Source organism: Populus trichocarpa, chromosome 11 (genome assembly GCF_000002775.5).
Source record: "Populus trichocarpa isolate Nisqually-1 chromosome 11, P.trichocarpa_v4.1, whole genome shotgun sequence".
NCBI lineage: Eukaryota > Viridiplantae > Streptophyta > Magnoliopsida > Malpighiales > Salicaceae > Populus > Populus trichocarpa.
This window is the reverse complement of record NC_037295.2, coordinates 18,953,966-19,200,496: the sequence shown is the minus strand read 5'-3', so window position 1 is coordinate 19,200,496 and position 246,531 is coordinate 18,953,966. Positions and strand designations below refer to the sequence as shown.

Below are 246,531 nucleotides of genomic sequence, written 5' to 3'. Positions count from 1 at the left end.
CCATCTAATGAGATACACACGCACATGGGGGTAAAATGTCTTAAATAACCTTAATAGTCATATCTTGTTGGATGCCATTGAGGGGTAAATTTGTATTTTTAGTTAAGAGGTGTACATTAAAATTTGTTTCAATTTCATCCTCATTTGATTTTTTTTATTTGTCAGATACGATTCTCATTCTTTTAATTTTTATTTATGTCATCTAAGATCATTTTTATATTGTTTTTTGTGATTTCACCCTTAATTATTTTTTTCCTATCAAATTAATTTTATCCTCATTATTTTGATTGTCATTTTTTTTGCTTTGCCAAATTTTTTAGGTTGATATTTTTTTTTACTCAATTTCATCATTCAACATTAAGTTCATTTAGATTTGAGCTTCTTAATTAAGCTTGTATCTGGAATTTCATGGGTTGTTTTGGGAAATTAACCTAGCTTAAGGAGGTTCGCGAAGGATTGCTTTATTTTTTCATATAGTTTTTATTTTTATTTTATCTTTTGATATTTATTTGATTGGAGATTAGACCTTTTTTATATACACTTTCTACGTCCTTTGTTTTATCTTTTATTTTTTATTTGATTGGGTTATCTCGGGACTTTTTACATGTTGTTCTTTGTTAAATTTATTTTTTTAAAATAAATCTTATTATTGAATTAATTGGAATTGATTTATTGAATATATATAGACGGATATTCACTTCATTGTGTATTATTTGGTTTCTTTTTCTAGGACATTGCTCTTATGGGGTTTAAACCATCTCAACAAAATCTATTGGTCATAAAGTGATATCTATGGTAGAGTGACGGTGGATCTTCAACAATCTTTTTTTTTTCTATCGATATGATATCAAGTACTTATTTTTAAGTTAATTATTGCTAATGTTTTTTTAATGATTCGTTTTCTAATGTTATTTTTTATTTAAATCAGCTTATTAAATTAATCGATCTTATTTAATATAATTAAGTTAATAATTTAAATATAAAGTTTTTTTATTTTTTAAAAAACCACTAAAATCACCTAAGTATTATTTTTTTATGTTAACAAAATGAATCGGCTCGCGGCGTATCATGGATTTACAGTCTAGTATACACTACAAAGTCATATAAATATATAGAACTTAACTTCAAGGCTCGTGGGATTAGTCGAGGTACACGCAAGCTGGCCCAGACACCCATATTAATCAATATATATATATATATATATATATGACTAGATAAGAGAGACTGTCTTTTGGGCTAGCTATTTACCACATGAAACCAATCATGTGGACAACTTTACCTATGAAACAACAGGATGAGTAAATACAATTTAGTTCCTGTAGTTTTCCAAATTAAACAATTAATCAAATAATTTATTAACGTTTTGAGAATAAGTAATCAATCGCCTTTGATCATCAAGTTTTTATATATGTTACAACTTTTTACCTAATTACATGCCGTTCATACCACACCAACTTCTCATATTTTTAGCTTATAAATAAATAAATCTAGAAGCTTTTTTCCCCCCTTACCAACGCTCAATCTTTTTGCAAACAAGTGTTGATATTAATTAAACAATATGTTGATTGTAATTAAAAAAAAAACCTTAAATTTATAACAAACAATATGATTTGTTATTTGTTCCGGCTTCACGGTTTAGAGAATAATTTTTTTATTTAAAAATTAGTAATAATTAACATTATCTCACAAATAGAAAATTATAATTAAATATGAAAAATATAAGGATTAATTATGATTCTTTTTAATTAAACATACTAAGTATTTTATTTCTTAAGAATACGTCTACTAAATTATATTTTATTTAGGTTGAATTCTTGCATCTACTTTATTAATTGTAGTTAAAACAAGTCTTCTTTTTATTTTTATTTTTATTTTTATTTTTATTTTTCGATTAAAGATTTTCTCATTCGAGTAATTAAAGACTTATGCTGTCATCCATGTGAGCATGAAATATATTAAATTCTAATTAAACAAACAACATATATATAGTAGTGGATTTATCTTATCCCTTGCATATATATATATATATATATATATATATATATATATATATATATATATATATATATATATTCATTAATTGGATGCCTAATTAAGGCCATATATAAACAATAGAATAAAACACATTTTATTGGTGAAGTCACTTTTGGAATTATTATTATTATAATTACTATAAATTAACTCACTATATAATTTTTTAAAATCTTTAATAGAAATCTGACAAATTAGTGTGATCACCATGCATGCATGTACTCTAATAATTATCCAGAAGAGAGTGTGTGTATATATATAGATCAAGTACTAATTTAATCATAATTCGATTTTAACATATGAAATTTATTAAAAGAATCAAGATCAATAATTTATGGATGTCGATGCCTCAAACTGCATCTGCATTAAAAACCTCTCAAATTCATTCTATATAATATTATTCCTAAGCAGAAATATTGCCATGCATCCGCTAGATGGGCCGGGAAAGCTCCTCCAAGATGTATCTGCAGGTTCCCTCTCGTAAAGAAATTCGAAATAATACCATCCCATATATCCTCTTCGCGGTCTTTAATTTCAGAAAATGTCTCTCGATCTATGATCAATGGATGATCAGCTCGCTCCTTATTCTACCATGCATGTCCATCAGTTTTCATGCTGCCTCCGATCCGATAGCAGATGACTCAAAAGGGGTCTCCTTGCACCCAGGGACGACATGCTAGCTAGTATGATATTGCATGCATCAGTATGTCCTGCATGTGCATGGAAAACATTGCTAATTATACATAATTAGTTGCAAAAGCAATATTGAATATATCTTGTGATTTCTTCAGCTACTGTCCTCTCCTCCCTGAGTAATTTCTGGTAAAATTATACATCGATCAGACTATCAGAATATATATCCCTTACCTGGAAGGATCGTCAACAATAATGATTAAAGAATATTGCCCTACTTGAGATTATAATTAATGCTACCACTTGATCGAACATTACCCGGCCGCCCGACAAATATTGTTTAGGCAGGCAGGATCCACTGTAGATTCTTTGTTGGTTGAGGCCTAATTAAATCTTCATTCTCTTGTGAGAATGAAGATCAGGTATTAGCTCTAGAAAAACCAATGCTGCGCAGAAATTGAAGCTGAGAGGCAAATTCCAACAGCTAGTGTGATCGATATTGCAGATCTCAGTAGGTTTTGCAAAATTAAAAGTACTGTTGTGGTTCGTGGAACATTCTTCGATCGAACCCCACCTCTCCTCTAGCTAGGAGAGTACGTACTTTCCATCAACTCAATTCAAAAGGTGTAGTTCTGTAATTTGATAGCATCCCAAGATTTTATGGTGATTATATACGAGTGTACGTAAATATATATAATTAAGCTCCTAATTCATAACAATAATACATGCATTATATATATTGGAGATTTAAACACTATTACACACACTCGCAACCTTAGGTAGTAAAAAAGATTTGTACAACCATCTAAGTGGTGGTCCAGTGGTAAGAGTTTGGGATTAAGAAGTTTGCTCCCTCTGTGGTTTCAGGTTCGAGCCCTGTGGTTGCTCATATGATGGCCACTGGAGGCTTACATGGTCGTTAACTTCAGAACCCGTGGAATTAATCGAGGTGCGCGCAAGCTGGCCCGGACACTCACGTTAAACTAAAAAAAAAAGATTTGTACAATTAACAAGATACTTTAAGAACTTAGTCTTGCTTATGCATGGGTTTGTAATAAAAACAAATAAATTTAAAAAGAGAAAAATCACTAACTAAATCAATATCATCCAATTGGAAAAATAAAAATACCAAAGGATCGATATAGCATTGCACCAACTCTATATATATATGATTTTTCATATCTATAATCTAGCAACTCGACATATTTTTCTTCGATTCATAGTTGCTAACATAAAAAAAGTCATAAAGACGAAATATTTTAAAATCAAATTGAATAACTATATAGAAAAAAAAAATCCTACATAATAATTTATAATTTATATTCCAAGTTAGATTTTGTGTAGCAAAGAAAAAATAATAAAATTAGCATGTTTTGTTTATGGTAAAGTTGAACTTGAAATTATTATTATAAAAAACCCAAACTACATCACCAATTTCTTAAAACCTTCATTTGATATACTATTCTAAAAACCCGTCAAAGTGTCATCATGTAGTCTCATAGTTCCACTAGCCAGCCGGAAGTAGTTCCCCTGAACAGTTACTGGGCTTCAGGATCTGAAGAGATGATCCTCCCGCTCATCAAGCCCCCCACGGATCTTATTCCTTCGAAGGACTCTCCGGCCAGTAGAGCTGGAGTGAGGTTCTTAGCTCGCGCAGATGCGGATTCTGCTAGTCCATCTGCCTCCAATCCTATACTTAGGCTGATGGGGAAGAACTTAATGGTGGCCAACAAAGAAGATAACGCACGTATATATCCATGCCAAATGGGCAGGTCCAACCTTGTGCTCACAATGTCAATCAAATTAATTCTCACTTTCCAACATCTCTGCAGTCTCTCCTGGCAATTAATATTCGGAATCAGGACAGTAATTCATTTCATCACATGACCCCTCAAGGTTCTGTCATCTTCCATACAAGACAGTGGTTCAACGTTCGGATGTTGGGTTCTCCGATAGGGCAGACCAGTCCCTATCGGGGAGTTTCTTCTTTACATCTCGTTGGATGGATATTCACCTCCCCAGTCCCTTCCAGCTATCCCTCTCTTCGATTCTGAGCTTAGTGCTAAATGCACTAATTATCTCATCTCAATATTCCATCAGGATCATTCTATTTGGATCATTTCTTCCTTTTTCACGCATTGAATGGCGAATATCCTTTGAGTGACAATGTGAGATTCAACTTTAATTACCAACTAGAATCTTTCTGATTTTTTTGTGATTTCCTACTTCATTTTCTGATCCTTAGTCTGAGAGTACACTCATCGTTGATTAGATTAATCAAGTTTTTTTTTTTAATATCAATTCAATGAAACTAATATGACAGTGGTGTGGTGGATGTCCTGAAAAATAAAAAAAATAAAAATCACGATAGCAGTAGATAGTAGATACCCCCACTTTCTTAAATTGCAAATGGGCTCATATAAGCCCCCAAACTCGTCCATAGATAAGAGAGACTGTGTTTGGGCTAATTGTTTTTTTTTTAAATAATTAATCAATACTTTGATCGCCCACACCACCTTCTCATAGCTTTTAAATACCGTGAGATTTTGTGAATACATTTGAAAACAATGGGCTTCACAATTATTTAAACAATATCAAAATTAAGGAGGTCATTGTTTAAACAGACTTTGTGCTTAAGCATTTATAAACCGATCTTTAAACGTTATTAGATCATTCAATTTAGTTTAAACAATATTTCTCAATCAATCTAATATTAAAAAATAATTAAAAAATCTAAAACAAAAAATTAATAATATCCAATCGATGGATACATTTATTAAATTTATTAATCAGTTACTCGGGTTAACATGTCAAACCTGTAATGAAATTATTATTGTAATTCATAGTGCAATGGACATGGATGAACAACGGTTTCCCCATACCTTTTAGTTTTTGTTACTCTCTAAAGTTTAATAATATGATTTTTCTCTAAAAATAAATTTTTTAACTATATAATAAAAAAAATAGACTATAAAAAAATTAATCTAGTTCAATTAAAAAAAAACTCACCAAACTCATAAATTGAGACAAACTGGATTATATTAAAAAACTCGCAAACCGCATTAACGTTATAGAAAAAAAAATTATAAAGCTAAATTCTCAGTCATGCAAATATTAAAAAAATAAAATTGACAAAAAAAAATTTTAAAAAAATCATAACAAAAGGTCAATAACAAAAAAAGAGAAAAAGAAAATAAAATTACGTGTTCAAGTCATGGTTTTAAAACCCAACTCGGCTAGGGGAGCGACCTAGAACTAGAACCAGACCAAGTTTAAGAAAAAATAAGGGAAGGTAGAAACTCAAGTTAACCCTGCAAGATCCGATCAAAAACCTGATTGTAACTTGTTGACTATTAATTTTTTTAACAAAAATAATGTCGTTTTGCTTTTTAAAAAAATAGAGTTACAAAGTTAAATTCTCAACTATTTAAATATTAAAAAATAAAATCGATAATTTTTTTTTAAAATCATAACAAATAACAAAAAGGAAAGGAAAAAAACCGTGTGTTCAAGCCAAAGTTTTAAAACCCAGCAAGTCGACTTGGGAATTAGTCGACCTAGGATCGGAACCTAGCCAGGTAAAAAAACAGGTGACCCGTTAACAATCCAGTCATAATCTGTTGACTATTCATTTTTTAAAACAAAAACGTCATTTTGCTTTATAAAAAAATAGGGTCGATCTGGGATGACCTGGTCAAAATCTATAAGCCGAGTCTTGGGTCGGGTATTCTACCGGGACAGGTTTAGAAACTATGGTTCAAGAAATATAAAAGAGCAAAAAAAAAAAAATACGTAGCTATTTATCAATGTTAATTGTCAAAACTAAATGTGGAAAAACATTGTAACAATCCACGGTGTTTTATGAAGAAAATTATAATGTTTTCCACACATACTTTAACTTTTCTTTTAACTGGGTTGGTAGGGTTTTTTATTCCTAGTGAAGAATCAGATGGGTTGTTGGTTCCTGGTTAAAAAGAAGCTTTTATCGGGTAAGGTTATATGCCCAGGTCACTATCAAAAAATTGATAAGCACAAGCAGAAATACTGACAGAATTTTAACCATTGGTAAATTGCAATAACATTTACCTATGAAAAGTTTTCACTTAATTCCTTCGGTATACACCGATAAAGATTTTCTATCGATGTACACCAAGGGAATTACAGTTGGAAATGATGGAATGAAAAATAATAATAACATGTCATTATTATAGATGGTATTACCGATAAAATTAACTCGTCGCTATGATCCATTAGTGAATCCATCAGTAGTTTTTAAGTTATAACATGGCGCAATCAACCTCCTTTCTCCCCATCCCTACTTATTCTTCTTTTATTTTTATCTATAAAAAACAACAACAACCCCTCCTTTTCATTTTATCATAAATCAAGCTCTCGTCATCACAAACTAAACCATCCCAACACTCATTCTATCAACATCCCTGTTCTAGGTCAAATTTGTTTGAAAATTCCCCACATCAATTTAGCAAAATTATCTTCTTTTTTTTTTTGTAGATCATTTTTTAAATGTTAATTTTTTGGCATTTTCAGGTGATATATGCAGTTTGTTTGCGTGTTTACTTTTTTTATAGGAAATTTTTTGTATGATTTGTTCATTTTAAGGTTTGTTTGAAATTTTGAAAAATTGTATTTTTTTTTTCTAATTTGATGAAATTTAGTTCAATTTTGTAATTTAGATGTTTTGTAATGAAATAAATAAATATTTTTTAATTTTTTTATTAAGTTGAAAATTTCAGTAATTATGGAGGAATTTGAATATTTGTATAAAATTGATAATGATTCAAGGGTATTATTAAAATAGATTGAATAAGTTTGAGTTAAACCAATGATAGCTAATTAGTCGGGTATCGATAATAATTATTAATCATTGGTCTGTATAATGAACCCAATAAAAATCAAGTTTATGGTATCTTAAACACTATGATCGAGGATTTATGGATAGGTTGTAGTGTATCGACCGTTGGTTCCTTCCAATCAATTTCGAGCTCCTAATCTCTAGAGTTTCAGGTGGCTATATAAGAACATGTTCAAGCTGAGATGACCTGGCTTATTGTTAAGACAAAACGACTTAGTGCTGAGACGACTAAATTTTGGCATCTGTATAGAGCCGTTGGCAAACATGGATAATACATGTGGTACATCTCGTCTCTTATTCGGTCTCGTTGAAGATTTGTCGCTGCATCCTTCTCCTTAATTTAGCACTTGTCATGTAAATGAATTGTATTCAAACTAATAATTTTTAAATTTGTAATATATATTTGGTTTTTTATTTTAGTTTTATTTATTTTTTTAGTCTATTTATATGAATTTTGTTGTATTTTTTTCTAGTCTAGTTATTTGATTTTTTAAAAAGAATATTAAAGAAATTAAAAACATAAAAAATCTGTCAGAAAGTTTCATAGAGTCCAAAAACATTACATAAAATAAAATGCCACTCATTATTATGGATGGAATAGAATAAATCACTCAAAGAGTTTACATGATATGTAATCATCAACGGTTTTCTATTGTCGATAATATAAAATGAAGTAAGTCTTTTGGAGCGTGACTTTTCTATCTATAAATCTATAAAAAATTATTGACGATAAGTTTTGATTAACAATATCTGTATATAATTTTGTCTGTAAATATTTTCTCCACAAAATCATTATATGAATACTGACAGAACAATCCCTATGTGTAGTCAATTTAAACTTAAAAGGAATTAACTTTATAGTTTAAAAGTCAGTATGAAAGCGAGTTTGAGATTATTTTTTAAAGTGTTTTTTATTTTTAAATATATTAAAATAATATTTTTTTATTTTTTTAAATTATTTTTGACATTAGTCCATCAAAATAATCTAAAAATATCAAAAAAAAATATTAATTTAAAATAAAAAAATAAAAATATTTTAAACTTTTTAAAAAATGCTTTTTAAATAAAAAAAACAAGATTTAACTCTGAAATCATTGATTCTTTTGTATTGTGATATTTATTTTCTTTTCTTTTCTATTTTGGTTTGCAGACGTTGTGATTGGAAGAAACTGTTAGTTGCGTCAGTAATCTACAATTTGGGAGGAAGTGGCTGATACATCCATCATAGAGGATGAGGAGGTCATGGAGCTGTCACTGTAGAGGGAAGACAAGTCACCTCCTCATTCTGACTGCCATAGCTAGGGGCAGCAAGCCTTTGAGCACGATTGTAGCCAGGTGTCGCTATGAAGGCCGTCGCCCGTCGCCCCTGTCGAAAGGGCCCCCCTCTAAGCAGCAACCCTCTAGTCCCCCGTGAGCCAGCCTTCAACATTGTCGTATCTAGAAAACTCTGGGAGTTAGCACATACAGCATCTTATCATCTAGAGTTCAAAAAACATCTCAGCAACTTGAAAGAAAAGAAAGAAAAACAGTGGTAGAATCAATTCCTCTAAAATAATTATTTTTTTCTATGGTGTATATAACATATAGTAACAATAGACCCTCCTTCGAGAAAAAAAAAAAAAACACACACACACATATATATATCTCACATGATATTTGTAAGTTCCATATAATAAGACTAGTTTTAATACTTCTGCGCTGTATTATAAACTAGATTAATTTTTTTTTACAGAGGTAGAATGATTTTAATTTAGTTTTATTAGTTTTGGAGTTTTTAAAATGATTTTATACAATAAATATATATTAACTCGTAAAATTATATAATTTTATAAGTTATTTCATGATTTTAACAGTTTTGATTGGGATCTTGTTATCGATTTCTATTTTGAATTTAAATGATTTAAATAAATATATAAATAAATTATAAAATATAAATTTCATAAATATCATATTAACATTCAAACCCAAGTAAATCCAATATGTTATTTGCTCAATATCAAAAAACAAAAAGATATTAACTTGAATTTTTTTTTTCTAAACCAGTCAAGTTGATTGGATTACATCAAATAACTTTAACGTATTTTAATTTTAAACTCGAACTGGATAAGAAATTGGTTCAAGAGGTTTCAATATTGATCCACTCGATCAGGTTTAATATCAATGTCATATAATCATCCGTGATTTTTTTTTTAATTTTTTTTATTCAACCCTCAATGGAACACCTAGTTATAAACTAGTTATACTATATACACACACTAAGCCATAAACTCCATCCAACAAATAGGCTTGAACTCCTCCAAAACTACTAACTTCTAAGGGTTTCGCGTCAAGGCTACAAATTAAAAGGCAAAAACTTGAATGCACCTAGGTATGAATATTCAATAAATACCCAATATATGGATAATGAATATCCATTATATAGATAATGACAATAGATACTTAATGGATATTGAAAACCCAAACTGATCTAATAAAATTAAATTTGTAACTTTTAAAATTCGGGTTGAATAAAAAATTTAAAAATAGATTCGGATATGAAAATTATAATGCTCGAGCTACCCATTCCTATTCCTACACACATTTAAGTATTTGAGTGTGAGATTGCGGTTATTTTTTAAAGTGCTTTTCACTCAAAAATATATTAAAAATAATATTTTTTTTATTTTTAAAAATTATTTTTTATATCAGCACATCAAAATAATTTAAAAATATCAAAAAAATATTAATTTAAAATAAAAAATTTAAATATTTTTAAAACACAAAGATAAATAGGATTTGGTTGAGGGATTAGCGTGAGTGATGGGCAATTATGTAAAACCAACAAGAAAAAGTGGAGACAGACACTTTTGTCAGGTGAGATCAGATCAGGCGAGGCCAGATGTGTTTGTTTGTTAATTCATGTTAGTGTTAGAATCGCTGATGATGATCAATGGCCAGCAATGCCCACTTGGAGAGAGGTTTGGTTCGTGGGCCATCCTTACGTATTCCACGTGGCCCCATCATCCTCTCTCCACGTTCATTCTTTTCTTTTTTTTGTTCTTTTTTTATTAATCATAATTTTTTCTTAAAAAAGAAAATTATTGTCAACAAATAATCACAATTTTATTCCAACCAGAGCAGCACTGGCTATAAAATTGCAAATTCAAGCACAGTTTAGGGTTTCTATTCCCTTTTGAATTTTCCCATCATTTCATTAACCTTTGTTCTCCAATCTTCAATTCAAAGGTTTCATCTTTATTTTCATGGATATAAAAAGGTATGTGCTTTTATCTTTATTATTATTCTTTTGAATATCTTCAATAATATCTCACTCTTTCTTTGGATTTGCTTAATTCATTTAAATCTGTTCATGGATAGCAAAATTGAATCATGTTATCAAAAGGGTTATTTGAATTTAATGCAAAGTGTTATTTATTGTATTCAATTTTCCAGATTTTGGACATGATACTGCTGGAATGATAGTTATTTGTTCTTGATCTTGATCTTGATCTTGATCTAGAGAGACCACCCTTTAGACCTCTAATTTATGGATTTGGAGAGTGAAAGTTGTGCACTTGAATCTGTTGAAGATAATGAATTGACCACCACCACCATCACAACCACAACCCCTGATGGTGCTTTAAGTCATAGAGATGGTGATGATGATGGTAACAGTAAGATTAAGGCTAATGGACCATGTTCAAATGGGATAATTCATGAAACGGGCACTAGTGGTAATGGCGATGAGAATACGATGCCTCACGATGGAGAAGTTCAGGGAGGTGTGGGAATTGAGCCAGTGGGGAATTCAGTGGATTCACTTCCTTTAATGGCCAATTCTCCGACCATGGGGTCACCTCCTAATATGAAAGGATTTGGCTTAAAGAAATGGAGGCGAATTAGGAGAGATATTATTAAGGATGCTAGTGCTGGTGTGGATAACAGTAAAGTTTTGAAACGAGTATCCTCTGGTGCTGTGAATCCAGCTAAACCAACAAATTTAACACTGGTTGAGGTCATGCAAAATAGTGAGGGTTCTGTTGGCTCTGCTAATTTATTTAGAAATGCGGCTCTTGGTGATGGGTTTGTGACCCACGGGTCTAATTTGGAATATAGATTTACGGTTGCATCTGCTTTCTCAGCTGGCACGGATTCTGAGAATAGTGAGGATCAGAGTAGCAGGTCCTCAACAGCAGCTAGTGCTCCAAGGGTGAGGCATGACCTGCTTTCAGTGTCAGGGTATGCATGGGACAAGAATGGGGTGAAGTATTTGGGTGGGAAGAGTGGGGGTAGTTCAGCTCAACGGGTTCAACGAGGGATGGGATGGGTGGAAAACAGTAAGAAGCCTAGAGGAGAAAGGGTCAAAATCGAGAAGGAAAACTCTCATTCCAGCATGGAATCTGACTCAAGAAGCTCCAACTTTGTCTTTGTGCAGGGTGATTTCTCTGTGACCAGTAACGGAAAGCAAAGTGGAAGGTCAATGAATTATGATGGAGAAAACAGTGATGAAGCTCATGCAGTTGAACAACAATTTAGTGGGGGAGTCCATACTAGTTATGGGCAGGAGAATGTTGGAGAAGTTGAAGATCTTTCAGAAAATGAATTAGCTGCAGAAGCATCTTGGACAGATAAGGGAGAAAAAAGTGATAATCACCAACCCTCAGCAGATCAGGATCCATTTGTTGAATCTATACTTTCTCTCCAATCTGTGCAGAAAGCTCTTGAAAATGGTTGGTTTCACACAAACCTTCATTTTATTCTGTGTTTTTACATAGGCCATTTGAGTGCTATCATATATCGTATTGTGGATTGCTAGTTGTATCATACATTATAATTTGTTTTTACTTTAGTTTTTTGGTTTTAGAGTCTGACAGTTCTTTGGAGATTTTCCTGTAAATACTTCTTGCAGATATGTGTCCTGCCTCTTCTCCTAATAGACACATACCTAATTTATAATTGTAATCAGTATTATTCTGTAATGTGATTGTCAAATGATTGGGTTGCATGGTTCTTAGAAGGAAGAGCAGTAGATCAGCTTCCATACTACCATTGGGGTTTTTTAGTTGTTTTAATGGACTTATTTCAATTTGAAGGTAGAAAGATGTATTTTCTAAGGCTAATTCTGTCCATGCCCTCTGTACCTGTTTCGCACTCAAATATTTGTTTTTGCAATCATGCTTGGTATAACTGCTTTGCATGAGAACATATGGTTAGCCAATCTTTTTTGTGATCTAGAATTTGATTATCATTGTGGCAAGGATGTAAATGCTGATCTAACACTTCAGGCTGTGTTCCAACTGAGTGTTTCTTTCTCCCTTTGTATGTGTTTTTCAGTGGAACTTACATTTTCAATCTAAAACATAAACTTTAGCGTATTCTAATAACAACAATCATCTCCCACCTGCTGGATGCTTCTTTCTTGCCTTGTATGCAATTTACAATTTGGGACTTACATTTCAAATATCTTTTTTTTTAATAGTAGTGAGGTGGTGGGATATCCACCTTTAGACTCGATTAGTCCCCCACCAGCCCAGGCCCAGAGCCTTCCCTGCAAGGGATGGGCCTGACTGGGTATAGGGCTTAAGGCTTCAGCAAGTGGTCAGCATTGGGTCTTGCAGTTGGTGGGAGTTGAACCCATACTGCTATTGTTTGTTTAAACTCCACTTACCTTTTTAATCTAAGAAAGCAGATGTGAGGTGATTCCATTAAAAACAATTAATGTCCCTTTTATGCAATCAAGTATTTTCCCATCTGGCAGCCAACAGTGTTGCCTGGAAACAAGCTATGGGCTTGAGTTACTTAGTTATCATTTTGAAGTGGAATTGGCTCCTGGTGTTTACTTTTCTCTCACCTGTTGATACCTATGGGGCAGCATTTGTCTTTCTGTTTATGTTAATGATGGTGTTGTTGTATCAGATTGATTTGTTATGGATGAAGACCTTGTGTCCATTTTCTGCAAGATAAAATGGGATGGTAGCATATTAGCATAATCAACTGAGTAATTTGTTTTCTTACAGAGGTTAAAAAATTGGGGGAGATCGGGAAAGTTAGCAGTGTAGTGGAAGATTCCTCTTCAGCTAATCCAGAAATCCAGAAATCGAGCTTACCTAACCAGTTTGATTCTGAAAGTATCAAAGAATCAAATTCCTTGGAGTTCCGAGTATTAAGCTTAACGCAGACTGTACAGTACTTGGAGAGCAGACTGGAGGAGGCAAAGGCTATGATCAAGGTGAAGGAGTTGAGGGTTGCTGAACTGGAAGCCACCTTGAATGGTGACAGGTCACCAAAAGAAGAATCAGCGAGTACTACAGAGTTGCAGCAAGAGAAATATAGAGAGATTGAGAACGAGCTGGAGGGACTATTCAAGCAAAAGATCGAGGCTGAGATCGAGCATTTAGCGCTAGCGAGTCTACAGAAGTTGGGAGTTGCTGCAGGTGATCAAATCACCCTATTTGAGGAACAAGAGGCTTTGGCTGGTGAGCAAGTGCAGATGCTGAATAAGCTAGGAGAAGCTGGGAATAAGGCTGCATCTTTAAAGAAACAAGCGGAGGAGTTGGAAAAATACTGTGGGGATGTTTTAGGGACTGAAGAGGTGTTTAAGATGCAGAACAAAGTATGTAAGGTAGCTGCATGTTTTCTCATTCAGTTGATTTTGCTCATCTTGGTTTTTTGGCTTTTAGTGCTGCAGTTATCGCCCTATTGTGGGGTGGTTGTACCCACTTAAGTAAAACACAGTAGGTCTTTTTTCTGTGTATTCTAAGCATTTCTTAGCAAAGTTTGAGAGTATCATCTAGGGAATGGGATTGTAGTTGTAACAAAGTTTTGAAGTTTCATTGCACACCTGTAATTCATTTCTTCTAGTATTACTGTTGAGTAAAGCTCTTAAGATGACTGGACTATTATTTTTGTTGCTCCTCTCTTTATAAGACAATGCCATTTTTTTTTTTAGTTGAAACTCAGATTGTATTCAGATTACTCTTATACAAGCAGGTATGTATGACGGATAAAAATTTTTATTTATGAGCGTAAGTGGAAATATTTAAATTAATTATGGTAGGATACATTGTAATTCTTGCAACTTAATTTGAGATCATAATGAATCTCCTTCTGCCCTAATTGTTCGAGATTGATCACTTGTGTGCTTTGATGCATCTGCATTTGTTTCCTATAATTTTTCTTTTCATCATCTTTCTCAGTACTTGCCCTAATATTTGGATGGCTTTCAAATGAAAGGAAGAAAGAAGAGGAAGAAGCTTGAGAAGAAGAAGAAGAAGAAGAGAAGGGAAGGCAAAGGGTGGAGAAAATCCTTATTAAAAAAATAAATCAACAATTAGGTTTATAGCACATTAAAATAAAATGTTCAGTAATAACACAAATCAAGTCCAATAATTAATCCAAATGAAATACAATCTAGAATGATGATGGGTTGAGCTATTTTCCACGATGATTGAGACAGAAATATAAAAAAGTTAAATGGTGTAGATGGAAAAGTTATAAAACCTGATGTCATATGTTGACTCGGGATCTAGCTAGGTGCTCTGAGCGTCAGGTTGGCTTAAAGCAAAAATCAGCCAGTGACTCGACAAAACTCGATCGACCTTGCAGACCCAGGTGAGATATGATTATATATATAAAATAAAACATCACCGTTAAGATTTAAATCCACTTGCTATCAAACAAAGCAACAGAAAGACAACGAAACCTAATCAGTCCTGTCCCAATACTTTTTTAGCCATCAAAGAATAACAGAAGGAATCTAAGCCACGCTAAAAGACATAAGGAAAGCTCCATCTAGGTGGTGGTCGAGTGATAAGAGCTTGGGATCAAGAGGTTTGTTTTCTCTGTGGTCTCAGGTTCAAGCCATGTGGTTACTCATATGATGGCCATTGGAGGCTTACATGGTCGTTAAATTCAGGGCCCGTGAGATTAGTCGAGGTGCGCGCAAGCTGACTCGGACATCCACGTTAAACTAAAAAAAAAAAACCATACAGGGTTTTTGTCCCCTCTCTTTGATTTAGTGTATTAACTAACATTTTGCTTTTGCTGCTGAATTAAGAAGAATTTTCAAATTTATTGGAATTGACTGGTTTGTGTTTGCTACGTACGTACTTGGTATAAAAAGCAAAAAGTAAAACGTAGGTAAAAAAGAGTTTGATTCTTGATGAATTTTCAAAAAGTGTTTGCTACTAAGTAGTGTATTAACATGATCTTCAACCACTAGGGTAAAAAATAATAATTAAGATATTTATTTGTTTTACACAAGGGCAACATCTCTCGTCAAGGATATATAGAAAGTAAAGACAAAAGGAAAAAATCGTTGTTTGATGTGTATATATTCTTATGTATCAGCTAGTATTATCTGTATACTTGAAACAACGCATTGGAATTATACAACTATATATTAAAAATAATATTTAAGTTTTTGAATCAAAATAAATAATTGCTAGTTAATCTTGATTCCATTAATCACATATATAAACCAACTTCACAATGAAAATATAGAATTGCTAGAAATAATATTTAAATTAACAATAACATTTAAGTTTTTGAATTAATTAAATTGAATAATAGCTTAGTTCAGTTTAATCAACATTCACAGCCAAAATCTACCGATAAATTTAAATTCTAAAATTTTTAAAAAATAATGATAATGTTGTTGACAATTTTAATTCCAAGTACCAAACTTTGATATTATAAATATTTATATCAAAGACTGATCACCACGAAGCCCACCATGAAACCGACACCACAAATTATTTTTAATTTTATTAAACCATTAAAAACCCACCTCTTATAAACCTTTTTAAGGGAGTATTTCAGGATAATTCTATACAAGACAGACAATTCCAACATCTACACGTTACAGTCTACCACCAGGTGATACATCTCGAGTGACTGTTTCAGCTTTTGCATCCTTGAAAGCGTCTAGACATGGCGATTTTGCAGGAGCGAGCTAGCTATCTTCCTGAGGAGAAGTTCGGTTTCAAACCCCGGCTTGAACAGGACAAATACGCCATGCCTTGGATGATCCACATCTCAGGTCAAGCTCTGATGAGCACATTGAACTATTCATGCGGTCGAGAGCCCTCACAGCCCAGGCACAATGACGCTGTAGTTACTTTCTTTTTGGGTGTAAAGCAGTGTCAAACGCATTAAGAAAATCTACCTCCAGTTCTAGTTTTTTTATCAGTTGACATCACATGCTATCTAATGAACAAAGATAAACACCAGTAGCCAATGGAGCCATGGTGGGAAAACATACAGATTAAGAGAGAAACCGAGCCGTGTAAGGATAAGGCTCAGCTCTTAGAACAGACCAAAATCATATTACTCCAAGATTTGACAAGCCAGCTTAACACTTGTATAACTAAACCAACGTATGCGTGGTATTCAGACCGCTAGTCTCAAAGTCTGATATATAATGCTACTGTCAGAAATAGAATTTAGTCCAGGCTAGCTGCACATCTGATTGCGAAGAGAAGCAAGCACATTCCAGTCAAAAATAGTTGACAGATCGAAGGTATTGAAATGTTGGGCAACTGCAGGATAAAAGATGCAAAGACTGGAGAATTCCCTATAAACCACAGAGCATCTAAATGGATAAGAATCATCACTTAGAAGAATTTTTTTTGATAGATCACAAGTTTATCTCCTCGAACCGGATTGACACCAGCAGCAAAGTAGAGAGGAAAGCAGGAGGCAACCGCTACGTAAGCTGAACTTTAAGTGTAGGAATTATAGCAAGGCAATAGTGCAAAGCATCCACAAGCACAAAGAAAATCATTACGCAATGTGCAATAACCATGAAGAACTCCTCGAAGTTCACACTGAAAGGAGAGGATATGGAAAAAATAGGGGATGGAGAAGCAGGCACGTAGGAGAAGTGAGTAAAGATCTTCTCTAAAAGGAAGGCGCTAGACCACAGGCTAAATGTTCAGCTAAATGGAGCACATAATCAACCAAAAAAAGTAAAATAAAGCCAGCATAAGTTCAGGATAAAAAAGAATTAAAGAGGTTATTAATTGTATTAACAATCAAATGCAAGTGTAACACTAACTTGACTAGGAATTTTTCAATCTCCAACGTCAAGTCCCCTAAACTATGTGCATTAATAATCTAATGCCAGTACTGTAACACTAACTTAACTGAGATTTTTTTGGACTCCAACATCATTTCCCCATACACCCTCATCTGGAGCCATGTTTAAATCCAATGCACTACCAGGTTGAGGATCAAGGTGACTAACTTGTACACTAGATTGAGGATTGGAATGACTATCTGCCCCATTCGATGCCTCATAGCTGGATGCGGAGTTATTATTTTCCGTATCAGCAGTGGTGTGATGGCTATTATGTCCTTCATGCTTGTAAACCTTATGAGCAGTGCCATGATAGCTCATATGTCCGCCGAGAGCTTGTCCACTTGGAAAACTTCTTTCGCACAGGTTACACTTGTACTCTTTTCTAGGAGCATCACCAATTATAACGTTTTTGCCTCTCGAATCTTGATGAACCCCACTTACCAGATCCAATTTCCCTTCTTTTTCCCTCTCTCTCTTCCTATTGTGGGCGGCCAGGTGGCCGCCGAGACCTTGGAAGCTGTCAAAAACTAATCCACATTCCCTGCACACGTATGTTCTTTCATGTCCCACTTTGAACTCTGAGGGCCTCTTTTCTCGCGTATAAGCAATGCTTTTCATTGGCTTCTTATTCAAGGCAAGTTGATGAGCAAACCTATCTTGGTACTTGGCTAATTCTTCTCTAATACCCTTCTGTTTGCTATCACAGACTGAAGAACACAGTAGAAGGTTTAAGGCTGCAGCTTCAAGAATGTGATCTGCAAAACTTTTCTTTCTGGCTTGATTTAAAGCAGCAAATTTGAGCTTATTTTTTCTAGATCTTTTCTTCTTGCTATTTCCTGACCAACCCCGTGGGAGATACTCCCTCAAATCGACGGGCTCCACGGACCCTTTAGTACTACTCTCATCAACATCAACATGAAATTCAAACTCTGATTCTGATTCTGAAGAAGAGCAATCATGTACCCTCCAATCATCAGTATCTTCTCGATCCTTTTCGTCTTCCTCCTTCTTGTAACATGCCCTTATATGGCCTCCCCATGATTTTCCACTAGGAAACACTTTGTTGCAAACTGTGCACGATTTAGACATGAAATTGCAGCTAGCATAAAGTAAATCAGACCTGATTGTACAAAGGATATACAAAGTAGAAGGTATGATACACCACTATGATTGTACTGTTAATTTTAGGATTAGATATATCTGAAGTTCGTTTCTGTATATACAAAGACTGGTGAGTTTGTATCTATATATAATCGTGAGTTGGAAGCAAGCAAGGAAAAGCAACCGACTTCGATTTCCATCGTGTTTCTTGAGGAAAGTCATTAAATTTCAATCGTATAAAGATTTTCCTATATAACCCAAAGCCCACAGAGAAAATTGTGGGCAGTCACGTTGTTTGAGACGATATCTTGTTTAATACGGCGGTTAATTGATTACTATGTTTTTCCTCCTTTGAAACAAGATTTCTTATTACATATAATGACGACAGTTCAGTCCAATCTGAACGAGGTTCGAACTTAGTAGAGTCCGAACTAACGTAGGATTAGAAGAACAGTACTTGCATCCTACGATCTTCTGGTACGAGTTCAAGAAAAATCTGAAGACCAAAAAATCAGGTTTTGGTTTGGGTATAAAAATTGTTATACCCTATCCGAAACCAAGAAACCAACATGAAATTCATTAAGTTTGAAAATTTTATATTTATACCAACAATATATAAAGAAAATTTAGGGTTTCTTCCAGCTGTCACACTTCCTTTTCCCTCTCTTCTCCAGCCAGAAGCATACCCGTGGCGGCAACAGCAGCCCGTCCTCCATTGATATGCTGAAGCTCTGCTAATGCAAACATCTAATCGTTAATTAAACATACTGCGAGTCGGATTGATTTTTTAAGAAGTTAAAAGAAAATATTAAGAGAATGAAGAATTTTTTTAATTGTATTATTAAATTTGGTTTAATAGGTCAACTTTAAAATCTTGTAATCTAGCACTTTGTCTAATTTGAGTTTCAAACTAAATTGTCGAGAGTTGGTCTTAATTAAATTTATTGATTTTATGGATTAAAATACAATTTTAATAACATGTAAAAATATGACTTAGTTTTTAACAAAATTTCAATATTATAACTTTTTTCACAAAAGCTTTTAAAACAATGATAAATTAGATCGATCTTAGTCCCTAAGCAAAGCGTGTCATGAACTCCATTGAGTTTAATAAAAAAAAAAATATTTTTTAAAATTATATAGATGATAGAAATATATAGTCAAGAAATTGAACACCAGCCCAAAAATAAAAACTTATTTGAGATAGTGATACCTTAAAGAAAATAAAAAAAAAAAATTATACAGTTAATTTCTCAACCAATCCAATATTAAAGGATAAAATCGAGAAAAAACTATTAAAAATAATAAAAGAACAAAAAAGCATATTCAACTAGTGGATAAATTCGTCAAACGTATAAATCAAATAACCGGGCTAGCACGCTAATAATTTTTTCTATCAAAATAAATTTGTAATTGAAAAACACGAAATTTATAATAGAAACCAACACACACATAAAATATATTGAATAAAAAAATACAAGGCTGCACATATGAAAAATCTTAAAAAAGATCAATATTTTTAAAAAATTAATCTATATAAAATTAAGAAAAATCACAGATGAATCATACTTACCTCTTTAAAAACTTAAAACACTCAATATTATTAAAAAAATCATCACAAACTAATTAAAACATCAACCGCAATTTATTTGAAAAAAAATCAAGTCAGGCCAAGCACCTGACCCAATCAAGCAACAGCCTGCACGTGGGTCTATATTTTTTTAATTTTAACGGGACAGACGACACATCATCTGCCCCATGCATCAGAAGAAAAAGAATTGACGCATCACCTGCATCAGCGTCATCTGTTCATCCCTAGAATCTGACCATCGTGGAGGCTGGAAAAACATGGTCTTTTATTTTTTATCCGAAAACTCATTTTCATCCCATTTTTTTACCCAAAACACTTAGGAAACATCGTGTAGACCTTGTTAAACCAATTCATAACCACAAAAAACATAAACAACCACTTTAAAACTCGAAATCCACTCGGAAAAAATAATCTTGAGCTCATATATGATTTTTTTAGGTGTTTTCAAGGTAAAAAAAAAAAAACTTAATCTTAATTCTTCTCATCATATAAAATCATTTGATACAAAAACAACCGTTTTGGTGACCGGATTCCTCACCAACAGAGACTTTCTCTTTAAGTTAGAATTGGTGACTTCATCTCTCTTCTCCAACCAAAAACAGGATAGAAAAATGAGTAAAATGAAGTTTGGTATTAAAATTTAATTTTGTAAAATTCAAGGGACTGGTTACCTAATAGCTAAAAATAATGGAGAACTCAAATGAATTTTTGATAAAAATTTTCAATCTGCCACCTATATTACCTGCTTTTTTCACTTTAGTTTCCTTACAATTCAACCCTCCCTTACAAAATAAAAACATGTAATTGAGCTCTAATTTGGTTTTAAAAGGGTTCAATATTGCAAAAATAAAATAAAATTAATGATCAAATTAAAAATTTATAAAATTTACACTATTATAATTCACAATCAAATGTTGAGAAAGTGAACAGTGTATAATAATATTTTTGCTGTTGGGGAGTCAAACTCGATAAGGCGTGGAACATATAATTGAGGTCTGCAAAATCCATGTATACATACAACTTATTCATCTCAGAATTTGGAACTTTTGGGTGGATGAATTTGTTGGTTTGCACAACTCTTCAGTGCTTGATTTCCGTGACGCCAAACTTCCTCAAGCTATCACTATACAAGACCTTGGGTGTTCTTCAGGACCGAACACTTTGTTTTATTTGTGGTTACTCGGATCACAAGCTTGATCTAGAAAAGGTGCTCTCAAATGGGCCAATCACCACGATGATTTTCTATTTTACTGAATGATCTTCCAGGAAATGATTTTTACACGTTTTCCAGTCTTTTTTATGGATACCCTATGGATATCCAAAATCCGTAATGATCACAAGCTTGATTCACATTGCTTCCTCCTTTTGATTCCTTTTATGCTCAAAACATAGAGAATTTGGGAGTAAATAAATCCAAATTGATTGGTTTCTTGGCTAAATATTAGGACATATATTTGCGAAGGAACTTGTACATGCATGAGAAAAACATTTAAAGAGTCCAAACAAGGGCACAAGGGGATGGTCAAAATCATGAAAGTCTGCGAAGGTCAGGGACTTCGCTAGATTTTTCTCCTTGTAAGAGTCAGCTTTTACAAGGAGAACGCCAGAGGTAGTGATACTATAAACTCCTAAATGGGGATGGGGAGAAGGAATTATAATTTACCAAGACTCAACTCATAAATTGACGGTATACGCATAACATTAACTGATTACAAGTCTACTTGCTCTAAATTCCTTGTGATAATAAACCTCTAACATGGATGCTCCTAAATGCAAAAGTCAGTAATACTTGTAGACTACAAAACAGAACCACTAACTATAGCATCAACCACAACAGAACAGAACTACAAAAGAAAATAGAAGAATGTACTGGCGCCTAGATGAGCATGTAAGCTATTGAGCATATGAAGATCTGTACTCCAACATTTCATTCCTGTATTTTTCCTTGTCCCTCAAACCTTTCTCCTGATAAACCTGCATCACAAGAAGAGTAAGGAGTGGAGGACCGAGAATAATTGAGAAACCCAGATATAAACAATTTCGCTTACCTGCTTTTCTGCCTCCGTGAGGTTGTTCCATAAGAGTCCAATCTTCTTGCTAATGACTTTCTCTTGCCCATGGTGTAGGGGCTTTAGCTGGGCATAATGCTCAGTAAAGAAAAAATTGTAGCCACTCCTGTTGGACTTGGGCTGAGAGGGATCACGTAAGGCTAACCGCGATCTCTTCCGGCGCCGGCGAGGAGGCAAATCCGAAGAACGAGAATCCTGAGACTCGTGAAATGTATGAGGAATATGGTATAGGACACCTTTAAGCTGATTAGTGCCCAGGTTCACAGTAACCAGATATCCATTATCAAATTTGCCATCAATGATTCCACTCACTGAACAACCAATCTGCAATTGTTGACTACCTGAGATTGAAAAGGGTCATCACTCTACATGCTGCAGCTATAGATGTTATTAGAGTCATGCATTCAGAAGTCAGAAAATATTCAGCACACAAACAAGAAAGAGAAGGTACCATTGATGCAAAATTTAAAGTAGCATACAAGTTTCCGAAGCAAGATGATACATAGGAAATAAAATTTCAGTTGTGTTTTTTTCATAATTTTCATCAAGTATACTATAGCAAAAGCAAACTGCACACTTTCCACAATCACTGAAGAGATAGTTCATTAATAGACTAAGGGATAAGTAATTCAACTCATTTACATCTCTCAACCAGTAATGATGGATCTATTCAGCAGCTCAAATTTAGTAAATTGCTTCATGGTGCCTATTGCCCCTTCATAGGCAATTCTCAGAGTTGACCAAAAAGTGGAATTAGGATGCTCCAAAAGTACAAGAGAGAATCCAACAACACATATCCAGTGGGAAAAAAAATTGAAAATTGAAAATGACTTTTCAGCTGAGCCATAAACCTCAAGATGTAAAGTTTTCGACTACTAGTAGACATCCAGCATTGTAATAGTCAAAAGCTATAGACCTCTCCGGAAGATTATCCATACTGAAGGCCACAATATAATCAATTATACTGCCATTTTTATTGCTTGTTTCTCTTCAAAAAGCTCCAAATGAAAATATGCTACTCTGGATCTATTGAAATCACAAAAAGAAAAAAATTGCAAAAATTAAGCAAAAGAAGATCCAACCCAGACTTTAAGATAGGACAATATATCTACGCCATCACATTGACAGCAGTAGCTGACACATTCCCTTACTAGAAAACTGGTTTGTAATGGCACCTTCTTCTAGGGTTGCAGATCCATTAACAAGGCTCCTCCCATTCATTGCATCTGTGAGAACAGAATGCCAAAAGTATATATTGGGTAATTATGAAAAAAAGGAAAGAGAAAACAACAAGAATATGATCACAATTACCAGTCCCTGAAACTAAAGGAATTTGTTTGTTGAAGTGGTAAACCTGCTCGAAATGATAGAGTAATGATAGATAATGCTTCCTTAAGACAAATGATGCACTGGTAATTGTAGTTGGGAAATTGAAGGCTGTAATCACTTCCTTCCATTTACGATCTGTAATGACCTGTAACCATTTCAAGAGAAATTAAAACCAGAAAAAGAAGAAGAAGAAGAATGCCCTTGAAAGAATTTTACGGTACTTCCCACAAAACTTAAAATGACTCCAAAGACACTAATAAGTTCCACATTTCTGTGAGGTTTGCACAATAAATTATTCAGGCAAGTCATTTCACCAGAAAACTCACACTTAATGCTATCCTTCATTCAATTGTGAGAAGATGAGGTGAAACAGAATATAAGAAGGGCAGCATACTTTGTAACAGTTTTACATTTGCAAAAAGCTCCTAGACAGAAGATAAAGAAATTAATAACTCATACCTTCTCAATGCCACCACGAGATGTGACCTCCACAAAAAGATGGTGAAGATCAAGAGCCTTTCCTCCCACAGTAGGAACCCTATTCATTAACAAAATTTACATCAAAGATTGTTAATCATACCTCCATCCATAGTTTCTTCTTTTAAGAAAGCCATTGATGTTTCAATTTTAATCCAGTTGCGCATTAAAATAGACAAGCAATAGAAAATCCTCAAGGAGATAGAATTAAGTGGAAGGGGGAAAAGGTTATACAGTTTGCTACTTAAATAAGATTGAATCTAGACTGAGAGAATACTATTGAAGCCAAAACCTAACAACATATAGTCAATAAATCAGTTATAAGGTCCACTTATAAGCAATTGCCTTTGGATGGTTGAAGTATTTAAGAAAAACTACTCTTTTTTTCCCTCTAGTAACCAATTAAGGTGTTGTTCTTTAGTTCTTTTGATAATGATAAATTTCATTGCTTTTTTTTTTTTTTCATTTCATTTCATTACTTGCATCTCAACAGTCATTGGAGATCATCAGCATACCAAAATAAATTACCATAACCACATTCATTAAGAATTGATCAAATCCAAGAAAATAAAGCAAGTCTTTTATGAAATATCAAAGAAGTCTGCAAGTCATAAAACACAAAAGGCAACGCAGAAAAATCCTAGTTCACATTGCATCTTAAAGTTAGTGCTCAAGGAGTAATTCAAATCTTGGAAACATATAAATCTAGGAGAAAGCAATAAACTTTTTAGCTCGACCATTTTAGTTGAAGTTGGGAAACTAGAAAAACATACAAATATGCGTCTCTCCACATTGAGGGGTGAAGTTAACCCCAAAAGGTGCTAGAATATTTTCACAACCAAACATGAAAAAATCTAATAGCCAGAAAAAAAAAAAAAAAAAGAAGCAAATATGGCAACTAAAGGAAGCTAGATCGTTACAATATAAAGACATAATTCATGAGATAAACCCAAAAAAAAACACTTGAAATACAAAGAATCCATCAAATAAGATGGACCCAGATAAAAATAATAATAATAATAATAACATAAGCAAATAAAGTATGTTAAAGGGTTTGCAGGAAAACCAACTTACATGAATTTGGTGCCAAAGGATTGATGAAAAGCTTTGAGCTTTTCCCAAAAAAGGTCTGAACTTTGAGCAATATCTTCATACTTGGCTGTAGCTGGAGGATAGGACCTGAAAGATTGGCCATTTATGCTCTCACTGTGTAATTCTTGTTGCTGAGGTGAAATAACTGTAGCAGTTGGGTCAAGGGTAGACATTTTTGTTTCGGGTAGACAAAAAAAAAGGATATAAGTAGACTAATAGAAATTTTAATTTTTCCCCTTAACTTTTACAAGACAAGAACACAAACAGAAAGACTTCAGTTAGCCTATAGATATGAAGATGTAAGAGATAAAAATAAGATTTTTATAAGATTAGAAGAGCATGAAAATCCCAGAAATATTTTGTGAGGTAAATAAAAGAAGAGGGGAGGATTAGAATAAGATCAAAAGCTACTATAAATGGTTGTACTTGCAACTTGCAAGTTGAAAGGTTATCATGGTAATTGTATTTCACCTGGTTTGATAGGCTAATAATAGAAAATTAGAGCCCTCTCTATGAGGAAGATTGTAATTAAGGTAGGGGAGTTGTAAGTGATGAGGATGTAAAGAGTAAAGACAATTGGACAAGAATTTCAAAATTTAAAACTTTTTTAAATTTTTACAATACTTTACTTTATCCTATTTTCAGAGATTTTTTTTTCTATTTCAACTATGGATATTTGACCATGAATTTCATTCAACAAGGAAAATAATCTTCAAAAGAAAATTATAAAAAAATCTTACTAAAAGATGAGTCAAGTGGTGTGTATCTTGTTTTTACTTTCCATATAAATACAATATAATATCACAATATTAAACTCTAATTATGTTAATAATAATTTTTTTATGTAATTTTCCTGAATGAATTGATTGATTAAGTATAATTAGCAATTTCTAATTTCTTTATATAGTATTTGTTTAGAGTGCTAATTGTATGGTTGTTGTTGTGTGCACTGAGACCTTCACTCTTGGCTTCTCCGCAAATATATTCATATTCTACAAGTGCAAATATCTTTAGAAAATAATTCCAAAAGGGTGGTGAAAAATATGTATTACAATTTGCAATATTGGTTTTATTTCTTTTAGTAAAATGCCAAAAGTTTTGCTTGCTCGTTTCTCTTTTTCCCTTTGTGTAATAAAGAAATGGAGCACTAGGAAACCAGCACTGGAGCAAGGGCAGCCTAGCATGCACCTCTCTTTAATCTTTAAAATTGATGCTATAATTGTGAACTCCCAAAGTTTTACTTGGAACTCACAGACCTGAAGGCTGGAAATGAATGCATTGAAATTCTGTATTTCGCAAATTCAATGCATTGGAATGTGTGCGTTGGGACTAATGCCCTTCTAGCTGGTTGTATTTCCAGCAAGGCACAACCCAATACATCAATCATCAGCATTTGTGGCTTAAGTGCCTCTGCTCCAAAAAATTGTTAAGAGTGCAAGACATTTTGGTGCTTCAATAGAACATCACAAAGCAAGGTAAGTGAAGATTACACATAAAGAGGATCATGCAAACCTTTTGAGAGAGAGAAAAAAGTGAAAACCAAAAGGAGAAGAAAGAAGCCTCTCTAATAAACCACTACCACTATACAAGGTTTACACAAGTGAAGCACAATCGATTAAAGAAATGGTGATATGATCTAAAAGCAACATGGGAAGCTGGGGTCCCAGTCATAGCCATTGCTGGCTGTGGCCAAGATGTAGTAGGCAACAATATGGCCAATGGATCCCCAAGCAAGAACATCAACAATGTTGAAACCAACTGGATCATTTGATTTCAGGAGGCTAACATATTCCTTGGCACGCTCATCTCCTGCCTCAAAGTGAGTCAAACCATTCTGCTCAGGCACTTGTTTTGCCACGTTCTCCCTTTGGAAGTTAAAGAACACAAACCTTCCCAAAAAGAGTGATACCCCTGTGCTCAAGCTTATGACCAATGATGGGTTAAGCTCTGCTTTCACAGCTAAGCTCCTTTTTGGTGCAGTGAGGGTGATCTTGGAGAGGGAGGCGGTTTTGGCCTTGGTGAGGGGTCTAAGGCCTTGGAATGAGATGTTGGATGGGGTGAGGTTGTGGTGGTGCTTTTGGATGGTGGGTGTGGGAAGCAAGCTAAAGGTTGTCATTGCCGGTGCCTGCCTTGTGAGTTGAAGATAGGTTTGGAGATGATGAGATTGTGCTTTGCTTCATAAAGATCATATATCCCGCTAGTGGTGGTGTAAAGGAAGATTAGTGTTGTAAGGATGGAAGCGATAGGGGAAAGATTTTGGTGGGTGAGATGGCCATGCATCATTGGTTCTTTGTGGATTAGAGATTTTTGGCCCTAAATGGTGACCATGGAATTTGCATGGTCACCCTTTAGGGCCGAAAATCTATTTAATTTTGTTGGCTTTGCAGCTCTATTTATTTTTATTTTGTTGGTCAAAGGTAATCATGAAGGATTCGGATTTCCTCAAGAAGCAAAAATAACAATGAGGTCGGTTGCTTTTTCTTGTTAATAGATGCTCCCTAATTCGTTCAATTATCAGTTTTTGTTAGCCCTGAAAATAATCCCACCATCAACCTTTGCTATTATTGCTTTTGGTTGATCATCTGGAACAACGATAATACTATATGGTACTTACGGGTCCTAAATCAGTCAAGAAACATATGAAGACATATTGCTACGAGAAGTAATTAACATGCATGTTTATACTGAATCAGAATAAAAAAATTGGATTTCTTGATGATGGAACCGGGATTAATAATGGGTCGGCCGCAGATGCTATCCATTCAAATCAGAGTCTTCCAGAGGGTTGGCCCAAAACCAGTGATAGATCATCCGTGAAGGAATATGAAGTTGTGTTTGCTAACGAAGCAGTGACCCAGAACAGACTGGTCATGTGTATATGGTCCTCTTAAGGTATGGTAAATAAGCATGCAAGTTTTCATCAAGTGTGCTCGAGAATCTCAAATAGTTAGGGCAAAAGGAAAATATGTGATATCTCGTTTGCACCTCGCAAATTGCAATGAGGTGGGGACTGGAAAGGAAACAGATCAGAAAGACTGGATATCACGAGAAATAAGATTACATTGGACAGCAGATAGAAAAAATCATCTACCTGAAGAAGCAGAAGTTCAATTCCATGCTATTGTTCACATTGAATTATACATTCTAGCCTTCTGTACATTCCCTCCTTTCTACACATCTTATAATAACCCAACAACAACGGTGGCACCAAGACTAATAGAACCACGAGAACCTAAAATTCCACAATAGTAATACAATATACACCTAAACCTCCTTCTACATTATATGGTTTTATTAGGTTCCTCAATTGCATCAAGGGGAAAAAACCATACCAACACACATTTCTTCAAGCAACTCAAACAAAGGAATCAAGGTATGAATAGTTCCGGCAACGGCCATACTCAAGGAGACTACCGTATGTGCGATCCCACACTCCAATGTAAAGAGCCTCTGTGTCAGGACTGAATGACACACCAGATATCTCGCCAAAGAAATCAATCTCCTGCTCCTTTTCATACCCATTTTTCACATCATAAACATGCACAAAATCTGCAGGCTCAGCCATTGCCATATATTGGCCATCAGATGTGTATCGAATTGACCGAATTGCACCAAGATTGCCCTTCAAAACAGCAAGTGACTTGGACAGGTTCCGAACATCCCAAATGCGGCATGTTTTGTCCTGGTTCCCAGTAGCAAAAGTGACCCCATCGGGATGCCATGCTGATGCAAATGAGAAATCCAGATGCCCAGACAAGGATGTCACTGTCTGTAAGCATTCAAAATTCAAGTCATCACATATACTCCTCTGTAAAATTCATATTTGTAAAATTGATGGCAAGGAAAGACTAGTACCTTCCCAGAACTGGAGTCCACCAACATACCATCTGGGCTGTCGCCAACAATTGTTAGAAGCTTTCCATCAGGACTAAGGGAAGTATGCTGCACACATGACAAAAAACAAAACATGCAATAACCATCAAATGTTTATATTTCCAGGCAAGTAGTTAAAAAACCTGGCCTCAGCCACCCCTATTGTCAAGTTAGGCAAGAACTAGGCCACCATGCCTTCCCCGGCAAAACATAACTCAAGAAAACAGTATTTATCCAATCAGGTAAAATGAACTCAAGATTGCAGAGACAATGAAAGAATATGCTTCTGTTTCACTTATCGGTGATAGACTGATAGTCTTCATACAACAAATTGTTAGCATGTCACCAAATTAATATAAAAAGGCAACTGATTCCCTGAATGCTTGCGTGTCACTCCTCAATTAGTGACTGACAAGTAACAAACAACCCACGAGGAGGCTAAAGATGCAACACTCTGGTAACAGTTGAAACTGTCCAAAGAGAGCAACAGTTGCAGAACCGGTTAAACTATGAAAACTTGACATTATATGTGCATTACTAATCTGCACATGTGGAAAACAAATTTTTGATTCATTACTAAGATTTGATCTCCTCTTTCTATAAGAAGAATCCAACCTTTTATCTGAAATGCCACAGATATCAAAATACACACCTGCATATGGTGAGAGAGATGAAACTATGGATGGCATGTTAGGGGGGTCTCATCAGTGCAAGAGTTTAAAGTATCACAGTACCTAATGGGTTTCTAATACAAGAAATAACATGTTGAATTACCAAACTGGATATTGGTTACTCACGTTCACTGGCCAAGGAAAACGAAAATGCTTTGAGAGCTGGTATTTCTCCATATCAAAATCTCTAACTCCATGGTCATTGTTTGAAGCAGTAAAGTGCACTGCACCACTGGCAATTAAAATAACAAAGGTAGGTTATTTCTGCATTAAAAATGTTATAGTCCACCATCAGCACAATGGAAAATATGTACCTTGGACTATCATAGATCTCAACAGCGTTGGTGATAGCATTATCATCATAAGTTGTTCTGGAACAAAAGCTTACTCCAGGCCGATCTAGATGCTGCATTCCAATAAAAGCTTGATAATAAACCCTTTTTTGTTACTACCAGAGAAATCATTAAATCAAATCTCAGAGGTGGCATGATTATAGAAACAATTTATATTTCCAAGAAACCAAAACAAGCTGAGAAAGTGCCAACACCCCATAAAAGTGACATTTATATACTAACACTGGTCACCCATTTTATGAAATCTCTTTATTTCTTTCAAGAAAAAGACTTGCAAAAGCAAGATCTTAAACTTACCTTGCAAATAAGCTCTCCCTGGAACCCTCCAGCAACTAGCAAATTATCTTTCACTGCTAGAGTACTAACTTGAGTCTGCGTGAATCCTTCCAACAGACTTCCAGGATGTTTCTAGAAAACAGAACAAATTGATCAATTTACAGAAGAAATCAAATCTGAATACTAATCTGCACAAAGATAAGAGGAATTAAAGCCAAAACTGACCTCAGTTGGTGCCACATGTCCAGAAACATCAAGAACATCAGCCTTGCTGCAAGTTAAGGAAGACCAATGAATGACAGAGAAATGCGACATAAGGTAGACATCATGCTTTGTTGTAGCCCAAACCAAGTTCCTCAACTGCATCATGAAAAACCACAGATACATGTATGTAAGTCAATCAAACATTACAACCACTTCAAGCCTATCTGCACTCAATCATACATCTATTGATGTACCAGACTTTCCCGACTCCATGAATTGTCACAACTTTTTCCTCTAGAAAAAGCTGGCTTCTCCAACTTACCTGAAAATGAAGAATGGTAGATTTGACAGATCTGGAATTTCGTCTGAACTCATAATACATGCCCCCCTTTTCAGTAATTTTGCAATCCTACATGAAGAAAAAGACAGTATAAAACTGTTGAAGTGATCTTGCTGACAGAGAGCACTCTTGGAACAGAGATGAAATAAGAATTCACCTTTTTTGAATCTTCCCCAGAGTGAGGTATATTCTCATAGTTCTTGTATTGTTCTAGCCTGGTTTGCCGGTATTTATCTCTAGTGATGCTAAGTCTCTCCCAAGGAATTCCCTGAATGTCTTTTCCATTTCTAGCATCAGCAGCAGATGTATCAGCTACTTTATTATTCTGCAGCAGAACACAAAAATGCTTCAAATCCTAAATCAGACCAAAGTTACAGTGGAAAAAATTGTCCAGGATTGCCCACACAAATAATGTAGTAAAGAACACGAACCAGGTAGTCATATTCATCAATGTCAGAGTCTGAGCCCATCTCCCTAGCACGAAACTCTTCATCCATGTCATCATCAACATCTTCCATTTCATATTCATCTTCCATGTATTCAGCATCATCCCCTTGGTAATGGGACATATTTTTCTAACAATTCCACCTACCCTGTAACATCAACTCAAGCCAATCAGTCAAGTATCAACAGAAGCTGATGTAACCATAAAGCAAAATTAACACGCAAACCAATTGCCAAATTTAAAAGATTAAAATGGTTGGAGAAATAATAAAGCTATAGATTCAATGTCTATAGCAAGTAAAAGATTATAGGAATGACTGCATATAAGGACTACTGACAACCAATCATAGTCAACTCATTTCGATACACGAAGATGACATATCACAAATCAACAACAAAAACCATGAAAACAGAACATCCATACATATTCCACGATGATACACAGAAGAAACAGGTAATAACAGTCATAGATTCAATAAACAAGTCAGTCCTCACTGCTCATATAAATAAAGAAGGTGCTTGAGGTGGAATCAAAATATGAAGTAACGAATTACAATTGTGCAACAACAAACACTGACCCAATGCAGCAAAACTAATTCACCATGACAAAACAATCAACACCAGGAACAAGTAATTACAGAGTGACATCCAAGCATCACAAAACAAAAGGGACCAAATCCATAGTATTTGTTTAGATTAGCCTTTAATCATAAACATTCAGTAAGTTAGAAATTAACAGCATTCCATCGTATTACTCCAAAAATCATCAAACTTTAAACAAAAATCGACCAAAAACCAATATAATCCAAAAACCAATTCTATATGTTCGCCGACAATAATTTAAAATTAATAGAAAAAAATCCAAAATTAGCTCATCATTTCTCAATTCCTAAACAACAAAACACTAAAAAAAATTCAAAACGAAACCATATTCACCAAAACCCCAATTGAATTTCAAAGTCACAAACTTTCAACAAATTGAAGCAAAATCAGGAGAAAAAATAAAACGCCATCTTAATTATGATTACAAATACAAAAAGGGATCGCAAAACTAGACCAGAGGAATCGATATAAACCCTAAAGTAGGTAACTTTTAACCCAAAAAAAAACTGAGAAAAAGAGGAATAATTTTGAACGAGTTTTGTACGTTATGGGGACCAAAATTGAGGAACCCTGAGATCGGGAGAAGAGAAATAGGAAATGAAAGAGAGAAATGGTACCTGCGGGTGAGAGTTGCAACTTTGAGGATTGGAGAAAGGGAGCTCCTTTTGTCGATCTAGAGAGGAAATATAAAATATCAGAGCTAAATAATACTAATAATGGCTATATTAAATAATAGGAAAATGTTTTTATCTATATCTTATGGTAGATAGATAATAATTTGTTAGTTACCCCTTGGCCCTATGGCCCCTATCCCTTAATTATTATTATTATTATTATTATTATTATATATATTACTTTTTTTTATTTTGTTTACATTTTAATTAAGATTACTTTTTTTAATAATATTAAATATGTATCTTTTATATTGGTTTGGTATGTTTAGAAAAAAATTAATAAAATCCTCTTGAATTAGTGGTTTCAAAATTATAAAATGATGTTATTGTTTAATAACACCATCTTGAGCTACTACTAATATAGTTTCATTATTCATTTTTTTTTTTGTATAATAAAAACAGTAATTAGTTATTTATTCAATAAAAAAATAAATTTTATAGTGCAGCTTCATATGTGAAATAAATAAATAAATATATTGGGTAGGAATATATAAAGTGCACGCCTAACTCAATAGTAAAAAGCTTTTGTTGAGAGAATAAGAGGCTATTACAAGACAAAAGATCTTAATAGAGAGAGATACAATGCTAGAAACATATAGCTCATGTTTATTTTCAAAAAAATTGTTTTTATTTATTCTAAAATGATTGTTTTATGAAAAATTAAGGAAATATGTTTGCTAAATACAATTTTTTTTAAATGAAAAACAAGGTATTTATTCACTTAAATTGAAAATATTAAAAGAAATTATCATAATAGTTAAACAAACAAAACTTTTATTTTTATAGTAGAGAATTTTTTTTAAAAATCATTTTAGTATTTTTCACCTTTTACAAAAAATGAAGAACTAGAAAATGCGTCTTTTTAAGGAAATAATTTTCATTTCTAGTTAATAATGCATTTCTTGAGCTTTTTATTTTAAAAAAAATTAAAAAAACTATTTTTTTCATAAGTAAACACAACTATAAATTTCTATTTCTACGTCCATTTTATAAATTTATTTTTATAAATGTTTCTTTTCCACTCCAAATCATTAATCATTGATGTTTGAAACTATAGACTTGATTAGTCCGTGGTTGACTCAGATTTTACTGAGTCAAAACTTCACTATTATTCATTGATTTTTTTTTTAATTTTTCTAGTCAGAATGATAATTTTTTTAATTTATTATTCTTTTAAAAAAAATTGTCGACCCTCCTGTTACCAGATAATCGAGTTAGTTTGTTCTGTCATTGAAAGGATTAGTTCTTCTGCCCTTGCCAGCAGCCCAGCACGGCCAAGGAGGTCTACCATGCATTCATAGCTTCAACAGGTCGTCTGATTCCAAAATCATGTTTCATTCGACTGAAATATTGCCGGCCCTCTTCAACACAACCAGCATAAGAGCAGGATGATAGCATGGCGACAAAGATGACTTTATTTAGATGTATCCCATCAGCAAGCATCTCATCAAACAGTTGAAAACATTTTTTAGCTTGGCCATAGATGGCAGAAGCTGAAATCTCAAGTCCCCGTGTTACAATGTCTCTCTGGGGCATTTTCTGAAATAATTCATAAGCACAACACTCAATGCTGCCACACTTTGCATACATATCGATGAGACAGTACTGAGTTTAGTGCTCGTAAGAACTCCAGTTTTTCAATGTATGCCTGTATCCATCTTCCCTGATGCTAAGCTCCTAATTGTCCACAAGCAAAGAGCAAACTCACTAGTGCTGCTTCATTTGGCAGGATATGTGAAACTATCGTATCTTGAAAAAGAGCTAATGCCTCAGCATGCATACCATTCTTTATATATCCTGTTATTAATGCACTCCAAGATGCTGCATCGTTTGCTGCTGTGTTATCAAACATTTTTCTAGCCTTGTCTACATGACCCTCGCTCAAGTAACCTGAAATCATGGCATTCTTAGGAAGCGTATTCTCTTCTGAGAATTCTCCAAGAACACCTTCGGCATCATCTATGCTTCCTGAATTTGTGTACATACGAATTAGGGAGCTATGGATGTGGGTATCTGGTACTATTCCTGCCTTAATTATCTGGCAACGCACTTGTTTTCCTTCAAAAAGAGCTTTCAAATGGAAGCATGCTTCAAGGACAAAGATGTGTAGTGTAGTGTAGTTGTCTGGTAAAAGGTAGCCAGTAGGAATTCATCATACAGTAACAAAGATTCATGAGGAAACTTGCCCATTGTTAGGCCCTCTAAAACACGTCAGGAGAAGGTATTCTCTCAAGATCGAACAGCATAATAAATCTGCAACATTGTAACACAAGACTCGAGGAGCCTTCTATCACTTGAGGGATGATGACCAACAAACTGCGCATGTAATTATTTTACTTCCTGGAAGTTGTGGCGCGTTTTAAGTGAGATAATAGTAGCTGGTGTTCTAGTTGAACAAGTGAGGAGTGGATTTCCCTCCATGAGATGAGGAGAGATTGTTCGAGGAGAAGCCATGTGGTAGTTGCAATTGCTGATATTGAAGAGGTTATTTCAATTCCCACAGCTGCAGCCAATGCTGCTTGCAGCTAGTTAAGGATGGAGTTGTCATCCACAACCGGCTCAAACTAGAAAATATCTCACAGGCTCACAGCTAGGCAAAGATGACAGTTGTTGCTGATATAAAATGGTTTTTGATAAACATGGCATCATCTATTCATTGCCACGAACAAAATCAAAGGATGAAAATGATTCATATGAAGACAATACCATCTCAGGTACACAGCATAAGGGCACAGGCAATTTTGGCATGAAAAGGGCAAGTTGATATCTGAAGAAACAAATTGGAGGAAACCTTGAATTTATAGATTGAAGTATTTTTAAGGGGAAGAATACATATTTTAATTCTTTTTTCCAGTATGCCTAAATGAACAGTTTTAGATGTAGCATCTACAGAATGGAATGAGAATTTTCTCTCTCCCAAGGTTAAAAGAAATTATTGCGGGGAAAAAAGAATGATAAAAAACATTTTAAGGCCTTCAAAATAATTAAAATAACACCACTATGAAACCAGCTAAAAGAATCAGCAGCAAGGGTGGACCATGCATAATCTGACTCCCATTTTTGTCACTGGCGCCCAGTTCTGATGGCGGTAGTGCAGGGCATTCAAGTCCCAGCTTCCCATCCTTACATTCATTGGCAAAAAGACCAGGAGGATATTTCCCATTGAGGTTAATGTAGGTGAACATGATTGATGCACATTCATTGGTCAAGTCATTAATCAAATATGCGTAAGGACAGGCAAACTCCTTAAATGATCCACAACAGCGACTGGGAGGATACTGAGGTCCTTTACATTGGCTTGTGATGATTGTGTAGTTCAGAAACTCAAAGCTTACAGGGCAAGCTGCAGATAAAGCAAGACAATACATTGCCATCAGCATGCTATCTAAAGCAGAACGATACAACCTATTAAAATCTGGAAAATAATTGTTGGCTTCTTTGGCAAGACTAGAACAACATTGTGTAACCTATGTTTCTCTAATTGTATAAAAAAACTGCAAAAACAAACCCTCAAGAAAACAAACACAACACGTTGCGTCTTAAAAGAACAAATCAACAATGGAGAATCATTGACATGCATTCAGAGATCAACAAAATATGCAGTTATCATTTGGATATATTGTGCTAGCAGATCATGACATCAGAACCAAACACAATGACCAGAATTGGGAAGGCATGACCAGCTTGCAAGGTCATATTAATAGCTCTATTCGAGAATGATACAAGTCATCTCCTCCCCTATGTAATTCCTTTGAATTTGACTTTAACTGTGTGATAGGTGGGTTCATGAGAGTAAAGAACCAATCAGCGAGAATTTGCAGACCACAGTACTAATGTGAACATGAAGTTTCAGTCTTAAGGCTTCTAGTGAACACTTTTGTGATCTTTTAACGTCTCTCATTGATCTGCTTGAATCCATTCAACTGTAAACTTCCAAAGTCATTCCTCTTACAAATCCCATCACCCCAAAGCTTCTAGACTGGTAAATAGATTGAAACTAGCTGCCAAGCAGCTGGAACCAAACAATAAATAGATTGAAACTAAGAACCAAGTTGCTGCCAAGCAGCTGGAACCAAACAACAAGGATATTCTTCAAAATACTCAGTCCCGTTAGCTGTCACAAAATCTTTTAATATTTAATCTTCAAAATTTCCCAAGTGATTTTCTGACTTCACTAGCTAACACTGGACACACCAGCATGTCCTTGAGGGAAAAAGAAAAGAAGAAGAAGAAGAAAAGTCCAAGTATGCTTCCAATCACCAAGCTTGCAAGTGTATCTACTGTTTAATTGTTATCAAATAAATAAGAAGTAATATCTCCTCCAAATTCACAAAGAAATGCATGCATGATGATTTGCAGAGGAATATCTGCAACATTGAATACCTAAGTTGTTGCAGTAGTGCAAGAGTAATCAAACTTGTGTAAGCACTTCAAAGAATTTAAAATAACTCAAGCTGTGAAAGTGTAAAACAAACTATGTGTGTTGACGGATCAACAGTGGAAATGAAATAGTACATAGGTGATAATAACTTTCCACAAGAGCTTTTAGCAAACACAACTGGGCAATAAAGATTACAGTCCTTGTAGTTATATTATACCCAAAAGAATATCATGAGGTTGAAGTGATGATGAAATTTCCTTTAGAAACCCTACCAAAAGGACTTGACCTTTGAGTACCAGAGGAGAGAAAACTAAAGATAAACCTAGACACCTCAAGCATGATTGTTAACTCAAACAAAATGGGGCATATAACAAAAGAATAAAAACTGGAATCCCTGACATCACAGAAGAAAGCATTATTGTGATCACAATCTAGAGAACCCAAAACAAAATTTGACCAAAATTGAGCAAATAAGTAGTTAAAAAAGGCAACCTTTCTTAGTCTGAAGAAGATTCCTGCCAGTAGAAGCATGAGATTCAAAAACACCATCTGCATCCAAATAAACAAAGAAAGACACAGCATAAAAAATGGATCTTTGAAACAAAAATCAAAAGCAAGCATACTTGAAAGTGAAAATAAGTACCTGAAATGAAAGTAGAAGCAAAAGAAGGAGAAGCAAAGAGACCCGTCAAGAGAAAGAAGAAGAAGACAATTCTACAACAGTGATTCAACCCCATCTCCCTTGTAAAGTTTCAATCTTTCTACGTTCCTTTCTTTCTTTCTTCACTTCAATATATCTATCTCCTCAACCCTTGGATTAGCACTGTTTTTCGAGATCTAGACAGAAACATAAACGTATGTAAGAAAAAAAACAAAAACAAAAACACAGCTAATATAAGTACATAATAGAATAAAAGGAAGGTGAAGACAGTTGATGCTTACAGTTTTGGTATCTGAAAATAACTACTGCTATGAGCTATCAACTATATAAAAGTGGGATACAGCAAAGAACGCGAAAACTGGGATCACCACTCACCATCCTATTTCCTAATTCCTCCTCTTATTAATGAGAGAAACAAACTAATAGATATTATAAATTATGGTGGCTCTCCTTCTTGTCCTTGATAGTTAGTTCATCAATCCAGGGGTCAATCAAGACAAGCAGCAAAGACTAATTCCAGACTTGCTGTCTCATGTCCTTTCTGTTTTTTTTTTTTCCCTCACTTTTTTGTCATCTTTTCAAGCCTTCTAAGCAGTAGATCAATTTTCAAGTGAGTTGGTAAGAGTATTCTATTGTGTTTAGTACTGAGATATAAAATATTTTTTAAGAGTATTGATATAAATATATTTAAAAATTGCAATTTATTTGGTATTGTATTAGTTCATGTTTTTAAATTATTTTTTATTTAAAAAGATATTAAATTAATTATTTTTAGGTGTTTTTTTTATTGTTTTTGATGTAAAGATATTAAAAATAAAAAAATTATTTTAATATATTTTTAAATTAAAAAATACTTTTGAAAAAGATTCTCTTAATTGCATTAAGAGCTACAAAATATGGGAACACACTGAGATTAATTGCAAAGAGGAGGGTAGAGTACACCTCTTGTGTAGCAATTCCCCACTTGATGTTGATTTGTGTGGGAATTACAAATGGTTGTCAATTCATGAGGTGTGATTTCTCCAATTTTTTTAGAGTGATCATAATGGGAAGGGATTTTTGTTAAAATTAATGATGATCTTTGTGGAGGTCTCCATCGTTGAAAACCTTAATTAATTACAATTAGCATAATACAATCATGCACGCACACAACCAGAAATCTCATTCTCAAGAGGGATATACTTATATAATTACTGAAAGGGGTTTTTTATTTATTTTTATTTTTTTGCATCCTTGCTGATCCATGGTGTGTAATCACTGCATGGCTTCTGTCCTTGAAATCCCTCTGGGTGGCATGGAGAGTCAGACTGGCAAGAAAGGATTCCTCGGTAGAGTGCAAGCCACGTTGTTTTAATTATGCATTTATCAAAATAGGATATAATGTAAGAAATTAGTGGGATTAAGGTATCAAAATAACTTTACTTACATGGATTTAACTAGTTAATAAAATCAAGCCTGAATCCCACAATGTCAGATGAAGTAGTCATAAGAAGAAATAATACAAAGAGGGATCAGCAGGTCCCTAAGATACGTGGTACACAAACAACATGATGAATAATACAAGTGCAGGCATTGCACGCACCCTCCTTATTCCCCACACTACGAGGCCCAATTAATTATATATATCGTATGTACAAGATTATTGTTTATTGAGGTAAAGCTGCTTATTTAACGCAGAGACTCAAAAAAGCTGGTTAAGGTATTCAGCTACAGTAGTGTATTTGACATCAGGATAAAGCTCAGAAGCCTCTACACCAAACGATGGCTCAATCTCGAAGTTGGTCTGATCTCCTTTCACAAACAAAGAGTGACAAATCGATAAAATCACTTTGCGTGGACCTGAAGCTTCTGCAGCGAGAGAAGAGAAGTAATGTTAAACTGCCTGATTAGTTCACCGTGTTAATTTTGAACAACTGAAACTAAGAACAACAGTATCTCTAAAAATTATTCAACTCGAGGCGGCAGAGCCCGAAGGATCGATGCTTGAAATGGACAGATTTTCATTCGAAGTCAATGAAGAAATGATATATAATCATACCTTGAATATTCTTCAGAAGTTGCTCCTCGTGAACATAGATCCGTTCAATTTTTTTCCCTATCTTCTTCTCCCACAAAGAAACAAGATCATTGGATGAGATGATGTTGGATGGGGGTTTAATGAAGAGGGTTTTGTTCACTGCTCTTGGATCATCCACCGCTTTGATAGTATATGTGGCAATATCATCTTCCTTGTTGAAAACCACTATTGATCAAAATATGAAACTGTAAGATTCTGGGAAGCATAGACCGGCTTGTTGCAGGCCACTATATGCCTTGCAAAAGTTGCCTAGACTATCCACAGGCCATAATGCACGAAACAATCCAGAGAGGGCAAGAACTGATTTCAAGGTCAACCAATAATCATCTAGTAAAACACTGTAATCGAATACTAAAAGATGCTATATGTTACCTTTGGTATCTCCATCACCCAAAATGACAACTTTATCTCTAGGTGAGGCAGGAGCTCCAGGTTGTTTCAATGTTGTCGTTTCTGCATTGCTACCAATGCTTGAAGTTGAAGCCTGGACATGTGCATGGAGATACAGCCACAAACCCCCAGACCTAGAGTGGTTCAAAGCTGGAAGAAAGAAACCAGAAAAAGAGTTTGATGCCACATAAGTGTATGGAATTCCTTCAGCCTCAATAGCTCGTCGAATTTTAGCCTTTGTAGCGAATCCTGTCTTTGCAGGTTCAACAGCATGCGCTATATCCACATCATTTCCAAACTCTGATGGGAAAAATCTCTGCAACAGAAACAGTTCTTCTTAGCTATCCTGGTTTATTCGAGAACTAATAATAAAGTTGATTCGACCAAGCAGTTTTCTTTCACTTCTTTTGAAGTTACAAGGAGATCTGAACCTTGGTCCGGTACGAGGCCGGAATGACAACATGCCAATTAAGCTACAATTCATCCACTCAAACAAGTTTAACTACATACCTTAATATTTCCAGCTTCTTTAATGGCCGCGATGATCTTGTCTTGATTATATAACTGATCGTGAGCAATGGTAGATATCACAACATCCACTTGCTTAATTGCCTTCACCAAACTCTCATGATCAGACAAGTCTCCCTTCATATTAAAACAAAAAACAAGCATAAATAAATAACGTCAAACCAATGAACAAATTGACCATGCAATGTATTCATAAACACAACATCTGGCAGTAACCTTGTAATGTTTGTCAGTTTAAACAAAAATGACTTACCAGGAGGAAATTGACACCAAGATTCTTGAAGTTGTTAATGACAGTGGATTTAGCAGGGCTAGAGAGAGTGGACTCTCTGACGAGAACAAAAGTTGGGTGGCCTGCCTTGACACTTGCTTCTACAATGAATTTTCCAATGTATCCTGTGCCTCCTATGAACAGAATCCTGCTTCTGATCTCTGCCATTGCCTAAGAATTTCTTTCCAAAGAGAACAATGTTTAAAGAAGCTTGGAGTTAAAAAGATCGAGTCACCTATTTATAGAGGGATTCTGACGTGGGTGGTGATGTTTTTGTGGGTAAAGCACGCTAGGGTCAAGCCTGTTGTTTTTTCATGGCGTGGACGTATGAGAAACTTCAAGGTATTGATGTTGTTTGATAATTGAAAATTATAACGAAGATTGACTCTCTCTTTTTTTCCAAAGAAAAACACGTGCTAATCTCTTCTGGCCTTTGTATTTTAATTAATTGTTTTTTTAGTTTTATTTAAAACTTGTTTTAAATTTGATGTATTTTTATTTGAAAAATACTTTTAAAAATATTATATATAACGTTACCAAATGTAATATATAGAAATCTACGTAATTGTTAGTGTCATGAGACTTTGCATCGATCCTACTTATGAATCTTCTGGTCCTTTATTAAAATAATAACAACAGTGAAATACATGTTCAAACTTGAAACATTGTAACCATAATTAGAATGTCTGGAAAGGGTGGGGAGAGAGGAGGGTGTCATGGCAGGATTGTAATTTTGTTCTTTATAGAATTCACACCTACAATTTCATTCTTTAATTTATTATTGTTGTGGTTTTCTACTTTATTAATTTAAAAGGCCCTCAAGATTAAAGAGAGCATGTACTTGTTCGATCTTAGACCCCGTTTGTTTGCTGGAAAGTAATTTTTTTTTGGAAAGTGAATTACGAGAAAAGTGAATTCCGGGAAAGTATTTTCCGATATTTGGTAGTGTAATGAAAAATAAGTTGGAAAACACTTTCCAGTGTTTGGTTATGTCATGAAAAATGAGCTGGAAAATAACTTATTAATGTTTTATTTTTTTCAAGTTTATTAAAATAATGAGGAACAAATCTTACAAATTAAAAGGTTGAATGAGAATGAAATTGAAAAAAAATATAATTTCATAAATTATCTCAAATAAAATAAATAATAATCAAAATAATAGAGATCAAATAAAAAAATTGAAAGATGAAGAAATTAAAATAATAAATATTAACATTTCATAAATTATTTCAAATAAAATAAGTAACAATCAAAAGAATGAGGATCAAATTTGATAGATAAAAAATTTCAATTAAAAAATGATAAGGGAAAAGCAAAATAAAAATGAGGATCAAAGTTAATATAAAAATTAAATTTTAAGGGATGAAATTAAAAAACAAATATTCAATATATATATATATATATATATATATATATATATAGCAATCAAAAGTTTGAGGACCAAATTTGATATAATTGGCAAATAATATGACATTTCTAAATTTTTCACAACTTTCGGAAAGTGTTTTCCGCCCAAAATAAAAGGAAAACACTTTCCTGAAAACCAAGCCAAGTTTTTTTTTACTGGAAAGTGTTTTCCGTTGACCGGAAAGTATTTTCCGTTTACCAACTTTTCTAATGGCAAACAAACACAGGAAAGTTTGGAAAATAGTTTTCTGGAAACCACTTTTCGGGAAACAAACGTCCTTTTAATGAAAAGACTGTTCATAACAATTTAATATTAAAAAGAAATAATAATAGAAAGAGGGTGACTCGGCCCAACCCAAATTATAAAATAAAAAACATATTTATCTTTAAAGTAATCTTTCTTTAAGATATTTACAATCTTTAAATAGATGTTTTTACAAGAAAGAAAAGTCATATATTGAATATAAAAAACAACATAAAATCTGAAATTAAACCGGAAATTTTAAAGAAAAAATGAAATATAACATAACCAAATAGAAAGGCTTCTTCTTAGTCTAAATTGAAGGCCTTCCCAAATTCAGCAACCGACTCTTACAGAACCGACTCTTACAGAACCGGAACTGTATAACTTCTTTTCTATCCGACTAGTAGTTTAATATATTTACAACTTATTAAATAAGTAATCTTACAAGGTAGAAAAATCATAATCATAAATCAAATAGAAAAAACTGAAACGCAGCAAAAAAAACAAGAACAAAACTAAATCAAAAGGCATATATATTGTTTCCCATAATTAGCAACCAACTCATGTAGAAATATATATATATATATATATATATATATGAACTTCTCGTTTTAGAGAAAGAAAGACGGTGGAAGGACAGCATTCAAACAAAGAATTCCCTGTTATGATCACGCCTTTTCTTGAGCTGGGCGTTTTACATGGTCGTTATGACATTTCCGCAATTGACTATTCAAAACATTGAATCCTTCATACTCGCTTACATTAGAGGGCTTCCATCAGTTTGAGCAACAAAATAGATGGTGGAGAAATGATGAGACCAATTTGACAGGCTGAGGATTCTGACTTCAGAAAGAGATTGGAAGCAAAAAAACGTAAGTGCTAAGTCTTGTAATCAACTAGTTGTTTTGCCCCCGAGTCGTGGGAGAACTAAGATTTTTTTTTTTTTTTTGTGTTAATAATGGCTTCATACAGATGAAGATGCAATCTGACACTAAATATGGATAAAAATATTACAGTGGAAAAGGAGTCGTATTTGGCTGAAAACAAAGCTAGTGTTTTTCATGCAGCAAAAATATAAGCTAACGAGAAGACAGATTATTTGTTGTGCTCAGCACGGCCGTGTAATTACGCCATCACTAATAGTTTTGCAGTTTCACAGAGACTATGTTTGGTGTATTAAGCAATGACCTGCCGTCTTAACACTGCAGACAAAACCACACTGTTTCAAAAGAATATTGCTACAGCCTGTTGTCGTTGGCAGCATTGGAATTTCTCTAATTCCTGTGCCTAGACTCTTTGTTCTATCCAAGAATGTCTACTGAAGCAAGGTATAAACCATAAGGAGTCTTGGCTCTAAAAGATGATGAAGATAATATTTCATAAAGCATGGTTGCAACATAGAAGTAAAGTTTTCTATATTCCTAAGAATGTTAAAAGCAGTGCAGATCGAGCTGTCAAAATAGCTACAATATGTATCTGTAGATCGTGTGAATTGCCCTCACAAGGCCTTTTGTGCTCTGATGCTTCAGTAATTGAATGAGTTTCTTATTTGATAAAAAAAAAAAATTGTAATGGAAGTTTTCTTTACTAAATAAAGAGAGAATGAGTATAGTATGGTTGATATCAAGCATTCCATTGACAATTTTTCATGTTTTTCTCTACACAATGGAAGCTAACATCAGGAAGAAATGCTCATCTTAACTACTATAATTTTAGTGAAGTATCGACTGTAACAAGAAATTACAAGATTGAAGGAAAATGGTTAATGGAAAAAAAAGATTGCCTGCCTCGTCTTTCTACTAGAAAAAAAAAATAGTAGTAGTGATGCTCCTTTCAGAGTATGGCCTCCCGCCACCATTGATGCCTAAATAGTTTCACTCTGTGCATAGTCTCCCAAATATTTAGTTTCTGATGTTCCGCTACAACTTCAGCTACTCAGCAGAACAATCTTCTTTGCTGCAAAAAAAGACCTCATTATTGTCATGCTTGCACTAGAAAACCAGAGTAAGCATCAATTGAACTGTAGTGAGAGCTAGGTAAATGATTCAGTCTCAAATTACAAAATTTTAGTGCAAGTCAAAAAGACAACAGACTGCCATGAACACATTGAACAAAGCTTGCTGTATGTGCTCAAATGGAGGGCTCCCTTCATGTTAATAACAAACTGGAACATGGGAACAAAGTAGTTCCTGCCAGGGTTCAAGCCTCACTAACCCTCATGCAAGGCTTGAATGAAAATCCCAGATAGGGATAAACAAAGAATAAACAGATACTCTTCATGGATGAGGTTTACTATGGATATAATCAACTATCACAGAACTACGTACACGACATTTAGACTCCCGTAGATTGTCTAGCAGCTCAGTGATCTCAAGTTGCTTTACCACTGTAGTATGCAGTACCTGAAAGCACAACGATTGTCAAAAAATTTGCATTCAGTACAATTAAAAGCCCAACTTTCACAATTATTAAACCATGTAGAACAGGACATACTCTCTTTGTTTTCTCAAGATCAAACTCCACAGACTTGATCCTCTCCAGAGATTCTGTTAGCATTTTCTCCTTTTCCAAAGGGATTCCAGCAGGTTTGTTGCTAACTTCCTCAAATATTTTCTCTAGTCTTTGAAGACGTTCTATACATGGACGTACATGATCTTCTTCCTTCACAGCTTCAAGAGCAGTTGAATGGATAACCGTGTTGTGTTCCATCAAATTAGATGGATAAATGTTGCTCTGCCTTCTCAAATACTCTAATGGAAAACTACGAAAAAGTTTGACCACGAAAGATATCAGGGTTCTTGCTGTGCTTGGGATACTTGTTTTCCCAACCTTTTCCTTGACAATGTCAAACCAACGGATGAATAAACCTGAAATTAAGATACAAATCCCAAAAGACAGCAACAATACAAGTCATATTCAGCAACTATATGGACTAAAATCAACACATGCAAGACTAATTCCAAAAGTCTTTTATATAGATCTCCTTTGCCATGAAGCAACGAGTTTATTGGATCTGAAATGGATGAAAGAAAACTGATCAGCATTATGGAAGCATGAACAAATACCTTCCAGATTTGATGTCACTTGAAAGGGAATGTTCCCCAAATTGTTGATTCCAAGTGATTGATCCTCGGAACACCCCCCTCTATGAACAGTTTTCTCAGCCAGAATAAAATTGTCATCACAACTGTAGAAGATACTTGGATCGGATGCCCTCACCTGCGAAGACCAAGATTCACTTACAAAACAGAGCATAAGGATGTGCACGCATCTCACTTGCACAAACAAACAGCCATGCAAGCACAGACACATGCAAACTGGCATGCACACTCGTCCACACATAAGTTCAATAAGAAGGGAACTGTACTGAAAAGAAAAGCTAGCTACAGGTTCTACAGCTTACCTCTTCATCAACTGGGGCCAAGCATGCACATGTAGAACTCCTTGGTCCAAATGGAGAAGAATGATCATCAATATCTGACCCTGATTTTGCTGTTAATTTATCACTGCTTTTTCCCTGGAAGACAAAGAATAAACTAATATATATCAGAACAAGAGATATTGATGACCACAAACACAGTTGGTTATCATGAGATGGAAGACTTGCCTTCAGAGGGCATACCTGATTGTATGAGTCAAATTCCTGCATATCATTAGACACTCTGGAGATTTCCCTCACAACAGCTGGTACTGCATTATGTACAAGCTGTGAAAGACACAAACCCCGGTTAATTTCCAAATACAAGTTCAATATAAAAATACAAGCCTCCTTTCATGCTTTAATAATTCAACACAGAATCAATACAAGAAATTCTAATGGCAGGGATTGCCTACCTTCATTATTCCAGGATCATTCCATGGACCTTTATTGGATCTAAGGCACCCTCCTTCAGCCGAGCAAGAGCAAGAACCACCCAAGAAGTCTGGCAATTGACTGAAACAGGAAAGGAGTATATTAATAATTTATTCTACAGAAAAACATGAGGCACGTATAACAGTTGATACACACCTTGAGTCAATAACTTCCAGGAGCTTAGGCAGGGATTTGGGCTCCAAAACCTGCATTTCAGAAATTGAGTATAGCTAATCCGGATTGCAGGAAATGAATGATGAGAAACTATATGATTACAGTCATATCCCTTACCTGTATCTTTGCAATAGTCTTTGCATCCAGAAACTTCTGTGCTGCTGGCCAGAGCATCTTCTTAAAGCCTGGACCAGCATTAACAACAAACATCCGATGCAATGTCTGTATGATGTGTGGACAGCTATTAGAAACAAATTAGATAGTGAAGATAAAAACTATCAATTAACTACAACACTTTGATACCTCGGGGTAGTAACTGTTATCTATCTTCGTTATGGAAGCCAAAAGAGTTGCAGCAGTCCGAGTAAAATTCTTAATGCCCTGTTTTTAACACAGCATTAATCACCAGTTCAAACTCAAACTCCGCATATAACCAGTTGAAAGAAACATAAACCACCAGTGACAGTGAAGGAAAGAAAATCTATCAACATCCTACATTCCTACTAGTACACAAATTAATCTCTCAATTGATTCAATAGAGGCTGCTAGAAAACCTACAATGAGACTAAATACACTCTAAAAGTAGATTTCAGAACAGATTTCACAGAGCTCTTTAAGGTGCATAGAGTAGGGAAATTGTTACAGGTTGAAACAGTTTCGCAACATGGATAATTAATTCCTGCTTGAATGGATTAGGGGTTTAAGACCAACATCAATTTGAAAAGGCTTGTCTACGACGATATTCAATTCAACATACCAAACCTTGCACATCTAATATGGTTGTCGTCGAACATATCCATCTCTTTGCAGCAATAGAACAGGCAGGGAATTTCTCCTGTATGGCCCTCTCAAACTCTTGGACATGGTACTTCAAATACCGCTCTATAGTGGTGATACGCATTAGCCTGCTCGGATAAGCTTTCCCAAGCCTCTCAATGTAAACTGGCCGCCCTTCCTTATCAACTCCATGGTAACCTTGAGGATAATATTGCAAGACTTCCTCCAGCTCTTCAAACTCAAAATCCTAGCCATTGACCACAAGATCAGTATACTTGTAACATCAAATGACAAAAAGGAGTAAATTAAAAATTCTAATTCTGAATCTAGAATTAAGATCAAAACGTTTAGTACAGAACCATGAAGTATGCATGCAACAATGCATTCTATGCAATGGATAGTTATCAAAAATGCAATGCAACCAAAAGTTTTTGCCCATGTTGTTTGTTACCAACAGATGCAGTTTTGAGCTTGTGATTAAATGATTATTGTGATTGGCTTAAAGAAACATTGAACATAAAACTGCTGCTTTTAACAGGATAAAACAATAGGTTCCAAGATAACCATACCACCAGCAACAAGGTTAGCAGGATAAATCCATTCCATTACCTCTAAAATTGTGTCTGTCCCGTATTCTTTTCTCCAGTTAAGCATTTCTTCCCACATCTGGATTGTTTTATCAATGTTAAACTCTCTAGCTTTCAGAAATCTACAAGAATAGAGATGACAGTATTAATAAGTGAGTGCATTATAGTGGGGATTTAAACAGGCCAGCCAAATAAACTGTTCAAGTTTATAAAACGGATGACACTGAGTTCTGAAATTATTAATAGGCTGACCTTAACAAAGCATGATAATCATCATGCCTGGGAGGCAACAAATCCCTTTCGAGAAGCTTTTGGCGCAAATCATGGACAGCACTCTCCTCTTTTGCATCCCTCACGTCTTCTATGGAAACTGAAGAAACCCTATAATCTATTTTCCTTTTCCCTCTTTTCTTAAGAGAATGGGTGAACTTATTCGAAGCATTCAGAGCCTTTTTCTTGAGATTACCAATTTTTGACCGCCGTCTTTCATCTTCAGAGTTCTCAAAATCAGATCTTCTCTCTCTATATTCATCATTAACCACAATTCCCTCGACACCTTCAATCGGACAATGGAGATTATTATTAGTAGTAGCCAAACAACATGCAACATCACCATAATAAAATCAAGCATCAGAAACCATTCAATTTAGGTCATTCGCTATGTGATTTGCATTAAAAAGGAAACTGTCAAATTATCATACTTGACATTTTGCTGAAGTGCAAAAGGGGATCCTAATTTCCAGACCAAGAAAGTAGATTCACAGAAAACTTGCCGCCATTCATGCCGCTCTAAACTGTCAAGGGCAAAAGCACAAAAGGAGTTACTATCATAATACTGCAGGCTTGCAACACAGAAACATTAGAAAATGACGGCAATTTATTTAAATTAAATCACCAACCAATACATGCCTCGAAGATAAAGAAACCAAACAAATACCTATACACTAATCTTTTCTAAAGCTATCAAACTAGATTAAAAAAAAGAGGACAAAAACAGAAGAGCCCTTTTGGCTGCATGAGACAAGTTCTCTGCCCTTGAATGAATCCCAATCAAATATTAAAGCATTTCAGTTCCTCCAAATCCTCCAACAATCAATCAATGAGACTTGAAAACCAAAACAAAAACGAATCAAACTTCTCACTTCCAATCACAACCCTTCAGCTCACTAAATCACAATCTCTAAAATCCCAAAACAAAACTCTTAAAAATCATTAAAAACACAGATCCAAATCTACTAAAAATCCCAAAGAATAAAAAAAAATCCACACAAGTAAACCCATTTATTACTTATTCATTCTCCATCAGCATAATAAACCCAACAAGACAAGATAGATCAAACTTTAGCTGACACCACTCACAGTTAAGAGTTGAAAGTAACAAATTTCACACTTAGTATTCACTGATTTCTAGATAGAAACAAAAAAAAAAGTAACGAGCTTTAAAAAAACATAAACAAAGAAACAAAAGGAGTAGTAATAAATAAGAGGAGCGAGTGAAGCCCTTTAAAATCAAAATCAAATGAAATAAACATCACTTATACTCGAAATAAATTTAATAATCTTAAAAAAGAAAAAAAAAAGTGTCCCTTTAATAACCTGAAGAATCCACCAAATTAAATAAAAAAATCCCAGAAAAATAACAATGCAGCTAGATACCAACTGTACGGATCCGGCCCTCTATTTCATTCAATCATTCCCCATTATTCATTTATTTATTTATTCATTCCTTGACCCAATAAAAAATATTCAAAAGAAACAAAGAAAGAAAAGGCTTGATTTTGAGTTTGGTTTGGATTTGAATTCAAAGGAAGAAGATTGAGTGAGAAACAAACAAAACACACCAGTATCAATCAATCAAAAGAATCCCCAGATGAGTAGCTGCTGATTGAATGATAAGAACAGTACTGCATACTAATCTCTCCCTTTCTCTCTCTGTGACTGCAGAGAAACAGAAGAACGAAGGAAGGAAGGAAGGAAGGAGAGGGAATTTTCTGGAGAAACAGAGAAGAAAGGGACACTGTAGGAGAAACAAGATCTGATTTAGGGATGAAGGTTCTAGCTGAAGCTGAAGACGAAGCCAAAGGAATCGAATCTCTCTCTCTCTCTCTCTAAGTTTTGCTCTGTTCAGCTCTGCTTTCCTTTTGTGTTACTTTGCTTTAACTTTGCTCGTGACATGTGTCACCCGCTCCTCTGTTTTCTTGCTTCCTTACGTGTCCCTTCTCTCTCTCCATTTTTTTTTTTTTCTACTTATATTTTTCATAATTTTAAAACCCTATTCGAATTGCACTAGAATAAGTTTCGGGCGACAAATAAAGAGAGATTATCACTTAAAAATAATTATAATTATATCATTTTAATAGAAGAGAACAGCTGCTAACTACTTGATAGTTGATTTTTATACCTGTTAATTACATCAACTCAGATTTTTAATTCAAGCAGTTAATTTTATTTTTTATTTTTTTTTAAATTGGTTTAGGTTTCAAGTTGACCAGCTCTCAGGTCAACTAATTCAAGATTTAGAATAATATTTTTTTTATTTTACATCTTGTTAATGCTTTATGTACTGGAAAATGATTTTATTTAATTTTTTATTCAAAATATATCCAACAAGTAAAACCCACAGTGACTGGATTTGTTTATGTAAATTAAATTTATTTTTAAAGTCAACTTTTAGATATTTATTAGATCATGATATTAACGTGATGCGAGACTAGATAGCGATTCAATTATTTGTGTAATATATTCATGAATTTTTTTTCTTTATTTTTAGCATTGATTTGTTCTTCCTCCTAACGCTCTACTTATAATTAATGAGCGCACACACTTGAAACGTATGAATCTTGCTAATCTTAAATTTTGTCAATTAATTAATAAAATGCACCGAAAATAAAAAATAATGCTACAAATCCCAAATTTATTAATCAGATTAATCCACCCTATCTATATTCTAAACCTTGCATCTGGTTAACTTCAAGATTAATCATGATGTTATAAATTCTAAATTATTATTCGAATTAATCCATTAAATCTATAATCCAAACCTTGCATCTGCTTAATTTTAAGTTTAATCATTGTGCTATAGATTTCAAACCAATGATAGAATTAATTTATCAAACTTATAACCTCAAATCTAAATCTTGTATTTATTTAACTTTAAGTTTAATTACTATGATATAAATTTTAAATTTTATCTATATAAATGTGTATTTAATATTGCGATGAAGAATGCTTTTCAAAAGTAATTTTTATTTAAAAAATATTAAAATAATATTTTTTAAATTTTAAAATCAGCGTATTACAATCATAAAAAAACATTAAAATTTTAATAATGTGTTTTTTAACCAAACACACAATTAAAAACAAAAAGGAGCAACTAAAGGTCAATCCGTCGAATATTGCACTGTTGAACTAAAAAAGCAAAGCAGGCAGCAGCCTAGCTAGCTGCCTCCCAAGATTGCTGGTGACACGACATGCTCTAGGCTGGCTGGCTGGCTGGCTCTAGATTCCAACACAATCACAACTAAATCACACAATCTGATCTCATGATATCTATCAATGACCAGACCAAACTGATGCCCTGCAGCAAAGCCCATGCGTACCCCCACCTGTTATTGCTCTGTGATTTTCTTCTTCCTTACCATCCCCGCCATTAATGACCTCCCTTTATTGATCTTGGCACGTGGACAGATCAACAGCATTTCTTGGTTTTTCTCTTCAAACAGAGAAGCATGGAAAAAGAAATGGATCATGCATGGCGCTGTCGGCTGTTTAACCAGGACACCACCACCTAGCTCCCACAACAAGATTGATTGACCTCGAGATTGGTGATTGTTCTTCCCTCCTAACTTTACAAGATCTTGAGGTTTTATTTTATCGTTCTTCTCTTGTTGTTTCGATGCAAATTATTCAAGGTTTGATTAACAGGGATGCTCAACTCAACAAATTAAAGCATGTAACTGTGTGAGACCTTGGTATGATCGTATCAATTACAGGGGAGTACTACTCCCTTTACGTGGGTCAAATTAAGATTCTAGAAAGATCATGACAAGCTTGACCTAACTTCATATCTAATATATATGGTCCCACTTTATTATTATTATTATTATTATTATTTCCTGCAATTTCCTTGCACGTTTGAGTAAGTAAGCTAACCAGCCAAACCTAATGGTGGCAGACACTCCATATCCTCTCCTTCTCTTCTGGTAGCAAATTGCTGGGTTTATGGGTTTAGTTAACCTAACATTAATGCATGGTTCAGAAGTTAGCCTGCAGAGAATGGTGGATAGAGCTTGATTACCTAATTATGATTCTTCCCTGTACGGTCAAGGCACAGGGGAAGGTTGCTGCATGCATGCTGGACTATATATATATATTGGGAATGGAGAGATGGGTGAAAACAAGACTCAAGATCCCATTAATTCCCATCCATGGATGCATGATATTAATGTCATCGTTATTGGAGTATTAAATGCGTTGACAAACTGCAAAATAATAATAATAATAAAGCAACAATAATCATATTTTGGAAGTATACTTGCCTTGGTGGATTGCATCCAATATATCTACAAAACAAAAACAACCCAACAGGTGATTCTATATTTCTTATTTTAAAAATATAAAAATTCATTTCAAGGTTATTTTAAAAACTAATTTATTAATTTTATGTTATTTTCTCCATAATTATTCTAACAAACTAAATTTTCTATCTCTTTCATATATATTTCTTCAATTTTAAAATATTAATCAAACTTTTAATATTTGTTTCTGCGTTTCAAAAGCATTTTTGAAAAAATTTGAAATTTTTTTATTTTTTTATTTACTTCAAATTAATATGTTTTTAGTGTTTTCAAATCATTTTGATATGCTGATGTTAAAAATAATTTTTAAAAAATAAAAAAAATATCATTTTGATGCATCTTAAGACAAAAAGTTATTTGAAAAATAACTACAAATACCTTTCAATCAAAATACAAAACAGCCGGTGCGTTGCCCTAATTTTGATCCATGTTTCTTTATCAAAATATATATCTACATGTTAATTACACGTAAACTTCCATTAATTAATTTTCTTTTTCTGCAAGGAAAGAAATATTTATATGAATCAAAGAACTCTTGACTTGAGATCTTAAAATCAAGAAAAGATGACGTGCATGGATATCGTTTGAATTACACCCTAATTAATAACCTGTTCTTCCATGTTTAATTAGAAGAACTTCCACTCAACCATATTTGGATTTTTATTTTTATTTTTATTTTTTTAATATATTAAGATTGTGGTTTTTAATTCGAATGAGTAATCTCTCTTCAGTCCCTGAGTTTTCAGAACAATTACAAATAGTCCCTCAACTCGGTGCCAAGAGATAGAAAAGAACAAGGAAGAAGCGTCGGCAGAGAGAGAGAGAAGTCACTTTCAAGAAGACAACGACCTCTCCAAAACGTCCTCCCTATTTCTCCGATAAAGTTAACCCAACCCCAAGAAAATGCTTCAGTTACAAGTCCCTCTCATGAATTCTCTCCTCCTCCTCCTCCTCCTCCTCATGGGTCTCTATACCATATACATATATAGTCCCCACCTAGCTAGTTAGCCTATATACGACTAATATATATATTATGTGGAATAATAATACAATAGACACATGCACAGTGTAGACTAGACGATAAAAAAGGATTGAATGAATGAATGCATACTCATGTCTAGTCTCTTCCACAATTCTCACTGCAACAGAGTGTGTATAAATGTAGCAGCTAGCAGCTCACAGACAATAGACATGTTCGTCTCAAAGATTGTCGCCATTTGCTGTAAACTTTCACATTCCTAGCTCGCTCTGTGAAAAAGAAAGTGACAACTGCATGCGTCGTCCCGCCTCTCCTTTCCTTCGATTTTCTTACTTTTAGATCATTCTCGGGCTTATCAATAAGTTGATACATTAATTTGTCCCATTGGTTAAAGAATTGTGCTTCTCCTTCTTTTATTTTTTCTTTTTTGAATCGTGATACTGTCTCTGACATGCATGTGTATCTTGGGGTTTTACAGAGCATGCAATAAATTAAACGAGGAGGAGGGAGAGACAGAGTAGTCGATCGTAGCATTTAATTAATTATTCACAGCAGAATTAATGTACATTTCTCATCATCTCCCCCCTTTTCAACGCCATATATAGCCATAGCCATAGCCTTAGCCTAGGCATTAATTAATATTGTAGTTATCGTATATTTAAAATATTATTGATCACTAGCTAGCTTTTATCATGCGCTTGCATTCTCAATAATAAATAAAATAAATAAAAACATTTCATGCTTGAATAAAGAGGAGTGAAGTCCACCTCAAAGTACGCATGATAGGGTACAACATCGACCGACAACTTTTGCTACGATAATTAAGATACCTAAAAAGAATGTAGTGTGCCCTAACTTTTTTATTGCTTTGAGAAATTAAAAGGTCATTTGCATCTTTACACGAGGGAAGAAAAAAAAGGTGAATATTGGTGTGCCAATGGCAAGGGAAGGGAGAGGTCGCTTCTCCTCCTTGAGAGCCAAATCTATGTATTTTTATTAAAGAATTTAAGGTATATTGAAGAATTTAAGGTATTCTATATATATATATATATATATATATATATATATATATATATATATATATATATATATTACTGGAGAACGCCATAATAAAAATAATACAGATTCCCTTTCTTATTATGAAGTTTTATTTTCATCGAAATCTATTCCCAAGTAAGGGGAAACAAGAAATGCTCCATCACTAATCAACGGTAATTTTTTTTTTTTATTAACATGAGTGTTCGAGCTAATTTATATGTCATTCAACTAATCTTATGAGTTTTAAAATTAATTACTATATATATAAACTTGTAGTAACCTTGAAAAAACTTAAACTTGTAATAATTAAAAAGCAAATCCAAAATCTGACTAATTGAGTTAATCCAAAATCTGATTAATTGAGTTATTAAGAAGATAAACCTCATTGCAGGAGGACTTGACAACGATCTAATTAACCTATTAATCAACATAAATAATCTCTCTTGGTAGGACCAACTTGTGTGAACTTGCACGTACCCACTAGCTTGGGAGTATTAATATGGAGCCATGGCCATACATATACAGACAAGAAGGGTGGGAACATGGAAAGGGTGCTAAATTATAAACGTAAGGGTCCAAAAGATTACAGTTTGGAGTTATTGAAACTGCAGGCAGAATAATGCACAGCATATAGGGACATGTCGTGGGAGTTCTTTCTGCCTCATCAATTGCTCTCTCTTTACTATATATATATATATATATATATATATATATGGTGCGTGGGAGTTCTATAGTTTTCTAACATTTATGCTATACATTAAATAATCAAGATATATGATATAGTAACACTGAGATTTTGGACCCCGCAAGCTTCTTTTTTCCCAATTCTGACACAGTAAATGCACGTTTTTGTACTAAGGTCATTTTTGGGCTACGCTTCGAAATCTTAAGAAAATAAATGGTTGAATGCTTTGTTATTTCACTAACGTCAAACAGTACAAACACACACACACGCACACACACACGCACGCACGCACACAGGCATAGCCTTCTACCAATCCTATCGTTAAGGCTTCCAAGTCGTGATCCAATATTAGTTGCATTTGCATTTGGCCTACACTAACTTGGAAAGTAAAATATTACTAATATTTTGTGTAAAAATTAAAAATTAAATCCTTGAATCCCGACCAAGTCTTATCCAGATTTGATCAAATCAATCGGATCAATCAAACCCAACCCAAGCTAGTTTCAAAGTCAACTCCCAGTCGAATCCAGACCGGCTTGATAACTATAACTATAGCCACAGCAGATACATTACTCAACCCCGTAAGCAAACCAACCAGAATTCCTTCGATTCCTATCTTCTTCAACTAAAATTTATAATTCCAAGTTTAGTGGTGAGTGCAGCATGAAATGCAATAGACATGCTGAACCACTTCCAGACACCACTGCTCCATAAACTTCCATTTGATGGTCTTACACGACATGCATGCAGGTGAGCAAACTAGACTGCAAGTAAGAACACTCTAAAAGATGCCCCCATGACCATTTTCTACCCTACCCCCATGGGAATCCGAGGCAAGCTGCATATTGGGAGAGATTTTCCCGCAGTCAAAACAGGGAGCTAATTAATTATGTACCCAAGCTTTTAACAGAGATAATATGAGGGTTGAGCTGAGGACAAATGCCTATTTTAGACCAGGCCTCGGCCCAAGGAATTTCAGGCAGGCCCATTGAGAATTTGCCAGGACCAAGAACTGGCCCCCACAATGAACAGCTCCTCTTCAATTGCCCGTGCATTTGATGAGGGTATAAGAGATAGCTATATGCTCTTCAATCCCAAACACATAGAAATTAGAATGAAGCAGAGCATAGATAACATTTTGCATTTCTGTTTTCATATAACTGTTATAGAACATGCATTAATAAATAAAATCCCACTGATCTTCAGAAACCAAGACAACAACGGCAGACCAGGGCAAAGTTTCTATTATTTACTAGTTACGACCACGGACTTCCTTGTTCATCCTGCATATGTAGAACCCTAGCCCATGGCATATTTCTGGGTCCAGGACCGTGCAGTAGTTTCATACTTGGCTCTGTCTGTCTTGTACATGTGAGCAATTTCAGGCACCAGGGGATCATCCGGGTTTGGATCAGTCAGCAGTGAGCAGATAGACAGAAGAACCTACAAGAGAGATGTATTCTTTATTTATTCCAAAAAGAATATACGAATCCAATGTCATTATACTACAAATACAAAACTATAATCAGATCTAGAGTCACTATTGCATTACAATATAAGCACTCGCATCTTATAACAGAGCCATGCCAAACACAACTCTGGTCAAGGAGGAGATGGACTAACACAACATCCCATGTACATAAGAGAGAGAAATAAAACATGAAGGGAGAAAAATCATAGTACCTTGGATATTGTAAGGGCAGGGCTCCACTGCTCTTTGAGAATGTCAAGACAAATGCTTCCATTGCTGTTGATGTTAGGGTGGAAAACCTTTGTACGGAAGGAGACCTATCCAGAACATAATCAAATCAGAAAAAAGAAAGATATTTACATCCAGAAAGAACTTTTAAATCATAACACATCAAATGCCCACCAAATTGAAGAAAAAAAAAAGATACAACCAGAAAAGCAGAGAGAGTCAAAGTTTCAAATCCCAACACATCAAAAGCCCACGAGAAAGATTGAATCACTAAGCTAACAACTGCCTTCTTTTTCTCGGAGAGAAAAAGCTCTCTTAAGGATTAGTGTGTCATAACCTATGTGGCAAGCAACCAAAGCTACGGGGATGATAAAAAGCGCTTCCATGAAAGCCTACGAAGCTCCAGGATGTGCATTTCAGGTCCTACAGACTGGCACCCCAAATCAACCAAGCAATGCAATTAGAGAGAGAGGCCAGGACTGACACAAGGCCATCCTTGAACCATTTACAGGTCCACCGCTTTATAGGGGGTGAGAGGATGAGAAGGAATGCAAGGCAAATGGTATCAGAAAAGATGAGCAAATTGATAACCTTGGGTGGCTTGAATGGGTAATCTGGAGGAAAGTGAATGGACACAAGGAATACACCACCAGTAAATGGGCTGTCAGCTGGGCCCATAATTGTTGCTTGCCAGTGGAACATATCATCAGCAACAGGACCTGTACGCATGCATAGTATGTCACAAGCCATGATTCAAATCAATAAACTCTAGTGAAAACAAAATATATTTTGGCCGAATTCATCAGCTTTATATTAGTTTGCAGACAGGTCAAGGCTCATGAATGAAAAAGATCAGCGATCATCAATCTACACAGCCATGTCGACAACACCACATTGAAATATCAAATCCCAATCAACTCACCACAAAACAATTCCAATGATGAAAACTTTTTAGTTCACTCCCGCAAGTGATCAACACACAGACACCACACTTACAGATAGCTGAACCCCACTCTATCCAACAAACAGTCTGTATTTCATAGCAAATGTAATTAGATTCTCATTGATTACTCTTTTAAACCAATCTCTCGTCCTTGCTACTCAACCACATCTAACAACTATCAGATCAATGTGCTCGTGCAAGTTAAAGCAAACACAACGAAAATTTACTGGGGTACCTATATTCAATACAATCCCATCCCGAGTTAACTAAGAACGCATGTTGATATCATAACTATTAAACCAAAGAAACAAATTTATAAGATTAAAACTGATTCAACAATCAAGGGTAAGTAAAGAAGCGAACCAGCACTGCATGAAGCAGGAGGGTCCTTCTGCAGGTCTTTCAACTCCTTGTTAATCCTCTTGGAAGCCATCACAAATTCTCTGAACCTTCAAAAACATATATTTTTACTACATATTAGTGCCAGCGATATAAGCCATCCACATCCAATCATCCAATCAAAATACTAACAAAAAAAAAAAAAAGGTTTAATTTTAAACTTCATATAAATAATAGCAAACCCATAATTTTTTAAAAAGATCCTGAAACGTTCCCCCCTCCAAATGGTCTAAAAAAATAAATTCTGAGTAACCAAACAGTGGGCCAAATTCACTGCCATGAAAACTAAAACCCTTCAGAGTTAAAATTCCTTAAATCTTCTCGGTAACCAAACAAAAAAACATTAAAATAATAATAATAATCATACCCCAGGAAACAAGAAGATCTGTTAACAGGAAAAACCCTTAAAATACAAAAAAAAAAAAAAAACGATTTTTATTGACCCCGTAAAGGGAATAATTAAATAAAAAATAAAAAAAGATTCAGACAAATTTAATAAAAAAGAAATTAATGACCTCCTGAGTTGAGTTAGGGTTCGGGGTTTGAATCGGCAGTAACAGAGACAAAGAATAGAGTGTTTGTTTTGTGTTTGATACTTTGATAAATATATTTAAAAGGAAAAACAAAGAGGAAAGAAAAGATTCCTTGTAGTTGCGTTGTGGCGGTCTGTCTCTCACACGAATGTCTTTCACTTTTCACTTTCTTATTTGTAAACCTTCCTTTTATTATTTATTATTGTTATTATAGATAATTATTAGTTTAATACCCTGCAGATCTGATTAAATTTTTTTAAGATATCTGAAAACAAATATCTCAGAAGTAGAAGAGAATTATTTAATATTATTATTAAAATTGATATAATAAGTTAACTTTGAAATATCTTATTAAATTTTTATATAATTTTAATTAAAAATTAAATTATATAAGAATTGAATTAACAATTAATTTAAAAATAATTTGACTTATTGATAAAAAATATTTAATAATAAAATTAAAAACAAATTTGAAATTGAGAGTCAAAATCGATTCTTTTTCAAGTATGAATTTAAAATTAAATTATGTTAAAATTGTTTTAATATATTTTAGTCGACTTATTTGATGCAAAGATAATCTAATTAGCCAATAAAAATTAAAAAAATAAAATTAAAAAATAATAAAATTAATATAAAAAACCTTCTCGATCCAATATTTTACTTAGCACGAGTCTAAAGTTAAAATATGTGTCGAAGTAATTCAAAAATCAAGTGATGTTGTAGCTATGGTCACAAGGAGATCATTACAGTAACCTCAAATCGAATGCCAAAAGCATGATCTTCATCGATCGTACCCCGGTTCATTGCTTGCTATCCTTCCTCTCTGCAAGGGAGTCATCTTTCCGTGTCGAAAGCTGCTCCCGCACCATGCCCAGCACCTGGTGGATTCAAGGAGAAAGGAGAACATGAATCAAAACTTTATTCTTCCTCCTCTTAAGACATTCATTCCCCAAACTGATCATTATTCTTCAAGTTTTTCTAATTGTTGTGAACAATTAAGTGATTTAACCAGTCCACACTTTATGAATTACGTCATGTATTCATGTTAAATAAATTATACCCCCAAAACAAGAACAGAATATCCAGGTATTAATTACCCCATTTTTCACATTAAATTACACTATTAATTCTTTTTTTCCCCTTTCTTATTGGTGTTTTTTTGGTTAATTCGGTGATCCATGGACTCAAAACATAACTCATGCTCAAGTAAGGTTTTATATTGAATCAGGTGGAAGAACCTCCGACTCAAAAACTCATGCTCAAGTAAGGTTTTATATTGAATCAGGTTAACCTCGATCGGCAAATACCTTAAAAAATATAATCACTACTTATTCAACTAAGTTAAAATCTAAATGAAATCCAATTTAACTTTCAAAATATTTATTAGCATTTTTTTTATTTTTGAAATGATATCATTTTATAGAATTGAATCATGAATTGATTTGATAACTATTTTTTTATTTGATTATATTTAATATATTTATGTATGAATTTATTTTTTCAACATTTAATATTATAATACGAATTATTTATTTAGTTATATTCAATAAATTTATTTATAAAAATTAATTTGTAATAGAGATTAACACACATAAAATTTATTAAATAAAAAAAATATTATACAAAGTTGCACAATTTAAAAATATTATAAAAAATAAATATTTAATTTATATAAAATATACAAAAAAAATTATGAAAAATTAAACACGACTAATATAATTAAAAATTAATTGCTATTCTATAAAGGCTAAAAAAACCCTACAAAATAATTAGAAAAAAATATTAATTAAAACATAAATTTAAAAATTATTTAAAAAAAAAACAGCCAGATTTCCTGATCGACCAACCAGGAAATCGTTCCCAGTTTCATGCTTGGCCGTCGATTCCAAAATAGCACGAAACGGCTCTATCAGTCTCAGCTTACCCCAATTCCGAGTCGAATTCCATCATCAACCCCTAATTGCTTGCTTACCAGCACACCCGATATAACTAGAATAACAGCAAAGTAGAAATACCACGAAAAAGATCAAGGAAAAAAGGCGGGGAGAAGGGGGCAAGACGGCAAATACAATTATTGTAGGAGACGACAAAGAATGCCTTCGACAAATTCGAGTACAGTCTACACTTACTAGGACAACACTCCAACCCAGCTGAGGTGCATTTGGGTAGACTTGTTGATCATTACTGTATACAAAATATACGTCAACTTTCTCACACAAATGCCCATCAACTGTCATCACAAGCTTATATAGTAAGGCCCTATTTTAATACATTGGCAACCTTTGATTCCAAACTGCCTAAAGCAACATACAAACGCAAAACCCCAACTGAACTGTCCCTTAACATGCGACACTGTCATTAAACCTTCCCCAAACACAAGATAAACACACCTCATATAGAAACAAGTTAGAACTGGCACAAGACAGTGCCAGTGCCCCGATGGCAGTTGGGAGCATTGGCTGACACAGGAACACCTCCGCTGTCAGAACCGCTGATCACTGGCCGAACTAGTAAACAAGCTCCAAGAGCCCACTAGGTTCAAGAATCCATTACCCCCTGGTCTTAGCCCTCTTCATACCAAGGCTGTTGTTGAAGGGGGAGACAGAACCTGACATAGGAGAACCTTCCTCACGAAGTGTACCATTCAGCATTGCTAGCTCTCTCAGTTGCTGCTTCTTGTAGTAATCCTGTGATTCATCCTGAACATGAAACGAGGAAAAACAAAAATTAACCCTGACAAAAAAAGAAATGATGTTTGCAAGCTGGTCATGAGAGGAAAAGGAAGAAGTTAATTTGTAAGGTAGACGAAAAAATAAAAAAAGCTTTACAAGCAAGATACGAGAAAAGGAGTAAGCTAATTACCACAGGCTTCAACAAGTCTTCGAGTATCTCACTTGCCTGCATTAGCCGAGCATCAACAATCTCAACTGGCAATTCACCCTCAACTAAGATGTGGAGAGGTTCATTGAGATGCTCATACCCCGGTTTCCCTCTCATCATTTCTTCCTATAAAAAATGAACAATATATTGTTTGCATCATGAAACCAAGGTAAGGGGACATAATATCACAATCCATGAGAGAAAAATTACACCCTAGCAAGCAGAAGAGAGCAATGGCTGGACAGAACTATTGATAATTTTTTACACAAATTCTTTTTTTAAAAAAATGTAAAATTTATTTCCCAAAAATTGAAATGCAGATTTGCAGAGTTTTTCAAACAGCACATGCACATTCAGATTTTCTAGAGACTATCTTGGACCACGATCATCTATAGGTTCCAGCAAAGATTATTTGATCGTTAATCTCATGATAAAATATTTCCTCTTCGCAGTTCTCTTCTAACTCAAAAGATTGAAGGTGTGCTTAAGGAGGAAATATCATTAATACCTTGGCTGGATCCTTAATGCTTCCACGGCCTCTGATCAGGACACGGCACTCTGTGCTAGCTTCCACTCGCTTAAGGGAGTTCCCCCTAGGACCAAGAAGGCGCCCAACAAAGTTATACTACAATAAGAGATGAATGTCAGAGGCTGCACAAAAGAAAATGCAAAAAAAACAACAAAAATAATAATCTGCAAGAAAAAGAGCAGATGATTTGTACATTAGGATATTTGTCGACAGGAATATCCACTCTAATAGTTCTCTTAGCAATAAGACCGGATGAGCTACCTTGAGAGCTCAGCCAGTTTTGTGCTGATGAGGGCTGCAACATACCTGACATCTGCACAGCACAATCCCAGATTTTGTCAAAAAAACCACTATCTATGTAAATGTGGCTTCCTGCTTTGGATGGTGGGAAGTACAGTAATTAAATCCCCAAGGTTCAGAGTGCCCCATAAGCATTGAACAACTCCAATGGAAGAACATATTTAAGACACTATAGCAGGTGAGGAAAGAAACACACAACACAGATGACAGCTAAATGAACCCAAAAAAAATGCCAACGCAGGAACTATATTAAGGGATACCCACCAAATAGAATGAAAATGGAAGGCTCTAAACCTAGAAACATATGTATTAGTGTGCTCAACAGCCTTGTCATCTTTTATATTGGTTAACATTGGTTAAGGCGCCAGGATATCTGCTACAGTGCCATTGTGGGTTAAACAACTTTTATCAGTTCAAGGGTCAGGATTATACTCCAAATTACCAGACTCCCTCTTAACTAGAAGCAGTTTCTTCATACTCAGCATGCCATGCATCCTTCATAGAATGAATTGCAAACCAAGCCAGAAGTAATTCTTTGAAAATGAAGGGTATTGGGTCTTCAATTTTTTTCACCAATGAGAATAAATTCATGTATTTCGTCTTCATTATGTCTTCACAATTTAAAAGGGCATAGTGAATGTGGAATCATCTAATTAAGAGTGGTACTCTGGAAAGGCGTGCAAAGTTAAGATCTACTTTTCACTGCTTGGTGATGTTAGCTTCAGACTCACTACCTGTCAATTCAAACTACAAGCTTAAACAAAAGGTATAAGTTAGGAGTAAAAGGAAAATATAGTCAGAAAATGCTTCTAAAAACAGTAAATTTAGATGAAAAAAAGGTCATGTTAATGGTTAGCATCCGTACTTCTGATTGAAACCGTGATGCCCATCCATTTGCATCAGCTGCTCCATTTGAAAATATTCCTCCAGAAGACAGAGGACTAGCATGTTCAAGCCCACTTTGACCTAAAACTGATGCATTCCCCAACAGTGTAGTTACACGCAATATTTCTGCTCCAAAATGTCAATTTTCAAGAACAAGATGTACCAGTTAGCATTGGTTATTGGTTAGCAGTCACCACAAAATGGACGGACAAGACGGATTGTTAACTTAGTTAGTTAAAAATCAATGCTTGCCCCATTAAATATACTTAAACTTTCAGAAGAATATAGTCTGAGATGAAAGGTTAAGGACCACAATGTCAAGTGATACCCTAGCATATGCATCGTTAAACAAAAAAGAAAGTTAACATTATCTGCTCTAATAAGTTTGACAGAGAATGAAGCAACTAATAAATATTAACTATTCAAGTCACACAAGTAAAAAAAACTCAAGGACATTGTAAATCTACCAATTTGCAGCCTGCATAGAAACAACACTATCTAATCAACACCAGAAATTAGCACCACTGAAAATAGGAAATTTGTCACAAGTATTTGCAAAGAAGGACAGAGAATGAAATTGGAAGAAAAAAAATTAACATGTCGCTGCAAAAAGGAAGAGGATAATGCAAGAGATAAGGGGGGAAATAAAACAAAGCCACAGCGGAAATCGTTTAGAATCAGTTCAACCAGCTCATTTCAGCTATAACGCCAGCATCAGAATTTGCCAAATTTAGTTCCCAATATAAGCTGAAAACAGAGTTCTATAAAACAACCAAGCAGAGTTTTAGTTAGCTCACAATGACCATCAGCTTCTTCAGATGTCAAAGATGCCCCCAAGTGATAAGGTACTTGGCCAACCAATAACACAACTATTCCTAGTCCACTCTGTACACTGGAAGATCTCTTTCTGCAAGATGAGTGAAAGATCCTATGTGCACAGCCCCATTTCCAAAAAACACAAACCATCCTATTGGCTTTCTTTGTAATCTTATAGGTTTTTCAGTTTGCCATCAGTATTGCCCACCCCGAAACATAAAAAAAAAATGTCTTAGTTGTTGATTCAGATGTCTGAATTCTCACCAAAGATGATCATGTTCTACACAGAAACCCAACACTAAAGATAAAATCCTGCAACAGACTATAATTGAAATTAATTTCCAACTCCTAAGCAAAAAAAAATAATTCAAAATGCTTTACTCTATGCCAAACACCAATGAGCTCTTTAAATCATTTCTGGCACCCTCTTCAACCATCATCTACCCTATCACAGCCAGAGCTCAAAAAGGAATGCAAAGGAAAAGGACCTGGATATGAGGTGGGGAAATTGAATGGTTCTAGAATGTGGATAATACCAGGAGCACACATCTAGGATACCAATCAAACAACAATGCCATATGAGAAATATCATAACGATACAAATACACAATATCCCATGGTTTCACAAGAATGCAAGCCAATTAGCCTATTCAACACAATCAACTGACAAAAGCATATATAACTAGTAATCTAGAATAAATCCTCTTCTTTGCAAGTTACTATCTACACTTTCAAGTCAATCTGCCATGAGCAATCCCTGTGCTCCTCTAACAGGCCCTACTAAATGCTTATATAGCATCCAGTTGGTGAGAATATCTTTTTGAACCCTAAGAGCCTTCGCACAGTGAATTGGTGCTTTCCCCAAAGCCAATATCATTCTTTAATTTCATAGATATCCATAATGAGTTGTCAATTGATGAGCTTAATGCTACTTTATGCCTAATCCATCAAACTAAGCATGATATAAAAAATGGATTCCGGGATCATGACTGAAGTTTCCACTCACCTTGGACATCTGTCAACGCAAAAACATTCACTCCTTTCATCAAGAAAACAGGAAAGCGAAGAACCAACAGAACTTGTGCAAGCAATCTATCGCTAAAGCCTCCTAAGTTTTACATAGCAGGACAGGGACATTATATGATCTTCAACAATGTTATACAACCATTCTACACCTAATCACTATTTTACCAAACAAGGTGGAATGATAGGACCTTGTTTCCTTCTTTCACTTAACCAGAATGACTTTATTGGGCTTTAATTTGTGGACCATTCCTATACTGATTTCTTTATGATAGTTTTGTATAAAGCACGATAAATAGCAGCAGTCAGTAAATAAATATCTGCAATTTGTGGCATATATCGATCATCCAATGCCAATTAAATAGATTTGGTTTCCATTTATAATTGTCTATACTGTACACACCATATACACGTTGCTTTCCACAATTGCTATCGTTCCATGTTCTTGTAATCATAAAAGGAATCCAATGGAAAAATATCCACTTCTGAATATCATACATGGTTTGATCTAAGTGTATGAAAAGGCGATGTGCAATGGACCTCACCTTGGTTCAACAGCCGATAGATATTAGGAAGCACAGGCATAAATGGAATAATCTTGTGACGCTCTGCCAACAACTCCGACAAATACCTGCTCAACAAAAACACATCAAGTATTAATTCACCATGCAGTTGCACAAACATGTTCATACACAAAATCATTACCATGCTAGAAATATATTAAAAAAAAAGCCACTAAAAACATAACTAATCAATCATTTAATAAATCTACCATCAGAAACCATTTCAATGATCAGAATTGAGCTACAAATCAGCGATTCCAAGCTCAAACAGATACAAAACGCAACTATAAAGTTTCAGAATTTCCTGCTTAACACCACATGAACACATGAATCAACAACAGACAGTGAAAAAAACAGTAAATGAGTTGATTTGATTCATAAAGAAACAAACCGAAGCACATATCGAGTTATTGGATCAATTTAGTGACATAAATCACTAAATCCAGCAGTAAAGTAACTAGCGAAACAAACTACACAGCAAAACAGCATCAGATTCCAGTCACGTAATAACAAAACCTAGATCTCAGCTACTGAGATCAAGGATCTAGATCTCTCTAGATTTGTAAAGCAGACAGTTAAAGTGAAACGAGAGAGATAAATTCCAGCTATATATATATATACTTTTCTTGCTCGACTACGAGAGCAGAGGAAGCTGCCGATGAACGAAGACCAGAGATATGAGGGGAGTGAGGAGCTGATGGAGACGGAGAGTAAGCCATAAAGCGACTAGCACCAACACCAACACCGCCGCCAGTGGTGGTCATTTTATCAGTACTCCAATCAATATCCTTATAGATATCCGTTTTGTTAGATTTTTTTAAATCAGTTAAAATTATTGATAGAGAGAGAGCAGCGGCCACGGCAGCGGCGGCAACCAGATAGAAGAAAATAATTTTTTTCAATAATGTTTTTTTTTTTTTTTTTTTTTTTTTGTGGTTGTGGTTACAGCCGCTACCAGGCTCCCTTTCTCTCTGTTTCTTCTCAGTTGCGTCGGTGGAAAATGTATTTATATATGCGTGTGAGATTAAAAAAAAGAGCTACCGTTTTATTTATTTTTTTACCTTTTACTGTTTACTGCCCCTTAAAGAAACGAGAACAATCATAGTGTATGGACACGTGGCGCAGGAGAAGAATTGAAGGAGGACTCTTTATCTATATAAGTCCTTGAATTTTTTGTGCTGTTCAATATTAGTTGTTTTTCTTTTGACAACTATATGATAACACCCTTCAGCTTCTTCTTCTTCTTTTGTTCACGGTGAAAGTTTTTATTTTGGGTGGGAAAAAATGTAATTTACTTTGATATCTTTATGTGATTTGGGATTAATGTATGGTATGCCTATAAATATTTGTATTGATGATGACGTGTAATTCAAACCAATTCCAAAATACTAATTAATTTTGCATTCTCATCTCATTTCTGATTTATTTTATAAATTATTTTTATGAGTTAATTTTATTAAGTTGGATGTTGATATCATAAAAGATCATTGTCAAAGAAAACCTAATAAAGTATTGTCATTACAACTTCCTACTAAACTTATAAATACACCTAAAAATGCTACTAATTTACAAAAAATAAAAATTTTATATAAGAAATCCTGAGGGGTGTAGCTCAATTGGTCATGTCCTAAGTTTGCTCTCTAGAGATCACCAATTCAAGTCCCACAAACCTTCAGGATCACTAGAGGCTTACATGGTCGTTAACTTCAAGGCCCGTGGGATTAGTCGAGGTACACGCAAGCTAATCCGAACACCTACATTAAAAAAAAAAAAAACTTTATACAAGCACTATATTTTTCATTTGCTTCTTGCTATCATATAAATATAAAAAATATATGTTTTAAAGCAATATTTCAGCTATTTAATTATATATATATATATATATATATATATATTTAAAAAATATATAAATCCTTATATTTATTACTAAAATCATGTTCATATGACTGTCATATTAATATCTATTTTAGTAATTAATAAAAGTTTTGATTTCGAGGTGTAAGTTTACTGTGTATAAAATGTTTTCAGCATAACATATATTACTAGCTCACATTTTTCAATTATAAATCGTCTAAATAAAAAAAAAAAAACAAAGTTGAATGGTTTTATTATATTTTTTCCAATTTATAAATGACTTTAACATTAACCGAGGAAATAGGTAAATTCATAGGGAACCATTTAGCACTTTTAAAAACTTTTGCTTCGCAAAAATTAACTCTTTCAAAGAAATAACTGAATCATCTATACAACTACAAGGGCTAAAATAAACTTTGGAGGATGTGGCTTCCAACATAATCAATAAAATTCAATAAAAATAAAACAAGTGTAGTGAATTTCATATATATTATTATATTAGTTTATTTTTTCACGCTAAGTTATTAAATTTTTTTTTTTATGAACAACTATTTAATATTGTTATTAAATCTAGCCTTTCAAGATAATTTTAAAATCTTCTAAATCGATTTCTTATCTAATTCGAGTTTTTAATTAAATTACTTGAAAGTTACCTTAACATAACATAATCGACTTAGCAAATTCAAATACAACCCAAATTACTAATAAAAAAGTGTTTTGTCTTTTAAAAATATTCAAGATGATATATATTTTTTAATATTGAAACAATATGATATATATTGGATCGATTTAAGCTTCATATCTTAATTTGTCAAACCCATGACCTGAATCATGAACTTTTATAGGTTTAATAACTCTTTGTTTAAAACTATTTTTTTGCCCCGACATGATCCTGTCAACCTAATAAGTCCAAAGACTACTTGGATGACTGGTACGTGATTTGGCTTTAAATTTTTTTTAAGATGATTTCTTCTTTTTAAAAAAACATATTGAGGCAAAGACAGAGTTCCGCGGTTTAACCTGTCAAACTCGCAATTCAGGTTATAGACTTCACTGAGTTTAATAAATATATTTTTTTAAACTATTTTTACTTAATCATATGATAATAAAATAGACGTCTGCAAGAAAATTGATCGTCAACCAAATACTAAAATGTTTGTTTGAGACTATAATGATTTTATAGAAAACAAACTATAATAAATTATGAAGATCAATTCAAAATTAATAAATTATTATAGAATAAAATTGAAAAAAAAAAATAAGGATAGATTACTTTGAGCATTTTTATAGTTTAGTCATTTTTTTTACTTTATTTTTTAGATAATCATTAAAAATATATTAAAATAATAATTAAAACGCCCTAAACCTAAAAATAACAAAACTATCACTAAGTTAACTTTAATATGCACTTCCATAACTCGCCCACGTAATAATCTAACAAGTAAATAGATAAGAAATCCTCAATCCGCATTGCAAGATAATTTCCTGTATTAGTTATGAAAGGTTAGCTTGTAAAATTAAAACCATTTGCATCCTTCATAGGAGAAGATATTTTATAAATGCAAACCATTAATACCTTTATGGGAAAAATTATGAATATTTGATTTATTCCACCATTTATATGTATGCCAACAATATTTGCAACAACCAAGCACTTTCTTCAGCCCTAGAAATTCCAATCATGCTCAAAATGTTAGTAGAGAAAATCACACTATACATATTCTAGCCGAACACTTTCTTGGTTTAAATGGTGTTTGGAAGTATGGTAACAGTTGTTTTTCAAAGTGTTTTTCGTCTAGAAATGTATTAAAATAATTTTTTTTTTATTTTAAAAAAATTATTTTTGATATTAGCACATCAAACTAATTTAAAATGATAAAAAAATTTAAGCGAAAAACAAAATTTAAAATTTCATGTAATGCGATTTGCACCACGTTTCCAAACAATACCTTACTTGTTGATTTCTTATATCATGAGAGGGAGAGGGAGAGGGAGGGGAAGGGGAGAGAGAGAGATTTGTTTTTGTTTTGTATAGGAAGATTTGTCGGAGAGGTTGACATCCACACTGATCTTGTGGTAGACATCAATAGTGTTTAAGTATGACTATTTTCCACGCTTTAATATATATGGGGACATTAATTTTTTTTTGTTGATTTTCAAAATCCGCTTTGACCAAAGTTGCAAGGAGTAATATTAAAAAATTCGGTTGCAAATTGAGAAAATGACTAAACCATAAGATGCTCAAAGTAATTTATCCAAAATAAAAAAAAAAAGCTTCATGTTAACAAATATGAAAAGTGTGAGCATGAGATTTAAACCTCATATGTTAATCTCTCTAAAATCTCTCTAAAAAATAACATCCCATGTAAGCAATTAATTCAAAATTTTATCTCAAAATATTTTATTTTAAATCGTCATAGATACACCATGACAATTTTGAATTGGCATAAATTGCTTAAGAGTTAGATAAATGTTAATGTTAGTTATTCTAATTTGTTTACAAAACAAATGACCCTTTCAATTTTAAGAAATAAAAGAAAAGGATTTGATCAAAAAATATTTGAACTTAGACACTTTAGTGTAATTTACCTAAATAAAAAGTGAAAAAGCCCAAAAACATTAATTGCAATTTAAACCAAATATTTTTAAAATTATAGCCGAAGAGAAAATTATCAGTTTCAATCATAATTAACTCCACTGTTCATCACACTATCATATCATCAAATTAACAGATCCTTTATCTTCTAGCTAAACAAGGATGCCCCGATTAATCTCTAATAATGTATGCCCACACCTGTACAAGGTAGGCTCCCGAGAAATATTGTCTTAGCTGATGGGTCAGGTCCACATATTTAATTTTATTATTGAGAAGGCATATCTCGAGGAGAGAAAGTAATCTACTGTATAAGCAACTGACTCTTCTCTCCTAATTGAAGTGAGATGGTGACATTATCATAATCTCCTAGATGAGAAGTTTGAATAACCCAATATGCCTGGTGTCTCTACATACGATATTAATAATAATGTATGCCCACATCTATAGGTTATACCTATATATTGTAGGCTTTTCAAGAGATATTGTCTTAGCTAATAGCCAAAGCCATATACTGAACTTTGTCCTTGTAAAGGATCCTCTTGAGAAAGAGATGACTTGTGTCCAATAAGATTCTTGATTCAGCCGATGTGAGCTAATGGCATCTTTAGTGTTTGCTCAAAGTTAACATTGCAGAAAATTGATGCTGCCACATGATTGAAGTTCTTTGAACGCCGGAACCAAGATGATTGATGTTGCACTTGGCATAGAAGGGAAGCGGCGTTGGCATCATTGTTGATCTGGTATCCTTCTCATCATCCGCACTGGAATTCAGGGAGGAACGATATGACCGATTTCCTTTTTAGCCCGTAAAATTATGAATCCAACTAACAGATGATCGGACCGAAATGCTTCATCCCCTTGATGAGATTAGGCAATGCCATTATCAAGCCTCTCAAATTCCAGCACTGCAAGTACTTGTATGAATGGTGCACAAGAGAACTGACAAGATACAACAGAAAGACATGTTTAGCAACAAGAACTTTCATTCAATTACCAAGTTTTTGCATGATTTTGCTGTTACCTTCAAGTAATTGATCAGAGAACTGAGCCAGCACATTCTTTGTTGTTGTAGATTAAACAAGATCATTACGTACAAACTGCAGGAACAAAGCTTTCTGTCAAACCTCAACAGCTTATAAGAGCACCAGGGGGCAAATTATCTGATGAATTGAGTACCTTCATGCTTAGACGCTGACTTGGAGAAATCCACAAGCTAGCTAGCAGGCTTCCCTGATCAGAATCCGCAAAGGATGAATTTGGAAGCAGGAAACACCAAACATGAGAAAGAAACAAGACAAATTGTAATCAAATACTGCGAACACCAAGTAAATGGCTTCCATTTGATCTCAACGCTTGAGCTCTTCATTCTCTTTCCACTCACTGGTTCCTTAGACAAATCAAAACTAGCCCCTTTCATTCTCAACTCTTGAATACACTTAGTAAGAGCTCTATCATTATTCTTCTCTCTTTGCAACTGCCTGGACACCTTCCAGTAACTGCAAATCTTAACCTGAACCAAAGACACAAACACAAGCGAAGTGCAGACAGACACAAGAGAAGGTATCCACCAATTCTTGCAAGTATGCTCTTTACTATCAACAGAAGAGGTAAACAAAATGGTTAAGAATATCCCATGAAAGACTAAAAAGAAGCAACAAAGGTGAAAGATTTCGCGCTTGATAGAGACCATTCTCGACTCTTTCAAAGCAATTCTACGGCCGAAAAGATTCTCTTCTCTTTGCCATAGCTTGAGAAGCAAAAGATGACCTGGACAATTAGAGATTTCTGCTAACGGGTGGTTTTGAATTGCTGTTATTGTGTTCATGGCACATATCAGTTTCTGCTGGTGCTCTTCATCTACTGGGATTTCTACGATATGGGCGTCTTTCATTTCAGCCATTGTTGAACACAAATGAGATAAAATTGAATTATAGAAAAGGCCAATAACACAAGAAAGGAAACAAAATAACGAACCAGAAGATTTTGAAAAAAAGAAAAAAGAAAGAAAATTAACCAGAATTTATGGGAAACCGCTGTCAAACAAGGAAATGAGAGAGATGGAAGAGCTGAAGAGAGATTAGATTATAGAAAGCAGGGGGAGATTAGATTGCTTGATTGTTGTGAGAGGGAACGGGTTAAAACTTTCAGATATTTAAATAGTTGAGACACTCCTGGAATCTCATGAGTTACTCTTAATGCTCCAACGGTCAGATTTCTTATCAACAGCTATATTTTAGAAGCTAATAATGGGCCTGCTAATTAATTAGGGCTCCAATAACTGTCCTGAGGATCTTACTTGTAAGTTATCTTTTCCCACTTTTTATTTAATATAATTTTATTTATTAACAACTGATTATTTACGAGAAAAAATACTATAATAAACGTCCAAGTTACAGGAAATCTTAGATTTAAAGTACTATAATCAAGGCTCTTTTTGGCTTAAAAGCAGGCCGGGGAGGACGTGTGGAGGCAATGGCGCAACACATACAGGGAAGCTTATCACTCCTGAAGGTGAAAAGGAGTTCAAATGCCCCGATGATGTCTTCATCCTTGACCAGGCTGAAGAGGAAGGCGTTGACCTTCCATGCTCATGCAGGGCTGGGGCTTGTTCTTCATGTGCTGCCAAGATTGTTCAAGGGACTGTGGATCAGTTTGATATTAGCTTTCTTGGAGGTGACCAGATAGAGGCTGGTTGGGTTCTCACCTGTTATGCTTATCCTATGTGTCTGATCTTGTCATCGAGACACTCAAAGAGGAAGAGCTAATTAATTTCTTCAAGTTAATTGATATGCTTTAATTAATTGTTGATAACTTATAAGCTAGCCATGTCCTTTGTCTTCTCCTTTAATTGTTTCTGTATGTTGGCTGTCTCATGATCTTGCTTTTTACTGGGCATTGCCAAAGTTTTTGTTCTTTCATTTGTGATGGCATGCAAATTACATTTATTAGCGTAATTTAATTTAATAATATTCTCATATTTTTTTTTAAAAAAAAAACATGAATGATAAACAGGCACAAACGTTGAAATTAGCTTTGGCAATGCCTTTACCATTTAAAAAAAAATATTAAAAAGAATTTAATATCAATACATTTGTCTAAAATAACCTTTACCATTAACAAAAAAGAAAAGAAAAGAAGAAAAAGGCACAAACGTTGAAATCAAATCAATGCCAAACAGATAGAATAAGAACACTGAAGATCTAGCCTCTCTTTTACACCCACCATTAGATTAATTACCATGAAATATTCTTCCCCACTCACTAGCTATTTAAATTCCCATTTCAATGCTCCAGCCTCCATTAACAAGTTATTTCTCACTCTTATTGCTTGATATGCATGAATGCTTGATCAAGAACACTCTTCCTTCCATCTACAAAACGGGAAGCATCTAAAGTAAGTTAAAAGGCAGATTTCAGAAGCCTTTCCTAAGATTTCCTTCAAAGTTACATACGTACCATATATGCATGGTCCCTAGAAAAGAAGTAAAGAACATTGTATAGGGATGCTTAACACTCAGTGCATGCCCCGACAGAAGAAGAGGTTGCGGATTAGAAAAAAAGTGTGTTTAACATTAATTATGATATTATTTTATGTTGAGATTTTAAAAACTAAGTTTAATAAAAATTATAAATTATAAATTTTTAGTAATGAGACGCGTGTACATTTAAATTATGATGTATTAACCATTTAAATATTTTTAAAATTATGATAGAAACAAAACGCAATTTCAATGGCATGTTATAACATAACGGGATGGATACTTGGGATTTTATTAAAATCTAATACAGAAGCATTTTATTAAACAAAAGAAGTTATTTGAAGAGGCAAGTAGTGGATGGTGATCACACCAACCAGTATTCTGGTATAATTAATTATAGTATCTTTGCTTTATTCCTCATTCCAACTCTATTTTTGCACTAAAAATGATGAAATTCTTTAAAAACATTTAATTATTCAAACGCGGGTGTTTAACGGATGATTAAGGCCCTGTTTATTTTTGTGTTTTAAAAATATTTTTGAAAAAATTTGAATTTTTTATTTTCTTCTTTACTTTAAATTAATATTTTTTTGGTATTTTCAGATCATTTTGATGTGTTGATATCAAAAATAATTTTTAAAAAACAATAAAAAATATTATTTTGATACATTTCTAAATGAAAAACACTTTAAAAAACAATTATATCCACACTCTCAAACAGAGCTTGCTGTGATATTTTTTAAAGGGATATTTTTTTAGAAAGGAAAATAGTATAATTACAGTAAATTTCTTATTTGATTTTATACAAAATAGTTTCAATAGAATATCATTTATAATCAATCATATTTAAATAAGAGATTAAATAGATTTACCAATATCAAATCAAAACGAATCGTAATCTCATGAAGAGTGACTGAAAGATGCCCTAACCCTAAAAAATGGCTAATATGAACACATTTGTTCTTCTTGTTTTGTTAGTAATAGGAATTATTCTTCCTATTGAGATGCGTACCATACAAGAACTGGTTGAGCGTTGACAAAAAAAGAAAGAAAGAAAAAAGGGCCACTTGTGGAAGATCAGAGCTTTATGTCATTTTATGCTTCACCTTTTGCTGTCAAATAGGCCTCCTCCCTTCAGTGGCAGTACCCCATTGTAGACGGCCAGTTGTGGTTGGGATCTGAGCCTAGTGGGCCTTTTTTGGGACCTTAATTTCTCAACTCCGCACAAAAAGTCATGGTGTTGTCGAAGAACAGGTTTGACTGGGAAGTTTAATGGCCAAAGTAGATGCCACGAGGGTGTACTTCTTCCCTGACTAACCTTTTGTCACTCTAATTAAGGGTCTGTTCGAAAAAACAGCTCAACTCATGTTTTTTTGAATTTTAATTTAATTTTTATTTTAAATAAATTTTTTTATGATTTTATATTGTTTTAATATGCTAATATCTAAAATAATTTTAAAAAAATAAAAAATTTTATTTTAATGCATTTCTAAGCGAAAAACACTTTGAACCGTAACCGTTAACACAATCACAAACACACTCTAAACCCGACGTTTGGGCAGCGGTAGACATTTTGTTTTAGGGGTGCATGAGAGTGTGGTAGCAGTTATTTTTTAAAGTGTTTTTTCATGAAATTATATCAAAATAATATTTTTTTAAAAAAATCATTTTTAATATCAGCACATCAAAATAATATGAAAACACAAAAAAATAATAATTTGAAACAAATAAAAATATAAATTTTATTAAATTTTTTCAAAAATGCTTTTAAAATGCAAAAATAAACAGGCATGTAGAGCCTGTTTAGGAACGCGGATCAAACCGCGTTCCTCCTAAAACTTGATTTTTTTGCTTAAAGTTATTTTTTTTATATTTTCAGATCGTTTTAAAGTACTGATATCAAAAATAATTTTATAAAAATGAAAAAAAAATATTATTTTGATGCATTTCTAAGCGAGAAACACTTTGAACCGTTACCGTTACCATATTCTCAAATACCTCATTAGAGAGTGTTTTAAGTTTTTTTGAATATATTATTATTTTTTCATTTTTTAAAATTCATTCTTAAAATCAACACATTAAAACAATCCAAAAATACTAAAAACAAATTAAAATTATTTAAAAACACAATTAAACCACAAAAACAAATACTATTATAATCAAAGATCCAAATTAAGCCGAGAGTTGGATGGGATAAGGTCAGTCGAATCAGCTCCATTAAAATCACATCACTTCAAATTTTTTTATAAGTCAGAACAACATTTTATAAAAATAAAAAATAAAAAACTCAAAAGGATTCATTTATGATTTTTAAAACTAGAAGGACTGACTTATAGGACAACAAAAAAATGGAGACTCAAAACATGTTTTACCGATTAGGTATCCGACTGCATTTCTAACCCAACCAACAAGTTACCAAGTCTTCTTCCTTACCAGTTGACTCAGACTTCCGAGGTTTTTTTGCCATGATGTCTTTGTTGGTAGATAATTTCTAAGAAACATTAAATTATATATTCATTAATAAATAAACAACTCAATTGATAAAAGATAAATTAAAATACCAAATTTTTTAAAAATAAAAATGCTTTGGCTACTTCATATTTATTCAAACCCGAATATAACTTAAGCCCAAAAAAATTAAAAAAACTTAATGGTTGTAGTTATGTCAAACCAAATAAAAAAAAACTTGATAGATAACAATATAATTATAAGAACTAGAGTGATGAAGTTATATGTAAAATCTAAAAGTGTGTTTAAGAGTGTAGTTATTGTTGTTTTTTAAAATGTTTTTTACTCAGAAAGGTATCAAAATAATATATTTTTATTTTTTTAAAATTATTTTTAATATCAGCGCATCAAAATGATCCAAAAACACCAAAAAACATTAATTTGAAGCAAAGAAAAAAATAATTTTTTTAAAACTTTTTAAAAAACATTTTTAAAATATAAAAATAAAAGAGACTATATATATTTTTAAAAAAGCTAGGTTGATTTGTTAAGTCATGTTTTTATATATATATATATATATATATATATATATATATATGAACAAAATCTATTTTAATTCAATATATTTTTTTAAATCTTTGTAGTTTTAATTTTAAGTTTTGAAGGTATCCATGTCAACCATCTCAATCACTGATTGGTATTGCGCGGGGTCAGGTGACAACTATGGGCAACAGGTCACTCCCCTCCAAAAAAACGTCTAAAAAATCTCTCTCCGTCGCTGTCAGATCACCGTTAGCACCAGTACTCGACAGCAGCAAGTCGTTTTTCGCTCTTTCTCCTCTCATTTTTTTTTTTTCCAAAATAATTTCTTCTCCAAAAAGAAACAGCCAGCAGCCCCATCCCCTCCTCCATGAAATAAAAAATCCACACTCCTATTTAAACACAGACACACCATTTCTTCTTCATCATACCTTCAATAAAAACTGAACATCAGATGCATCTCTACAATGCGTGGCTGCCACCGCCAGTGGTGGAGGAGACGAAGAAAGAGAAAGACTCCTTCCGCACCGTGCTCAACTCCGTCAAGAACTCTTACAAACCCGATGATCCTGATTCCGTTTACTCCACTCTCAAATGGATTTCCGTCCTCGAACTGTTAGTCCCCCCCCCCCTCTCTCTATCAATTTCTTTAATAACGATTGAGTTTTCAGCTTTATTTGATTCTAATTGAGTGTTAATGATTACTTACAGTTTTATTAAGGCGAAGAGCGAATTGAATTTGGAAGATGTAGCTGAACTCGTTCAATTTGGAATTGAGTTGTTCAATATTTCGCAGAATAAGCTTTACGCTCAGGTATTATTATGATTTTCGGGTTTAATGCTGATTAATTAATTAATTAATAATTATAATTAACTTTTTAATTCTTTTTGAGTCTTAATTGTGGAATTTCGGGTTTATTTTTTTTAGGTGAGATGGGGAAATTTGTTAGTGAGAGTGCTAAATAAGTATAGAAAGAGGTTGGCTTTCAAAGTGCAATGGAGGCCTTTGTATGATACTCTTATTCATACTCATTTTACAAGGTAGGGATTTTTTTTTTGGCTTATTTTTCTGAGTTTTTGTTGATGATTTTAGTGTTTATGATTTGTATACTGGCGAGCATTATAGGAACACTGGTCCGGAAGGGTGGAGATTGAGACAAAGGCATTTTCAGACTATTTCTTCACTTGTTCGGTCCTGCCGGAGGTTCTTTCCTGCTGGTTCGGCTTTGGAGATTTGGAATGAGTTCTGGTAAGTGTTTAGTTTATCTGTAATTAGGATATTTACTGTGGTTTTACTCAATGGGAAACAGAATTGTATGTTTTTTCTATTTTTATGTATAGTTATATGTGAAGTTGGTTTTGACTGATACTGCTTTTTTACTTGATGTTAAAAAAACCGAGACAAAAAGCCTGAAGAAGCACTGATTAAATTAAGTGATGGTGAAATTTATCCTTTGAATAATCTGGTGACGTCATTAACTTTCTACGGTTTCTATATTCGATGATGAAATTTTCTTGAAATAAACTTGCAGTTCTCTCTTGGAAAATCCATGGCATAATTCATCCTTTGAAGGATCTGGGTTTTTGAGACTGTTTTTGCCGACAAACTTGGAGAACCAGGACTTCTATACAGAGTATGTAGTGCATAGTTTATGAAATTCTTATTTCTTTATAGTTTTTGGAGCAAGTTTTATAACCTATTGTTGGCATGGCAGAACTTGGGTTAAAAAGAGCTTGAACATGTGGGACTCGATACCAAATTCCCAATTCTGGAACAGCCAGTGGGCAGCTATCATAGCACGTGTTATAAAAAACTATGACTTTATTGACTGGGAATGCTTCTTACCAATGCTTTTCAGTAGATTCTTGAACATGTTTGAGGTGAGTTTATGAATACGTCAACTTATGTTTTATCATTTTCTAGTTTAGGGGAATAGTAGTGGGTGACTTGTGTGATGTTTAGATTAGAAGCGTGGAAGGTTCACAAGTGGTAGGATTTCGTTCTTCTTCGACGACTGGTATTATAACACATAATGATAGTAAGGACTTGTTAAACCATGCAGCTGAATTTTTTTAATACTTCGTAAGTACCTATAGAATGGGAAGAGGAACAAGAGGAGGGAACCTCTTACCTTAAATGCATGCTGTGACAAATTGACTATGAGGCAGTTTGCTAGGATTCCTTGTTGGAAGATTTTTATGGATATTAAAACATCAAGGAGAGGAAAGAAGTAGGAACAGTTGGAATACAAAGGATTTGGAACTCTTACTTTGCAAATTTTTTTACACATTAAAAACGTGGGAAGGGAAATTGATAAAATGTCGTGTGCATTTAAATGAGGCTTGTCTCTAAATTCTCAGTCACTCCCTGAAAGAAAAATCCCTGCCTTGTTTTTCTTGGGTTCTCTGTCTATATCAATGTACTTGTTGCCATTCTGATTATCCACTATCATGCTTTAATCTGGCAATCACAGGTTCCTTTGGCAAATGGAAGTGCTTCATATCCATTTTCCGTTGACGTTCCAAGATACACAAGATTCTTATTCTCCCATAAAACTTCCACCCCAGCAAAGGCCATTGCAAAGTCAATTGTAAGATCAATAAACATGGCCATGCATTTTGTTGCTTTCATCAATTGATCCTATATGATTGTTTTCCACACTGTCATCCTATGCTGTTTCATTGCGAGTAGGTCTATCTGCTTAAACCTGGTGGTGCAGCTCAAGAGCTCTTCGGGAAATTGGGAAACCTCTTAGAACAGTCTGTTCACTAACATATGAATACTTTAATTATTGTCTCCAACCATGTTCATAATTCTCACCATTGGCTCATTATTGGTTTTTATTGCTGTAGATATTACCATCCATCTAATGGTGGTCGCTGGACTTATTCACTGGAGCGCTTTTTGCTTCATTTGGTAATTATGTTCCAGAAGCGCTTACAGCATGAGCAATGGTAAGGATATGTATATATGCATCTTTTTACCTTGTATATGTGTTATGCATTTACTTTAAAAATGTTTTAAGCTGTTACTATACAAATATTGGTGGTACAGGAGCACAGATAACAATAGACAGGCTGAAATGTTTCTTGGAAGATCGGAAAGGACTTATTTTGTCAATGTTTTACTGAAGTTAATTGATCGCGGGCAATACAGCAAAGATGAACATCTTTCTGAGACAGTTGCTGCAGCAACTTCCATTTTGTCATATGTGGAGCCCACTTTGGTTCTTCCATTTTTAGCATCTCGATTCCATTTGGCCTTGGAGACGGTTAGTAGTGTTGCATGTGTTGTTTTATGGATCAAAATGCTGAAATATGGTTTTGACCCTGGCTTCAAGGGATATTTAGTAGTCTCCTCTTCTTCAAATAATGCTTCTGTCATGACATTAACTTGTCTTTTACTTACGTTTGTGTCTAGTCAGATGACTGCCACCCACCAGTTGAAAACTGCAGTGATGTCAGTAGCATTTGCAGGACGTTCTCTGTGTCTCACATCCCTCTCAACTCGAGGGAAACAGGAAGATTGTGGTGGGGGTGATGATGCATATGTCGATCTCTTGACAATTTCACTATCCAATGCTTTACTTGGTATGGATGCTAATGACCCCCCCAAAACATTGGCAACCATGCAGTTAATTGGCTCCATATTTTCCAATGTAAGAGCTGATGCCTTGATAATTTTCTCAATTCTTTCTTTTATGCCCATAATTAATGAACATGTTCATTTCCCATTCAATTTATAATTACAGATTGCTACTTTGGATGATAGTACCGATCAGCTATCATTCATGCCAATGATCCGGTTTTCTGAATGGTTGGATGAATTCTTGTGTCGCTTATTTTCATTGCTTCAACATCTAGAACCCAGCAGCGTTCTGTAAGTAATAGCATTTAGTATCCCATCTGTTTCTCTTAAATTTTCTGCATTGCTTAATATATTTAGACATGCTGAATTGCCCTTCTAGTCAGAACAATTCATTATTATTGTTATAGGCATGAAGGCCTACATTCATCGGCAACATCAGGAACTTTTCTTGTCGATGATGGTCCTTTCTACTATTGTATGCTCGAAATCTTGCTCGGAAGACTATCTAAATCGCTATACAATCAGGTTCAGCTGTTGTCTTCATTCACAGTTCATTCACCATGATCTCTCCTTGGGGAAGAGATTGTTTTTTAAATTATTCCTTTCATGGTAACAGGCTTTGAGAAAAATTGCAAAGTTTGTGAGGACAAGTATTCTTCCTGGAGCAGTTGCAGAGGTTGGATTGCTTTGTTGTGCTTGTGTTCATTCAAACCCAGAAGCGGCTGTTGCTTCTCTTGTTGATCCAATCTTGTCATCTGTTATATCCTCTTTGAAAGGAACGCCTGCAACGGGCTTTGGAGGGAGAGGGATTCCAGATGCCACAGTTTCAATTAAGGTTTGTTAGATGGTGTAAATTATTAGATTTTATTTTGCAGAAAGATTCTTGGTGAAAATTGATGGCTTCTTTCCCAGGCCAAACCAACACTCTCTCCAGCTCTTGAAACAGCAATCGATTATCAATTAAAAATATTATCAGTTGCCATAAACTATGGAGGTCCTGCTCTTCTTCGGTGCAAGGATCAATTCAAAGAAGCTATCGTGTCAGCTTTTGAATCTCCCTCTTGGAAGGTTTTAATTCACCCCAGTAACTTGTTTCATTTATAATTGAAGATCCTATTCAAATGATATTTGTTTGGATAGGATGCTTGTTGGGCGTTTTGCTGAATATTTTAAATGCTTGTCTAATTTTATTGTATGCTTTACATATTTTTTGGAAAACTCTTTCATCATATGCTAGGTTAATGGAGCCGGTGATCATCTCCTTCGATCCCTCCTTGGAAGCCTGATTGTTTATTATCCTATGGATCAATACAAGTAAGCTTATATCTTTTCATCTATACATGTTATTGTTAAAAATTCTCTGTTGTTTATCTATTCAACTTCCCTTTGAATAAAAAATTGAAGAATATTGATTTTGTAGGTCCATTTCAAGGCACCCAGCAGCTCTGGCATTAGAAGAATGGATCAGCGCAAAAGATTACAACAGTGATGGACCATCGATGGGGCCCAAGTGGCATGTTCCAAATGATGATGAAGTTCAGTTTGCAAATGAACTTTTAAACCTTCATTTTCAATCAGCTTTAGATGACCTTTTGAAAATATGCCAAAATAAAATACATTCCGATACAGGTAATCCTTATTTGTTCTTCTAACGTAGTTTTCAGATGTTGTGGTGGAATTTTTATCTCGAGGAGCTTAGAATCTTTCTAGGTCATAAAACTGATAAAAATAATTGTCTTCTAGAAAAACTTTGAACCTGATGACTTGATATCAGTGGATCAAAATATTTTATGAGGGTTCATTCTGCTGAATCTCATATAATCATGTCCTAATATCCACGATTCCAACTGTGTTAGTAGTTCAATAATAATTGCAAGTTAATGACTATATGCTGTTTCTCTTGTAAAGAAAAATGCCCTGACATTGATGTTGCAATTGATATTTCATTATTTTTCTTCTGCTAATTACATGCACCTTGCTAGCAGGAAATGAGAAAGAGCACTTGAAAGTGACTCTTTTGCGTATTGATTCTTCACTGCAAGGTGTTTTATCTTGCTTACCTGATTTCAGCCCATCCTCCAGGAATGGGATTGTGGAAGATGCGAGTCATATTTCTTTCTTGATAGCTGGAGCAACTGGTTCAAGTGTTGGCAGTACTGGACTGCGTGAAAAAGCTGTTGAGATTATACATGCAGCTTGCAAGTAATTTTTGAATTTTAGTTTTTATCTGGATATTGTTTACCCACATTGAGCAAGTCTGAATTGCTAAAACGTTGCTATATTTACAATGCTGCAGATATATGTTAGAGGAAAAATCAGATGACAGCATCCTCTTGATACTCACTGTTCGTATCATGGATGCTTTGGGAAACTTTGGTAATGAACTATACATTCAGATGAATAGAATTCCTTTTAACCTCTTGAGATGCTCACAGTAGTTTTTCCACACACATATTTTAGACATCACCCTTTTTTGTGTCCTGATTTGTTTATTTTCATCCCTTAACCTATGTCAAACAGGAAGTTTGGAGTATGAGGAGTGGTCGAATCACAGGCAGGCTTGGAAGTTGGAATCTGCTGCCATTTTAGAACCTCCAATGAATTTTATCGTGTCTTCTCATTCTCAAGGAAAGAAAAGGTAAGTAGTTTGGACATGAGATTGCCCTTTATTGTTGTTTGAACCTTGCATTGGTGACTGGATTCAAATGTTTAATCTATTGATCTAATTCAGGCCTAGGTGGGCTCTTATTGACAAGGCATACATGCATAGTACTTGGAGGTCATCACAATCATCCTATCATCTGTTTCGTATGAGTGGGAACTTCTCTCCACCAGACCATGCAATTCTTTTGATGGATGATCTGCTAAAACTTTCTTTGCATAGTTACGAAACTGTTCGCTCGTAAGTTCAATCTTCTGCGATCCTTACATGATCAAACTGGTTTTTCCTGTGCATATTCTTGTTTCTCTTGGGTGATAGGGTTGCTAATGATTTTTAAATAAAGGCTTTACCATGCCATAGCTTCTGCTATTTCATAGTTCAAACAAATAACTAGGAAAAACAATTGAGTTTCAAAAATATCTGATATACATTGTTGACCTTTTGCCAGGCTTGCTGGAAAATCTCTGCTGAAGATGATTAAGAGATGGCCATCAATGATTTCAAAATGTGTGCTCTCTCTTACTGAACACTTGCGGAATCCCAGCTCACCAGAATATGCAGTGCTGGGTTCTTGTACTGTCCTTTCTACACAAACAGTTCTCAAGCATTTGACAACAGTAATATTCAGAACAAATTGGTTTCAATACATTTCTGGGAGTAAAATTTTCTGACATGCCATCTTTTATTTCAGGATCCAAAAGCATTATCTTCTTTTCTTCTTGGGATTCTTTCAAGGTGATCCTTGATTCCCTTTTTTTTTCCCTTTATATATTGGAGTTTTTTGATAACTGTGAAGCCATACTAACTCTACCCTGCTTTTCCTTTTGTTTTTGCAGCTCGCATCATGAATCACTGAAAGCCCAGAAAGCTATTAATGAGGTCAAATCTCTTATCAGTATTAATTTAAGGGTTGTGTCTCCGAATTTACTTCTAATATTTTTTAGTGCCCCAACAGCTTTTTGTTATGTACAACATCTACTTTCCGGGAGTGTCTAGAAGCATTTTCAGGACATCAGATAATCACATAGATGGACCAAATTTTGCAGATTTGGTTTCTCAGATTGGATCAATGAGTTTTGATTCTTCTGGTTTGCATTGGCGGTAAAATCTCACTCTTTGTTTACTCGATATTTGCAGTAGGTGCTGAGCTGCCTTCAGAATTGCCTTTAAGTTTATTATGAACATTTTTGGCCTGTTGAGGAAGGCCCATGTACTGGCAGACTTAGAAATACTGTCTGGCTGAGTATGTGAAATGCAAATATAATTATTTTTGACTGGAAATGCAGCATCTCTATGTGTTCTAAACTCTTGGCCTCCAAATAGTCATGGATTTTGGTTCATTTCATTTGTTGTTGTTTTTACCTGGCAGGTACAACCTAATGGCTAACAGAGTACCTTTCCTGTTACTTTGTGATTGACTCCTTGCCCTTTTCATCAGCATTCTTTCCACATTTTAATGGGATTTTCACTCACAATTTCTTTGACATTGTCTTACTGATGCCTTTTCAGGCCACTTTCTTAAAAATTTAAAAAGTCAACTTCCTCAAACAAGGATACTTGCAATCTCAGCTCTAAATACACTATTAAAAGAGTCACCATACAAGCTCTCTGCTGAGAATCAATCTGCAGTACTAGAGGATTTACAGACAAATGCCAAATCATCTCTCGAAGGGGCATTAAGTGAAATTTTTCAGGAAGAAGGGTTCTTTAACGAGACTTTGAATAGCCTGTCTCATGTTCATGTAATCACTGATATTGATAGCACTTCTTCCAGAGGAAGTCACGGGAATTCTTTTATCCAAAACCTTGCAGACAAATCAATTACCCGTTTTTATTTTGATTTTTCATCTTCATGGCCACGCACTCCTAGTTGGATTTCTCTATTTGGAAGTGATACTTTCTACTCCAACTTTGCACGAATCTTTAAGCGCCTAATACAAGAATGTGGCATGCCTGTCTTACAAGCACTTAAAGGAACACTGGAGGAGTTTGCAAATGCTAAGGAAAGGTCTAAGCAGTGTGTTGCTGCTGAAGCATTTGCTGGGGTGTTGCACTCTGATATCAATGGTCTTTTAGGAGCATGGGACAACTGGATAATAGTTCAGTTGCAGACTGTGATTCTTTCCCAGTCAGTGGAATCTATTCCAGAGTGGGCAGCATGTATACGCTATTCAGTTACAGGAAAAGGAAAATACGGTACAAGAGTCCCTGTTCTGAGGAAACAGATTTTGGATTGTTTGATGACACCTTTACCTCCTGCTGTAAATACCACTGTTGTTGCAAAGCGCTACACTTTTCTTTCAGCTGCTCTCATAGAGATATCCCCACAAAAGATGCCAGTGGCTGAGATAAAACTCCATAACAGACTTATGAATGAGCTGTTGGATAACATGTGGCACTCATCAGCGCAAGTAAGCATGTCATTTTCATTTATTTTCTTAATTGAAGCTGGCATGTTTTGTCACTCTTATGAATCATGATTATGTTGAACTTCCTTTTCCTTTTCTATTATGTGAATCCTAAAAGGAATGAGAAGAATAACAAAGAAACTTAAGTCTTTCTTGGAGAGTGGTCGAATGTAACGATGTATGAAGATAATAACCACAATTATTTTCTGTATCCTTCATTTTCTATAACAAATTGAGTAGTTTTTCTGATCATGTTACTATGCTATATTGTCATGGAACAGGTAAGGGAAGCTATAGGTGTTACCCTGGCTGTGCTGTGCTCTAACATTCGTCTTCACTTGTCATCTGCTCATGATTATTCTTGTGAAGAGGCAAGCGAGATTGACAACCAATTGAAAGAGGAAAAGTGGGTCCTAATTCTGACTCACCGAGCTACTGATGTGGTCACAAATATTCAGAATACTAGTCCAGCAGACAACTTGGAGACTGCTGGGCATACGGCTTTTCAAAATGGGTCTTTGAATGGGGATGCACAAGATGATGTTAAGTGGATGGAAACGGTATTAACTTTCAGAACAAATTATATTTGCTTCCACAACTATTAGAGTGACTGATTGATCAATATATTTCTTCTTGTTTGATGCAGCTATTTCATTTTATCATCTCAACGTTGAAGTCTGGCAGATCTTCTTATTTACTGGATGTTATTGTGCAATTTCTCTATCCTGTACTTTCTTTGCAGGTATGTATGGTGCATTTTACTGGTCTTTGCCTGTGGTTTCCATCTAATTGCTGCATTGATTGCTCCAAATTTTCTGAACACCCCGATTGTTTGCTATTATTCCTTTTATGCTCGTTTGAATGTTTGGGTTGGCTCACATACCTTAGGAAGAAAATAATAAGATTGAAGCTTTTTATTACATAATAAATAAGAGAAATGGGAATGTATAGCTCCTTATTTCAACTGAATAACATTCTTTTTCAGCGTGCACTTTCCTTATTTGGTCTTTATACAAATCTTCCACTTGGTGCTTAGTCATTTTGCTGCACAAGCTGTGGTCATCCCTTCTCTCTTGTTGCCAGCATTTTGTTTCCAGTGATTTGGAATACATACTCGGATGCAAATTTGATGCACAATATTGTGGCTTGTTTAATTCTCTGGGGCATTTGATGTAGAAACAGCATACTTGAATTTATTGCCTGAACGTGCCGATAACATTGGGCATCCTGCATCTTTAGCTGACAAAGATATTATTGCCTTTGTGAAGGAAACATCAAATAAAGATTTGTCAACACTGGCCAAGGCATGTTTTGAATTGCTGAAATGGAGAATTTTCTGGGCACCTCATCTCCAGAGGGCTGTTTCAGTGATTCTTTGTTCTGCCAATGATCCGAACTGGCGGACCCGATCAGCTACTTTGACATATCTGCGTACTTTTATGTATAGGTATTGTGCATTTGCTGTATGCCTTATCTCTTACATCGTGGATCCTGTTTTATCATGTTAACATGGTAATTTCAAGTTCTTATTTCCAGTTTTTGTCGCATATTTATAGTTATTGCAGTATATTGAGAAGTCAAACTTGTTCAAAGCAAGCAAGGAATTTCACTTTTAGATTTTCCACACAAGAATATGTATTAATTACTTGTTATATATTGCAATTATATTTTCCATGATCTCATGTTTTAACAAGTTATTTGTTATAGATCTGAATGTGAATATTTTTTTATGCGTTGAACGTAATTAGAGCCATGTTTAGTATTTTGTGGGAATCAGCTTGAGGGGTGTGGGTGAAGAAAGTATTTATGATTTGGATTCTTAAATAGTTGGCATGCTCTTTTTATTACAGGCATACTTTCATCCTCTCAAATGTGGAAAAACAACAAATTTGGAAAACTGTTGAAAGTCTCCTGAGAGATAATCAAGTAGAGGCAAGTTCCTGGCTGAATCTTCAATTTGATGAGTTTTGTAGATTTCTAGATGCAAATGTAGATTAGCTGGTGAAGATTAATCCTTTGTTCAATTGATAGTTTAATAATCATTGACCTGACTGATTTTTATTTGTGATAAGATGTCAGAGATTCCTGAAATAAAATAGCAGTTGTGAAATACTAAGTCACCAGGTGCATTAGGATAGTCCTTTATGTAAAGGTTTCTTTCATCGTGGGAGTTACCGAGGGAGCGAAGTCCTTGGAAAACAGGACAAGTCATTCTATTTTTGCTTTCAACATAAAAAGCTAATTCTTGGTCAGGTAAGGGAGCATGCTGCAACAGTTCTAGCAGGTCTAGTGAAGGGTGGGAATGAAGATCTTGCTAGAGACTTCCGTGAAAGAGCTTACTTGGAGGCGAATACCATCCATAGGAAGAGAAAGCAAAGGTTATATAATGATCTTCTGTTCTATAAGTTAGATTTCTCTTTCACCGAGTATACATTTTTCATGCACACATTGATGCACCTTTTGGAGTCCATGTCAAGCATACATGAGGTTGGCCTTTTGCATTGAAATTTCTTTTTATCTAATTGACATCAAAATACTATCTATGTTCCTCACAGTCATCTTAATTATTGTGTGTGGGATCACCACTGGTATACCATGTTTTCATATCTGTTTTGCTTTTAGTACACAAGCAGCAAGTCCTGGTATGGATGATCTTGTAATTTTGACATAGAGATAGTATACCTGATTGTAGGAATCTGAAAACTGGCCAATCTATAGCATCTGTTCATGGTGCTGTACTTGCTTTGGTGGCTTCTGTGTTGTCAGTTCCATATGATATGCCCAGGTATGTTCATGTTAATATATGGAACCAATTGTATCAAGTGTTTTCAGAATTATCCTATAATGTTATTCGTTTTGTATGAAATGGTGATGATATGCAACTTATGGCAAGTTGCTTCATAACCATGTCAGATCCTCCTTATAGTGGCAAGTGGTCAAGTTATCATATTAGTGTTACCTGACCAGCTAATGTGCCTAGTTGAAGTAGTGTTTTGAGTAACAATAATATCAGGCAGCGTTTCTATCTATATTTATCAAGAGCTGAATGAATGAAGGTTGTCATTTTCTTAATGTCTATACTTCAAACTCTGTGGGTATAGTTTTGATTATTTTCTTGATGAGATTAATTATAATCCTGCTGACTATTTTTCTGTTCTTAAGAACCATAGGAATTGCAATTCTAATCTCAGTCCTCTTGCCTTTGTGAGGTTCGCTAACTGCATAGTCATTTATTCCTTGCTATGGAGGATAATTAGGGACATTGAATCGTGTTCCAACTCAAATGCAGGTCATTGCATTATTGCTTGAGGGTAATTAGGGACATTGGCTCTTGGTTTAAGGTGGTGCTAATTAATCAAACTTAAAAGAAGTGTTTCTGGAATTAGCTAAAATAAGCACAGTAGAGTTTTATCTTCTTTCCTGGGCCATGGGATTTGATGAGAAGCAAGGTGTTGTATAGTTGGTAAGATATCCAAAAATGCATGGCTGCTTAGGAAGATGGTTGAAAGGTCTGTCTTTCTGGTTCTTTTTATCTGTTCTTAATAACACAATCGTGGATTATGTCAATTACGACAGCAGAAATTGGCTGATCGAATTGAAGTACCTGCATAGTTATATGGAAGCTTAAAGAAGAAATAGTTGTGCTAGACACACCGTTATCAAATGACATAATCATGGTTGGGATCAATCTAATTTGTTTAAGACTTGCTGAAGCTCTCTTGCTACTTTTTTTTTTTTCTTGACTGTCATAACGGGCTGAGAACAAGGACTTTTTTAGAGCGACTTAAATGGGTTCCTGGAAACTCTAATATTTACTCTTACACACGCCACACCAGAAAGCCATTTTGTGACTCTTAACTTACAGAATTTTGAAGAGATCTGATTGTTGATTCTTTTTGAAGGAATATATGAATGCATATAAATATGATAGCTTTGGCCCTTGTATTTTACCTGATAATTTTCATCTATTCAGTTGGTTGCCTGATCATGTTACTCTACTGGCTTGTTTTGGAGGAGAGCCTTCACCTGTGAAATCTACGGTTACAAAAGCAATCGCTGAGTTCCGACGAACTCATGCGGACACATGGAATGTCCAGAAAGATTCATTTACTGAAGAACAACTCGAGGTAGCCTTATAAATGTTTGTCACATTCCTTAGGTTGGAGGATTTAAATACCTTTCGTGATTTGTAAACCTCTACTTATCTACTTATTTGATACTGGCAGGTTCTAGCAGATACATCGTCCTCATCATCATATTTTGCTTGATATACATAGCATTTTTAGCAAGAGAAGATACTGTAGGAACTTATTAATGATTGAAAGGGTTTCAACACCAATGATTTGGTAGAACAAGAAGAAGTTATGCGATTCTAGGGTATAATTTGTATAGAAGTTTATTTACATTTTTCATTATTTGTGATAAGATATCTGTTATTGTCAATAAATGAAGGGTGTCATTGCCTATTTTGTGACGTAAATATCCTTAAACTATTGAGTTCATTAGATCATCAGATGGTAAATCCCATAGAACGCAGTCTGTATTGAAGAGGGATGAGCCATTTCTAATCTCTTTCCCACCCTGGGATTCTTCTCCATTCTCATCATCGAGCTTTTCATGCAATCTACCTTGTTGGTCACCTGCTGTGCACGTGCTTCCAGTGCACATACTCTGACTCCATGGCGATAAAGCTACTTCGTTGCCAAAAGAAGATGGACCACATAAAAATGCATTAACTGATGAAGGGAAGTAGGCGCAGGTGCCTGCAAAATTGGCAGAGGTAGCACCAGTGGAATCCCAGGTCTTGTTTGGGGGCAGAATTCCAGGTTCTTGCATAGCCCTCGAGAAACCAAGCTTGATTCTCTCAATAGTATCATCATTTTCATCATGTTTAGTGGCAATGTAAGGGGATGAGGTGTTCCCTTGTACTCCATTTGTGTTGCATTGTAGCAGCTGGAAGTCAATCCGCTTTTTAGTGAGCAGGTGGAGCATTTCATCCTTGAAGCAGCCAAGGGCTGCTTCTGCAAGGTTAGCCACCTGCGGTGTTGCTAGTGTGGTGGCAATCTCTGCCATGAGGTGGGAGAAGGGCTTGTGGGTAACTGGGTCTATTCCCATGCCAGAAAGCTTCCTTTTCAGCTTGGTGTTCCAGTGATTTTTAACATCATTGTCTGTGCGGCCTGGAAGCTGAGCAGCAATCAATGACCATCTGTGATGCCATTTCGCAATCAGTCATTGAATAGCAGAACTTGGTACAAAAAATGGTTTATGCAGCATGTATTGAAAGACTGAGCAATATATATATATATATATATATCGATTGGTGTACCGGTTGCCAACAACAGAGTGAAGCTTGACAATGGTATGTTCTTCTGCATCCGAAAACTGGCCGTGCTTCAGATCAGGCCGGAGATAATTAGTCCACCGCAACCTGCAACTCTTCCCACATCTCTGGAGACCTTAATCATACAAGGACAAAAAAAAACAATAATAATCCGGTCATAAATTATAGCATATGAATGATGATGCTATTAAGAACAGTAATGTGGAGGGGGGAGAGGACAGAAACCAGCATTCTTGGGGATGAGCCGCCAGTTACGGGTGCCGTGTTGGGCGATGTAAGAAGAGAGTTTGTTATCTTCTTCAGGTGTCCATTGCCCCCTTTTCACGTTGTCCTTCTCACAACACGGAATCCTGCCCATCTGTGTGTGCTTGTCTTTTGTTTACTCTTCTTCTCTCGCACTATCCTCCTTAAGAAATGCTAATGCTTTGGCTACTATAATGCTGTCTACTAATGAATGATAAGAAAATTGTCTAGTGCCTCAAATTTTGGGGGAGCAAAATTATAAAGAAAAGAAAACAAGTGGAAGTGAGAAAAGAAATGGTAAGCGGGTCAATTCTTATATACAGAAACAAAAGTTTGGTTTGCATATGAAATACTGCATGGGGTTAAATTAAATTGGAAATAATAAAAATGGCATCGAAGGCGCATGATTTTATTAAACTATTCAACGCTATTGAGAGTGTGAGAGGTGGGCTGGTAGCTCACCCACAAGACACCCGGTCAACTCTCTCACTTGTTGACTCCCCTTGGAGGTCCTTGCAGATGTTTTGGGTTGGGTGGCTTTCTGCTTTGATCACACAATTTTACCACCGCCTCCATAGTAGGAGTCTCGAATTCCTTGAAAGCAGAACATGTGAAGTTTAAGGTTGTTCCGCGTACGTGTGGCTCATCATTTTGACACGCGCAGCCTCGAGAGAGAATGAATGGTCTTGTTTTGTTCAATTTGCAAGAAAGAAGTCCATTGATGCTTTGATCACACAAATTCTGATGTATTTTTTTTTTTAAAAAAAAAAAGAAAAGAAAAGGAAAAGTTAAGGCAAGGTGCTTGCATTATTTAAAGAAGAAATAGTATCGTATCATATCATTAGCAGTGGCAAGCGACAACGACTTCTAATTTCTTAGTTGTTTAGTCTCCTCGTTGCAAATGCATGTCAGTGCCACGGAGACAACAGGGTAGTGAGCTGGGGGGGTACTTGTACTCTCGAATTTCTTTAAAAGTAGTCCCTCATCAGAAAAGGCTTCTTAATTGAGTCCTTGTGCTTTAGCTTTGTCAATCCTCCATGCCGTTACTCCTTCAAATCCTAGTCAAGTGGGAGATTGCTTTTTTTTTTAAGAAAAATCCTGATGAAGACAACTCACTTTGGAGAAAAACAACCAATTTTTCACACAGTATCATATTAAGTAAAGCTTTTCCCATCTTACATTTTATATAATATTAATTCACAGGAACAGTGCTTCAAACAATTCCAGGTTCCATCTGGTTCTGATGATGAATCCATGGCTTTTCAACTAAAAACTTGGAGATGCCCTCACCATAATCAGTAATTCTGCCTCAGGACATCCCCTTGCAATCAATATCGAAAAGAGAATTCCAGATTGAAGATCTCCATACGACTGATTATCGAGAATTGGAAGATGAAAGACATTCTCTTCCCTTGTTTCTTCACTCTCTTAGCTCAATCTTGCACTCATCAGCCCTTCAACTGATCCAATCAAAGCAAACGCTGTCACCAAAAAGCAGAGGACGCTAAAGGCTCGAAGCATGATCCACTTAATTGTCCACGCCTCAATATTTTTCTGCTTAAAATACATTTCCACAGGAAAATATACCGTCAAGGGCCAAAAGCCGAATCCTCCTACCAATCCAATAACCTGGTTGAAGTAAGGAAACATCACTGCTATCGTGGTTGTTGATATGACGTAGATAGTTCGGAAACACAATCTGAGGAGATTCAATTGGAAACCTGGCAACCGTGGGAATTTGTAGGTGAGATTCTTATTCAAAAACCTGTTGTCTGGATATTTCTCTGCAATCCAGTTTTCAATGACTGCAAATAATGGCTGACTGTAAACCTGTCAGCAAAATCAAACATTGTGAATATTTCAGGGATTGTTACTTCTACGACGCTACGAAGGTGCATCTGCTTATCTTATTATCATGAACATTGTGTACAGACACATACCTGATAGCCACCAACTAGATGAAGCACAATACAAGCATTGGCCAGGTCAATAAGCCAGTACGGTTCATAAAATCCAAATCCTGTCAAGAGGTTCCCTGGTGTTTTTTCTCCAAAAGCTGCATAACCAAAGCCTCCGCAGCAGAGGTAGAAAAATGTGGTGACGACAACTGCTATTGTCGATGCCTTCTTCATGCTCTTGCTTTCTGATGGAGGTGATTTTAAAGTATCCTTTACGATTTCCAAGTTTCAACACATACAATTAGTCTATTAAAAGAACTACACTGGTGTTTGATCATTTCAGCTTAAAAACTTACCCATCCAGAATCACAATTCATACCTGTATTTCTAGTAGAATTAGGGAATATGGATATGCAAATGCAATATCTCCAAGTGCTTGAGATACATTCCATACTTTATCAGCTGCCCTATAAGCTGAGACTCCTGCGATCCCACCCTTAACAAATCCATTTGCTGAAATTTTAGAGACAACAGAAACTATTCAGAATAGATAGAGCTAAAAGTTTACAGGAACAATGACCCCGACACAAGATTTGGAGGGCCAATAATAGCTGATGTTGTACCGCACCTATCACTTGTGCAAACCCAAGTGCAAATCCTATAGAGGCATAGCTGACTGACATGATTGCAGCAACAATTGATAGCCATTGTAGGTTATGGAAATCTGGTATTTGGGACAGTACAACTTGAACCACTCCAAATAGCAGCATATATAAAGAGCCTCCATATTCACAAGTAGCCTCGTGCCCTTCTTTGTGATAACAGTTTGATTTCTGAATTGCCCTTCATCAGAAAAAATAGTAATTGTTTTGTAAAGAACCACAAGGGCAATGCTCGTCATTAGAAGATCATTTACATTCGAAGATTCCATGGAAATGCAAACTTAGATGATGAATCTGGGACTTGAGAGTAGCTTAAATTACAACAGATGTACCTCATGCTGATAGCAGTAGTAATAGTGTAGACAATTCCTGTTCCATATAAGCCTATTTGTGCTAAGACGCCACATATCAATGCGTTCCTTTTTCCTGAGTCCATGCAATCACCAACTATTAGAAGCTAGTTAATATGTTCATAGCATAATTAAATTAAATCTTTCTCTAAATCGATAGCTTCAACATGATTTGAATTATTAGCAGTAATAGTAGCCACCATAAAACACACATGGTTAAGAGCTTGTTTGGAAACGTGGCCAGCTTTAAATCAAATCCAACAGTTGATTCATGCACTGTGATAATATTTCTACCAAATAAATACACAAACTTAACTCAAGGGGACAAAAATTTGCATAGCTATAATCATCATAATGCCTGTCAACATTTTTTCAATTCTCTCTTGCTTTGTTACGGTCCAAATCAATTCTCAATATCAAAGAGCCCTCCTTTTCTTCTTCTAAAGTTCTTGAAAAATACAAGCAAGAAAGAAAGAAAAAAAACAATAATAGTGACATTCGCAAAGCCTTATAATTATTAGCTATAATAAATCTTAATATATAAAAGAACTCCAAGCTATAATTTCTATTTATTTAGTTTACTCTTCCATTTACCTACATTAATATCATATTGAACGAATGAATTATTCAATCCATATAGGATTGTTTTTCTTTTTTCATCTATAAATAATTTATAAGTTGACTTTGCAATAACACAATTATTAGCTTCACGTTAAGAGGAATCTGCCACTGTTAATCTATATAGAAAAAAAGAAGAAGGAAGAGACCAGCTAACATTTTTATGGTTTAGCGGGGATCATCAGCCTGCAAAAACCTCGTTCTTTGTGCTTGGAGCAACCTTGCTACGCACGACATGTATATATTTAAGCTATCCTAAGTCAATTATTGTTTCTTTTCATTTTGATATTCTTTGGAGAGAATCCAATGAATGTGGCCCTTCGTCACCCTAATAATTAAGTTGTTTCAATTTCTAACTCTATAGTAGTCGTCGTCGTCTCGGAAAGGGGAGAAATAAAGCTGAGGCTTGGCATTTGGCATGCAGGAGTCGGCCTTGGCCTGAGATCCTCAGCAATTCCGTTTGGTGGCTGCACAAATGACAAATCTTGCTGTCTCCCATCTATATTTATTTAATTCTCTTGACTTGTTTGCTTCAACCTGTATAAAGGGCAAGCATGACGGCCTAATTTTCAAGCAAAAATCTCAAAATCCAAATTCATTTCATGTACAAACAAGCAAGCACTCTAATTGAAACTTGCTAGTGGGCATGGATATATACATAGGGGGATCCAATTGAAAAGGAAATTGGAATATTCTTGTATCTTATCTTACCTAAAGTCTCATGAACAGCTTCAAGGTAAGATCGATTTCTCTTGGGACCAAATTCAGGATCAGGAGATCGATAGCAATCGCAGAGAAGGAAAGCAGAAACAAGGGTCACTAAAGCAAAACAAAGCATGGTTACAGGACCTGCAATCCACCCTAACTGAGCCATGCTCCATGCTAGTGATAGCACCCCTGACCCTATCACTCCGGTTATTATGTGTGCCACTGCCGTCCATGCGGTCCCTTCATCACAATTCATTTCACAATCACTTGATTTGAAGTTTATATATATATATATATATATATATATATATATATATATGATCTTAAAAGGGCATTAAGGAGAGTAATTGAAATGCATCAAAACTACAAAATATTTTGTTTTGAAAGTGGATTTATGGATGTACATGAGATGAATATTGTGAGGAGCATATAAACTAGAATTTGAATCTTTGTAAAGCATTGATCTTTACTTTAATTGGAAGAAGAAGAAGAAGAAGAAGAAGAAGAAGTTAGAAGACAAACCAGTTCTCTTGATTCCAGGCCTAGGAGCATGCAAGAATGATGATGCCTCTTCTTCTACTCCCATATGGCCTTTCAAGCAAACTCCCCTTTCTTTTGAGAGAAACACAACGTTTTTTTTATATGCTATATGCTAAATAATTTTCTTACAATTTCAATCTCAAGCCTGGTTTCTGATCTTTTGTTTTACAAACAAAAAAAGCAAAGTTTAGGCGAGGTGCTTGCATTATTTAAGAAGAAACAGTATTGTATCATCATTGGCTATGACAAGCGAAAACGACTTGTAACTACTACTTAGTTTTTTAGTCTCCTCGTTGCAAATGCCAGTGCCACGAACAGGGCAAACAGCTGGGGTACTTATACTTTTTATCTTTCTTCAAAGTAGTCCCTCGTATAGAGATCTTCTTAATTGTGTCCTTATACTCTAGGCTTGTCAATTCTCCATACCGTTACTCCTTCAAACCCTAGGCAAGTGGGAAATTGATTCCTGATGGAGACATTTCATTTTAAATTGTTTATACTTTGTTTTGAATTGAGCGAGCGAGGTTGGAAAATCTTTTTTCAGAATCTAACCAACCTGATTCGCTTTCATTTCTGATCCAAAGTTTGTTTCAATATATTAAATTAGCCTTTCTTAAAGTATAAGGATTCCATTAACTTTTATTTATTTTTCTTTGCAACGAGGGACCATTGAAAGGGAAAAAAAAATAAAAAAAAAATCAAAATCACATGATAAGTTCTTATTAGCCAACTAGCTAGACAACTATTACTTATGTATGACAATCATTTTTTTTCCTGTTTTGTTCGTTGTTATTTTTTGCTTGTATTTTTTAATTTCTTAAAAATAATTTTCAAAACTAAATAAATAAATGCCAAGGATGCTTAATGATTCATTATGATAGCATTTAATTATTTTCTAGGAAATAAACGATAGAAACAGTGGAGATAAAAAGTTTTGGTTGAAGAGACATAAATTGAAATATAAAAATAAATATGTTGCTGAGGTAATTTTAAAGTGGATTTCTATATTTTTAATACATGAGATATAAAAAATACATGTTTTTTAAGATAATATTTTTTCTTAAAATATCATTGTAAAACACTTTCAATAACAAAACTGTCCAACTAAAACAAGTAATAAAAATATTTATTATCATAATTTAAAAACTCAACTCGAAGGTTGAGACAGGGTAAGACTCATGTCACAAGTCGGAATGACCAGTTTGGGTTGACCCGAGTCAATGTAAGAATAAAAATAATAATTATCATAATTTTAAAACCTGACTTAAGGTTTACCCGAGTCAAAGTTCGGGTCATTAGTTTAGTTGATCATTGACTCCGATTAATATAAGGATAAAAATAATTATTATCATAGTTTAAAAACTCGAGACTCGTCCTAAGACGAGGCCTAAGTCATGGATCAGGAGGGTAAACCAAGGTTTACCCAAAAAAAATTAAACAAAATAGAAATCAAGGCAACCTTGTTTGGACCTGTTTTTTTCTTTCAAAAAAATAAATTTTGACTTGTGTTTTATTCCAAGTCGAATGAGTCACAGGTCAACTTAGATTTTTAACTGGATTAGATCGAGTCAATCCTTTCTCTAGTTTCTTTTAAACTTGAACTGATACAAGTCCTTGGTCGGTCAAGTCCTAAATTGACTTACTTGGTCATTTTTAATTTTATAACAGAGTTATTATAAAATTATTAATTTTAAAACTCAATATAAACTAAAATAAAAATCTAATTGTTTTTTTAAATATGCAAGTTTGAAAGTATTACATAATAAGGGTAAAATATATTTTTATATATTTTGTTTTATTTTTTTTACCAAAACAAAAAAAGATACAAAGACAATAATTATGTCTTGCACATCACTACTAAACACAATTTTATTTTTGTTTTCTTTTTATATCCTATCTCTTTTGTTACCATTATTTTTATCTTTTTAGTCCATGGATAGTAGCTAAATGCTTCCTAGAAGCATTAAGACAATAATTCATTAGAAGCATGTAAGTTGTTTGAAAATGAGTTGGCTAAAAATGTCAAACATTGTTAATTAAAGAAAAGAGTCTAATATTTTTAGGTTGATTAGTTAATATTTAAATTTTAAAATTGTTGACTCATATTATCCATGCATCAGCGCATGAAAGGTGCATGTGCTATTTGAACGAAACGTATTGCATCACCTCTTTCGCCATGTTATTGGAAGGGTTGTTGTTTCAATTTTCTTTTAATGCGGCACATGTTGATGGTAGTTGAACGGTTTGTTGCCGATGAATTTTTTCTCTCCCTCTCTTCTTTTAAAATCTACAAGTTGATCATCTTTGTTTTTCTAACCTTTCAACTTCCACACTCATTCTTTTACATATTCATTAAAAAAAATGTAATTACTTTAGCGTACGATGGAGATATTAAAAGATGGATGCTATCTAATTATCAGTACAATACCATAATCTCATGTCTCACGTACCTCAAGTTGTATCAGCTTGAAGACAGGATCGAGTTCTTGTAGGGCCAAAGTCAGGATCAGGAGATCGATCGATAGCAATCGCATAGGAGGAAAGCAGAAACAAGGGTGATTGAAGCAAAACAAAACAACATGGCTAATTAAGGGACCTGCAATCCACCCCATGATCTTAGCCATGCTCCAAGCTAGGGGAAGCACCCCTGACCCTACCACTCCTGTTACTATGAGTGCTGCTGCCGGCCATACGGTCCCTTCAACATTTATCAATTATTTCAAGTTCGGTGAAGGACAGACACATCTATTTATTTAAGAACTAAGAGATAGCTTCCATCAATCTCTTAATTCCTTTCCCACCATTTGAAGGCAACTTGAACATGAGATCTCGAGTTCTTATTACTAAAAATCTCAGATTGATTTTAACCATTATTATTAAATCTTGCCGACGACCTGACAGATAGATCAACTCGATAAGAAATAAAATCAAACAAATCCTTTAAGTAAAACCTAGATATAATGTGACGTAAAATGTAGTAATTCTTAAAATAGTAAACCTATATATATATATATATATATATATATAGCACTGATCCCACTTCTTGTACTGAAGGGAAGTGCTGCCTTTCATAATTCTTAATTAGATAAGATTTTTGAGAAGCAAATGAGATAGAATTTGATTGAGAAAGAAGAAAGCAAAAGAAAGAAGGGAGACATAAGTGAAGAGAAGACAAACCAGTTCTCTTTGTTGTCGGCAGAGCAGGCAACAATGGTGCCTCTACTTCTTCTGCTTCTACCCCCATTTTCTTTCAAGATAGCTCACTAGTTTGTGAAGAATCCTCCTCGGCGACCAATCTCATAGCCCACAATGTTTCTTTCAAAAATTTATTTTTTATTTTAAAATTAAATTTTTTATATATATTAGAGAATAATATAAATTATATCTTAAAAAATTAATTAATAATTTTAAATTTTAAATTAAAATCATTCTTTAATATAATATTAAAATAAATTCAAATCTTACAACCCTCTTTCTCATTTCTATAAACCAAATCATAGTAATGATTCATAATAATATAATTTAAGAAAAAATATATATATTAAAAGGAAGAAAAAATGCTGGAAAGAAAAAATAAATAAATAAAAGGATCATAATTGGTTAAGCTGTCAATTTAAAATACAAAATGTTAGGTACTTTTGGAATATTTGACAATCGACCAAAAAAAAAGGGTGATGTGCAGAGCTCACAAATTAAGCTCATTAGTCAATTCTAACAAAATTAAGAAAAATAAGAAAGAATTTTCTTTCTTTTGTTACAAAGGAAAATTTTGAAAAATATATACTTTAAGTGCTTATGAATTTAATGAACTAAAAAAGTAGTATGTACCAGGATTTAGCATAAACAATATAGATATTGTTGTATCAAAGTGTTTTATGCTAAAATCTATTTACTCAAAAAAAAAAAATCCATAAATAAAGAGCCAAGAGAAGGATGATCTATCATAAAAGCTTATCAAAAATCAAAACTTACGAGAGAGAGGGTCTTTCAAGATACTATATTTAACTTTTTTAGGTTACATGCTATACTCAAGAAATTTAAAAAGATATAATATTTATTTTCTTGAGTTCAGTTACGTGTTAGACTCAAGTGCATATAGATTTGACAATATACCAGCTCAACTCTCATGAGTTTAGCTATATGTCAGGTCCAAGTGTATGAGGTCTGAAAAGATACCAAACTCAACTCTCTTGGGCTTAGTTACGCGCTCAGCCCAGGTGCCTCTAGGCCTAGAAGAATGCTATACTCAATATTTTTGGGTCTAAGATCGCTCCAAATCCAAACATACAAAATGAAAATCTAGGGTTATCATCTCCCTTTATCCTAGTTGTGTAAAAAGTCCTCTAAGAGATGGATATATGTCTATCAATATTAATGTTGATTATAAGGATTATCTCATCGATATTAATGTTGTGTACGAGATGTCATAGGACCACCTTCTATAGACACATGGTATTCGCATCAACATTAATATTAATGTCGTGTAAAAAGAAACTTAATGGACTCTCTCCCCACTTGGATGTGAAAAGAAAAAAGATTGTCGACCTTTTGAACAAAAAGAAGAAAATTCAAGGTATAAAGGTTATAAATACTCTCTAAACGATCCAAGTAAAGGATTCAGAATCTTTACTCTTTTACTACATATTCTCAACATTTATCATGCAAGAACTAAGAACAAACATGTTTGTTCTTAAAATTTAATGCTCATTTATTATAATTCATCACTATCATATTACTGGTTCAGACATCAAAAAATCCTAAAATTCCACCAAAAAAGATTGTTTTGTAGGAATCCAGGCCTCTGTCACCAACCATCTAGGCTATCAGTTTTGAAAAATAAAAAATTAACATAAACATGTGATTATCCCTGATTCAAAAGCTTAGAAACCCAGGTTTGTAGCATACTGGATTATGGAGCATGAACATCATGTGGTATGAAAATATTATTCATATAAAGTTAATGGAGAACAATATCTTTGCTCCTCTTCACTCTATCGAAGTTAAGAAAACTGAAAATAAATAAATTCGGTGAGGATATATAACCTTCTCGTTAACTTCAGATTTTTCTCTGTAGCCCCCTCATAAAAAATAAAAAGAAGGAGAAGAAGATTCATTGAGGGAATTGGAAAACAAGAAAATGTAAATGGGTTAGTATTGGAGGAGCCTCCCAAGTTTGGTACATGGGTATTCTAAGTTTATGAAGGCTAGCACATATCTATCTCCTGGCTAGATGAAGAAGAGAAGACGATGCTAAGTAAAAGAACATTGGAGGTCGCGAGCATCATAGGTATGGAGCCAGACATTTGATACTGGATGTGGCGGCCCAGAGATAGCAGCATAAACGATGACACGAAGAAGTTCAGAGAAATCATTAGGGCATTCACATACTATCAACAAGTCCATTCCTGTAATTGGTATATAAAAAACCCATGTTTGGAGAAAAGAAAAAAGGTATTCTACAATTTGGCACTTATCAATCCTTCAATTGATCCAATCGAAGCAAATGCAGTAACCAAAAGGCAGAACATGGTATAGGCTCGAAGCATGATCCATTTAGTTGTCCATGCTTCAATTTTTCTCTGCTTAAAGTACATCTCCACGGGAAAATATATAGTTAAGGGCCAAAAAGTCAACCCTCCCATCACTCCAATAACTTGGTTGAAGTAAGGAAAGATCACTGCAATAGTGGTTGTTGATATGACATAGGTTGTTCGGAGACAAAGCCTCGGGAGGTTGATTTGGAAAGTTGGAAACCATGGAAGTTTGTAGGTGGGATTTATGTGTGTAAACTGGATATTTGGCCACTTCTCCGCAATCGACTTCTCAATGTTGGCAAAAAATGTTTGACTGAAAACCTGTCAAGATCTGCAACAATGAAGCTGCCTTTCTTGTTGTCTCGAAGAGATTTGTAAGCAAATGAAAAATATTCTCTAGGAGTACCTGATAGCTTCCAACTAGATGAATCACAATACAAGCATTAGCAATGTTGATAAGCCAATAGTATCGTCCAGAAAATAATCCAAATCCAGCCAGGAGGTTTCCCGGAGTATCTTCTCCAAAGGCTGCGTAACCAAAGCCTCCACAGCAGAGGTAGAAAAATGTTGTACCGGTCATTGCTATCATCGAGGCCTTCTTCATTGTCTTGTTCTCTGATGGGGGTGATCTTAAAGTGTCCTTCATATTTCATGAAGTTCCATCATCTATATAATTGTCTTACAGGATCGCAAAATTGTATCATGTTGTGTTTTAGAACAAAACTTGCCTATTCAGAATCGGGATTCAAACCTGGATTTTGATAAGGATAAGGGAACATGGATATGCAAATGCGATATCGCCAAGAGCTTGAGATATACCAGCTACACTGTGAGTTGAGGATCCAGTGATGCTACCCTTGACATATCCATTTCCTGTAATTTTGGAGACTAGTAAATATTACGTGATATACATATGGAAAACCGATAAAAAGACAGCTGATTTGCAGCTGATTCACCATCGTACCTATTACTTCGGCAAAACCAAGTGCAAATACAATAAAAGAATAGGTGAATGACATGACTGCAGCAACAACTGATAGAAATTTTATGCTGTTGAAATCTGGTATTTGGGACAACAGAACCTGAGCAGCTCCAAATAGCAGCATATATAAAGTGTCTCCATATTCACAAGCAGCTCCATGTCCTTGTTTGTGGTAACAGTTTGATTTCTGAATCTCCCTTTCATTAGAAAATGTAATAGCACTAGTATCTTAGCTACATACAAGAAAATATCATAAAATAAACAGCGCAGAATCACGGAGTAGTCTGTTTCTTCTTCAGTAAAGTAGTCAAGGACAACGCTCATTTTTCACAGATGAAAATGAAAAGGAAATAGAAGCATTGAAATTGAATATGGGGTTTGAGAGCAGCTAGACAACGAACCTCATGCTGATAGCAGCAGTAACAGTATATGCAATTCCTATCCCACATAAGCCTACTTGTTGAAGAAAGCCACAAATCAAAGCATTCTTTTCTCCTGAATCCATGACATGAAATTGAATTGAGAAATTATTAAGAAAAAAAGTTACATGTGGTGATTAACTTCCTTGTGCTGTGTGTTACCTAATATTATATGAACAGCTTCACGGTAAGACCGGTTTCTTGAGGGGCCAAATTCAGGATCCGGGGATCGATAGCTATCGCAGAGAAGAAAAGTGGAAAGAAGAGTGACTGCAGCAAAAAACAACATGGCCAAGGGACCTGCAATCCATCCTAACTGAGCCATGCTCCATGCTAGTGATAGCACCCCTGACCCTACCACTCCAGTTATTATGTGTGCCACCGCAGTCCATGCGGTCCCTTCAAGATTTACAAGAAGATGAATACATATATGTGCATTATTTACATGTAAGATGATTCTGAGAAGCCAACTGAGTGAACTAGAATTGGAAGGAGGAAGAAAGAAAGAAGACAAACCAGTTCTCTTGATTGAAAATGGATTGCACAGTATTGTTGACTTGGATGGGATCTGATCAGAAGTCAACAATAACGGTGTCTGTTGATGCTCTTCTGCTTCTTCTCCCATGGCCATGGCCTTTCAAGTATATTCTTACTGGCTAGAGCTAGCTAAAAACATTGCAAGAGTTCGTTTCATAAGCCTGGTTTCTTGGAGTTTAGTGTTAGAAAATTAATATTTGCCCTACAGTAGTATTTTGTTTTATCTTATCCTTTCGTTCTATCTTATCTTCACCTATCCGAATATATTAACAATATCTTGGTACGATGAACCAAACGACATATCTACAATGATAATTTATTTAAATCATTCCTTTTTTTTTTTATATATATATATATATATATATATATATATATATATATATATATATCTTTGATATTAGTATAAAATAATTATGGGAAATTACAACAATTTTCTTGGACTTTCATAAAATTATACTCATCATTCAAAATAAGTTTGAATATTTTTTAGATACTCCATTTGAATTTTTTAAAAAAAAAATACTATAAAACCCCTCTTTTGTGTATACCCAAAATTACCTTAATTAATTATTGTTTTTTTTTTAAAAAAAGATAAGTTAAGACCTAAACACAAACCCTGGAGACTGATTAAAAAAACAAAATTGACTAAAATTAAATGGTGAAATTAATATCCTTCATCTACCCAAAAAACAATCATGATAATCTTACGAACCATATTCCTGATTAATTATGAAAATAATAGGCAAAAAATTGTTAATCGATCTTCTACTAATTTGATGACATAGACTAAAATTATTTTTTAAAAGTACCAATCAAATCCACTTAAATTTAGGAAACCTGAAGCGAACGAAGTTTTGCAGCAAAAATCATAAATGCAGGGATGATGAGATTTAATAGTTTTTTAAACAAAAATTTTTATCGGTATTTATACTAATATTTTATTTATAATTATTTTACCTATGAAATTATGAACAAAAATCGTATATTGGAGAAACGTTTATTAGTAAATTATGATCTATCAGTAAATCCATCATTAATAAATTTACTGATGGTTTTATAGACGGATCATGCTAATAAAAAAAAATATTAATTTTCTAATAGTGATAAAATATTTTGAAAATGAAAAAAAAAGCTAGAAAATTCTTGACAGGCATGATTTGGGGAAAAAATGAAAAATATATCGAAGAAGATGCTAAGATTTATGGAAGGGACTCACAAAACGATTCACTCCTTTGAAGACTATATAAGTTTACAATTCTAATATAACAATTTAGAATTTTAGATTGAAAGGTACATGACTATACATACTCTTGCATGATAGCACTTCATTGCTGCATCAAGGATCGATATATTCTTGAAAATGACAAGGCAGAAAAATGGATTTGGAGTTTAACATTAATTGGATACATATTATTTCCTTTTTCTATTTGTTTTTCATTTTTCTTTTCTTTTTTGGAAAATAAAGTGAAAGCCCGAATCATAGAACAATCTCCAAAAGGACCCAATTAAATAATAATAATAATAATAAGAAGAAGAAGAAGAAGAAGAAGCCTTTCAGCCAAATTTGGCACTTATAATTCCTTCAATTGACCCAATTAAGCCTACAATTGATACAAGCAAGCAAGCCAAACTAAATGTTCTAAGAACGATCCATTTTCTTGTCCATGCCTCTATTTTATTCTGCACAAAATACATTTCTACTGGGAAATATATGGCCAAGGGCCAAAAATTCAAGGCCCCCAAAAGTCCCAAAACTTGGTTGAAGTAAGGGAAGACAGCGGCAACTGCTGTAGTTGACACAACATATGCAGTTCGAAAACATATTCTGAAGAGATTGATCTGAAAAGAAGGCAGCAATGGGAGTTTGAAGTTGTAGAATTTGTTCACAAATCCATTACTTGGAAACTTCTCTGAGAACCAACGTTCTGCGAACTCGAATACTGGCTGGCTGAAGAGCTGACAGAAACAAGAAATATGGAGCATAGTTACTCAAAATTCAATGGAAACACCAAGCATGTTAGCATTTAGCTTGTAGCAATTTGATATAAAGAGGAAGTACCTGATATCCCCCCACCAAATGTAGAACAACGCAAGCATTCGCAAAGTCGATGAGCCAGTAAGGCTCATAAAATCCAAATCCTGTCAAAAGATTTCCAGGGGTGTTGTTGCCAAAAGCTGCATATCCGAAGCATCCACAGCAGAGGTAAAAGAATGTTGTCAAGATCATTGCAATCATCGATGCCTTCTTCATGGTCTTGTTCTCAGGTGGAGGTGACTTCAGAGTATCCTTCATTCAACAATATTCTTACTTCATTTTACTTCTGATTTGCAAGTGACATAACTTGTTGGATATTGAATTCTAGATAAATAGATGGCAGACCTGAATTTCTAGAAGAACAAGTGCATATGGATAGGAATAAGCAATGTCCCCAAGAGCTTGGAAGGCTAGCCATAGTTTTTTAGCTCTAGTAGAAGCTGGGGCACCTGCAATGCTACCCTTGATCATCCCATTTTCTGCAATTAGAAAGAAAGAAAAAAATTAAGGCAACTCTACAAAAGAATGTCAAACATGATATTTTTTCCTACTACATATTCGTTGCAAAAATACAGGTGAATATGATAAAATTTTATCTGATACTGCATAGTCTGCATCTTCAGATTGATACAGCAAGAACAAGCACCTACCTATTACTTTAGCAAAGCCAAGTCCAAACCCTGTAAAAGAGTAGGCAAAGGACATGATTGCAGCAATGACTGAAAGCCATTTTATGCTATGGAAATCAGGTATCTGTGATGCTACAATCTGAACAGCTCCAAACATCAGCATATTGGGAATGTCCTTGTGTTTACATGGTGCAGCATGACCCTTATCATGATAACAGTTTGATCGTCGAATTGCGCTGCAATGATATGAATTACGGAATCAACTAATAATCAGAAGACAAAGAAGGAAAAGCAGATGCAGAGTTTACATAAACAGTGGCTCAAATTTCCCTATTAATGAAACACAGCAAGCTGACAATGATGGTGCTTGATATATGGACAAAAACAACGAGGCATAAATCACGAATTCACCATGGAAGTACCTCATACAAGTTGAAGTGGTAATAACATAAGCAATGCCAATCCCATACATGTACAGATATTGAAACATACCACAAAGGCATGTCTGAGTTTTGCCTGAAACATCACCGCACAAAATTAGGAGGCTTATAGAAAGTAGATTATCTGAACATTTCTAGAAATGAACAGATAGGGAATATAAGAAGCTTTCTGTTTGTAAGGAGAGGGTGTTCTGCTACCAAGATTCACTCTAACAGCATCCATGTAAGAGTAGTTTCGTGTTCCGGTTACAGGGTCAGGACATCTGTAGCAACCAGAAAGGAGCACCACAGAGACATAGGTGACAATAGCGAAACAAAGCATGGCAATTGGACCTGCTATCCATCCTAGCTGTGCTACACTCCAAGCCAAAGATAGAACACCAGAGCCGATAACAGCAGTAATTATATGAGCTATGCAACTCCATAAGGTTCCTGGTTCAGTTTCTCACAGGGGTAAATTCAAGATAACACAAAATATATAAAATAGAATTGAAAGTTGGAAGTGTCATCACCAGTTCTTCTTGTACGCCCATCATCATCGAGCAACAAACCATTCTCTTGCTCATGTTTGACTGCCATGTCGATCAAATTCAGGGGAGGCAATGAAATTTGCTACAAATTTCCTACCTGTGAACCCAAAATAACAAAATATAAGAACCAAGTTCAACCAGATCTGAGTACATCACTAAACCCTACACATAACAATGATGTAAAACACTATACCTCATGAAACACTACGCCTTGCACACATCATGATAGTTGATGTGGTCTTTTCTCTTGGTCAGCAGTTTAGTTAATGACAACTTCAGTCTTCACTGAATATATGCTTATGTAGAATCTTTGAATATTCTTCACTGAAGATATGCTTCTGTAGAATCTTTGAATTCATGAACTTTCGTATCAGCTATACTATGGAACCCACAGAATTGGAAACTATTGCTATACCATGGAACCCACGGAATTGGAAACTATTGCTATAGAGATTATAAGGCCTTGATTGTTTCTTGGAACACTTTCCCATGTCTTGTACGGTGAACAAAGTAGTTTACTCATTTGTTAGATAAACTTGAAAAAAAAAACTAAAATAATAATAGTTTATTTTACATGGTATAAAATACTGAAAATTAAAAATATTTTTTAACAAACAAAGAAAACACATAACTCGAATCTGTTTGTGATTGGAGGTTGACCAAGAAGTTCTACCATGCAAAATATCTTAACACAAGTTGATTAAAGAATGGGATATACATCCAAAGGAAAACACTGTTCCTCCACTGAGAAACCATGGGTTGTAACAATGTTTTTCCCACCCTTTGTTTTAACAATAATTGCAAATAAAAACAAAGAACACAGGATTGCAGAAAGATTGTGGAAGGAAGTACTATTCAAAGTTGATTTTAACAGTGTTTTCACTATCTTTTATAATCAAAGCCTTCATTCCTATTCTCCCATTAAAAACACACACCCCACGAAATATGGAAGGAAGGAGGAGAAAACTGAGGGATTTAGGGAAAAGGAGATCCAGGAAACATGGAGGGAAAGAGGGGAAGACAAACTTTATATCCCTGGGATTACAAGAAAGCACTCCTCTCTTGCCTGGCTCATGTGAATCAAGGGATCTCCTTATAGCTTGTCATAGAAACTTAAAATATCAGTTTCTTAAAATACTATTTCTACTTCATTCTAGAACTGGTACATGTGCTTCTCTAGGAGAAGGCAAAGAAAAGCTGGTTTGAGTGAAATGCAGATCAATGGAGTTAATGGTTGAGAATGATGACAGTAAGGAGGAAAGGGTGAACAACCATAAGAAAAAGAGAGTCACCTCGATGCATCTGAAAAATTAACAGCAGGTTTTGTTTACTATGATGAATTTCTTATTCTAATTTTTGTTCTGTGAATTTTGAGAGTTTGGCCATTTCTTTTTCCTTGGATAGGGAATTATAGTAATTTCTTGCAGGAGCTTAACATTCTGTTTTCACATCCTTTGCAACAAAAATCATTTTCACATCGCTATTTATATATCTCTCTCTCTAACAAACAGTTGTTTTTCCCCAGCTTCCATATCATATACATCTAGCTTATATCTTTTTCTGACAATATTGATGGTTGGCTGCCACAGCTTTTGCTTGCATTTACACTCTTTTTTTTTTTTTTTTTTTCGTTTGGCATCTCTTCATGCTATGATTATGCGCTGAACGTTGCTGGTTCATATTCCAATCATGTTTAAATTGTCAGAGCTACAACATGACCGAACCCACTAGATAGATCAGTTGAGAGTGGCTGTTGTGTTAAAGAACAAAGTCAGTGACGTAACCATATCAGTTTATTATCTATGATATATATTAAATATTATTCATGTTTTTGTTAATATTATTTTTAGGATTTTAGTTTTTGTTAACATGTCGATCTTGTTGAGAGTTCTTGTTATTTCCTTTATTTATATGTTTTGCTTGCATTCAAGGTTTTTCTTTTTATTTTTTTAATTCAATATCTTAAACGTTCTATTATTACACTATTTTATTTAAAAATAATTTTTTATATTATAATAAGTATTATGAATTTTTATTTGTTTTTATTGCTGGTTTTAAAGAATATTTTAAAAGTTTATGAAAAACTATAAATTTTTATATAATTTGTTTAATGAGAAGTATATTTGACGCTTAGTATAGTAGAGTGTCATTATGGCACCACTCTAGCATTGCTTGTCACGGACCAGGAATTCGGGTCATGAATATATCAAATGTAAATTAATACAATGATGAATCACTATGAACACGTCATCTAAAAAAAAGAAGATGTCGAGACGAATTAAATGATGCGGCATAAGCATGGCTATGACCACCGGTGTCAGCTGCACGCGTCACCTGAAGATAGAGGAGTAGCTGGCATGTTTGACCGCTTCAACAACTTTTTCTCTTTTATTTTATTTTGACAAAGACAAAAATGGTCATGGAATTAAATGATAATAACAAAAAAACTATTATGAAATTACTACTAAGCCCTAAAGTCAAGGCTAATAAAATAAAAATCCTATAAAGCCCCTGGATCCAAGGTCAATATTTTAAAATTTTAAGGGTGATATAGTAATTTAACTATTACAAAAAATTAAAAAAAAAATAATATTACCCCCAAACAAATTGATAAAGGATGACAAATTAATCTCATAAGAAGATTTTTTTTACCCCTAAAAGCCAGTTCATCACATTTTCTATCAATAATAAAATTATAATTTTACTATTATAGTCCACATTAAATCAAAGACATATCTAATCCCACATGTTTTAGGTTTTGTAACAAAACTCTTCTTTGTTATTTTTTCGTTGTAGTTGGAATTATGATTATGAATTCTCTTAATTATATTTCAATTGATAAATAACCCTAAAAACGTTTAATTGAGTTTAATGAATATGTTTAGATAAGTAGGTGTAATAAAAATAAATTCAACTTGAAATATGTATGGAAACATTTTTTTTTTTAATCTTTAATGGGGTAAAATATAAGTTAACACTTTTTTCACAAGTATGATCAGATATAATATTATTATTACATGGATAATACAAGAATAATATATATATATATATATATATATATATAAAATTTATTATTATAGAAAAATAAATTACTTCACTTATTTACAGATAATTGAGCTATCATTTGTTCCAAGTCTTGGAGTCAGAATTCGTATTGGAGGCCATGATTATGATGGTCTTTCGCATGCGTCAAGTGTGCCATTTATCATGGTTGACTTGTTCAATATGAGGTCTATTACTGTTCAATATCATGGTGCTTGGATGATGTCAGGTGCTAAACTAGGGGAAGTTTATTATAGAATTGCTGAAAAGAGCAAGATTCATAGCTACCCTGCAGGAGTTTGTCCAGCAGTTGGTGTTGGAAGCCATTTAAGTGGAGGTGGATATGGTAACTTAATGAGCAAATATGGTTTCTCTGTTGATAATATTGTCGATGCAGTAGTGGTTGATGCTAGTGGTGATGGTTTGGATAGAGAGCGGGAGGGGGGGATCTTTTCTGAGCTATCAGAGGAGGTGGTGGAGCTAGTTCTGTTTCATGGAAAATTAGACTAGCTCAAGTCCCTTAAACTGTCCCTGTTTTTAGAGTTGAAAGGACATATTTGGAGAAGGTGCATAAGATGTTGCTGATAAAACAGATGAAGATCTCTTTATAAGGGTGGTCTTGAATCCAGTTGCTAGGAAGGGGCAAGTGGCTATCAAGGCCAAATTCAATGCTTTGTTTCTTGGAGATGCACAACGACTTGTTTCTCTAATGGATGAGAAGTTTCCTGAATTGAGTCAGTATTGTTTTGGTCTAATTATCAAACTTGTACATCTAGAGATGTTTTTCTTGAGAGACATTCAACAAAAGAGAAGTGCTTGAAGAGGAAATCGGACTGCGTGCAAGAGCCTATTTCAAAGACTGATCTTGAATGAATGTGGAAGAACATGATCCAATTGCAAAAACCAGTTTTGACATTCAATCCTTATGAAGGAAAAAAGAGTGAAGTTTCAGAACTTGACACTCCATTTCCACATAGAGCGGAGAACATTTACAAAATCCAGCATGCAGTGAGTTGGAAAGAAGGTGTTGAAGGTTTGGATCGCAACTTGGATCTTATCAGAAAGCTTTATGATTATATGACACCTTTTTGTGTCAAAATCATCAAGATGTTCATATCTAAATTACGGAGATATTGATCTGGGAATCAATGAAATTGGTAATGCTAGTTATGAGCAAGCTAGCAGTTGGAGTATGAAGTATTTCAAAGGCAATTTTGACAGGTTGATGCTAGTAATGGTGGATCCAGGTAACTTCTTTACGTATGAACAAAGCATCCCATCCCTTGCAGCTGCTTCTTGGAAGAATAGAATGTCTGAGTAGGTTCCCATTTATTTAAATATTAATAGGTTTCTAAGAGCAGCTCTGGAGTATTTTATATTTTACCAATGTATCAAAGAGAGGGACCTCCATTCATTTCTCTGGTGAGGCTCTCCTTTTGTATTGGTTATAGGATTCTGGTGTTGTATACCATGCAAAATCGTTCTTTTATAGAAGGTGATTCTTATGAATATTGTAATAGTTTTGAGGTGAATTTATATTTTTTTTTTTGTCTCTGTTGTTTTTATTTTTTTTATCTCAAGACAGTAACCAAATGTTTTTTCTCGGATATGATAGCTGAAGTTTTCTTTAGAGTCCTAGCTAATTAATGATGTCTTTTTAGCTCAAATTCTTCTACTGTGTCTATAACATCTATGGTATCATAGGTTGAAAGAGAGGATTCTTCACCAACTTCCCATGAAACTGCATGCTTATTCTCAATATTAGTTTAGTTTCCTTCTAGCAAAGCAAGAAATCTCATCCTAATATTAGAACAGGACAGGAAGACAAGAGGCATAATATTCTCATCTTCCAACACAACATGTGATTACTAGTAGTCTATTGGCAGAAAGATCTCAGCAATAGCAGTCTCAGCCAAGTTTAGCACTTATAAGTCCCTCAATTGACCCAAGTAAGCCTGCTATTGTTATTAGCAAGCAAGCAAAGCTAAATGTTCTCAGCACAATCCATTTTCTTGTCCAAGCACCTATTTTCTTCTGCACAAAGTACATTTCCACAGGAAAGTATATTGCCAAAGGCCAAAAGTTCAAGGCTCCAAGCACTCCCAAAACTTGGTTGAAGTAAGGGAAGGCCATTGCAACAGCAGTAGTTGATGCAACATATACAGTTCGGAAACATAGCCGGAAAAGATTGATATGAAGAGGACGAATCAATGGAAGTTTGAAGGAATGGAAGTTATTCACAAAACCACTGCTTGGAAATTTCCTACTGAACCATCCTTCCACAAATGCAAACACAGGCTGACTATATATCTGCAAACAGAACACATGAAAATATCTAAACCATATGAGCAACCTAATCGATTTTATAAAAAACTTATAGATTTCTCAGATATTTGGAGGAAGCTCTATGCTATCAGAAAAGCACTATGATGATATGATCACAGTAAGAAAATGTATTATTAGACCTTTAACTTCATGATTATGAAATAATTATATTTTTTTAACAGATTACTACTGCATATTTTAAGGAGAAAATGATCTCTGCAGTGAGGAATTAGATATGTAAAGAAATTCAACATTTTGAGCAGAAACAAAAGCGTGACAAGGTCAAGAATTAAAGACTGTGTAATGAAAATTTGATACCTGATATCCTCCCACCAAATGAAGAACAACGCAAGCATTTGCTAAATCGACGAGCCAGTAAGGCTCAAAGAACCCAAACCCAGTCAAGAGATTTCCAGGTGTATTGTTGCCAAAGGCTGCGTATCCAAAGCATCCACAACATAGGTAAAAGAAAGTTGTGATGAAGATTGAAATCATAGAGGCCTTCTTCATGGTCTTATTCTCTGGTGGAGGTGACTTCAAAGTATCCTTCATGCAAAAATTTCTTAATTCACTTCAGTCCCCAAAAATTTGTTATTAGCTGCTACTGCAGAAAATGAGTTGCTGCAACGAAATTGAATTTCGAAAAGTATAAGCCAAACCTGTATCTCAAGCAGAATGATCGAGTATGGATAGGCAAAAGCAATGTCCCCCAGTGCTTCAAATGCTAACCATAACTTATTGGCAGTAGTGGCAGCTGAGACTCCAGCAATGCTCCCCTTAATCGTCCCATTTTCTGCAATCAGATAAGTTTTAGAGATGAAGTAGCTTCTTCTCCCAATTTATTATCCATGCTTATCTTACATACTATGTCTGATTACCAGATAAAAACTGAACAGTGATTCAAGGCCCCGTGGGGACTGGAGAGTTACTCATTTCTCTAGTCCGAAAAATTCTAAATTCTCTATGCTCAGGTTTCTGTTCTTTTCAATACAGAAACACAGTAGAGAATTGAGCTTCGAGAGCTGTTTGCTGTAAGCTACTGAAAAGATTGAGTCTTTTCTAGCAGAGCATGATGTCTACTGAAAAGAAGTGGCCAGATTCGCAGCAATACCTATAACTTGTGCAACACCAAGTCCAAATCCGATAAAAGAGTAGGTAAAGGACATGATTGCTGCAATTACCGAGAGCCATTCCATGTTATGAAAATCAGGAATCTGTGACACTAGTATCTGAACAGCTCCAAATAGCAGCATATAAATAGCGTCCCCATATTCACATGAAGCTTTATGCCCTTCTCTATGGTAACAGTTTGATCTTTGAATTGCTCTACATTGAGAGGGAAAAAAAAATATGTATAATCAGACAGAAGTACCTTCATCGAAAACATGAAATGAATATAGACACAGATATATTGAGACTTAATGTTGCAATGGCATTAATCCAAAACAATCTTCAACACAAGGGATGAAAAAAGGCGTAAATCACAGAATTTAGCGAGGAGGTACCTCATACTAGTTGAAGTAGTAATAACATAAGCAATACCAGTTCCATACATGCTCACATATTGAAGCAAACCACAAAACCATGTCTGTGTTTTACCTGAACTATCACTACATCAAGTTAGGAAGCATATAAGGCATATCCTAAGTGAAAAATATACAGGGATTCACAAGACAAGTTACAAAGGTAAAGGGCAGGTGTTAAACTACCAAGATTAACTCTAACAGCATGCATGTAAGAGTAGTTTCGTGTTCCTGTTATGGGGTCAGGGGACCTATAGCAATCGGAAAGGAGGAAAGCTGAAACATAGGTGACAATCGCAAAGCAAAGCAAGGAAACTGGCCCTGCTATCCATCCTAGCTGTGCAGTACTCCAAGCCAAGGACAGAACTCCAGATCCAATAACAGCAGTAATAATATGAGCAACGCAACTCCATAAGGTTCCTGGTTGAGTTTTCCAGAGGCACCAGATTCAATATTGAATTGAAAAAAAGGCAGTGAACTTAAATTACAAAAACTGGTCTTTGGAAATTTCTTTACCAGTTCTCAATGAATGCCCATCATCATCACAGCAACCATTTGCCAGTTCAAGAGGATGTTGGACTGCCATGACTATTCAATTCACGACAGGAAACTATGTTCACTAAAAGTTTTCTACAACCTGGATAGCCAAAAGAAAGGGCCTAAGTACTCTTAACTGTTTCTGAATAGAACACGACAACTAGCTACATGAAAGAAGCTACACAATTAGATCCTTTGTGGCTAGCGTTTCTACAAAAATAACATTAGAGAAGAAAATTCAATGCTGTATTCTTTGTGGAGGAAGAGTACAGCTATACTAAGCAGGAAATGCCATAAAGATAGCAACTTATCGAGATAATACAAAGAAAAAGAGTAGCAACTTCTATTCAAGGTGCAATATGTTCTCGATCAAACGAGTTGATTATAACATGCGCGATTATAACATCAATTAGTTGGTTTTATTAAAATCGGTCAATCAACAAGGACTGATTTCTAATATCTTACAGATCCTACCAAGTTGGGAAATGGACCAAGTTTATATCTAGCTGATGTGTGAAAGAGAAGCAAAGATGAAAACCATGAAATATACTTGACACTGTGAGACTATGACTGCTTGCCACTCAATTTGGAAATATTTCAAAGCAATGCTCTAGCTTCTTTGCAGCCAAGAACTTCTGGAAGGCAATATTTATAAGGGTTTTGGAAGGATAACATGACAGCTCACAATAATGCAATGAAATTGGCAGTCATCTTCATGTTGGCATATCCATTGCCCTCTTTACTTACTTCACATCCAACTTTACTACTTTTGTAAGGATTTTAACAGTATCTTCAATACGGGACCAAAGAGGTGGGTGAGCAGTCTTCTTCTATGACAAATCATTCAAAGTAATAGCTAATTATTTTCATGTTTGAAAGAAAAACTCCCATTCCTATTAGCCGGTAAAAGCCATTTCCTTTTTCATCACAAAAAGGTTAGTGACACCTATAAGTTTGGTGCTTGTTCCATCACAACCACTTCTCCTAGAATGTTTCATTTGGATGTTTCTTTTCCTTCTGTAATGACCATGCAATCATGAATCAAGAGTTCAACTAAAAACTGGAGAAACATCAAAATTGCTTGCACGAATCTTCACAATCATAATTAAATCTTGGTGGGAAGCATGATTCTGACCACAGTAGTCCAAAAAATCACGTTCTTTTCCTGTAATTTTCACTCTTAAAATGATAGCATACAAGAAGTCAAACTTTCTACCATGAAAATGGCCACTGTCTCATTTTTCTTGGATATTCATGTTCACTGCCCTAACAACGGCAACATAAATGACACATAAAGAGCATATATGTTTGTGTGTGTGTGTGTGTGTGTAGGGGGGTAAACAGGAAAGAGCAAGCTGTTAGATTTTTGAAGGTTATAAATCCTGACCAGACTCCTACCATAGAATATGCCGACAGAGGTTATGGGAATAGATACTTGCTCACATACTTGCAACTATGAGTAGAATGCATGCCGCCCCGTCCTCTATCCTCTCTTCGGTAGTGTTTGGCATTGTGGTAGCGGTTATTTTTCAAAATGTTTTTCACATGAAAATGGATCAAAATAATTTTTTTTATTTAAAAAAAAATTAACATCATTACATCAAAATAATCTAAAAACACCAAAAAAAATTTAATTTGAAGCAAAACAATAATTTTTTTGAAAAACACTGTCACACCGCAATAACAAACAGACCTGTTTTTCCTTTGTTTCCCTCTACACAAGTAATCGATGTTTTTGTTTTTGTTTTATTGGATAGTGAAAGCACACCAGTATAGGAGGAAGATGTTTATGTCTGCATCAGAAGTGCCAAATTGAAAAAAGCAAAAAAGGAGAGAAGACTTGTAGAAGACTTGCTTTGTAACATTATTATCCCACTTGTCAGCATGCTTGGATTTTTATGTCTTTATTTTCAGATAAAAAAGCCTCCAAAGCATCTTCTACAATGGTCCTTGAAAGTACTGCCTCATAAAAGCAGAGGAATCTGGGCTGCTCAGACTGTTATCATTGGCCATAGATTGATATTTTCTGAAGTTTCTGTGCACCATTTTAGCTTTTGTGGTCACTCAAGAATCCTTTTTTTTCCTTTTATTTTTGAGGGTCAAAAACTCTCGAGAAATACAGTAAATCTTTCGGTTTCTTAAAACAAGTTCCAGTGAGTTTGAGGTAGCATTCAATATGATTGCTTTACCAATCCCCTGATGTGCATCTCTACAAAACATCATGGAGAAAGAAATACTTCTTAGCATTCCCTACGCATGCCTACTCTGCTAAGGTTTATGCTTTTGAGATTTTCCATTTGTTTGTCCCACAGAGAAGAAATTGTCTTCCTGGTGAGAAAAACAGAAACTTCTTCCATTGTCACTAGTTCTTTCCCTATAAGAACTACAAAAAAAGGAGGCTTGGCATTGACAGAAAGACAAAAGAAAAGGTTAGCATATGTAAGGCTCAGAAAATATATTGCCCCCCAACATGAAAAGCAATCTTCATGGACCATGTAGTTTGATTGGGTCAATCAAAAGGTGTGAACCATGGCATGTACCAAAAAGAAGTGGCATCTTGGCTATTCTATCATCAAATCTCACTTTGTTGACAGGATTTTCTCTGAAACTTCAGAACTTTTAAGACATTTTGTGATTTGCCAAAGATACTTGCTTGTTAAAGCAATCAAGTGGTATCTTTAGTTGCACTCACTAATATTAAGAGCATCTCAATCAAAATATATAACAAATCTCAGAGACAAAGATGTGAAATTCTTCTTTGGATAGGCAAATTCTTCCTCAAGAAATATTCATGAAAAACAACAGCTCACTAAGATTAAGTTCACCAGAGACAAAGATGTGAAATTCTTCTTTGGATAGGCAAATTCTTCCTCAAGAAATATTCATGAAAAACAACAGCTCACTAAGATTAAGTTCACCTGAGAATGGACCACTGGGGCAATGAATCACAAGGGTGCAAGTTTTCTAATAATTAGAGCAGTCACTTGGCAAAAACTAGAAGTAGTTGGAAGGACAAGACAAAATGAAATTCTTGCTTGTAACTCGAAGTTATCTAGCATCAATAAAGCATAGAACAACTCAAGATTTTGGCTGCATGTTTTTCAAGTTTCTCAAACAAGTTCATCATATAGAAAATTAGGAAGGAAGCAGAGAAGGGTTGAAGTCTCACACCTTATGCTACCAGCAGAAGTAATGGTATAGGCAATTCCACACCCATATAAGCTCTCCTCGGCAAATATTCCACACACTACTTGGCTTTTCTCTCCTGAAATTGAATTGTCTATGTTGTCAGAATTCTGAACTCACTACTTCATTATAAAATAAACAGTGAGCAGTTTAAGTGCACTAGAGGCCACTGATTATTTAAGGAATCAGTAAGACAACAACTGCTAGACTATAATTCAATGCCTTAGTCAATGATTGTGTGTCATACGTAACAGAAGTTGGTGAAAGGGATACGTTTTTTGCATCATAGTCAACATAATGCAACTGAAATTTAAAAATGGAACATATATTTATTGTTTGTTACTACTAATAATTAGGATGGTCCGGTTCTACGGTTTGCACTCCATATATATTCTCTCTTTTTTAAGTCGAAAAAACTCGGAGACTCGTTGGCTGATCAGGTTAGATAAAACCTAGATAGATGTGTAATCATTTTGGCATGATTATTAATTAAAAAGGAACCCAAGAAAGGTCAGGATCTCGATTACATGTTAGCTAGATTGACTCAATCAATCCAAAATAGCATTATTTCAAGATTTTTATTTTAAAAATAAAAGTTTAACAAAGTTGTTTTAAAAAAGAATTGAAAACAAAGTTAAATCAAGTTTTTATTAAGTTATCGGTGGATTGATCTATTAGATCGATCAGATTTGACAATATTAATTCTCACTTTGTTTAATTTGAAACCCAATATAAATTAAATTTTGAATTAATAACTTCAACCCGCCAAAGCGAAACGAGGTTTAATAACCGTGCTTGAATCATGCTCTCGTTCATTTACGGGGACCAACACTCCCAACAGTTATACCCTTGTGCGTGGAACGATAAGAAGATGTGTATATATACTACTCACCCAAATAAAACTTGACAGCTTCCATGTAGGACCTGTTTCTGATGGGGCCATGTTCAGGATCAGGAAATCTATAGCAGTCACAAAGAAGGTACGTGGAAACAATGGTGATTGCTGCAAAAAATATCATGCATAAAGGACCTGCAATCCATCCTAGTTGAGCTATGCTCCATGCAAGTGACAATACTCCTGCCCCTATCACTCCTGTAATAACATGTGCTGTTGCAGTCCATATGGTCCCTTCAAGTATTAAAAAACAAAATAAAATCAGTCCAATATGGAAGGAAGATGGTTTTAGGGTCATCATAGCTTAATGGACCTGGATTGGGAAGTAAATGTGGCATGAAATTTCGGAACAATCAGGAGGTTCTTGTCCCCATCTTTCCAAGTATTTAATTTAAAATGAGTTGTCATATTAGTGGTGACTGGTGAGTATTCCCGCCTGTCACGCGGGTGGCCCGGGTTCGATCCCCGGCACCGGCGTATTTTTTCTGCCCATTACAGAAATTTCATGCAGAAATGCAACTACCATTCAAACCTACCACACAACCCACCAACCTTAATTAGATGAAGAACATGAAAATCTACAGGAAACCCTTTTCTGGGATCTAAGATTATGGAGGAAAGTCATTGTTAACAAAAGAGTCTAAACCTTAAAGCAAAATATTATCTTTCTCATTATGTTCTGTAAGAAGAAGAGATGACATGAAGACTAGACATGGAAAGGTAAGTGAAGGAGATGAATACCAGTTCTTTTGAGAGGCTCTTCTGATTCATTAGCTGAATGAAAGCTTCCAAGCAATGGCAATGGCAATTCTTCTGTTCTATCGCCCATAGGAAATGAATTGCCAAATATGTAGAGCTTCACTTCTCATGAAAAGAACCTTTGCCCTCTTTTATAGTCTGTCTTGTCGTAAGATGACTATGAAGGCTAGCAATGGTCATGTGTTTTTTTTTACAACTCATACAATTTTATATCAAACAACACGGGCTTTCTTTCATAAATAATTTTTTTATGTAAATATGTTAGATGTTATAGTAGTTCTTACGTTTGGATAACTATATTTTTTTAAAAAAAACTATAAACTATAGCTTTTTATAATCAAGATTTCAAACCGAAAAGACAGTGACATGCCATAAATATAAAAGTCATAATGTTTATGCATACACGTTTCCTCTGTATGACACATTGGTATGAGTGATTGAAAATGGTTTGTTGGTTGATCGTGACTGCACCATTTGGTGAATCTTCAATTCCAGAGTCTTGACTAGGGGCTAGATTACATGGACGGCACTGTAGCATCTTGCTGTTTTCATTTAGTTTCTTGCCCATCATGTTTTTACCAAGCTTTGCCATTTTGTAGCTGTAGACATCATATCACGAGCGCTGCCCCCATTTTGGGAAGCTAATAGATTATCTCTATGATAATAGATCACGTCTGGAGGAAGATTTGGAAAACATCTTTTCTGGATAACTTGCAGTGGGATGTTTCGACTTTGAACACACTAAAAGTCCCAACAAAATTGCCAACTACAAGTCTATGCTTATGGTTATATCTTTAATGTTTGACTAGTCCCTAAAACTCACCTTAATTTCAAACAAACTACCCAGCTTCAAGTCTTCCTTGTAGCAGCTGCAGCTGTACCCAATTTAGGTAGGCATGGTGACATAACCTATCTTTTTTTTTTGTTGTTGTTATTTTAACAAGAGTGGAAGGTCTGGTGATATTCCCTTTGTCAACATACATGGAATTGCAGGCAAATAAATAAATAAATAATAGAGGAAAAAATAAAAAGAAAAAAGGGATTCTAAGCCTCACCAGTATCATAGAGTTTCCCCACTGCAATTAACAAATGGGAAATAATGGAAAGATATCCAGAATTACGAGATACATTACAAAATTTTATATTTTTTTTTGTTTTTTTGGTTTTGAACTTCCTACACTATAAACAATTCAACTTGTCATCTAAGTGGACCGCGTATGGTGAAAGCATATGCTGGAGGAAGAACAGAAAATCCAGCAAGATACCTGTCAATACTACTAAAGGAACAAGGTCAAGTGGTAACCCCGGAAAATATATTGTTTTTGGAGTGAGTGTGTGTGTGTGTGTGTGTGTGTGTGTGTGTACACCAGAATATGACAGACCAACTCTTGGTGATAACCCTCTTAGACTGGCCATCGCATTGACTATGGTGTTAATGACTTATCTGCAAAATCACATTCACGGTCATATCATAAGTGAAATGAAGAAAAAACACAAAGGAAGAGGAAAAGAGTATAACCCAAGTGCTCAATAGATGATAAGTTATTCAATTGGAAAGCGATTAAATGAGAGTTCAGAGCTGACCTTCTGGAGGAGGATCTTCATGAACAAAGAAACTTGCAGCAACAATTACATAGCAAAGAATGAGCATCAATCCTTTGAAATAATTGGAAGACCCTTCCTGCAAATATAACACGAACGCTTAAGGAATGGCTTGTTAAGTAACCACAAAAAGCATGAAGATTTATTTTATGAATGACAAGCTGGATAACACAAGACGGAAGCCTCCTCAATAGACGAGCCAGAACATTTTGCCTTCTGTCTTTAAATCATATTCTTGACAATATTTTCCTTTTTTTGGATACATGTTGATATTATTTCCATATCTTTTTTAAGAGGCATGTTACCAAAGCATAAGGAATCATTTTTCCTCTAGATCTTGGACATACTAACCTGCAGAAAGAAGGCCACGACGATGACAGTAATGAAAAGAGTTGCAGTCTCAAAAAGCTGAAAGTTTAAGTCCATGGGCTTCCCCATTATCCACCCAACAACAACACAAAAGGGAATCTGAAGCAATGACAACAACAGAGATCTTAGAAGGTACTATGCCAAAAGCAACATCTTATGTGACACAAATAGCAACAACAAGCACATCAGTTAATGCATGAAATGTGCGCATCACAATAAAAATCTTCTAATCATACACCATACAAATGAGATGCTTGAAATAGAAGCGACTCTTGACAGTATACAGCATCACCAGTTCAATGCTGCAGTAATAAATATCAAAGCTCTTATTTATGTCTCTACTTTTCATAATTCTCTCCTTTCAATTTTCAAGTAAGGGAACAGGGAGGAGTTAGTTTTCTTGAAGATCATAAATCAATGGCTCATCTTGTGCTAAGAGAAAAGGGTTGCATCTTAATGAACAGCTCTCAGTGTGACTACCACCTGAGTTTCCAGTTTCCATGAATGATGAGTCATGAAATTATTGGCATTCCATTGTCATCAGATGAGGTTACAAAAGCATATGAAATAACACATCTTCAGCATTTGCTGAAACAGAACAATTGAGGCTAACTACTAGTTTTTAAGGGCCAAGTTTCTAGCTCAAGATTGAATACATGGCACCGGTCGGGGATAGACTAAATGGGTTAATTGATAAATTGTAAGATGAGTTGCCCATACCAACATACATCTACAGACACACCGGTGAGGAAGAGTGATCATTGGGAGAAAGGAGGTGAAAAGGATGATAACTGGTCTGCAACTGAGGCTTATTTATCAATTGCTGGAAAGGACATTCCAACCAAACTGCAGAATTGTTCAGGAGTTGGGAATAGTCACTGGTTCCTCATTGCAAGGGAATGGTAGATAATCAGCAATTCATGGAGATAACTTTCAAATACATACATGTTCTGCTCATATCTATACGAAACTCAAGACTGAATCTACTAAATACTGATGAAATCAATATTCAGGAACAAAAAATGAAATCTAAACAAGAAAGTAATGTAACAAATCTGTAGATTGCATTTCATGACTTGAAATACTTACTCCAAACATAGATATCTGCGTTGATGACCCTATTGCGACTCCCAATGATATATCCTGCAAAGTAATTTACAGTAATGAGAAGGTATAGTATGGAAAAACAAGAAGGTGAAAGAAATTAATCTTCTTACAAGCTTGTCTTTCATAGCAAACATAATAGCACCCGCATGCTCTGCAGCATTCCCCACAATTGGGAGCAAGATAACCCCTATAAATGCAATTGGTATATTCCATGCATGAGATGTTCCCTACAAAGCAATCACCCACCAAACAAGCTCAGCAGAAATTCACTAACATGTGACCAAAAAACTTTTATTCCATGGAAAACCCAAGTGGTATGCTGTAGATGGTCTTGGATACTATTTCAACCTTAAACTCATCATTATATAAAAAACATGAAAAATTTGTCCTTCGGTAATCAACAAATACCCAAGAGAATATTAGAAGAAAAAAAAATCAAGGTGTTCATCTAATCAAACAAGGAGAGGAAAAGTCCAACAGTGGAATATTACCTCTATGGCATCTACTAAATATTCTGATAGGACAGAGATCCAAGCTGTCATTATCAGAAGCCAGATTACTGATTCCCATTTACCAATCTCTGGAGTCTCATCATTGTCGCCTTCGTTTTCCCTGTTCTGACTCTCGTCCTGAGTCCACAAAATTCATCAGATTGCTGATTATGACCTCCCAAAACACTAAAATTATGTAGACAATTAAATTATACAGAAATAACAAACCTCAGACAGAGGAATGTATGGATCCTTTCGACTCTTTAATTGGAAAAAAAGATAAGCTGCATACACCCCAAGCATAATGCAACTACTAAATCTCGAAAGAGCCAACTCTGACTTCCCATAGTGCACCTCGGTGTGTGTGAAATGTAGGACAGCAGGAAAGAGTAGCCCCATGACTGCCATCAGCAGCAATCCTGAATTCACAATAGCAGATGCCTGCATGGCAAATTAGTTCAGCCATGATAAGAAAGAGACAAGACAGAGCATAGTGGACATTTGAAAAAAACAAAGCTAATACATGTACCTTGTTAAAAACTTGTTCTTTTCTGTAAAAAACAAGCCCACCACAGAAGAATGCACACCCAAGCACCAACAACATGTTTGACAAAATTGAGCCTAATAATGACAGCTGAACAACTCGTATCATTCCGTTTCTTAGTGCATATATTGCTATGATGAGTTCTGTTGCATTTCCAAATGTGGCATTTAGAAGACCCCCAACTGCAAGTACATTTCATTTCAAAGATGTGCTCAGACCAATGACAAAATCTACTGATAGAAGCAAACACTGTGAATGAGATAGATGTTATAAATATTCCATACCTGTAGGTCCTGTGTACATAGCTAGCTGCCTATGTCAGAGGAGTGCGCAAGCAATATTAGATGATTAAAAACCAGAATTGAAGGAAAAAAAAATTGAAAAGCAGAAGTCTGATCCTTACTCTGTAGCATAACCTAAACGTTCGGCCAAAGGTATGATACCCAATAGACTCAGGAGGAAGACCGATCCCTGTGACCAACCTCAAAATATTTAACAGCCACGCTAAACAATAATGCATGGTAACTTAAACAAAATATGGGAGATTATAAACTCACGTTATGCCCAGTCAAAATGTGGACGAGCATAGTGAGAGGCCCAAAAGCTATGAGCACATTGAGTTTATTTGAAAAAACTACAGTCTTTATGCTCTTATACACAACATTCTTCCACATCTTACTACCACCAGGTTGGAAACCACCAGGAGCTGATCCATATTCAGATATATGACCAAGTTGCATCTTTTGAATCACTGACTCAGGGCTAAAAAGACTCTCATCCTCAAACTCATGTGATGACTCATTTGCAGCTAATGATCCCATCTGTTACAATAAAGGATTAGTTTTTCTACTAAAACCTCTCAAACCTATATTTCCATTTTCCATAATCATGCAACAAACGCTAGTGGACTTTGTCTAGCAACTAAAGTTTCAATAATAAATTTAAGATATTATACATAGAATGAACATTGAACCGTGAAACGCAGCTAGATAAGGATCCTGCATATTTTCCTACTAATAGTGATGGTAATTAAAAGGAAATGAACAAGCAAACAACTTACTTCAAGTTGGGATTGAGTCCCTGCCACTTGTAACTTTTGATCCATGTTCTTGAATTATTATAAGCATAAATTTATTTCCACGTCCATGAATGCGCACCGCAGCACAGTGTCTGCTCACAGTCGTTTCGTCAACCTAAAAGAAAAGGGTTCCTGGATTCACAATGCAACAAAACAAGAAACAACATTACCAACCTATTTACACCGCCACAGACACCCTATGATACCATCCTAAAACTCTTACCCTACCAACGTAAAAACCATCAAAACAACAATCTTTAAGATAAAGTTCAATTCTTTTTCATTCATTTCAAGTTCCAACCCAATTTCCAAACAAAAGGGCTTAACTCAAACCATTGAAATCCACCTAATTACACAGAACAAACACAACCCAAATGTCAAAAACCATGATAAATTCCAACATGGGCTCAATGTATAAGCAAAACCAAGTAAAACCAGATAAAAAAAATCCAATCAAATAACAAAATGTAATCAAAAAAGAAAAATGGCAGGCATGATGACATGGGATCTGAAAAAGAACAAACCTTTACAGACACATGCAGAGGATGTCAAAAAAAAAACAAAAAAGCTGCAAGAAAAGAGAAGAAGAGAAAGAAAAGAACCCACCAACAAAAACCAGCTGCTTTTTTATTTATCACTAATAATTAAAAATTGGGGTGTGTGTATAGTTTTTGTGAGGTGCAGTGGCAATTGAATTGACCGTCTTCTTCGCTTGGTTTTTGGTTTTATATAGCCCGTTTGTTACATGAAAAGCTGTTTTTGGAAACTACTTTTTTTATTTTTTTTGTACTTGCTTACTATTACAAGAATTGGTCAATAGAAAATATTATTTGATTTAGTTTACATGAAAGTATAGATTAAATTTCGTACTTAATCTTGTGATTATATTAGATTTGATTTTTAATTACTATACAATGATTTGGTTATAATTTTTTTTCAAGATAATTTGGTTTTATTTTTTTAATTTTATTTTTTAAAATTTTATTTGTTTTTTTTATTGTTATTTATTTTTTTTAATTTTTTTTAATTAAAATTTTTATATATTAAATTTTATTCTTATTATTTTAATTGTAATTTTATTTGAAATAATTTATAAAATTAATTTTTTTAATTTTTTCTCCTTCAACTTTTTATTAGTTAGATTTAGTCTTTATTATTTTAATAAATTAAAAAAATTAAAATATTAATGAGTTATTTTTCAATTTATTTTTTATGAACACATTAAAATATCTTCAAATTTATTTTTTATAAAACTATCAAATATAAAAAAATAATTTATTTTTTATTTTTCTAAAAAAAAACTAATTTCTACCAAATAATAAGGTGTAGCAAGGAAAAAGAGAGAGATTTTATTATAAATATTATTTTATTGATTTTGCTAAATTTAGAGAAGACAGCAGGAGCAGAAGAATTTCCAAGTTGAGAAGTCTATATATATATAATTTAATCAGCGTTAGTGTACTGAGGATGGTTCGAGGAAGTGTCGTAGGTTGATAAAAGTGGTTAAAGACTCGACTTCTTTTCTCTATTTATTAAAGACCTTCCACTTCCACGGCCGTTTCTTTTCTATTTCCTCCTCTATTTTTCCACCTGATTACCAGATGTTCTGCTATAAGACTCCGATGAATCTACCGGTTAATTTAAAATTTAAACTAGAAAAAAGAAAAAATCTTGATTAATTCAGTAAAAAAATCAAGTTGATTTATTAATTTAATTCACCCAAATCTAATCATGTCAGGACTCGAATCACAACTAGTTTATTTTTTAAAAGTTTTTTTTATTAAAATAACATCATTTTTATTTTAAAAAAAAAATTAAATTGACACTCCTAACTCATGAGCGGAACTTTATAATAAAGTTTTAGTCTGAAGGTAAATAATTAATTTGTCACCTAATTCAAGAATATATTACATCCTCTTAATCATTAGAAAATCATGTTGGATTTTATTAATTATTAGAGTTTCTGATCATGGAAAGTGGATGAATAATTGCTGTGTTCAGGATCAAATAGTAAAGGTTTTTTAATTACTATATGATGATTTGATTTGAATCTTTTTTCAAGATAATTTGGTTTTAATTTTATTTTGTCATAACAAAAACTTGTTAATTTTGATTTGTCATAAAAAAATTAAGAAAAAATCGTTTATATTATATAGAAGAAAACGCATAAACAATTGTGAAGAAATTATATTTATATAGTCAAATAAAACAGTAATTTGTTCATAATCTTGACAATATATCAAGATTTTATCTTGTCGAGGACCGTTTCAAAATCATAATTTTTTAGATTTGGTTATATTATATTTCTGAAATCATATGATATTATTTTATTGGATGATAAAAATTATTCTTTAAAGGACTTTGATGTATTTTGTTCTTAATCTCCTAAAAAAGAGAAAATAATCGCGTATCAAGAGGGGAAAAAAACAAAAAAGGAGCATTATTCTATGCTTCATGTCACTCATGAGAGAATTTTTTTTTTTTAAAAAAAAAAGGTTAAAGAAAGGATCTTTTGTACAAGAAACAAGGGAAGAATATGGCTTTTATAGTCTACAAGAAAGAAAGAAAGAAAGAAGATGTTTTCAACTTCAAGAAATGAATGGATATCCTTTTCCAAGAAAAAAAGTTCAACTTTTCATGGCAACCAATAAAGAAAGCAAAGCATTGTTCTACTTTTCAATTTATTGCTTTGAAAAATCAAGCCTTTAGATTTTTTTTGGTAACCATCACAATATCTTCTAATATTTGATTGATTGATTACGCCTTTCAGCCTAATCTTAGGCCCTGAGGGACTCATCCCATCCTTTGTGGACGAACTTGCAAAGGGACTCTCAGGATTTCAAGGCATTGGATTCTTACCACTATTTGCGTTAATGAATTCCCTTGGAACTTCTATAGTAAATCTATAGAATATACAAAATTACGATCAATCAAATATTATATGTATAAAAACCAAATCTTCTTGGTTGTGTTCAGTTAATGTACAAGAAATAACGAGATACAAAAAATATTGAAACAGTTCTCTATTGAAGTGGCAAAGACACTAATTTTAAAGTGAGTCCAAAGTGCTGCTTTCAAGCCTGTGCAACCCCAAGAATGGACCACCAAAAGCTCAAGCACTTGGGGCAAAGAAAACATAGCACAGCCCACATATAAAGCTCAGCTCAGCTTCTGTCAGCCTTATTCTCAACTGGGATGTTCTCTTGCATTTTCTGCTGCAAATACCCTGCTGCTCATTCTTGGCCATTTTCCTTTACTCTCTCACCAGCCTACTTGATCATATCCACGACATCATCACTGCCAAAACCATCTTCTCTCCCTACAAAAACTGACCTCACTGTCCAAACAATCATGGCCATTCCAGCAAGCCCCATCATTGTAGCAAAACCAGAGCGGTAGCACCAACAAGCACAAGGGGAGCACCAAGTATTAAGGGTCTAAAGATCAACAAGAGAGGTGAGGTTATTAAAAGCAGTGTCAAGGATGCCAGGAAACTGAGCCCTGACATGCCAAGAAGTGGGCCGCCTGTTGTCAAGCAAGCTGCTGATGCATAGACCAATGAGCTGCCTGAGAGCTTGTGAGAACCAGCAGAGAGCTGCTGTTGTCTTGGGTGATGACTAGGATCTGCCATTGATTGGTGTGTTACATCTCTTTGGTTTGGGTTCTCACTGGCCCTGTGGGGTGGGGGGTGTTAACGTGTTAGGTCATGAGACTCACCAGACAGGTGTTTCAGTCAGTCAGTCGCACGGTGCTCACCAGGTGGACAACACAAACCTACAAAAAATTCCTCATCCAGTGGCAACGTGTTAGGTCATGAGACTCACCAGGCAGGTGTTTCAGTCAGTCAGTCAGTCGCACGTTGCTCACCAGGTGGACAACACAAGCCTACAAAAATTTCCTCATCCAGTGGCAATGGCACCATTTTCAGCGTCGCAATGTGCCAACCGGTGCATCAATGCCAGTAATCATATCTATCCATAATGCTATAGAAATAAACAGAAATGAAAAGGGGCTAGTGTTTGTCACGTGAAGCGAAAGGTTTTTTTTTTCCATGACAAAACATTATTTCATGTTATTATGATATCACAAGTAAAAGACAGAGAAATAGATTAAAAATTTTCAATAAACGAATACTTGGCGTAACATCACTTAAGAGAGCATCTAAAGCTGGAGGCAGAGATCTCCAAAATATCCAGGTGCAAATTCGTTGACAACTCAAATTTCAATTAATACAAAATGATGGGGTTTGCATGGTTCCTAATGCTTCCGCAATACAAGCAAACCAAGAACGCTGTCCCTCTTTTGCCCTCAAATAGTGGATCCTAAATATGAATATTAAATTGAATTATAACAACATCAAGGGTCCAGTAAAAGAATCTCTATTTGATTAAACTAACCTAGTTCTCCTTGCAAAGCTCTAGGCTCATCACATGGCTGTCTTCACAACTTGAGGCAGTGACTTGAGAAGAGATGCGGATGGCTTCCGCACAGTGTGATTGAGCAGAATCATAAACGTCAGGAGTGTTAAAGCCCCAGCCTGATGTGCAGTTCCTAGTGATACAGGAACATATGATAGAAGGGTTGATATCCCCAAGGATACCTGCAACAATGACAAATATGACCATGGAACCTGGGAAAAGTAGTTGATAATGGAAAGAGCATCCATGGATTAGGACAATCACCTGAAGAGTAGCCATGCCAACAGTCGCTCCAATCAAAGATTTCACAGCTGGATGTATGTCCAACTTTCTTGTGAACCACCATAAAGCACCAATTGAAGTCAAGCTTGTGATTGCAAGGATACGGTGGTCAAGCTACAAACATTCGAGAAAAACAAATCAGTGCCCAACACCCATTGTTTATAGTATCTTTTATATGCCAGTGAACAAGAAAATATCATTTGAAGTGCTAAATAACAAACTTGTAACATCATCTGTGAGTTTTAAATTATTTATAAAACTGCAAGAATTAGGGTTTCTTTAAGCTCCAAAGGACAGTTAAAAACACTTGTTTTTTATTCTGAGCAAGTGAGTTTCGCTATTTATCTTGAGGCCCAGCATGACACTGTATGAACAAGTGGTTTTACTGTAGTTCCAGGCCACTTAACTGAAAAAGGTGCAAAAGCTAAAAATGAAGAGCAAACTCTAAATTTCTCTCATCGTTCAGAAAGAAACTTCGAGGCATGTCCTCTTCTCGTTTCTTCATTGTTCTTCTATCCATTATATTATGTAAATTCCATTCCCATATTTGATAAGAGTCTAAACTAAGAATTTGCACTTCTGCGATCATTAAGAAAACTACAGGAATTGATAAATTATACAGACAAATTACCTGCACTGTCGATGTATTTTCAAAAAAGTTGCGAATTACTGGTTTCAAATCAAATATATCATCAGGAATCCATGTATCACCCATCTTTGGGAAAGTGTTAAATGCATGCCCCTGCATTACACGGAAAAAGCATGATAAAAAATTTGTTCGTAAGCATGCACCAGAGAATTTGTTTATAATCGTACCACAGGCTGCACAAAATACTCTTGTGAAAGAAGAGGAACAAGAAAAGAATTAAAACAGACTACATACAGCATCATTTCCAGCTACAAATGCTCCTGACACGGCAGTAACCCCTACAATAAGGCTTACAGGAAGGGCAAGCCTCTTTACCTTCGCCGCCCCACGAACCCAAGCTAAAGATTCCGCAGGGGGTTCAGGCATTACAACAGAAAGAGCAGTCCAGAAAAGCCCACTATAAATAACAAATGCCGAAGTAAGATGCGCTGCAAGACGGTAAGGGCTTACTCTCGGCTGAGCATATTCAGATGCTGGCTCCTGAGTATAACAAAGTCACTCATAAGTCTCGCCATTTTGCACAAATTCACACTCAATTAACACCAAAGTTAAGTTTTTTTTTACCTCTAAACCACTTTTAACCATCCACCAACCAATTAAACCTTGGCCAGCACCGAGAGCAAAAAGACCACAAAGTTTAGCTCCAAGTCTCACTGTTACATACCCTTTTCTCAGAAACCATGAAAATGGCAAAGCAAAAATGATCCCTAATCCCCTTCCCCACATTCGATGTGCATATTCCATCCAGTAAATAAATTTGAAATCCTCAACATTCATCCCTTTATTTACACTGCAAAATATCAAAAAACAAAACCAAAAAATTACTAATTCTACAAAATGAACTTACTCTAACTAAAAAAGACTACTTTCATTGCTTGCAAGAGCTTACATTTTATACTCAGGTGATTGCTTATACTTCTCAAACTCAATCAACCAGTCCTCGTTTGATAAAGGAGGAAGACCACCAGTAAATTTCCAATCAGTCATTGAAAGACCAGACCTTGTTAACCGTGTAACACCACCAAGAATCACCATGCTGAAAACCCAAGCAGCAGAGCCAAATAGCCATATACCCACCATTTTTTGAGCTTTAGGCCCTCCATTTACCAGCAATCTAAGACCCTCTTTACTTTCACTTCCAACAGAAGCAGCTACAGTTGATATTTTCCTCGTTGATGATGGCACATACTGACAGTTACGACCCTGAAAATTTAACAAAAGATTCAAACTTTATAAGATAAAAAGCAGGGGTTTTTCTGATTTCAGATCATTTGAGGAAATCCAGATGGAAACAAAGGATTTTTACCTTGGAGAGTGATTTGAAGCCATAAAGGAAGGATCTTGATGATGGGTTCTGTTGTTGATGGATGTCTCTCAAGTGATTGAAAGGTGTTATTTTTGTTCCTCTGAGATTGGTTATTGCATTGTTGATGATAGATCCTCCTTTGTTTCTCTTCAAGATTGAAGCAAACACTCTGCTTTGAAACATATCTCTCCCCTCTCTCTGTGCCCGTGGATGTAAGGGTTTAGGGACCGAAGCTTTTCATTTCTGGGAAGGTTGAGGAACAATGCCCTTTAGAGATCTTGATTCTTGCCATAGCTAAAGATGACGTGGCCAAGGCAGAAACAAACTACGTCGTTTTGAAGATGTTTAATTCTGATTTAAGAACACTACTTCTAATATTTTATAAATTATTAACAAGATACATTCAATTTTTTTTAACCCAATCAGGTTATATTTATTAAATTGATTTAATTTTTTATAAATATTATAGATATTAACAAGTTAGGTTTTTAATTACTAATTTTCATGTATTTATATTTTAAAAAAATATATATATTATATATTCATGACAACCCCGAGATCTAATTTTCATATCACGTATTTTTATTAAATTTTAATTACTTTTTTTCAGATAAAGATATAAAAATTTTTTTGTTACGTTAAATAAATATAAAAAGAAGTACACTAAGAATAACTTTAGCTAAAATATTTTTAAATAGGATAAAAATAAATACTCAATTCATAAAAATAAAAATAAAATAAATATAAATTAATTGAGTTTCAAAAATTACATTTCACCATTCGACCATAATATACTTTCTTAGTTTTATTTTACTCACTATCATCTATAACTTTTACATTACCAAGACTTTGATGAATTAAGTCTAATTAGATAATATAAATATTATAAATAAACTATTTTTTCTTTAAACACTCCTAACTTGAGTTTATATTCATTTATATTTATTAAACTTGATTTTATTTATGATTGAGGTTAAGATTCCGGTCATGAATTAAGTTATAAATTTTTTACATGAATTTTTTAATATTAATAAAAATTTAAATTTAATTTAAAAATAAAATAAGTTAATTAAAAAATAAATTAAAAAGATATTGAATGGATTGAAATGAGTTTTAAATATTAAAAACTTTGTATAAGTTATTTTAAAAGTACGCCGATGTAGAATATCGGTTGAACTGAAAGTAATTAGATTAGATTAAAGGGGCATTTCTGTAATTGACAAGAAAATAGATGATATAAATACCCTGCTGGCTTCTGTTGGAATCCATTGATAGCCGGCCAAAACTTGGAGAAAAAGAGAGAAGCTAGAGAGAAAACCCATAGAAAGCAGCACACTCCGGCAGCCATATCTCTGGCATCCATCTTTGGATCGGTATGCTTTTGGAATATATTTTTCTTCTACTCACCCTCTACAATATTACCGGATGGATTCGCAAGATCATTTTAATCGCCGTCGGAAAAATTCTAGAGTAACGGTATCCCAAATGCAACAATATCCAAGTTGCTACAGCAAAGCAATTCAGTGGGTTGCTACAGTGACAGAAGATTCAAACAGGAATAACTCACAGAAAAATCACAAACAGGCGAATCCCAACGGTGAAAATGTTGACAAGCATGTTGACCAACACATATCCAAAATTCAGTGTAATTCAACCTGTAATGTGGACAATCCCTAGTCCTAAGCCGCAAAAAAATAAAAAGAGAGAGAGTTGTTAAGCACGTTATTTTTTTCCCGGAAATTGAAGCTGTTATTTAAGTGATTTATTTGAATTAATACGGCTAATAATCTAAAATGATATCATTTCAATGTTTTAATGGTGTAGTTTTGAAAAAAGTAATTCTTACAAAAAAATAGATTAGAGGCCGGATCGGGTCGATGATTTGTATAGCACATAAATGATTTGCAATCTTAATTTAGGTCTTGAGTAGATTACCCAAATTTTCCTTGCAAATTGCCAGGAATATGAACGAGAATGGCGGGAAATGATGATCTTCTACCTGATTTATTCCCAAGCTATCAGCATTGATGCATCCTAAAGATCTATAGAAGCCCTTATGCAGAAGCTATGAAGAAATGATGGGGCTCACGACAACACTATTGTTTCGAGTTCCTCTAATGCTACAGATACAGATCTTCTAAAGCCTTTATAGTTCTACTGTTATGTTCCAGAGATACAACTCTTCCTCTGGAACTCTCAAATCAATGGTGACCAAGCCAGTTCCTTCTTCAAAACCGAACTCTACTTCCTTAGAATCAACTGATATTCTCTTGGGTTGAGCAGATGAATATGCTCCAAACAAGCCGCAGCCGCGAGCTTTCATGCTGACAGTCGCAGTTGTGCTGGAGTCATATTGCAGCTCCTTGATAGCCCCTCCTGAATTAAACATCTTGACTAGACCCACGGGGGCAAATTTAACCCCATTGGCTAGCTCCTTCACAGGAACCACTGTGAAAACTTCATACTCGCGAGACTTCAATGTGAGTGGCATACCTGCATCCTTTGGAAGGTAAACTACTTCTCCTGCAATTGACATTGGAGAAACTTGTGTTAAGAAAAACCGTGATTTCTTCGAAACAATGCATGACTAGGTGTAAATTTAACTGTATGAAAGAAACATCTGAGCCCTGAATAAACATACCACCAACATGAGAATACAATACACTATCGCCTGTCCATCCATCACAAGCGACTCTAGGGAGATAATCAACATCTTTAGCCCTAACAGAACCGGTGATCGTGCCAGGATTTTCGTCATGGATAAGGTTTGTCTTTCCGACCCTGCACCATCCAGCTCCCTGGCAGTTGAAGACCCCTATGACTCCATTGAAATCGTTCAGGTTCCATATCTTCAGGAGACTGCAAGATCAAGCATCTATTTAGCGAACATGGAATAGGATCATTTTATCCGGTCCTTGAAAATGTTATTCAGATAATTTAACTCCTTCGTTACCTTTTACCATCTCTTGCAGGATCAGAAAACAAGCAATCCCTTGTTGGTCGTCCTGGAAGTTTGGCCCTCAATATAGAGCCATCAGGAAGCACAAGCTTCTTCAGTAGATTAAAGTCATGTTGTCCAGGCTTGTCACTACATACAGAGACACCAAATATGAAATATCTTGTATCTGAATAGCATCCAAGAAAGACGCGGAACATGTTCATGACAAGTAAGAGTACCTAACATAGATGGCACATCCTCCCACAGCACGGGCTGCTCCGTGGTATTCCGCCATTGGGTGTAGGCTCTGACAAGAGAAACAATTTCAAGGTTAACATCCAGTAACACACAAAAATGTAAACGGAAATTCATCATAGAACAACAAAGCCAAATTGTGTTTTCTTACATGAAACATATCCCAATCCGGCTGCATAAATTCACCAAGAAAAATGGTATTGTAAGCAACTGATGCTATATGAATTGTGTGTGATGCTGGATCTCTTGGCCAGAAATCATCCGATGCCCTTATAACAGCTGATCTCTTTGCACTGAACAAATAAGGCAAGTCGGATTAATTACAAATCTTGAGGATATCACTATTGACGGATAAGAAAGAAAGAAAAGAAAGAATTTACCTGTACAAGCCATCAGTGTTGTGACTCATACAATAAATGATCCCATTGTCACGGAAGTTTCTAGCAATAGAAGCCTCCAATGCTTGATGGTACTTCCTAGCAAGTTTCACTCTTCCACCATGGCCTGCCCCGAGAGTTTCAAGGATATTCTGAACATCAACTTTGACCCCATCAATTCCAGCTGACGAAAGATAGTGGTGAAGTTCATCATAGAACCTGAACACTTTTTCAGGATTCACAAGGCCAAGTCCATTTGTGGCAATGCTTTTAAAAGCATCACAATGCTCATTTGATTCAACCCCAGGAGAAGAAATAGGGTAAGTCAGCTTGGGTTCATAGTGTTCCATTTCAGCACCACCCGGCCTGACCCCTCCCCAGTATCCTGTTATTGCATGCCACACATAAACGTACCTGAACAGTAACAACACAAGTTATCAGCACACCATCAAAGATTGGTTTGCTCAAAGGAAAGTTGATCTATGATAACTAATGAGGAAACCATACTTCAAATCATGTCGTTCTTTGATTTCGGTCACAGTGTGCGTCAGTCCCAATGCTGGATCCTCAATTCTGTAACCCTCTTTGCCATTTTTCTGGAATTTGTGATTCTCTTTGATATGTGTTAGTCTGTTTGCAAAGCTGAAGCACAATTGAAAGTGTGCTAGTCAATAAAAAAACAATAACGAAAATGGAAGACAGAATTTGCAAATCTGGTTCCTTACTTGGCTGAATTATCAGCTAAAGTCTCAATACCAGTGGGATCCATTCCGACTGATTGCCATCCATCATCAATTATAACAAATTTTGGAGGAATTCCACCTTTCTCGAAGCTGCAATAATCACTCTCATTAGCACCAATCTGCCATGTTCAAATCATGTAATTCTCTATGAAACCTTACAGAAAGGAGCAATACCTCTCTAATCCTTGCTTCACACCCTCTGCAGTGACATCTGTGTAAAAAGCATCCCATGTGCACCAGCCAAACCAGTTCAGCATGTCTGGCATCTGAACCACGAAGCACAAGTTATTCAAGATGACAGAATCAAGTACAAAAAGTCGTCGAAAAAGGAACTTCAGGAAATACTGGTAATCTTCTTCTGGCAAAAAAAAGTAGCTACCTTCTTCCTCTCACGATGAGAAAATGTCTGCAAATGTGATTCCACGGCCCTGAGTACAATCCAAAATACAACTTGGTCAATGGCATGAAGAACATCTGAGTCATAATTCAATGAAATAACAAGCCATAAATGAGGTTTTTGAACACCACAAGTCTATACTGTATTAATGGATCACTAAAATTGTCAATTGTATTTACTAAATAAAGCAACACTTCAAGCTGTATACCTAGCAATAAGCATAAAAGCTTGGCAAATTAGGTAACTCATGAAACTTACTTCACTGCATTTGTGATGACATCAAAGGGATCTGAACCAGCTGCCACAAAAACTAAATGACTCCCCTCAAATTCCTTAACAGCAGGATCTCCTGCAAAATACCCCAGCAATTTATTTCACCAATTCTTTAACAAAAAGAAAACCTGTAAAATCATATCCAGCAGAAATTTATTCATCTTTTCCCATACCACTTTCCAAGCAAATCTCGAGCTCATTGTGCTCATTCCCTTGAAGAACAGCCCTAAAATCTCCTTCAAGAATTGGCAAGAAAACGGTATACAAAGCAGATTGCTCCTCTCCATTGTCAAAACGAGATCCATCTCGAGCTTCAACAATCAAAAACTGTGTCTCAAAGGGAATTTCTTGTCCACAATTTCCCATCCTTTGTGTCATCCACCACATCTTGAATCGAAAAACACACATAAACCTCAATCCCCTGCATACCAACAACATTTATTGCAAATTTAACTCTTGCCGCCCACATCACAAATCATCAAAAAGACCTCAAATTTATCATCCAAACAGAAAAAAAGATACGCCTTTTGTATGCAATGTTATCATCACCAAGAAAATTAAAGAAAACTAAACAATAACAGAGAAAACTAAAACAGTAACAAAGAAGAAGAAGAAGAAGAAGAAGGGACATACTCGAGCTTTCCAACAGGAAAGACCCTTCGACAACCAACTTGATCTGATCGGACACCAATGAAAGCTCCATTGATAAAACCACCCCCAGAAGCTGGTGTTATCTCAATGTTGTCATGGACATCATTCAACACACAATTCCCTAACACCACCAATTTCCTGTCTGCCACTGATATCCCTGCCCCTACTGTCATCTTTCTCTTAAAACAACAAAGAAAACGAAAACGAAAACGAAAACAAACCCACAACACCAAGATCAAGAAGAAGAAGAAGAAGAAAGCACACAGCTTTGGTTGTTGAGGGTTCAACCGTGGTGGGGGGGGTTATTTATAGCATAAGATGATGTCGGAGTTTTATGCTGTCAAGGAGTCCCAGATTACAAATATTGCATTCCAGGGACTCCTTGCAACATGTACAGGAAGTCCCTCCTCGTCTTCTGTGCTAGCTAGCATAGCTAACTGTGGAAAAACATTAAATAAATATCTCTTCTTGTTTGGCGGGAATTATTCAACCAACTAACCAACCGTCGAATAGGAGATATTATATTATTATTATAAGGTAAGATTTGTTTTTGTGGTAAAATTGTATTTTTGAAATTTTTTAATTTTTAATTGTATAAGCAGCCTACCAAACCCATCAATCCTCACCGTTGGTTTAAAAGGCAGGACCACCTACCACTGAATCAATGATCACAACTAACCCTCCTGATGATGTACAAATAAATGCACTGCACATCCACAAGACGATCAACAGGAAGAAAATTGCATGTGACTTTAGATCACGGGGCTATTTTCATGCCACCTAGGCTGCTTTTCCTTAGTGCTCTAAAATAAAAATAAATAATAATAAAAATATATTTAATTAGATAATGGATAGAATCCTTTCTCTCCAAAATGATATCTCCGTTTGTGAACGGTGATAGTAAAATAGTGATTAGAAATATGGTATTGATTGTTTTATAAAGTTTTTTTTATTTATAAATTTATTAAAGTAATATTTTTTATTTTTTAAAATTATTATTAATTACATTAGCATGTTAAAAAGATTAAAAAATATAAAAAACTAATTTTAAATAAAAAAATTCAAATTAAAAAAAAAAAACTTTTCAAACACTTTTTAAATTGTCCGCAAGTTGATTCTTAAAGCTGCTTAAAAGTGACAGTTTTCAAGTATGCTTCACGTGAGTGAGTTCCTGGCGATTTTTATTTTATATGGTTATTCAGTGGTTGATTATTTTTTGTTCGGTTTAGTTTTTATTAAAAAAATAATTAAATTAAATTATTTTTTAAATAAAAAAACCAAAACCAGTTCGAACCGATCAATTTCGGTTCGGTTCGGTTCGGTTTTTTAGGATAAAACATGTTCAAACCGGTTTGGCTCGGTTTTTTCTGGTTTGGCTCGGTTTTTTCAGTTTGAGTTTGGTTTGGTTCAGTTTTTTTGATTTCAGGCTTATAAAACCGGAACCGAACTGGTTGGTTTTTTCAAAATTTAATCGGTTTTTTTTACGATTGAATTTATTCAATTATTTTTTTGATTTTTCTCTTTTTTTACTCACCCTATATTTACTTAACTTCTCTTTTCCTTTTTCACGAAAGATAAACAGAAAAATATTTATATTTATGCACTTAAGTACTTATGATATGACTTATAAAGGTTAATTCTAGATCTTGAGTGATGAGTTAATTTTTTAAAAATATATATAAATAAGCTACGATAAAATAATTTATAATAACTTTAAATTAGAAAAAAATCAAATCAATTTCCTAATAAGATATATAATATAACTGTATAAGTCATAATTCTTAATTAAGATGTTAATTAAAAAAATACAATAAACTATATTAAATCAATGCTCATTTAGAATAATGGAAGAAAAAAACCCTACAAACACTGTCCAGTAGCTTTCAAACACGTAATAAGACGGGGTTGGTAAGGACAATTATTGGACCCAGGCCTTGCTTGCTGCGGCCACTGGAAAGCAGAGACTGACGTGTAAATGAGTTGGAATTGCGAGTTAGCTTATCTCCGATTATAATACGTGTAGCTTAGTCAGACTATGAGCAGCCACAGCTCAAACCTTACGTGGCATTTACATTTCTAAGCACATGCATTCCTCTCCTATTAATAATATTAATACATTCGCAAATCTTAAGTTGTAATTTAATTGATTAAATTTTGAATTTATTTTTTATATATTATTAGTTTAAGTGTTATAAATTTTAGAATCATGAAAAATTTATATAATTATTAATTTTAAAATCTTAAAAATTTAGTTGAAATATGTATAAATTAGTTTGGATAAGCGGGTACTTGCAATTATAAAAAATAATAATGATAATAATAATAATGCCTTCGATTTTGCCTTTGCTTTTGCTTGCTGGCAACCACAAAAACAAAGTAGCATGACGATGTGCCTAGCCTAGCCTTTTGTCAATGGAGCTGAGTAGATTCCGACTGTGTAATTGACATTGCAAATAAAGATTGGATCATGGCTTGTACGATTACAGTAGCTAGTTGTACTAGTCCAATAATAAAAATTTGCTCTGTCTGTAATTTCAGATTCGAGGTTTTTGATTGCTCATATGATGGTCATTGAAGACTTACATGGTCGTTAATTTCAGGACTCGTAGGATTAGTCGAGGTACGCACAAACTGGTCCGAACACCCACATTAAACTAAAAAAAAATTAGCAAAGTTGTACAATTTTGATGATCGTTTGGGTATAGAAAAAACAGAGAGATCGATTAGACATGTGTTCTTGTCTTTTTTTTGCTGTTTTGGTTTAAGATATTTTAATTTATAGATGCATTAGGAATGAAGCGGGAGATAGATGATGATATTGCGTATCCATGGTTTTGTTTCTATTCCCTCTTTAAAACAAAACAAGATATTTTCTTGCTTAGACAGACAGCTGGAGTGAATATTTCATTCGGTGTAAATAATCCATTTCAACTGCCCATTAGATAAGTAAATCCACATATATTCTTGGGAATTATACAACTTCCACATGATGATTTCAGTAACTAATTTCTTCTTTTATTTATTCCTTTTTTCTTACACCAAAGTACTGCTTGATGTGATCAATGCATCAACCTCCACCGTCTTTATTTTATAAATTGTTTTTTAATTTTTTTATTTAAAAATATATAAATATTTTTTTAAATTAGCACAACATAATGATCTAAAAACATAAAAAAAATTAAAATCTTTAAAAATTCTAATTCATCCACGGGATCAAATTTCTTTAATATTCATCTAGGAACTCAAAAATCTACCAAGAAATCTAGCTGGGCTAATATATCGTTTGTTTACACGATCCAATCACGTTTTAAAAAAAAATTCTTGTTTTTTCTCTAAAATAATTTTTTCAGTGTTTTTGATTGTTTTAATGTGCTGATGTTAAAAATAAATTTTTAAATATAAAAAATATTATTTTGATGTATTTCAAAGTAAAGAATACTTTGAAAATCAACTCGAGCCGCAACAAAAAAAAAACCAAATAACTTTCCAATGGACTCAAACACTTCTAAGCTGAAAGCTTAAATTTAAGTCAATAAAAAATAAAAAGATAATTTTATTATCACACTCCATGATAATTTATGTGTAAGTGAAATCTCCACATCATTTAATTTTTTTTTAATAAAAGCAAAAAATAAAAAATCTATATAGGGACGAACTATCCGACAACATTGCCAGTGGAACTAGCTATTACAAGACAACAAACAGTTACAGTTCTCCAGTAAAACCATGAGAGGTTGCATGAAACCAAGTTGATTTATTTATAATACATAGTTTGTATCCATTATTTGTTTGATATATATTTAGTGTCTGTACCCGTTCATACACAACACGTGGCACTGCGAATATGCGATTGATCTCATGACACCAGATGCTTTATCAACAAAGCTGCGATAATATTCCCCTGCTTTTGTAGATTTTAACGACATAAATCCAAACCACTTTTCATGTGGCCACGTTAGCAAGGATTTCTTTTCACCGACTCTTAGCTGTACAAGCTTCCAACTAACAACAAACAGCTTTAGACACCATCAAATCACGTTTTATAAAAGTTATTGTTTTTGTTAAAAGTTAATTTGTTTTATATATTTTGATATGAATATTATTTTAAAAAGCAACTACATTCATATTTCTAAATATACTAAACAATGTGTTTGTTTTGATGTTAAAAAAAAAAGTATCTTTTAAGAAATTTTTATTATTTTACTTTAAATTAATTTATTGCTCTCCGCTTTGCATGTTTAGCATTAGTATTATCCTTGAACGATCCAAATTCCCACCTTACCTTGTTGTTGTAAGCAATTTCATCAAGATGCAAATGGGGTTTGTCGAAAAGTTCTAACCTTACAAATTGGGCCTAGTGCTCCAACTTCGAGTCAATTACAAATTTAAGAAAGAAAAATATGAAGCTTCTACGAGGGTGCCTACAAAAGAAATCAAAAGGGGTTAGAGAAATAGTTTTGAGTTTGGAATATCACGAGTCCAAATCTAATTAAGGATGAGAATTAGAGGAAGGTGGGATTATCTCCACCAATGGAAGAGGACTAGAAGTAGTGACCAAACAGGAAAAGGAAAGACCTTTTCTGTTTTCTCTTTAAATCCCATCTATTAAACTCCATAGCCTTGAAGTTTCAAGCACCTATACCAGTACCATGGTCTAATCTCCCTGGCGAGCTACTCGAGTTGATCTTAAAACAATCAAGTATAAGTTCTTTCGACCTTCCAAGTTGCCATGGCGTTTGTGTCCAAAGGAGATTAATTAGCGACCAATCTTCACTACCAATATTGGCTTGTTGGATTCAAAGTATGGTTTGAGGTAGACAGGGCCAATCCCTATACAAAGACCTGTGAGAAAGAGACAAGCTTGGGTGGCCAAGCATTTGTTCTTAAAACATGGTGATTCAAGGTGTGTTTCGTTTCCGCAACCCAGCGTTATGTAAGCCCGATTCCATATATTTTATTGATGATTTGATGGAAGGGTATTACAGTTCAAGAGGTACAGTTTTTTTGGGGTGTTTGACATGGAGCGCAAGAGTATACAGAAGTTTGACAGCCGGAGGTTTATACCAGAAATTTAACCATGATATTCAGTAGCCAATGCATTTGTTTGTGCTTTCCACATGATGGGATGCTAATCTGCCTTAAGGCACGACAGGAGGGTCGGTTTTGTTATTCTCTAAGCACGATGGTTCAAGGTCATCCGAGAGTTGGGGTAAAAAACACCAGCAGATTAGCAATAGAGGAAGACGCAGGAGGGAATATCAAGGGAACATATCTGCAACTCTAAGTACGGACTTGGAAACAATCAACAAAAGAACACTACTTATAAGCACATGAATAGTTACAAGAAGCTTTGAATGCTGGCAACAGCACACAAGTTTCACTTCATCACAGTCAAAAAGTATGAGAGCAGATCTGTAGCACGACAATACCTAAGAAAATAAACAGGAGAACTTAGACTCGTCATGTCTTTGCTGGGTAATGGTGAAAGCCTCCACATATCTGCGTTCACATATTAATCTTGGCAGCTCTCCCATTGGATCCAAATACGTTTTAATTTGGACCTGTTTTCTAAATATACTCAATGAAGTGTTACTTTAAAACTTAGCCACTCAGGACCTTGCTTAGCTCTTCCTGAAATTGTGATCTCGGTAAAATTTTTAGATAAGAGGAGCAGATTTTGGGGTTTTTGACATGGAGAGCAAGACTAGATTCCATACAAGGCTTGTTCTTTTTTCTTAATTTAAGGTAGAGGTTGTGGATATCCAAGTAATAGCTCCTTGGATGTGTTACTCGACAGGACTCCTCCGGCCTTCGCAAATTTCGAAGTGAAATCTGATTATATATGTCAAGGAACCTATTTCTTGAAATTGCATTCAATGAGATACATACAGGAAAGGTTTTCTCTGATGATAACATCGAGGAGCCCACAATGACCTTCATTAATCCTTATGGAGGAGAAATGAATGAGGTTTCAGAGTCTAGCATTCAATTCCCACATAGAGCTGGTGATCTATACAAGATTATCCATTTGGTGACTGGAGTGAAGAAACCGCGTCGGAAGGACATTTAGCTTGGATTAATGGAAGGCTTTACAATTACATGACTCCTTGTGTTTCTAAAAATCCTCAGAAGCACACATGTCAATCATAGAAATCTTGACCTGGGAATAAATAATCTTTCAGGATACACAAGTTATAAACAAGCAGGCCTTCTGGGTAGGAAATATTTCAACAGTAACTTTCACAAATTGCTACTTGTGAAGATTGATGTTCATTTCAAATTAATCATTTGAAAATGACCAGATTTTATTGCAAAGTGATCTGTTTATCATCTCTACCGTTGGAGTCAAATGTTAAACAACAGTCCTTCAATCGTTTGCCCTAATCCTACCAAGGTAGCGCAAACCCATAATAGATGCTCAGAAAATTTAATAACATTAAATTTTTTTAGTCAAATGTTAGCGAAATTTTTTTTAAAAATTTAATGTAACATTAAGATATGTGTTAATTAATCAAATATTTTCATAACTATAAATGAGTCAAAACACAGTTTCGAATGGATGCTCAGAAACCTATCAGAAGGACATTCTTCTACGGGTTGATGTAAACGAGCGGTAATTGCCGGTGAAAGAACTATAAGTTCGAAAACCAAGAGAATCAAACTGAATTCAGGGACACCTGACGAGTCTACTTCCCATTTGAATTGCAAGACTTGTTTGAGGGCATAAGATTGTTGATCGAATGAGTATGAGTTTGGCACAAAGTTTCTTCAATTTGTGAAGTCATTGGATAACTAAAATGAATATTATTCCCCACGATGAATAATAATACTGTTGAGAGAATGAATAATTGTTATTCAACCGCCAAAAGAAACCCAGCAGCCTGTTCTTCATCTCCATCAAATAATCTAATCTAAGAGCTTGTATAACTGCCTCTCTTCCAAACCCCAGCTCAACAAGCTCTGCAACTTTGGCTTCAAAGTCAGGTCCCTGGCAGCAAATATGTGAGGAAACTATTATTGACATTCAGATTGGCTGATAGACTGAATCAGTTAAGATTGATGATGGAGTGTCGTGTTTAACAGAATGCTTGATCAACTTGAGAATGTTAAAGTAGACCAACTGTTCAAGTAATTAAAGCTTAGACTAAATTTCCCACGGGAAGAAAAAAGATGAAACAAAATGTTGATTTTTACCACTGTCACACCGCTGCGTGCGACCCCTGTGGAACACAACAAGAAGAAAGAAAATATTTAGATACCATTTGGAAATCAAATTCAGGGAAACACCTAGGTATTTGAAACCAAGATCTATCTATAATGATTAAAACACAGCTATTTACAATGGCGTAATTTATGACCCAACGACTACCTAAATTACATAACTGAACCACCATATATATATATATATATATATATATATATATATATATATATATATATATATATATATATATATAAAAACAAAAGAGTGCTACAAAATCTTATACAATATATCACAAAAAAACAAAAAAAGACTCTCCTATAGACTGTGTCTCTTTTTTTTTCTCTGTTTATATATTGATAATAACAGCAGAATGCTAGACAATATCATACATCATATCACAAGAACTAACCAGAAGACTGTCCAATGGCCAGTGGATCATTCTTCTTCTCCGTTAATATTCCTGATGTCACCTGAAAGGTCAAGAGGATCCAAGCCAAAACTTTAGCTTTTACATTGGCTGCAACAATCAGCATCAATTCGTAAAATCATATGTTTTATGTCTGAGATGACCAGATAATATTCTAAGGTTTTTTCTTCTGTAAAGCTCCTTGATATTGCTTGAAATTAATACAAGAATGCAATGTTAACTCTCTAGTGTTAATTTCTTTTCTGTAAAGCTCCTCGTTTCTGTTTCACAAGCAAAATACATGAATACCTTTAAGAACTTCAGTCAACTATAACAACATATCCTTAGATACAAGTAGAGTCTTCATAGAAGATTAAGTGCTGATGCTAATTAACTGGTGCGTGCTTGCCAAGCATATCAAGCTCAAAGAGGAATTCCATCTCAGGAGAATCCAGTACCATGAAGGATCGACAAGGATAAAATATATTCCCAATCTAGAGGAACAAACAGAAGAAAACGAAGAATTAGCATCAGCAACAAATAATGTTTTTCTTATATATATATATATAGATATATTCCCAATCTATACTTGAATTTCATATAATAATTTAAAAGATATTTGATGGTTTCTCTCTTTATACCATTTTTTTTTTTTAATTTAAGGTTGAGAAGTTGTCTTACGATGGGGCTGATGTTTGCGTATTGTTTCTGCTGAATTTTGTCCAGATTGTCATAGCATCAATGGACGTAGGATTCCTCTTAATTTATTTGATAAGGGATTAATTTCACTGCTGTAAGAGCAGCTTTGGCTGCCTGGCTACTCTTGTTGTTTAAAAAAAGAAAACCATGGAAGGATTTCTTTCACCTTAATTAATTTGACGACATAGGCCTAGCTAGTGATCATAATTTCCATTGCTGTCTTTCTCCTCCTATAGGCCTTAATTTTCTCCTTAATTTGTTAGTGACAGGATAATCTAACAAGATGGGATTTTGTTATCTACGTACGTACTTAGGTTACCCACAAGTTAACTTGATTGTATATATCTGCTGCTATGCCCCCGTCGGGATAAAAAGACAGGGTGGAAGGTTCCCCAGGAGAGAGATACGGAGCAGAGCAGCACCCTTGGCCCATCGTTTAGGGTAACCAGACCCAGCAGTTGTCTGTTGGAACATGAACTATATATATAACATGGGACAACTAACCATGGCTCAAAACATTAATTATCTGGTTACATCTTAAATATTTGTCTGCATAATTCTATTTCTACATTGGATCTCTAGCTAGTGTGTGCGTGTGTGTGTGTGTGTGTGCGTATATGTATATGTATGCCTGCAAGAGCATGGTGAGATGTAAATGTCAAGATTACAGATATGATCATGCTAACTTTAGGTAGTCAAAATCTTGATCAGTTGTGTGCTCAAAGCTGTTGAATCTTAAGCTGTGGGTTTGCTTTCGCTTTCCAGCTGCTATATTATTATCAATATCTCTAAAACGCGTGGGAAAACATGTAGCTTTCCCACAATTTTTTTTTTTTCAAATTATTTTTGTTAATTTTTTAAATATTAAACTAGCTGAGAATTTAGCTATATAGTTTTTTTAAAAAAACATTATGAATTGCTACAATATTTTTCTACACGGTTTTTTTTCTTTATTTTTATGATTTATTTCTTTTCTTTTCAAACTGGTCTTTGTCGATTTTATTTTTTTCATATTGAGTTGGACGAGAATTTAGTTTTGTAATGTTTTCAAAAATAACACTGTGGATTGCTACAGTGTTTCCTCCACATGATTTTTGCCTTGCTACAGTGTTTCCCTACATAATTTTTTTAATCGATTTTTTTTTCAAAATTGTCTTTATTGAATTTATATTTTTCATACTAAGCTAGTTGAAAATTTAGCTTCGTAGTTTTTTTTCTTTAAAACACCGTTGATTGCTACAATTTTTCCCCACATGATTTTTTTAGATTTCCTCATAAAACACTATAGATTACTACAGTGTTTCCCTGCATGGTTTTTTTTTCCTTTTGTGTTTTTTTTGTGATATTTTCCAAAATTATCTTTGTTGATCTTATTTTTTTTAATATTGAGCTGGTTGAGAATTATAATTGTATATTTCCTCACAAAACACTAGAGATTGCTACAGTGTTTTCCTAAATGATTTTAATATTGAGCTGGTTGAGAATTTAGCTTTAACTTTCCCTGTATGTTTTTTTTCCATTTTTTTAATTTTTTTTTGCTTTTTATTCCAAAATTGTCTTCTTTTTTTTGTGTTGTTTTTTTCAGAATTGTTTTTGTCGATTTTATTTTTTTAATACTGAGCTGGTTGAGAATTTAGCTTTGTAGTTTTTTCCTTTAAAACATTGTAGATTACTACAGTGTTTCCTCACATGGTTTTTTTCCTTTCTTTATGATTTTTTTTTCTAGAATTGTCTTTGTCGATTTTATTTTTCTCATATTAAGGTGGTTGAGAATTTAGCTTTGTAGTTTTTTTCTTTAAAACACCGTGGATTGCTACAGTATTCCCCCACATGATTTTTTTTTTGTTATGATTTTTTTAAAAATTATCTTTATCAATTTTATTATTTTTAATATTAAGCTGGTTGAGAATTACAACTTTAGAATTCCTTATGAAACACTATAGATTGCTGCAGTGTTTCCCTGCATGGTTTTTTTTTCCCTTTTTTTTCTGATTTTTTTTTAAAATTATCTTTGTCAATTTTATTTTTTTAATATTGAGCTGGTTGAGGATTTAGCTTTGTAGTTTTTTCTTTGGAAATATTATGGATTGCAACAGTTTTTCTCCATATGATTTTTTTTAATGATTTTTTTCACAAATCCACGACAACACACAAACCTGCAGCATCACGCGGGCATCACATCTATTATATATTAATCCCTATGATGGGCTTTTAATTTCTTGAGAGGAAAGATTTCATTTCAAATTGACTATATTTATTCTAACCAATCATCTTTTTTATTATTATTAATACATATTTCTCATCATATAATAACATTGATAGAATAAATAATACTAAAACTTAATGGTAAACCGTAACTACACAGGACACTCCCAGCAATACAGATTTAAGAGAAGATTAATTAATCAAGTAAATTCATACTCAATAATTAATTAAAAGAATTAGAAAAATCCATAATTAGTTAATTATACGAAATAATTAATTTCCCTATCAAGGAAGAAATATTATATTATGCGCCCCTTAGATTTTTTTTTTATTATTATTATTTTAGTGAGAGTGACAGAAGCTTATAAATTAAATAGTACCATATTGCTACGCACCTAGCTATATCATAATGTAATTTCGCTCAAAAATAACTTTATACTTGCTTGCTTCTAGAAGCTTTGTCACGCGTGAAATCTTAAGGCATTTTTATCTCTCAATGTATTCTTAGATCAGTTAGTTTGTATATATTAAATTAAATTTATTTTAAAATGTAATTAGTGGTGGATCGATCATTTATATCAAGATTTGAAAATTCATGAGATTTATTATTATTATTATTATTATTACTATTATAGTTCAATCTAAAGATAAATAGCATAGTTGACAAAGTAGCTAGGAGGTATACTCACTAGCTAATTAACTAAGCTAATCTCAAGGCTGAAATATTCATTCTCGCTCTTAGAAAATTCCCCTTTTCTATATATATATATATATATATATATATATATATATTTGCCTTGATTTTTACGTTCTGGAGAAGAAGAAGAAGAAGAAGGGCATAGACGTGTGATGATGAAACTTGTGCCCACTAGACTCCAACAATTATTTACTATTAAAAGAAAAGTTAAAAGACGCCCACTAGACTTCAACAATTATTTACTATTAAAAAAAATAAAAAAGTTAAAAGACGAGGGAGTGAATTTCACTGTAGCTCAACGTATAGTTAATTGCGAGTTTTTTTCCTCTAAGTGGGAAAAATTTACTAATTAGTTATTAAAAAATTATTAATCTACTAAGCAGGAAGCTTGCCTTTAAAGGTGTTTTGATATTTTTACATTTTCTTTTCAAAATTATTTATATCTTACGTTTCCAAATATTTTTTTTAAAATTTATTTTACAACTTTACACAAAATTCAATGATAATCAATTTGCTTTATTTCTTGTGTTACTTTTACAAAATCAATGATGTGATCATAATTTTAAACAAGTGTAAAAACAAAGGAACCCTAAAAGTAATAGCAAATGATATTCAAGCCACATGTTTGACTATGGATGCCTGCACCTTTCAAGGATAATTAAGAAATTCAAGATCAATTTTATTTATTTATTGACCGATTAAATTAATGAGACAATGAGGTGCCTCCAATGAATCATAACTCTCTCCCTCTCTTTTTCCATGTAATTGATGTGAACAACAGCGCCGAGTCATTATCAATCAAGTTTTATTGAATAATTTAATTATGGTAAGAGTGTTAGAAGGACTCGGAGGTATGCCACATTTTTCTCAATTGGCCTTTGATATGCATCAAATCAAACAGAACTGGTGCTTGAAAATAACTGAAAGGCTACCCCTAGAATCCATCATAATTGGGAGCGGGTAAAATCCGGGCTGAAAAAATAAAAAACTCTGTTAAGGTTAAATAGTTAACCTGATCAATACCTGATTAAAACTCAATGTTGATTTTTTTATAAAAACAACACTATTTTAATCCTTTTAAAAAAATTAAAACAGGGTTGACCATCCTCATCTATGACTCGGCTTGCCTTGGGTTGGATTTTACTACAAGTATGGTGATCAGTGTACATGGAAGATGTAATTTAACCTTTCTCCTAAACTACGTGCTGGTAAGGTTGTCATGAATTTGGAATTTGCTCCTTAGATTCATAGGGAAAACATAGAATTATTTACAAGGTTTTCAATATATTCTGGCATTGCTTCCAAACCTCATATCCCTTCCTCTTTGAATAGGGACATGGCCGGGTTTCAGAACAGTTACAAGTGTAAATTTTAAAGCTTTGTTTTTTTTTTTAATATATATATATAATAAAAATGTTTTTAAATTAGTTTATGTATTAATTGAGACTAGATTTTATGTTTAAATTAAAGTTAACTATTGGTATTAAAAGTATATTTATCTTTTATTTTGATCAACAATAGATTATTCAAATAAAGATTAAGGATATTACTGTGTTTCTCTCCCATCAATATATTTGGAAAGTTAATGTGCAAGAACTCATTCAAGAGTGAGATGCTAAAGCAATTATGAAACATTTTGTTAAAACAACCCAAGTATGAGTTGTTCTATGGGTTTGGGATAGGTCTTAACCGAATAACCATGCACGATTTTTTTTGAGATTTAGTGTGAAGAAATTCACTTATTATCGACAAGGAAATCTAATAAATCATAATTTAATAGGTTTAAAATACTTTTTTGAGTAGAATACATCTTAAAGTATCACAAGGATGAAATCGCACTTCAATCATTTCTCTCCACAAAAGATAAGACTCATGAGTTATAAATACACCATAAATCCTTCAAACTCAAGGTTCACAATCTCTTCATTCTTAACACTTTCAGCATACATATTTTTAGAGTCTATCTCTATAAAATATTATTGTACTTTCTCTCTCTGTAAAGTTACTGACTTGAGCATATGAGAGGCCCTACATCCATCATACGAGACCTTTTGCAGGTACTAGTTATCAGCCACGTTGGTTTACCAGGCATCTCCTGCTACCAACTCTCAACAACCTAGGCTTTCAATTTCAAGTCATCAAACATCTTGGTCATGAAGAATGAATCAAATTGCTTGAATTAAGAGATTAACCAATTATCCAAAACATCAAATTTATTCTTAAGTATTTTGAATTTTAAGACTCATCAAGATCGATCCTTTTCTATTTCTTTATTTTATATTTGAGAAAATAAAAAGAAAAGAAAAGTGAAGTAAATATAGAATGAGAAATTTGTTAAAAAGATAGACACAATTGATAGGGTATCAAACCTGACCTAGCTTGGCGGGTCTATTTAGTGATTCGTGACCTGAAATCTAATTTAAAAATTATTTTGTTTTGAATTATTTTTATATTGATCTAATTAAACTTAATTGATCTGACAAGTTAATTCATAATTTATTTAACCCGGTTAAATTCAATATAAATTTGATAGAGTCAAAATTAATGATGAATATTTTTTCTTAAGAAAAATTAAAACTGAATTGTTGTAGATAAAAAAAAAAAAAAATCAGTTACTGACAAATTGATTCGATAATCTAAGAGCTAGAGTTGTGTACCGGTCCAATCCTAGTTGGGGCACGACAAGTACGAAGAGTCGCGTGAAAATGAAACTTTTGAAATTAGGGGAGATTAACAAATGATATTATTTATCAGCGTGTCATGGGCCAACCGTTCAACCAGTAATCACTCTCCCCCTTCTTCCAGAACGAAACGACAGTGCAACGTCACTATCGTTCGGTTTTTTAATTAGCTTGATTTATGGTAGGCCACTGTCCCCCTAGAAATGAGAGCGTGACTTGTACACGGAACCAATGCTTCTACACAAGTGCCACGCCATCTCTGCCGTTGGATTTCATGGGGCTCGGAACAGGATCAAGAAAGACGGATTCTCTAGGCCGCCTTGTCTTCTAGAAGCTTTCGCACCTGCCAGATGTCAGGGGCGTGATCTACGGAAAAGTCGAGCATCTTCTCTCGGCTGCGCCAACCTGAGCCAGCCGATTCAGCAGTTTACAAGATAATATAGCAGTTTCGTTGGTCGTAAATATATTAAAATAATTTTTTTATTTTTAGTATTATTTTAATGTAATTTTAGCGAAAACAATTTAAAACGCAATCTCAATTATACACTGTCAAACAATAATTTAATATAAAACCAAATTAATTAATCATTAATTTATATTTTTAATACCATTGTAAATCATTGAATCATGGTTTTAATATAAAACCAAATGGTAGATTCACGGATTTAATTTCATAATTTCACGAATTATAAAATGAAAACAACATATACTATCCAAAAAACCATGGTTAAGTTTATCATAGTGTTTTTGTCATATAAATTGTCTTAACTTTGATATTTATAGTTTCTATAAGTGGTGAGGTTGGAAAATATCCATAGTAGAAAAATTAGGATGTTTTTCATGAGCTGATAAAACTAGACCTGGAAGACTTTGTGGGCCCGGCAACAACCGCAAGAAAATCACTCTAAAGCTTAGGTCATTATAGTGTGTGTACAAATGATGGAGATAATGAGTATTCTCTGGAATTAAATGTTTCTTAAAACCTTATTTAAGTCTTATATCAAATATGTGTTGTATTGAGTTTTGTGTTGTCTATAAATATAAAGTCTATAAAGATGAGCTCTGTCCTTTGATCCCCTCTCTTTTATACTCCTAGAGATTTGTTTATATAAACTTTTTTAAAATAAATATCTAAAATATTTAATATAAATATATAACCTAGATATTTATGGAGATGCGTACAATGTATATGATACCATGTAGGTCCAATTAGATTCGGTCCAAGAATTAATATTATTGTATAGTTTTATCATGTATCATCAATATGTTATCTTGAAAAATTATAATTAGTTTGGGTATAAAAAAAATACCATGTAATTATCAACTCTCATTTCTCATATAATTCCTTTGATTTAATACCATATATATTTCCCAAAAAAAAGAAAGAAGAAGAAATGGCAGCCAAAACAATCACCAAGCCAAGCTAATTCCAAATTAATAGCCGAACCCCCAATTTAGAAGTTCCGAACGGCTCAGTATTCTCTCAAAAAGCCAATAAGAGAAAAAGAAATAAAAAAGAAAAAAGAAAATAGAATATACTCTTTCTTCTAGAAGAGCTTTATTATATTAATAATCAAATAAATACATATTAAATTCCATGTCAGTGCCCTTAAAAATCTCCTGCAAAACAGGCATCTGCCCCCACACTCGCGCTTGTTTTCTTTTCTTCCTATAATTAATTAATATTTTTTTATTATTATCTTAGACTTTTCTCTCTTTGTATATATAAAACAGTCTTTCTCCTCTCCATCTATCTTGCTCACAATTTCGCTTCCAAATCATCTTCTCTTATTCCCATTTTGCACGCAAAACCTTCTCTTCCAATGTACACTACGTTCGCTCCCTCCCCTCTAACCGCTGTGACCTCCGTAATCACCGCCGCGGCAACCTCGAACACAGTTCAAAAGCCTATCCTTTTATCACCGGTTAAAACAACCGCCGGTCGTTCTTGTCGGGGTTTACAAATCAAAGCCTCGGTCTCAACGTTTCCTGACTCGACCCGAGTCGACTCAAGGTATTCAACGCTGAGTCTGTACGATGTACTCCGGGTGAATCCAGCTGCGTCGCAAGTGGAGATCAAGTCAGCGTACAGGAGTCTTGCGAAGATTTACCATCCTGATGCTTTTTTGAGTCATGATCGTGATCATGATGACGAGCAATCGGACGGTGGAGATTTTATCGAGATTCATAGTGCTTATGAGACGTTATCCGATCCGACTGCTAGAGCGGTTTATGACCTGTCTTTATCGGCAGCGGCGAGGTGTTTTTACAGGAGAGCGGCCGGGTATTCGGGCGGGGATTATACGACCCGAAGATGGGAAACAGATCAGTGCTGGTAAAGAGAATGGAAAACTGACCAGGTTCATTGAATCTTATAGTTTAGGATTGTTCTTCTGTTTTTTTAACATACAGTTGAAACATGTCACTGTCGTGGCAATGTGTAAGGCGGTAGATTTCGTTTTTTTTTTTTTCTAACGAAATGACAAAAAGAAGAAGAAAGGAGTGAATATAATATTTTCCAGTATTTAAATGTTTGCTAATTTTATCAAATGTTTTATTGGATCATAAAATTAAAATGGAATCTCCATGGATCATGGATACCAGTTAAATCTTGATCTATTTGAATGGTAGCTACACAGCAGGAGCTTGTATTTTTCACTCCATCGGTGGGTCAATCCACCGAACTCTTTTTCACTAGATAAGTAGATCAATCTAACAAACCTTCTACTATTCAAAGATTGGATTAATGTCCAACAAGGTGAGAGCTTGATGAGTCAATCTAATCTATCTGGGTTGAGTTTCATGTTAAAAACCAAGTGAAAGATAACTTGATCATTGATCCAAAACTTGATTTGCATCGAAGTTAAGTCATGTCATATGACTACGAGGTTGATTTGGTGAAAAGGGAAGAATCTTGAAGCATTCACAGACAAATTGTACAAATTGGGAGAAGGAGAAAATCTAAGACACTATATGTATTTGAACCACCAAACATATGCACATAGTTTCTCCTAATTCAGAACTCTGCCTTGTATTCTGCACGGTGGTTGACAATGGGATCATCGTTTACAGGTCACCAGCAAGTAATTAATGACATGCATGAGAACGCGGATGCTTGCAAGCTCGGCACCAGTGACGGCAGGTGAGGTCCTTGCACGGTTCACAATCTCAACGACTTGCTCAACAATTGGCCGTGCGTATAATACAATCATTTGGTCAGTTGGCAGTATTGCAGCTGCCACCGCCGTCATCCACTCAAGCTTTCGGGGAGTATCATTGTTTATATCACAGGCCAGCTGCTGTAGCAGAGAGAGTAATACTCCCTGGCTTAGAGGGAGGGGAGACAGAGACATGATACCCTGCAAACCAACCTGGCCAAAAAAACACGATCAACTCTTCTCAGGTCCATATCAAAGTTGAGATGAAAGCCACAAGCCCAGCAGATTAGCAAGGGAAACGAGAGCAAGAAAATCACACATCTTCCATTACCACCATGTACCAAGACTAGATAGAGTGAGAAATACCTGACTGCACAGCCAGGATACAATAGCCACGTCACTTCTTTGGAGCGCAATAGTGAAAGCCTCGTCGTATTTGCATTCAGATATTAATCTTTTTAGCTCTTTCGTTGGATCCAACTGTGTTTCAACCTGAGTCATCAAAGGGAGAATGCTTAGAATTACCTCCATGATAACAAATGGTTTTTGACAGTCATGAGCAGCTGAAATAGTTAAGATCACGAAACACAACAGACCTTCTCCTGGAAGCTAGCCAAGGGTCCGTCGCTAGGTTGCGTGGCCGATGGATTTGTTGCACCTGAGTTTGCGGCAATAGCTAACAGCTGTCTTTGACTATCAGCCAACTCCATGCTCAAGGTTTTTGTCAATGACGATGCTGAGTTGATTGAATCCTGCATTTAACACAGAATAAATAAATGAGGAAATATGGGGAAAACAAACAGCATAGAACAAACTGTAAACAATTTGGCAGGTTGCTTAAAACATTTGGATGTTGTTAAGGCGAAAATATAATTATTTAGCGCATAAGAATCCAAACGGACAACTCTCGTCCAGCAAAACCCCGACATTTTAGTTTTAAATAAATTAATGAAGAGGGCTGTGTTGTAATGGATTTCATAATGCAGCACAAGAATACACACCCTTAAAGTGAGTGCCAAAGAAGAATGGGCAGCTTCAAAATGCTGCTGTGCTGCAGCTGTATGCTCGACCATCCCTCTCTGAAAGGCAGCATCTACTTGATCAAACATGGCTTTGCATGACATCTCAAAGGCAGGAATTACTGAGGCTTCCAGACCAGCCTTCAAAGAATCCTGCATGAGAAGATTTATTTATTATCAACAATGCCTGACACACTCCCTAGATAAGTTATATGACGTTACACTCTCTAGAAAGATAAAGTTGGGAAATCTCATTCAATAGAAAACCATTAACTTGGACCCACCAAACCAGTTCTTCGTACTATTTTGCAAAAAAGATAGCCCTACCCTTCAGCAATTGTGTGTGAAGTGGCTGCACTTGCAGCTTGAACCTGAAACATCTTGACTGCAAGCCCAAGACTTTTACCATTGATTAATGGGCCGACAGATGCTCAAGCATTCTAAAAAATTATGATGACTTCTGCATACCTGGAGAGCTTGCTTGCCAGAAGTTTGAAACTGTGCTTGAATTTGCCTAGCAACAGTAGCCTCAAGTTTCGAATTAACTGATTTTTCCAGTTGATTCACTGCCTTATCACCAACTCCTCTCTGGAGAGAGAGAAAAAAAGAGCATCAGCTAACAGTCAATTTCTGAAAAAATGCATCCGATTATCAGATCTCTTACCTGGAAAGACTCAACTATAACTGAAGATACTGTTTTATCAATGACCGGAGATATTGTGCGAACTGCACCTTGTACAACTGAAGCCAATTCTTTCTTCGGTGCTTTCTCTAACATGGCTGGCAAGTCCTTATTGATAAAATTCAAGACCAGACTTGTTATCTGCTGCGTGTGATCTTGCAATAACCTCTCATTTTTTGCATTCTCTTCTTGAAATCGAGCACACGGAGCATCAGCATTCGCTTTGATGGCTTTCTCAATGCTCCGTCCCAAAGCCGTCTCTAGTCTTCTACATTCTTTAGAAACAGGGACTGCAACCATATTTGACATCTGCTTATGCATTTCCTTTTGTGTGATCACTAGCTGGAAAATAAAAGGAAAGAAAGAAAGAAAGAACACCAATGTCAAAAGTGGATGACTGGATAATACAAGGATTAAAGCACAATAAGGTTCTGTACATTATTCTTTTAAGATGCAACCCTAGAAACTACAAAACCATAATTTTTTTCACAAAATCTATTTACCTCTATTGGCAAAGATTGTGCTATATAGCACAGAGAATTATGCATGGTGAGTGCACAGAAAAAATACCACCATTCATTGGCAAGACCCACATGTATGACCCACAAAGTCAATGGAATATGCTGTAAGAATTTATTCATTGGCAAAAACAAAAACAATAAGGAAAATGAAAATCTTCATTAATTCCCAGCCCAGTCATGCACAAGGACTAACTAAGAGATTGCAGCCAGATACAGTAGCACAAGGTTGTTGCTTGTGATCACATATGTTCCTTGTCAAATCTTTAAGTTCAAGACAACATCTAGCAAGAAAATAACACATGATGCATAAGGTAGGGTATTTTCCAAGGGCAGAGTCTAAGGAATCACCTGATTAATCGATTGCTGCATAGCCAAAATTTGAGAAAAAGCACCATCCATAGCAAGGAGATTTGAAGCCCTGACAGGTTCGTTCAAAGAATCTGCTGAATTAAAAGTGCCTGGAGGTTGAGAAGATGAACCTGATGCTTGAGAATTTCTCCCCTTCTGCTTCTTCCCTTTTGTACTTGGAGTAGTTGACAGTGGACCAACTGTTGACACAGAAGACTCAGAAACTTTTCCAGATACATCTTTTGTTGAGTCATGGACTTCATCTTTGCCAGCATTAGAAGGTGGGGAAAGAGACTCACTAACACCAACGCCATCAACTTGTCCCTGTTCCTCCACAATATTTGTTTCTGGTGGCAACGCACAGCACTCTCTTGTCATCTCAATATCAAGATCTGAAGCCTGGGAGCTAAAGATTTTTTCCTTGTTTTCAAAAACAGGCCTTTTGGATTCTCCTCGAAGACTAAATTCACCATCTTGAATGGATCTTGTTTCACCCACTATTTTAACTTCCACCTCAGCATTGGCAACATCATTATTGACAACCACATCCAGAAAATTTGAGTCAACCTCGCTTTTGCCCTCATTAACTTTGGTAATTTCAGAGGATGAAGCACCCATTAAAATCTCAGAAGGGGTTATTAGATGAGTTGGATGTTTAAATGTAACAGGAAGATTAAGAGTGGTAGAATTATTATCTTGTACAATTTTCCTCTCATCATTCCTCAAGTCACTATCCAAGGAAGGCACATTGGATGAATTTGAACAAATAGGGTCCATTTGCTGGTCAACTGAATGATTGATAGCTGGTTGGTTGCTGGATGCAGGACTTGGCTCAAATCTTCCCCCAACTGCAAACTCAGTAAGATCTCTAGTTAAGCGAGGATGAGGAGGCGAAGGAGCACAAACAATATTAGCATCACTAGTTGATGAGGCTAAAGCAATAGTTCTGGATTCCATATTTGAAGTGGGAGCATCTTGTTGCAGAGTGGCCACATCAACTGATGCGGAGCTCACAAGAACATCAGAATATTTACTTCCACGTGACTCCAAGGCAGCATATCCATCAGCATTGGGTACATCATGCATTACACTGGAATCTGACCTCTCTGAACCCACATTCTCCATCAAAGGTGGCAGGCACTGGCATAATTCCAAAGTATACTGTTGAATTGCCTGTGTCTGTACGCAATAAACTTGAGCGACAGATTGGCCATGCAGGACATCACTCATCCCGGTTAAACTCAAGATAGGCATAGTGACAGTAAACTCTGATATGCAATCCATACGAGTTGATGCTGGATTAGGACCATAATCTAAGCGCACAGCATATATAGCATTCCTCTTTGCGTTTGCAAGTAAAATAAGGCCCATTTGAGACAATGCTACTACTTGATTGAAGAATGCCTCCTCAACTCGAGGTTCAGCTGAACTCTTCAGCTCTAATGTCTGGGTGCAATTCAACAAATCAGAATCATTAGGCAGGAGCCAGCCTTCTTCACTGGCTGAGACCCAAATCTTCAATTCCCTAATCTGAGGCCCCTGTAAAAAATTTTGGGAGATGAATTAACAATAGGTGTAAACAATAGCTTTGGAAAATAAAAAATTAAAACCGGACTCTATAGTGACTTGGGCTCAAAATTAAATTTCTGAAGACTCCAAACAATCAAATAAATGCCAACTTGCTTGGCAATCTAACTGAACAAAAGCTCAGGTTCTCAACACCTGGCTACCAAAGTGCAATTGCAAGACTATGAAAAATGAAAGTAAAGATCTCAGTATGTACTGCTGTGACAAGTATGATGTGATCTGGCTGGTCAGTAGCAGTCAAGAACATGGCTGAATAAACAGGTTGGCCATCGTGCGGTCTCAAAACCACAAGTGGTGATGCCTTGAGATCATCCCAAATCTTTATCTGTCACATAAAATGAAGTTCATTAGAAACTTCTTTTAATTTCTGAGAACAGTGAAGAATCATTAGAAATATGCGTAAGGCACACCCAAATGGGGTTACATTTGGGATGTGCAAACGCAACATGCAAGGAAAATGTCTCTTGAATTGCTATCAGTTCAAACTGAAATAAAAGCTCCATGACCAATAAATCCAATATAACACTAAGCAATATCATAGAGAAAAAACTCAAAGCTGTATTCTCTTTATTAGACTGCAGTTTGAGCTATGCAGAATTTACTTCTTTTGACTATTGTAAGAGCTGGGTTTTCTGTAGGATTACCAGCAATTTTATTTCTCCAATTCAAATGATCGATTAAAGAGGCCCACTCCATGGCCTTTCTACTCATAACTCCACCAAGGACATCCATGAATTTGCTTCTCAAAAGCTGTCTCTGCTTTCTTTTAACCAAATTTCTTTTATATATTGGAGTGATTGCATAGAGAAATTAGACATGTAACTACAGGAAAGCACAACTTCAAAATTCCTATTACAGAAGGATACAAAAGAACTCATGTGTGCTGTTTAAATAACTAGCTTGACAAAAGAAATTAAAAATGATAGCTGCACATAGAACTATAAGTATCGAGTGCATCCAAAGATAAGGAGAAATGCAAACCGTGCCATCCATAGAAGAAGAAACCAAACGGGTGGTCATCCATTGGCACATTGACAAAGCAGTGACTTCTCCATCATGTTTACCAATGAATCGGATCCCATCAATCAGCTTGTCAACAGGACATTGAAGAGGTGCCTCAGAGGAATAGACCTCACCCTTTCCAACTTTGTTAGTATCAATTCTCAGAACTCGTTTACCAACTCCGACCACCAAAATTTCCTGACAAGAAAAGGAAAGCAAGATGGCATAAGCAATATGACAAAGCAAACTTCATGAACAAGAGAAACAGTAAAAGCACCACCTACAATTGATGATATTATAGAAATTCTAACATTGATGATAAGCAGTCAAAGAATGCATACCTGTTTATAACAATGCCAACAGACTTTTGGGTTCTTTATTTCCCCCTCACCAACTACTTGGATAGCAATAATAGTCTTTCCTGTAATCTGTGGCTTATCTTCCTCATCTGGACCTTCAGAGATCTTCCAGACATTAATCCGTCCATCTATTCCAGCACTGCACAAAAGCATGTCAAGTAAGCCAGCGACAAAAAAGAAGAGGAAATGATGGTATACAAATAGAAAGCTACCTAGCCAAAAGATGAACATCCTCAGCAAAAAAAGCCATGCAAGTGACCCTCTGAAAGAACAAAACACAGACTTAGACAATAATAATAATCAGAGAAAATCAATAAGCAACCTTAACAAATCTTCATCCCCGCTTCAAAAACAGTCCATTCAGCAAAAATAAAAACATAAAAATCAATTCTTCTCACACATTCATAACATCCCGTAAAATCCCCAAAATCAACTTCGCTTTCAAACATTGATCATATCACATCATGCTAATGCACAACTGTGGCAAGAACACCACTTACGGTAATGAAGTCTTACAACAACAGCAACTACAACACTAATGACTGCCAACAACACACCCAAAAAATCAATGAACAAGAACCAACAGCATCCACATTGCATTCCAATCTCGCAAAAGCCATAACTTTAATCATTTCCACAACAAAACAGAAAAAACCCACAATCATTACATCACCGAAACACATAAAAACAAATTAAAGGGACACAAGAATCAAGGAAAACTAACCTGAGACTGAGTCCGAAACAAAGACCTCAACGCAGTATTGATATTAAGAATCCGAATAGTCCCTTGCTTCAACCCATAACAAATATAACTCTTATTAACAGCAATTTGCCTTCCTAAACACAGCTGAGGATCCGAAATGTACTTGGTTATCGGCGTAACTTCAAGCTGCGGCTGTGCCTCTCCTGGCAACCTAACATCCACATCATACACTACATCTTCACCAACCACCCTCCTGCCCTTAGGCATCTTACTGCTAGTACAGCTAGGCGTCCTAACAGGACCCATAAAATTATTGCTAAGAGCCCCGGATAAGTCTTGGGCTGGCGGAGGGAGTGGTGGTGGTTCTTGATTTTGAGGGGGGCGGAGGAGGGCCATGATTTCGGCACCAGAACGGTCTTGGAGTTGTTGGTTCGGGGTGAGAGGGGGTGTAGGATAGGAGAGGGAACGTTGGGGGTGCATGTTAGCAAGAGGTGGTGGGTTGTTTGGGTTAGGGTTTTGTTGGGGAGGGTAAGAGGGTGCGAAGGGGAAGGGGAAGTGTTGGGTCCCAGTGGGGGGAGGATAAGAAGAGGAAGGGATTTGTTGGAGTGGAAGAACCATGAGGTTGGGAGGAAGAGGGGGTGAAGGGTTTTGGGGTGGTGGTGGTGAAGTGGGTGTGGGCATGAAGAATGTGTGCATGTCAAGAGGAGGAGAATGTGATGGTGATGGCTGCTGTTGGTGATGATTTCGGGATGCCATGATGAGAGGGAAATGAAGGAAGTGAAGAGGCGGGGACGAGGGAGGAGGGAGAGGGAGGGGGTTTTTGGGTTTGATAAAGTTATTTAAACCCGTGTTAAATAACGTTATAATTAAATTAGGGGGTCATTAGTTCAACTAATGGACGATTGATCTGATTTAAGATTAGTATAAATATAGTTTACGAACATTAATGATAAATGATGATGTGATAACGGCATTATTTCAGAACCTAAAAGTACGTGACCCATCATTACAGAGAGAGAGCGCTTGGGATGATTATGATATATATGTTATCCCCACTATTAAAGCACACTTGTTCAGATACGTAGACCATAGTAGAAAACAAAAACTAAATTATTTTTTTTTAAAAAAAAAACATGAAATGGATTTTTAAGTGTCATTGGCTGTTAAAAACATTATTTACCATGAAAACTATTTTTATTATTTTATTAAAATTTAATAGTTTAATATATCAATGCATTTCATATTAAAATTCTCTTCTTCTGGCTAAAAAAACTCGGTGAAAGAATGACCGATATAAAATCTTAATAAAAAGTAAAAACATGTGAAAAGAGAGTTTGATATCAGCTTTCTCGAGCTTGGCTACACGCTAAATCCAAGCACCTATAAATCTAGTAAGATATCAAATTCAATGTTCTTATGCTTAGGATTATTTTAAATCCAATCACCCAATATGAAAATCTAGGGTCATCATCTCCCTATATTCTAGCCATGCAAAAAAATCTTCTAAAAGCCTTCTATACATCAATCAATATTAATTTTGATTATAAGGGTTAATCTTATCGACATTAATATCATGTGAGAATGACATAGAGCTGCCTTCTATAAGCACGTGGTACTCTCATCAACATTATTAGTGTAATGTAAGGAGACACTTACTCTCATTCTCTACGTGGATGTGAAGAAGAAAAAGACTCACGACCCCTTGAATAAGAAGAAGAAAGTTCAAGGTTATAAATACTTTTGAACAACCTATGTAAAATGTTCATAGCCTTCACTCTCTTACAACATATTTTCAACATTTATCATACATCAACTAAGAACAAACATTTTTGTTCTTAAAATTTAATGCTAATTTACTACAACTTCTCATTAAAAAGTCACTAACTTAATCATTGGAGTGTCCTCAAATCCCATAAAAAAAAAAAACTATTTTGCAAGAGTTCAAACCTTTATCATAGACCCTCTGCAGCCTTGGTTATGGAGAATATAAGATTAACATGAAAGTGTAATCATCCATTATCCTAACATTTAAAACTCAAGTTCCTTGATATATCGGGTTATGGAACATCATTAATATTTATATTTTAGTGATACCAATATCCTAAACTCAATCGTAAAAAAGAGAGTATAAACCATAATAATTCTTGATCTTTCCATTATCATCCACGATTTTCTACAAGCGTTTCATGAGATGAGCACTTAACATTGTTTGTTTTTGTGATTTAGCCTGATTTTAAAAATGCTTTTCAAATTGTTTTTTTTCAAAAAAATATCAAATTGATATTTTTTTGTTGTTTTTTGATAATTTTGATGTGCCTATATTAAAAATAAAAAAATTATTTAAATACATTTTCAATTAAAAAACACTCTTACAAAAACATATCGCATCGCATTACCAAACATGCACTTATTAACCTTCAAACCGCTTAGCATTAAGGTGTGAGTTTGTGATGTGTAGTTAACATGAACAATGAAGTAAATATGCTCCAAGGCTTTATTTCATCTTTCAAGGCCATCTGCTCAAGAATTCTTCTCAAATTTGTGGCTAGATCCATCCCAAGTTTGGCACACCCAAAACTCTGGCTCGACTATACATAGACAGGTCTCCTATAATCATGTTCCCTTAAGTGGAGTTGAATCTACTGCTCGAAAAAACAAAAAAAAAGGTCCAATTTGTTCAGGTTTCCTTTACACCTCAGGCCTTTGACAACATCTTTTGCATGGATTATCTATGGCATGGAACAGTGGCTTTAGGAAGGTGGAGTCGGAGACTGACTCTGCTATTCTAGCTAATGCTTTAGTAGGCTTTAAAGCTCTGTTTGTGGAGAGAGGGTCTTTATTTTAAAAACATGGTTCTGAATACTAAAAAACAGCCCAGCAATCTGAAATTTATTTCTACCACCAATCACGTAATTAACCAGCCGCCATGTTAAGGTAGCCATGGATGATATCACAACAAATTGATCAGGACCCTTTACCTTATAGAAAAGGTACAAAACACATTAAACTTTTTTGTATTCTCACCATGAATATCAAGGAGATTTTCACTCTATTGCTTTGCTTCGAAGGGAACACGACTTCTCACATGACGTCCAAATCCTTCCCATTAACCAAAAACCAAAACCCACCACACCACACTACATTGCTTTCACGTTTTCAAGATCCCAAAACAAACCACCCCACCACACTCTCTCTCTCTCTCTTTTATAGACGCCCGACTGCCTTGTTTTTGCAACGTACAGAGAAGAAACCAAGAAAACCCTCGTCAAGAAAGATGTGTTGTGGATGTAGAATGTGCATGCTGTGCACTTGTGTAATACTAGTGGCGATCGTGATTGGTTTATCGTTTGGTCTTGGAGTTTTCAAGAATGGGTTTCATAAGGTGAAGGACCATCTTGGTGTTTGTGATCCTAATGCTATTGGTTCACTTTGTGGTGGTGGTAAAGTTTCAAGGCCTTTCTTGGGTTTCCCAGCTTCTCCTCCTGGCCCTTTCTAGGGATAAGAAGACCTCTCTATTCTGCAAGGGTTGTAATTACTCTAGGAGTGTGTGTGATGTGATTACTGTTTTTTTTTTTATTGAATTCCAGTTTCTTGATCTGGTCTGCCATGTTAATGACAGTAAGTTTACTTCAATTGAATTCTATCTAAAAAGTATTCGCTATTGTTTATGATTTTGATGGTGCTGATCAGAGATTCACAGGCTATGGCCGCCGTTAAACTGATCGAGTGTGTGTTTGTTGTTATGGTAACTTTGAGAATATGATATATATATGCACAAGTGTAGTATACGTATAGGTTGGATAATTGGAATCCAAACCTCAGTAGTCTTATAGTTAGGTCAAGATGGAGTAAATCTTACATGAATGACATGCTTTTAACAGTAGAGAAAAATGAATCTGTGACATGGAAAAGCTTGAAACATCAAAGGGGAGGTCAAGAGCTTCCTTTGCTGCTAACACCTGCTAGATATGGGAGAATGGACTTGAGAAGGGTGATGGCATGAACAAGCAAGAGAGGAAGGAAGTTTACGATGGACGTTCCTATGGAGCTCCAAATAGATAAAACACCTAATTCTCTTGTTACTAAAAAACAGTCTTGGTACAAATCCCATTGCTTCCATGGCAGCTCAATTTGCTTTCTGCCCTTTTCTCTTGGGTTCAACTCTAAAGGTTTTGCTAGAGAGGAAGGAAGTAAAAATCTTGGAAGCCAAATTAGTCCATCGTTTCAAGCCTATAAATCTTATCAATTAGCTCCCAATTTCCCCTCATTTCTCAATATGATCATGCCCTCAATTGTTTTGTTAAACATTTTCCATCTAATTTTCATATTTTATGCAATAAAACGATCTCATCTTAAAGAAATTTTGATAAGAAAATCTAATAAATATTGATTGAAGGACTATATGATGGAGAATTGCATGAAACATTTAATATTTTAATTGATAAAATTTATAGATTTCACACTCAATCTAAATGAGCATATAAGCTAATGACAAATTAAAGTTTATCCAAAACATCATTAAGTTGGTGTTTGGTTAAGGTAGAAGAGACAAATATAAAAATACAAAATCATATTTAATTAGAGAAATAAAGATAGAGATATATCATAAAAATAATTTTAAAATTTTTTTTTCTACTTTTAAAATAAAAAAATATAAGAAGAAGACACGATCTCCACCTTCCCTTATATATCATAATAGTAACCAGATATTGCCCAGTATCTTTGGGGGGGTATTTGGCAGTAAAAACTAACTTCTCTGACAGGCCACAAGCAAAGCAAGGCATGATTAAACCGAAAATTTGAAAGCCGAAAGCTGAAAAGTCTCAAACTTTATCCAAAAACCCAGCTCAACTCTGGTCAACAAAAACCCACCTTCTCGTCTAAGATACCAAAACTTCCTTACAACCTTAAATACAAACACTCACTCCTATATAAACAAGACAGAAACCTCAAAAACCCAGAAGAGAAAGAACACCAAAGTGATCCAATCCTATCTTTTTAAAGAAAAACAACAAGAAAGATGAGAATTACTGTAATGACAGCAGATGAACAGATCATATCTCTTGAAGTTGATCCTCATGAATCTGTAACTATTGATCTTTAAACCCCATTTGTTTTTTCTGTCATTACAGCTATTTATTTGTGTAATTTTGATTGCAGGTTGAGAATGTGAAAGCTTTACTTGAAGTTGAGGTGAAAGATCGCTTTTTTGTCTTATTTGAATTGTTAGTGAAATTGGGTTGCTGGAATTTTATTTTATTATTTTTTATTATCTTTTTTAATGTTTTGAAAAACCCAATACAAAGTAGCTCATAATGAGTTCATTTATTGTTGTATGTTCCTTTTGTGAAGTGTAATTATTGAAAAATTCTGTATCGTCATTGTTATTATTTATTAGAGCACTCAAAGTTTCGGTCTTTTCCTTTTTTGAATCCAATTCACCCTAGTTCTACGCAGGACTAAGAATTGTATAGTCTTAATTGAAGTGTGATAATTGTGCAAATTTGGGATTGCTTATGAAGTATTGATTTTGTTTTGTTTTTGGTGTGAGAGTAGACACAGGTGCCTCTCCAGCAGCAGCAGCTGCTATATAATGGGAGGGAGATGAGAAATAATGAGAAATTGAGTGCATTAGGCGTTAAGGATGAGGATTTGGTCATGATGGTCTCTAATGCTGCTGCTCTTAGGTATATGCAGTTTTATCTCTGATTATTTTACCTTTTAACTTGCTCGTTCAGATTGACCTGTCTTGTTTTTCTTGAATTTTGGATTAGTGGTTAGTTTTTTTTGTTGTTTGGTGACTTTCAGATGGACTGCTTTTGTGACTAAAGTAATTTGAAATGTTGGTTTGTTTCTGTAGTTTGACATCTTAGTTATGCATCCATTTGTTCAACATGGGCATTGGTGATCCTAACATCAGTATATTTGTGCAAATTGTTTCGGGATTGAAACTTTCATGCAAAACGATAAAAATTGCAAATTTGTTTCAGTGCCCCCTCCAATAATTTGGGCTTAAATCCTGATGGATCTGCTGTGAACCCTGGAGCTTTCCAGCAGCAACTTCGAAATGATTCTAATACAATGGCTCAACTATTTCAGGTAAGATGGATGGTTTTTTTTTTTGTTCAGTTTTTCCCTCACCCTTCAAAATCAGGAGACTTGTGCAATTTTGTTCTGATTTTTATGTTTTAGTTCAGATGAGAAAAGTCCTGCAATCTGATAAGTTGGTTCTCTGTTGAAAGAAGTTTCATTGTTCGTTTGTCTATAGTGTCCATTGCATGTTTCCTTATCTTTTTTTTTTTTTTTTACTATGGTGCGATAAGTGTGTTGTCTGATGCTATGATTTTATATTGAACTCAACAGGCTGATCCTGAACTTGCCCAAGTTATTCTTGGAAATGATCTCAACAAACTCCAGGACCTTCTAAGGCAACGCCATCGTCAAAGATCTGAATTACGTCGTCAACAAGAAGAGGAGTTTGTGAGTACTTAGCTTTTACTGATGGTTAACTACCTTATCTGTTGTATCATGCCCTTTTATCTTAAGAAAACATTCCATATGTAATATTGTTCTTTCAATTGCAAATTGATTGTAATGTTGGCTGAAGGAGCTGATTTACCTATATTCTGTCTGCTTTGTGCTGTAGGCCCTCCTTGAAGCAGACCCCTTTGATGTAGAGGCACAGAAGAAAATCGAAGCTGCCATTCGTCAGGTGAGTATTATTTAATTTCTTAATTGTAAAGATTAACAGGCAGCGACCTATTAAATGTTTTTGGACATCTATATCCTTTTGTGTCAATACTGGCAACAGTGATTGTGCAACTAATAAGAAGTCAAGAATGAGGTTTTTCCTTTTCATTTTTTTTTAATGGTATGCAAGAACATTATGGGTGTCTGCAGCTTTCATTTCTGTGAGGATAATTCTCTTTTAGGATTGTTATAAAGAAATATAGGTTTTTGTATCTAGTTTCCACTCAAAGGCTTTCACTACCGATATTATCATTATCATGGGCATGCAATTTTTTCCCAGGTGCCTTTTTCTTTGTGTCTTTTTTGATGTTTTCCATTCCTGCTAACTTCAAATGCAGAAAGGAATCGATGAGAACTGGGCAGCGGCCTTGGAATACAACCCTGAAGCTTTTGCCAGAGTGGTACATATGCTTTTCAACCTTGTGCTCTACAATCAAGTTTTGATTATTGGTTTTAAATTTCAAGTTTCATCTTTCACCTTTCAGATTATGCTGTACGTTGATATGGAAGTTAATGGTGTCCCTTTAAAGGTAGAGACAGTCTTTTGTAATATCTTTCAATACATACTGTTTGATCTACGGTCCATGTATTCTTTCAACGTAATCATGATTTTGGTTTGTTTCTCTTGTTATTTTCATTTATTCCCCAAAACAGCTCACATCATGGGACTAGGACCATTACCAAAATTTTCTGCACAGTTTGATCAGTTTTCTCTTGCCAGCATTGAGCTGATGTGATCATGCTCAACCAAAACTTTTAGACACACCAATTTTTCTTTTTGTTTCAGGCATTCGTTGATAGTGGTGCTCAGTCCACAATAATATCAAAAAGCTGTGCTGAGCGATGTGGGTATGTGCTATTCTTGTGTATTTGTTCATTTTACTATTGGTCAACTTTTGTGGTTATATGGTTTGATCTATAAGCATGAGATATAGGCCGACCCAATTCCTTTAAGTTGGTTCTTATCAACTTATCTCTTAAATAACAAAGTTGGTTTCTAGTGCTTGCATTTCTCTCTCATTAGCATTGACATATGTTAATTTAATGCTTCCTAGCAGTACTTTTTCTTTAGTGATGTTGATGTTACAGCTCACATGTTTGCTAGATTTTAACATGGAGGACAACCTGTTTTGTCGTTGGCTTGTCTATTCAGATTGTTAAGACTTCTAGATCAACGTTATAAAGGCATTGCCCATGGAGTTGGACAATCAGAGATATTGGGTCGTATTCATGTAGCTCCAATCAAGGTACATCAATGGGGAAACATTTCTTGGTTAAAGTCTCATGTGTGTGGTCATACATGCAATTTTTACTTAGTGCCATTCAGTGTTGCTACATGCTTGCTTAAATGTATGTGTATTTGCTCAGGCACTTGCCTCTGTATATGGCTGTTTCAACACTTGTCTTGCACAGGCAAAACAAATGTCCTTTATCATTTTCTAAGAGAATGAGTGAGAAAGAGCTATTTATCAATTCTTAAACTAATACCGGCTGCTTGTGTGTACATGGTTACTTGACCAATTTGCACCCTTTATCCTCTCTTCTTTGGGATTTTTATTTTGATTTCAGTAATTGACCTCTGTCACTTCTGTCTCCATGCTCTCCATTAGTTTTCTACAAAAAAATTGTACTGTCTTTAAAATTGTTTTAGATTATTGAGCATGCGTGCCTTGATGTGAATGAAGCTTTTTTTTTTTCTTAATCTCTTTACACTCCCATTTTTCCTTATATCACCATGTCTTGTGCCCCTCTGTTTAACCGAAGAATGTTTCTTGTACTTTCTTTTGGTTACTGTGTATTGCTGTTACTCTCAACACATTGTGCTTAAAGCTGATGCTAATTTCTTTGTTTCCTTCTGTTTGTTCATCTAGATTGGGAATATATTTTATCCTTGTTCCTTCATGGTACTGGATTCTCCTAATATGGAATTCCTCTTTGGGCTTGATATGCTTCGCAAGCACCAGGTAGCACCAGCACTTTCTCTTCTATTTGATGGCTATTTGGACCTTTCACTGTTGAAAGTTTGTCTGGATGAATTTGTTTTAATTTTAGCCTGTTCATGCAGTGTATTATTGATCTAAAGGAGAATGTTCTGAGAGTGGGTGGTGGTGAAGTTTCTGTCCCATTTTTACAAGGTTGATCTTCCATCTTCTGCATTTGCTTGTTATTTGTAATGATGACTATATTTCTTTGATATGCTTGATTTCTTTTGGTAATCTGGGAAAGCATTCAAGTCTTTTTTCATTTGATAAATTAAAGTGTTGCTGTTTTAGAAAAGGACATTCCACCTCGTTTTCTTGATGAAGAGAGGTATTCAAAAGAAGCATCCAGCTCAGGAAACCCAGTAAGTCTTATCTTCAGTTATACACTATTACTGAAACAGATCCTTGTTAATGGTATGTGCTATTTAATCTGTGATTTTATGAACTGTTTTCAAACACTAAAGAAATCCCCTACTGTTTGAGCCTATTGTGTACTTCAATTTTGGATAGTTTCTGAAATGGACACTATACTTGTATCTAAGGATAATGTTGTTATAGTTATCTGAAGTTCTTTAAGGTATTGATGTATTTTGCTATGGGCTTTACAGAAGAGAAACACTTAAGAGTTAGCATTGAATTCTTGTTTTTCAAGCAATATCTTGGAGCTTTACAGAAGAAAAAGCCTAAGAATATTATTTGGTCATCCCAAACTTAAAACATATGATTTTATGAATTGATGCTGAAAGTTTTGGCATTGATCCTCTTGATGTTTTCAGGTGACATCAGGAAAAGCGGAGAAGAAGAATGATCCACCGGCCATGGGTCAATCGTCTGGTTAGTTCGTGATAGGATATATAATATTGTCTAGCATTCTGCTTTTATTTTCAATATACTGGTTCGATTATATGTAATCTAGGTAGATGTGGGTTCATAAATTATGCCATTGTAAATAGCTGTGTTTTAATCATTATAGATCCTGTTTTAAAATACCAAGGTGGTCCATGAATTTGATTCCCAGATGGTATCTAAATCTTTTCTTTCTTCTTGTGTTCCACAGGGGTTGCACGCAGCAGTGTGACACAGGTATCATCTTTTTTCTTCCCGTGGGAAATTTAGTCTAAGCTTTACTTCAACAGTTGGTTTCCTTCAATATTCTCAACTTGAACCCGCAATTTGTTAAACATGTCACTTCATCAATCGTAACATATTCACTCTATCAGCCAATTTGAATGTCAATAATAGTTTTCTCACATATTTGCTGCCAGGGACCTGACTTTGAAGCTAAAGTTGCAAAGCTTGTTGAGCTGGGGTTTGGAAGAGAGGCAGTTATACAAGCTCTTAAATTATTTGATGGAAATGAAGAACAGGCTGCTGGGTTTCTTTTTGGCGGCTGAATAACAATTATTCATTCTTTCAACAATATTATTCATTGTGGGGAATAATATTCATTTTAGTTATCCAATGACTTTACAAATTGAAGAAACTTCGTGCCAAACTCATTCATTCGAACAACAATCTTATACCTTCAAACAACCCTTGCAATTCAAATGGGTAGTAGACTTGTCAGATGTCCCTGAATTCAGTTTGATTCACTTGGTTTTCGAACTTGTATTTTCTTCAACCCTGGCAATTGCCGCTCGTTTACATCAGCCCCAGAAGAATGTTCTTCTGACAGGTTTCTTGGTAGAAATCTAATGCGGGTTTGCGCAACCTTGGTAGGATTAGGGCAAACGAATGAAGGGCTATTTTTTTACATCTTACTCCAAACGGTAGGAATTATTTACACCGAATGAGAAAGCACATTGAGCATCCTTAACTTGCCGGAATGAGAAATCACATTGTGCATCCTTCAAGATGAATTTCTTTCCTACCGCGCATTCTAAGTGAAATTATTTACACCGAAGTTGTTTTAGGAGCAGTACGCACCATGAAGCTGCTTAAATTGAACAGCGCATTATGCCAACAGTAAGCAAATAAGCCATTGTCATATGCACAAGGTCAAAAAATTCATTTGCAAACCAGCAAGGCGGATAAGTTAAATCCATTAGCAAGTACAAGTGATAATTCCCTTATAGTGAATGTTTTTTGATAGCCGATACAGCATCTCCACACAAAAATTTCATGCCAAATTACACTCTGGCACTCAGCATTACAAAAATAACATGTAATCTCAATTCGAAAAGCAACACAAACAAAAATGATCAGAATCTCTCAGCCAATCTAGCTGTAACTTGTCTAAGTTTTGAGTATACCTTTCCAGCAGGAGACCCTAAAATGAGGCTGCAAAGAGAATCCCTTGCAACTTTGATATTTTGAAAAGATCCTAATATGTGAATCTTGGTGTCAGCAATCACAATCCTTGTCTTGGTAGCGTTCTCAATGGCAAACTTTGTTTTGCCACCTTTACCAGACAGTCTCCCAATGGCCCGAGACAAATGCTCACCTCGAAGAGTTTTAACATCTTTGATTTCAAAAGATTCAACATATAGCTCGTCCAAACGCAAAAGAGCAATGGCATCTATCACATCAAAACCTAGCATAAAAGCATGCACGAAATCAGCACACTTTTGCAGGTTACTAACATCAGGCGTGTCTGATCTAGTTTTCAACTCAACCTTCCTAGCTTTGAGGTTCATACGGACATCAATCTTCATTTGCTCATATATTGGAGTGTAGATTTCCATCCATGCTTTCTTCAGAGGTGAATACCGGTGTGGTGGAACCGAGACTTTTCTAAACTGAACTCGACCATCAGACATCTCATGAGCCTTCAATGGCTCAAACTTTGGCTTTGCAGGCAAAGCTCCCTGAGACTTATGTTCACGGGTTTCAACTTCCATTGATGCAGGGGCTTTGCTGGACTGCATTCTGACTGCACCTAATCCTGCTTCAAAATAAAATACATAAAAGTTTGATTTTTGAAAACAAAGTCAATAAGCATAAACAAAATCATTCAATTTGCTATAACACCACAATTTGTAACATTCACATGGATAAAAACATTGAATTCACAGAACATCAAAACTTGAGATATTAGATACAAAACAAGTTCAGACAGAATCTTGAAGAAACAGAAACAATACACAAGGGATAACTAGTATTAACCATTAAATCAGATAACAACACTTAAATTTTCATTTATACCACATGAAAAATAAAATAAAAATAGAACCAATTAACAGAAAAAACCTAAAAAATCTAAGATAGGAATCCGACAAACAAACCCCTCAAATAAAGTTTTCATCTTTCCATAGAAATTTTAGACTTTTCGCATCAACCAGACTGACTGGTAAAGAAACATAAACAATCCTCAACCAGAAGAATAGAAACAATGAACATAAAAAACCTCAAAAACACATTTAAGATATCACACCAGCCAAACAAACCTTTCAATTCCATAGAAAGTTCAGATTTTTCCCATCAACCATACTGATAAAAAGCATAAGAAAAATCCAAACTCCTCAGTTTTTTTTAAAGAAAATCCCATTTAAAAAACAGCACGGAAAAACTAGAAGAAGAGAGTTTACCCTTTAAACGCAGTCTCCTTGCAACCTTTTCCCCTCTGTCTGTGTCTGCAAAGCTTGAAACTTTCTCCAAGGGTTCAAGATTATGGTTTTTGTGTGTTGAAAAGACCTCCACCACGTGTCAAAATCTCACTGGTTTGTTTGCTAATAAAATAACCTGCATTGTATTTTTTTTCTAAGTGGGCTTGGACCTAAGTTAGGCCTAGCTTATAGGTCCAAACTAATTTTCAATTTAGACCAAATTGTAGTAATATTGTGTATTAAAATTCGTATTGAATCGGATTTTTTTTTTATTTAGTTTCGTTAATATTGTTAAATATATTCATGTTGAAACGAAGAGTTAGTTTGATGATTAACAAAATTTGTTGATTTTTTTTTTAAATATTAGAGTTTAAATTAAATTAAATTAGGTTATAAAAGGCAAGACCTTTTAAGTTGGATATGAATAGTCTATTTTTTATTGGATAAAAGTAGAGAGCATTGGAGAAAAATATAAGTAAGTGTATAGATGTTTTACATTTATAAATTCTAATATTTGTACACTAGACTAGTTCCTTCTTATGCTTTAGCAAGTAGCATTTTGGCCACAAATTTCCTATGGCAAGCTTGCAGGATAACGATGATTGAAGAAAAGGGAACGAAGAAGTTGAAGAACGAACATGAGAAATGCATGTTTCATGTGCTCAATCTCTCAGTCAAGAGTGACCTGGTTGAGTTATCCTCCATCGTGTGATCTGTGAAGCGGATTTGACGTCGTCACTACAAGTTTTAGTTGCAACACTTGCTCCCTGTAATGAGAGGACTGTTTTCACCAAAGTTTGCCTTCTTCTGCAGTGAGTCGAGAGCAGGGAAGTATGAAACACAGGAAAACAGAGAATTGGACATAAAGAGAAATGATAAAACATGGTGATCCTTACTTTTCAAGGCTGCCATTCGAGCTTCACTGAGGAATGCAGCAAAGCCATTGAAACTTCTAGTGTAATTCATTTGATCCTCGACCTGCTCTTTTCTGCATAAGAAATATAGCACTAATGAATAAGGTGTAGTTCAAAACCAGAGAATTTCCATAACTTTTCGACAATGCAAACCTGTCCAAGAGTGATCCTAGCAGATCAAAGTGTGACTCTGTCAATTTTTGAACATCAGATTGTGATGGCAATGAACCAGATGGAGACTCTCACCATGTAAACTATATAAGACTGAATGAAAGAAAAACCATCAACTCCATAGCCAACTTTACATCAACAACAATTACACACAAACGAACGAAAAGGTCGACGAGCCTTGCCTTTTGTGGAGCATAAGTAGAAGTCTGCAAGAGAGAGAAGAAAACAAGATAAAGAACAAAAAGGAAAAAACATTGAGATCTCCGTTGTCCTTAAGCTCTGTTTTCTTTTTACAATATGCTCTGCTTTTCCCCTGTTCTTAAGATCTGTTTTCTTTTTACTATTTTTAGAGGTCAATCAATTTGTACTTCTATATTTTTGGAGAATTCCTACCTTTGATGGAAAAAGAGTGATTCACGCGCCAAATTTGAAATTCTCAACATTTTATCTATCTTTTTCAGGTTTAAATTAGTTATGGTCATAACAATCAAAACCAACGTAACAACAAACACAAAGCTGACAGTTTCCAGATACATAGAATAACTAGATAAAGAAAGGAATTGGTATGTTATCTAAAAGCTAAAGAAGAGAAAATGTTTGAAGTTTTATTTGGTTAGAAACTTAGAATGCGATTCTCTTAGGTCAGGTGGTAAGATAGGTGAGGTTTTGATCATGATCATAGGTTAAGCCTTAGGTTTCAATATTTTGGAGTTTGAGAAATGTTGGTATTGAATTCTTAGAAGATGAGCTAGGAAAAGGTCCCAACCATACTTTCTGATATTATGAATTCATTGCAATTGTTTCCTTTGATAGACATTCTTTCATGATAAGGGTTTATGAATATTCTAGTGCCAACCTCACAAAGGGTGAGCATCAAGCATATTGGTTTTTGATTTTGTGAAGAGAAAAAAAAAAAAAAAACCAAAAACAAAAACAAGAGTGAAAGATCTTGTTTGAGTATAAACTCTTGCTATTAGGAAGTAGAAATGTGATTGCATTGAGACATCTTTTCTTTCAGGGAAAAAATAAGCATCATTTTCCAAAGAATTGATCTATCAGGTTTCTACACAGATAACAGGGGCTCTGAACAGAAATCAGCTTGAATGGACCTGCTGTTTCAATAACTCCTGTAAGGCCTCACCACCAGAGGACTCCTGACGAAGTGCTTACCATCGGACCATGTCAATATCCCAAATGTATAATCTTTAAGCTTCCATTTTGGGGCAAGTTTGAATGTAACCTTAAATGTCTTCTCCTCACCTAGTTTCTTAAACTCTAAGGTGGTAGGCGCAACCGAAACTAACACTCCGGTTGGTTCCCTGACATGGATATAGTATTTGCCAGGAGAACCAACATTTTTAACTCTTCGAGTAACTGTTATGGTGTCATTAAGATTAATTGCTGAGATTGAAGGATAGTTGAAGTCTGTCAAACTGAATGACTTTGGACAAGTGTATGGCTTATCTGTGAATAATTTCAGGTCTTTTGCAGTATAGCCTCGGCTGCATAAATAGTTCAAGAAATCATTAACAGTGAGATCATAAACTAGACCAGGATCTGCTGCACGGTTTGGCTGCACATGTCCTGCACCGTATGCAAATGGAGTTGCCCTGGTGTTGGACGAATCCAATATTGGATCCCCATTGTTATCTCTTGTTGTTGCTGTGGATGAAATCAACTAGTAAGACAATGATCAATGTCCAAAACATATTTTCTAGCTCTAAAGAAAAAGAGAAGGAAAACTGTTCTTTACCAGTTGTCATGATAGCCGATCTGATAGCAGCAGGACTCCAATCTGGATGGAGTGATTTTAGAAGGCCAACAATTCCAGAAACATGAGGGCATGACATTGAAGTGCCAGATTCAGTGTTGAAGGGAATCCTGCGCTTATCGTAAGCTGTATCAGTTGGTCCTGTTGCTAGAGTGAAAGCAGCAATTACACTGACACCGGGAGCAGTGATATCAGGCTGAAATGGATAGACCAAGTCAAGTTCATTCATCACTGTATAATGCAAGGCCAACAATAGCACAGACAGATTGACCGAAAAAAATAACAACGAAGAACTACTAAAACAAACCTTGAGGATTGATTCTTCAAGGATATTAGGCCCCCTGGATGAGAAAGAAGCTATAAATGGAGCTGGCTTTGTTCCCAATTCTGTCCTTACATTGGTGATATACGCCCAAGGGTCCCTGATTTACATGCAGATATGATCCCGCTAAAATATCGGATTTGTCAAGCTCAAAGAGATTTCTTGGTTAAGTTGATATGAACTTACTTGGTAGAATTGAGGTAGGAAAAGACAGCTTGACCATCTGTAGAGATGATGTGTGCAGCAGGAAGTACATGAGCGTCGGCAAGAATGCCATTGCCAGATTCTTCATCATTAGCCAAAATCATCCCAACAGCCCCAGCAAGAAGAGCTACATGTCCCTTTTCTACTCTTGGATTTACCCCTCGAAGGCATACCAATATCTTCCCTTTAACCTTTTTGGAATCAAGTGTTCCAGGTTTGCAAAGGTTGCTGCAAAATTTCATGCAATTACCAACTTAGGGCAATGCTATAGCAAAAAGCTTAGGGATTCACAAGTTTAGTATCGAAATATTTCAAGCATCCACAGATTTGAGGTGATACTTACGCATCTTCTTCAGACTGATTAGAAGCCTTTGCCCGTGCACCACTGATCAATGGATAGAATTTTCTAGCAGGCAAGCTTTTTTGTGAAAGACTTACTCCCTAGCAAAGAGAACAAGATGATTAGTTAGAGAAAACTCAACTTGTGTAAACTACAAGGTAATTCAATATTGTGAAAAACGATCCTAGCCAGTACTGAACTAGTAAGAAATCCATCATGAAAGGCTGTTAAAAGAACAGAGAGATTAGCCAAAGAAGCTCTCTCCTCGAGTTCCCTGTTGATTACCCTCCAAAACTATAATTTCTAGAGGGAAAAAGAAAATAACCTTGAGGTGCTTCCTGTTTCCAAGTGCAACATAGATTGTGAAGGCACGATCAAGTGTGCTGGCACCAACTGTTATCAGCCAAGGTGCCACATTTGATACCGATCCTGGTCCTGGTCCTGAATTGCCAGCAGAGGCAACCACAGTAATACCCTTCTTGAAAGCATGGAAAGAACCGATTGCAATAGCATCATCCGAGTATTCATCGATAGCCCCACCCAGGGAAACTGAGAGCACGTCAACGCCATCGCTTATGGCAACATCGAAGCCGGCCAAGATGTCTGCTTCATAGCACCCACCCTCATTCACACCTACAGCTGGCCAGCATACCTTGTAAGCTGCTACACGGGCACGAGGTGATCCGCCCTTGGCAGTTCCCTTGCCATTACCAAAGACATTAGCTCCTGGAACAAAATTACCAGCTGCTGTTGATAGGGTATGAGTTCCATGGCCCTCAATATCGCGTGCAGTTTGAAAGCTGGAGTTGAGATGGCCACCAATTGAACCATAACCCTTGTTAAAGTACCTGGCTCCAATCAGCTTCCTAGTTTTTCGGCAGCCATAGGAGACAAGATAGTAAGGCAAAAGGTGAAGATTTGCATGCCATATGGGAGAATGCAAGGCCAGGCCCTGGTAAAATCTTGAGTATCATTTGAGCCCTAACCACTAAATGCACGAAAGCATGACAACATTGTGTTTGCAAGTTAGCACTGACAGACGATTGAGAGCTTAGTTTGTCACGGTGACTTCTACTGATATACAAAACCAATCTTAACTTCAGAACAGAAATAACATTTTTTACAGGAATAAAAACTCTCAAATTCGAATCCATGCACATAACAAGCAGTAATGACTTGCAATACAAAGCACTATCCCCCACTATACTTGAATTCGCAAACAGAAAGTTGAGGTCCTCGAGAGTGATGTCAAAATCCATATGCCGTTTTAAAAATGTGAACCTTTTTCCAATTTATCAAATGTGAAGTCTTGACCTCCAATTTCTTTCGACATAAACAAAGAACATTCTCAATTGTGAAGTTGTGTAGTTGCTTTTCGCTTAAAAATACATGAAAATAATTTTTTTAATTTTTTTTAATTTTTTTGACATCTATCCAGAAAACACTAAAAATAAATAAATTAATTTGATGCAAGTCGTGAAAGACTTCACATCGTGATAACCAGGGTAGAAAGAAAGAAAGAATGAAAGAAAATTGCAAACAAAGTTATCCTATGTGGATTCGGTGCGTCGACAGACAACAGGGCCATGTGCATATCTATGTTAATGCAGATGTCAGAAACATATCGGATAGATTGGAAACAAGAATTTCAACAAATAGAGAAATGAGTATCTAAATAAAATAATGCTACAGTGCATGTAAAGTTAACTTGCAGTACTAACCATGATCAAGCTGATTAACAATAATGACAACAGGAAGATGAAGATTTGATGGAACTAATCAGTAATCACTTGAGCAGGATCATGTCAACTCTTAGAAAGAAAAGCAAGAAAACTTTAATCTGATAAGGCAATACTACCCTGGACTATGCCAAATATTGTAACAGAAAATTGATGGCAAGTGGAGGAGAACATGGACCTGTTGCAAGGAACACCTTCTTTGGTTGCATTCTGACAGATTCCTCTCCACTTTGATGGAACTGGACCCAGTCCCTCATCACTAAAGCTCTTCGATTCCGGCCAAACACCTAGCACAATTCCATTTAAAATGGCAACACATTGTATTGCAATTGGCAAAGCTAGTACGGATAGTCGATCTTTATTTTGCTACTGACCCTACCACTTTTGCATATTCTAAATGTCCAAAACTCCAAAGAGAGGGGAACAAAAGATCATAAGACTGCTAACAAGTTTCAAATTTCAAAACATCAGATTCTTTCTTGCAGTGGATAAACCATGACAAAAACTCATGCAAATGATCAGGTTTCAATCATTTTAACTACCCAAATGACAGATTAGTTTCTTACTAATGAAAAAGATGGAGTACTCACCAGTGTCAAGGTTACCAATGATCACATCTTCACCGTATCTTGCTTTCTTCCAAAGTGAGGATGGAGGAACCACCCCATCTTTCTCCAATCCAAGAAAGCTCCATGAATGTGTTGTGTGCAGTTTCCTTGCTTTGTTCAAGAAAACTGATACCACGTCTGGGTGTTCTGCATTGATTAAAAAAAAGATTAAGAAACCATTAGCAGAGACAAGTATCCTGAAATGTCAATATTACAATCAAACATGGGGAAAAACAGAGGAAACAGGGTTGAAGGATTTGTCTTCTCTTCTGCTATTGATTGATCAGTTATTTAACAATGAAATACAAGAATGTATGACTTGAAATTATTACTGGCAAGTGCTGATGCCTCTTCCTCTTCAAGGACCGCGGCAAAACCATTTATGCTGTTAGTGTAAGAGTAAAAGATTTTCTCCTTTGCCTTCTCTTTGCTGTCAAGTAAGGATTGCAACAAATGAGCCAATTTAAGACACAGTTAAAAGAAAAGAAAAAACAAAAACTTAAAAAAATATACATAAACCTTTCAGTGAATAATCCCAGCAATTCATAATGAGAATCTGTGACTCGGTCAATATCGGCTTGAGTAGGCTCCAAACCATGTGAATGTGATCCCAAATACACTACATAAGACTGCGTGGGAAAAATTGTAATATTAACTCCATTGATCAATATATATCTTTATAAAACTTTAGTAGGCAAAATGAAAATTAAAAACTCAAAGAATTTTTCCAAAACCCATAATGATTTCTAGTACAAAAAATCATCGAAAGTTCATGTAGACGTAAAAGAAGCACACCATTTTCAAGGATCAAAGGCAGAGGAATGATATGATAAAAAAAGAAGAGAGAAGCAAAACATGGTTGCTCACCTTTTTTATGGCAAAAGTTGGTGGCTGTAAAAGAGAGAAAATAAAGAATGAAAGAAGTAACGGAGAGCTGATAATTGAAAGCCTCATTGCTTGAGAATGAATAAACTATGAGAAGTGTAAAGGGTCTCTGCTTTTCCTCTGTTTTTATACTCTGTATTTGATTGATTAGTTTCAGAAGGAAAAAAAATATTTTGAATTTGATTATAACGGACATGAAGTGAAAACATTCATTTTGTAACCAAAATCTGAATGATTTTGATTTTATGCTTCTCTTTAAGGATTGCTACAGTTGTGATATGGCTGTATTTGATTGGATTTATTTTATTTATATGCTTTATATATCTTATGTTTTGACCCACATAAAAAAAAAAAAATGGTAAAATTATTTATTTCCCTTAGTGTGATTTATTCATTTGAATGTATCAAGACAAGATAGTGTTCTAAAATCACTGGTAGATGAGATTTAAAAAGTGTTTGAAAATATATTATTTAAATTTTTAAAATATATAAATTTTTACGGCGTATCTAAACACTGTCTTAATTGTATTTGACACATATACCATGATATATAAATTTATTTTCAAGTGATTGATATCTAAATTATCTATCAAAGAATTATTTATTTTCAAGTGGTTTGGATTATTAATTATTGATTACAATTAATATATTTTTCTGTAAGATTGTAGTGATGAAAGGTAAAATTATTTATTTCCTGTAGTGGGATCAGAATTAATTTATACGGTTTTTAAAATTAAAGGAGAATGGGTTTTCACTTTTCACAGTTGAATTCACTATGTGTGCGCGTTGTGAGTAAATGCATTGTGGGTTTTAACAATGACCTTTTTTTTTTATCATCCAATTTTCTTCCTTTGAAATTCATCTTTTAAAGCTGTGTTTTTGATGCATGAAGTTTTTCAGTAAAAAAAAAAATATTTTTAAATTAATTTATGTTTTTTCTATTTTCTATTTTGTTTTTTAAAGAATAATTTTCCTAGTTTTTTTTTGCCTATTCAATATTATTGTGATTTTTTAGTTTTTTCTATATAAAGATTTGTAATAGTATTTTTTTTTGATAAATAAAAACTTGAATGAATAAAAATTGAATATTTTAGTTATTTATTCATGATTATGATTCTTGGTATTTTAAGATTTTGACTTATAACAAACCCCATATCCTTCATCCGTAAACTTTATCAGTTTTCTTGAAATTAAACTTTATAATTTGTTTTATTTTATTTTATATTATATGTATTTATCACTGTATCAAGAAATTGTGTTTAGTTGATGTGTGATTTAGCAAATTAGATTTTGGTAAGAAAATTCTTAGGATATTCTTAGAATAAAAATAAATATTTCTAATAAGGATATTATAAATAGAGAAAAGAGTAGAAAGAAAATGACAAAACTCTAGCCTCCACAAGGATATTATAAATAGAGAGAGAGCGCGCGCTAAGATTTAAGGAAAAAAACCACGTAAAAACCCTAACATCTTATAATAAGTGACTGGTGCTTAATCCACGTTGTTCTTTGCCACACCAAGTGCAGAAGCAACCATGTCTGCGTAGCCATATTTATACATGAGGTTATTTGATGTTCCTCTGTTTTCTGTCCCAGGTGAGCAAGCAATCGATCCTGGAATGGCGATTTCCTTTCCTAGAAACGGTGCGCCTCTTCATCTTCTTGCTGAACCAGGACATCAATTTAATTCATGTTTTTTTAAAGCTTCCACTCGAAGCTCCATGCATGTTCTTACAGACACCATGATCTTTAACAACATCGATATCTTTAAGCATCGCAGACTCATTAAAAGTTATATCCCTCTAATAATGTTCTTGGGTGATTTTTCATCAGTGCAATGTACCCTTTCACCCCATCTGTATACCTTAGAAATATGCACTTCCCTACCGCTAGCTTAAACTTACCACCATTCATATGAGCATAGGTAGAACAACAAAATACTCTCTATACCATACCTCTTCTCCAGTTCTACTAGTTATATGACCCGCGCGATGCCGCGGGTTAATTTTTTTATATAAATAAAATAAAATAAAAACTAAGATTTAAAAATGTTAGTTCTTTCTGTAAAGCTATATCCAAGAGTCTTGTATTTGACTGTAACGCCTGACCCAAAAATAATATTTATAATATTAATAATAACATTAAACTTGCATGACCTAAGTTTAAGTGAGTTTGGCTGCAACACCAGACCTAATAGCCTTGGATGTGGGTCTGGCTGTAAGGTCGTGTCATAAAAGTATGATAATTAAATAGATTAATGAAAAAAAAAAACAAAAAAAAAATCAACAGGAAGAAAAAAAAACTAATGAAGAAAAAGAAAAAAAAACCTGTATTAGCTTGGTTAACCCTTCAACTCAGGTTAACCCATCAAACCTGAGATTCACGTCATGAAAGTTTGATAACTAAATAGAAAAAAAAATTGACCGGTTAACTGGGTCAAACCAGGTTAATCCGTCAAGCCTGGGATACGTGTCATGAAAGTATGATAATTAAATAGAAAAAAAATTAACATTAACAAACTAAATTAAATGAAAAAAATTAATTAAAAAGAAAAAAAGTAAAAAAATAAAATTCCGGGTTAACCTGTCAAACTTGGGATCCATGTCATGAAAATCTGATAACTAAATAAAAAAAGTAACATTAACAAACTAAATTAAAACAAATTATTAAAAGAAAAAAACAACAATAAATAAATAAAAACAACAAAAAAAGAAAAAAAAGAAAAAAAAAGATAAGTCAGAGTATTTTAGTATATGTTATTATTATTATATTATTATAAGTATAATTATAATATATAAGTTATATAATTATAATTATAATATATAAGAGTGCAGGCGTGGGGATGAAGACTTATTTGGCTGTGTTAACAACTCACATATGAATTCTTTTAAGTGCTATAGCAGGTTATTTTAATTAGATTTTTAGAACCTGTTTTTATTTTATTTTATTGTAATTGATACTTTTCTCTTATGTCTAGTTAGTGTTTTATAATTACAAAAAATTATATTTAACTCTTGTATTAAGATAATTAAATTATATTATAACATTAATTTTATTATTAGTATTGCGTTAAACTCTGATTGAGTTATTTAAAAGATAAACTCGTATGTAAATTTGAGTTCACATAGGTATGAAACTTTGGAGGAAGACCTTACTTATGTGTTGGTCATGGATCCAGGAATCAGGTCGTGACAAACTTGGTATTAGAGCTTTAGATTAAAAAAAAAAAAGTATAATTAATTTTGTAATAAGTGGAGTATTAAGATTTGTATCGTCTTGTCTTTTGTCTTTAAAATTTTGAATTCTCATTAAGCATGTTTTATTCCTTGTGATAGATATGCTTTCCTCTAATTCTGTGATAATTATCATGTTATTGTTTTAGCATGACTTAAATGTTCTTGCTTGTCCTCTATTTCTTTTCTCTTCTTCTTCTTTCCTGCCGGTTCTCTCTCTCTCTCAAATTAGATTTTCCTTTTAAATGTTAACACTCCTTTATTGAGATTATAACACAATTATACATATCACAACATAAATCTTATATTTTAAATTTATTTTCTCTAACTCTCTTCTTTTTCCTCCATCTTTCCCTCTTTTCTTTTCTTCTTATTCTTCCCCCCTTTCTTCTCTCATGTCGGTTCTCTCTCTCTCCCAAATTAGATTTTCCCTTTTTATACTATTTTTAATTATCAAGTTTTATTTAATTACTACAATGCCCTTTATTCATTTATACATATTTCTAGTCCTCCAGATATTATTGTCTTTTCTTATTTATGTTCTCAAAAAATCACAATAATAGCGACATGGAAATTTGTATTGAAGTAACCAAAGTATGGAACACGGAACCATAGGATGGCACGTCAGATTGAACGAAGAAGACAGGTTAGGCTACAGATTAAGATGAATGATACATATCGCTAGAACAAACTACAAATTTTTCTCTCTCCCCCCCCCCCCCCCCCTCCCTATCATCCAGTAGCCATTGTTCATTGTCTAGAGTTCCATATTGTGTCAATGAAGACCGCAAGCCCAAATGGAAACTCATTGCTTGCTCCCGTCATGTTTCTTCCTTTCTTCTTCATTGCCTGTTGCACAGTCCCCTCCTCTGCTGATAAGCCATCATATTACATGCCCCTTGACAGCTTTGCAGTGGATTGTTCTCCATCAGTTTCACCACTTGATGCTGGATTCCCTAATGATAAAAAAAATGAAATTGATTTTTCATCAGTTTCAAAAGTATACGCCGTAGATCCTAGCAGCAGCGAAAAACCGAGAATTTCTGCTTGCATCTTCTACAAGCAGTACAACTGGTCATTTAGTGTCTCTGATGGCCCCAAGTTCATTCGACTTCACTTCAAGCTAGTCACATATTCAGGGTTAAACATATCTAAGGCCTTGTTCTCCATCAACGTTGGTCCGCATACACTGATAACTACTTCAGATTCATCCTATTCTAAATATTCCCCAAATAGCGATTATGCTATCAGGGAATTCTGTGTCAATATGGATGGCCAGATATTAAATGTAACTTTCACCCCTTCATCTAAGGTTTTCGGTGCCTATGCTTTTATCAACAAGATTGAGATAGTCTCAATGCCATCAAAGCTTTACATTCAAGAAGATGCTCCATTTTCACTTGTAGGACATCCTTCTCCTTATTTCATGGGGAATTCTACAGCCCTCGAGATGATGTACAGGATGAACATAGGAGGACATGTGATCTCTGATCTAGAAGATACTTGCATGTTTCGTCGCTGGACCAGGGATGATGATTATTTCACGAGTAATGATGGAAACACAAGTATTGTTGAATCAGAAGTTGAAGTCAACTCGAGTTTACTGGTGCCCACATATGCTGCTCCACTCCTAGTTTATACCTCTGCCAGGACAATTCTACACACAACTGAAAACACATACCGAGCTACATGGTTGTGCCCAGTTGATCATGGTTTCTATTACCTTGTTAGGCTCCATTTCTGCGAGATTTCGAGAACAATTAAGCGAGGCGGTCAACGAGTTTTCAGCATTTATATCAACAATCAAACTGCTGAGGATCACGTAGATGTTTTCAATTGGAGCCATGGGACTGGAATTCCCATTTACAGAGACTACATAGTGAACTTTTCAAGGTATGGTGAAGGCATAGAGTATCTATCTGTTGCAATAGGAGGTAATAATGGATCATCTGCTGAATATGGACGTCCAATTTTGAACGGGCTGGAAATTTTCAAGTTGTCTGACATTTCCAACAATCTTGCGGGTACTCATCCATTTGGGATAATAGTTGCCCCCCATCCAAATTTGGGCAATGGTGCGGTGAATATTTACCGGGTATGCATTGGTCTTTTGTATGCTCTTACGGCAATAGCATGGCTAGGCTTCTTTTGTTCATTGTTTTCAAAGGAGCAGCGTGAATCCTCTAAGCAAGATCAATCATCAGGCCACTGCCGAATTTTTACAATTGCTGAGACAAAATCAGCAACCAATAATTTTGCAGATAACTTACTCATTGGAAACGGTGGGTTTGGGACAGTCTACAAGGGATCAATTGATGGTGGCATATCAAGCATTGCTATAAAGCGCGCCAATCCAAGTTCACACCAGGGTTTGAAAGAGTTCCAAACTGAAATCTCCATGCTCTCAAGGCTCAGGCACAGCCACCTAGTATCTTTGGTCGGATATTGCATGGAGGAAAAAGAAATGATACTCGTTTATGAGTATATGGCTCAAGGCACACTGCGTGATCATCTCTACAAGACACAGAAACCCCCTCTTCAATGGAAACAGAGGCTTAGGATTTGTATTGGTGCCGCACGAGGGCTGCACTACCTCCACACGGGTGCAAAACATACTATCATTCACCGTGACATCAAGAGCACTAACATCTTGTTGGATGAAAAATGGGTGCCAAAGGTTTCAGATTTTGGGTTATCAAAAGTTGGTCCAAACAACATGACAGAGTCTAAGACACATGTTTCAACAATTGTTAAAGGTAGTTTCGGCTATCTGGATCCAGAGTATTATCGACGTCAAAAACTAACTGAAAAATCTGATGTGTACTCATTCGGGGTGGTGTTGTTTGAGGTTCTATGCGCCAGGCCTGCTGTGATCCCTATGGGAGAAATTGAAGAGGAAGAGCATGAAAAAGTGAGTTTAGCTGAGTGGGCATTGCATTGCTGTCAAATGGGGACCCTTGATCAGATAATCGATCCATATCTAAGAGGTAAGATAGTTCCTGAGTGTTTCAAGACTTTCACAGATATAGCAAGGAAATGTTTGGCGGATAGGGGAAGTGAAAGGCCTTCAATGGGTGATGTATTGTGGAATTTGGAGCTTGCAATGAAGCAGCAGGAAGGTGCCGGCCAGCAAGAGGCCGGCAGTGTTCGAAAAGAGGTCAATCGGAGGAAGAATGATGATTTGTCCAAAATGATTGACGGTCAACGCTGCAGTGGCTTTGATATTTCAGATCCAACCCCAGGGGTGGAGTTTTCTGAGATTATGGCTCCGACTGGACGTTGACATTTTCATGTCCATTTCCAACTCCATTTAAACCATGTAAGTTAGGAATTAGTGTCCTCGATAGAAAATGATATAGAATCCTTAGTAAAGTAGCACTTAGAATCCTTGTTGTTGGATTAGGAGAGTTTCTATAATTTTCCTATAAATAAAAAGGTCTTGTATTGAATATCAATTAAGAAAGCTTGAGAGGTTGAAATACTTGGTGTGTGTAGTGTCTTTCACCATTGGTATCAGAGCTTGGATCTAGTGTTTCCAACATCCAAGACCAATTTATGGTAGCATTTTCCAGATATGCAATTCCAGTATTCCACAATCCTCATCTTGTATGATATAGGTAGGTTGGTTGAAAATATATAAATCCCCCCAAAGGATCATGTTCTGTCATATGTAAATTTTGAAGGCAAGAACAGGTATTGATCAGTGCGTAGCATTAAATTGATCAAAAAGGGAATTCGATGTTCTTTTGTGAGAAAAATGTGAAAATAAAATAATGGTAGAGCAACAATCGACAATTAATGCACGAGTGTATCAGTCCTCATAAATATATTGTTCGGCTCAAATTTCATGGCTGCTACAATGAGTGAAAAAGAGCGATCTAACCAGCTAGCTACCATTTTTCAAAAGAGAAGTGTTGCTGACTATGGATTGATTTAGATGGAAAAGAAGAGAGTCTTGAGTTTGCTAGTCTTCCTTGCGCGTAGCATTTATGGCCGCCAATGACCATATAATGCTCGCGGGTCTACTACGTACTCTAAGATTCGTTTCGCTATGATCTGTCCAGTAAATTGCAAGTCAGTATTCCACAATCAACTTTATCACTACATTGACTTTGTCGAGGTATGTATAAATTGGAGAAAAACAGGAAGTGATATCAATGGAAAATTAGGGCTAAGTACCCCATTCTCCATGTTTGAATGGCTAGAATTGTCTGGTGTTGTGGAAGTTTATATGGTGGTGTCCAGCAGACAAATTAATTTTAGACATTTCTTTTAACAACGACGACAGCAATAAAAGTCCAGAAACAATGTGAACCACTAGACCCTTTATAAAAATCAGAACTTTCTTTTCTTCTGAAAAATTTAAAGAGATAATTTCATCAACCAGGAGAGGCCAAAAAGCACTTGGGCAATCCAAAGAAGCAAATTAAATAGGAAGATAATTAAAAACGTCTGCTACGATTTTAATTAGTTTTAATAACACAAAATTCTATCAATTAGATCATCATATTTTGATAATTAAATTCCGAACAAGTTACCTTCTCTGTTGCATAACATATGAAATTCCCTAGTTTTTATAATTGCAAAATATATTAAAAGAACTAGCTAAATCATTTTAGTAAATCCATAGTACCAAAATCTTTTACACTTTCATCCTCAAATTATTTTTTCAATTGTACAAATTTTTTGAGTATTCATATCTTCAATCCATAAGGATTGTCTTTGTATGGAGACAATTTTTTTTGAAAATCCAGATGGAATTTTGAACAAAAACATAATACATAGGAAGATTAGATAATATTGAGTCTTCCACCTACAAAGAGAATCATACCTTTTCAAGTTCTAAGATGAGACTGGATATTTTCTAGAACTAGTTTCCAAGTAGAACATAGTCTCGGATTTATTTCTAGAGTAAGGCCGAAGAGTAAAACTACACATTTGATGGTTTGGTCTATTTGGAATGCTCAAAACAATTTGATCTTTAATGAGGTGGAAACAAACCAGGATGATATACATTACTCATAATTCCATAGGCAAAATATTATAATTAGAGTTTCTGCTATATCATGATAGACATACGAAGATCACCAAATGGTATTCTTATGCGGATAAAAAAGGAAAGAGTACATGGTAAATTCTCATGAATTCCTCTTCCTCAAAGTATGCTTTAAGTGGAATATATATATATATATATATATATATATATATATATATATATATATATATATATATATATATATATATATATATATATGTACTGGTTCAACAGAAGACAGTGACATATTAATTCCTACGTACGTACATTAGATTCATGTGTAAAAAGAAAAGCTGACAATTTAGCCTCCACCTTTATTTTCTTTGATAGATATCACCATCGTAAACAAGTTCTTCACCGTTAAATTAATCAAAACCTGCACATCACAAAAATATATTAGACAAATCGAAACCTTCAAGAAATTGCATATAGTTTCACGGAAAGTGAAATTACTTGCTGCAATCGACATTAGGGTTGCTAAGAAGGGTGACATGGAGTTTGCAAAGCTTGGGAAGTCGCTGAACTTTCTCAAGGTTAACAGGGAATCTCTTTATAGCTCCCACAAAACATTTGCAAAGATTCTTGCGCTCAACAGGAGATGTAGAAGCTAGCCTGTCCAGTTTCTGTGCAGCTGCGCGCACAACAGGCATCACTTGGTGTGGGTGGCAAACCCATCAAGAAATTAAGGAACACAAGGGCTCAAAGTTGATATTGCATCTGGACATGATACGGCATTCACAATTGCAGCTCCTAAATTCAACATCAGCCACCCCAAAGCCCATTTAGCACTGCCCCTTTTTTTCACCACCTTTCTTCTTTCTTTTCAGATGTTCTTAAGGACCATGAATATTAAAATAACAATAAAAAAAATAAAAATTATATTTGATATAAAAAAATATTAAGTGATGAAATTCAAAGGTAAATTAATTAAATAAAAAATTCAAAATTAAATACATCACAATTAAAAAAATAACTACCAAATCTAGTATAAAAATCAAGTGTAAATGGATGAATTTTTTTAAAAAAAACTTGATAAATTATTCAAGACTAAATATATTACAATTAAAAAATTAAGGATCAAATTTGATATAAAAAATCAAGTGTGAATGATGAAATTGAAAAAACAAATTAACTCATTAAATGATTCAAGGTCAAATACATTGCAATAAAAAGAATGATGACTTAATTTGATTTAACAAACAAATAGACAGACTCTCTTGTTTTTTTGCAATGGTCAGCATGGTTTTCTAGGAGGGAGGGAAAAACCCCCGGTTGAAGTTTCTCCGTGTGTCGTCTTGGAACACGCGCCTCATCGCTGTGATGGGGTAGCGAGGCGAATCAAACTCTATCCCAGAAGGTGGTATTCAGTGTCGTTTCGGCACTACATGCACCAGTCGAAAGGCACGGGTAGCACCCACTACACACATACACACACAAGCCCAATTATGGGATGGGTGACAGCCACCAGGTACTAATCAATGGAGAGGCTAAAGCATCTGGAACCAGACAGAGGAGCCAAAATTAATAAAAGAACATAGACATTCATCTGTGGACATTAATGCATCAATAGCCAGGTTATTTCTCGTACCAACAGCGGCAGCACTAGCTAGCTCTATAGCATTGAGGAGAAGTAGATCAAACGATGGTATACAAGCTGCTTGGTAAAGCAATTATTACAAGGAAATTTCAGTCAGCAGTAATTAACAATACTAAGCAGGAAAATTAATGATCTCTTGAGAATAACAGCCGCATGGCATAGAGTTATAAAGCACGAAGATTATTGCATATTTGGAAGCAGAATTCCTCCAGGCACTTTCATGGTAGTGATCAATGGAGTCAAGCTGACATTAGGGTGAATGAAGAAGATGCATGTATTAGGATTGCTATAAGAAATGAGTTAGGTAAGAGTGAATATAGAGAACAATATTGAAAGAGAAAAATGCTTACCAACTAGTGAAGGGAACAGGTAGAACTTGAACATCATCGATATTACCTACCACAAAGAATGGAAGAACGCTGATAATTGAATTTGAATTGTAATGAGTAAAAAGAAGGAGGAAATTCGAGAAATAATTGAAGAATTTCCTTGATGAAATTGAAATTATCATTTAACTTCGCATTACCTGTAGTATCATAAACCCTTAAGCCAGTTTGGTTAGCTACCCAAACCAGAGCTTCACCCATGCTCCATAAGAACTTTCATCATCAGGATCGTAAGTGCCGTCGTATTGGAGAACTGGTACATGTTTCACTATCCAGTAGTCTTGGCCATTATTGGGTGACAATCTCTCATTGAACTCATCTGACATCTTTGCCAATGATAGCTGTTTGATATTTTTCAAGTGTTGTATCCCAGAAGGCACCTCCTTCAGACTCTGGCAAAAACCTATTTCTAGTTTTTCAAGAAGGGGAATTGCTCCTTGGTCTATTATCATTGTATTCAATTTAGTCAAGCCTGCAAGACGTAGAGACTTGAGTTTCTGAAACCCTCCTCCTTCAAAATGCATCCTCTGTCCATTGTATCCACGAAGGAACCTAAGAAATCTTAAATTGGGCAAAGCTTGTAGGACTTTAATCGAATCACCATCCATCAACATAGTAACAGTCAATCTCAATTTAGCTAGATAGTGCAGTCTGGAAATCCACTCAGGCAGCCTTTCTAATTTCCCCCAAAGAATGAGAGATTGGAGGTGAAGAGGAGGAGAAGACATTGCCTGCAAGTCAAGAATCCCAGAATTCTCTGAAGCAACCCAAAGCGACCGCAGGTGAGGCATATTCTCTAGGGCAATGCATAGATCCCTTCCATTTTCTTTTTTCAAATTCATGATCCCCAGTTTCCTCAATCGCTTCAACATTCCAATCTCATTAATTAATTCCCATTCATGATCGTCACCTACATTAATTACATAGAGTGTTTGCAACAGCTCTAACTGCCCTAGGCTACCACGTATAAAGAACCCACGACCCTCTTTAGGATCACCCAAAAGATATCGCAATTTAGGGAATCTGTTAACCTCAACTGGCAACCTTTTCACCAAGGAATCACTCAAGTCTAAGAACTCTAGGTTTTGCAGCTTTCCAATTGATTTTGGAAGATTTGACACCAGTGTATCTCTTAAGCTTAAATACTTCAGGTGTAGCAAATTTCCCAACTCTTTTGGAATTTCATCTATCGGACACTTTTCAAAATCTAATGTGGTCAAAAGCTTATATTTTTCAAATATTGCATCAATTATTGGCTTTTTCAGCTTTGCCCCGCAGAAGACCATGACAGAGCGAGTTTGAGACCTGGTGCTTCCCTTTGGATTGTCACTTCCTCCCTTGCTTATGGACATGTGTCGTGCTATGCCTTCCAAAGCTGAGGAATTCCAAGAAACATGGCCGAAACTTAATTCTTCTGACCTGGAAAGAATGACGTCTCGTACCAGATCATGCACTCGACATGTTGTGGGAATCCCTTTCATGCTAGCTTCGTCTACTTGGACTAGACTTCGACGAATGAGTCCATTCAAGCACTCTTCCGCGGCTTCTTCTAATGTCAATCCTCGTTTTTCTTGTACAAAACCTTGAGCCACCCATAACCGAATTATTCTTGTACGTTTAATGGAGAAATCTTCGGGAAGCATCCCGAAATACAAGAAACATGCTTTGAGGTCGTAAGGCAGGTCGTGAAAACTGAGGGAGAGAATTTTAGTGACATTCTCAACATGAGGATCACTCGCCATTGTAGAATCGAGACTATTGACCAATTTTTGCCATTCTGGAATGACCCTTTCTTTGGTTGCTAGAAGTCCACCAACAGCCACAATTGCCAGTGGCAATCCTCCGCATCTTCTAACAATGTCTTGCGACAATTCCTCCAAATCTTTTGGACAATTCCCTTCAAAATCAAACTTGAATGCCTTCTTGCAGAAGAGTTCCCAAGCTTCTCGTTGAGGGAGAGATTTCATTTGATAGACATGAACCAATGAAGATCTCCTGCAAAAGTTAGCAACATCCTCATTTCTTGTCGTGGCCAGTATTTTGCTACCTTTGTTGTTATCCACCAAGGCATGCTCCACATCTCCCCAGAAGCGGATTTCCCACACATCATCGAATACAACTAAATACCGTTCTTGTTGTAAATATTTTCTAAGTTCATCAATCAACGATAAATCGTCCATTGTGACAATGGCCTCAGGAAAAGGCTCTTTCTTAGCTTCATATAATTTCTTTAACGTGCTCCTTAAGAGTTCCACCCTATCGTATGATTGAGACACAGTAATCCAAGCATGGTATTGAAAGTGTTGTTTCACTACGTAGCTGTCATATACTTTCTTTGCAAGAGTGGTTTTTCCCACTCCTCCCATTCCAACCACCGCGATCACTGTCCTCTGACATTCTCCGCTTACCAAGAGGCTTATCAATTCATCTTTTGTAGATTCAATGCCAACAAGCTCAGAATCTTCAATGAAAAGAGAACCTGATCGAGGATCATGCAAGACAATGTTATTTGAGCCTCCTTGCTCTGAAGATGCGAACCGGAAGCCTTCACTTCTGTCCTTGATTCTCTGAAGAGTTCTTCTAACATCATGAATCTCTGATGCGATCTTATGCTGTAGAGGCAATTTCCGAACCAAGGAAGAGACTTTAGTTAAGAAGCCCGCGAATACAAGCCGATCACGATGTTGTGCCACATGAAGCATATTATATTCGTCAATGACATCTTCAATCTGATAAGCAACTTCGCTTGCTTGCTTTACCCATACTTTCACACTTTCGCTCACACCTTCTTTCTCAGCCTTTGAGTTTGCGTCTTTCAGAAAAGCTCTGATGGCTTCCAGATCATCTTTGATATCTACAACTTCATTGTAAACACCTTTCAATAGTTGCACCCCTTGAGCTAGCAATGGAGCCAACTTGTCAATTACAAGACTCACTGCTGACTCTGCCATTTTTTCTACTCCTTTCTATTTGATCTTCTTTGCTGCGAGAACAAATTTTGAATTTAGGCTCCTTGAAGTAATTAAATTATTGTAGGTTGGTCATGTTACAACAGTTGAAACCTGACGCATGTAAGCATCAGACGAGTTACTATATATGTTGATCTACTAGACCACCGGACTAGGTTAATAGGGTTTTTTATTAAAAAAAAATGATGTTAAGGATAAATTTTTTTATAGACTTCATTGCACAGCATTATTAAGCTCTCTACTCCAATTCATATGGATGATGACAGTAAACACACACAAGTGATTAAATTCCCTGTGAGCTAAGCTAATGAAGAAATGAAATAGTGCATAGTCTACGAATTGAAGTTGATTACCTTGCTCCATCACATAAAACTGAGACTTGAAGAGATGCAGATTCTTATGTAAAATTTCCTCTAGCTTTTCACATTACATTGAAATCTTGTTGCTCAGCTGACATTTCTAGTTTATAAACAGAAGAGTGTAAGCAAATAAAGTAAACAAAAGAAATAATAATTAGAGTGTAAGAATCTTGATTTAATCAAAAGTAAAATTTTTAATTTCTAAATATAGATTCCAACTTATACTACATATTTTCTTCAAAAAAATAATTGTTTGATTTGCGTGATTTTTACCAAATATACCTTCAACGTATTTTTATAAGAAAATAATATATTTTTTTAAAGCATTAAATTATGATCTAAAATCAAAAGTCTATTAATTTCATAAATAATTTCAAACGAACTCTAAATTCATATATTAATGTAGAAATTGAAAAAGAAATTAAGAAAGCTTATATAGATGATGCCATTTATTAAATGGTTTGATCAAAACCAGAAAAGTTCGTAATTTTGTCATTCTGACAATGAACTTTCATAACTTAGTGAAGGGAGCATTTAGTAGCACTCAAGGGATCTCGACGAACAGTGGAACCATGAAAGTCAAAGTAGAGCTGAAATCTCGTGCCAAAGTGGCACACATATGCTTCCAAATGCACTTTCTTTCATGTCCGGGCTGCTTACCGGCGGAGTGCATGGTGTAGTAGGTATGGTTAGGTGCTTTGACGCTCGCAAACATTTTTTTTTTCAAGGAATCATGAAAGGAGTTTGGTTGGGGGGGAGCAGCACAGGAAAACTTTGGTTTGATCAAAATATATATGTGCAAGGATTAATGACCACAAACCTCATATGATCTTCGATCCGAATATAGCTTTTAGACTTCAGCTACACCAATATCCCAGTTGGCCAGTGCCCCTTGCCTTTTTTATTTAGAAGGAGTTAATTTGTTGAGAAGTTATGGATTTGGTTCGAGCTGGAGGAAGGAGACCAGTGCTTGCTGCGTCAACTCCTCGATCTCTGTGAGACCATCTGATCCACCGTCGCCATAATTAAGTGCTTGCTGCGTCAACTCCTCGATCTCTGTGATATATGGGTGCTCTCTCTCCCTTGCATTATTGTTTTCATTGTGCAGTGAACCAACTTAAGTACGCTGTAAATTAATGGCCAGAATTGTCTAGTGTTGTGGAAGTTTATATATATGGTGGTACCAGCAGACAAATTAATTTTAGACACATTTCTTTTAACAATGACAATTAATAATAAAAGCACCAAGGGCAATCTTAAGTATCTAGATGGTGATATAATAGTAAGAGTTTGAAATCAAGAGATTTGCTTTTTCTGTTATCTCAGGTTCGAACCCTGTGGTTGCTCATATGATGGCTACTGAAGGCTTACATGGTTGTTAACTTCAGGGCCCGTGAGATTAGTTGAGGTGCACGAAAGCTGGTCCGGACATCTATGTTAAACTAAAAAAAAAAAATTACTTGGGCAATCCAAAAAAGGAAGATAATTAAAAACGTCTGCTACGATTTTAGTTAGTTTTAATAACACAAAATTCTATCAATTAGATCATCATATTTTGATAATTAAATTCCGAATAAGTTACCTTCTCTGTTGCATAACATATGAAATTCCCTCGTTATTATAATTGCAAAATATATTAAAAGAACTAGCTAAATCATTTTAGTAATCCATACTACCCAAAATCCTTTTCACTTTCATCCTCGAATTTGTTTTTCAATTATAGTCTACTTACAATTTTATTGAGTATTCATATCTCCAATCCATAAGAATCATCTTTGTACGGAGACAATTTTCTTTGCAACTCCGGATTAAATTTTAAACAAAGACATATATAACAGTAGATAGAAAGATTAGATAAAAAAAAAAAAAAAAAACGTCTTCATGTGATTTGTGGAATCTGAACCTTTTTTTCTTTTTTGTCTCGAACAAATATAAGAATAGCTTTAATAAGCTGACAATTTCTAAATAAATTACTGGATCAAGAGAAGACAAGTGACATATTAATTCCTACGTACATTAGATTCATGTGTAAAAAGAAAAGCTGACAATTTAGCCTCCACCTTTATTTTCCTTGATAGATATCACCATCGCAAACAAGTTCTTCACTGTTAAATCAAAACCTGCACATCACAAGAATATATTAAACAAATCGAAACCTTCAAGAAATTGCATATAGTTTCATGGAAAGTACTGAAATTACTTGCTGCAATCGACATTAGGGCTGCTATTTGCTAGGCAGGGTGACATGGAGTTTGCAAAGCTTGGGAAGTCGCTGAACTTTCTCAAGGTTAACAGGGAATCTCTTTATAGCTCGCTCCCACGAAACATTTGCAAAGATGGTTGAGTTTGTCAAACGTGAAATTACATGAAATTAAAAATTTAAAAGTGATTATGGATGTAATTAAAAAAAATTAAAGGAATAGAGATTTAATTGAAATTTGTCAGTCCCAAATCAAAAACCCTAAATGAAATATCATTGAGACTTAAAAAAAGGGTTAATATCCAAAATATTATAAGAAATAATAAATATTATTCACTTTTAATATAATGATAAAAAAAACCAAAAAGGGTGATATTTTTACTACTCACTTTAATATAAGTATAAAAAACTCGTATGAGGTTAATATCCAAAATATTATTGTGAATAAAACAACTCATTCACTTCTAATATAAAGATAAAATCCGTAAAGAATTTCATCTGAAATATTTTTTGGAATGATGCGTTAGTAAAAATTCTAGTTTTACCCCGAAAAAAGTCTCAACGATAATTGAGGATATTTCACCTTTCTAGATCGAGTTCTTAACTTGGAAAACCAAGGTTTGTTTATCTTAGTAAGTCCATTATAGTAGGCCAGTAGAAATAGACATCATCAGACCATAACAAATAAAAAAAAAAATAACGTGGCTTACTTTAGGTAAAACGTATTAGGAGTATTAATACCTTCCATTTACACAGTCAATTTATTGCCTAGAATCTCTGTAAAATAAAATCAGTTAGGATTCCTAGTAGCCGTAATATTAGGTGGTGACTCCCTAACCAATCAAAAAGACCTTTCACACCCTCATCTAGAAAGAGTTGTCGCGCCCTCGCAATTCAAGAGTACGACTATTTTTTAGGTTTAATGGGTTGATAGGTTGGTTCTAAGGGTGTTCTAAGGGTGTTGTGTGGTTGAAAATCATGTTTTTTTTTAAAAAAAAAAAAAAAACTCGTAGACCCAATTTTTCAGCCACCATAGTGGTGGCTAAATTCTAGGTTGGTATACGACACATAGTCTGCCATAGCGAGTGGCATGTCATCTGTCTATTTTTTTTTTAAATAGAGGCATTTGCCTTTTTTTTATATATAAAAAAGAAAAGATTTGCAGGCTTAGGCACGTGGGCTTGGGCTTCAAGGCCCACGGTCATGAACTTTTCATTTTTTTTGTTTTTTTTTCATTTAATACCTTTTTCATGTTTTTTCAAATGTTTCTTAAGTTTTTTTTTAATGAATATCCCTCCTATGTAATTTGTTTTTGGCTTATTTAGCCCCTTTTAAATAACAATTATTCTTTGTGTCTTTAATTTTTCATGAGGTTAATATGATTATTTTGTAATTTTTTTATGTATTTCATATAAATTAAAATTATTTTTATAAATTAAAATTTTTATTATTTATGATATTTTTAATATATGCAACCTTATATAATATTTTGTTTTTCATTTGATCTTATTCAAAAAAAATTGTGTTTGTCAATTTCTATTACAAATTGATTTTAATTGATAAATATTAAACACAATCAGGTAAATAATCTGTGTTACGCTATTAAATATATTGATTTATATTTATCTCTTAATTTTTACAATTTCACTTTTATTTATCATCAATTTCTTTTTGTATCGAATTATCTCGACATCGTGATCTGGGTCACTGATGAACACGTAATCTTGATATGTTAACTCAGCTTTACCCAGAACAATACTTTTTTCATTTATATTTTATTGTAATTATATATTTTTTTATTATATTATCAAATTAATCAAGATTTAAGTTAAGAATCTCTCTCAACTTTTTTAAACATTATTTCTTTCTTTTTTGTCAAGGTTTAAAAATATTGATCATGATCGTGGCAGTGCGCAGACCATCAATCCAGTGAAGGCATAAACAACGTTCTGTTCACAAACCATCAATGATTTCATGTTTCAACATCTGGAATGCATGACTCTTATGAGTGTTCCTTCTGCAATCCAGTTGATCAAGTACGCATAACTTTTAAAGATGATGGACTGGAAACTGGAATGGAATATAAAGAAAAATGCAGCATGACACCATAATTAATTGAAACCATTAAAAGCTGATAGACATAGTTGCCCAAAAGTATGAGCTGGTTACTGCACACGCGCACACACGCACACGCGCACATCTCTTAACTTCTAATGCCAGAGTTACGAACACTAATTAACATAACCAAGAGCGTAAGGCTGGTTTTACCACTACTCTGACATTTTTTTTATTCACATCTTCAAGCAATCATGTACAAAGAGGTGCTCTAGTCTCCCTATAAACATTAAACAAACCCCCTTGTTCCCTCTGGGTGGTGACCATATCTGCGTACAATCTCTCGATGCTGTGATAATGAGTCCCCGTTGCTAAAAGGTTGATTAATTCTCTGAAGTCCGTGGGACGTATATGGATTTCCATGCATGAAAATTTCTGAGAATCTTACCATGTGCCTTCCAAACTCAGACATTGGGACTTCGTTAACAGAGTTGCTCCAGTGCGTAAAACCTCTGCCACATGTTCCAAATGAGTGACTAGCATCTTCCATCGTGATATCAACAGCCAAAGGTGTCAGCCTGTAGTCTGAGAAGTCTTTTGAATTCATGCTGAAAGTTGTTTGAGGAATTCCTCGATCAAATGTGATTTTCTGACGTTTCCATATTTCCATTGGATTGCCCTGAATCTGCCGAGATCTTTTGAGTGCGGAATCTGAGTTATTTATCACTCCATAAATCTGCTTATCAGTATGGGAGGATCTGAATTTGAAAGTACTACACTCTCCCAAAGGGAAAGGCTGATCGCATCTATCACCTTCTCCTCTCTTGTTGCTGTAACCTGGATAGTCTTCCATCTTAAAATCATCGCGCCCGATAAATTCTAAAGAATTTCTCCGAGCAAGTTCCAAAATGTTCCAGTGGCAGAATGGAGATGATGTTTTGTGGGTTACATGAATTTCCCCATAAGCTTGTAACATGTCATTCGCATTCCCAAAGAAGTTTCCCACAAGCTCCTTATGCATCCTAAGATATAATGCCAGAGAACAGGTAACGATAACAAGTATGTCCAGTTATGTTGTGATTAATTGAACCAAACAACTATAGATATCATAGGATTTGGATACTCTCATGTTCCAAGGAACATGATATAACATTCACAATTGTTACGTATTCAACATCCATGTAAGTCTAATGCACTGTCAGTTCCTTAACCCTGTATGACATCTAACCATTTGAAAGAAATTTCCCTTCTATTTATTAGATTCAGCAGTACAGTCCTTGCTAGAATGAACCAATAGCAACACTGTTGAAATTTTAGGCACAAAAAGCTATAATTCATCTCCATCAAGTCTTAAACTTCATAGTTCGACTCTGTCAAGTTTGAAAATATTGCATATTTATGCTTGTATTGAATATAGAACAGCTATTAAGCTAGAGTAGGGCTGTAAGATTGCCAAATATGTAAATTTTCAAGTAAATGACCTTTCCATGTCTTATAAGCCCCAAAGAATAGAAAAGAATCACATTATAATAAAGAAGACTACTTCACCAATAAGATGAGTACTGAAGGAAAATAGCTTACTCAATCATAAGGTTATTGTCTTCCTTTAAATAAAAACCTGCATGAGGAAAGTTGAATATGATCCGATCAAACTTCTGCATCCTCAAAGGTAAGTGATGCTTCATTTTTGTTGCATCCACTCCATATAATGTAGATGCTCCTAACTCCTTTAAAGATTCCAAATTTGATTTTGCTTTCTTGTATTTCTGGATCACGGCATCTAATAGAGGAGGAGGAAAAAAATGAAAACAACTAGTATGAAGCACATTATCTCAAGAACAAGCACATTATGACATGAAACTGCAACGACACAAAGGGTCTATTGTTTAGGTTTTGTCCAGAAAAGCATTTTCAATACACTTATCAATTACAGTAACAAAAATTCATTATATTTGACTAACCATAAAGCCTCTCTGTTTGATACTCGGGGGATAAATAATTAATAAAAGTAAACGTCAACTGCATAAAGAACTAACAATCTTTGTTGCATAAACAGTACCCAATATATGTTACAAATGCATAAAAGAGCATAGAACGGTCTACAGAGAGATTACCGTAGGAGTCAAGAGAAGAAGCAACAATCTTAGAGCCAGAGCCAAAAGAGCGAGCCAAGCACCAAGAGAAAGAGAAATCACCTTCACCAACTAACAGTATCTGATGTTTTGATGAATAGTGTTTCACCCATTTCTCCTTATCTTCTCCTTTTCCAAAATCCACTTGTTTCCCTGCCTGTTTATCAGCCATTATTGGACTCTCTTAAGTAGAGACAGTCTGATGTTTTTTTGAGAAATTCAGTGTATGATCAGCATATAGGCCTGAGGATGAATTGCCACTGCAGTCCAACTTTAGTAGAGTGGTGATAGTGTTTCTCTCATTTCTCCTTATCTTCTCCTTTTCAAATATCCACTTGTTTCACTGCCTGTTTATCAGCCATTATTGGACTCTCTTTAGTAAAGACAGTCTGATTTTTTAAGAGAAATTCAGCGCATGATCAGCATATAGGCCAGATGAATTGCCACTGCAGTCCAACTTTAGTAGAGTGGTGGGCTTTTGTGATGGTGAGCTAAAGAAGGGTATCTTTAGAGATGGTGGACTAAAGAGGGGTAGTTTGGGAAGGAAAAGAACATGTAAGTTTGCTGCTTTATGTGGGACACTGCTTCTCCTACAGGGACATGAATCAATGATCATTGATTTGACTAAAAACTATTACAGGAGGAGCACCTGAAGCTGCTATCCTGTTTCAAGTCCAAATCTGTAACTTAGGTCATATAAGCCCATGGAAAATGTATCAGAAAACAACACATTGGCCATGGGCTTGTGGCCTAGGCTAAAGAAAGGGAAGATGAACAAAATTCACTTTTTGGATGCAAACCCTGGTATGAAAACTTGCCTTTTGAAATAAGTTTTCAGATCTGCACCAAAATAATCTTCACAAGCAAATAAATATGACAATCAGCGCTATCAAAATACCACTTACCACTGCTGTCCCGCTTGGTCCACCTTTGAAGAAGCTAAGTTTTCCTTATATTGGTTTCATTATCTTAGTCAGATCACGGCATTTATCTTTTAACTTTCCACTCAATGTTTTCTTAATGCAGTCTAACAGAGCTGATATCATATTCCAGTACTATCTTAAATTTCATATAACCAAATCATAGCCATTGGATCAGTAGGATTTTGAATCATTGGTCACCAACTTAAAAGGTCCAAAATACAAAAGTACTTGATGAAACAGTTTAGAAACTTGAGCCTTTTGCGTGACCATTTCTTTAGCAATTTCTTATACAGCAGTGCATATTCAAAAGCAAAGGGCAATTCAAACCAAAACAGCTGTGATTTCCAACTTTAAATCCACATACACATCCTTTCGCCAATCTCAAAAAACAAATGTTGGCCCACTACCAAAACTTTACTTACTCCACATCCTAATATACTTAAAGAAACAACAATTTTAATCTCCATCTTCTCCAACAAAACTTGCTTTAGAATTTTTTTCCTTCAAAAAACCTAGAGATGCTTTCACTCCCTCCTCCACCACCCTCACTGCTGCCCACAGAAGCAGCTCCACCACAAGAAAAGCGAAGCTTTCCAGTCTCTCTCAATCAGATTGTTATATCAAAGCAAGCCAGAAATCCACAAAGTTCTTCAGCAGAGACATCAAATTCAGACAGCAAGAAATTAAGCAAGCCACCAATATTCAAACATCCTCGACCTCGCCGTACCAATCCAGTTATATGGTGCGGCGCAATCCTATGCCTCATATTCAGCCTTGTTCTGATCATCTTTGGAATAGCAACTTTGATCATCTACCTAGTCATTAAGCCAAGAAACCCAGTGTTTGACTTACCCAACGCAAATCTAAATAGCGTATACTTCGATTCACCAGAGTATTTCAATGGGGATCTTACCTTCCTTGCAAACTTCTCCAACCCAAATCGGAAAATTGATGTAAGATTTGAGTATGTGGATATAGAGCTCTACTTTTCTGACAGACTTATAGGAACCCAAGCTCTTCAGCCTTTCACACAAAGAAGTAGGGAAACAAGATTGGAATCAGTTCATATCATATCAAGCTTGGTCTATTTGCCCCAGAATCTTGCTGTGGAACTTCAAAGGCAGGTGCAGAGTAACAAGGTAAACTACAACATAAGAGGAACTTTTAAAGTGAGAGCAAACATGGGTCTGCTCCATTATTCATACTGGTTACATGGAAGGTGTGAGATAGAGATGACCGGCCCACCCACTGGTGTTATTGTTGCCCGAAGTTGCAGAACAAAGAGATGACGAAGATGAAATTCTTAATTTTTCTATTCCTCGTTTGTTCAGATTGATGCCTAGCTAGAATTTTTGCTATTAAGACATTGTCTGATAAGCTTTGTGCGATGGATCAAACAGAATTCTTAGAGGTTGTAAATGTCTAAGCCCTAATGATGTTATTTTGAAACCTTGAGCTCAGCAAACACAGATAATATTTCAATTTATATTTGAGTTTTGGTAATTCTGCTGGCTAACTTTTTGATGAGGTAACATATGAAGTGAACTAGCATAAATAACTTCTCAAGATGCCAAATTAAATTATGCTAGAGGAAAGGAAGCACATAGAGTGTATAATATTGAGAAGTTTGATATTCAGATACCTACTTCAATAAAACAAATGTACTAAACCACCTTTGATCAAGTAAATTAAAGCAGGTTATTCTCTCAAATTTGAAAATCCTCACCACCTCGCCGTAGGAATTCACATATCTTTAGTGGATTCAAAGCACTTCACACAAAATTATTGTCAGAACTCATTAAAGAAGGACCACAAGGTCTTCCTATGCTGATCTCCCTGTTCAGAAATTAACAATAACTAAAACCAAATATTAACTATCAAAACTCGCAATCAATAGCATTTGCAGCATCATGTACTGAAAACAAATCAAAACCACCTCATGTAAGCCAAATTCATTCAATATTTCAAAAATATGCAACTGATTCAATCATTTCAAAGATCATTATCAGTACAATTTAAACTTTCTGACTAATCACATTGTCTTTAACAACTGAAAGCTAGAGACAATATTTAGAACTCAGCTGTAGAATCAAATGAAAGAAGAAAAATGAACCTCTATTTGCATCCCCTCTTCACCTCTCACCAACTTCATCCGGCGTCTTCGCTACAATAGACAATGCATGTAATCCACTCTCCAACTCCTCTTGCAACAAATTATAAATCAGCCTATGCCTCTTCACCAAGCTCTTCCCTCCAAACTCCTTTGACACAACTTTCACATTAAAATGCGTCTCTCCATCACTCCCTCTCACACCAGCATGCCCAGCATGCTGATATGAAATATCATCCACCTCCAATTCAACAGGACTTAGCTCCTTCTCTAATTTCTCCCTGATCCTTAATCCCCTACTCCCTAATCCCTCTGAATTCGACCCCTTTTCACTTCCCTCCAATCCCGAAGTCTCACCACCATCAGTTTTCCCATCAAAACTCAAGCCCTTAACAAAATTGTCACCAGAAGTTTCAACACCAACATCACCATTTGATCCCAAATCTTCAACCTTTCCCTCATTATCACCATTACCACCACCAAGCTTCGAACTTTCAACAACCCCGCTTCCCTTTTCAGCCTCCAAATACAATTCAAGTGCTTTCTTCTGCATCAACTTCAACATATTCAAAAAACCATTATTCCTAGACGGTGTCAAACTCTGCTGCAACCCAAGAAGAACAGCAAAATCAGGAGAAACCCTCAAAACTTCCTTAACTGGCCGGCCCGAAAGCCCTTGAACAAGCAAAGCAGCAAGACCCTTAGTTAAAACCGAATCAGAATCAGCTTCAAACACAACATTCTTCTCCAAATCCAAATAAGCCCTAACCCAAACTTGAGAAACACAGCCTTCAACCTTATTCTCCCTAGTTTTAAACTCACTATCAAGTGGTTTCAAATTCTTGCCATAAAAAAGCAACTGCTCATACTTAGCTTTCGGTTCTTGAACTGACTGAAAGAGCTTGATCATTTCTTGAAGCTTTGGAGGTAGTTCTTCAATGGGTTGCAAAGACATAGAACTTGATGATGAAGAAGCAAGTAAAGGTTGAGTCTTTGTAGGAATTTTTTGGAAAGAAACAGGTTTTGAGAAGATAAAGAAGGAAAGATTCGTGGGTTTTAAGGAGGAGGCTAAGGTTTTGGTGGAGTGAAGAGAATTTGGGATTTTTGTGGTCAATATGCGAAGAGAAGTGGAAGACATGGTTGAAGAACGAAGAGAGAGAGATGCAGAGGTTTCTAGAGAGAGAGTAAAAATAGAAGAGGTGAGGATATAAATAGATTGTGAGGGAGGTCTAAACGCACCGTTTATTATTTTATTTTATTTTGGAATATATTTTGTAGTATTTATTTACTTATTTACGAATTTGATATTTTTGTGTTGAATGATTAATTACCGATATAAATGTTCTTTTTCAAGGTGTATTTTTATTTGAAAATATTTAAAAATAATATTTTTTATGTTTTTAAATTTATTTTTAATATTTTTATGTCAAAATAATTCAAATTAAAACATAAAAAATAATTAATTAAAAGACAAAGTAAAATCAAAATATTTTAAAAGTTTTGTTGGACCGCAATGTTAAACACCACCTAAACAAATATAATGTTTTTTTTTTTTGCATGTAGAATTTTGAATTTTATGGTTTTAATTAGAGAATTGAAATGTATCTTAATATTCAAAGAATAGGCACTTACTATTTATTAAATAAATAGAGTGTTTGTTTTTGTAGTTAAACTTATTTTTTAAAGTGATTTTTAATTTATTTTTTATCTAAAAAATATTAAATTAATGTTTTTTAGATATTTTTTGATATTCTTAATGTGCTAATGTAAAAGAATAAAAAAATAAAAATTATTTTAATATATTTTTAATTAAAAAATATTTTTAAAAATATCATGCACCGCATTGCTATATACTTTCTAATAGTCAGCCAATATTCTCATTTGGTTCTAATAAAATTAAAAGTTTATAAAACAAATAAATAAAAATAATAATCTAAATAAGATTTGATTTATCCAAAAAATTGAAAAACTAAACATTATTTTAATAGTAGAGATATATAAATTAAAAAAATTTCAAAACCATTATATGGAATTAGAAATTAGAAATTTTATACTATAATGTTTTTTTTAAAAAAATATAAATGAGAGAGTTTGCATCAAGCTATGATTTATGTTACATACTATCATTAGTGTAAAAAAAAAAACATAAACTAAATATTTTGGAGCATACCATGAAACCATGTAAAACACTCATTAATAATAATAGCAATTTCTGCCAGCTTAATTCCAAACTAATTAATATAGCCAAATTAAAGCTTTGAACAATAATAACATTGCTAGCAAATCAAATTAGAATTTCCCAATACTATTATGTGTGTGGTTGGGAGATACTATATAGTTAAAATTAACTTGTCATTATACAACATATACATATAATAAATCTTATGATATAATTAAGAAAAAAATATTCATAATATCATCATCTTCTTCTTTTATATTAGAAATTAATCTGTAGTTAATCACCAATACTGTTAATTAATATGGCTAGGAGATACTATAGAGTAAAAATCTGCCATTACACAACTTTTCCTAGAGCACTAGAGCAAGAATATAAAAATATTATGTGTAAGATTTGGCATGAAATATTCTCGGAAACCTGCCTATGTCCATCGCATCATTTCATATTTTTCTTTCAAGATTTTCCTCTCTTTCTCCCATTTGCGTCTCTCCTCGTCATGCTTGGCTTCCAATTCGTCCTCCTTGATTTTCAGCTTCTTCTTGAATTCTTCCTCGCATCCTCCTTTTGCTTTCCTCAGTTCTTCATCACCGAGGGCTCGGTATTTCTTGAATTCATCCTCCACTTTGTTCACCACCATTTCCTGCCATTTGTATGAAAGCTTTTCTGCATCACAATTATTTGTAGCTTTCTTCAATATTTCAAAGAGTTTGGACTTCATGGTCAAGTCCTCTCCTCCTTCACCAGAGGTAGCTGATCTGTTGTTCATCACTCCATCCTCATCAACTGCTTTCTTTTCTTCGTTGGTGTTGCTCTTGACATCAGAATATCGCTCGATATTGATCTAGAGAAAGTAAATTGTTAGTAAGAACCTCAACTGCATAAAAGAAACAAAATTTAAACAAGCAAATAATTATTATAAAGATTTTGTAGATAGTTTTAAGAGTAGAACTCATAATTACTCTTGAGTTTTTCCATATAATATGTATTTTGATATTAAAAATACACATTAAAATAACTTTCAAATATCAGAAAAGAGAACTAACTAACCCTCGAGTCAGAGTTCTTGAGATTTTTGTGGAGCTTCTTCAACTTTACTGCAGAAGCCTTTTCTTCCATGGCACACCTAAACAGGAAGTTAGACAGTGCCAAGAGACCAAGCACGGCCCCCCAGCCAAAGCCACAACTTTCGATGCTGGTAAAGCACGATAACAAAAGGAAAGCAATTCTTTCAACCCAGAGAGCAACAGCGGTGGCTTCCATTGACACACACACACACGTACCTTCACTAGCTAGGGCACCAAATATGTGTGCGCGAGGAGGAAGGGTGTGGGTTTCACAGCATCTCATGAGCACATACATGTATATAGACACCTTCACTAGTTGGGAAAGCTTTTCCTGTTTTGGTATCTTTCCTGTACAGGAGTGTGTTTTTGCCAGGGAGTGCCCAGTTTTTCCTTTTCTGTTGATAAAGGAAGAATATTTCCTTTTCGCATATATTCTTCGAGCTTTATTTGTTTGTGGATTTGTGCTAGCCCTAGAAAGTGGCCGGTATAGAAAGGACTAGCATTCTTTGGCCTTAAAAATCAATGCTTAATCTATATAAATTAATAATCTCGATATAAATAATATTTTTGTTTGATGCCAACTTAAGTATTAATTAATTTTAATAATATAATTGATAAATTTTAATAATCACAAGAATATTAATTTATAGAAATTTGCCATTATGACTTTTATAGAAATTTGCCATTACGACATCCGCAAAAACAAGCACAGCCATTTGTGCCGAGCATTGAATAGAACATTCAAAGAGTGGTCTTTCTCAAAGCCCTTATGAACATGAAAGCGTTGAAACCATGGAATTCAAGAGTTCTTGCGTTTGTCTCAAGCTCTTAAAATTAAATTAATTACTCAAAATTCTTACATCTCCACCTTTAGCTTTCGAGCTTCTTTGTACCACTACTCATCATGTTGCAAGGATAGCAACAGGCAAATCTAGTTGGGGGGTTTGTCACTGTAATCAGATCCGCGCGAGAAGTAATTAATTATTTGCAGACACATACTAATATAGAATCGGTGATCCATGAATTCACACCGATAAAATCCTTGATGTTATAGAATGATCAGCGCATGTAATCACCGGAAGACATTGAAACTATATATCCACAAGTGCTGAGCAATAGCACCCATGACTTGTAAATTACAGGAAAACTTGCCATGGTTTAGGATATGTGGAAAGGCAGTCATCTGGACTACCAGCCTTAAAATCTCTTGAAAGATGAAAGCAACCAGGTATCCAAACATATACAACATATGGAAATATTTGTGGAAGTATATTCATTGCTATATACTGTCTAGTCTCAAGGTAAGATCGTAAACTTTCCACGAGGAGTAGATCGACTCCTTCTGAATTCAGGCATGGATGTGTTTCCGGCTTCTTTCGCATTACGAGTTACGTTGTTTGGAAGTTTGTTTTCAAGTTTGCCAGCCAATAAGGGTTCCACAACTTGAACAACTCTGCACGTCATTGGCAATATTTCTACTACTGTTAACACAAGCATATAGATAGATATACCAAGATTCACGGGAGAAGAAAAAACTTCTCTGTGATAAGGCTTCAAAAAGAACAGTTTGAATCATACCTTGGCTCAAGATTCTGTGAGTTCTTCGAGAAATTCATCTGAAGCTTCTTCACCATTAAAGCACCTATTGTTGGAGACACGGGAAGCAAACGCTCGTTTTCTGGCTCAGAAGAGTCACTCTTTCGCGGCTCCTCTATCTTTTCACCGGCATCTATGTCAGAGAGCATTGTTGTCCCAACATCAACCTCGTGGAACTTTGCTGGCATTTGATTCTTCGCCTTAACTTTGCTTTCATTTTTGCTTTTTTTAATGCCTCCTTGTCTTATATTAAGAGCTTGCCTACACTGCTCCTCTTCGTGTTCCGGGTAATATTTCCTGGTGCTAACCTTTTGGAGGTTATAGAATGCTTTGGAGATGTTATCCTGCTTCAGCGCTTCTTGTGAGCCTATATATGGACCTTTTGAGCTGTTATCTGCTGATGGGATCACTGGAATTGCAGCTATGGATTTGTTGACAGGCACTATAGCTGGAAAGGGTACTCTTGCAACTGGTTGATTCTCAACTCTCTCCTTGACCCTGCTTCTACTGAGGGCTCCTCTATCTGTTGAGGTTGATCTCCTAACAGGAGGGGATGGTGATCTTGGTTTTGTGGAGCTTGCTAACCTCTCTTCGCCTAGGAAAGGAATCCTTGGTAATGTTTCCTTGTCTGTGAGTGAAGAAGGAAAACTTGATCTCCTTTGCTTACCCGAAGAACAACTTCTAGCCTGAAAATCAAAATCAACCCTTCAGGATATTCCTTAAGAATAGAAACAGCTCAAAGATGGCAGCAAATGAAATAGTCTCTTGTTTTGTTTTACCTCTGAGCTTCTAGAGTCATCAATTGGCCTGTGAGATGTCTCAGATTTTAAGTTGGCACTTGCACCATATCTTGGCACATAGAAAGGAGAAACTGCTCTTGTTCTTTGAGATTCTGCTGTGCTTCTAGTACTGCCACCTTTGATTTGCTCGATTTCAGCTTCCTTCCTCTCCAATGCCTCTTTGAGGTTTGATATCTAGACAAGGAGAAATGATCACAATGAATTTCCACCAAAATTAAAATAAGTCGAGAAAAGAATGTACAAATGAGAGAAGAAAACTAAACCTCTTCTTTCAGCTCTCGGATTTCGCCAGTTTCTTTGTTCGATCTAGCTGCCCCAAGTTCAACAGATGCAACTCTCTCAGCAAACTTCAGTGTGCTAATTGTCTCCCCAATAGAATTAAGTTCAGGATTTATATGTACAAACATTAGTGTTTTAGCATGCCCACCTAAATATAGAAATTAAGAAACAATAAGAAGATATTAGTAGGAAAAATATTTGAAAGGAAAAGTTTGCTTCTTATGATCATATGAGCACCTAAAGAATCCTGCAGAACTTGTGTAAGCTTGCTGTTTCTATAGGGAACATGTGGACTCTTCTGTGCAAGAGCAGAGATGACATCTCCCAAAGCGGAGAGAGATCGATTAATATGTTGAGCTTCTTTCAATCTCTCACCAACAGCTTCTGATTTATCCACTCTTTCACTTCCAGCTAAATCCACCATGTGTAAGCAGCCTTTAAGAATTGATCCAGAAACTAATTCTTTTCCATAGACATGAACTGTCAAAACACTGCAGCAAAAAAGAACCGTTACAATGAATACTTGAAGAGTGAATTTTAAATTCTGCTAGAAATATGTGTTCCTACCTATGAGATCGACTGCTTCGCTCGTTTAAAGCAGTTGCACCGACAGCACGATTTCTTTGACCGATTTTCATTAGATCAAGAACATCTTGTGTACTTGAAACTGGAATCCAGCTTGCGTCAGGTACATTAAGCCCATTCAACTGGGAATTGTTACGGATGTCTAATGTATGAATGGTTGAGGTAAAATCAACTCTTCAATGAAGAAATTTAGCTGATAGTTTATGAAACTTTAATAAACAATAATCATGCTGTAAAAGTCAGTTTTGAAGGATATCTTCTGTTGGAGCCATCACTGACTAACAGGTCTCTCACTTGTTCATTATATATTTCTACCATTTGAACTCCAACTTCATACCTAATGACATCTCCCCTTGTCGTTGAAATCTGAAATAAGTCGCGCAGAGCTCGATAGTTCACACCCCATGTTTGTTCAGAAGTCAAATCAGGGCCACTCTGTCAAATTCAAACAAAAACATTGAATTGCATAATTGATATTGCTGAAAATATTGTTAGTTCAGAACTAAACATCAATGGCATACCATTGTATATGTCTTCCCTGATCCGGTTTGTCCATATGCAAAGATGCAAACATTATAGCCATCTAGAACTGACCGGACCAATGGTTGAGTGTCCGCATATATTTGTTCTGCAAATGAAAATGAAAATCATTAATATTTAAGAAAACCTGTGGGAAAACAAGTAAGCATGTTGCCTGTATTCTTCTTAAAGGCCCATTCGCAAATGTTTGCGCCGTGAAGAGTTACAGAACCTTGTGAGACCGACCACCATCTCACAATGCAGCTACAAGAAAGAGATCGTACCTTGAGTAACATTCGTTCCAAATACTTTGTTGAAGGAAAACACCTTTCTTGCTTCTTTCCCATTCTTAAGAGGATTAACAATCATGATATTTCCATTTTCTCCAATGTAGTCCACAGTAGATTGCCCATTCGATTGCCCTCGCAAGAAGGGTCTGACTCTACAATAGACCCTGATTGTTCCTGCTCAAAAAACAGATGTCATAAAATGCATAAAGTTTTAAGTTACTTAGAACAAATCACAAGAAGTGGTCACCTTTAAGGTCTTGTACTTGATTGTAAAGCTGGCGATTTTCCTCTAAAACTTGGTGACAAGAAGATGATGCTACTTCAAGATCCCTGATATGTTGTTCTGAGACACAAAATCAAAATGTTTAAAGGCCTAACAAACCATTCTAAATAGACAAGGAAAATTCACTGAATATTATTAGAAATTTTAGTATTCTGACCAAGCCTGCTGACTTCTTCTTCCCAATCTGCTTGAATTTGTTTCACTTGTCGCCTCATTTCTTTGTAATAAAATCTCAGATCCTGAAAGTAACAATCATGTCAATATAAACAAAAACATATTATGTAATATAAGTAGATTGTTGTCGATAAAAAGACCAAGGGAGTAAACTTCTGATGGGCTGACATTCAAACCTCAAGCTGTTTCTGATGAAGATCAATTACTTCCGTGTGACCGGAAGAGCTACTAACAGTATGCTGAATAGTTTCTCTTTTGCCACCACAGATGCAAAACTTGGAGAAATCACTTGAAGCCAAACTAGCTCTTTGTCTAAGATATTGGGAAATGGCTTCTATGAATTCATTTTTTGATAGGGAACCGATATCACCCTTCAATATTTTCTTCAGAAATAGTCCAAGCTGCAAGTAGTGGTAAAAGGAGACTAAATTACTTTGCAGGAACACTGGATTAGTAATATATTGATCTTAGATCACTTTTAGATGGAACTGGGAAAGAATACTCAGTGAGACTCCGAAATTCTTATTACCTGTGTGCCCTGAGAAACAAGCAATGCTGAGAAATCTTTAACTGCCTTTCTGAGCAAAGTATCTATTACCTGCGATTTTTCACCCATTTAATCATATATCAAATTCCTTTCAGTGATAGTATTGAGTGGCAACACACTGTCTAGTTTTCGATTCCCATTGTTGGATTTCATTCCCATATATATTAGGTACCTTGTACTCAGGTCTGCTTAGTACAATTGTAGACATATGTAACACAAACTCGAAAGGGTCTTACCTACCATTCCATTCAAAGGCAGCTCTTCAATCCCATTGATCTCCTGAAGGTAAGCTTGTAGAAGTCTGAGTCCAAAATGATCGAAAAGAAAGGCCAGAGCATTGGCAGTTTTGGTTTCTTCAATTGAGACCTCACTGGAAAGATGAAGAAACTCTAATACTTGTTCATATTGTGATGATTCAGATTCATCAACAGACTCATCAGCACTTTCGCTGCCGACCAGAGAAGATGGCGATCCCTTCTGGAATGATTCGATCTTAATAAGCCCTCCATATCTCCATACACCAATTCCACCAGCCTGCTTCCATTCATAATATCCTTTCAAACAGAGAATGCAATCTACAACCTTACTCGACGAGCCTCCCTGTATCCAAGATTTCAAACACAAAAATGCTTGACTATCAAAGGCAGAGGACAGCAAATAAAGCGCAACAGATGTTAGAAGATAGAATTACACCGTTATTGTCTGAACTCTGAATTACACTTGGACTAGAAGAGATGTGGAAAACTAAAACTTGATTAGCAAATTCCAGTGCACATAAACCTTTCTACATTGTATATTTAGGGAAGATTTCAGACCTTCTCCAAGTCAGATGCTTCAAAAGTCAAAAGCTTCATATCTTTAACAGCCACCAAAAAATTCCTCATGTTCTCAAAGTACTGAATCGCAGACTGTGCTGCTCCTTCCGTAGACTGCACTGTGAGATTCGGAACCACCTATTTCAATTTCAGAGATGAATCAAAGCTCCCATTATTATTAGAATGAACAATAAAGATCCTTGTTACAATTATGCCAACAGAATATTGTTAACTCATATCTAAGTTATAGAAACTGTCAGGTCCTGACTAGAATTATGCACCCAGAAGCCAGCATTTACCTTTTTGTCATAGTAGAAATAGAACATCAGTTTCATTCACGAATGCTAATAACCTAATGCTGACACTGCAAGCTTCTATCAAGTAAAAAAGTTTCTGCACTTGACAATTACTGACACAAAATGAAGGGTTTGAAGAAGCAAGTACCTTGAGAACAGCACCAGGGTTGACTTTATTGAGGACATTGCAGAGAATGAGGCCATTTCTTAGAGCAAGGCAAAACTCTTCCTCTGAGGGTTCTTTGGGCAGGGTTCTTGATGCCCCCTTGTCCATCTGCCTCAGCCAATCTGCTGCTTGGTACCTCCTTGAAGCTGAGACCCATGAACATTAGATATTGCAGTAAAATTCCCAAGCCCATTTTTGCGCTTAGATTTCTAAACTAACTCGTACCGAATTCAAATCCATTAATCCACAAACGGGAAATAATGTAGAAAATCTGCCAATAATTTTCTTTTTATTTTTTCGTTTCTTTTGAATTATCATTCTTAATATAACATAAAAAATGATTTTAATTATAGGTCATGTTGTATAGGGAGGTTGGCTGGCTAAAACCATTTGAGCTTTGAAATACCCTCCAATTAGACTTGGGAAGATGTTATTTGAGCCACTTTCATTATTTTCCTTCTTATTTTATTTTTTTTTTAGCTTGATTTCAGATTTTGTGTTGACTTTTCTATTTATCTTAGATTTTTTCTGACTTATTTAAAAAATCATAAATCTCTTTAAAAGACAAAATTTATTAAAAAAAAATAGTAATAAAATAGAATTGAACCAACTTTATCTTTTTCTTTGTGATTATTATTTTCTTGTGTTGTTTTGTTCTATGTTTTGGAAGTACACAATTTATACATTAAATCTTGGTGGTTTTTTCTTTTACCACTACAAACCTTGCCTTTTTATTCATGGTCCTAAGCAAAAGAATTTGCTAGGGACAGGGTTTTCGTCAGCATCCTCGAATATGTCATAATTCATCATCATTAGCATTTCAAAAAGCAAACCTTCTGAAATCTAGTCCTAAGGATAGTCTCTTCCTACTCACTAGAGGAGACTATCACTGGGCTAAATGTTCATCAGCTTCAAATTACGCATTTGTTTTCGAGACAAGAAATGTTTCAGATTGTGACAGAACATCAATGAAAGAAGACATGATCCATGGTTTAGGCCCTGCTATGATTAATTGCAATGTTCCATTGCTTACACCAGAAAAAGGGTGACAATGAGGGTAGGTCTGTTTCCATAATGAAAGCTTCTTTCGGCTACCAAAAACACAGGTAGGGCTAATTTGGACCCACTTCAACACAAAGTGATGAATACCGGTTTATTTTCAACTCTATGGGATCACCCACATTCTTCCTTTCATCATGATATGCTGCACAATCTTTTATTCAAACTTTTTTCAAGCAAAGGCAAATAATTACTTGACCACTCAGAATTTATTGCATTGGACAAAAATTTAACAAATTTTTTGACAAAAAAGTGTAGGAACCATCAAACGCAAAAGAGACAACATTGGAGGAAGAATCTGTGTGAATTTGTAATGGTAGAACATGGAAGATTAGCATTTCTTACCTGCTTCTTCAGCTTTTCTTTGAGCTAATTCGCGGTCATTGATAATCTCATCAGGGTAACAAGCCTCATTGCTGGGAATCAAACCTCTTAACCCTCTCAAGTTCTTGCAAGGAGAGGTGAAAAGGGAGCCATGGTTGGTTTCGTGTGGCATCTTTATGCCTAATCAGTACTCTCACCTGGAAATGCTACACTACTTATCTCTGCGGAAACAGACATAAAATTGCACAGAAACCTGATCAGAACATTTGAAACAAGTTGGTTAGAGATTCAAACCTAGCTAGAAAGTAGTAATATTCCAACTTTATTAGAGCAGTAGGTTTGGTAAGAAGTTAATGTAATGCTCTTTAAGAAACCACAAACATGAACATTTAACACAAAACAAATGTTGGTAAGAAATATAATGCTCAAAAAGAAAGAAAATCCAATAGAATTGGAAATGATACAGAGAAGATTAATAGAGAGAGAGAGAGAATTGGCACAAGAAGCTACATAGAAAGAAATGGAAATGAGAGGAGCTACAAACAAGAAGTCTTGCAAGAACTACACTTGATCATCACCACCACCCTAGAAAAGAAGCAGCAAGCTTTTGCAAGGAAGAAGCGATAAAGTTCAGTTTCTATAAGGCACAGACCTTTAAATGGCCTTATTCAAATTCAGAAAATTCAACAGGTTGCATAAGAGTTTGAGCTATATAAATGTGGAGCAGCACATCCAATGTAGATATCCAGATATATTGGAAGGTGAGGGGAACAAGGTTCTCATGTGTAGTGAATATATGAGAGAGAATTCAGAAATAACATAAGATTGGCATTAAATGCTTCCCCTTCTCCACTTGTTTGTGAGAGAGACACTAGAGAAAGAGATGTTGTGTGAGCTCAAGAGGAGAAAATAGGAATAGACCTCGTCAAAATTGAAACGTTAGTGCTCTCTAGTCTCCCTATTTTTTGACCCTTTGCCTTCATGCACCTTAAGAAATAAGGGCAATTGCTTTCCCAACTCCCAGTTTCACTGATGGTGTTGATCACTACCATTTTATCAACTCTGTGAGTGTGAACATTTACTTGGAAAAATACAGTAGTGTTTTGAGTTGAAAATGTCCTTCCAAGTGGCATGCAGTGAGACCAAAATTAGATGATGACAAGTGTGGTCTCTTCTGGGGCCCTTGGATAGTTGGACTGGACGGCAAGATCTGGCCAAAATGATGGCATGGATTGCTTTACAAAACTTTGGACCATGATTTTGTTACGACTTTCTTTGATGTAATTGTCTTTTCCTTCATGATATATGTACATTCCATGCCATGCAACTCCTGTTTTTTCCTCTAGCAGTATTTGCGATGTGTTTGTACAGGATATAGTGGGTGGTGGATCCAGACCATTTGAAGTTCTCATTGATTCTTGGAGTTGGTGATGATAAGGTTGTCTATTGATGGGATCTAAATTACTTTGATCACTTGTGTTGGGATCATAGTTGTTTAAATCCTAGGTTACCGAGTTGTTGGGTTAATTAATGAATTATTGGATTAATTGGAATTAATTTAAAAAAAATATTGAGATAAAATTAATTTAAAAAAAAAACTTTTAAAATTTTTCTTATTAAATCTTATCCAGGTTTGATGGGATTAACTTATTAAGTAAAATAGTTTGAAATGAAACCTTAATCAAATTAAGCCTCTGATTAATTGTCAGGTTATACCTGGATTAATTACTATAGTTGACTATAATTACTAAGTCAATATATATATATATATGCTCTTTTACTTAAAAAAAAAAGAAGAATATATATGGTTTGGGAATGGTAATGTAGCATTATCAACCTCCCTTGATTTGAGTGACTAATCTAAATGTTATCATAAAAGTATATAGTATGTGTGTTTGCTTTGCTAAATATATTAATTATTCCCATCAAGTCTGGTGTCTAGCATGAGTTTCAACCACAAATTCTGGGTGAGATCAGAAAAGTAGATTGAACAAATGATTTCATTCTTTAGATAATACTAGCTTTGATACCCGCGCCATGCCGCGGGTCATTTTTTTAGCATAAAAAATATTAAAAAACAATAAAAATTTAAAAATCTTGGGTTTTTCTGCAAAGTTATACCCAAAAAGTTTAAGTGAGTCTGGCTGTAACACCGGACCCAAAAATACTGGATGTGGGTCTGGCTATAAGATCGTGTCATAAAAGTGTGATAATTAAATAGATTAATTAAAAAACAAAGAAAAAAAATCAACAGGAAGTAAAAAACTAATGAAAAAAAAAACATTGAATTAATTGGGTCACCCTTTTAAACCAGGTTATTCCGTAAAACCTGAGATTTGCGTCATGAAAGTTTGATAACTAAATAGAAAAAAAATGACGGGTTTACCTAGAATTAACCGGGTTAACCCATCAAACCAAGTTAAGCCGTCAAGCCCAGGATACGTGTCATGAAAGTATGAAAGTCTGATAATTAAATAGAAAGAAAATTAAATAACTCGTCAAATCAGGTTAACCCATCAAACCCGAGATTCGTATCATGAAAATCTGATAACTAAACAAAAAAAATTTAACATTAACAAACTAAATCAAACAAAAAAAATTCATTAAAAAAATAAAAACAAAAAACAAAAGAAAAAAAACAGCTATATAATATAATACAATATAATAATAATTATAATAATTATAATTATAATGAAAAAACACGGGGAAAATTTTTTAAAAAAAAAACATGTGGGGGAAACACTGTAACCAAACAAAAACCATGTAAGGGAAATACTATAATAATCCATAGTATGATAACTAAATAGAAAAAAAAATTAATTAAAAATAATAAAAAACAAAAACAAACAAAAGACATAAGTCTGTTACTAATGAGGAAAAAGAAAAAAAATCTGAATCAACTGAGTTAACCCGTCAAATCAGGTTAACCCGTCAAACCTGAGATTCGCATCATGAAAGTTTGATAACTAAATAGAAAAAAAAAATCGATGGGTCAAACAAAAAAAAATTAACAAACTAAACAAAACGAAAAAAAATGATTAAAAAGGAAAAAAACAAAAAAAAAATTCAGGTCAACTCGTTAAACCAGGTTAACCCGTCAAACCCGAGATCCATGTCATGAAAGTATGATAACTAAATAAAATTAATTAAACGGAAAAAAAAAGTGAACATTAACAACCTAAACTAAACGAAAAAAATTAATTAAAAAAAAAAACAAAAACAAACAAAAGACATAAGCATATTACCAATGAGGAAAAAGAAAAGAAATCTGAATCAACTGAGTTAACCCGTCAAACCAGGTTAACCCGTCAAACCCGGGATTCGCGTCATGAAAATTTGATAACTAAATAGAAAAAAAAATCGACGGGTCAAACGAAAAAAATTAATTAAAAAGGAAAAAAACAAAAAATTTCAAACTAAATTAACAAACTAAATTAAAAAAAAAATTCATTAAAGAAAAATGCAAAAAAAAAAAGACCATAGGCGGAAAAAAAAAAGAAAAACAAAAACGAAAAAAAGAAAAAGTCAAGTGTATCACTGTTTGCACAGTGATATATTTCACTGTGCACTGTGTGCACAGTTAAAAAAACAAAAGCAACAAAAGTGAAAGAAAAAAAAAAATACTGCTGCTACAGTGAAAAATCCACGCGTTTTAGAGTATTCTATAATATAATATAATATTTGTATTAATGAACCACTTGGAGAAGTTTCCCCTATATTCCTTTATCTCTCTGAAGCCATATATATGGCCCTAGCTAGCTAATTCAATTGCTTTACTTCTTTTGTGAGGACTTAACCTAGCTAGTTAAAGGTATGTCTAGGAGAAGATCTCTTTTATAAGCAAGCAATGGTGATCGATGAGTGTGATGTGAGTCAAGATTTTTACAGTAAAAAAGAGCGTGCAGTGCATATATAGTCAAAAGCCAGTAATAGTGATCATATTTCCTTTTCTTTTGAGGCATTGAAACCAAAAAAACAAAAAATAAAGAACAAGTTGTTGCGATTTTCTTTTCATGGGACTTGTTAATTAAAGGTTTATTATTTATGGATTTTCCATTCTGTCGATGGTTTTTTTTTTATGAAGTTGAACGTCAATTTTTTTTATTTTTTTTCATGATGATATTCATAATTAACGTGTTTCTATATTGATACGATGTGTTCATGATAAATCCTTCTAGCTATTTTGGCTTCAAGATTCAAATCTATTAAGTTAAAGAAACAAATAAACAAACCTCATTAATTATTACAACTACCCTCTTATGTTTTTAAGATGAATATTTGCAATTATTTCTCGCTAAAAACCAACGTGAAAATCTGTAATTTTAACATTTTGGATTTTTTTTTTGTTTTCAACATGAACACATGCAATTAAGTTGTGAATCGGTATTGCATTTGAGGTATTGGCCTAGCGGTGGAAGGGACTTATTCACTTCCTCTGCACCCGGGTTCGAACCTTCCTGTGCACGCCTGTAACTCTCGCGGTACCTTACATGCGCACTGAGTTTGCAGGATATTCAGTGGGTTGTGGGATTAGTCATGGTACGCGCAAGCTGACCTGAACATCCACATTAAAAAAAAAGTTGTGAAACGGCATACTGAAATGCTTGACACAATGGTTTTCTTCCATGAGAGAAATATCAGGATTGTAAATAAAAAATTCAAGATTCTTTTTTAAATTTAAAATTATATTATTTCAATGACTTTTTTATATATAAAAAAATCTAGATAAATCTAGGTTATCAAGGAAATATTCGTTATGATACTCACTAGTCCTGTAATCTAGCCATGATTTACTCCTTCGACAATCATCAACGGACTGGTCCACAAAAATAAAAGTTGATAAGCCCAAAAATAGATATTTCATTCGAGTTCTGTTCTGTTCTGTTCTCTAGAATGAGGGCCAAGTAGCCCAGATAAAGAACACTGGCAAGATTTGGCCAGATATATCATATAATGATATCCCTTTTGTCTACCATCAAAGTCTTTGATAGGGCAACACAAGGCCTTTTCAGGAACAGAAAACACTCTCTGTTGCCCTACCTTCTTCAAGTTCTCACCTCCTTGAAAATGGGTTGCTAGCTGCTCAAGCAGTGGTGCCCATCGTCATCATGATGAGATTAGCTAACATCAAGATTTTTCCACTGGGAAAATGCAATGCTTGCTTATATTGTAAAGAAAACATTCTCTGCTTCCTTAGCCTTTAGCTTTCAACTCCTTTTCTATTGCCATTTTTGCTGTAAAATATGTTTAGATTGCACAACTAATATAAATAAATTTGCAAAATTTAAACTATGTTTGTTTGTCTATGCAGTTCAAGCTTCGTTTAGTTTGAAAAAACATTAAAAATTATAACTTTTTTAAAAAATCAAACACCAATTAAAATGCAGCATTATCACGTATGAATTTATTTTGAAAAATTCAAGTTATACACAATAATCACTCTCACCCAACATCAAAAATCCATTTTAAATTTGTTATTTGACCCACTAGAACTTTTAACGAATCTTATTTTGATGTTGCTTGAATTTCACATCAACTACTCAAAAAATTAATTAACTTTTTACCATTCATTACCTAAATCATAATTAGCACAAATTAAATACAGAACCAAATGATTGATAAGTTTAAACAACAAAATCTTCAATCATACCAGAAAGAAAAATCTTCAAAACAATGTGAATTCTCAATAGGCAAAAATCAAATGAAGGAGCTTAATTTGGACATAAAGGAAGACAGAACTAGACACCACAACTACCCACCTTTCAGGCACGGGGTCACCTCTTCCCTTTCGTCCCTCCATCTCCTTGAACTTTTTTGCTTCGGAGGTCCTACCTAGCTACAGCACTATTTTTCTCTCTATCAGATGAATAATGAGGTAAAACAAAGCAGATGCCATGCTGTTTAACATCCACAGTGCCTCTGGTCTTTGGCTAGCCACTCGAAACATGGTAGAAAAAATGCGTCTACTTGCTGAAAATCGTTTATTTTTCTTGAAGATTTCCTAGAAAATAAAAAACTAAAGAAGGATATATTTGATAATTCGTTTTACAGGCATGATTAGTTACATGATCCTGATCAACACAATCAATCAATACATAGAATTATGGCATATCAAGTCCGACAACTACCGTAAGCATCACGTAACCTACTTTGCTAAGGATGCCATTAATGTAGTTTTTGTTAGAAACAAAATAATCAAGAAAACTTATGGCAAACAAATTAACCACAAGGACAGATTTCGAAAGACAACATGTTCAGCCATCAAAATAACGTGCGATACTGCACCATGTTGGTGCCCGAAGGGGGACAGACAGAATCGTGGCTTAGCTAATTGGAACTAATCACATAATTTCACATGCATGACCCAACACCCAACACTACTATGGTGGCACATCATGGACGGTGAGCTATCCCCTTTTTCTGATTTTTTTTTCTTTCTTTTTTTGTTGATTACATGGTGCTTAGTATTTTCAGAGAAAATTAATGTTTTGGTGGCAGTTTGCTCTTTTTTGGAATAACAAGACAATCGACTTTAGCAATTGCTTGGAAATTGTGGAGGTCAGATTTCTGGTGTGTGTTTCTCTTATAGTTTGATTTGAAAATTGTCACATGTTTTAGATAAATTTTGTTTTTAATTGGAAGATGCACGTGGGAAAACAAGACAATCGACATTAGCAATTGCTTGGAAATTGTTCTTTTCTAGCAGTTTGATTTGAAAATTGTCACATTTTTTAGACAAATTTTGTTTTCAATTTCTCATGTTTTTAATTGAAAAATGTGTAGTTTCACTGCAAAGGAGAATTATTCGATTTTGAATGCCAATTAATTGATTGAAATGGTTACAAAATCGGGTAGAAGCTTGGAAAAATTTAGAGTCTGTTTTGGAAGAAATATGATTTTTAATTAACCGTAGCTATAACTTTTAATTGTAGTTGTGACTTTTGATTATAGTTAATTAAGAAGCAATGAATTGTAGCTTCTGGAAATAACTGTAAAGTTATGCTTAAGATCATTTTTGAGTTGTCGTAGCTTTTATGTTTTGATATTTTTTAAAATTATGTTTGCATTGAAAAAATATTAAATTATTGTTTTTTTCAATATTACTCAATTATTTTGATGTATTAATATCAAAAATAAAAATAATCTAAAAAAATATTTTAATATATTTTCAAGTGACAAACACTTTAAAAAATACTTTATATCAAAATACCAAACACGCAATAAATACTACCAACCATGTTGGAATTATGCTTTTATTTAGGTTCAGACTGGACCCAGTCCGACCATTAACAATGGATAAGACGAACTATGCAAAGTGAGTTTTTAATTCACTTTGCACTGTTCACTTGAAAACATTGTAAAGTGAATTAAAAACTCACTTTGCACTGCAGAGTGAATTATTCAGTCTGCACACAGAGACGGAATGCAGACATAAACATCAATTTTTTGTTTTTGTCAAACTTGAGGCACAGCCGTAAATATGGTGGGTTCCACCCAAAAAAAACTATGTTTTTTAACTTAAATAAACATCAACTTTACCCGTAGCCGCAGTGTTAAATGGATACTAAAGCAAGATAAAGAGCTAATCCTAACTACAAGTAGATTTTTTTTATTTGAATTTCGTTGCAATGTATTTCTTTTATTTGAATGGATATTGAATTCATGATCAATTTCATTTAATAAAACGTTATACATAGGTTTGGTATCATTGTGATGCATTGTGTAGTGGAAAAATCAACAGTGTCATGCATAACTATGAAAAACACTTAGAATATTTAATTTTTATTTATTAAGATTTTATTGTCAAAATAACCTTTTAAATAAAAAAAAGTAAAAAAAAAACCCAAATAGTACTAAATAAGAAAACAAAATAGAAAAAAAATAAAATCATAAAATTATTATCGATAAACCTAAAAATCTTAGAAAATCTTATCAATTAGAAAAGGTATTACAATAAAAATATCCGAGGCAAAAATAAAATAATTAATACATGCCTAGCTCGCATCATATTGTTTTAAGTGAAGTAGTAGATGGTGTTTATTCTAGTAATTAATATATTTTGAATCTTTCATTTTGCAACTAAAAATAAATCAACTGATATTCTTATGTAAATTTATTTTATTTTCAAGTAAAACGCATAAGGTTTTCAAAGCATGATCATATTAATTAAGTCACCTACACTATCTGTGTTTACGAATTAATTATACAAAGATAAATGTGCGTAACAAGCTCCAAATTAGAACAAGATATTGCTTGATTCTTAGGATTGATGGCTAATAAAAACTGTTTTAATGATAGATTATTTTTTTTAATTTTTTTATATCTCTATGTTTTCTATCAAAACTAACTGAGTATTAATGAAATGTTGGTCTAGCGATTAAAACACTGATATATCTCTGTAAAGGTAAGAATACAAGTTCGATTTCCAAAAAACACATTTATTGGGAGGGGCAATCACGAACCTCGAATAAAACTAATTTCGCCCATTCAAAAAAATATAAGAATACCCAGATAATAACCTCGAATAAAACTAACCGAGAGTGACAAACAAAATTGTTTCTACTATTTTTTTTTTTTTCACACGACAGCTTACCTTTTTTTCTTTTTTTAATGCTGCACAATTAGTTTCTAGCTAACAAATCATTATAAAACTAGGCACTGATTTAATAGATGAATCTAAGATATTATTTTAAATTCATATATGTTATACTAGCATATAGTACATAGCGTGGGTAAAAGACACTGCAAGGAAATAAATATTTTTTTTATATATTTATAAAACTCTTGAATGTCTAATGTTTTCATAATATTAATTTTAGATCTAAAATCTTTTATAAAAAATAATTTTTAATTAAAACTTACATAATTAATAAAATTCTTCTGGCATTAAGATTTCTAATAATAAAATACTAATTAAATTTAAAGTTTTAATTTAAATAAAAAACAAATAATTAAAATTTAAAATTAACTAGAAAAATAATAAAAACAACAACTTCAACCTTCATATCATATCAAATGCCTCTAGGTTTCTTTACCAACCTTTTTTTTTTCTTTCCATATTTAATCTTATCTAATTAGTTCCATGTCAAATAACCAAGGTTCTTGTTTTGAATGCAGCTGCGTTAAATACTCGGTAGGGAGAACTTTGTTATCATTGTAATCATACTCGACTCGAATCTAGATTGATCAAAGCTCTATGTGGTCTTACAAAAAAATAACCTCTTTTCTTTAAATGGTTCTTAACATATTATTGGCTCATGTTATTTTGCTATCCAAATTTTATATTATTATAGATATGGTGTGATCATCAAAATTATATTTTTTATTAAAAATTATAACGATAGAGAGTTTGATTTATTTTTAAATTTGTAAATAATTAATTTTTTTAATAAAATTATATATAATATTTGCTATTCTCAAGTCATAGACAGCGGAGCCACAGTGGATCAAAAGGGGGCAATTGCCCTCTTTTTTTTATTATTAAAATATTAACTTGACTCATATGTTAATATGTTTATATATATATATATATATATATATATATATATATATATATATATATATATATATATAAACAAAGCTCCCCAATTTTTCTCCTTTTCCCTTTTATTTCTTTATCTTTCCCTGTATAACAAAATAAAGAGGGTTTTTTTTAGTTACTGTTCTGTCTTTTCTATACGCAAATTTCTCATCAATTAATCTTTTGTGCCTTTTAATTTATGCTTTAGGTAATTTTTTTTTATTTTTTTTATTTTTTTATTGTCTAATTTTAATTTTATTATTTATTAAAAATATTAGAGTTTATGATAATTTAGGAGTTTTGTTATGAATATGTTCAAATATGTTCAAAATAAATGTTTAAATCTGCTAATTTAATCAATTAAGTGTTTTTTTTTCTTATTATAAGGAAATAAATTAATATTCATGCAAAACCAATATTCTTGACATCTCTTGCATTGACATAGTAGTTTATTGAAATTCTAAAAGAACAATTATAATGTAAGTTTTTTTATTTTAAAAGTATTTTTAAATTAATTTTACTTGAATTAATATATATGTTTTGAATTGATTTTTAATACATGTCTATATGATATAGTATTTGTTAATAATTTGCTTTTTTATTTAAAAAATTCTGGCTCCGCCACTGGTCATAGATATTATTTACAATTTGTTAAATTATGTTATTTTTTAAATAAATATTATTTCTCTAATTTTTTATTATACTATTTTAAAAAGAAAAAAAAATATCCCCATCATACTTAAAAAAACAATGGACCCCACAGCTGATTCGATGCTTAGGTGGATCCTTCTCCTCCTCGATCCAATCACTTCTACTTTTCAAGATCTGGAATCTGTACGACAGATGGCGGTGGTGCGGGGTGGAGGAGTAGTGCTCTCTACTTCAAGTCTTCAACTACTTTCTTTCCCTTTCTGTGTGAAACGCTGGATAGAGTAGCACTAGGGTTAATACTATTTCAATTAATATTCATAATATTCTTTAAAAAAAAAACAAATAAATAAATTTGAATCTCTACTCTATAATCAAGAGACTTATAATATATCAAACAGGTAAATGCTAAACCCACGACATTCTATAATATGACATTTTACTCTAAACTGTAGAGATTTATATTTTCAATAGTATTTTTAACATTTTTATTTATATATTTTCTATATATTAAAACTCAAGATAATAACATTACCACTGAAATAGATATTGCAATAATTACAAATATTTTAGGAGTTGGGAATTATTTCTATAATCAAAGACTTTGTTACAAAATCAGACTCTATAAAGACTCCAAATTCAGTGATGTCTAACACACGCGCGCGCCTAAGCAATCATTCCGTCCCTGATCTCTCTCTGCTTAAACAGGAAAAAATAAATCACAGCCAGCCTCCCTAATAATACTTTCTTCAAACGGCAATCTGTTATTATTCCCAAATAAATAATTAATTGAAAAGCAAAAAATTTTACACTCATAAATCTCTTTCTCTCACTGATCTCTGAATTTTGGAGCTGTACACCAGGTACAATCTGCATTTTTTTTGGTTTTTGATATGTTGTTTCTTGTTTGATTGATCAAATCTAGAATCTCCGGTTTTTGTAATTAATTAAAGTTTTTATTTTTGATTTCCTTGTGTGTTCATTGGCTGATTGTTGTTTTTGGGTGGGTTAGAAATGGTGAAAAGAGTGACCCTTTCGTGTCATCTTGATGTTTTTGTGATATGCAAGGAAATGGAAGTTGCTGTGACGCTGATACTTTTGTTGGGATGTTTTCATTAATTGATTTTTCTGCTTTTTTAGTGCTATGGCTATGCAACTTAGTGATTGTTATTGAATTAGATAATGCAATGGTTGATTTGGTTGCCCTTTGATTATTGGAGATGAAAGATTTAATCTTTTTGTAAAAAGTGGGAGTTTTAGAGGGGCGGGGGTGGGTGCATAAAGTGGGAAATGTGGTTTAGGATAAAGGGCTCTTTTGTTTTTTTGTAGGTTTTCTTCATGGGTGCTAAATCAGTTGAGGATATGATAGAGGCATCATCAGGAGTTCATTTTTCTGGGTTTCATATGAATGGTTTGGAGTTGAGAAATACACAGGTGGGGCAACCGACGACGCTGGCAGCTGAAGAGATGCATAAGCAACCCTTTGTCATTGGTGAGTTAGTGAGTGTTCACTTTGTCGATTTTGTACTTGTATTGTTTTGATATAGGTTTTCAGTGAATTCTTTGATTGGTTTATACCGAGTGGTGTTGTGTGGTTCTCTTCTTGTTTTGTGAGATCAATCATTGGTAATGTGCTGACTGACTAGCAATGGTCGCTGAAATTCAGGATGTATGATCGGCATTTGCAATGATCAAGAAAAGTCCTTTCATCAAAATGAATTTTTGAATTTCTCACTCTTACCACGTTTCGGCATGTCCATGGAGATAGTGAGAAGAGAACAGATTAGAGAAAGCTCATGAATTATTGCATTTATTTATTATCAGCTCAAAAACATGTTTTATGCCTGGGTGCATGCAAATTGTCTTATGTACATTTTGATAATGCCATATCGAAGTTTTTTCATATTGGTTTGGCTGAACATTGCACTTGTTATCTACCTTCTTCTATTAGAAACTTCTAACTAGTCTACTCTTACCTATCAGTTGAATGTTTTTGAACAGCATATATTTGCCTTCTCTAACCAGAAAATGAGAACAACAGAGGATACACGAGTTTGGTGTGCAGAGCATAGACATTTGAAGTGTGAAAAAATGAATTGTTATGTGGGTAATGCAATTGGAATCATCTAATAGGGAGTTGGATAACAGGGATGTAGAGTAATCTCGTACTGAATTTTGCTCTTAAACATCTCCTAGTCAATCAAGAAATGGGTGACATTGGTTTCGATGTAGATTTGGTGAAGCAAATTAAAACAGCAGGATTAGGTGGGCAGGAGGGATCTGATGTTAAAGAAAAAATGAAATATTTCTACATCTATAATTGCTGCTGATGCATTGGTTTCTTCTAATTTTTTCATGGGACCATGTATTCCCTTTTCACCTTTTTGATATATTTTTTATGAAATGTGCCATTTTTACTAATTGTGGTACAGGAGTTGCTGGTGGAGCGGCTTCTGGGAAGACTACAGTTTGTGATATGATTATTCAACAGCTTCATGATCAGCGTGTGGTGCTTGTTAACCAGGTAATGACTTCCCGATTCCAAATTAGTTTTGGAAGTTGCTAAGGAAACACAATATCAAAATTTGAGTTCTTGGTCATAAAGGTTTGATGCTACTATCAGGATTGATTGAATATAAAAATAAATCTCGTTCATGGATGACATGGCAGGATTCTTTTTATCATGATCTGACTGAAGAGGAACTTACAAGAGTTCATGAGTATAACTTTGACCATCCTGGTGAGTAGACTTCTCTAAGATACATTTTGCTATTTGAGGGATCTTGGATACAATGATTGGTGTGTATTTCCTCTTACACTGTCATTATCCAAAATAGGCCTGCTCTTCTACTTGATTCTTGGTGAGAAAAAACCTATACCCACTAAAGCCAGAAAATGCTTTGCTATTTTGTCATGCTCTGAGCTTCCTTCTTTCTCATTTCATTTTCCAAACAGGGACATTCTGTAATGTACATCTCTAGTGGAGGCATTTAAGGACATAATTCTTGCCAAGTTTATTGAAATGGCGGGGAGAAATTTTTTTGTGTGGTGGATGCTATTTCACCCCTTTTTTTAGCATAATATTTCTCTTATTGTCAGATGCATTTGACACTGAGCAACTATTATGTGCTATGGAGAAGTTGAGGCATGGGCAAGCAGTAGATATTCCAAAATATGACTTCAAGAGTTACAAAAACAATGTTTTTCCAGCAAGAAGGGTACAGTTTTTCCTATTGTCCCCTTGTCTTGTAAAAGATAACTCCTTGATTTATGTCAAATCCCATTGGGGATATCTTGCAATTTGATCTTGGCTACAGAGACACTTTGGTTCTGTACTATCATAACAAGTGTTCTTCAGAATTTTGTAAGATTTTTATGTAGTATTTACTGGAAAGCTTTGTTTTCTATATGGATATATATTTTCTGGGGGGCATTATTTAGTGAGGGTAAAGTCGTTAGATTGTAACCATAAGGTTGCCGAAGGAGTTGTGAGAGCAGCCATTTCATGCAAATATGTTGAAGGTAGGACTATCCCAAATCATCCCTTCTGAGAGTCTTGGACATTGCTTGATGGGACCTTAATTGGATAGTGGAAAATGTATTGTTTGGCTTTATGTTCACTTGCCATTTTCTTTGTAAAATTCTTAATGTTGAAGGAGATTGCTAGTGAACCATGAAATTGCTTTTAACTAGATTTTGGGTTTTGCCTTGTGTTTGATTTTGTGTTCTGTTGCTTATATTGTCCAACATGGAATGTTACGGGCACAAAAAAATCTACATGTTAGAGCTACAAAAAGGTAAAAAAACTAAAGGGAACAATACTACTATTATGATTGTACTATACTACATTGCATAATTGGATTCCTTCCTTTTCTTTCTCTTAATTGAGTTCTTTTTTGAATTTAGGGAACTATTAATATAACAAAAAAAAGAAAAAAGAAATGACTTGAAACTTCAGTAGTTAGCAGTTTCTCTTTTCCACCGTATTGATTGTAGTCTTTGTCAGTGACCTGGGTGTACATGTGCAAGTATGATGGGCACCTTCATATTAATCATTGGCGGACAAATGTCTCCTTTTATGTTTCAGCTGTACATGCTATATTACACTTACCAGTGTTTTGCCATACTGAAATTTCTCTACATAGTGCATTTGAATGCTTCTTCCATGATGTCTTTGCACAACATTGTTATTCGAACTCATCTCTGATCTTGTAGTTGGACTGATAGAATGTAAATCCCATGTCTGATTCTTCCATGTGCATCACATTCTGAACTCTTATTATTACAACTATTTTACAGGTCAATCCTTCAGATGTTATAATCTTGGAAGGCATTCTAATTTTCCATGATCCTCGCGTTCGAGAGTTGATGAACATGAAGCTATTTGTTGATACAGGTTATTTAGTTTTCCAGCAATCGGTTAACTTTTGCATCACTGTGTATAATCTATACGGGGACATTGTGTGAAGATGTGGGTTCATAAAATGCATATAACCTATAGGGCATGTTATATTTTAGTTGTAGCCTTCTGAGATATGTCATAATCCTTACCTTACTGGCCTTATTATTGGAGTTTTTTTAATGGCAACCTATCTTTCTCAGGTTGTCTCAAGTAGCAATTGGTTTTTTCCTGTAACAAAATGTTTACACCTACCTGTTTTTCTCCAAACCGTAACAATTTTATGTTGTTTCTTGCCATTTGTCTTTCTGTTTTGTTTTGTAACCAATAGGTTATGATGTTCCTTATAAAATGATTGAATATACGACACAAACGCATCTTACATGTTGCTAGCACCATTGCTTGACATTGTTCAATTTTCAGTGCAGATGCTGATGTACGTCTGGCAAGGAGAATAAGGCGTGATACTGTTGAGAAGGGTAGAGATATTGGCACAGTACTTGATCAGGTTAGAGACCTTTTATTTCTTAGGTTTGAATCTTGAACTAATGGGAGCCTAAAAGTGGAATTGTTCTTTCGTTTCTTGCATTGTTCTCCTACAGTTTTATTGAAACTAAAATCCAGGAAATATAAATTTTTTCTTCTTTTGGTTTGGTTGTTAAATATGGTGAGAAAAGAGAAAGGAAAAAAATGAAGAACTTCTTAGATCTACAGCCTGTTCCCCAGCCAATTTATTCAACTTAGAACATGTGAGGCTTGGAGAAGAGAGATAGGAAGTGCACTCCTACTACTCCCTTTTCTTTTTTCCATTGAGTTTTTCTTAATTTCTACCCATGCTATCCCAAAATCACTGTCATTCTTCCTTTATACTTTTATTATGTTAAAAAATGAGTTTATGTGTAACCTCACCCTTCCTTAGTTGTCTCCATCTTTAAAGAAAAAATCCAGTTTCCTTTTTATTTAGTATTAACTTTGGATGGTTAACAACAACACGTGATTTCTTATGTTTTCTTTTTATTTTTAACTTGATGAATTATGATACTTATTTAGAGATGAAGAGAATCTTAAAGTAAACCAATAGAAAGCCTTTTATGCAAGTGAGGCTAGGTTTCATCTCATCTAAATTGCTATCATGGTGTATTACCTTCCTCTGGTAGTAAGTAATAGAATTATTTTGATGCAGTACTCAAAATTTGTGAAGCCTGCTTTTGATGACTTCATACTCCCAACAAAGAAGTATGCTGACATCATCATTCCTCGTGGGGGAGATAATCATGTAGCCATTGATTTGATTGTGCAACATATTTGTACGAAGCTTGGCCAACATGACATGTGTAAAATATATCCCAACTTATACGTCATTCAATCAACTTTTCAGGTTGGGCTTCTTACACTCTAATCTAACCTGGCAAAGGGATATGAATTCTAATGGAGATCTAATTAATCTTGATTAAGAAGAACATATTACCAGCTTTTCTGGCTCTGTGTACTGTACTGTATTTTGCTTATTCTCATCCAACAATCATTACTTGTCTCATGCAGATACGTGGTATGCATACCCTAATACGTGATTCCCAGACAACAAAACATGACTTTGTTTTTTATGCTGACAGATTGATTCGTTTGGTGGGTTTATGTTTTCTTAATGAGTTTGTTTAGTATGTTTCTTTCTTGAGAGTGGGATATAGTGGCCTTTTCTTTTATTCAGTTTGTTCACTTGTCCAATCTCTTTCATTTACCAGGTTGTTGAACATGGTCTGGGACATCTACCATTTACAGAAAAGCAGGTGACCACTCCCACTGGTAAGCTGATGTTTCTCAATGTTCTGAGAATCTTTAGGCTATCCAGTTCTTGATTTCTAGTTCACTCTTACCTGGTATTTATTTTGTCAATGAGAGATGAAATCTTGGAGAAGTATTTGATGTTTTTTTCTACAAATAAAAAGGTTTATACTCTCTCTTTACTAGATAGCTATAACATGGATGATGTGCATGTTGGCACCCTGGTAACAGAACATATCTTACTTGTGATGGTACGTTTATAGCTGCAAGATTAGGCATATGGCTTAATTCTACTCAGTTCATACTTTTAAGTGATGGGTCCATATTTCTCTTGTTTGAGCTTGTTTTTTAATTTTGTAAATTAAACTGCTTGGATCATGGTTTTCACTACATTTTTTTCCTGTGTGATGCAGGGTCTGTTTACACTGGTGTGGATTTTTGTAAGCGGTTATGTGGTGTCTCCATTATTAGGAGGTTCTCATATGATCTCAATTCTTGAAGCAATGGACTGATATGTTCCATTATCTGTTTAACATTTTGATTTACTTGCATGTTTTATTCCCCTGCATCTTCTATCGCAAGCTGCACATGAGATCGAATACCATGGGCAATGGCAATAAGTCAGCTATATAACATTGATCTTTCTTTCTGTATGATTGATACCAACTGCAGTTATAGTGAAGTTCCTCTCCTGATAATATTATGCAAGAGTACTATGAAACCAACAATAAGCTAGGTTGTGTTAATTTCTAAAGCTCAATGTGGTGGTCACATGAATGGTAGCATCATGATTGATTGATTGTTCTAGTTTCTTGGTTAGAGGAAGAGAATTAGGAGCGGAATTGGAATCTGTAGCCACTATAACAATCATTTCTTATTTTTTCCTTTTTTATGAACTTCTCCTGCATCTTTCCCAGTGGCATGAAAAACAACCACTTATCTCTCTTATATTGACACCAGTGGCGAGAGTATGGAGAATGCTCTACGAGCATGTTGTAAAGGCATCAAGATTGGGAAGATTCTTATTCATAGGGAAGGTGACAATGGTCAGCAGGTTTGTGAAGGCTCTTCTCTTTGTTTTCAAGCGTGTCTTGAGTTGATATCTGTGTGTGTCATACAATCTCTGAGTTCTGACTATTCTTAACGATTTAATGATTTGGCAGCTTATCTATGAAAAGTTACCACAAGATATCTCGGATAGACATGTGTTGCTATTGGATCCCATTCTAGGGACAGGTTGGATTGTTTCCTCTATAGATTTTTGTTTTGGAATACATTAGTAATAATAAAAAATTTACTGCATTCAAGGACTCACAAAATCTTGCGGTTTTGTATATTTATTTTAACTTGATGGAGAAGCACTTACTCCCTTGAACTTGGCTACAACTTATCCCCCATCATTCTCTACTGGCATGCAGCATAAAAGATAGTAGCTTCTATATTCAATTCAAGTTTGAATCTGAATATTATAGCAAATTACCTGACTGAATATATGACTTGCACTGCTTATTGGTATTAACATGACTTTCTACCTTTTGTTCAGGCAATTCAGCTGTTCAGGCCATTTCTTTACTTATTAGCAAGGGTGTGCCAGAATCCAATATCATTTTTCTTAATCTCATATCTGTAAGCGAGATCGAATTTTTGTTTTCATCTTTACGTGACTCATCAGTAGACATTAATTTTGGACTTCCAGTTCTCTGCTTACAAATATGATGTTTATTTCCACCAGGCACCCCAGGGAGTGCATGTGGTCTGCAAAAGATTCCCAAGAATAAAGATTGTAACGTCTGAGATTGAAACTGGCTTGAATGAAGATTTCCGTGTCATACCTGGCATGGGTGAGTTTGGAGATAGATATTTTGGCACAGACGACGACGACGAACTAGTGGTGGCCCATACACAACAGAGATATTAAGGGCTGCGCTGATTAATCAGCAGAGAGCGAGCAGCCGAACCTGCCGGACTCTTTATGTGCTGAGTTGTGCGCTTTCAGTTTTGAACAAATTTTGACTCAAATCAAACCTCTAGTTTCTTCCTTCCATTTCTATATGTTTATTTTTTAAAAAACAAAACTGAGTCACAGAGGAGGTGCTTGATTCTCTGTCACCACCTTAGTTCTATGTGCAGAGGGTTTCTCCAAGGAAAAAAAAAGTGCAATAAATCCACATCCAAAAAGTTACTCAGTTTGCATGGCTCAGAGGAAAGTGATTGGTGATTAGAGGCACCTACTTGGAACTTGATGGTGACAGCCTCCCCATTAATCTATGTATCTGTGAACCCAGATATTTTATCTCATATATGGTGATAAAATTTTATGGTGAACCTTTATTTTGGTTCAGCTAGGGTTTGAATATCCTATCTCGATTCTTTGTTGTTATTGTGGTTTGCAGATTTTCTCTCCCAGGCTGCATTTTTCCTTTTGTTTCTTCCCCTCTACTATAGTAGGGCATTTATCAAAAAATGAAGTTGAAATGAATTAGAAGGGACATTGACATTAATGGTTAAAAATTATTGGTTGAGACAAAGATGTTAGCATCTACCTCTTCAAATTTTGGAGGGAGCAAGCTGCAGATGAGGGAGGAGCTTTTCCACATGATACTTTAGGGTGCCCAAGCTAAGATATAATAATAAGAAATGCCACTTGGCAGAGACTATGATCACCCATTGCTTTATCCAAGCATGATAATCTGTGTTGGGCCAATCTTTTGACACGCGTTGAGATTTGTGGGGTGGATTTCTTTTGGTATATTCTATTGAAGATGATCTATATAGAGAGGTGCTTGTGAAAGCTTGTTTTTGCATTTTTCTCTATTCGTCATTCTTTATCCAATATCCATCCTTGAAAAAGCTTTAGCATGTCGGCCTTTGTTGGAAAGTATGCAGGTATTACACCTCTCTCCCTCTCCCTCTCTTTTCTATGGCCTACCTTTTGAACTCCGTGAAGCTTATGTCGAGCACACAAGCTCACTTCAAGGCAACATTTTGACTACGAATTCATCACCACTGAAAGCTGGAGGCACTACAGCAGATAATTTCCTTCTCCTTTGCAGCTATGGATATATGCATATCCATGTTCTTTTGTTGGTTACAGAAGAGAGGCTCGAACGCGAAATCACTTCAGGAATGTGGGATATATATGGATGTGGTTGAGCTACTAGTTCAGTGGCGAATATATATCCAGTTTAACTTAATTGCCTTTGTTGTAGACTTTCATATGCAAATGATTGAAAATTCACCTCTTGCAACACAAAATCATCTAGTTTTGTGAGTATGGGGCAATGAGTCATAGTGTATGGTTTGACAGATTCCCTACTCTAAATGCATGCGTACACATTTATTGAAGCTTCAAATGCTAATGTATTGGTTATCTACTCAAGCGTTATATAGCTTCTAAGGTGGTTGGTTTTTTCCATTGTTTACTCCAGATGAGCTGATCAAGACTGCCAAGTACATTGCCACACCAGGGAAGGGCATTTTGGCTGCAGATGAGAGCACAGGCACCATTGGCAAGCGTTTATCAAGCATAAATGTTGAGAATATCGAGTCCAACCGCCAAGCCCTGCGTGAACTCCTATTCAAATCCGGCAAAGCCCTACCTTACCTCTCTGGTGTCATCCTCTTTGAAGAAACCCTCTACCAGAAATCCTCTGATGGGAAACCATTTGTTGAAGTCCTCCAAGAAAACAATGTCATTCCTGGAATCAAAGTTGACAAGGGTGTAGTTGAATTAGCCGGGACTAATGGTGAAACTACAACCCAAGGTTTTGATTCACTCGGAGCACGCTGCCAGCAATACTACAAGGCCGGTGCGCGATTCGCGAAGTGGCGTGCTGTCCTCAAGATTGGCCCAACTGAGCCATCTGAATTGTCTATCCAGCAGAATGCACAAGGGTTGGCTCGTTACGCTATCATTTGCCAGGAGAATGGTCTGGTGCCTATTGTGGAGCCTGAGATTCTGACTGATGGGGCTCATGACATAAAGAAATGTGCTGCTGCAACTGAGACTGTGCTTGCAGCTGTTTACAAGGCATTGAATGATCACCATGTTCTTCTCGAAGGCACACTCCTCAAGCCTAACATGGTGACTCCAGGCTCTGATAGCCCAAAGGTATGATCAAAATACCAACATCACTGCTTAACCTAATTCAGCTTGTCATACTTGTCTTCGATTGTTGATTAATCTTCAAAGGGTTTGATTCTTAAAGGTAACACCTGAGGTGATTGCTGAATTCACAGTGACCGCGCTACGCAGAACCGTTCCACCAGCTGTACCAGGCATTGTGTTCTTGTCTGGCGGGCAAAGCGAGGAGGAAGCAACACTGAACCTCAATGCAATGAATAAGCTTGAGGTGTTGAAACCATGGACTCTATCATTCTCTTTCGGCCGAGCATTGCAAAAAAGCACACTCAAAACATGGGCTGGAAAGAAGGAGAACGTTGAGAAAGCTCAAGAGGTATTCCTGGTTAGGTGCAAGGGGAATTCAGATGCAACTCTAGGCAAGTATGCTGGAGGAGGTACTGGTGGGTTGGCTTCAGAGAGCTTGTTTGAGAAGGGGTACAAGTACTAGGCTTCTCCTTGTTTATGGGGCTGGTGATTTCATGCATGTAATGTATAACTAATTGTATTCTCCCTCCTTACATTGCTAATTAATCAATTGCTTTTGGTATATATTTCTTAGAGATAAATTGTTAACGAGTACAAGGGTTGAAGGATTTTGTCATTTCTTCTAGCAAAATGCTCAAAGATACATAATTACGAGGAATTTAGATTTCAGATTTCATATAGAAGAGCCTTGGGCTTGCTTCGTTTACGATAGATTGATGGTCTTTATGATGATGTAATGGGCCTATGGTCTACGTTCACCTGCAGAAACAAGTTTTTGCATGGCACAGGAGATTATTTGATGATTAAATTAGTAAATTTGGAGGATAAAAAAAGGTCTATAGAGTATCTGCGATGTGATGTAGAAGAAGAAATGAAGTGTAGAGATATATAGGTTTGATAAGAGAGAATGTTTTGCGATGATCGGATATTATCGAGGAGCATTTATACTTCAACCAACTTGCATGGCAGTGAAGGCATAAATGACAAAATATTATCAGACCTCGTAGAAGGGCAATAATGAAAAATCTGTAACTCTTGGGTGTTTGCAGAATGACAAAATATTATCATTTTTAAGTGATCCCCCATGCAACAGAATCACGTACTGGTGCAGGATCAAGTGGATTTTATTGGAGTAGGGCTAGTCTTTCCCGGTTCGTTAATGATAAATCTGGGCTTTCTCGGAGCACAGAAGTCACTTTTATGGACAAGGAGATGTATGAGGCCTTCGATCTCTTATAAGCTGTTTGGTTTGAGCTCGAAATAAGAGAAACCTTACTCATTCTTGTGGAGCATTCGGAGAAGAGATATGATCGGATGATAGATAGCTCGAAGTACTTTTCCAGCCTATGTTATTCTCTAAATTTTTTTACTAAACTATATTATTTTTATACAAAAAATCAATTTTAGACTGCACATGAATTATAGTTTCTTATTATTTATTCCAGTTTCCTCTTAGTTGATTTATTGCAACCAAGATTATCAATTGGCGTCCTATTTTTTTTTTATTTGAACAATAAATTTTGATTTCAGAGCATTTCAGCATTCTGTTTCGAGTCATGTATTGTACTCACACACACACAAATGATTCAATAAATTCTTGATCATGCCGAGTTTAAACCCAACCCTATCAATTTTATTTTTTAAAAAAAACGCATGCACTTCAATTAGAAATCTTATAGTTTATATATAACTTGAACAAACAACACAATAGAATTGCACTTCGACTAGAAATCTTTCATAAACAACGTAACACTAGATAAGTCGTTCGCGTTTCATCGCAAGCCAGGTTGATTTTCATAAACAATGTAACATTAGATAAGTCGTTCGCGTTTCATCGCAAGCCAGGTTGATTTTTCTTATAACTTAAAAAAAATAATGTTCAAGCACTGCTAACGTGTTTTAAAGCGAAAAAAAGAACCCGTGACTCGAGTTATAGACCCTACTAGATCCAATAAGATGGTTTAATTTAATTATATGTTAAGGTGAGCATCAGCCGGGGCTGTTGAGGGAGGCTTTGCTTTGTGGAGGTTCCTGGAGGCCGGGCTAGAAAAAGGAAAGGGGCTGAGAGGGGCGGCGGCTAGTATAGGGTTCGCTGCCCCCTCCTCTCTTCCTTTTTTATGTTTCTCTCTTTTAGGGTTTCTGGTAATGGCCTCCTCCTAGGATTTCTTCTGCCTCTTTTTTCATGCACGGAGACCTGTATTTATAGTGCAAGAGTCTCATCGCGTGTAGAAAATAAAGTTTCAATCAAACTCATTCTCTTTTTGAAGTTTGAATTTGATTGAAAATCAAATTCGAAAGCGGATAACTATCATTATCTTGAAGATAAGGATAAAATGACAAAAGCACATTGTAGTCTCTAATTTTCGCGCAAGCTGACAAATCACACTTTCATCGAAATAAATTTCTGATATTTTAATTTTACATTTTAAACCCTGTAAAATTAAATTAAAATCCAAAGGGCCAAAATTGGGTTACAACAAAAATAATATTTGAATTGAATTCAATTCAGAGGGTTCATAACATGCTATTATATTAAATTTCTTCTATTTAAAATTATAAATCAAAAGGGTTGACCTCTGATTTACTTTTGTAGTATTATTAACATTAAAGAGGGTTCCAAATATGAGATTTCATTAAAACTTTTGAATTGAATTCAATTTAAAGGATTCTAGACATGTTATATAGAAAGAAAAAAAAAGTAAAGAAGCTCCAACTTTAATAAACTCAGTATTGAAGGATAGAATTGAAAAGAAAAATTAGTGTACAAAAAAGATTAAAAAAAAACTGATATCAATCAAGGTTAACATTTCATACCCGTGACTCGGGTCATGAGATCGAGATCACTATATCGAAAAAAATTATAAAGCCCAATTATCAATAAATCCAATGTTAAAGGATGTAAATGAAAAAATAAAACCATTTTCAAGAAAGGAACAAAAGAAAAAAATTGTTAAAATAATAAGAACTAAATTTGACATAAAAATAAAATGAAATAAAATGATGAGGGGTTAAATTGAAAAATTAATTTAATCAAGAAAAGTATATAAAAATAGCAATCAAAAGAATAAGAATCAAATTTGATATGAAAATAAAATAGGAATAAATGCTAAGGGATGCAATTAAAGAAAAAAAAAAGGATTCAAAAGAAATAAAAAGCAATCAAAAGAATGAGGACCAAGTTTGATAAAAAAATCAAATAAAACCAAATGCTAAGGGATGAAATTAAAGAAAAATTAATAAAAATGGATTCAAAAGAAATAAAAAGAATTTAAAAGAATGAGTTTGATATAAAAGTCAAATATAACCAAATATTAAAGGATAAAATTGAAAACAAATCAATAAAAAACAAATTCAAAACAAATAAAAAGCAATCAAAAGAATAAGAACTTTCATTATTATTTTTTGGTTTGTGTGTGTGTGTGTGTGTGTTACACACACACTCATAAACAAAAAAAAAAGATTATTGTGCTTCATATTGCTAACGTTTTCAAGAATGGATTCCTAGTATCTTTTCTTTCGTTTCCCTTTTTCTTCTTTTCTCATTTGTTTTTGTCCACCCAATGTTGCTTCCTCTATCCTAGAAAAGAAATATTGGTTTCTACAAAACTCTCTCTCTCTCTCTCTCTCTCTCTCTCTCTCTCACACACACACACACACACACACACCCCTACTATTTTCATTTTATTCCCCCCTTTTCTTAGCTAGAGAAGAGATATTTATAGATGGGAATTATATGGTTGTTAGGGTGATGAACTGGGATAGAAAGAGCTTAAAATATGGAATTTGAAAGGGTTGATTTTCTAGGATTGAAGGTTGTGTGTTTACATATATTTAGGCCTGATTTAGAAAATCAAAACTGGATTTTTCAAATCTTGATTGGGTTTGGTATGTTGATTGAGGGAATACATATGATTTTTAAAATTTTGTAAACTCAAAATGGAATGGACATAATGAAATCGAAAGTTTCGGTCAGAACTCGGCTGAGAAATCTGGAATGACCTGAGATCCTGAGCGAGATAAAATTTGTTTCATTTTGTTTTATTTTTAGAAATGGTTCGAGGTATGCTTGCCATTCCAGCTGGAGCGGAATAAAATTGACAACCTTGATTGTAACAATTCAATAAATACCATGAAAAATAGAGGTTATAATCTAGAAAAACTTAATTCAACCTTGTTTATGTCACATTGAAAATGTTAGCATTTCAAAATTTGCATATTGCATGCAATAGATTTTAATATTTCTATAATATAAAATCATCAAATTATAAGTTTGATCGTATCCACTTGTACTAAATCACAAGAGACAATATAAAGTAGAATGCACTCCATTTGTTTCGACTTTTAATTCCAAATGAGTCAATCTATCTTATAATTTTTAAAGTGTTTTGAGCACTAGAAATAAATTGATAATTATTGCTATATTTTTAAAATAATAATTTTTATAAGGTGGTAATTGATTATTGTCTTGAAATATAAGAGATAGAGACAATAAAGATAAAGGAACATATTCACATCCTTCATGTTTTAAAAGATTAGAATTTTTCCCTAAAACTATCTTAGAAACATATACATACTTTAGGTCTATGTCACTATTTTTATTTCTTTAACCAAACATGTTTCTCTATCTTATATATTTGTCCATTTTATCCCACAACATAACCATATACAACCTAAATGACTCTTAAAGTTGCTAGTACCATAGTAAATTAACATTTATTCCTTAAACAACTTGATTTTAATAAAAAAATAATAAAGTTGAGTCATTGATATGTAAGTTGATCCAATCAACCCATTAATAGGTTTAATTCTGATCTTATAACTATACCAAAGTTTGAATTAAAAAAATAAAGAAGAAAATATTAACAAAAACTCTAAACTGTGTGGGAAAATCATTGTATACCTAGACAAAAAAAAAAAAACAATTCATTGCTATAATGAAATTATTATTTTGCCCTTTAAAGAAATAATGAGATGCCTTGGTAATGAGGATAATTTGATATTTTCTCGTGGCCCATTGGTTATTAAAATATTATCCAGGAGTATAAGTGCCTTATAAAAATTTTCAAAACAGTAAAATAATTAAATTACCTCAAAAGTCAAACAAATATAGAGTTGTATACCAATTTTTTTTTCATCTTTTCATTTTTTTAAATACAGTAAAAAGACATCTTTACCCTTTGAATCAAGAAAAATAAGCCAATGGTCCAAGTCTTTTCACATAGCTTTTTTTTGTTAATTCCATAACTATTATGGGCAATTTGATCTTTCAATCAAGATTAATTACTATTAAAATTGAAAAAGCTACAGACGTGTGCAATACATGTTAGGCGCGCGCGTAGGACACCTCTTGGTGACCAAACCTATCGTTCCACCATGTTATTGGAAGTATTATCACGTTCTCTTCCTCCTAGTGTGGTGTGTGTTGGTTGTGGCTGAACGATTTGTCACCAGTGAGCTTTTTTTCTTTTATTTTCTCTCTCTTCCCATAATAGGTTGGCCCTTATTTTTTTAGTATTTCAATTTCAATCCTTATTCCTTTGATTTCTAATCTTTGTTCTTTACCTTTTTATAAAAATCTTATTTGTTTTTAATTTTTCTTCAATTCTAATTTATCATATATTATTTTTTCCAAATCGGTCTTTATTTTTTTAATTTTTATTTTTTCCTTGGTCTTTTTATAAGAGTTTTATTGGTTTTTAATTTCATCATTCAATTCAAGTTTACAGTATATTTTTTTTTTGTCTCTATTCTTTTGATTTCTTTTCTTTTTGTTAAAGTCATTTCTTTTTTCGATTAGACCCTATCCCCCCCCCAAGAAAAAAGATTTGTTTTATGGTTTTCTTTTGTTCCTCTTCTATCAGGTTATTTTTATCTCATAACCTGGGTCACAAGGTTTGTTGGTTAACCTCAATTGGCTCGCTTCTTATTACACATGTTACATGTCTATCATACTATCCCGGGTTGTCTTAGGCTAGATTTTTTTCCATTTTTTTTTAATCTAGTTTTGTACTTTTAAAGGTTTTTTTTCTTTAAGTTATTGTGATTGTTTTTTTTTAAAAAAATTGTTTGTTATTGTTGCCTTTTATTTTTTATTGTCTAACTAAAATAAAACCAACTTATTAAACCAGAACAAAATTATAACCTGATTTTTTCTTATTTTATTGAAAAGCGTTTCCCGCACCTAGACTATCATTGTCTTTTTGTTTTTCTATTGTAATTTTAGTTTTTATTTTAATTGATACCTTATTTGAATGTCTTTTTTTTAAATATCTTTTAATTTATATTTGAATTAATATCCCTCCTCTATGATTTTTTATTTTTTTTATTTAGCTTTTTTTTAATTGAGTTTTTTTTTAAAAACATTTTGTATGTAATTAATTTTTGAAGATATTGTTTTGATTCATCTATAGATAAAACTTATTTTTAGATAATATTTTTAATATGTGCAGTCTTGTATAATTTTTTTCATTTTATTTTACTCAATTAATTTCACGTCTATCTATTTCTATTATCATTTGATTGAATAAAAAATTAATTTTAATAAATAAATTTAGTATACACAGTCGAGTAAATGTCTCATCCACATCTTTCTCTTAATTTTTTTATGTCACTATTAATTATTGTTATTGATTTTTTTATTTATATACACAAATATTTTTTAATTTATTTAATTAACTTTTGCATAAACTTTTTATCTTGTATTTCAACTTTTTTATATAAAATATATATTGAAAAGTCTACATATCTAAATTTTTTTGCGAGTTAAAGAGGTAGTTATTACTTAACCTCCGTACTGATCCCTTGTGAAGTAGCTATGTCAAAATCACTTTGACTTCCCTTCACCAGACTCGCCGTTACTGACCAACAGTTCAAACGGCATCGTTTCTTTGAAAACTATCATTTTCCCTTGACTTCTAAGCTTCAAACGGAAATACCATTTCACCTCCACTGTTTCACCGAACTGATAAGCATCAAGACAACATCAAGATCGTTTCTTTTCTCAAAATTCTCGAACCTTAACAAAAATCATCAATTGGGTTGTCTTTTGTTTCAATAAAAACAATGCAGAGTTGGTTTTCAAGCAGTGGAGAAGATCAGCAACAAGAAAAGCCCGCATCTTCTTTGTTGGCTGATTGGAACTCATATGCAGCAACAAGCAATTCAAATGAATCCTCTACTGGATTAGCCAGCATCGGTAGCTTTGATCTTGAAGCTGCTGTTCGCTCTGCTAATGACACTGTTTCTGGCACCTTCAATGTGTAAGGAAAAAAAAAAAACTGAAGGAAAGAATATTTATTTTCGGGAATTGAAATTTATGTATTTTTCTGTTTTTATATAGAGAAATTTAACTGTGAGATGTCTTGATTTTGTTGATTAGAGGGGTTTTAGGCACCTTCAATGTGTAAACATATGCAAAAAGAAAGCAGCTTTATACTCAAGAATTGGACTTTATATATGTATTTATGTGATTATATAGGTGGATTTAATTGTGGGTTTCTTTTTAATGTCGTTCATAGGAGTAATTTTGGCAAATCTTTAGTCGTAAAAAGAATTGAACTTTATGGGTGTGTGTGTGTGTGTTTATATAGATGAGTGTGATTGTGGGCTTTGATTTTGATTTGAGGAGATTGACTTATGATTTGATGGAAGATATAATGGTTGTGGGGTGAGATTTGGATTTATTGTAATTTAGAGTGTTGCAAGTTAACTGGGTTGTAACTTGTATGGCTTCTGTATTTCTAGTATGCTGTTTTTATGCAATGAATGTGAGTGAGCTTATTCTAGTACTTGTCCGTTGCTGCGTGCCTTTGCTGACTTATCTCTCCCATTTCACTTATTCCAAATATCCTTTTGCGATGTAATTTCTATTAGCTACTGGAAGGATTGACGAATTTCAGTCGGAATAGAAGATGGGATGTTATTTTATTGTAGTGTGTACTAAAATCAATTATCTTAGGTTTTCTGATTGGATGGTAATATTCCAGTGGATGAATGCTATCAGATGACCCTTTTTTCACAGTTTAGATGTGAACCAAAAGCATTTGTTGCATGGTATGAAAAAGTTTGCCGATCAGAGAAAGTTCTTATTAGTTACAACACAAAGAATCTCCTGGACCAGGGTTTGATTACTCTAGTCATGCAGTAGTGTCGTGTGGAATCCATAGGAGTTTGTCGAGCAATAATGAAATGCATAACGTGTTTGCTTTAGCTCTGGCAGGGTATTTGAATTCTATGATTGATTAATCTCCAATAATTGCACCTTGGCATTTCCATTAGTATATGAGTATGAATATGCCACCAACTGCACCACAGTACTTCATCAGTGAGGGAAGTGTTCACTTATATCATATCATCTATTGTATTTCGTCGTGCCTTGATGTTATGTCTGAAATTTTGAATACAACCTGCATTGCGAAATGATTTCATTGGTGAATATCAAGGAAATGCAATTATTATTTATATATATATATATATATATATATATATATTTATCTTGCTTCTTATCGCAAACTCTTAACACATTTTGTTTTTTTCAATCTAAGCTCAATTGAAAGGAAAGTTTTGAAGAAGGTGATAAATCTTGTATTTCTTCTTTTGATGCCTATCCAGGGTTTCTAAAGGTGTGAGTGGGAACTTCCAGTCTGCCACCAGTAACATCCCTTCAGGAAAAGCTCTTATGTATTTTGGTTTATTTCTAGCAACAGGCGTGTTCTTTGTTTTCACTTCATTTGCCCTGTTCCTTCCTGTCATAGTACTCGTGCCCCAGAAGTTTGCTATCTGTTTTACACTTGGTTGTGGCTTTATCATTGCGTCATTCTTTGCACTCAAGGGTCCCAAGAATCAACTTGCTCACATGTCATCGAAAGAGGTACTGGCTTTGCCTCCATTAGAAATTTGCATGGCATGTTTGTTTTCTATATTGTGGCTGTGCACTTCTAATCCGATTTTCTTCTCTTCAATTTTTCTACAGAGGCTTCCATTTACTTTGGGATTCATAGGCAGTATGGTGGGTACCCTATATGTTTCCATGGTGCTTCACAGCTATTTTCTATCTGTGCTATTCTCTGTGATACAGGTAGCTACCACCATACAGTTTCTCTCTTTATATCTCATCTGTTTATGTCTTGCTATGAGAGTTTGGCTCGAGATACTGATTTTATTGCAGTTCATCTGTGTTTGTTTTTCATAATGTCCTTATTTCATTAGAAGAGTAGATTAACTCTTGTGCATGATTGAAGTAAATATCTTTCGGAAAGAGGAGTACTGGAATTTGCCAGATGCATCCATCAAACATGATTTGAAACACCAAAGATTACCCTTTCTGATGTTTTCATTGAATATGCAGGTTCTCGCCCTTGCATACTATGCGATATCCTACTTCCCTGGTGGATCTGCTGGGCTGAAATTCCTCTCATCTTCCCTGACCTCATCAGTGATGAGACGTTTCGGGAGTTGACATTGGCTGCCATGCCCATTTTTCCCTTGTATATCTTTCCTTTTCCTTGGCTTCTTGTTCTGCTAGTGTATCTAGAAAGTAGGAACTGCGAGGCATGTTCCTGAATAGCAGCTTTCAGCTTGAATACTTTGGTTGCCTTTACTCTAGTCTGAACTCTTAAAAAAGAAATGGAGAGTGAAATTCGAAGTCTGCCACATTATTCACATATAATTTTGTTCATGTGCTATGTGTATTTGAAGAGAAATAGTATTGATTGACATAGAATTTAAAAAATTAAATTAAAATCAAAAGAATAATTTTTAAAAAAAACTATATAACATATTTTATTTTCTCTATGCATATCAAATTTAAATTTTTAATTATTCTTGATTCCTTAGAAAAATATTGTTTTATCATTGATTTCATAATTTTATTTTTAAAAAATGTTTAATTAAAAGATAATAAAGAATCAAATAATACATAAATGAAATCTTATACTATTATAAGATTTTGGAACAACTCGAAGGGTGGTAGTTAGTGGTGATAATTTTCTCCAATGCTAGGGTGTCCCTTCCCAAACCGTCGCCACCTGGATTGATCGGAGGTTGTGCACAGAACGGGAGAGAAGGGAACGCAGAGGGAGGTCATGCCTATGACTGGTAGCTGGTTTGCTTTTTTTTTAAATTAAAATTAAAATTAGTGCCTAAACAATTTTACAATTCATGGACATTCTCTGTTCATCATGCAGAAAAATACTTTTTTATAACGTTTGATTGTTTGTTGCTGCGAAGAGAGACAATGAACATGTTTTTTTTTTTTTTCTATTTTAAAAATACAGAAAATTATTTTAGAACTATTATATATATATATATATATATATATATATATATATATATTATTTTATTTCATTAAAAAAACACACATAAATGCATAAAAGCGATCCCAAGGCAAACCTCGCTCCAAGGCCATGGGCGATTTTTTTAATGATGGGTCATATGGTATGGGTATCATTCATGTCTTTCAAAAGGTTGTTCTTCCAAGCCCAAACATTGGTATCCATCATGCAGATCCTTTTCTTTGTTTCCCTAGCACGTAAAGTTCTAACCATTATTGTTTTTGTGTTTAAACAATATTTTTGAATATTTTCAAAATTTTAATTTTTTTGGATTCAAATTATTTTTCATGATTTTAAATTGTTTTGATGTGTGTATATCAAAAATAAATTTTAAAAAATAAAAAAAACAATATTTTAATATATTTTCAAACGAAAAACACTTTAAAAAACAGTGTCTACCGCAATCTCAAACGAAACATAAATAGTTTTGAATGTTAATAAATTCTAAAGTTTCATTTGTGGGCTTAACCAAATGTTAAAGATTGAGGAAAGAAAAGCCTAAACACTTGGATTTTTGACTCTTGACCCTCATTATATTAATAGGCTGCAAATGCAAACACTAGTTGTGCTTCAAGGCAAGGCAGTCCAAGAACACAATCCAACTTTACACCCATTATTACCACTCGTATAATAAACATGAAGAGATATAAAAAATTAAAGGGATTTGTGAACAAAATCCTGAAATTAAGGAAGATTAGGTCATCAAAACTTCGAAATGGGGACATGGATTTGACCTTTTAGAGTCTTGTACATGACAGAGCCATGGTTTTTTAAAAGGGCATTATTGAAAGCAAAAGGCAAGTTGGAAAAAACAAAGCTAAAAGCAAATGGGTCAAAAGTGAAGTGAAGTGAAGGGTTGATATTTATCACAGTATAAAATATACACACAAGGTTAAAATAAAATGTTCAAGCCAAAACTATCATCAAAACTAACTAGGTTTGAAGGTGTTTCTATATGTATATATTGCATGTGTTTTCTATTATAGGACACTAATTAAACGCAAAGTTCTTGGCTTGAGCAATTCAACAAAAATAACAAAAAAAAAGAAAGAGAAAAGGAACATAATAAGAAAAAAGAAATAATCAAAGGAAGAAAAAAAGATCCAAGATCTCTTGTTATGATCATATAAATAAATATTAATTAATATTCTTGATGGAATGGATCTTATTGGAGATGACTTGGAATTTGGGATTAAATTAAAAAAAGGTACCAAGTTCATCTTTGAATGCGTTTTAATTTGTTCAAAGTCCAAATCAGTATATATTAATTAAATATGCCTTTTTTAAATCATGGGTTCGCATTGATTTCTAAATTAATAAAAGATTTAATCATGACCATGCACGATGATATATAAATGTTATCAACATATTAATTTCTTATGTTAATAAAGCTAAATGACCTACTATTTTATGATAGATTATTATAGATAATTAATTAATATATAAAGCTGCGACAAAGGGAGATTATTCCTTTCTTTTCTTCAAGCCAGGGGATTCCTTTCTCTAATGTTTCAAATGTCCACAAAATCAACAAGTTATTTGGCCATAGATCACACGCTAGCTTTTGTGAGGCCAAAAAGTAATTCCTCCATGCATTTTTTTTAATCGAACTTTAATTTGAATCATTTTAATTTGTCAGATATTGTTTGAGATGACAACAAGAGCTAGCTAGAGAAAAATAAACTATAGCTTATTCATATTGTTTTATTAATTACACAACAAACTTAAACAAAGATGAATACAGTAATTATTATTTTTTTGGATTTTAATGTAGTTCGTAAATTTCTCAGGGATCTAATTATTGTGTTTTAGAATATCTTCTCATAAACATGGTAGTATATTGGGGATTTTGGACGAAAATGATTAACAAAAAAAAAAAAAAAACAATATAATTGTCAAGATGCATGTAGGACATAGATTTGGCAAATTATTAAGAGTCAAGTAGTCTAATATTGAGACTTGAAGGCCAACCAAGAAAATCAATGAGTGAGCTAAAATTATATGCATAAGCAACTAATCGATCCTTGAATGGATAGGCAATTTTCTTTTGGAGGGCTATGGACCCTAGGGATTTAATTGATGGGATTTCAATTCAGCAAATGCCAAATCTTGTTTTGGATTCATCATAGTGTATTATTAAGGGTCTTGAAAAAGATAAAATACATCCTAGCTAGGGTTCATATCCCCCCATTAAATCATCCATGCACGTGTGGCCGATCGTGTACCAACCAAGAAAGTCTCTTGATAGCTCTTTGGTAGACCAGATGCTCCACCTCTTTTCACAAATCCAATGTCTAATCGACCCATCTACCTCCCTAGCTACTTCCCCTCTCTAATTTCTTCCCTCTTTTCTTTCTTGCTCGCTCAAGTGTGAACATGTTCTTGTTTTACTATGTTGTGCAAGAAATGTACATGTGTCATATAGGCATACAATACAATTTATTTGATTTGATTTGACCCTCGATCGAATTATATCATTGTATCAATTTGTGTGTGAAATGATTATGTTCATCTTCTTGTTCTAAGTTGGGATATTTTGAAAAATATTTCCATCTTCTCTTTCTACTTAATTTCCAATCAACTTA

General features: G+C 34.6%; 35 protein-coding genes, 1 long non-coding RNA gene and 3 pseudogenes across 62 annotated transcripts; 12 read left to right on the top strand and 27 right to left on the bottom strand.

Annotated features, from left to right (window-relative positions):
- The first annotated feature begins 10,611 nt into the window (after positions 1-10,611).
- On the top strand, positions 10,612-14,464 carry LOC18103571 (WPP domain-interacting protein 2). Its single transcript, XM_024581442.2, has 3 exons — positions 10,612-10,793; positions 10,970-12,246; positions 13,534-14,464. The coding sequence occupies exons 2-3, from the start codon at positions 11,064-11,066 to the stop codon at positions 14,238-14,240; spliced, it is 1,890 nt and encodes a 629-aa protein (XP_024437210.1). The 5' UTR covers positions 10,612-10,793; positions 10,970-11,063; the 3' UTR covers positions 14,241-14,464.
- Positions 14,465-17,657: 3,193 nt separating this feature from the next.
- LOC18103570 (zinc finger protein ZAT9) lies at positions 17,658-19,445 on the bottom strand. Its single transcript, XM_006377946.3, has 2 exons — positions 19,348-19,445; positions 17,658-18,717 (listed from the first exon to the last, which is right to left on the bottom strand). Exons 1-2 carry the CDS (start codon positions 19,443-19,445, stop codon positions 17,658-17,660), a joined length of 1,158 nt encoding a protein of 385 aa, XP_006378008.2.
- A 2,502-nt stretch (positions 19,446-21,947) lies between these two features.
- On the bottom strand, positions 21,948-25,784 carry LOC18103569 (high mobility group B protein 10). 2 transcript variants are annotated; one of them, XM_006377945.3, is made up of 6 exons: positions 25,239-25,784; positions 24,147-24,225; positions 23,670-23,832; positions 23,510-23,584; positions 22,338-22,699; positions 21,948-22,263 (listed from the first exon to the last, which is right to left on the bottom strand). In XM_006377945.3, exons 1-6 carry the CDS (start codon positions 25,427-25,429, stop codon positions 22,183-22,185), a joined length of 951 nt encoding a protein of 316 aa, XP_006378007.1. In that variant the 5' UTR covers positions 25,430-25,784; the 3' UTR covers positions 21,948-22,182. The 2 variants fall into 2 exon arrangements, with proteins under 2 accessions (XP_006378007.1, XP_024437474.1); XM_024581706.2 differs by having other exon boundaries at positions 23,534-23,584.
- Positions 25,785-26,679: 895 nt separating this feature from the next.
- LOC18103568 (photosystem I reaction center subunit V, chloroplastic) lies at positions 26,680-27,460 on the bottom strand. The gene has a single exon (XM_006377944.3). The coding sequence runs from the start codon at positions 27,370-27,372 to the stop codon at positions 26,893-26,895; it is 480 nt and encodes a 159-aa protein (XP_006378006.2). The 5' UTR covers positions 27,373-27,460; the 3' UTR covers positions 26,680-26,892.
- Positions 27,461-28,298: 838 nt separating this feature from the next.
- LOC18103567 (uncharacterized WD repeat-containing protein C2A9.03) lies at positions 28,299-32,794 on the bottom strand. The gene is made up of 10 exons (XM_006377943.3): positions 32,638-32,794; positions 31,405-31,566; positions 31,131-31,298; positions 30,956-31,042; positions 30,655-30,789; positions 30,451-30,561; positions 30,115-30,206; positions 29,927-30,032; positions 29,112-29,198; positions 28,299-29,025 (listed from the first exon to the last, which is right to left on the bottom strand). Exons 2-10 carry the CDS (start codon positions 31,540-31,542, stop codon positions 28,612-28,614), a joined length of 1,338 nt encoding a protein of 445 aa, XP_006378005.1. The 5' UTR covers positions 31,543-31,566; positions 32,638-32,794; the 3' UTR covers positions 28,299-28,611.
- A 959-nt stretch (positions 32,795-33,753) lies between these two features.
- On the bottom strand, positions 33,754-34,899 carry LOC18103566 (pentatricopeptide repeat-containing protein At5g66520-like; annotated as a pseudogene).
- Positions 34,900-35,474: 575 nt separating this feature from the next.
- Positions 35,475-38,340, bottom strand: LOC112329149 (GPI-anchored protein LLG1). Of its 4 annotated transcripts, none has more exons than XM_024611805.2 (4): positions 38,018-38,340; positions 37,719-37,912; positions 37,568-37,624; positions 35,475-36,037 (listed from the first exon to the last, which is right to left on the bottom strand). In XM_024611805.2, exons 2-4 carry the CDS (start codon positions 37,810-37,812, stop codon positions 35,679-35,681), a joined length of 510 nt encoding a protein of 169 aa, XP_024467573.1. In that variant the 5' UTR covers positions 37,813-37,912; positions 38,018-38,340; the 3' UTR covers positions 35,475-35,678. The 4 variants fall into 4 exon arrangements, with proteins under 4 accessions (XP_024467573.1, XP_052301650.1, XP_052301649.1 ...); XM_052445690.1 differs by having other exon boundaries at positions 37,568-37,631; positions 37,720-37,912; positions 38,112-38,331; XM_052445689.1 differs by having other exon boundaries at positions 37,568-37,631; positions 37,720-37,912; positions 38,018-38,330.
- Positions 38,341-39,181: 841 nt separating this feature from the next.
- LOC18103565 (phenylcoumaran benzylic ether reductase POP1-like) lies at positions 39,182-41,196 on the bottom strand. Its single transcript, XM_052445688.1, has 5 exons — positions 40,985-41,196; positions 40,714-40,848; positions 40,186-40,519; positions 39,775-39,978; positions 39,182-39,584 (listed from the first exon to the last, which is right to left on the bottom strand). Exons 1-5 carry the CDS (start codon positions 41,168-41,170, stop codon positions 39,418-39,420), a joined length of 1,026 nt encoding a protein of 341 aa, XP_052301648.1. The 5' UTR covers positions 41,171-41,196; the 3' UTR covers positions 39,182-39,417.
- A 3,023-nt stretch (positions 41,197-44,219) lies between these two features.
- On the bottom strand, positions 44,220-50,203 carry LOC18103564 (phosphatidylinositol/phosphatidylcholine transfer protein SFH13). Of its 2 annotated transcripts, none has more exons than XM_024581502.2 (15): positions 49,886-50,203; positions 48,746-48,838; positions 48,297-48,600; positions 48,067-48,166; positions 47,438-47,704; positions 46,984-47,061; positions 46,798-46,902; positions 46,663-46,712; positions 46,488-46,587; positions 46,261-46,359; positions 46,057-46,170; positions 45,719-45,872; positions 45,147-45,520; positions 44,981-45,055; positions 44,220-44,609 (listed from the first exon to the last, which is right to left on the bottom strand). In XM_024581502.2, the coding sequence occupies exons 2-15, from the start codon at positions 48,750-48,752 to the stop codon at positions 44,589-44,591; spliced, it is 1,848 nt and encodes a 615-aa protein (XP_024437270.1). In that variant the 5' UTR covers positions 48,753-48,838; positions 49,886-50,203; the 3' UTR covers positions 44,220-44,588. The 2 variants fall into 2 exon arrangements, with proteins under 2 accessions (XP_024437270.1, XP_006378002.2); XM_006377940.3 differs by having other exon boundaries at positions 46,276-46,359; positions 49,886-50,202.
- A 6,229-nt stretch (positions 50,204-56,432) lies between these two features.
- Positions 56,433-59,068, bottom strand: LOC18103563 (ubiquitin-conjugating enzyme E2-17 kDa). Of its 2 annotated transcripts, none has more exons than XM_006377938.3 (5): positions 58,880-59,068; positions 58,329-58,414; positions 57,614-57,741; positions 57,007-57,111; positions 56,433-56,766 (listed from the first exon to the last, which is right to left on the bottom strand). In XM_006377938.3, exons 2-5 carry the CDS (start codon positions 58,396-58,398, stop codon positions 56,623-56,625), a joined length of 447 nt encoding a protein of 148 aa, XP_006378000.2. In that variant the 5' UTR covers positions 58,399-58,414; positions 58,880-59,068; the 3' UTR covers positions 56,433-56,622. The 2 variants fall into 2 exon arrangements, with proteins under 2 accessions (XP_006378000.2, XP_006378001.2); XM_006377939.3 differs by having other exon boundaries at positions 58,329-58,408; positions 58,880-59,063.
- A 1,875-nt stretch (positions 59,069-60,943) lies between these two features.
- Positions 60,944-66,861, bottom strand: LOC18103562 (KH domain-containing protein At5g56140). Its single transcript, XM_006377937.3, has 7 exons — positions 66,515-66,861; positions 65,876-65,961; positions 63,472-63,617; positions 62,500-62,619; positions 62,286-62,402; positions 61,760-61,903; positions 60,944-61,596 (listed from the first exon to the last, which is right to left on the bottom strand). The coding sequence occupies exons 1-7, from the start codon at positions 66,655-66,657 to the stop codon at positions 61,447-61,449; spliced, it is 906 nt and encodes a 301-aa protein (XP_006377999.2). The 5' UTR covers positions 66,658-66,861; the 3' UTR covers positions 60,944-61,446.
- Positions 66,862-70,432: 3,571 nt separating this feature from the next.
- LOC18103561 (uncharacterized) lies at positions 70,433-72,500 on the bottom strand. Its single transcript, XM_006377936.3, has 3 exons — positions 71,520-72,500; positions 71,365-71,440; positions 70,433-71,282 (listed from the first exon to the last, which is right to left on the bottom strand). The coding sequence occupies exon 1, from the start codon at positions 72,241-72,243 to the stop codon at positions 71,578-71,580; it is 666 nt and encodes a 221-aa protein (XP_006377998.1). The 5' UTR covers positions 72,244-72,500; the 3' UTR covers positions 70,433-71,282; positions 71,365-71,440; positions 71,520-71,577.
- Positions 72,501-72,538: 38 nt separating this feature from the next.
- LOC18103560 (ferredoxin-like) lies at positions 72,539-73,162 on the top strand (annotated as a pseudogene).
- Positions 73,163-77,104: 3,942 nt separating this feature from the next.
- Positions 77,105-89,942, top strand: LOC18103559 (proteasome activator subunit 4). Its single transcript, XM_052445686.1, is given in 34 exon segments — positions 77,105-77,424; positions 77,521-77,623; positions 77,738-77,850; positions 77,936-78,058; positions 78,342-78,443; positions 78,525-78,690; positions 79,284-79,400; positions 79,502-79,569; positions 79,663-79,764; positions 79,865-80,081; positions 80,235-80,468; positions 80,562-80,689; positions 80,806-80,923; positions 81,015-81,233; positions 81,311-81,466; positions 81,636-81,712; positions 81,819-82,027; positions 82,384-82,600; positions 82,695-82,774; positions 82,919-83,036; positions 83,130-83,300; positions 83,509-83,677; positions 83,752-83,795; positions 83,897-83,939; positions 84,016-84,161; positions 84,430-85,471; positions 85,750-86,028; positions 86,115-86,210; positions 86,737-86,915; positions 87,319-87,400; positions 87,722-87,846; positions 88,161-88,253; positions 89,442-89,595; positions 89,695-89,942. Coding segments are annotated over 34 exon segments (5,493 nt in total). The 5' UTR covers positions 77,105-77,263; the 3' UTR covers positions 89,737-89,942.
- An 11-nt stretch (positions 89,943-89,953) lies between these two features.
- On the bottom strand, positions 89,954-92,069 carry LOC18103558 (transcription factor MYB80). Its single transcript, XM_006377933.3, has 3 exons — positions 91,035-92,069; positions 90,795-90,924; positions 89,954-90,674 (listed from the first exon to the last, which is right to left on the bottom strand). Exons 1-3 carry the CDS (start codon positions 91,165-91,167, stop codon positions 89,954-89,956), a joined length of 984 nt encoding a protein of 327 aa, XP_006377995.2. The 5' UTR covers positions 91,168-92,069.
- Positions 92,070-92,174: 105 nt separating this feature from the next.
- Positions 92,175-96,089, bottom strand: LOC18103557 (probable amino acid permease 7). Of its 2 annotated transcripts, none has more exons than XM_024581255.2 (7): positions 95,811-96,078; positions 95,292-95,528; positions 93,945-94,038; positions 93,579-93,793; positions 93,330-93,463; positions 92,993-93,220; positions 92,175-92,882 (listed from the first exon to the last, which is right to left on the bottom strand). In XM_024581255.2, the coding sequence occupies exons 1-7, from the start codon at positions 95,872-95,874 to the stop codon at positions 92,481-92,483; spliced, it is 1,374 nt and encodes a 457-aa protein (XP_024437023.2). In that variant the 5' UTR covers positions 95,875-96,078; the 3' UTR covers positions 92,175-92,480. The 2 variants fall into 2 exon arrangements, with proteins under 2 accessions (XP_024437023.2, XP_052301647.1); XM_052445687.1 differs by having other exon boundaries at positions 92,620-92,773; positions 95,811-96,089.
- A 4,774-nt stretch (positions 96,090-100,863) lies between these two features.
- On the bottom strand, positions 100,864-103,508 carry LOC18103555 (probable amino acid permease 7). 2 transcript variants are annotated; one of them, XM_006377930.3, is made up of 7 exons: positions 103,280-103,500; positions 102,926-103,162; positions 102,746-102,839; positions 102,327-102,541; positions 102,114-102,235; positions 101,769-102,002; positions 100,864-101,683 (listed from the first exon to the last, which is right to left on the bottom strand). In XM_006377930.3, exons 1-7 carry the CDS (start codon positions 103,392-103,394, stop codon positions 101,285-101,287), a joined length of 1,416 nt encoding a protein of 471 aa, XP_006377992.1. In that variant the 5' UTR covers positions 103,395-103,500; the 3' UTR covers positions 100,864-101,284. The 2 variants fall into 2 exon arrangements, with proteins under 2 accessions (XP_006377992.1, XP_024437402.1); XM_024581634.2 differs by having other exon boundaries at positions 101,634-101,693; positions 103,280-103,508.
- A 1,344-nt stretch (positions 103,509-104,852) lies between these two features.
- Positions 104,853-107,452, bottom strand: LOC18103554 (probable amino acid permease 7). The gene is made up of 8 exons (XM_006377929.3): positions 107,128-107,452; positions 106,917-107,031; positions 106,603-106,836; positions 106,387-106,480; positions 105,986-106,200; positions 105,681-105,814; positions 105,360-105,587; positions 104,853-105,256 (listed from the first exon to the last, which is right to left on the bottom strand). The coding sequence occupies exons 2-8, from the start codon at positions 106,981-106,983 to the stop codon at positions 104,855-104,857; spliced, it is 1,374 nt and encodes a 457-aa protein (XP_006377991.2). The 5' UTR covers positions 106,984-107,031; positions 107,128-107,452; the 3' UTR covers positions 104,853-104,854.
- A 2,521-nt stretch (positions 107,453-109,973) lies between these two features.
- LOC127903960 (berberine bridge enzyme-like 8) lies at positions 109,974-111,479 on the top strand (annotated as a pseudogene).
- Positions 111,480-111,694: 215 nt separating this feature from the next.
- On the bottom strand, positions 111,695-119,346 carry LOC18103552 (probable amino acid permease 7). 6 transcript variants are annotated; one of them, XM_024581547.2, is made up of 9 exons: positions 118,440-118,456; positions 117,533-117,626; positions 114,341-114,461; positions 114,011-114,244; positions 113,807-113,900; positions 113,413-113,627; positions 112,961-113,094; positions 112,620-112,847; positions 111,695-112,286 (listed from the first exon to the last, which is right to left on the bottom strand). In XM_024581547.2, the coding sequence occupies exons 3-9, from the start codon at positions 114,408-114,410 to the stop codon at positions 111,885-111,887; spliced, it is 1,377 nt and encodes a 458-aa protein (XP_024437315.1). In that variant the 5' UTR covers positions 114,411-114,461; positions 117,533-117,626; positions 118,440-118,456; the 3' UTR covers positions 111,695-111,884. The 6 variants fall into 6 exon arrangements, with proteins under 6 accessions (XP_024437315.1, XP_024437314.1, XP_024437317.1 ...); XM_024581546.2 differs by lacking the exons at positions 117,533-117,626; positions 118,440-118,456 and adding an exon at positions 114,836-115,094; XM_024581549.2 differs by lacking the exons at positions 117,533-117,626; positions 118,440-118,456 and adding an exon at positions 114,900-115,094.
- An 880-nt stretch (positions 119,347-120,226) lies between these two features.
- On the bottom strand, positions 120,227-125,166 carry LOC18103550 (vacuolar cation/proton exchanger 5). Of its 2 annotated transcripts, none has more exons than XM_006377925.3 (13): positions 124,999-125,166; positions 124,375-124,524; positions 123,872-124,135; positions 123,718-123,785; positions 123,599-123,627; positions 123,300-123,496; positions 122,999-123,211; positions 122,771-122,908; positions 122,390-122,506; positions 122,262-122,315; positions 121,155-121,271; positions 120,786-120,882; positions 120,227-120,645 (listed from the first exon to the last, which is right to left on the bottom strand). In XM_006377925.3, exons 2-13 carry the CDS (start codon positions 124,417-124,419, stop codon positions 120,626-120,628), a joined length of 1,359 nt encoding a protein of 452 aa, XP_006377987.3. In that variant the 5' UTR covers positions 124,420-124,524; positions 124,999-125,166; the 3' UTR covers positions 120,227-120,625. The 2 variants fall into 2 exon arrangements, with proteins under 2 accessions (XP_006377987.3, XP_024467443.2); XM_024611675.2 differs by having other exon boundaries at positions 124,917-125,070.
- Positions 125,167-127,447: 2,281 nt separating this feature from the next.
- LOC127904055 (uncharacterized) lies at positions 127,448-128,630 on the top strand. Its single transcript, XR_008056855.1, has 2 exons — positions 127,448-128,095; positions 128,203-128,630. It is a non-coding gene; the product is annotated as an uncharacterized LOC127904055 (long non-coding RNA).
- LOC18103548 (cytochrome c oxidase assembly protein COX15) lies at positions 128,498-131,385 on the bottom strand. Of its 2 annotated transcripts, XM_006377922.3 has the most exons (8): positions 131,048-131,385; positions 130,631-130,944; positions 130,306-130,531; positions 129,976-130,221; positions 129,724-129,834; positions 129,075-129,206; positions 128,790-128,992; positions 128,498-128,714 (listed from the first exon to the last, which is right to left on the bottom strand). In XM_006377922.3, the coding sequence occupies exons 1-7, from the start codon at positions 131,228-131,230 to the stop codon at positions 128,819-128,821; spliced, it is 1,386 nt and encodes a 461-aa protein (XP_006377984.3). In that variant the 5' UTR covers positions 131,231-131,385; the 3' UTR covers positions 128,498-128,714; positions 128,790-128,818. The 2 variants fall into 2 exon arrangements, with proteins under 2 accessions (XP_006377984.3, XP_006377985.3); XM_006377923.3 differs by having other exon boundaries at positions 128,498-128,992; positions 131,048-131,384.
- Positions 131,386-132,928: 1,543 nt separating this feature from the next.
- On the bottom strand, positions 132,929-137,099 carry LOC18103547 (probable galactinol--sucrose galactosyltransferase 1). The gene is made up of 13 exons (XM_006377921.3): positions 136,664-137,099; positions 136,204-136,451; positions 136,016-136,106; positions 135,740-135,788; positions 135,535-135,626; positions 135,343-135,450; positions 135,125-135,259; positions 134,621-135,031; positions 134,392-134,533; positions 134,225-134,292; positions 134,001-134,135; positions 133,689-133,906; positions 132,929-133,570 (listed from the first exon to the last, which is right to left on the bottom strand). The coding sequence occupies exons 1-13, from the start codon at positions 136,852-136,854 to the stop codon at positions 133,194-133,196; spliced, it is 2,265 nt and encodes a 754-aa protein (XP_006377983.2). The 5' UTR covers positions 136,855-137,099; the 3' UTR covers positions 132,929-133,193.
- Positions 137,100-152,272: 15,173 nt separating this feature from the next.
- On the top strand, positions 152,273-154,481 carry LOC18103545 (chaperone protein dnaJ 11, chloroplastic). The gene is made up of 2 exons (XM_006377919.3): positions 152,273-152,933; positions 153,646-154,481. The coding sequence occupies exon 1, from the start codon at positions 152,397-152,399 to the stop codon at positions 152,910-152,912; it is 516 nt and encodes a 171-aa protein (XP_006377981.2). The 5' UTR covers positions 152,273-152,396; the 3' UTR covers positions 152,913-152,933; positions 153,646-154,481.
- On the bottom strand, positions 153,005-160,954 carry LOC18103544 (enhancer of mRNA-decapping protein 4). 3 transcript variants are annotated; one of them, XM_024581227.2, is made up of 12 exons: positions 159,974-160,944; positions 159,462-159,511; positions 159,232-159,388; positions 158,870-159,088; positions 158,085-158,213; positions 156,302-157,840; positions 155,415-155,774; positions 155,219-155,338; positions 154,733-154,903; positions 154,328-154,483; positions 154,098-154,223; positions 153,005-153,944 (listed from the first exon to the last, which is right to left on the bottom strand). In XM_024581227.2, exons 1-12 carry the CDS (start codon positions 160,706-160,708, stop codon positions 153,633-153,635), a joined length of 4,074 nt encoding a protein of 1,357 aa, XP_024436995.2. In that variant the 5' UTR covers positions 160,709-160,944; the 3' UTR covers positions 153,005-153,632. The 3 variants fall into 3 exon arrangements, with proteins under 3 accessions (XP_024436995.2, XP_024436996.2, XP_024436997.2); XM_024581229.2 differs by lacking the exons at positions 153,005-153,944; positions 154,098-154,223; positions 154,328-154,483 and adding an exon at positions 155,035-155,135 and having other exon boundaries at positions 154,768-154,903; positions 159,974-160,954; XM_024581228.2 differs by lacking the exons at positions 153,005-153,944; positions 154,098-154,223; positions 154,328-154,483 and having other exon boundaries at positions 154,763-155,135; positions 159,974-160,954.
- A 3,708-nt stretch (positions 160,955-164,662) lies between these two features.
- LOC18103542 (protein DNA-DAMAGE INDUCIBLE 1) lies at positions 164,663-170,252 on the top strand. Its single transcript, XM_006377916.3, has 16 exons — positions 164,663-165,038; positions 165,113-165,145; positions 165,509-165,639; positions 165,943-166,051; positions 166,316-166,432; positions 166,599-166,664; positions 167,041-167,103; positions 167,188-167,232; positions 167,490-167,551; positions 167,856-167,949; positions 168,574-168,666; positions 168,768-168,837; positions 168,976-169,046; positions 169,461-169,518; positions 169,742-169,767; positions 169,950-170,252. Exons 1-16 carry the CDS (start codon positions 164,973-164,975, stop codon positions 170,076-170,078), a joined length of 1,233 nt encoding a protein of 410 aa, XP_006377978.2. The 5' UTR covers positions 164,663-164,972; the 3' UTR covers positions 170,079-170,252.
- A 421-nt stretch (positions 170,253-170,673) lies between these two features.
- LOC18103541 (uncharacterized) lies at positions 170,674-172,355 on the bottom strand. Of its 4 annotated transcripts, XM_052445254.1 has the most exons (3): positions 172,212-172,319; positions 172,071-172,113; positions 170,674-171,568 (listed from the first exon to the last, which is right to left on the bottom strand). In XM_052445254.1, the coding sequence occupies exons 2-3, from the start codon at positions 172,081-172,083 to the stop codon at positions 170,886-170,888; spliced, it is 696 nt and encodes a 231-aa protein (XP_052301214.1). In that variant the 5' UTR covers positions 172,084-172,113; positions 172,212-172,319; the 3' UTR covers positions 170,674-170,885. The 4 variants fall into 4 exon arrangements, with proteins under 4 accessions (XP_052301214.1, XP_006377977.1, XP_024436979.1 ...); XM_006377915.3 differs by lacking the exon at positions 172,071-172,113 and having other exon boundaries at positions 172,212-172,355; XM_024581211.2 differs by lacking the exon at positions 172,071-172,113 and having other exon boundaries at positions 170,674-171,571; positions 172,212-172,345.
- Positions 172,356-174,244: 1,889 nt separating this feature from the next.
- Positions 174,245-178,760, bottom strand: LOC18103540 (subtilisin-like protease SBT5.4; the record flags this gene model as incomplete). Its single annotated transcript, XM_006377914.3, has 9 exons — positions 174,245-174,976; positions 175,068-175,281; positions 175,393-175,507; positions 175,594-175,839; positions 175,955-176,052; positions 176,277-176,817; positions 177,869-177,977; positions 178,281-178,445; positions 178,631-178,760. Coding segments are annotated over 9 exons (2,163 nt in total), but the record flags the coding sequence as incomplete, so codon positions are not given.
- A 4,384-nt stretch (positions 178,761-183,144) lies between these two features.
- On the top strand, positions 183,145-186,046 carry LOC18110040 (receptor-like protein kinase FERONIA). Its single transcript, XM_006388277.3, has one exon. It carries the CDS (start codon positions 183,195-183,197, stop codon positions 185,697-185,699), a length of 2,505 nt encoding a protein of 834 aa, XP_006388339.2. The 5' UTR covers positions 183,145-183,194; the 3' UTR covers positions 185,700-186,046.
- A 2,513-nt stretch (positions 186,047-188,559) lies between these two features.
- LOC18103538 (disease resistance protein RPM1) lies at positions 188,560-193,860 on the bottom strand. Of its 5 annotated transcripts, none has more exons than XM_052456908.1 (5): positions 193,583-193,860; positions 189,575-192,417; positions 189,399-189,444; positions 189,040-189,292; positions 188,560-188,947 (listed from the first exon to the last, which is right to left on the bottom strand). In XM_052456908.1, the coding sequence occupies exon 2, from the start codon at positions 192,383-192,385 to the stop codon at positions 189,611-189,613; it is 2,775 nt and encodes a 924-aa protein (XP_052312868.1). In that variant the 5' UTR covers positions 192,386-192,417; positions 193,583-193,860; the 3' UTR covers positions 188,560-188,947; positions 189,040-189,292; positions 189,399-189,444; positions 189,575-189,610. The 5 variants fall into 5 exon arrangements, with proteins under 5 accessions (XP_052312868.1, XP_024467627.2, XP_052312869.1 ...); XM_024611859.2 differs by having other exon boundaries at positions 189,040-189,105; positions 193,583-193,850; XM_024611861.2 differs by lacking the exon at positions 188,560-188,947 and adding an exon at positions 192,757-192,862 and having other exon boundaries at positions 188,973-189,292; positions 193,583-193,851.
- Positions 193,861-197,045: 3,185 nt separating this feature from the next.
- On the bottom strand, positions 197,046-200,375 carry LOC112326006 (heavy metal-associated isoprenylated plant protein 41-like). Of its 2 annotated transcripts, none has more exons than XM_024593206.2 (3): positions 199,132-200,375; positions 198,599-198,797; positions 197,046-198,039 (listed from the first exon to the last, which is right to left on the bottom strand). In XM_024593206.2, the coding sequence occupies exons 1-3, from the start codon at positions 199,319-199,321 to the stop codon at positions 197,307-197,309; spliced, it is 1,122 nt and encodes a 373-aa protein (XP_024448974.1). In that variant the 5' UTR covers positions 199,322-200,375; the 3' UTR covers positions 197,046-197,306. The 2 variants fall into 2 exon arrangements, with proteins under 2 accessions (XP_024448974.1, XP_024448975.1); XM_024593207.2 differs by having other exon boundaries at positions 199,213-200,375.
- A 215-nt stretch (positions 200,376-200,590) lies between these two features.
- Positions 200,591-201,558, top strand: LOC18103536 (uncharacterized protein At1g08160). Its single transcript, XM_006377909.3, has one exon. It carries the CDS (start codon positions 200,591-200,593, stop codon positions 201,359-201,361), a length of 771 nt encoding a protein of 256 aa, XP_006377971.2. The 3' UTR covers positions 201,362-201,558.
- Positions 201,559-202,009: 451 nt separating this feature from the next.
- LOC18103535 (sufE-like protein 1, chloroplastic/mitochondrial) lies at positions 202,010-203,377 on the bottom strand. Its single transcript, XM_006377908.3, has one exon. The coding sequence runs from the start codon at positions 203,318-203,320 to the stop codon at positions 202,205-202,207; it is 1,116 nt and encodes a 371-aa protein (XP_006377970.1). The 5' UTR covers positions 203,321-203,377; the 3' UTR covers positions 202,010-202,204.
- Positions 203,378-204,589: 1,212 nt separating this feature from the next.
- Positions 204,590-205,779, bottom strand: LOC18103534 (uncharacterized). The gene is made up of 2 exons (XM_006377907.3): positions 205,409-205,779; positions 204,590-205,202 (listed from the first exon to the last, which is right to left on the bottom strand). Exons 1-2 carry the CDS (start codon positions 205,718-205,720, stop codon positions 204,783-204,785), a joined length of 732 nt encoding a protein of 243 aa, XP_006377969.2. The 5' UTR covers positions 205,721-205,779; the 3' UTR covers positions 204,590-204,782.
- A 645-nt stretch (positions 205,780-206,424) lies between these two features.
- Positions 206,425-214,255, bottom strand: LOC18103533 (kinesin-like protein KIN-14F). The gene is made up of 17 exons (XM_006377906.3): positions 213,180-214,255; positions 211,758-211,921; positions 211,314-211,451; positions 210,739-211,098; positions 210,481-210,549; positions 210,128-210,352; positions 209,935-210,016; positions 209,742-209,837; positions 209,489-209,668; positions 209,207-209,313; positions 208,942-209,120; positions 208,668-208,832; positions 208,338-208,591; positions 208,085-208,248; positions 207,801-207,995; positions 207,004-207,707; positions 206,425-206,878 (listed from the first exon to the last, which is right to left on the bottom strand). The coding sequence occupies exons 1-17, from the start codon at positions 213,328-213,330 to the stop codon at positions 206,722-206,724; spliced, it is 3,390 nt and encodes a 1,129-aa protein (XP_006377968.1). The 5' UTR covers positions 213,331-214,255; the 3' UTR covers positions 206,425-206,721.
- A 9,531-nt stretch (positions 214,256-223,786) lies between these two features.
- LOC18103532 (uridine kinase-like protein 3) lies at positions 223,787-231,861 on the top strand. Of its 2 annotated transcripts, none has more exons than XM_052445287.1 (15): positions 223,787-224,189; positions 224,656-224,818; positions 225,759-225,850; positions 225,997-226,066; positions 226,426-226,544; positions 227,626-227,722; positions 228,154-228,233; positions 228,909-229,103; positions 229,268-229,351; positions 229,468-229,528; positions 229,694-229,758; positions 229,921-229,981; positions 230,468-230,561; positions 230,671-230,743; positions 231,051-231,138. In XM_052445287.1, exons 2-14 carry the CDS (start codon positions 224,665-224,667, stop codon positions 230,735-230,737), a joined length of 1,239 nt encoding a protein of 412 aa, XP_052301247.1. In that variant the 5' UTR covers positions 223,787-224,189; positions 224,656-224,664; the 3' UTR covers positions 230,738-230,743; positions 231,051-231,138. The 2 variants fall into 2 exon arrangements, with proteins under 2 accessions (XP_052301247.1, XP_006377967.1); XM_006377905.3 differs by lacking the exon at positions 229,694-229,758 and adding an exon at positions 231,240-231,861 and having other exon boundaries at positions 223,813-224,189; positions 231,051-231,133.
- A 364-nt stretch (positions 231,862-232,225) lies between these two features.
- On the top strand, positions 232,226-234,177 carry LOC18103531 (fructose-bisphosphate aldolase 5, cytosolic). The gene is made up of 3 exons (XM_006377904.3): positions 232,226-232,393; positions 232,936-233,618; positions 233,716-234,177. Exons 1-3 carry the CDS (start codon positions 232,366-232,368, stop codon positions 234,076-234,078), a joined length of 1,074 nt encoding a protein of 357 aa, XP_006377966.1. The 5' UTR covers positions 232,226-232,365; the 3' UTR covers positions 234,079-234,177.
- A 6,271-nt stretch (positions 234,178-240,448) lies between these two features.
- On the top strand, positions 240,449-243,261 carry LOC18103530 (protein transport protein SFT2). The gene is made up of 4 exons (XM_052445702.1): positions 240,449-240,874; positions 242,226-242,484; positions 242,587-242,691; positions 242,962-243,261. Exons 1-4 carry the CDS (start codon positions 240,678-240,680, stop codon positions 243,070-243,072), a joined length of 672 nt encoding a protein of 223 aa, XP_052301662.1. The 5' UTR covers positions 240,449-240,677; the 3' UTR covers positions 243,073-243,261.
- Positions 243,262-246,531: the final 3,270 nt, after the last annotated feature.

Bases quoted from the DNA above. Each gene is read 5' to 3' on its own strand.
- LOC18103530 (XM_052445702.1), top strand. From the start codon at position 240,678: ATGCAGAGTTGGTTTTCAAGCAGTGGAGAAGATCAGCAACAAGAAAAG. The intron at 242,485-242,586 runs GTACTGGCTTTG...ATTTTTCTACAG, and splicing joins CTCACATGTCATCGAAAGAG to AGGCTTCCATTTACTTTGGG. The intron at 242,692-242,961 runs GTAGCTACCACC...TTGAATATGCAG, and splicing joins TGCTATTCTCTGTGATACAG to GTTCTCGCCCTTGCATACTA.
- LOC18103544 (XM_024581227.2), bottom strand. From the start codon at position 160,708: ATGGCATCCCGAAATCATCACCAACAGCAGCCATCACCATCACATTCT. The intron at 159,389-159,461 runs GTAGCTTTCTAT...GCTTTTGTGCAG, and splicing joins GATGTTCATCTTTTGGCTAG to TGCTGGAATAGATGGACGGA. The intron at 155,339-155,414 runs GTAAGAGATCTG...CTCTCTCTCCAG, and splicing joins TTATAGTTGAGTCTTTCCAG to AGAGGAGTTGGTGATAAGGC.
- LOC112329149 (XM_052445690.1), bottom strand. From the start codon at position 37,812: ATGGGGTTGAATCACTGTTGTAGAATTGTCTTCTTCTTCTTTCTCTTG. The intron at 37,632-37,719 runs GGTACTTATTTT...TTTGTTTATTTG, and splicing joins TTGCTTCTACTTTCATTTCA to GATGCAGATGGTGTTTTTGA. The intron at 36,038-37,567 runs GTTGCCTTTTTT...CTTTATCTGCAG, and splicing joins TCTTCTTCAGACTAAGAAAG to CTTGCCCTGTAAGCTTTGAG.
- LOC18103558 (XM_006377933.3), bottom strand. From the start codon at position 91,167: ATGGGCAGGATTCCGTGTTGTGAGAAGGACAACGTGAAAAGGGGGCAA. The intron at 90,925-91,034 runs GTTTCTGTCCTC...TGTATGATTAAG, and splicing joins GCTCATCCCCAAGAATGCTG to GTCTCCAGAGATGTGGGAAG. The intron at 90,675-90,794 runs GTACACCAATCG...ATGGCATCACAG, and splicing joins CACTCTGTTGTTGGCAACCG to ATGGTCATTGATTGCTGCTC.
- LOC18103555 (XM_006377930.3), bottom strand. From the start codon at position 103,394: ATGGCCATGGGAGAAGAAGCAGAAGAGCATCAACAGACACCGTTATTG. The intron at 102,840-102,925 runs GTAACACACAGC...TCATGGATTCAG, and splicing joins AGCTGTTCATATAATATTAG to GAGAAAAGAATGCTTTGATT. The intron at 102,542-102,745 runs GTTCGTTGTCTA...TTCTAATGAAAG, and splicing joins ACTGCTGCTATCAGCATGAG to GGAGATTCAGAAATCAAACT.
- LOC18103533 (XM_006377906.3), bottom strand. From the start codon at position 213,330: ATGCCACACGAAACCAACCATGGCTCCCTTTTCACCTCTCCTTGCAAG. The intron at 211,099-211,313 runs GTCTGAAATCTT...TCTTGGATACAG, and splicing joins AAGCATCTGACTTGGAGAAG to GGAGGCTCGTCGAGTAAGGT. The intron at 208,249-208,337 runs GTGCTCATATGA...TTCTATATTTAG, and splicing joins AGTTCTGCAGGATTCTTTAG to GTGGGCATGCTAAAACACTA.
- LOC18103552 (XM_024581544.2), bottom strand. From the start codon at position 119,271: ATGGGCGATAGAACAGAAGAATTGCCATTGCCATTGCTTGGAAGCTTT. The intron at 117,627-118,439 runs GTGAGTAGTATA...ATTCAATTTCAG, and splicing joins AGCTGTCAAGTTTTATTTGG to GAGAGAAAAGCCAAGTAGTG. The intron at 112,287-112,619 runs GTATCAAATTTT...TTCTGTTTGCAG, and splicing joins ATTTGGTGGGAGGATATCAG to ATATATAGTCAGCCTGTGTT.
- LOC18103531 (XM_006377904.3), top strand. From the start codon at position 232,366: ATGTCGGCCTTTGTTGGAAAGTATGCAG. The intron at 232,394-232,935 runs GTATTACACCTC...TGTTTACTCCAG, and splicing joins CTTTGTTGGAAAGTATGCAG to ATGAGCTGATCAAGACTGCC. The intron at 233,619-233,715 runs GTATGATCAAAA...TGATTCTTAAAG, and splicing joins CAGGCTCTGATAGCCCAAAG to GTAACACCTGAGGTGATTGC.
- LOC18103535 (XM_006377908.3), bottom strand. From the start codon at position 203,320: ATGTCTTCCACTTCTCTTCGCATATTGACCACAAAAATCCCAAATTCT.
- LOC18103565 (XM_052445688.1), bottom strand. From the start codon at position 41,170: ATGGCAGAGATCAGAAGCAGGATTCTGTTCATAGGAGGCACAGGATAC. The intron at 40,849-40,984 runs GTAAGTCATTTT...TTTAATATGAAG, and splicing joins TTGGTGTCAATTTCCTCCTG to GGAGACTTGTCTGATCATGA. The intron at 39,585-39,774 runs GTATGATTATAT...CTCTCGCTGCAG, and splicing joins ACTTCTGAAGAATATTCAAG to AAGCTTCAGGTCCACGCAAA.
- LOC18103562 (XM_006377937.3), bottom strand. From the start codon at position 66,657: ATGACCACCACTGGCGGCGGTGTTGGTGTTGGTGCTAGTCGCTTTATG. The intron at 62,620-63,471 runs GTACGGATGCTA...TGTGCTGTGCAG, and splicing joins CATCACGGTTTCAATCAGAA to ATGTCAGGTATGTTGCAGCC. The intron at 61,904-62,285 runs GTATTAATGATA...CATTTTTTATAG, and splicing joins GCATTAAGGATCCAGCCAAG to GAAGAAATGATGAGAGGGAA.
- LOC18103569 (XM_006377945.3), bottom strand. From the start codon at position 25,429: ATGTCTACCCTTGACCCAACTGCTACAGTTATTTCACCTCAGCAACAA. The intron at 23,585-23,669 runs GTAATTGTGATC...CTGTTCTCACAG, and splicing joins TCCTTTAGTTTCAGGGACTG to ATGCAATGAATGGGAGGAGC. The intron at 22,264-22,337 runs GTAAGCGAAATT...CTTGTGATGCAG, and splicing joins TCACGGAGGCAGAAAAGCAG to GTTTATCAGGAGAAAGGTTT.
- LOC18103564 (XM_024581502.2), bottom strand. The intron at 46,588-46,662 runs GTGTGTATCAAC...TTCCTGTTTCAG, and splicing joins CTGGAAGTTATTGACTCAAG to TCAATTGCCAGACTTCTTGG. The intron at 45,521-45,718 runs GTATTTGTTCAT...TCTTAATTTCAG, and splicing joins AGTGACATCAAATCTGGAAG to GTTTATTCATCCGTTGGTTT.
- LOC18103534 (XM_006377907.3), bottom strand. From the start codon at position 205,720: ATGTATGTGCTCATGAGATGCTGTGAAACCCACACCCTTCCTCCTCGC. The intron at 205,203-205,408 runs GTTAGTTAGTTC...TACTTTCTCTAG, and splicing joins TCAAGAACTCTGACTCGAGG to ATCAATATCGAGCGATATTC.
- LOC18103532 (XM_006377905.3), top strand. From the start codon at position 224,665: ATGGGTGCTAAATCAGTTGAGGATATGATAGAGGCATCATCAGGAGTT. The intron at 226,067-226,425 runs GTGAGTAGACTT...TCTTATTGTCAG, and splicing joins GTATAACTTTGACCATCCTG to ATGCATTTGACACTGAGCAA. The intron at 229,352-229,467 runs GTGGGTTTATGT...TTCATTTACCAG, and splicing joins CTGACAGATTGATTCGTTTG to GTTGTTGAACATGGTCTGGG.
- LOC18103557 (XM_024581255.2), bottom strand. From the start codon at position 95,874: ATGGGAGTAGAAGAAGAGGCATCATCATTCTTGCATGCTCCTAGGCCT. The intron at 93,794-93,944 runs GTACATCTGTTG...TTTCTGATGAAG, and splicing joins ACTACTGCTATCAGCATGAG to GGCAATTCAGAAATCAAACT. The intron at 93,464-93,578 runs GTGCGGTACAAC...CTAAAATTTCAG, and splicing joins TGGGTTTGCACAAGTGATAG to CAAATGGATTTGTTAAGGGT.
- LOC18103570 (XM_006377946.3), bottom strand. From the start codon at position 19,445: ATGTTTGCATTAGCAGAGCTTCAGCATATCAATGGAGGACGGGCTGCT. The intron at 18,718-19,347 runs GTGACAGCTGGA...TTGTACAATCAG, and splicing joins GAAGAGAGGGAAAAGGAAGT to GTCTGATTTACTTTATGCTA.
- LOC18110040 (XM_006388277.3), top strand. From the start codon at position 183,195: ATGAAGACCGCAAGCCCAAATGGAAACTCATTGCTTGCTCCCGTCATG.
- LOC18103567 (XM_006377943.3), bottom strand. From the start codon at position 31,542: ATGTCCCATTACCAAGGGGATGATGCTGAATACATGGAAGATGAATAT. The intron at 30,562-30,654 runs GTCAGTTTTGGC...TCTGTTTTCTAG, and splicing joins GACATGTGGCACCAACTGAG to AAACATCCTGGAAGTCTGTT. The intron at 29,026-29,111 runs GTACTAGTCTTT...GAATGCTTACAG, and splicing joins TGGACTCCAGTTCTGGGAAG to ACAGTGACATCCTTGTCTGG.
- LOC18103538 (XM_052456908.1), bottom strand. From the start codon at position 192,385: ATGGCAGAGTCAGCAGTGAGTCTTGTAATTGACAAGTTGGCTCCATTG.
- LOC18103547 (XM_006377921.3), bottom strand. From the start codon at position 136,854: ATGACAGTAGGGGCAGGGATATCAGTGGCAGACAGGAAATTGGTGGTG. The intron at 135,032-135,124 runs GTATGGTTTCCT...GTTACTGTTCAG, and splicing joins AAAGAACGACATGATTTGAA to GTACGTTTATGTGTGGCATG. The intron at 134,136-134,224 runs GTACTCTTACTT...CTCTGTATGTAG, and splicing joins GGATGTGCCATCTATGTTAG to TGACAAGCCTGGACAACATG.
- LOC18103548 (XM_006377922.3), bottom strand. From the start codon at position 131,230: ATGTTTCAAAGCAGAGTGTTTGCTTCAATCTTGAAGAGAAACAAAGGA. The intron at 129,835-129,975 runs GTATGTAGTCTG...CGTGTAATGCAG, and splicing joins TTGTAGCTGGAAATGATGCT to GGGCATGCATTTAACACTTT. The intron at 128,993-129,074 runs GTGATTGTCCTA...TCATTGTTGCAG, and splicing joins TTGGCATGGCTACTCTTCAG to GTATCCTTGGGGATATCAAC.
- LOC18103563 (XM_006377938.3), bottom strand. From the start codon at position 58,398: ATGGCTTCCAAGAGGATTAACAAGGAGTTGAAAGACCTGCAGAAGGAC. The intron at 57,742-58,328 runs GTTCGCTTCTTT...GCATGCGTACAG, and splicing joins TCCTGCTTCATGCAGTGCTG to GTCCTGTTGCTGATGATATG. The intron at 56,767-57,006 runs GTACTATGATTT...TCTCTCTTGTAG, and splicing joins CTGCCCTTACAATATCCAAG to GTTCTTCTGTCTATCTGCTC.
- LOC18103561 (XM_006377936.3), bottom strand. From the start codon at position 72,243: ATGGCTGAAATGAAAGACGCCCATATCGTAGAAATCCCAGTAGATGAA.
- LOC18103554 (XM_006377929.3), bottom strand. From the start codon at position 106,983: ATGGCAGTCAAACATGAGCAAGAGAATGGTTTGTTGCTCGATGATGAT. The intron at 106,481-106,602 runs GTAGCAGAACAC...GTGATGTTTCAG, and splicing joins TGCTGTTAGAGTGAATCTTG to GCAAAACTCAGACATGCCTT. The intron at 105,257-105,359 runs GTACTTCCTCTT...TGTTTCTGTCAG, and splicing joins ATTTGGTGGGGGGATATCAG to CTCTTCAGCCAGCCAGTATT.
- LOC18103536 (XM_006377909.3), top strand. From the start codon at position 200,591: ATGCTTTCACTCCCTCCTCCACCACCCTCACTGCTGCCCACAGAAGCA.
- LOC112326006 (XM_024593206.2), bottom strand. From the start codon at position 199,321: ATGGCTGATAAACAGGCAGGGAAACAAGTGGATTTTGGAAAAGGAGAA. The intron at 198,798-199,131 runs GTAATCTCTCTG...CTCCTCTATTAG, and splicing joins TTCTTCTCTTGACTCCTACG to ATGCCGTGATCCAGAAATAC. The intron at 198,040-198,598 runs GTAAGCTATTTT...ATTATATCTTAG, and splicing joins GACAATAACCTTATGATTGA to GATGCATAAGGAGCTTGTGG.
- LOC18103550 (XM_006377925.3), bottom strand. From the start codon at position 124,419: ATGGATCAAAAGTTACAAGTGGCAGGGACTCAATCCCAACTTGAA. The intron at 123,628-123,717 runs GTAAGGATCAGA...CCTCTGACATAG, and splicing joins CGTTTAGGTTATGCTACAGA to GCAGCTAGCTATGTACACAG. The intron at 122,909-122,998 runs GTTTGTTATTTC...TTGTGGACTCAG, and splicing joins CATACATTCCTCTGTCTGAG to GACGAGAGTCAGAACAGGGA.
- LOC18103571 (XM_024581442.2), top strand. From the start codon at position 11,064: ATGGATTTGGAGAGTGAAAGTTGTGCACTTGAATCTGTTGAAGATAAT. The intron at 12,247-13,533 runs GTTGGTTTCACA...GTTTTCTTACAG, and splicing joins GCAGAAAGCTCTTGAAAATG to AGGTTAAAAAATTGGGGGAG.
- LOC18103568 (XM_006377944.3), bottom strand. From the start codon at position 27,372: ATGACAACCTTTAGCTTGCTTCCCACACCCACCATCCAAAAGCACCAC.
- LOC18103542 (XM_006377916.3), top strand. From the start codon at position 164,973: ATGAGAATTACTGTAATGACAGCAGATGAACAGATCATATCTCTTGAA. The intron at 165,640-165,942 runs GTATATGCAGTT...AATTTGTTTCAG, and splicing joins TCTAATGCTGCTGCTCTTAG to TGCCCCCTCCAATAATTTGG. The intron at 166,433-166,598 runs GTGAGTACTTAG...TTTGTGCTGTAG, and splicing joins GTCAACAAGAAGAGGAGTTT to GCCCTCCTTGAAGCAGACCC.
- LOC18103545 (XM_006377919.3), top strand. From the start codon at position 152,397: ATGTACACTACGTTCGCTCCCTCCCCTCTAACCGCTGTGACCTCCGTA.